Raw genomic sequence first — 288,358 nt, 5'->3', positions numbered from 1 at the left:
GATAGGGAGATAATATTGACCCGTTCTCTTTGTGACCTGGCCTTGGGATGTTTCCCTGGAGGGAGTGCTGGCTTAGCACTGACCCTCCCACACGCTCTCTCATGACCCAGGGCGTGGATCTGAAAGAAGTCTGACCAGCTGGACCACAGTGGAAGGGAAGCTGGCTTAGCATCTTCTTCCTTTCCAAATTTTGAACTTCATTTCATTGTCGGAGCTCAGGAGCAGGTATTGGCCAATTTGAGTGATTCTCCAGGTCCTGCTCTGATTTGCTAATTCATCTCAAGCAAGTCATTATGTCACTGTCTCTGTCCTTCTCCATTTTAGTTCTTTCTTCTGTAAAAGTGGCACCTTGCTAATCAATCTCCAGGCAATGACATAGAAATCAGCTCAAAAATGGTTAATAAAAACGATGTTAGGACGTGTTGTCATTCTGTCACAGTGCTTCTTTATTCTCTCTTCTCCCTTATTCAGTCTTCTGCCTCCCTCCTAAAATGGAATGCCTAGCCATCCAGAAGACGTCACGCGACCTCTCAGGTACATGGGAGGCGACCGACGTCAGGGCATAATCAACCCTCAAGCTGCCTCTCCGTAACCTGCATCAGTTCAGCCTCCCAGGATGTTGACATGTGACCGTGAGAGAGTAGGCTTGTCCCATGTGTCATTCTCTCCCACAGAAAACTGCAGAGTTAAATCAGAGAAATAACATCCAAAGGTGCTAAACTACGTAATTTAGAGGAGGAGCGTTCTGGTGTCTTGCTTTTTTTTTCTCACCTGAATCAGCATCTCACTGAGGAAGAGGCACACTCATTTGCTTATAGCCTGGGACACATATTCTCCTAACACAGCATCGATCACTTGACCCAGGGTTTGCACAGCAGTGTTAGTTGTCTGGGTTAAGTATAGGGTAAATTCAAATCCTCACTGTTTTCATGGAATTATCACTAATGAATATAATCAAGTTCGGATATAATTTGTTTCATTTGCAAGTTGGCAGAAATGAAAAAGGCAGCTTTCTTTAGAAATGATTAGACCGTGGTTATTAGGGTGAGGTCACTGTTTTACAATTAAGTCATTTTTTTCCCCCTACAGTTATAATAATAGTGATGGATACCAGAATCTTGTAGCTGGCTCTTTGGCAAAAGAAGGAGATCAAATTTGCAGAGTTTGGGCTGCTTTCCCTGAGTTGAAGGAATAGTTTCCCACACCCGAGGCTGCTGGTGGGTAACGGCCCCCTCATACCACAGGCATTACTCTGTGTGTCAGGCCTCCGCCTCCAAGTCAGCTCTCAGCGCTCGCCAACTTGGGGCTGAAGCCTTTACAGCACGATCAAGAGAAAGACATTTTTAATGTCAGTCCCAGATTGGATTTATTGTCACCTGATCTGTCCTATACTAATAGGGAGAAGACATATTCTTCCAAGGGAGAGAGAAAGCATAGCCAATGATTTTGTGCTCCCCGAGAAAGGAAAATATCTTCCCACTGGGGTCAGGAAAAGTTATCAGCTTCAGACCTCTAGGCATGGGATTTAATTTCCCATACCATTATTTTTGCCTGCATAGTCATCTTTTTTTTTTAAGTTATGTTTTTATCTCTTTCCCTCTCTCATATACAAAACATTTCATGGTCTCCACAGACCTATTTTTGGCAAACTCTAAAAAAAAGCCCATCATAGGGAAAAAATATCTACTAGAACTAAAACCATCAGATCCTAAGTAATCATTGAAATTCTGTTGCTCCAGTTTGCTTCTCTCTGTTCTTGGGCTTAAGATGAGAAGAAACAGTTGGAAGAGTCCTGAAATGGGAGATGAGACTTGTGTTTTCATCCTGGCCACCTTCTTAACTAGTTGTCAGACCCTGAGCGAGTCTCTTAACCTAGCTGAAGAGGTGGATTAAATACACTTTACGATCTCTCACGGTCCAAATGTCTCTACATAAGGGCGCACACACACAAGCGCTGAGTCAGACATTATGCCATTGCACTGCTAGAATTTTCCTAATAGATGTTCTTTGAGATGAAAACTACTAGGTAAATGGTATCTCCTCCTGCTTTTAAAACTTCAGATTTATGGACACCTTAAATTGTGTCTAAGACATTCCCCGGAACATGCCCATTGTGAAGCCTCGGGGTACATGTTTATATCCTGTTATAGATGTTTCAACAGAGAATTTTGAACATCAGTTAAAGAAGGGGTAAGGCACAATATCGTACAGCTTCACAAGGCAGTAAAGCTTCATGGTGGAGAGTGTGGGCTCTAGGGTCACATGGTCAGGGTTCAGTGCCTGTTCTGCCACTTGTTAGCTTTGTGACCTTGGGAAGTTGGCTTAACTTCATGCCCCCACCTTCTCGGCTGTACATGAGACTGACTCCAGTATCTACCTTACACGACTGTGTAAGGATTCAAGGAGATAATACATTTATAGCACACAACTCCATTATTGACAAAACAAGCATTCAATAGATGTTAGGTATTATTTTTATAAACTGAGAATTGGGTCAGAAATGACTGGTGTGAGCCCCACATCCATGGATTATTGTGGTAAGTTTTACTCATAACTGAAAATCTGATAGAAAGAGTGAAATAAAACAGTCAAGAGTGACCTTTGTTTGTTCCTTGGTGCCTTAGTTGTTTCTGAGTGTAGACATTTTAAAAGAATGTAGGTCTATTCAGGATTAACTATAGTCTTCTGGGCTCTTGCTATGTAGTTAGTCAGCAAGCAGATGGTGAGGACTTCACTACTAGTGACAAGTAGTACTTGGAAATGAAAATTTTTCTTCATGGATTGATTTTTTAAATAAGAGTGGGGAAGGGTACGTTTTATCCATTTATCCACGAAACCACCTTCATTATAGAAAACATGCTTATTTAATTCCATTAGACAACAACCCTTAACTTTTTGTGTTATTCACTGCCAATATTTTTTCTGTGCATAATTTTTATTCCATAGTGGTAATCTTGCAATATTATATACTTTTATTTTTATTAACCTTCTTTTTTAACCTGAAGACTGGTCTTCGGCCTGATTTTTAGGGACCATTTTCCTTTTGTAAATAACAAGCTAAAATAAAGCCATTGTGATTCAGAGAGACCAGAAAGGGTGGGAAAATATGTGAATGACTTCTCCATTCCAGTGGGAACCTGGATGGAAACCCTCTTTTTGGAAGCCAAGAAGGCAAAGTTCCATTTTTTTCTTGGCAAGACACTTTATGAGACTCTGAGTGTCTTTGGACCCTGCATTTTGGTAGCTTGGAATGAGGCTGAGAACGCTTTCATGTCCCAGTGATTTCAGAATCTCTCCCCTAACAACAAAGGCTCCAATCTCTAGTGTTCAATCTAATTTCTCAAGGCCAAGGAAAGTGCGTGTTTGCTTCCGTCCCAAGTCCTCTTTCACTTGCTCCTCACACACCAATGTTTATTATAACTTTCACATAAAGAGGGTTTACCATTCACAAGGCAATTTACTGGTTCAGGAATGACCTTAATATCTGGTTAGTACTTCTCTGAAAAAGGCAGCTGCCACTATTAAAAAAATGCATATTATATTTTATTCTGCTCTCTTTTCTTTAGCGGAATATACTGTGGGTGCCTCAGGATCCCATATGCCATTGGTTCATCTACAGCTAGACACAGATTTTTTAAGAATTTTTTTCTATATGAACTAGCCCAGTCACAGAGAGGGAAATAGTTTCTTCCTTAAGGACCATGAGCGGTGACCATATGCTTGTACCAACCTGTGTGCTCTCTCCTGTTGGCACTGAATATGTGCTGTTTTTACTCTTACTGATGGTATAAATCCCATATGTTGACCACCTATAAAAACAGGATATTTCAATTGGCACGTCAGGTGGGAGACTTGGATGTGATCAGGAAACTTGAAATCCTGCTTTAAAGCTGGATTTTTAAAAAATATATATTTATTTATTTGGCTGTGCCAGGTCTTAGTTGTGGCGTGCGGAATCTTTACTTGTGACGTGTGGGATCTTGTTTCCTAACCAGGGACCAAAACTGGGCCCCCTGCATTTGGGAGCATGGAGTTTTAGCCACTGGACCACCAGGGAAGTCCCCTAAAGCTGGATTTGAACTCTTAGCTCTCTAAACAGTCATGATAGCCATCGTTGAGCTTATGCACGTGTTGGTTACTGGGAAGGCTGTGGAAATGGATGATGAGAAGTGATGTGGGGAAGCCCACTGTTCAGCCACGTGGGAGGCCTGTGGACTGACTCAGCAAAGATTTGGAGTCTCTCCTGTGACCCCCAGTCCAGCCTCAAGGACACGGCCTCCCTCTAACTCTTCTCTCAACTGCTGGCCCGAGACCATTCTTTGAATTTTCCAAAACACTCTGAGAGCTGGAGCATTTAAAGAGGGTCTTCCTGCAAAAGAAATCAAGTAACACATGGCTGTATAAGATGCCCTTGACATGGAGCTTGGTCATGGGCCTCCCTTCCCAGCTCTAGGCCTGCATCCATGTGGCAAGGTCAGGGTCCCCTCCTACCCTGCAGGGAAGCATGCTTAGACTCCTGGAAGCCCAGACCTAATCACCTACTAAGGTCCAGCTTCCTGTCCTCGAGTCCATGTTTTCCCTGCACATTTGACACTAGAAAATGTCTCCCTTCCCTGCAGGAGAGCCCAGGTTTATTCACAGGCCATGGCATTTCCCACAACAAGACACACCGTGTAGAATATCGCAACTCGATATTGCTGGAGGAACGCACCCAGTGGCAGGAGGTTGTTTACTATTAATGGTTATCATGATAATATAAGTGAAAACACACTCAGAGAGGGGGCCCGTGTTCCTGGGAGCTAATGGCAGCTCCACCAGGAGGAGACAAGCTATGGCAGGGAACAAGCAGGACAGCTAGAGGCCTCCAGTTTCTGTAACAGGGAGGACTCCTGATGCGTTCCCACAGCGTTTGCAGAAGGAGCCTCTACTGCACTGTGGCTGTCGCTTCTTCTGGGGCTGTATTCCAGGTGGCCTGCTCTTTCAGAGGCAGCTGGATCGCAGCTGTGCTTCTAGCCGCAGGGTTCCTGTGAGCAGGGACCCCTCAGGCGGCCTGAGGAAGGTCACTCCACTTGACAGAGGAGAGGATGGATTCTTGCCTTGCGTGGCTATAAGGAAAAAGGATTTCAGTTGAGCTACTCATAGGTTCTGGTGACTCTGTGTGTGTGTGTGTGTGTGTGTGTGTGTGTATGTGTGTGTGTGTATGTGTGTGTGTGTGTGTGTGTGTGTGTGTGTTTGTGATTAGAAGCTGGATCTCAGCATTCCTTTTTCAAGCCCACATTCCATTACCCCATGTTCAGCTCGGTTGGCTTCCAGGAGCCCTCCCAAGAGAAACAGCTGCTTGATGCCTTAAAGAGGAAATGTTAAAAGCTCTTGAGGGTTAGAATTTTAGAATCCACAGGGTTGATAACTTCCTCTCTGCTTATGAAAACAAACAACATTAACTCTTCTGTTTCTCAAGACAAGCACAATTCCCAAATGATTGCTTCTCTCCCAAACTCAGCTCTATCAAGGAAGCTAAGGTGATACCAGGTAGCCTGTAATTAAGTGGTGGGTGCTGCTAATAAAATCAGTTCTTGATATTATAGCATGGGTACCATTGGTGATCATGCTACCGTTGAAAAGTGATACAAAGTTGAAGGCCAGATGATGTCTGCTTGAGCCTAGAAAGTTCCCTGTCTCCCCTCCGAGAGGCACAAAGTGTCAATCTAACAGAAGCGACAACTGATTTGGAAATATTAATTGTTCACTTAGAGTAATTAATTTCCCCCTTGTAAATGCATTGTATGTTGTCTCTGCTGGGGTTCTTTTTTTTTTATATATACAGCAGGTTCTTATTAGTCATCCATTTTATACACATCAGTGTATACATGTCAATCCCAATTGCCCAATTCAGCACACCACCATCCCCACCCCAGTGCCACTTCCCCCCTTGGTGTCCATATGTTTGTTCTCTACATCTGTGTCTCAGTTTCTGCCATGCAAACCGGTTCATCTGTACCATTTTTCTAGGTTCCTATATGCGTTAGTATATGATATTTGTTTTTCTCTTTCTGACTTACTTCACTCTGAATGACAGTCTCTAGATCCATCCACGTCTCAACAAATGACCCAATTTTGTTCCTTTTATGGCTGAGTAATATTCCATTGTATATATGTACCACATCTTCTTTATCCATTTGTCTGTCGATGGGCATTTAGATTGCTTCCATGACCTGGCTATTGTAAACAGTGCTGCAGTGAACATTGGGGTACATGTGTCTTTTTGAATTGTGGTTTTCTCTGGGTATATGCCCAGTAGTGGGATTGCTGGATCATATGGTAATTCTATGTTTAGTTTTTTAAGGAACCTCCATACTGTTCTCTATAGTGGCTGTATCAGTTTACATTCCCACCAACAGTGCAAGAGGGTTCCCTTTTCTCCACACCCTCTCCTCTGCTGGGGTTCTTTAATAAGGCAAGTTACAGAGCCAGCAATATAGTTCATAATAACTGAAGGATTTTTTTTTTTTCAGAATACATGTTAGTGATAGAGGGATGGAGTTTCTATTTTGGTTTGGTTTTCAAGTTGAGAAAAAAACAAGAATTAAGCTGTGAAGCATCTTCTTTTTCCTAATACACACACACACACACACACACACACACACACACACACACTCATACTTTATTCTGACTTCTCTCTCTCTCTCTCTCCCTTTCTCTCCCTCTCTCCTCTTTCTTTCTTAGATTACTTATATCCTTTAGGGTTGACAAGAGAGTAGACTCAGAAATAAAATCTCACAGGAATGTATAGCTGTGGAGAAGTAGAAGTCTTTTCATTTTTATTTCTCTCATCAGCATTCAGTTCATTCATTTGCCTCTGAATGTTCTTTTTAAAAAGGCTATTTCCATTAGAATTGTTTTATTTCCCTCAACTTCTGCCTCAACATTTTCATGTAATGGGGTAACGTGTGTGTGTGTGTGTGTGTGTGTGTGTGTGTGTGTGACTTTAAAACCAACAGTAGATTTTTCTGGGTGATGAAAATATTGTGTAATAACATCAGTACCATTCATCTGGGTTATTTTGCACATTCTTCAATAAAGGAATTCATCCCAGAACTGGTTTATTCTTAGTATACCTAGCTTCTCATCACTAGCTTTAAGTGCCAAGTAGAAAATGATTTCCAGTTCCCCAAAATATTTGCAGATCTGGTAGACATAAGACAATAAAGGGACTATACTGTAGTGAAAAAAATTAAGGAAGAGATGACTTTATATCAACAGTGGCTAGGTTTATAATATATCTGATATGACTTGTCAACAAACAGATGAAAGATCTTCAACCTCCAAAGCATTGTGAATAGTTTTGTAATGAAGAAATAAATTGGTTAAAAACAAAGTGATTTTGTAAATTTAGCTAAAAGTTTACATCATTACTAGTTTACTAGTATCCAAAGGATATCACACACTTTTTCTTGCACCATTCACTCATTCACCAAATATTTATTGAGTTCTTATTCTGTGCTATGTATTTATACTATTTGGAATACAAATGGCCCCTATTCCCGAGGAGTTTACAGTCTAGTGGGGGGAGACAAATAAACAGTTCTGCTGAAGTAAAAATACTGCTGAGTGTAAAGGAAGAAGGCCAAGGGCAATGCAATGGAGTATCTGTCCCTAGAGACAGGATGTTTATTTTAGTCAATTAATCATGCTCCAAAGTCTAGCTTCACAGTCTCAGAAACCTTCGCATAGACTGTCTCTCAGAAGTGGACTCACTTTGGACAAATAATTAGAATAATAACTAATAAAATAGAATGCCAGTTTATTAATTTTTTCTGAGAAACAGAACTGCCCAAGGGACTACACCCTTAAATCCAATGGCCAGCCTCTCAAAGGCAGCCACCGCAGGAGCTAGGTATAATCACGAGGTTCCTTGGTAAGCATGAAATAGAAGAAATTCTATTAGTGTTTGACGAAAGATCATAAGACATTATAATGACGCCAGGATATAATTATAACGATAGTCTGATGAATCCACCTCCTAAAGTGGGTAAACCTGACATGATGATGGGACCATAAGGGTTGTGGACGAGAGCACCCAGTGCAGTGGCCAGTGAACACGCACATGGGCATAGCCAGAGCTAGCCCCTCCCACACCCCTTCCGTAGTTGCCATCCAACCTTGTTGACTGGGCTTAAAGTCATCTGGTGTGCATCTGATTTTGTGGTGGCCTAAAGCTTGTACAAGTTTGTGAGACCTCTTAAAGAAACAATACCCCTTTATGAATAAAAATTAGGTATGAAAGTGAAGATTTATTTGGAAGATTCCCATGCAAGATTCCTATTCACTTAGAAAATCCACCTCTGCAAACCAGTTGTTAAATACGGAAATACTTAATTATGGAAATACTTAATTATCTGGAAATAATTATGGAAATGCTTCTGTACTAGTTGATAAAGGGCTGCTTTCCTGACTCCTGTCACGCTGGTCATCCTGGGCCCTCCCTCCATGGGAAAACCTAGACCTAGCCACATTCCAGCAACAAAAGGATGAAAGCTGGGACTGTAACATCTGTTCTGATCACGGTGATTGGCAAATATTTTTAACAAGTCTCTCTCTTTAAGGCACTTTGTATATATCTCTAATGCATTGTATACTGATTTTGCCATTTAACTCTCAGCGTTAGCCCCTTATTTCAAATTCTTGACAGAAACCTCATGGTAACCTCTTAATAGTGACAATTAACACAAGTCAGAAATATTTAAAATTCCTTTTACAATGCTCTCTATATTTCCAAATAACGGAGCTAAACAGAAGTCTTTATCTCTTAAGCAATACTACCTTCTAGGGCATTCCCAAAAAGAAACCCTAAGGAAGAAGCCCAGTGAGGGTAGCAGTTAGCAATGGTCACAGCACATGTTCCCAAAAGACTAGGGGAGAAGGCAATAAGGGAATTTTCTTGTTTGTTTTTGTCTTGTTTTGTTTTGTTTTGTTTTAATCAAGAGCCAGTAGGAACCTTTCCCCAGGGGATAGTTGAAATATTATTAAAAGAATAAAGAATGGATGCTCAGTGAACAACACACAGCAAATGCATTCTCAAAACTTATAGCTCTTTGGGGGCATAACTCTGAGAATTCATGCCATATGGGTACAAATCCTCAAAATCTATTCCCTCCTGGGTCAGGTACTTTGGAGGGGAAAACTGGGCCTGTAATTTTTTTCTTTTTTTTGGCTGCATTGGGTCTTCGTTGCTGCGCACGGACTTTCTCTATTTGCGGCAAGTGGGGGCTACTCTTCCTTGCGGTGCGCAGACTTCTCACTGCCGTGGCTTCTCTTGTTGCTGAGCACGGGCTCTAGGTGCACGGGCTTCAGTAGTTGCAGCACGCAGGCTCAGTAGTTGTGGTGCATGGGCTTAGTTGCTCTGTGGCACGTGGGATCTTCCCGGACCAGGGATCGAACCCATGTCCCCTGCATTGGCAGGCGGATTCTTAACCACTGCGCCACCACGGAAGTCCTGGGCCTGTAATTTTTTACAAAAGAAGCAGTTACTATATTTGACTATGGAACTTCGTTTTCCACAAATCCATCACCAGCTTGGTATAATATGCTCTTCAGAACATTTGCAACTTCATCCGGTTTAAAAGAATAGTTTATTAAAGCAGTCACATTCCCCCAGGATTCTCAGAGGGAGATTCATTTAGCTCTAAAGCATCTCCATATAATTTGTAGCTGTGTGTTTCCCAAGGGGAAGATATACAAAGGACGCAGCGGGAAAATATGCTTCTTATTTAAGCTGTGAGTTGTTGATAGAACTATCGTCTGCTGACAGTCAGTGACAACCACTGGCACGTGAAAAGCAAACAAACAAACATTGTCTTTTCCTGCATTCTCTCCTTTTAAACTAATCTGTACAAGGTCTACAATTAGGCTCCAGTACTTTACGTACTGAGAAAACATAGAGTGTGGTTAATAAAAATTTAAGAATTTACCCAGGACTGGGCTTGGCTAATAGTGATTTTTTGATGAATGAATGAATGAACGAGCAAGCCAGGAAGATAGCTTTCTTCCTGAGAAAGCTCACAGATTGAAAAACTAAATTTACGCTTTTTACTTATCACCTGGCAAAAAAGTATACAGGTTCTATAGCCGTGGACGGCAACTTTGCTAGATGCATAACTGGTGGCATAGTTTCTGTGAGGAGAGGAGCCACTGCTCAGAACGAATGCAAAGTGCAAAGACTACGGATGCTAGTGTGTGTGCGCGTGCGTCTGTGTATCCGCCCACAGGCGCACTGATAGGAGAGACTCAGAGGGACGCGGGTTGAGGGGGGTAGCACTTCAGAGCTACAAGGAAGTTCATGTGTAAACGGCCTGTGTGTTCGCAAGCAGGGTGCTCAAGGCTTCTAGGAGGCACCAAGGTTCCTTGGGAAAAGCACAGACAGGCTTTGGATCCAGGCAGATAAGACTGTCAATCTGAGGCTTACCGACCATTTGACCTTGACCTCCCTGAGCCTCAGTAAACTCATCCTTAAAGTGATGGTAATGACACTTACGTCTCCAGGTTGTTACTTAGAGACTGAGGTAGTGATAGCAAACAGTTACGTAACATTTATTACGTGCCAGGCACTAAGTACTTAAAATACATCACCTCATTTAAACCTTACAAAAGCCATACGAGACAAGATTCCCCCCTTGCAAATGAGGAAAACTGAGGCAGAAAGAGGTTGAGTAATTGCCCAAAGTGTATGGCCTAGGGCCTGCGCACAGTAGATTCTCAATAGATAATAATAGCCATTATTTATTTTCACAGTGCTAAGTGCTTCGCCTTCATTCTCTCATTTGATCCTTAGAACGGTGCCTGGCATATAGCAGGCGTTTGATAAATATTTGTTAAATGAATGAGTGAATCTTCACGGTACAGAAGAATTCACCGAGGCTTACATGAGAAAGTCACTTGCCCAAAATTACACAGCAGAATATGCCACCGGCAAACTAACTCCAGGGTCTGTGCTCTTAACCACGCCAGGCGTGTATGGCCTCTGTCTCCATCTCCCCGCGTCACAGAGAAGAAAGACCCAGGGAGTGGAAAGGGCACACCTTCGGGGCTGCTCAGAGAACACGCAATCCACGGTCTTTTCTTTCTCTTGCTCTTTTTCATTTCACTCTCAGTATCTGCCTCAGCCCCTTACAAGTCTTTGCTCTGCAACCTCCAATTTCTAATTCTGGCTACCAGAGGAAAAAATATGAGAAATCATACTCTGAACTGCCCATCATTTAGCTAAGACTTCTTAAGGGTTCTTACGTAATCAGCCGTTTGAGGCTTAGGATTGTATTTGAGGGGAAGAGGGCTGTAATGAGCTGGGTGAAGAAACTATGCGATCCATTTTAATATAATTCTCACATGCTGCAAGTAACAAGGTCCCCAAAACCTAAGTCTTAAAAGAAAACCAGCTTGAAAAAGGAATGAATTTTTCTCAAAGTATTATACATTGATTGACCTACAGTTGAACATTAATATTGAATTCATTAACTTTACATGCAATCATTTCTATAATATTGATAAGTGGACAGAGCTTCCGGAAACTATTTCTTTGATTTAGAATGAAAGAATAATGGGTCTTAGCTTCCAGCTTGGTGAACTAATTATTGAATGCTGTCATTCTTAGTGTTTCAGCACCTTGAGGTGATTAAGCACGGATCAAAGCTAAAATTAAAAAGAAAAGCCCGTTACCAAATATTAAACAGCTCCAGTAACTTCGTGCCTGTCTCTGAAGGACATTCGTGACTTGTTATGACAGGGAATTATTCATAACGTGTGCCTAGCATGTAGATTGCATCCTTTATTTGAAACCATAAAAGAGTCATCCTTACTAGCTGATGGAAATAAATAGGCAGGCAAAATTTAAAGGGAAGAAGAAAAAAGACCAACCAGTAGGCCTCTGTAATAATTGCTTGTCACTGTGACATCAAGTAGTTCATCCTTTTAGGAACTCGTTATGTGGCGAGGCCATTATGTTCTCTGGGTGGAAAAAAATACAGTAGTTCATAGAGAAGCAATGACAGGATTCTGCTGGTTTACCTAATAGTATTGACTAGACAGGAGAATTATGGCTGGCAAACAAAGAGGGATTCTGTATTTGGAATTGTTTTGCTGTCTTTTTACCCAATCAGAATTTTTCTCATTTAAAAAATATCAATACCCTTGAAAAATATCAAAGGGACTGCTACCAGTGTTTGGATCTGACTATAAACGTGCACAGCTTCCATATTCATGCCCAATTACTTGCTTACTGAAACCTCTCATGTTGTTGGGAGGGAACAAGGTAGAGATGCTAGGCTTTAGTGCCCCTTGCTGGTCATCCTGAAGAAAATATGAGTGCCCGGATTTTCGGAGCCCAGGTTTCAGTAAATGGTGCGGCACGTTTTATTCAGATGGCTCGGAAGCCAAATCGATTTAAACTGAACATCTGTAGCCAGTCTTAAGAATCGTTCTAAGGATGAGATGCTGCATTTGTAAATGCACGTATGCTTTTAGAGAGGAAAGAGTTCAATATAAAGACAAACTACATGTTAAGTCTTAGCCTAACCTCAAAATAAATCCAAGTAAATATATTTCTGTGAATGCACCCTTATAATGTAACAAAGGCCTTCCTAGGCCAAGAGTATGGTTTTTGCTTGATTATGCCTCCAAAAATGTGAATGGCCTCTCAAACCATAAGGGAAACAATAGATACCAAAAAATTCCTAGTGGAATTCTCAACTCAAGTTAATTTCCAAAAGTCATGCAAAAACTCCTTACTACAGAGGAAAAAAGAGCCTATCTACAGTCATACATTAGATCATTGATAATTACACTATAACTTTAACAAATGGGTTATGATTTTTTCCCTGTTTGCTTTTTTTAGGATACGACAATATTATTTTTATAATCTAAACACAACAGCCGTAACATGACTACACTTAACAAGCTGTCCGTCAAAGCTAATTAATTCTTAGGATTCTATAGTGAACCATGAGACCTAACATATCAATCTTATTTAAAACACCACGAGAGCTGGCCTTGGAATGAGATCCCCTCCCCCACAAGGTACCCATCAAGAACTTGGATTAACAAGATCCAGCTCCAGGGGCTGGAAAAAGTCTATTCAGGCAGACGAAGTAATACTGAGGCATACAGAGACCAGCACATATGGTAAGCCTGGCAGATTTGCAGGCCACCCTCAGATGCCTCAGCCAGCAGATAAATCCTGGCAACAGGCACCAGAGAGAGATGATCCTTGAAAAGCATAGAGAACTTCAAGGAACTCGCAATATCCAAAACAATCCTGAAAAATAAGAACAAAGTTGGAGGACTCACACTTCTCAATTTCAAAATTTACCACAAAGCTACAGTTATCAAGACAGTCAAGACGTATGGTACTGGCATAAAGAGAGACATCTAGATCAATGGAATAGAATTGAGAGGCCAGAAATAAACTTTCAAATTTATGGTTAGTTGATTTTTTATTCAAATTCCTAAGACAATTCAATGGGGAAATGAATAGTCTTTTCCACAAATAATGCTGAGGTGACTGGCTATCCACATGCATAAGAATGAAGTTGAACCCTTACCTCACACCATATACAGAATTAAATCAAAAGTGATCAAAGATCTAAATGTAAGACCTAAAATGGTAAAACTGTTAGAAGAAAACATATGAGTAAATTTTCATGACCTTAGGTTTGGCAATGGTTTCTTAAATAAGACACCAAAAGTGCAAGCAACAAAAGAAAAATTAGATGAATTGGACGTCATCAAAATTAAAACGTATGTGCTTTAAAGGGCACCTTCAAGAAAATGAAGAAATAACACACAGAATGGGACAAATTTTTGCAAATCTTATGTCTGATAAGGAACTTGTATCCAGAACATATGAAGGATAATTGCAACTCAACAATAAAAAGTCAAATGGAAAATTAATTGCTAAAAAAACTTAATTGCTAATTAAAAGTAGGCAAAAGATCTGAATAAACATTTCTCCAGCAAAGATATACAAATGGCCAATAAGCGCATGAAAAGATGCTCAACATTATTAGTTATTACTGATGTGCAAACCAAAGCCACAATGAACTGCCACTTCATACCCACTAGTATGGCTACAGTCAAAAAGACAGACAGTAACAAATGTTAACAGAGATATGGAGAAATTGGAGCCCTCATTCATTGCTAGTGAGAAAGTAAAATGTATAGACACTTTGGAAAAGAGTTTGACAGTTCCTCAAATGTTATACATAGAGTTTCCAGATGACCCATAAATTTTACTCCAAGATATACGTACCCAAGAGAAATGAAAACATGTTCACACAAAAACTTGTACATGAATGTTCATAGCAGCATTATTCATAACAGCCAAAAGGTTGAAATAATCCAAATGTCCATCAAAATGAATAAAGAAAATATGGTTTATTCATACAATGGAATATTATTTGTCATCAAAAAAGGAATGAAGTACTGATACATCTTACAGCATGGATTAAACCTTGAAAACATTATGCTAAGTGAAAGAAGCCAGACACAAAGGCCACACATTGTATGAATCTACTACACTAATCTACTAAGGCTGCCATAATAAAGTACCGCAGACTGGGGGGCTTAAGCAGCAGAAGTTTATTTTCTCATGGTTCTGGAGGCTAGAAGTCCAAGATCAAGGTTTTGGCAGGTTTGGTTTCTCCTGAGGCCTCTCTCCTTGGCTAGCAGACTACTGTCTTCTCCCTGTGCCCTCGCATGGTCTTTCCTCTTTGCACACACATCCCTGGTGTCTCTTCCTGTTCTTAAAAGGACACCAGTCCTGTTGGATCAGGTCCCCACCCTTATGATTTTATTTAACTTGAATTACCTCTTTCAAGTCCCGTCTCCAAACACGCAGTCACATTGGGGGTTAGGACTTCACCATATGGATTTAGGGGGCTATAATTTGAGCCGTAGCATGCACTTATGTGAAATGTCCAGAATAGGCAAATCTGTAATGATAGACGGTAGATTAGTGGTTGCCAGAGGCTGGAGGGATAGGAGGATCGGGGTGACAGCTAAGGGGTGCAAAGGATTTTTGGGGGTGATGAAATTTTCTGAAGGTGATTGTGGTGATGGTAGAGCTGTGAATAATGCTAAAAGTTAGTGAATTGTACATTTTAAGTGAATGAATTGTATGCTATGTGAATTATATGTCAGTAAAGCTATTACCAAAAACAAACCAACCAACACAGACCCTAGGGAGCAGGAAAGGTCATTGGTAAAGTCTTTAAGAGGTAGCAGGATTCCACCCATAAGCATGGAGTTCACAGCCAATATTAGAGTTTTTAAAGATGTGCAAAGAAGAAAGAGCCCATTTCTGATTCTAAACGTTCAGGCCAGAAGAGAAGGTATCGGACTGGGGGCATATGGTCAAGGCTGCCCTGACTGCAAACTTGGCTTAAACCTGAGTTACAGAGGATTGGCCTTAAGCTCCTGTCCAAGGCCAGCATTTATCTTAAAGACCAAAGAATGACATCCCAGGCTGGGGAGAAGCCAGTTTCTAAGGCTGGGAGCTCGGCAGGGTGTGAGGCAGGGCCTGCAGTAATCTCTCCTGTGTTCCTGACTTCCCTCTTCCATTCCTTTAGAATGAGAATGTTAGAGTGTAATCAGCATGTAATCCTTTTGGTATTACATGCTCTTCTCTCCTGAGCTCTGTGTTTTCAAAGCATAGATCTGCCAAGCCACATGTATTAAGCACACATGCTATATTGTCATTGTGAGTTTATGTGTTGCTCTCCTCCACTGGACTCAAGTTCCTAGCAAATGGGAGCCGTTACTCTTATGTCTGCACCCTCAGTGGCTCGCCCGTGGCTGAGCACATACAAAATGCTCCATAGATGCTTGTTAAATGAATTAATAAATGAATACTTTGTTTTCCCATGTTTAACTTGTTAGAATGCACATAACTTTTTGTTTGTGTTAGACTGGGCAATTTTTGGAACTATCAAACTAAAGAATCCTAATTAAAGCAGTGATTTTTTTTTTTTCCCATAGAGTTGACTTAATTATAGATAATAATAGCTTAACATCTATAAACATTTCTGGACTGGGCCCTAGGCTAACCTACTTATATATTTGTTATCTCATTTAATCCTCACAATAACCCCCTGAGTAGATATTATTATTACCCCCATTTTACAGATGTGGACACTGAGGTTCACAGAGGTCGACTTGCCCAGAGTCATAGAGTTAATCATAGTGAAGCCTTGGTTTAAACCTCAGAACTCCAAAGCCTGTTCATTTATCCTCTATATAATTATGACTTCTCAGTATTTTTTTCTTTCTGGCCACACCGCGCAACATATGGGATCTTAGTTCCCCAACCAGGAATTGAACCCATGACCGCTGCAGTGGAAGCACGGAGTCCTAACCACTAGACAACCAGGCAATTCCCGTGACTTCTCAATATTTTATTTTGCCAACATACCCTCATCAAAGGTAAATGGAAAAAAGGAGCAAGAGGTGAGGCCTGAGATTGTTGGCTTGCCTTTCTTCCAGGCCCTGTCTGAAGGCTTCCTGGCCTCAAAGGTTAGCAGATCTCTGCCTGGGTCCAAGATGACACACAGCTTCTTCACAAATTCAGGCTGCCATTTCTGAGATTACCTCACTCAGTGGGCAAAATTTACTGCCCAAGTAGCCCCTTGCATTGAGAAGGGGGCCATAAAAGTAAAGCACGCATGGAAAGTATGGGTGGGCTTCTCCCCCTTGATCATGAATGCAGTCTGAAATCAAGCAAAACCAGAAAGGCTTTTCAGATTGTTTTCACTGTCTCCTGACTCACAGCTTCCAGTTTTCATTGTATCCTCTTTCGTCCCCCTTATGCATTTCAGCCACACTTCACAGCGTTCTGCACAAAGGGAGAACTCAATACGAGTTGACTGCTTACCAGGATGGAACATTCTGACATTTCAGAACAACAAGCTCAGCTTGAGGTGTTTCAAAAAGGCATGCATCAAATGTCACAAAGTTGTTATAAGAGATTCAACAGCTTTCATGTTGACCTCAATAAACAAAATTAAATGTTTGCTCATTTCACGGTTACCATGTCCCAATGCAAACAGCCTGGTATTTTTCCTATTTCTATTCACCTCTGTTACCTTGGCTGCCTGTGTGTTATAACTGGACGGCACTCAAAGATTGTTGTCTGCAAGGATGGGGGGGAAGCTTATACCCAAAGGGGGGCAGCCCGTGTTCCAGGGGAGCTTGGAGTCATTCAAGACCAATGTTTTTGGTTAGGAAAATTAAACAGAACCAAAGTTAATCCACCACACTCAGGGTGTTCCTTGTGTCTAGGGCTAAGCCAAAATTCTAGGAACAGATGGGGTTGCCGATGCCAATTGTGTAAACTGTCCTCAAATTTCAAATGAACTGTGTGAGCAGAGAGAAAATCCAGATCTCTCTTGGATTCTTCTTTCAAAGCAAGGGCCCAATGTCCTGAACCCCCTACATTCTCACCAGTACTCAGGGTTGTGGGATCTGCTCCTGGTGAAGGCTCCATAGATAACCCTCCTTCTCCTCCCATCCCAGCCCTGGTTCCATTGCTGTTGCTTCACTGCCTGTCACTCTTCACTCCATGCGGCAGCGCTAAGACTGTTCTTACTCATCATTGTCCCTCCAGAACACACCTGGCTTAATACATTTTTATCAACTGCATAAATGAATTATAAGGTCGATGGAGAAAAAAGAAATGCCTGGCAGAAATATGGCTGAGAACTGACTCCCTGTCATGAAGAAGACCTTGCCTCTCACCGCTGGGGCCCCTTACAGTAAGAGTGAGCCAAACCTTATCTGTGGGAGGAGGACTTTGGTTGGGATACGATGAGGTCTTTTAAAGACTAAGGCACTTTTCATCATTTTAACATCCTTTCAATGCACTGTAAAACTTGTCTTTTTTTTTTTCAATTTCTGATTTTTTTTTGTTTTGATGTGGACCATTTTTAAAGTCGTTATTGAATTTGTTACAATATCGCTTCCGTTTTATGTTTTGGCTTTTTGGCCGCGAGGCATGTGGGATCCTAGCTCCCTGACCAGGGATCGAACCCACACCCCCAGCATTGGAAGGCGAAGTCCTAACCACTGGACCGCCAGGGAAGTCCCAAGCTTGGCTTTTAAAATTATTATTTCCCTCGTTTTTAATTTCTGAACAAAATAGCATATTTAAGAACCAGATTTTTTTAGTCCAAGATTAAATATAATATGTTCATCTATTTGAAATATATGATCTTTTGAAAATATTAAAAGAATAGAGATCGGAGGATACCACTTTCATAATGTTCCTTTCAATTTTCATGAAATTTGAAGAAGCTTAATTTTTCAATTATGAAATATTCATTGGAAAAGATTTCTATTTTGAATATAAATTATTTTAAAATATCACTTAACTTACATTAATCATATTATAGTTGCCTGCCTCCCCCTGCCCCCAAAAAATCTTACGATACAGTTTATACATTTGATATATTAATACAATAACATTAATCAGCTTCTTATGTAACTTGTTTTGAATTTGCATAATAGTTGGTACAGCTCCTAAAAAGCACTTTGTAAATATTAATGTGTTGTCCAAATCTTCTAGCCCTGAGGTGATCATCAGGAAGATTTCCACCTGATATTTGACAAGAGAGAGTCCGCGGTAAATCCCTAGACAGAGAGTCAACCCTTCCACCTCTGCATTTCATCCAAACTCAGATTCTCTTGGAGGGGCTTGCAGCACCGCCCAAGTCTTCCTGAGTCAGAAGCACATCTGACATTTACTTCCTACTGTCACCTGTTGGGTCCCTTATGTCCTTGCCTCCTTGCCTTCCTACCACTTATAAAACATGTGACTATCTGCCTAGGAGAAAGGAGAGGTGATCAGAATATTTCAAGTACCAGCTGGAAATGCAAACAGGACAATGTACATTCAGGAGAAGCAGAACATGTGAAAGCTAAGCCTGGGAGCAGAGAGGGGGTCTCGTGCATTTCACAGTCTTAGCAAAAGATTTCTTGATACAGGTGGCAGCAGCAAATTGCCCGTCAAGAGATTCACTTTCTAGCGAGGCCAGCCATGCAGAACAGCCGTTGCACCACGAGGGCACTGCTGCTGGCCCAGAGCTCTGGGGCTCTGAGGCAGATGGCAGGAACGACAGTCCTGAGCTCCCCAGCAATGGCCACATCCCTGAGGGATGAGGGGCCAGGAGACAGGGTTAATGCCACCAGCCACCCCTTCGTGATGCCACTGCCAAACCATTACTCAAAGGAGGAGTGGGGATTAGTCGGGGGTGGGGAAGCGGGAACCTGAAGTAAGGCATGGGGATGGGGGTGGAAAGGAAATGGCGAAGAAGAGCGCCCATTTATCTTCAGGGGCCTCTGTCATCTTTGGCTATCAGTCGAGGGGTGTACAACAAGCTGAAGGAGAGAGGATTGGGTAATGCTGGGTCCTGACCTTGCTGGTCTCATGTTTTCCTCAGCTGGATGCTCTCAGAGGCCCAGGAAAATACTGCACGCTTCTCCAAGTACACACACGCACACACACACACACACACACACACACTTCCCAGTGTCTTCCTTGTGTCTTGTGTCCATCTCTGTGCTTAAAACAGAAATGACAGTAAGGAGACTGCATGGTAGCCAGCGCACTGATCTCCTTTCTCACCATTTAGCTTCTGTGTAAGAGAACAGTTTTCCTGGACAGCAAGGAAGGCAATGTCATTTTCAAAGTCAGGATTGAGTCAAAACTCCCTCCTGTGTGGAGGAGGTACCCTTTTTCTCCCTGAGCCACCATTCCATCCCTGACAGGTGACTTCACATTGAGAACAGAGGCAGGTGCAGTGCCCTGTCGGTGGTGGCCCCTGGGTGCCCTTCAAAGCCAGTTCTCAGCATCCAGGTATCCACACTGGTTTGGCAGAGCCAAGGTAAGAAGCTAGGCTAACTGCAGGAGCTGCCAGCTTTAAGAAAAACCTGGCTTCAAGTCAGATAGATCCTAGGGACCAAGTTGAATAACAAAAAGTTCAGTGAACGGGGGTTTCAAGCTTAGGAAAAAGGAGACACCGCTGGGGATGTAAAGTTAAGTTAAACATTGAACTCAGTAGAAAAACACCATAATGTTAGAACTAGAGTCTCAGGGAGTGGCAGCGCAGACCCAGATCTTGAGAGTCAATTCTAAAGAAGTTGGCAGGGAAAATCAGAAATGGCAGAAATATTTGCAGAGTGCCTGGGGGCAAGGTCCTTGACAGAATCATCTTCAACTTCTTCAGGGTACCTGCGCAGGGTGGGTGCCCAAAAAAATCCCGAGGAGTCAATGAATGGACATGCAGCGGCTGAAGTTTTCACTGAAAAAGCAGAAGGTGTTGGGCTGAGTTTCATGTTCTTAAGAAATCCTGTACCTGCCTTTTGAGAGCCCAGCCTTCTTGCACTCTTAACTTAAGCATGTTTTCTAAACTCCTGTCCTGGAGAAGCAGAATGCACTTCTCAGGTTCACTGAGCTAGAACAGCATTTTGATACAAACAGCCCCGGGCCCGCTGAAAGACTTATACACTCGGCAGGAACACCACCTTGAGTTCAGACAGAAAGCGCATCTGTGCCTCATTGATAACGTAATGACGTACATTACATTTTTGGCCGAGAGCACCTGTGCACAGCCCAGAACGTCAGCCCAGGGCAACCATTCTGCTGGAGGCGATATTGACAGCTCTCATTAAAACTGATGACTATAGCGGCGCCCAGGAACGTGGCTGCAGTGAGGCGTCTGTCTGCATTTCCATGACAAGCCTCTGTTTTTGGAGTTCATAACTCAACCATAGAAATACGCTTTGCGTTGAACTGAAACCTGAAAAGAAAACTATCGTGGGGTAAAGAGAGTTTGACTTTTATTGTTTTCCTGCCCCTGTCTGGTCAATGGAAAGAGAAGGGTACGTGACAATGGAGGATGTATTTCTGAGCTGGCCCAGGAGGAATTTTGAGTGTCTTAACTTTTTTTTTTTTTTTTTTTTTTTGCGGTACGCGGGCCTCTCACTGTTGTGGCCTCTCCCGTTGTGGAGCACAGGCTCCGGACGCGCAGGCTCAGCGGCCATGGCTCACGGGCCCAGCCGCTCCGCGGCATGTGGGATCTTCCCGGACCGGGGCACGAACCCGTGTCCCCTGCATCGGCAGGCGGACTCTCAACCACTGCAGCCATGGGAAGAGAAAGGTCATCATTATCTTCAATGTCCGTTCTCCACACGCAATAGGAATTACATTGAGACACAAATCAGATCACGCTGCTTCTCTGCTTAAAATTCTTCAGTGGCTTCCTACTGCACCTAAAATAAATCCATACTCCTTACCATGGCCCAGAGGGCTGGGTGACCCAGCCCCTGATCATCTTGCGGCTTGGTGTCATACCTTCTCCCGTGCTCTCTGCACTCCAATTATACTAGACTTTTTCCAATTTCTCGACTACACCAAGCATTGTTCCCCACCTCAGAGACATTGCGTTCACGAACCTCTCTGCCTGCAGTGGTTTTCTTCCCACACGTAATAGCTGACTTCATGTTGTTCCAGTTCGAAGTCACCTCTTCCTGACTGCTCTATCTGAAGAGGATACCTCTGCCAACAGTCTCCATCTCAGCCCATTGATGGTTTCTTTTTAGAAATTTAGCAGTTATTGTTCTACTAGCCTGTTTGTGTCCTTGTCGCTTGTCCGTGTGCCACCTAAAAACGAACGCTTCGTGAGAGTAGGGACCTTTGTTATCATTGTATTCCCAGCGTGGAGCACGGAGTAAGTGCTCAGTTAATATTTGTTGAATAAATCGAGATTTATATATTAGAGGATGCATAGTTTAAGCTTCCGTCAGTTGACCCAGTAGCCTTATTCTCTTTATAGTATACATAAAAGAATAATTTCTCCTCAATCGTTACATAAGTATAACTTTGCAGGAAGTTAGCTAGGACCCCCCCCCCCCACCAGGTGACAGTCTTCAGAATTGGAGGGATAAAGAAACTCTGTTCTTTTACCTTTTTTTCCCTCTTCACAGCGTCATGAAATAGTACCTAATTTCTGGGAAGAGATTTTGTAGCTAAACAGAAGACACATCCTCTTGAACTTCTAGGAACCTGATCCTTGACTTCATTTACTTTGAGCTCTGCATACTTAAATAAGAAAAATAAGTTCTGTACATGTGAAGGGAGTAAATGTACAGTCACTGTCACGTATTACTATTTCTGTACGTTTTTCTATACTATCAGCAATTAATTATGATGGACAAATAATACATTGAATGATGCTGACAACAGCGATGATGTCTCAGATATTTGCTTACTCTACAAAGCACTGTGCTAGGCACTTTATTTATTGGTAAAATATACTGTATATTTCATTTTATTGTGTAGTATCTAGTACAGTATATCTCATTTATATAGTAACAGTAAAAATGGTTACAAGAACAACAGCGACAACAGACAGAGCCAGGGAAGAAAAATAAGTTCAGTACTTTGGAAACCTTAGAAAAAGAAAGATGAGAATATTGATTAATTTTCCAACTGGGCCTGATTCTCTCAGAGCATTAAGCCACATCCTGGATAGGACTGGCTCAAGATCCCACAGCAAATAACAAGCATTTGGGACTCAGGCTCAAGCCCTCAGACGCCAAGTCAGTGTATTATGGACTGTCTCTGGGATGACACGGTTAACCCAGGCATAGACAAAGCAGGTAGTTAGGAATTAACGACCCATGATTCTCCAGATGAACTCTTTAAGTGCTGGATACTCACGTTTTTGAATGGCTGGCTCGAGAAGTTTCTTAAAAGATCTGATCTCCACGTTAGAAGTGGCAATATGATTCAGGAAATCTGTAATTGTCCATAATAGCTTTCTCTGAATTACTTTATCAGATCCTTTTCTCTCTGCCACTTGCTGAAATTCGGTTAGCTGCAAGGAAAATAGGAAGAGATTTAGATGAAATAAGAAGAGTGCTGCATAGGAACGTGACCGTTGGCAAGTTACTTACTCTCTAAGCCTCAGTTTCCTCACCTGTAAAATGGGAATGATAACCCACCTTACAGAGTCTTTGAGACAATTAGATAATGCATGCAGAGCACTTAGCACAATGTATAGAAAGGACCCAATGTTAGCTGCTGATGTGGTTATTAGTATTATTATTAATAACAATTCTGATGTAAGTTTTTGGTCGCTCTAGGCAACCAAAAGTGTTGTTTTGTTTTGTTTTTAAAGGAAGGCTGGGACAACTGGTGAGCTAGTAAGGAGTAAAGAAACATAGGCAAGGTAGTAGAATCCATAAGACAGATGTCACCAGTTCCATAATTCTACTTCTAGTGGTACCTCAATCACACCACTTCACCTCTCCGAGTTTTGGTTTGCTTATCTGTACGAGAAAGAAAATGCCCACTCTTCCCACCTCAGCAGATTTTCAAGGATTCAAGTGAGACACATGTATGTAAAAGCACATTGAATATCTTAATGGGAATGGTAGACATTGCTTTCACACCTGTTTCACTTAAATGACTATTGTTTCAATGAAGTCAGTGATTCTCACCCCTGTCTGCACAATAGAATCAACCAGAAGCTTCTAAAAATCCAGATACCCAGGCCACAGCCCAGACCAATAAAGTCAGAATCTCTAGGAGTGGACCCAGGCTCAGTACTCTTTTTTTCCTCCCTAAGTGATTCCAATGTCCACCCAAGTCAGGGAATAAAATATTTTTCAAGCTTGCCTGGTGATAAGGAGCCCCAGAGACCCACCATAACTACAGAATCAACCCTCCAAAGAAGGAACTGGGAATCTGTATTTTCAACAAGCACCTCCAGCTGCCTCTTCTCTGCAGACCATTATGAGAAATACTGTGTTGAATCATAGTCTGAGAGTTAAAAGGGATATCATCTAACATCTTCACACTTTGGACTTCCCTGGCGGTCCAGTAGTTAAGACTCCATGCTTCCACTGCAGGGGTTCCATCCCTGGTCAAGAAACTGGGATCCCGCATGCCGCGTGACGTGGCCAAAAAAATTAAATCTTCACCTTGATTCATCTCTAAACCACATGAAACTTTATGAATCGTATGAATGGAAGGCAAAAGTGTGTTAACCAACTATGTGAACAATAAATTACACAACTGTTAGCTATTTCTCTTTGTGCAAGAATCATCACCAGTCCCTTTCTAGTTCAGGAAATCTTGACCGATGGATAAGATTTTCAATGTTTTGAAACTTTTCTTGATCAAACAATTTGGAATGCCAAGCAATGCACCAAAAGAAGAATTCTTTCATTTAAGAAAGAAATATTTTATTCCCTGACTCGGATGGACATTGGAATCACTTGGGGAGGAAAAAGAAATAGTACTGAGCCTGGGTCCATGCCTAGAGATTTTGACTTTATTGGTCTGGGCTGTGGCCTAGGTATCTGGATTTTTAAAAGCTTCTGGTTGATTCTAATGTGCAGACAGGGGTGAGAACCACTGACTTCATTTGAATATTGTGAAATAAAATAATAAACTCAAGTTTTGGTGTGGACCAGGGGAATGGGACAGTCGTAACTAAAACTTTTTCCCCTACAAAAGATATATATTGTACAGCTCTATAAAGCCTAAGTTATTACTTTTAGCTCTCGTGGGAAAGTGAAGCAGATCAGGTTTAATGTAAATAACATCCTGACAAGTTACTAAGGCAAACCTGAAGGGAAAATGTTAACTGCTGATATTCAAGTTGCAAAACTCAGCTCAATGCTAATTGTGCATTGCAACAGATAATTCCACTCCTCACTGTTTCGAAAGCATCAAACTGCCAGAATCACTGGTCTGTCAGTTCCCACTGAACATTCTAACATTGCCTTGAAAAGTTACATCTTGCAGAATCTTCCCACTTCCCCTGGGGCCACATCCACTTGCCTGGCCTAGTAATTCACTGTAAAACTTTCCTCCTTCCTAGTTGCTGCACTGTTGGAGTCCCGCCTTTGTCTCAGCTTTACTTGAGCCATGAGTACTGTCACTATTGAATAGAGACTATGTTTGATTCTGAGCTTGTTAAGACAAAAGATAATGGAGATTGATTTTAATTAATATATAGCTTCAGAGTATTTGCATTTCCTTCATAATGGTTTTATATAACGTACTCACTTCCAAACTTTGCCAGATAAGGCATTTGAGAATAATGGTGCTGGATCGGGTCTGAATTTTATCTTTGGAAACTATTATCAACTTGCTCTATGTAATAATGCTTGCTTTAATATGCATTCACTATGCCCATTTCTTCTCATTTCCCTTTATTTTTTTTCCCTTTATTTTTGATAATGTGCCTTAAGAGAGAGAATCAGTGTAGCCTAACTTTTTGGAAATAATAGCACATTATTTCTTCATCTGTTCTGATTTGGGGAAAAGTTCTTAAGATTAATAAGAGGGTATATCGTAAATGCTTGGATTGGCACGCCCTGTGGAGGAGCTGGTAGAGTAACAGAGGTGACCCCAACTCCTGTGATGAGTCAGCACACGGTACCTTGAATAAAAACAGAGCCATGGGTGTTCCCAGGTGTGCACCCTCCCCAACACTGGGCTTCTTTAGGTTTTTATATTTTTTTGTACTTTGTGTGCTTTGTTGAATCAGTCGTGTTACATTGTGTGTTGGAATGGAGGGGGCGAGAAGGCATCTTTAAAACTACAAAAATAAGGGCTTCCCTGGTGGCGCGGTGGTTGAGAGTCCGCCTGCCGATGCAGGGGACACGGGTTCGTGCCCTGGTCTGGGAAGATCCCACATGCCGCGGAGCGGCTGGGCCTGTGAGCCACGGCCGCTGAGCCTGTGCATCCGGAGCCTGTGCTCCGCAACGGGAGAGGCCACAGCAGTGAGAGGCCCGCGTACCTCAAAAAAAAAAAAAACTACAAAAATAATGCTGCTGATGGCTTTTGTCCACTGTCAGCCCAGTCTCAATGGTCGTTTCTTCCAGCTCTCACAGTCTTAAACCCTAGAGTACCTTGATTTGTTTATGTGAGTGTTTGGCACATAGTAGGATGTAAGACAATGCACAGTCATTGTTCAGAGGGTGCCAGTTGTTAGTCTGCTTGGTCTGCTGTAACGTTACTACGTTACAGTACCACAGATACGGTACCACAGATGGGGTGGTTTAAACAACAGCAATTTATTGTCTCATAGTTCTGGAGGCCAGAAGTCCAGAAACAAGATGTTGGCAGGGTTGGTTCCTTCTGAGGGCTGTGAAGGAAGGCTCTGTTCCAGGCCTCTCTCCTTGGCTTGTACATTGCTGTCTTCTTGTTCCCATGGCATTCTCCCTAAGCATGTCTCTGTGTCCAGGTTTCCCCATTTTATAAGGACACCAGTCACATTGAATTCATGCCCACCCCAATGATTTGATTAAGTTACCTCTGTAAAGACCCTGTCTCCAAAGAAGATCATATTCTGAGGTACCGGGGTTAGGCCTCACCTCATGAATTTGGGAGGTGGCACACACAGTTCAACCCACAATGCCAGTGTTACACATGGTTTTTTAAATGTTCATATATTATCAAATTATAGCTGAGAATGTAAATAAGTTTGTGGAAAGGAAATGTTTATCATTATGATGTTATGTAACAGGACTTTACTGGTATATCTGAGCTCTTTTCTGCAGGTGAGTGAGGATCTCCCACAGTTGCAAAAAAGATCGTATCACAGGTTAACTGCAGATCTGCCTGATCTCCAGTTGTTATCAGATGTACACTGAGTTTATAGTCTTGGCTTCAGTGCTTCTGAGAGTCAAACTCTAAAATAAAAGCTACATCCTATGGGGTAGAATTTCTTTTTTGATTATTGGGCGACTAAGAGGATGGAGAGACCAATGCCCTCCTTGTAGAGATGAGGAAATGGACACCTAGAAAACAGAAGTCAGGTGGCCAAGGCCTCAAAGCTAAGTAGTAGAAGTAGTAGCCCTGGAACTAGACTCATAATTCCATGCTTTTTTCACCACATCACACTCTCCATCCTCCATACCAGGTATCCCCCACCTTAACCCTACCTATCGAAACTACCCACTGCTCACTGACAACGTCTGACTTTCCTTACCTCATTTAATTAAAAAAAAAAAATTAACGAATCCTAATAACTTTGCTAAGTGAGTACATTACTGATGCCCGTAAGCAGGGTGACAATTCTGGAGTATGCCTTAGCTAACTGTTTCCCCAGAAGCCCATAAAACCAAAAAAATAAATAAATAAAAAAATCTAGGTGTCTGATTTGGATAAGGTAGTAGCTTTCTTTACCCTTCAGATCCAACTTTTCAGCTAAAACCTGCCTTGTGGCCATACTTATAAATATATGCTTCAAGGTGGAAAAAAATTTTGTCTGAGATGTCCACCTAGTGGCATTTAGTGATTATTCTTGAAAACAAAAGAAAGAAAAGCCCTTTACCCTCTGTTCTCTACCAAGTCTTGATGAATGCATCATAACTGATACGTGAGGTTTGGATTTTAGAGACCACCTAATTCAGCCACTTTACCAATGGAACTGTGGCCTGGGCAGTGGCTTGTCCACAGCCACTGAGTTAAAGAAACCTGGGGACAGGTCCCTTTATGTCCCATCCAGAATTCTTAACACCCTCGTGTAATGCTGCTCCATGGTTATTTAGCACATGTGTAAGCTAGTGGAAGTTTAATCTCTGTCTCCCCATGAAGGTAAGAGAAACTGTAGCTACAGTGTTCATTGGTGGGTGACTTAATGCTTTGCCACGTAGCTTCATTATGTCACACTCATTAATTTTAAAGAATAGACTGTGTTTTCTAAATATATAATGTACTGTGACTATTTTCTGACTCTTCACTAGTGTTACTTATACCTAAACTTATCTGTGGGTGCTTTATGGGGAAAGTTTTGTTTAAAAATCTTAAAATTTTTCCTTCAGATTTTTTGCAAGTTAGTAGTTTTTTTTAAAACCTCTTTTCAGGTTTATTAAATGGGGTTAAACTATACTAAGCACCCGCTATGGGTTTTTTTTGAGTCTTAAATCCTGGCGAATGAGCCAGCCCTACAGAGTGGTCTCCGAACAGAGGGTGCTCCGAGTTGTAGGCAGTTCATGCCACGGGAACACTAATTCTAGAACATTAAACTTATCATGTTAAGTTGATTTCTGGATGTTTCTCTGTGGAAGTCTTGGAATAATCCTCCCCTTCCTTCCTTTGAGCCAAGAAAACTCTGAACCAGAACAATTCAATTTCAATTTGTGGAAAAGCTCTACTCCATGGACTAAACATAGTGCTAAGACAGATTGGTGGGGGACGGGGGGCAGGAACATTTTGATCACTTTGGCATGTTACAAAAATATCTGAATTCGCTCTGAGATGTATTTACAAGCTCTGTTTCTGAGGAGTATTTGCAAGCCTCGTTCTCAGGCCTGGGAACCTCAGGAGCAAAACCTGCTTTTGAGCCATAGTTCTTGTGTTATATGTTAAGCATTTGGAAGGAACCCCAAGGAGGCCTCAGGAAGCAGTTACTGCCTCTTGACTTATCATCCTAAAGGCGATTTGTTTAAAGTTGATAATCCCTAGAGCTACAAGAGTGTCCCACATCTGCCCTGAATTGAAAACAGATTGCCATTAAGAGCCTTACATCAGCGCTGCGAATTCACTCGATCTGAGTCAGAAAGGAAGTTGGAGAACATTCGAACGTATGGCCTGATAGCAACACGGCAGCTCCCTTCATGGAGGACCTAGACGGCAGGGTATGTAGGCTGTGTGTTTTCAAACTTTAAGACTGCTTTTCTGTAAGGAAATGTCCTTCTGACCTTTGGGCAGGAATATTCGGGAGGGGACTGTTACAGCTAACAGGTATAAAGTAACCGTCAGTCTGTGGGCTTTTCAGTGCCACCAATGAATCGATCAGAATTCCAAGAGGCTAAGAAACCTCCGCTGTCCAGAAATTTCTCTGCCAGGTTTTGCGTTTTTGTGACTTATCATTTATATAAGATACATTCAAATATTATGTAGATATTTATATAAAATTCTCCCCCCCCAGACTCTAATACGATTCTGGAAGCCAAGAAAAGTTTTTACTGTTAAAAAGCGAGAGCTTTTCTACCCTCAGCTTATCTATGAAATTATTTTAAAGTATTTCCACATATGCCAGGAATGAAGGATGGAACTCTGAACTTCATATTCCAAGCCTCAGGGGACCGGGACCATCTGATTAACTATTTAGCATTTAATATCCTACTGAAGTCTTCTTCTCAGCCGGCTGAACAACTTTTTTCCTTCTTTTTCTGTTGAAAAGTTTCTGTTATAGAATGTGAGGTTCTTTTTGTTCTAAATTAAAAAGGAGATTAGATTTGTTCATCAAAAATGATTAAAGGAAAAAGAAGGCAACAGTGGTTATGAACAAGGGTCTGAGTACCCCACAGCTTGAGGCATAGATGCTGAGTTCCCCTCCGCCCCTCCACCCCCATAATCCCCCACCCCAACCAGGCTCCGGAGGCCCTTCTGGCTCCTTCTCCGGGTCTGGACTGGGCTTTGGTGAGTGGAGGCCTCTCGGGTTACTTCCAGAAGCCTATTCTGCTCACCCTTTTCTCTGAGAAGCTGAGGACAGTGCCTGGTACAGCTGATACCCAATAAATACGTGTTGAATGAAAATAACGTTGTGGAAGGGAACCCTGGAAGAAGTATCAGTCTGAACATATGAAGCTAGTGAAACTCTCTTTGGGTCAATTTCCACTCACTTTCTTGGCAAGATTGACACCAGAACTAAAGTATAGAAGGTGACGAGTAATTGAGAGAAACGTGCTAGAGTGTCAGTTAGAGCAACTACATATAAAATGTGTGATTCCGCGGTTGTGGGATTAATAAAGTAAAGAAATGAAATATGAGTCTTGAGAGGTAACAGTTGCCCTACGAGAGTGTTCAAGAGTCCGAGGAAAGCTGGTACAGGAGAAAGTGAACAAACACAGCTGGCCGGCTTCCCCTTCAACTCAGTGCAGATGTGCTCATCAAAAATGTTCCGATAGCACAAAGCCTGTCCCTGTTACATGTGCTTCCCCCAGTTTCAGAAAAAATACATTAAGAGCAGCCCAGTTGGCAGGTAAGATTTTCAGTCCAAATGCCAATGTACTGTTCCCTCTTGACTGGTTGCCCACAGTTCTTGAAAGGGGGAAGGTTTTTCAGATGCCAAAAATTGAGTGCAGACTGTGTCATGGGACTATGCTCTCTTAATCCCAGCGAGACAGAGGCTCCCTTTTAGAAAAGGAAGCACATTTGGGTTTTTGTGCCGGAGGATGCAAAAAGATGTATTGATCAACTCAGACAGAAGGGGGAATTCTCAGGCTTAGAAACATGGCTTCTGTCCTAGCTGAGGAGACTGGCGAGTGAGCCTTGAAATCTATAGAAACATTTCCAGTTCAGACCACCTTCCTCTCTGGCAGATGAGTATACAGATATAGATATTTATATAGAGATACAGCTATATTTATATGTATCTTAATTTCACTAACTTACTTAATCTCAACCCCAGAAGTTCGGGAAGAAAATAAAAGTAATGTGGCAGAGACTTCAGGGTGAAACCCATGTCAGAAATTTAACTTCTAGGGAGTTCACTGGTGGTTCAGTGATTAGGACTCCATGCTTTCGCTACCGAGGGCTCGGCTTTAATCCCTGGTCGGGGACCTAAGATCTAAGATCCAAAAAGCCTCACAACACAGCCATAAAAAAGAAAAGAAATTTAACCTCTATTACCTCAAGTAAAATTCACCTCCAGAAAGCTCTCTTGCCCCTTTTAGAGTAACAAGCAAGTCTTCATTTGGGGCCATATCCTCTTTCCCTGCCCTGTGTTTGAACATCAGGCCTGTCTCTAAGGCTGTGCCACTATATGCCAAGTCACAGCCTCATGGCTCTCCAGAGTTTTGTAAACCATTGTTTGGAATTCAGAACACATTATCCCCCAGAAACAAGGTTAGGCTCCCAGCTCAACTCCTGAATGCAAATTTATCCCAAAATATAGAGAATTTGTTGCAACTTTCTGGAAATGGACAGAAGGACCTTCTATCATTTTGTTTAATGGCATTGAAGAATCAATTTTACAATGAACTGTAATAATGCATTTGAGAGCATTTTTAGTACCCTTGAGAATTAATTATTGGCCTTGCATACCGTTCCTTTCTTTACCCAAACCCACCTATCCTAGGTGCTTAGTCTCCTGTTACTCCTTTGAATGGTACTCTAGGTAGGAGTCCTAGCAAATTATTTGCGTGTACTTTTCCATTTGTAGTTGCTTTTGCCTGGAATATCCTCTTCCTCTTCTGGTTCCTGGCAAACTCTTGATCAGCTCAAACACTAACACAGTTAAAACTCTTCTGTGATGCCCCAGTCAAACTCTCACTTCTCTCCTCCCTTGGACATAAACTCTTCTGAGAAAACTTTGCACGAGTTCAGGTGATTCCTTCCCTGACCTTCTAAAGTACCAGAGATCCTAGTTTTAAAAGTTGCCCCTAGGAAAAGTTAGAAATTCCCCTCCCCCCCTCCTGCATTTCTCTAAAACCTTATAAGTACCACTAGGTATTAACATTCACCACATTATATTGTAAATTTTTATTTACACGTGGCCCCCTTCCCTAGACTGAGAACTCCTTAAAGATAGGGATTTCTTCAGGACTTATTACAATGCTGGAATATATTAATAGTAAATAATTAATAAAAGGATAGATGGATGGATGGATGGATGCAGTGAGCGCTGGATAAAAAGTTCATTTATTTAGAGGAGGATGAAGAGCTATATAGAAACTTCTATGGAATTCTGAATGGAACTTGTAGTTTCAAGGGCATGACATTGATGAAATTTGACCATTATTATTTTACTTCTACGGTTATGTAAGGGAGGCATTATGAATAGTGGGAAGAGAATGGAGCTTGGAATAAGAATGTATGGGTTCAAAAAAAAAAAAAAAAAAAAAAAGAATGTATGGGTTCTAACTCTAGTTCTCTACTTTCCAGTTATGTGGTCTTGGGTAAGTTATTTACCTCTCTATTTTTGCTTTTCTTCATCTGTAAGCTGGGGGTAATACCTAACTTCAAGGAGTTACCATGAGCATCAAATGATAATCCACCTAAAAGCTCTAGTCTAGTGCTTAACCCACATGAGGTAGGAGGTAAGTGGTCATAAAATATGGATCAAAATCTGAGATGGCAGACATAGAACTTTGAAACCAGGAGGACTCTGGGCCCCTTCCTTCCAGCCTTGGACACTCTCCTTTTGCAACTTCCCCCCTTCATTTTGATGCAGACTGTCAATAGCCTGATTCTAGCTTTTACCAGCCACTTCCCACATCGCTTGGGTGATTAAAAATGAAATAAACTTGAAAGTGTGAGGGAAAAGAAGAAGAGGGTTCAGAGGATTTGTGAGTTAAGTATTGGGAAAAAAATTTCCCAAAGCAGAATTAAGTCGGCTATGATGGAGGAAGAAGGAAAATTGTATGTACGTGCAAAGAAACGAGCGAGGGGCTGAGGAGAAAGCTGTTTGGTAGAGGTGGCTGCAAAGTGAAAGGAAGAGATGCGCACTTGCATTGCTGGGAAATTGCATTCTGGGATTCTAAAAGGGGCAATTGTGGGTGTCTTTGTTTTTATTTTTTTATACAGCAGGTTCTTATTAGTTATCCACATTATACATATTAGTGTATATATATCAGTCCCAATAAAAGGAGCAACTGTCCATTTACCATACCTACGAATGCACTCCTGTGCATTGGTAACTAAACAGCACCTTGTGTGATTTCAAATAGTTCACGTAAATAAAAATGATAGAAATACATTCCTGACTGACATTTAATGTACCACTTACCAGGTGCCAGGCACTGTTCTTAGCTCTTGACCCATATTAGCTCATTTTATCCTCACAACAACCCTGTGAGGTGGGTACATACAATCCTTATTTTACTGTTAAGGAAAGACAACACACTGGGATGTATGGGAGCCACTGCTCGAGCCCAGGCAGTCTGGTCCCAGAGCCTGCACACTTCACGCAAGAATGTACCTGCAGGGGCTTCCCTGGTGGCGCAGTGGTTAAGAATCCGCCTGCCAATGCAGGGGACACGGGTTCAAGCCCTGGTCCAGGAAGATCCCACGTGCTGCAGAGCAACTAAGCCCATGCACCACAACTACTGAGCCTGCGCTCTAGAGCCCATGTGCCACAGCTACTGAGCCCTCCTGCCACAACTACTGAAGCCCGCGTGCCTACAGCCCGTGCTCCACAACAAGAGAAGCCACCACAATTGCGAAGTCCACGCACTGCAACACAGAGTAGACCCCGCTCGCCGCAACTAGAGAAAGCCCACACGCAGCAACAGAGACTCAACAACAAAGACCCAAAGCAGCCAAAAATAAATAAATAAATATTTTTTAAAAAGAATGTACCTCCAGCTGATGTGGCTTATCGCACAATCAGGTGGCCGATTCAGCCGTCACGGTCAGCAACGTCGTGAAGTCCACTTTGGTGATGACCATCCCTATGGATGTGCTTTTCAAAATATAATTTTAATGCCTGAAAAGTTAGAATGGTAGAATTTTATAGCATGGAAGGACATTTAGTTCATCATGCCCAGACCAGTAAGTCAGCCTCAGGGACACTCATCAGAATCTCTGGGGACCCACAGCGGTTGAGGGTCAGATGAGCTTAGCCACCCACCTAGCACTGCAGTGTCGGAAGGACATCATCTTTATTCCAGATGATGTCCAGGGAATTCTAAAAAAATTCTTTCTGAAATTAGGTTGACACCCCAGTAGTTTTCCAAATACGAAAATAGATACAGTTGTGCTTTTTTTTTTTTAAAGAATCATCTATTTTTGACCTATTAAAAAAGTAACAAAGTATACAGTTTGTGAGCATTGAGTTTGACAGGTCCATGTTCTAAAGTCATTCCATTACTCATACGCCTAACGCTGAGCTCTTACCTCTCCCTCAAATTGCTCTGAGCAATTTGATTCCATTTTCTCCCATCAAAAATAGGGACAAAAAAAAAATAGGGACACATTCAACTAGTTAACAAATTTCACAAATTCTGATCCAAGGATGTGTTAGGCAGGCAGAAAGAATGTAATTCTCCCTTTTGCTACCTGTTTGGATTATTATAAGCATTTCTACAATTAATAAAGTAACTACAAATGCTACAAAGTTATCTATCTCTCTAGCTGTTTTAGTCATTCCTATTTTAAGCCTTTCACATGCCCCACTGATGTTTTAGGGCATAGTTTTTGGATGAATAGGGAGGTAAGCTTGCTGGAGAAGTTACCAGAAGTTTTACCTGCCTCCAATACTTCCACTCAGTGACCCGTGACCCACCTGAGTTCTTTCCTTTGACTCAAGAGATCAAGGAAACATAGCATTTGGTAAAAATAGGGAGCCAGGAGGAGCCCCACCTCCTCCTTGGACAGCAGTGGTGGGAGAGGAAGTAGGAAAAGAGGAATGGGGTAGTAAGTGGGTTGCCTAGGTGTCTGTCTTCATTTTTTACTCATTACAGCCTGGCAGGAGAATATCTTATGTAACATCAGTCCCCTACGGAGCATTTTTACAACCATTCAGGTGTCCTGGAAATAAACATCATTAAATTAAATTCAGTTTTAATTTAATTTAAATTCTGAATAAAAGGCTTTTTACATAAACTGACTTAAAAGAGCTTAACTATTCAAAAATAGGTCAAAAGGCACTTTCAAGTGTCCAAAACAATCCCATCTTTTTTAAAAAATCGTGCAAGTTCAAGCAATACCTAACAGAAATACAAAATTAAGTTAGATGTGCCCTTTAAGGAACTATTTTTAAAAAATCGTGCAAGTTCAAGCAATACCTAACAGAAATACAAAATTAAGTTAGATGTGCCCTTTAAGGAACTAATTTTCTTTTTTTTTTCTGGTACGCTGGCCTCTCACAGTTGTGGCCTCTCCCGTTGCAGAGCCCAGGCTCCGGACGCGCAGGCTCAGCGGCCATGGCTCACGAGCCCAGCCGCTCCGCGGCGTGTGGGATCTTCCCGGACCGGGGCAGAACCCGTGTCCCCTGCATCGGCAGGCGGACTCTCAACCACTGCGCCACCAGGGAAGCCCCGGAACTAATTGTTTAAAACCATCAAACTGCTCCAAAATGCCAAGAAAACACAGGACACTAAAATGAAGTCCAGATTCTCAAACAGAGTTTGAATTTTAAGCGAACTCTTCGTTGGCAAATGGATATTTAAGAGTCTGGTTTTAGAACGACTAGCTACCTAGCAGGATTATTGTGAAGCTAAGATGAGATTTAATGAATTTCAGTCTCCCAGTCCAGCACATAATGAACAGTCACTAGTATTTTGTTGAATGAATGCTGAATAATTCTGTTTTTTTAATTTATTTTATTCAAGTATAGTTGATTTAGACTGTTGTGTTAATTTCTGCTATATAGCAAGCGGTTCAGTTATACACATATTTACATTCTTTTTCATATTCTTTTCCATAATGGTTTATCACACGATATTGAATATAGTTCCCCGTGCTACTCAGTAGGACCTTGTTGTTTATCCATTCTATATATAATAGTTTGCGTCTGCTAATCCCAACCTCCCAGTCCATCCCTCCCCCACCCACCCCCTCTTGGCAACCACAGGTCTGTTCTCTATGTCTGTGAATCTGTTTCTGTTTTGTAGGTAAGTTCATTTGTGTCATACTTTAGATTTCACATATCGTATGGTATTTGTCTTTCTCTTTCTGACTTACTTCACTCAGTATGATAATCTCTAGGTCCATCCATGTTGCTGCCAATGGCATTATTTCATTCTTTTTTAATGGCTGAGTAGTATTCCATTCTATATATGTACCACATCTTCTTTATCCATTCATCTGTCGATGGACACTTAGGTTGCTTCCATGTCTTGGCTATTGTGAATAGTGCTGCTATGAACACAGGGGTGCGTGTATCTTTTGAATTATATTTTTGTCTGGATATATGCCCAGGAGTGGGATTGATGGATCATATGGTAATTCTATTTTTAGTTTTTTGAGGAACCTCCATACTGTTTTCCATAGTGGCTGCACCAATTTACATTCCCATCAACAGTGTAGAAGGGTTCCCTTTCCTCTACACCTTCTCCAATGATGAATAATTCTGAACTCATGAAGCCAAGCCAACTCAGCTATCCTCTCAGGTCCTAGCTGACACCTTAGCACGGGTTATTCCTCAGATTACATAAAAACAACACTTCCTAGAAAGGGCAGATCCCCAGGAAACAGAAATCCCGTTTCTGAAACTTGTTTTCTAACCTTTTATGAAAGGGTAATGTAAGAGTTATGACTGCGTTGCTCTGAGAATTAAAGGATATCATGTTCATCCATTCATTCATTGGTTTATTTAAAAAATATTGATTGTGTGTTTTCAGTGCATCAAGTATTATTCTTGTGCTTGGGAGATGGATGTAGACAAGGCAGGTGAGGGCTCTACCTGCATGGAAATTATATTCTATCAAAGAGCTCCTGGTGTGTTACTCCTGCTGTCACAGCTGTCACCAAGCACTGAACAACCCCTGGGGATGGGCAGCAAAGTGCCCTGGAAAGAGCAGTCAGCTTGGAAGTTAGACTGATGCCTCCTTGAATCTAGGCTCCACATCTTGTCAGCTGAGTTTCCTGGGAAAAGTTTCTGAGCCACAGTCCTTGTCTGTAAAATGGGTATAATAACGCCTACCTTGCAGGGATTCTGTGAAGATGAAATGAGACATATTGAGTGTAAAGTACACACAGTAGGTCCTCAGTAAATGGTAACCTTTTATTACCTTAATGAAGAAATAGATCAAAAGAGTGTCACAGAAGAAGGATATCTTGGGATAAGAAAATTTGATGGGCAGTTGTTTCCTCTGAGCACATTCTACAAAAGAGATACCTTTTCAGCCATTTTTGAGATAGACTGTTGATATGGAGCGTGTTGAAAGTGTGATAATAAGACATAGGAGAAGCATGATGTCTCGTTATACATACTACATTGCATTAACATATGTTCTTTGTCGCCACTCCCTCCTCAAATCGCAGCAAAATTGAAATAAGGAGGGAAATAAAATAAAACCACAAGAACAGCAATGATGCGGGGTAGGGGGCTGGATAACAGAAATGAGAAATGCCAACAAAAGTTGGGAAGATTGAACACAGATTGAGGGAAACAGTAGCAACTGATGTGGAATATAACGGAGGCAACTGAAAATTAATTACATGGGGTGTGGGGTGTGGAGAACACCCACAGGAACAAGCGTATTGGAACTGAGAACCCTAAGAAGGTTCTGGGAAAGGAAGCCCCACAATGCAGCGCTTCCAATCTGATTTCTGGTGCCTCAGTCTTAAGTATAAACAAAGAATCATCAGATAACAGGAGAAAGCAGTGGACGTGAAAGACAGCTAAACAGATGGGTGGGGAAAATGAACTCAAAGGTAGCAGAGACAATCTGAGGGACAGAATTGCATCGAAAATACACACTGAGGCTCTTTCAGCCATCTTGGAGCCTGTGGAGGCCTGCTGGGAACAGGACTTCTAAAACGACATATATCTGGAAGGCTATGGTCCAAGGCCTTTTTTGCTGGCTAGAAGCGGGGTCCCTGGAACCAGAGGGAGCAGACAGCTTTTCTGAAAATTGAAGGTGTATATGCTCGAGATGAAACTAAATTCTGTCTAGCCAAGAGATGTGCTTTTGTGTACAAAGCAAAGAACATAGTAACTTCTTTTTCGGCCGTGCCCCATGGCTTGCAAGATCTTAGTTCCCAGACCAGGGACTGAACCTGGGCCCTCAGCAGTGAAAGCACAGAGTCCTAACCACTGGACCACCAGGGAATTCCCAGAACACAGTAACTCCTGGTGGGAAAACCCAACAAAACCAGAGTAGTCTGGGGAAAGATAACTCAAGTTCATGGAACCAGCGGCACCGTTGGTGCCAAATTCCAAAGCAACCTTCCTCCTAAGGCCATTGGACACAGAATCCATGTGATGCTGTACCCTTCGAAGATTTAAACTTATTGAAAAGTGAATAAATAAAAGTATGGATTTGTTCTCTTGTATTTTTGTTTATGTGTATACATACATGTATATACACACTGAGTATGCTCAGTGAGGCAAGAGGAAGAAAAACAAATACAATTAAAAAAAAAAAGAATATTCTGAAAACAGAAAGAATTTTTAAGAGGCTTCGAAGATAAAGTTTAGGAAATTTGACAGAACTAGATAGGAAATGGGACAGAGTCTAAGGAAATTAGATGGTCAGTCCAATAGGTCAAATATCCAAATAATAAGTTCTGGAAAGAGAGAGCTGAAAAAACAAAATGGAAGAAATCAATGAAACAATAAACAAAAATTTCCCGGAAGTAAAAGGAGTTTCCTGATTAGAAAGACCCACCTAGCACCCAACATAGAGAATAAGGCACATCGTTGTGAAATTTCAGAACACTAGGGATAAACAGAAGACCCTAAAGGCTGCCAGAAAGCAAAAAGAAGGTCACATAAACCATCTGGAATCTGAATGGCATTGACTGCTCAACAGTAACCCTAAAAGCCAAGAACAGTAATTTCCAAATTCCGAGGTACAAATGACTTCTAACCTAGAAATGGTCAAGTGTGGGGTGGACTTATAGCATATAAGGGGTCAAAATAGTTACATCGGGACTTCCCTGGTGCTGCAGTGGATAAGATCTTGCGTTCTCAATGCAGAGTACCTGGGTTCAATCCCTGAGGTAACACAATCATTACACTGGGAGGATAAAAAAAGGGAAAATAAGGAGGGGTAGGGGAAGGAGGCAGGATGGAATGTTAAATCATCATCTTTCATATTAGGAAGTCAATAGATAATGTCTGTAGCGGGGGAAAAGAATCTAAGAAATAGCAGGATAGGCACATAATTTAGAAAGATGACAATGCCAGCAACAAACAAATAAAAGAAGCAAAAGAGCTAAGAGTGGTTGTGTCAGGGAAGGAGCAGGTGAAGAAGGGAACTCTGTGGGGGGGGGGAAGGGGAGTAAGGCCTTGAGTACTACTTGACTTAATAAACTTTGCTTGTTAACCTCAGCCTGATATTATGATGATTAAAAAGCATGTATCTATACACATATCAAACAGATACATATAAAAACATCTTTAAATATATTTTAAAAATATGTAAATATATATCAAACATCTTTAAAGCATTTATAGTTTTTTTTTTTTTCTTTATGTTGTGTATTTTATTTATTATTATTTTTGGCTGCGTTGGGTCTTCGTTGCTGCACGCCGGCTTTCTCTAGTTGTGGTGAGCGGGGGCTACTCTGCGTTGCAGTGCACCAGTTTTTCATTGCGGTGGCTTCTCTTGTTGCAGAGCACGGGTTCTAGGCGCGCAGGCTTCAGTAGTTGCAGCACGGGGGCTCCGTACTTGTGGCACACGGGTTTAGTTGCTCTGTGGCATGTGGGATCTTCCCGGACCCAGGCTCAAACCCGTGTCCCCTGCATTGGCAGGCGGATTCTTAACCACTGCGCCACCAGGGAAGTCCCGCATTTATAGTTTAAATAAATGTAAATATGTATTTAAAGTATGTTGAGGAATTCCCTGGCGGTCCAGTGGTTAGGACTCTGCGCTTCCACTGCAAGGGGCACGGGATCGATCCCTGGTCAGGGAACTAAGATTCCACACGGCCAAAAATTAAATAAGATAAATAAAGTATATAAATATATTATATATATAATAAATATACATAATATATATATTTTTAACATCTGATCAAGATTGTGGTAAGGAGTCTCAGGTGGTGCCTTTTGCATTTTTGCCCTCTCCTCCATCTATAATATGTCCAGCCCTCTCCCCAGCTGCAGCCTCTGCTTCAAGCATAGCTCATTTCTCTGCGGTGAGGACACACCTAGAGATGTATCCAGGGGGCAGGGAAGGACACTCACGTATCCCTGGAAGGAAACCTGAAGAGATTCAACCAGCTGCTTCGCAACTCTCTCTGGGGACCCCACTCCACAAGGCTTATCGTTTGATTGCAGCTAAGCTCAGGTTTATTTCTTCCTTATTCTGAGCCGTCCGCAGCTGGTTAAACTAGCCAGACACTTTCCTCTGGGGTGAATGACTGAACTGAAGAAGGAGGAGGGGACCATGAAGAAGAGAGGATCCCAGAGCAGCTCGCACTCCCTCCCACGCCCACTCTCCACCTGCCAGCTGTGACTGCTGCCCTGCGGCCACCTGGGCCCTGAGACAGCTGCCTCAGAGGCCCTGGACTCCTGCCACATACCTTCCTCCTGTGGCATGCAGGCCAGGTGGAATGTGGGCAGGGACACTGTGGGGAGGCGAGGGTGTGTGTGTGTGTGTGTGTGTGTGTGTGTGTGTGTGTGTACATGCCAGAGAAACCTCACACCCTTACCTCACATGACCATAGTTCTTCCCTACTTGGTCAGAAGCATGTGTATCTACCTGGGTCTCCTACTGGGCTTTCCTCATCTCCATCTAGTCTTGGAATAGATGACACAAAACAGGAGACACTGAATTGTTTGGGGACCAGGAACTCCAGAAGGCCCGTCCATAACCCTGTGAGTTATTCTGTCAGCAGGAACACATTATCTAGGCTAAGGAACAAAAGTCATCCCAATTGCCAATACAGGAACATATCAGAAGATTTTTGATGACAAGAACCAATAAGCAGATAATTTTTTAGTTTTATTTTTTCCATTTTATAAAAGTAATACATACTGGGAGTTCCCTGGTGGCCTAGTGGTTAGGACTCTGTGCTTTCACCGCTGTGGCCCATGTTCAGTCCCTGGTCGGGGAACTGAGATCCCACAGGCTGTGCAGCGTGGCCAAAAAAAAAACGAAATAAAAGTAATTTATACTCAGTTGCATAAAATTAGAACTTAAAAACAAGTCCAAAGGGCCACAGTTGTACAACACAAAGGTGCCCACTATTTGCCTTGTTCTTTCAAGTCTTTTTCTTTCAGTCTCTTCCAGAGCTCTGAAATCTTATTTTATGCGTGATTTCATATTCTGATTTTCCACTTAAAATTTCATCAAATGTGTTTCCTTATACCGTTAAAAACACTTCGTAAGCATCTTTTTTTTGAAGTATATATAATATTCCAGCTCACAGATGCAGCATAATTTGCCCAATCATTCTTCTTTGTTAGGCTTTTTAAATTATTTCAAGATTTTTAAATTAGAAATAACGTTGTGATGAACCTTTGGCATATAAATCTTTGCCCTCATTTCAGATTATTTCCTCACAATAGATTCCCAGAAATGGAGCTGCTCAGTCAAGTGGTATGAACATTTTTAAGGCCAAGTAAATCTTTTTTCAGGCTGACTGTGAAAAAGATTGTTTAATATTTAATAATATTCACATTTTTCAGATGAAAACATACAAACCATTAAGTCCATACCCATGGTCCAGCTTAAGAAAGCATAAAACTTATACATCTAAAGGCACTCTGTACTTCTCACCTCTCACATGCCCTCCCTCACCTACAAACGTAGCCATTATTCTGAATTTATATTCTCACAGACTTTTTTTTAAAATAGATTTATTTATTTTTGGCTGCGTTGGGTCTTCGTTGCTGCACACCAGCTTTCTCTAGTTGCGGCGAGCGGGGGCTACTCCAAATTGCAACGCGCGGGCTTCTCATTGTGGTGGCTTCTCTTGTTGCAGAGTACGGGCTCTAGGCGCACGGGCTTCAGCAGCTGTGGCACACGGGCTCAGTAGTTGTGGCTCACAGGCTTAGCTGCTCCGCGGCATGTGGGATCTTCCCGGACCAGGGCTCGAACCCGTGTGCGCTGCATTGGCAGGCGGATTCTTAACCGTTGCGCCACCAGGGAAGTCCCTCACAGACTTTTTAAGCAACAGAACTTCAAGAATATAGGGTCAGGAATTCCCTGGCAGTCCAGCAGTTAGGACTCCGTGCTTCCACTGCAGGGGGCATGGGTTCGATCCCCGGTCAGGGAACTAAGATGCTGCAAGCCGTACGGTGAGGCCAAACAAACAAGGAGAACTCAGGTCACTTAGCATCTTTTACAGATATAGAAATAAAAGGGTGGTTTTTTTTAAAAAAAAAGAATATAGGGTCTTTTGGTTAGAGAATAAGAGAGGATAAGAGAGAGGGGTAAGGACACAGGGAGGGAGAGGGAGAGATTGACTTGTTTGGCCTTGAAACATAATATGCTGGAGTAATTGTCTAAGGAAGTAGTTAGGAGGTAAAATTCAAGCAGCTCTGTACCCAATCCATACTGTACTTATGGGGTGCCCACAGGAGCAGGAACGTACGCGCACCGGAACATACGTGATGCCACCTCCTTCTCCCGCTCCGGCCCTTCTCACCTCTCCCCTCACGCCCTCATGGGAATCCCACACAGTTGTTGAACCAGTAGGTAAGGTCTGAAGTGGGACTGCCTGCATTTGAATCTAGCCTCCATCACCTGCCATCTGTGGCCTTAGAAAAGTTGCCTCCCCATTTCCAAAGTCCCCTTTTTTACCTGGAAAATGAGGATGAAGCTAACACTATCCACCTGCTACAGTTGTGACGTGGGCTAAAGGAGATAAGCACCTAGCACCCTACCACGTTTGTATTACTTTACATTGTGGCCTCTGGGTGTTTGCGGGCCCAAGAAAAGCCATTTCACAGGGTGGTAGCCAGAGGACCCTTGACAAGGTTTGGCTGAGGACATGGTATGACATTACATTTGTTTTTCAAAAAGCCATGAGACGCTATATATTTTTCTCTTTTCCACTATTTTCCTTAAGTTCCAAGATGCCTGAGTAGGGCTTCCTATGGTAATTCTGGTAGAAGTGTTTCCCCCTTTCTCTACTTTTCAAGTGAAGAAACGGTCTAAGCATGAATCACACCTGCAACCCTGAACTTACTTTTCCTATGTTCTAACCAATTGAGCCAAGAGGCTCCAATGGTTTTCAGTCCAAACACACCTAAGATGTCTGGATTATAGGTTTGGTGACCTATGATAGGCAGGTGCCTCAGATTCTTGCTCTGTTACCTGAACCTCTGGTTGTTTATACGGGTTAGAGATGGAAGGGATTGTATGGGGTAAGGATTGAAGTTTAGCGCCAGCTAAATTTAGGAATAATCCAGTGATAGTCAGTGGTTGTTAACTTTCTTACATCATGAACATCTTTTAAAATATGATTCTTTCCTAAAGGATGTGTCCTTTCTCTTTAAAAAAGCACATGTGCACATTCACATAAAATGTTTACGAACAAGGGAGTTGAGATCTCCCTGAAGCTAATTCATGGATTCTCCAGTAAGAAAATCTGATCTTATTAGGAAACTAAGACCCGGAGAGAGAGGTCCAGAGACTTGCCCCCAGGCACACAAATATTTAGCAGCAGAAGCAGAACTGCAGCCCAGTTGTCCCATCGGCCAGTCTGCTGACCCACCCTGCCTTCCCTCCACGTGCTGCCCCAGGAGTCAGCAGGGGAAGACTAGAGGGTCAGATTTCAGGGCTGGGGCGCGAGTAGAGGTGCTGTTCTCACTCTGAGTCTCTGATGCCATCAGGATGCGGCTGAAGATCTAGAATGCGCTTTTTTTTCCTCAAGATGCCTCTGCAACACTCAGAACAATCCCCTAAGAAGTCTGTTCCTAATGGCTTCTTAAGCATCTGTAGGGTGATGGTGGGGTGCCAGTGTGATCCACTGTGGCCCTTCCTCCACCACCAACACCCACAGTGTGGCCTGGGTCAATGGCTCCTGAAGCCCTAGAAAATTAGGGATTTCAGGAACAAATATTTAGAATCTGGTGGCCTGTTACCATCAAGCATTCTACTCTGCCTCCGTTGGTGTCCAGTGGCCCCTGCTTTCCTTCTGAGCGAGTTTCAGATCTTTTCCAGGCTCCTTTGGGGATGTGCACGCCCCCTGCCACCATGGGCACGGTCTCCCCTCCTACCCTTTGCAGTGGCCCAATAACCTTCACCAGAGACAGCAGCTTACTATTGACAAGTTGTTCCCTTAATCCTGTATGAAATCTATGTTAATGCTTTCTTTGAATGTCTATATTTAAAACTATTTTATCTTGGATTTATTTTCCAAGCAGAAGGCTCCTTCATTTCCTGCTTTGTATGCACGTGTGCATGTAATTAGTGTGTGTGTGTGTGTGTGTGTGTGTGTGTGTGTGTGTTTATTCCTCTGTTGTTTGCAACACCCCCCAGTTGGGGATCATTTGTAAATTCAGTTAATGAGCATTTAACACATTCCCTTTGATGAAGCTGTTAAATCTGGTCCCCACGCTGGCATCCCACCAGACACTTCCCCCTCTCCCAAGCCATTTGTGTTTACCTATTCTCAACTACTTAGTTATGGTTCCTTGTTTGTTGGCACAATATCGAACTAACCTTTTGTCCTGTCCGGAACACGGAGAGCTTCAGTTTTGTGAGAAAATGATTAAATCTGTATTCAAAGCAAATTTACTTTACTAGTGGGCTTTCATTTTCCCCAAGCAAAATAGACTGTAGGCAGAACAAACATTCCAGGGTCACCCACACCAGGCATGTGGCAGCGACACATCAGCTATGGCTGCGGGCTTTTGCAAGAACACATACCAAACTCAAAACCTGGGCTCCAGCTGTCAGAGAGTTTTCCTGGATTTAATTATAACTTGATCTCTGAAGAGGGCACGTGTGTCAAGTGTGCTTTTCAATCACTTTGAGAAAGCTGATTAAGTGACAGGGCAGCCCTGGGATGTGCCTGTGAGATGAGCATCCCTGCAGCAGAGGATCATGGGAGTCATGCTTGAGCCTGTCCCAGTCCCAGAAACACAGTCTCCTAGGTTAGAGGTGTAAAAAGAAACAACACACAGGTGTCTTTAAATTGACTATTTAAAACCCAGTATAATTAAAAATACAAAAACCATGGGAAGGGATTGAACTACACATTCATCTTCACATGAAACAAGAACAACCTCCCAGCTTAGAAAAATCCCCCCACCGCTTTATTTCTTACCTGCCACGGGTGTGTGCCTCAGGCACCTTTCCCCAGCCTCAAGAATGATAGTTTAGTTCTGTAATTTCCTACCTCTCGGCAAATTCCACGCCAATCCTAGAGCTGACACATACACAGGATAAACACACACACACACACACACACACACACACCTGGTCGAGCCATCAGAAAAATGTCCTGGTAGCAATCAGATTATGATTTCTCACCTGGTTCTCAGCACCTGGCCCCAGAGTCTATGCTTCTAAATGCCAACATACATGTTGCCCAGATCATTTACATCCAAACCTGGCTACCTAACAAAGACCAGAGAAATTTCTCAGAGATTTCACCTTCCAGCCTTTAGGGTAGCAGAGAGGCAGTTAACTGGAAGTGGCCAGATCTCCCACAGTGTGCAACTTTTCCATTTTACTGTGCAAAACAAACAGATACTAGGTCAGTTTCAATGGATTATTTGGGTTAATTATGTCAGGTCACCTGATATAATCCATAATTTGAGAAGCATGTTATACTTTGAGCTAATAGCAGGCAGGGAAGGAGGAGGGAGGGAAAAGCTGGTGTTGACCCAGGAAGGTGGAGTAAGTGGCAGGGCAGCCCTATGATGGATGACTAACGTGCAAACACAGCCATCTGGCCATCCGTGTGTAGAGGTGTGGTCCTACCCAATCCTACCTGATTTCAGATGCCTCACAGTCTCAAGCTTAGAGCCCTTAACCTGATTTTTGCTGCTGTCTTCCTTTCCTGTTGATTTGAGGGTAAAAGGCAGTGAGATGGTTAGAGGGAGGGGCCCCCCTCCACAGGAGTCTCCAGGCCTGTCTGATGCATCTGTCTGGATGGGGCCCCCATGGAGGTCCTCACAGTAGCCAGTGGTAGCCTTTGCCATTATCCAGAGTAAACTTAAAGAGGAGGCTTTCAGGCAAATGTTTCTTTTTAAGCTGATTAGCCTCAGAGACATAGATAATTGTTACTGATAAAGCCATTGGATTCGGAGAACAACTGAAAATAGGAACCTAGAAACAGGCATAATGAGTATTGTACATGGGGAAATAGGAGCTGGAGATGCTACTTCCTTTAATATATAACCAGAGGGTGATTTGATTTCTATCCTGTCCGCATACATGTGTTGTATAGCAGCTGTGAATGCAAATAATAATCATGAACTCTGTGAGGAAAGTCTAAGTTTCAGTGCATGTTCATTTTTATCTATGATTACAGCCAACACCCTTAGCTTTTTGTCTTTGATGCCCAAACATATGGTAAGAATTTCCCTTCTCTCTCCAAGTTAAGAATTGGGAATTCAATTAAAAATTATTATTATAGATTTCAATATGTTGTACCAAAGAGATGAAAAGGCATCTTGTCTTCCAGACTACCTTTTTCTTTACACAATCCTACCCCCTACCATTCCTGACATTTTCCTGTCATTTTACTTGACCAGAATATTAGTATTTTTGATAAAAGCCCAGGATAATTAGGACAACATTTTGTAGTGTTGATTCTCTTTATTGGTGCTTTTAGAATATCGTTGGGCCCATGGTGAAGTTCTTTGAAATATTTCTCACGTGCAAGAGTAAATATCATAAAAATGCTTGGACTGTGGTGTCACATTACTGTGGACTGTGGTCCTCACATTACTAACCCCTACTGGGAAATCTTCAGAATATCTTAAAGTGATGGTCTAACCCATGTGGTCAGGTCTGGGAGCCAGGTCCCTGGGAGGATCAGCCTCCCAAACACTCATTCGTTCACTGAAAGTACAATTAAGATGGTGTCACACTGAGGGGAGCACAGTGTACCAGTTCTCAGTGTCTTTTAAATATTGAATAAACCTGAATTTCTGAAATGTAAGGGCCTTCAAGGGTATCAAAGCTTTCTCTTTACTTTTCTGGAATAAAGTTCAAGTTTGTTTAAGTCCTGTTTAGCAAAACGCAGATTATATCAGAGAAGGGGGAGAAAAGCTGAACTTTACTAAGGCATGCCAAGGCTCTGGATATGACTGAGCGCCAGCGAATTTCTCCTGTGACATGTTTTATCTTGCATTCTTCTCACTAGTTTGAATTATGACCTAACTGGGCCAAGATCGTCCAGGCTATAGAGACTTCCCAACTAAGAGCAAATACTAAATTTGGAAAGTTCCATTCTCATTCAGTAAAGTAAGAAGCTTTAAAAGCAAAGAGATCAATAGTAAAAACATGCTATTATAGAATTTCCACTAAGGTCAGTCTTGTGGCCACTACTTGTGTTGGATCGACTGAGTTGACATTGACAAATATGGGAAGTGAGTTTTGACTGTCTTCTCTCTTTAATCATCTACAATTCTTCTTTCTTTTCTCTTCTAATGGCATTTCTTTCCCTGTTCTTTTTAATTCTCTTTCCTTATCAAAACAAGACATGATAAGATATTTTCATTTCTACCTTGGCTGCAACACATTCATACCTCTGTATTGCCTTTCCCAGAGCATTTGCGCTTAAATCTGTTTTCCCTGTTTTTAGAATAAAGGGTTGTCCATGATTAAAGACATTTCAAATAACAGCATGCAGTGGAGGGAGATGTTTTAAAGGACAGAAAAGTAAAACTTTTGTTCATTTTAAGGTCTTGAAAGACCTACTTAATAGGTAGAATAGGTCACTGAGATCATATCTACTCCCATTTCTTCTACTTACCTTAATCCTCATACTTCCTCTTCTCTGAGCCAACTCTCTGAGATATGGGGGCTCAGGCCATTTTACCTGTGCTCTCTCTGCCCTCCGTTTCACCAGCTAGAGTGGACATCTGTAATTTCTATAATCTGCCCGACTCTGTAATCCCTTTTCTGATAACAGCATCCAATTTTCCTTTGCAGCCCACTATTGCCCACTATCTGTCTACGTGGTCTAGTGGGATTGACTCCACCTCCAGATCTAAAGTTTCTCCTGTGACGGAGGCCTAGCCATTCACGAGAGCACCACATGCCCACGGCCACTCTGCTTAGTTCAGGTAAGGGCCAGGCAAATCACACTTGATCTCAGGAATTTTGCTGGAACTACTGAAAAAAGAGGTGCTTTTTCCCTCCTGTTTCTGAGATGGTTGATTTAACCCTGGAGCTGCTGGTGGCCATCTTCCCGCCATGAAGATATGCCTGCCTAAGATTAAATCAACACAGAGAAAAGCAAAGCTTAGGGAAAGAGAAACACAGATCCCTAAAGATATTCCTCAGCCCTGGAATCTACCCCTGATATTTGAGTTATGGGATCCAATAAATTCCCCTTGGTTTCAACCATATATGAATAGGGTCACTGGCAACATGGAAATCCCACACTCAGTCAGCAGCCCAGGCCTAAAACTTTCTTTCCCCTTCCTGCGTCTGTCTCATCCTCTTTCACGTTAAACCCAGCCTCACTCTCATCCACAACAGTGAAGCCCAGAGATTAGTCACTTCAAGCCTTCAGCATCCAGGACACCCAAGGAGACAGAAAAGTACAGCTCTAGCAGCTGCTGAAGGAACCCTTCAGGGTGTGAGTCTGGGAGAAGCACAGCAGGAGGAGAGGTACAAGGGGCATTCCTACAACCCAAGAAGCAATTATCCTAGGCTAGGGTTGGGGAAGGAGGGGACAAGGAAATCCTAACTATTGAGGGAAGGGGTGCAAGACCCACACCTGTACTGGTCAGTGCACCTGATGATGGTGGTGGTGGTGGTGGTGATGACAGATGGAATCTGGGAACACAGGTCCACACTGACACCCTTTATAGATCTTAAAAAACTAAATGTGATCAGAAAATAAAAACCTAAAAGTCTATGCACAGTCAAACCAATTACAATTATTTACGTGGAACGCATCCCATTTGTGCCTAATTACCATGAAACATAATAATGATTATGTACTTCATTAAGTATGTGTCAGATTAATTTAATTTCTTAGATTTTATTTGATGGCATCTATAAACATACATTCATGCTCTGGGTTCCCAGTTTGTTTGTAACACATACAAATCGGTCGTCTGCCTACAACTTCAAAAAATTATAATGCCAAAGTATTTCTATCAATACTTGAGGAAATGAGGGACCAGAGATTGGTAAATAAGTGGCACTGTTCCTACAGTTTCCCTGTCAACAGGGAGGCATCACCATCATCTCTTGAACAATTACAGCCCAGTGAAGATCAGGTGGTGGAAAACTTGCCCATATTTGTTTTAGGCAAAATCACTTCAAAAGGAATAATATCAGGAAGAGCTTTAAAAAGGTGAGAGGTTGGGGAATTCTGATGGTCCTGTGGTTAGGACTCGGTGCTTTCACTGCCGGGCCTGGGTTCAGTCCCTGGTCAGGGAAGTGAAATCCCGCAAGCTGTGAGGCACGGCCAAAAAAAGAAGAGAGGTTAATGGAAAGATGAGGCTGTGTGGTAGAGGTAAAAGTGCATGGGGGTAGAGTGAGGCAGACCTGCCTTCACGCAGCCTCTCTGAGCCTCAGTGTTCAGATCTGTAAAATGGGAGTCATATATCCTACCTCACTGAGTTGATGTAAGGATCACATGAGAAGATGCAGGACTGTCCAATAAATGCTAGCTATTATCATCTTCAGAAAAACGTGGAATTCAGCATGAAGGGAGCCTTCAGTGAGCAAGACCATCCGATTCTCTCTGGCTGAATAGAACTTATAGGAAAACTGATTGACTGCATAAATATGAGCCCGAAACTCCTACATTAGTTTAAACTTATGAAGTTATGTTTATAGGTCAAAAAATGGTCCAGTATTGGCAGTTTCACGTGGTTCAATCTAATGTGAGTAACGGAAGTTACTTCCTCCCATCTGTCCATCCTCAGTGCCTCCACCTGTGAGAGCCATTCACCCATCTGATGAAGCAGACCAAGCTTTCTCCAAGAATGCTAAGCAAAGCCAGCTCTCAGGAGAAAACCAAGAGAGATGGAGGGACAGGCAAGATGTGACTGATCTATTAAGTAGTGAAACGCTCTTTGAAATCAAATGAAAGCCAGAAATAAGGGCTGAGGTTAAGAAAGCCACAGCTTGGGGCATAAGGTAGTTATTGTTATCTTTGTTATTGCTGGTCTCCTGGGGGCATTTGAACACTCGGTATAAGAAAAAGAACCGAAAAATCCAGACATGGCAAAGAAGAAAAGTTTAGAAGCAAGAAAAATAGATACTAAGATTTAAAAGAATTTAGTTAAGTTCCTCCTGAAAAAGAGCAGCTGGCATCTTTAACACTGGTAGCAAGGTCAGGCAGAAAAAAGAAAGAAAGAAAGAAACAATATGGAACAGGAAGGAAATACCTTTGTAAAATGTACTTAATGAAGTGTTTTTAAGTGTTACTTGAGATTAGAAGGTAGACAGAACCGTCTTCTGTGTTGATCTTTTCATAGTATCATGCAGCTGGAAGACATAGTTTAGTCTTGTTTCCTGCCTTGGGAAGCTATATAACTAAGCCATCCAATGTGAATGCTTATCCAATTCATTTTTTTTCAAGGTTTTAAACCACACCCTGCCTTGAGTTCTGAGCTTGCCTGTCACCCACCACTGGCAGAGGGTGACACCCATCTCCCCCAGGCCCCAACCCTGCTTCATCCTGGGATATGGGCTAATAATACCACCTTCCACAGAAACTGGATTTTCTTTGGTGCATGGACATCATTACAGATATTAGCAATACTCGGCCTTCCATCACTTCTGAGCGTGTTGGCCTATGGGCTGTACGACTCAGACACAGCCTCTAGAAGTCTCCGCACCTGGAAGAGAGCTGTGAAGGACATTCTGCTCAAATGTTGAGTCTCACGGGAGCTCAGTCACTGAGGACGTGGCTCAATCGGGGCAGAGCAACGAAGGCAAATGATATGTGAATTCCATCAATCATAGGCTCTATGCCAGGCTCTAAAAGGTCTACTCAAATCAACAGGAGCCCAGAGAGGGGAATCACATCTACCATGATCTATAATGGTCGGGAAGGGCTCACTAAACCTGGATGTAGGTCCCTACAGAGTGGCCACAGAGCACCTTGCAAACCCGAGATGATCCAAACCTTATAGGTGGTCAGTGGTGCTGACAATGACCCTCCAGATGTGCTCAGAACCAGATCACCCCTGGACTAGCGGGAAGCAAAGAAACGGCCCTTTGTCTCCTCAGGTGTGGCTCCTTGCCTGCAACAAGTCAGCAGCCTAGGAAACATCCCCAGTGGGGTTACAATTCTGTCGATAAATGCCTGGTTCGAGGAAGTGGCCTTGAACTGTTTGCTTTTCTTCCCTTCGGAATGCAGGTGCACAGGTTGTCTTGCAAGGGCTTCAGGGAAGTCTCGGTATTCCACTTGCTGCACCTGGACCCTGGGCAGCGCTGTGAATGGGTGCTTTCCCCTGTACCTGGCACCCTTGCCCTTCTCCGCAGCTGCTCCCTCCCAGGCGGCGAGGGCAGGTAGATGCTGGAGACCCAGAGCCAGCGAGTCCTGGATGGGGAGGGGGGTTGAGAAATGTCATTTATGCCACCAGTGCTAGGCTCTAAATTTTCTATAATCTGCATGCACCCTGTAGCCTGTCCAAAAGGCAAAGTGAGTTAGAATCCTGGGGGAAGCCATCAGCTAGAGGCTTCCCACAGGTCACAGAACACTGTGTTTTGCCATCTGGGCTGTCACGTGGCCTCTACCTTAGTTCAACCATGCCAGTTATCCTGAGAGAAGGAAAAGGAAAGGTTCTATTCCTTTATCAGAACTTAGGGAGTATTTGCTCTTCTTATACACTCGGAGAGCATTAAGGTTCATCTGGGAGCAAGAGAAACCTGAGAAAGAGTCATTGGCCTAGTTTGGGCGGCTGAATGTTTCACGGGAAACCTTGGAATTGCAGTTGGACCCTCGCCACGATTCTGGGGAGACCAAGGGGAATGTGTTCTCTGAATAGCATGACGTGTGTATGCCTGCCGCACCTGGGCTGGCCCCATCAAAGAAGGATGCTTGCGAAGGGCTGGGCACTCCCATGTTTCTGGAGTGGCCCACTTAGATTTTGCACAGAGAAATTCAGTTCTGTGGCCAATGAATTCCTTTGCAGATGTGTTTTTGGCCACAAGAGAAGGCAGACAAGAATACAAATGAGGACACAGAGCCAGGAAACCGTCACACGGTTGGCGACCAAATGGAGACCAGTGGCGGAATCCAGGAATAGTTGAGAATATGTTCTTCACGGTCAGAATTGTACAAATCCTGGGTTCTTCCCTTACTACTAAGGCCCTGGAGAAATTACCCAACTGCTCTGTAGGGATGGGTGATAGATCCTTTCTCGCTGGGATGAAGTTCGAATAGGGATGATGGTAATAGGTCCTTTCTCACCAACATGTAGGAAGATTAAATAACATTTGGTAAAACATTTACCTAGAATCCAGCCTAGAACATAACTAAGTACTTGATGCATGGTGGCTGCTGTTATTTTTATTCTTACACAGAAAGGACTGCACACACTAATGCCCCAGGTTTTAAATAATACTTCATAAATGTCAGTGCAGAGCTGCGAACCTCAGCTTGTCTGATCAAATCCCAAGCCCTCACTCATAATGGAGAAAGAGCGTGGGGCAAAAAAAAAACATGGCTTGAAAATTTCCACTGCCCTTCTATCTTGTTGGGTGGAAAATCACCTGGAAAAAGCACCAGATTTTTTCTGAAGTCTTCAGCACCTCAGTAGTTTCTAGCCTCAACTCTCTGTGCTACACATTGACATTTACCTTTTCCAAAGAATGGGAGTTAAAACCCACTACCACAGCCATTGTACTAAAATGCATCGAATATGGTTCCCACTTTTGAAAGAGGCAAAGGAAAATTTCATGAATGCTTAGTAAGTCCTTGGTGTTAATAAGACATTTACACGCGCGTGCGTGCACGCACGCACACACACACACACACAGTGTTGACTTTGCTTTGCTTGTGAGTAAATTCTAATCTACTGTCCCTGTTTCAGTAACATCACAAGAGAGCATTTTGGATCTGGAAAGGTCTGAGACTGTGTCTAATCCAGTGTCTTCACTTTATAGATGAGCAAACAAAGGCCCAGGATAATGAACTAAATGAGCCCCAGGTGTCCTGCTATCCACTTTAAAGGTGGCTTAAATGTAGCTTTGGGGGAAAGTAATGAGTTTTGATGCCTCAGTGGGGTGGGCAGGCTCATTACAGGGGCATCTTGAACCCTTAGAGAAAGGAGCTCTCTGCACACATGTGTGCACACTTACACACACACACACACACACACACACACACACACACACACACACAGACTCCTTGCTCCCAATTTTGCTTTGTCCTCAAATTTCAGAGAAGGAGCTGAAGTAAACACATCAACAATCAAGGCATTTTTTTGAGCAGAATAGATCCATTATTCTTGGGGTGAGCAGATTCCAGATTCTAATTTCTGTTCTTAACTCAGCTTCTTCTCCCTTGGAGAGAGAGAGAGAGAAATGGAGAAAAACCGCAACAAACAATATTATTCCTAACAAGAACTCTTTCACCTTCTTTCTGAGTACTGATGAAAGGCAGCCACCCCACAGGGTAGAGAGGCATTTCCTCAGTGGCCTGTGGCACATTCAGATTAAGCTGATGGTCAGCACCACGGTGGAGGCACGCGGAAGTGCACTCTCCCCTCATCTGAAGAAGTGCAGGTGCTTGAGGAAGAGTATGAAATTGTTCCCAGCATGCCTTTCTCCCTCAGACTCCAGCCCAGGTGAGGGCTGCGTGATGACAGCAGTGCTTCACCTGCTGGGCAGAGCCAACTCTGGATTGCCCACACCTTGCCCCGCGGTGCAATTTCTCACATCCGACATTCTGACAGGCTATGTTCCATCCTCAGCACTAGAGCAATGGAGACTAGGACGCCGTACAGTTCTGGTAATTTCCCTGTAAGTGTTGGGAAGCCAACTGCTTAGTGTTCTTCCAAACAATGAAATTTAAAGTTCCATATTATTCTAATACCACTTATATGTATTGACTTTATTAAGCCATTTCTAGTTACCATTAAAACTTATTGAAAATTCTTGTTACATTAAAGGAGAGAATGCTTGTTAGAAAGCAAATTTCTATGGATATTTGCATATTCTTCAATACATTCTTCTTATATGAGTAATAGTGATGTTTACTTAGCATTTACTATGTTCCTTGGCCCAGTATTTCATGTGATTCTATGAGCCCCATTTTATAGATGAGAAAACTGAGGCTCAGGGGGCTTGAATTATTGACCCAAGGATGATCATCTTAGAATACTGCTCTGTCGGAAATACCCTGGCAGTCCAGATGTTGGGACTGCACACTCTCACTGCTGAGGGCCCGGGTTCGATCCCTGGTCAAGGAACTAAGATCCCCCAAGCCGCGTGCCTCGGCCAAAAAAAAAAAAAAACAGAAAAGAAAAGCATGCTGCTCTGTCAAGCTGGAAAGGTAGCACACTGGGACCTACAGAGCCCGGGTTTCCAGAGTTCTGTACATACCGTGAGGCCAGGGCAAGGGAAAGAAGTGTGCTGAGGACAGGAGTCACCGCGTGGAGGCTCTGACTGCCTCTTGTTTAAAGGATTTGGAAATTTTAGCAGAATATTGAAGGCACATTTTTATACTTGTGAAGGCAAAGGTCAAGAGTCAAAGGTGTGCAGCTGTGGAGGGTTAACCTCTGTGTGAGGTTAAGCTAAGGGAAGAAAGGTCTTTAGAGAAGAGAATTTCTTTGTTGCTGAATTCTAGCATTTTCATGTGGCCAGCGCTGCTCCTCCAAAAGCAGGAAGAAACTTCTGTTGGTTTTTTGTCTTTTTTTTTTTTGAATTTTATTTGATTTATTTATTTTTACACAGCAGGTTCTTATTAGTTATCTATGTTATACGTATTAGTGTATATATGTCAATCTCAGTCTCCCAATTCATCCCACTACCCACTCCCACTGTCCCCCGTTGGTGTCCATACATTTGTTCTCTACATCTGTGTCTATTTCTGCCCTGCAAACCGGTTCATCTGTACCATTTTTCTAGATTCCACATATATGCGTTAATATATGATATTTGTTTTTCTCTTTCTGACTTACTTCACTCTGTATGACAGTCTCTAGGTCCATCCGGAAAAGCATACCGATAAGGGCCTGTAACGTGAAATAGGATTCATTCATCATAGAGGGTAGGACTCTGGGTCCGGGTGTAGCACTGCCCCACGGAGCCGCTGCTGACCTCAGGGAACTACAAAGGAGAGGCCCCGTGGAGAGTCACACCACTGCCGTCACTCGGGAAGCCATTTGCTTCCTTAGTTTGTTTATTTTCCTGAGAAAAGATAATGATAAGACAGTCAGTTATGGATTTATTTATTAAGCAACTTGTATTTGATTGTGACAACAGTTTAAGATGAGAGCACTGATATTTACTTTGAGCTAGGGGTGTCAAATTTAGCAGGAAAAAAATACAGGATGTCCAGTTAAATTTGAACTTCAGATAGACAATAATTTTTTCGTACACATACGCCCCATGCGATATTTATATTTTTGTACCAATTATTGTGCAATTATTTGTATTTTATCTGGTAACCCTATTGAAACATCAATGTAACACAGCAGCAGTACCTTCGGTAAAAATTAGTGCATGGCTGTAACTTACCAGTTTTAAGGGAAATAGCATTCGTTAAAAGAAAATACAGTGAATTGCTGACTTGAAAAAAGTTTTACCATAATTTCTTATTTGGCAATTTCCCACTTTAAGTCTATAAATTTGCTCTCAGAGAACCAGCAGATAATCATATTTTCTCTCAAGTCAAGATATCATTACGTTATTCATAAATAAAGCATACAGGACATTTTGCAAGCACTTAAAATACTTTGTAGATAAATGTTTGTGTGTTAAAGGAGGGAATTCATTCAATGCATACAACAGATATCCATTGAGCACTCATTCTATCCTAGACATCGTTGAAGGTTTGGGGAGAAATAAGGAAAGAAAAAAAAACAAAACTTCCCTGTCCTCTTGGGTCTTCACTTTAGAGAATGGTTTTATGAGGCTGTGTGAATTTTAGACTATAACCAATCCCAGGAAGCTGAATGATATTTTGTGGGGCAATATGATGTTATAAAGATTTCTTTTTCGTAATTTAGACTTTAGATATTTATTTTTCAGCATTTATTGGTGCTACAAGAATTGTACATCCTGATATCATTTAAATCCTTTAAGAAGTTCTCAGGATTTTATGCCTGAGAATTATATAAATTTAAAAAGCCTTTGGGGTGAAAGGTCAAACTGAATTGGGGGGCACAAGAAGCAAGACATTAATTCAGGACGTTATCTTTAGTTACAAATTCTCAACTCTTAAATAGGAGTAAATTTACAGGGTGCCTGTCCCATCCTCTCCCCATACTTGAATGAGGGTTCTAGGAGCAGGGAATGTTGTCAAGATGTTGGGGAGGAGATGAAACTTTAAGTTCCTAGGGCCTGTTTCCATTGATGCATGGATATCAGTTTAGCAACATATTGTAGTCCTTATTCTACACTTGAGAGGTAGTAAATTGCTTTCGGGTAGAAATAATTAACTCTTTCCTATGACTACCTTACCATAACACACTGTCAGAAATGATTTAGTAAACTGAATATGGAAGGCTAAAAACCTTAATATAGGTCCAAGAAATAAATTGATTAGTGTGTCCTTTTTTCATTAGTATGATCAGATTCACAAGATGACTTCACGCTAATACTCATTTTCATAACCTCTCTTGTCTGTCTCAGCAGACTCAAGGTTGGAAGGGTGTAAACTGTTATCTAGTCTGACATGCCCGTGTCCATCAGATGCTTATTTTCTCTGTAACATCCTCACCAAGTGGTCCAATGCTTTTAGGTACCCTAGAATAAATTTCATAGAATTGTTTAAAAAAAAAAAAAACTCTTTGCCGCCCAGAAATAAGATATTCTGTTCCCTTCATTTAGAGCAAGGAAACAAGCTCAGGCCAGAGTTTCAAAAATCTTAAAGCAGTACAAAGTGTTCCCTGTATGTTTTACTTGAGGGAAGAAAACTAGCTGATAAACCATTCTTTATTGGTGGCAATAGCAGTTCTATATCTAAAACCTAACTAATGTTCTGTATCTAAATAGCATCTGTATCTGAAAACAACTAACATAATGATTATTATGTACCAAACACTCTACTAAGTCATTTTCATGTCATTTCTTGTTGAATGAAAAAAGTCATCATTTAATTTTCACAAGAACCTTAAGATAACATCTTATGTTCTTGGTTAATAATGATGATCAGAGTGAGAGTTGGAGAAGTTAAGTATCTGCCTACCATTTTAACATTAGAGGGGACCTTTGGAATCATAGAATCCAGTCTTCTAAGTTTCTAGGATTTGCCATGATATTTGTATCATAAAGTGAGTGTGGGAAACCTTAGATCCATGGTGCTATGATTTCATACAGCCTTATTCTCAAAGTCACATGATATGTCCCCATGCTGCAAAAATAGTCTATACCTATGTATATCTATATCTTTCAATATATCTAGTAACAAATGATTGAAATTATTCTTCTCCCAGTTTGACCATGGATAAGGTAAAGGAGATGAAAATGTGTTTGATTCCAGGCACCTCTGTACTTTAAACTTGATTAAAAAATAAAAACATGACTCATCCAACAGCAGCAGAGTACACATTTATCTCAGGACAAGTGGAACATTCTCTAGGATGGGCCATATGCTAATCCATAAAACAAGACTCAATATAAAAGGACTGAAATCATACAAAGTATGTTTTCTGACGTTATAGAAATATATTAACAGAAGGAAATGTGGTAAATTCACAAATATAGGAAAATTAAACAATACACTCTTAAATAATGAATGGATCAAAGAAGAAATTGCAAGGAAAATTAGAAGATGGGGGCTTCCCTGGTGGCGCAGTGGTTGAGAGTCTGCCTGCCGATGTAGGGGACGGGGGTTCATGCCCCGGTCCGGAAAGATCCCACATGCCGCGGAGCAGCTGGGCCCGTGAGCCATGGCCGCTGAGCCTGCGCGTCCGGAGCCTGGGCTCTGCAACGGGAGAGGCCACAACTGTGAGAGGCCCGCGTACCACGAAAAAAAAAGAAGAAGAAAAGCTCTCTGGGCTCAGTTTGCAGCAACATGGCTAAATCCACCAAGAAGGACAGAATCATCAGTAAACACAAGACCCTTATGGTTTCTACCTTGGGAAATTGGTGAAAAAAAATTGAAATCAGCCTGCATTCTAAGTTCACTTGCTTTTCTATGGCAAAAGCAAGATAAAGAGATGAACTGTGAGGATTTGGCACTCTAATTCCTGCGTGAAAGTAGTAGCTGGTGGTGCCTGGACCTACAACACCACTTCTACCATCACAGTAAATTCATCATCAGAAGACTGAAGTAATTAAAAAAACACTAGAAGCTCTACCATTTGAAACATTGCTAACCCATAATAAATGGGCTAATTTATGTAACAAAAGGAAGAGGAAGAAACAGAAGGGGGAAGGGGGAGAAGAAGAAGGAAGAGACAAAGATGGAGAAGGAGAAGAAGCGGCAGAGGAGGAGGAAGAGGAGGGATCTCAAATCAATAACCAAATCTTCCATCTTAGGAAACTAGAAAAAGAAGAGCAAACTAAACTCAAAGCAATCAGAGAGACGATGTTTAAAGACTAGAGCAGAAATCAATGAAACAGACTCTGAAAAACAATAGAGAAAATCGATGAAACTAAAAGTTGGTTCTTTGATAAGATCAACAAAACTAACAAACTTTTAGCTAGCCTGACCAAGGGAAAAAGAGAGAAGACTCAATTTTTTTTTTTGACATCTTTATTGGAGTATAATTGCTTCGCAATGGTGTGTTAGTTTCTGCTTTATAACAAAGTGAATCAGCTATATGTATACATATATCCCCATATCTCCTCCCTCTTGTGTCTCCCTCCCACCCTCCCTATCCCACCCCTCTAGGTGGTCACAAAGCACTGAGCTGATCTCCCTGCGCTATGTGTCTGCTTCCCACTAGCTATTTTACATTTGGTAGTGTATATATGTCCATGCCACTCTCTCACTTTGCCCCAGCTTACCCTTCCCCCTCCCCATATCCTCAAGTCCATTCTCTAGTAGATCTGTCTTTATTCCCGTCTTGCCCCTAGGTTCTTCATGACCTTTTTTTTTTCTGAGATTCCATATATCTGTGTTAGCATACGGTATTTGTTTTTCTCTTTCTGACTTACTTCACTCTGTATGACATACTCTAGGTCCATCCACCGCACTATGAATAACTCAATTTCGTTTCTTTTTATGGCTGAGTAATATTCCATTGTATATATGTGCCACATCTTCTTTATCCATTCATCTGTCGATGGACACTTAGGTTGCTTCCATGTCCTGGCTATTGTAAGTAGTGCAGCAATGAACATTGTGGTACATGACTCTTTTAGAATTATGGTTGAGAAGACTCAATTTTATTTTCTTGGACCATCATTTTTTTTTTCTTTTTTTAAATTTATTTATTTATGGCTGCATTGGGTCTTCGTTACTGTGCGTGGGCTTTCTCTAGTTGCGGTGAGCAGGGGCTACTCTTCGTTGCAGCGCGTGGGCTTCTTATTGCAGTGACTTCTCTTGTTGCAGAGCACGGGCTCTAGGTGCACGAGCTTCAGTAGTTGTGGCACACAGGCTCAGTAGTTGTGGCTCGCAGGCTCTAGAGTGCAGGCTCAGTAGTTGGGGCACATGGGCTCAGTAGCTGTGGTTCGCCGGCTCTAGAACACAGGCTCAGTAGTTGTGGTACATGGACTTAGTTGCTCCGCGGCATGTGGGATCTTCCCGGACCGGGGCACGAACCCGTGTCCCCTGCGTCGGCAGGCAGACTCTCAACCACTGCACCACCAGGGAAGCCCTTAGGTATAGATTTAACAAAAGGAGTGAAAGATTTATCCACTGAACACCACAGAACATTGTTGAAAGAAATTCAAGATCTAATTAAAAGCAAAAACACCCCATGTTCATGAATCAGAACACTTAATATTTGTAAGATGGCAGTACTCCCCAAATTGATCTACAGTTTCAACACAGCCCCTGTAATGGGACCCAGAATAGCCCAAGCAATTCTGAGAAAAGAAGAACAAAGTTGAAAGACTCACAATACCCAATTTCAAAAGTTACTACAAATCAAGCCAGTGTGGTACTGGTATGAAGAAAGACATATAGATCAATGGAATAGAATTGAAAGTCCAGAAATAAACCCTAACATATATGATCAATTGATTCTCGATGAGGATGCCAAGACAATTCAATGGGATAAAGAATAGTCATTTCAACAAATGGTGCTGGGACAACTGGATATCCACATGCAAAAGAATAAAGTCGGACTCCTTCCTCACATCACGCACGAAAATTAAACGGCTCATAGTCCTAAATGTAAGAGCTAACTATAAAACTCTGAGGAGAAAACATAGACATAAATCTTTGTGACCTTAGGTTAGGTAATAGTCTCTTAGATATGATGCCAAAGTACAAGTGACAAAAGAAAATATTGGGGTGGCCAAAAAGTTCGTTCAGGTTTTTCCGTTCAGCTTAACAACCCAAACGAACTTTTTGGCCAGCCCATATAAATTGGATTACGTCAAAAATAAAAACTTCTGTGGTGCAAGAAATAACATCAGGAAAGTGAAGACAACCTCGGAATAGGAGAAACTATTTGCAAACTACATATCTGACAAGGGACTTGTATCCCGAATATGAACTAATGAAATTCAGTAATAAGAAGACAACTCAATTTTAAAATGGCAAAGGATTTGAAGAAATAATTCTCCGAAGAAGGTATTTAAATGACCAATAAGCACACAAAAAGATGCTCAACGTCTTTTGTCATTAAGGGAATAGAAATCAAAACCACGTTGAGATACCACGTCACACCCACTAGGATGGTTATAAACAAGAAGAGACACTATAACAAGAGTTGATGAAGATGCAGAAAAACTGGAACCCTTGTTCATTACTGGTAAGAATTTAAGCTGGTATAGCTGCTTTAGAAAAACAGTTTGGGAGTTCCTCAGAGTTAAACAGAATTTTCATATGACTCAGCAATATCACTCTTAGGGATATACCCAGGAGAAATGAAAACACATGTGCACACAAAAACTTGTATACGAATGTTCAGAGCAACATTATTTATTTTGAAAAAATGGAAACAGCGCAAGTATACATCAACTGATAAATGAATAAATAACATGACTCTTGAAAACACTTTGCCAAGTGAAAGAATTCAGTCACAATACACCACATATTGTACGATTCCATTCATATAAAATATTCTCAATTTGCATATTTATAGAGACATAAAATAGATGAGTGGTGCTTCGAGCTTGAAGTGAGGCTTGGAGGGAGGGAATGAGAATTGCCTACTAATAGTTACAAAGTTTCTTTTCAAGGGCATGAAAATGTTCTAAAATCAGACTGTGGTGATGGTTTTACAACCCTGGGAATGTGCTCAAATGCAATAAATTATTAAATTTATTGGGCGAATTTTATTAAATTAAATGGGCGAATTATATTTTAATGTGAATTATATCTCAAAAAAGCTGTTTTAAAAAATAGGACATAGCATCCTGCTTTATTCCCTCCTAAATCTACCAGTACTTATACTATCCCTCAAATCTTTTCAATAATTTTATTATTGGGAATTCCCTGGCGGTCCAGTGGTGAGGACTTCGTGTTTTCACTGTCTTGGGCCCAGGTTCAATCCCTGGTCGGGGAACTAAGATGCCACGGGCTGCACAGCATGGCCAAAAACAAAAAAAAATTATTATTGCTCTTTCAAGACCTAGCTTTAAAAATTCACAACTTCTAGAAAACTTTCTTAAAATAACTCCTATGTTCTGTACTAATCAGTTTCTTCAGAATGTATTCAGCTGTTTAACCCCTGCTCATATGCTTTTGGTAATTGTTTTAGAGTCATATTCTCATTGACATTCCTGAGCTGAGACTAATTTCCCCAAGTCCTCTGTCTTCATTACCTTCTGCTACAGGGTTACCTGGGAAAGCTGATGATTCTATTTGTTCCCGAGTTTACAGTCGGGAGCTCACCAAAGCTCACTCTCAATCCGAGGAAGCTTTGACCTTGATCTCTATTTCAGAGGGCCCAGGCAGTAGACAGCAGGCTGACTCAAAGGGTTTGATGAGAGTTGAATGAAGTGCTATTTCACAGAAGTGTGGCAGGGATTAAAGAACAAGGGATAGTATGGGACTTCCCTGATGATCCAGTGGGTAAGACTCTGTGCTCCCAATGCAGGGGGCCCGGGTTCCATCCCTGGTCAGGGAACTAGATCCCACATGCCACAACTAAGAGTCTGCATGCCGCAACTAAAGATCCCACGTGCCGCAGTGAAGATCCCACGAGCTGCAACTAAGACCTGGTGCAGCCAAAATAACTAATTAATAATAAATAAATTTTAAAAAAATAAAGAACGAGGGATGGTGAAGCACCAGACACTAGTAACTGCAGGAAGCCTGTACCACCTCGAAGCCTGAAGGGAAAATTGGGGAAAACAGTTGTTAAGTCAAGAACCATAACCCTGGAAATGGGCTCACCTCTGCTGAGTTCCAAGCTTAGAGGAAGGTAGCAACTGTTAAAACCCTGGCAGGAGTTGGCACTGTTAGACATTGATAGACACCCTACCCTACCTTCTCTCCTTACACTCTCCTATCCTCCACCATTGACCCAACCCAAAGGAAGCCAGAGGACCAGGACTCAGGGCACCATCAATAGACATCAGCCTCCCAGGAGAAAGATGGCAAAGGAGGCAGAGATGGATCTAGAGGAGCTGATGGTCACTAGTCTCTAAGCACCAAGGTTCCAGCCTCTAACTGGGTTCTAGGAAGCCTCTCCTTGGTTGTCAAGGAGCATCACAGCTTCCACTTCTCTGTTGCTTGTGCTGCGCTCTGCTTTGTACTTTGTGGCCCTTTCAAAATCAGCTGTTATTTCAGCCCCCAATAGGTATCTCCAGGAGAGGGGGGGTTCTTTGATCTTGTTGACACAGGAGGGCTGTCTCTCCACACTAGTATTTACAGCCCTTCCTTGGGTTTACAGAGTAATCTTTTCCTTCAATTTTCACAGCCTCTTTCCCTTACCTGGGAACACAGACAGGTCCCCTCAGGGCTGAGCCAGGGGCAGATTTCCTTCCCCACCCCTCCATTCTCCCTGAGAGCGAGGCCATGGAACGCATCACCCAGCAGCCCCCTCAGGACAACTTCTTCCAGCTGAAAATCATTGTGTGTCCCAAGCTGAGCTATAAGGCTTTTTGCACTCTCACATCCAGGGAGAATTCCTTATTGGCCGTTTTATATTTTCTTTAATTGACACTGGGGCAACAGTGGGAGGGAGTTGCTACAAGAGGAGCCTTAATATTTTAGGAAAATGGATTATTGTGTTTTACTTGTAATATAGTGGTGACCACAGGGGCTGATACCAAGTCACATAGGACATTTTGCCCCTGCAGATAATACAGCCTGATGGTAGTGCCCTCATATTTCTTTCGTCATTATCTTGCAATATGTATTGGCTTAATTTACACTCAGACCTAAGGGGTTCTCTTGTATTGTCACCCCCTACAGAGTACCATGACTTTTTTACAGGCTTATTTTAACAATTTAAGGAGTTATCTTCCTTCTGAGTTTGCAACTATGTTCCAAATCCTTGAGGTTGCCAAAACTCTGACCTCTGTAAAAGTGAAACATTGTTGGCTTCACTGTTTTTTCTTTTTCTTTTACTATGGAATCATTCAGTAGTTATTGAATTCTGAAGCTTCCATCACGTGTCAAGTTTAGAGGAGCAGAGGTAGGAAATGTTATCCAAGCCAATGTGGATGCAGTGGTTCTCAAACTGTAGTTCCTGGGGCTTCCCTGGTGGCGCAGTGGTTGAGAGTCCGCCTGCCGATGCAGGGGACGCGGGTTCGTGCCCCGGGCCGGGAAGATCCCACATGCCGCGGAGCGGCTGGGCCCGTGAGCCATGGCCGCTGAGCCTGCGCGTCCGGAGCCTGTGCTCTGCAACGGGAGAGACCACAACGGTGAGAGGCCCGCGTACCGCAAAAACAAAAAAAAAAAGAAAAAGAAATTGTAGTTCCTGAACCTGAAGCATCAGCACCAGCTGGGAACTTGCTAGAAATGCAAGTTCTCAGGCCCAGCCCTGGCCCTCTGGGAACCCTCCAGAAGGTTCTGATGCAGCGTAAAGTTTAAGACCCACTGGTCTAGTGTACCAAGGGAGGACAGGATTATGTGTTAGTCCAGGTTCTCTTCACTGCCTAGATAATGGACTTCACCATTGAAAGGAGCCTTTGAATGAGCATCACCATACCCCTGCCTTGTTGCTTTTGTTTTGCTGTCCAAAAAGAAGGCCATGTGAGGCTGGTCTGAGTTCACTCAGTGGCATCACAAGTAGTTAGCCCACTGAGTCTCAGAAGCCAGCTGTGCCCAAGGATTGGGAGAACTTCATCCTGGCCACAGGACTTGGTCAGTACCTCTGGGAATCAACTCTGTGCAATGTGCTCAGTACATATGTGCACGATGACCCGACCTCGGTGTTTTTAAGCATATGTGGTGACAGTGCCTCTTAGTTATCCTTGGGTGCGCCAGAGAACTGGCCACTTGCCACATTCTGAGCACAACCCTCAAAGGCAACTGGAGAGGAAGCTGAGAGCCCTGTCCTAAAAGATCTTACAGTATACCAAGCTGTCAAACCCATTAAAAAATGACATCTTCCTGGAAGAGGATATGTATAAACCAGGTTCCATGGCTGCCCCAATATTTTCATGCATCCTATTGTATTTACTGCCCTTCCACCCACTGCTGATCCTCAGGCTCCAGAGGAGGGTGTATGATTTGTCCTGAGAATCCAGCCCTACCAGAATGGCCTGTCATCTTCCTTATGTTGCTAATGGGCAGCTGCTTTTTTTTTTTTTTTTTTTTCTTTTTGCGGTGCGTGGGCCTCTCTCTGTTGTGGCCTCTCCCGTTGCGGACCACAGGCTCCAGACGCGCAGGCTCAGCGGCCATGGCTCACGGGCCCAGCCGCTCCGCAGCACGTGGGATCTTCCCGGACTGGGGCATGAACCCATGTCCCCTGCATCGGCAGGCGGACTCCCAACCACTGCACCACCAGGGAAGCCTGGCAGCTGCTTTTTAAATTAGGTTATTAATTTTTTTGCTCAGCCTCTTAGTCAACTTAACTTGGCTTTATCTTGTTTTGGTGGAAAGCATATCACTTGTTTGGTAGAATTTGATTTAACTGGTCATTTCGCTCAGTGTCTGATGACTTTTCCATTAATGTTTATTCAGCAAATATATTTTATGTAATTTTCCCTGAAATAACCCAGCTGACTCTGAATGTTCAAGATGTGCAGAGCACTGAAAAGGAGCTGTGATCCCGGAATCTCTATGATAATACGAGGATTGAGATCATGGAAGAGACACAGGCTGAAGCCTTGGAGATTTAGCCTGGGGAAGCAAGATGTACAGCCAACCACACACAATGCCCTATCTTTTTCTCTCGGTTCCTAATCTCTAAGTCTCTCTCTATTCCTCTCTCTCTAGTGTCTCATGTGTGTTTGTGTGTGCACATATGCACACACGCATGTGTATGTGCATTGCACCTTGTATAAGATATAATAATGGCATCTTACCACAGTTTTTTAAAAAATGGTAAAAAAAAAAAAAAAAACAAAAATGCATAATAATGGCTAACAATATTGCATGTCTGAAAACTTACTCTGTAATGGGCCCTAGGGAAAAAACCTTGCTTGTGTTATATCAGTGTTTACCAGAAACTTGAGAGCTTTTTTTTAGATAGTTTCTGCTTTTCTTTCTTGCTCTCCAGTTTTTCATATCAGAAAATGGGGACTTCCCTGGTGGTCCGGTGGTTAAACTCTGCTCTTCCAGTGCAGGGGGCACGGGTTCAATCCCTGGTTGGGGAACTAATTTTCCACATGCCATGTGGCACAGCCTAAAAAAATGAAAAAAAAAAAAAAGAAGAAAGAAAATGGAATCGTTCCTTTTCAGTCTGTGAGCATCTCTTCCTCTATATGGCCCCACCAGAAATGATTTGGTGTTTGTAATTATGCTGTCTTGGGAAAGGTGGAATATTGAATGAGAACTGAAGGTTATGATAATAAAAAATGAGTGATGGGGTAAAAATGCAAAATCTTCTCAGGTGGACTGGGCAAGACCCTCTTGCCTTTTCGGTGGCAAAGGCCAAGCAATGGTCTGTCGGTCTTGCCCTCTGTGAGTTACAGAATGGCCTTTGCTTATAAATCCATGGAGCTAAAGATCATGCAGAGGACTTGCCACACTTGCTTATTTACTCTAGGATCAGACACAAGATGTCAGTTAATCTCTGTTATACTAGGGTTTCATATTTCCTTCCTCCACCCACTAGTTCTGGCCCCCAAATTGCTTCTGAACTAGCCCTGCCTGTTGGCCAGAAGAGACTGGCAAATGGCCATTCCTCAGGACAGCCAGAGCTTGTATATCAGGCTGGAATGCTGTCAGAAGAAACGTAATTATCGTCCTGCCACCGGTAGACTGAGACCCATGTTAATATGAGGAAAAGACTAGTTCCTCCATCCTTGTATTAAAAGGCTTAGGGTATGGATGTCAGTTGTAAATATTGGACAGGTGACCTTTGCCTGCCTGCTGGGTGGGTCAGAGCTCTAAACACACAGGCAACATGTATGAGGATACTGTTTCTTTCTTGGGCAAGGGAGAACAAGGACTGGCCAGTTTTGAGTGATTATTATTCTATCCTCCATCTAAAGAGTCAGTCCAGGGGTAATTAGTGAGGGTTTGCTATGTTCAAGGCACTCTGCTTTGAGGGATATAGTGAATTCTGTCAAAGAGCTTATGATCCAGCAGAAGATTAAAGAAATACATAAACATAGAACAAGGATTTACATAGTAAGAACTTGACCTCTAGAAGCAGAGAAACTACAGTTCAAATTTCTGCTCCTTCTCATAAATGGTGCTATAACAGATGGAAATCCATAAGTGAAAGAAAAAGAGAACCTAGAGCCATACATCATGTATTATGTAAAGGTTAACTCAAAATAGATCATAGATCAAAATGTAAACATTTAAACCTAGGAAATTTTCCAAAGGAAAGCATAGGAGAACTGTTTTGTGGCTCTTCTAGGCAAAGATTCCTTAGATAAAACACTAAGATCCATAAAAGAAAAAATGGATAAGTTGGACTTAATCCAATGTGAAAATTCTTTTTGAAAGACATTATAAAATAAAAAGACAACCACAGACAGAGAAAATATTTGCAAAGCACGTATCGGATAAAGGACTTGTATCCAGAATATATATTCAGATATCTTAAAAGTCAGTAATAGGATAACAGCCCAATTTTTCAATGGGCAAAATATTGAACAGAGTACATGAAAAGGTATTCAACACCACTCATCATTAGAGAAATGCAAATGAAAACCACAGTGAGATACCCCTAGATACCTATTAGAATGACTTTAAAAAACAAACCAAAAGCGAAAAAAAACTGTTGACACCAAGTGCTGGCAAGGCTGTGGAGCAAAGGAAACTCTCACACATTACTTATTGGCATGCAAGATGGTACAGCTACTTCTGAAAAATATTTTGGCAATTTCTTATAAAATTAAATACACACTTACCCCATGGCCCAACAATCCCACCCCTGGGTATTCACCCAAGTGAAATGAAAACCTATGTTCACACAACACCTGTCCACGAATGTTTAGAAATGGTTTTGTTCATAATCAACAAAAACTGGGACATACCCAAGCATGCTTCAGCTGGTTAATGAGTAAACTGGGGTACATCCATACAATAGAATACCACTCAGCAATAAAAAGGAACAAACTACTGATACTCACAGTAACATGGATGAATCACAAATGCTTCACAGACTTCAAATGCTAAGTGAAAGGAGCCAGCCTCAATAGGCTGCATGCTGTATAACTCCACTTATGTGACTTTCTGAAAAAGGCAAGCTGGAAAGGACAGAGATCAGATCAGTGTTTTCCAGAGCCGGGGAGTGGGGAAAGGAGTTCATGGCTTCAGTCCATGAGGGGATTCTTTGGGGTGGTGTAACTGTCCCCTATCTTGATTGTGGTGGTAGTTACATGACTGTAACACAGCACCGTGCAGTAAAAGGTATACAATTTATCGTATATAAATTATGCCTCGATAAACCTGACTTGGAAGAAAAAGAAGAAATACTAACAACAGTACTTAGTTGTCAAAAACTATGAAGGTGATGGTAAAATAAAACAAAACTCCACTGTGGCACTTAAGCTGAGTGCGTGACCTTCGGCAAGTTTCTTAACCTTTGTACGTATCCATTTCTTCATCTTTAAAATGAGAAGAAATAGTAGCACTGCATACAAAATATGTTCTAAGAACTGAATAATTCATGAAATAAAATTTGCTAGTTTATTCACCACTTAGTCTGTACCAGGTTTTGGAAATGGCTTATCTAAGTCAGTTCTAAAAACCTCGGGGAATAGATTCTATCATTAATATGCTGAGAACAGTGCCTGGAGTATAGGAAGTACTCCACAGGTGCTGACTTTGTTTTACTCTTCACTGAGAATCTCTTATGTCCAGGTACTGTGCTAGGCACTGAGAATAACAAAATGAAAAGACCATGGAGTCCCTGCCCTTAGGCAGCTCACAGTGATGAGACAAGGAAGCAAATTAACAATTAAAATGCTGTGTATAGTTTACTGGACTTGCCGTGGTGATCGTTTCATAATGTATTTTTAGGATCACTATGTTGTACACCTAAAACTAACATTATATTATATATATCAACTATATATATTATATTATATATATCAACTATATATATTATATTATATATATCAACTATATATATTATATTATATATATCAACTATATATATTATATTATATATATCAACTATATATATTATATTATATATATCAACTATATATATTATATATATCAACTGTATATATTATATTATATATATCAACTATATATATTATATATATCAACTGTATATATTATATATATCAACTATATATATTATATATATCAACTATATATATTATATTATATATATCGACTATATATATTATATATATCAACTATATATATTATATTATATATATCAACTATATATATTATATATATCAACTGTATATATTATATTATATATATCAACTATATATATATCAACTATATATATTATATATATCAACTATATATATTATATTATATATATCAACTATATATATTATATATATCAACTATATATATTATATTATATATATCAACTATACTTCAATTTTTTAAAAAAAGAAGATAAGGGCTTCCCTGGTGGCGCAGTGGTTGAGAGTCTGCCTGCCGATGCAGGGTACACAGGTTCGTGCCCCGGTCCGGGAAGATCCTACATGCCGCGGAGCGGCTGGGCCCGTGAGCCATGGCCACTGAGCCTGCGCGTCCGGAGCCTGTGCTCCGCAACGGGAGAGGCCACAACAGTGAGAGGCCTGCGTACTGCAAAAAAAAAAAAAGAAGATAGAGAATCTTTAAAAAGTAGTAAGATAAAATTAAATGCAGTGTGTGAAGTGCTGTGAGAGTGGGATTTGCAGGATACTTCTCTGGGATCATGGAGGAGGAGGAAGAGACTCTGGCTGGGGAGATGGTGGTACTGTGGAAATCCTTCTCAGGGGAGGTGGCATCTGATTATGTCTTGAAGGACAGGTTGAGTGTCAGCAGACAGAGATCCAGGGCATGCGGAGTGACTGAGGAGAGACACTCCAAATGATAACCAGACCTCCCCCTCCCCCCCGAAAAAAAAAAACAGATCATGGGAATTAGTGGCAGAGAAAGGGAATACCATCTGAGCCAAACCCCAAAGTTGGACTTAGATATTGTAGGGAAACTATGTGAGCAGAGGCTGGATGGAAGCTCACATAAGCTGACAAGACATCCTGATTCTGACATACTCTCCTACTGTCCAGATCTTTGGAAAAGAGCTTTGATAATCTCTATACTCATTCCAGTGTCTTAGATTCACCCTGACTGAGAAAATTCACCTTTAGCTCCAATTTAAGACTACTGGGCTTCAGTTTTTCTTCGTGCTTGTTTGTGAATGCATGTGGAGGATGGTTCGAGGGTAACTTAGCCTGCTAATTTTTTCTACTACTTGAGGTATGGCACACGTTTCACAATGTCCTGTGATTCTCGAGGCTTGGTATTTAAATACAACTAACACTCTTCTGGGTGCAAAATACCACTGCAAAGCTATTCAAAAGATTTCTGGCAAAACAGTGGAGTAGAAGGTGGAAGTGGAGGGAGAACATTGAATGAAGTGGCTCTTTGTCAATATAAATATACAAACCTGGGCTTCCCTGGTGGCGCAGTGGTTAAGAATCTGCATGCCAGTGCAGGGGACACGGGTTCGAGCCCTGGTCTGGGAAGATCCCACATGCCACGGAGCAGCTAAGCCCGTGCACCACAACTACTGAGCCTGTGCTCTAGAGCCTGCGAGCCACAACTACTGAGCCCGCGAGCCACAACTGCTGAGCCCGTGCTCCTCAACAAGAGAAGCCACTGCAATGAGAAGCCCACATGCAGCAACGAAAACCCAATGCAGCCAAAAATAATAATAATAATTCAAAAAAAAATTTAAATATATACAAACTTGTGTCGCGTGTCTTTACCCTTTTACTGTCCCACAGCCCCTCAACAGGTGGCATGAGCTCATCAACATTTGTGAGTAGATGCGATGTCATTTTAATGTTGCTTCTAATTGACAAGGGCCTTGGTGGTTGTGTGCGTGAGGCTGCATGCCTGGTGTAGGGTGGGCAGTGGAATTAGAAACTGCTACCTGCTCCTTCTGGCAGAAGAGCAAGAGCTGTAATTGTGGTAACTGGCTAGAACACATTGTGTTAACTCGTAATCAAAGGCCTTATTTTGCTGATTTTATTTCCCTTAACTTGCAAGTCCTTCCCTCCCCCTTGCAGAGCTCTGAATTTTGGGCAACTTGAACAAGGAAACCTTGTTTCTCTGAAAATTACCTTTAGCATAAGCTCAGTGTTTTCCTGTCCAGATTTTCATAAGCAGTTTGGGTTGCATTAAATTTACACCAGTAATGAGCTTGTGATTCTCAGAAAAGGTCCAAAGAGGAAGTGAAAAGAGCTGGGAGTAGCTCAAGTAGTCCTTGGACTCTCTACCAGGTATTCTAATCAGAGGATAAACAACACGAAGTCGGAAGTTCTGTCCCCGAGCAGCCAGGATTTTTGCAATTCTCATTTCATAAGCCGTATGGTGAGTAGATGCAGCCCCACTTCCTATAGTGAACACAGACAATGCCAAGACTGCAGCCACGTACACTACCTCACTCAGTGGCACTCCTGAGGACTCTGCCTACTAATGAGAATACTTTTGTTTATACAAAACAAAGCAGAAAACACTCACTTGATCAGTTTAGGAACTGTCTTTTAAATTGTATGGGTTCCCTTCAATCATTTAGCTTCTTGGAAGAAAACAAATCCCAATTATTAATCATATCCTATTAGATCAGCCTTGAAAACAATTTATATGATAATGAGGAGTTTACCGAGCCTGATGAGTGTATTATTTTGTGCCTGAGTCTAGGGGTTATTTCTAAGACATTCATGGTCATTTCCCTCTAATCAATGGCATACGTTTTCATTTTAGGCCCTTGAACCAATTTTGGAAATAGATGTCTATTTTCCTTTCTCCTCTCCACCCAGCATCATTACTGTGTCTGAGCTCAGGAGGAGGGAAAGAAAGAGAGGATGGAGTTAGAATAACTTATTCTCTCCTAAGCCCCAAAGCTACTCATGAAAAATAGTGTACATGGTTTTTGGGGTTTTTTTAACATCTTTATTGGAGTATAATTGCTTTACAATGGTGTGTTAGTTGCTGCTGTATAACAAAGTGAATCAGCTATACATATACATATATCTCCACATCTCCTCCCTCTTGCGTCTCCCTCCCACCCTCCTGTATACATGTTTTTTAAAAGCAGCTATTTATCATTAGTACTAAACAGAATTGAAATAAAATTTTAATAACCACTATTCTCATTTATTCAGTGCTCCCTTTAAGCCAGGTAGATATTGTATTAACTGCTTTTCCACACAATAATAATAAAAGTAGCTAATACATTTTTATTGATCATTTACTATGTGCCACTCATAGCATCAAATTCTTTGCAAACTATCTCATTTATTCTTCTTATTAACACTATGTCATAGACACTTTCATTAACCCCATTTCATAATTGAAGAAATTGAGGCTGGTTTAAGGTTGAACTTAAATAGTCGAAGTCTATGCGCTCAACCACCACCTTAGATCCTTTGATGAATCCTTAAATAGACAGATTTTGTTTGTTTCTGATGCAAGTTATCCCAGTGATTGGTCAGTTTTATATAAATTCAAAATATTTTAAGTTGAAAAGATTTTCTTACCTTGGTGGTAGGAGCTTTCTTAGCCTGTCAAAAATCTCAGGGAACGAATCACCTGCCACACCCCTGAACACTTCTGCCTTTGAGAATCCTTGCTCTGTAGCCCCACAGCCTCTTCCCCCACTCACAACTCTGAGGATACAGTAATGCTTTTGTTCACCAATTTCCTGGCACATCAGTGTTTTCAAACTAGAATCAAAACAGAGTCCGAACTTTACTGCTGCCTAGCTTGGTTTAAACCTCATTATTTTTCCAAGAGATTTACTTAAAATATAATATTACTGCAGTCGGATCGCTGTGTTTACTATTTAACGTCAAGTTTTGCTCTTATCTAGGTTTTTCCAGTTGGAAGCAGCTTCCCTGGTCTTCCCTCTGTTTCTCCTCTTTTAGATGGGAGAGGCTGAGTGGAAACCCACCAGCTTTCCCAGCGGAGGCAGTGGGGGTAGAGACCAGCTTCTTTATTTTTAATTCACTGAATATGAAGGGAGCCGCTCTGTAGCTGTTTTCAGTCTAGACAGGATATGATGATAATAACACAAATAAAAGTTCATGTATTCCAGCCAGGGACAAATTAAGTGGGTGCAGGGCATAGATATATGTCATGCTGTTAGTGACATGGAGCAGTACACAACCCACTTCGGGGCATGGTGCCCAGATTAATTGGCTTGCCCAGAATGCATCTGTGATTAGAAGAAAGCTCTCAGGAAATGCTGGGCAGTGTGCACTTGGACTCTCAGTTTTTCATCTCATAGGCACTGAAAGTTAGACATTTTATTTTACTGACCAGGAAAGTGAGTGGTGTTTGACACCATGGGTTTATGAAATGTTTTGCTGGTTTTCCTTCATAAGTCATAGATACTTCTGGGAGAAACTGGCCACCATATGTTGAGATGATGCAGGGAGTATTGATTATTGCTTTGCCGAGGTGGCTAAGCTCTGGGACAGTCAGGGTTTAAAGAATTATGGAAAGGGGGGGTGTATCTTGAGTACATGTATGCGTGAAAGAGCCTCAAAGTGAGGCTCTTTATGTCACATGAGCTACTGAAATAGAACCCCTGAGATTGCTGTGCTTAAAAATACTGTCGTTTGTGCCTTGGGGAGTATAACGGTGATCAGATATAGCATGTGGCTGCATGCTCTCCACTCTGAATCAGCTGGAAAGGGAAGGAATCAGGAGAAATAGCCAAGGGCACAGAGCAACTTCAAAAATAGTGTTTCTCCTTGGGAAATGTTGAGATGAATAGTAAAGAAGGTAGACGCTGTATCCAAGAAAAATCAAGGGTGAAATTGCTTGTGTTGCTGACCAAAGGCTAAATACTTCTTTTGGATACAGATGAGCCATTCCAGTGGCCTCCACGGAATCTGGGCGTGCATGAGCCAGTGATAAAATTCAGTCCAATAAAGAGCTCTTGTTAATCTGTGACACCATATTTATCATCAGACCTGCAAAACCAGGAAAGTTAAACACTCTGGGTGGATCAAAAAAGGTGGCTCCTGAATATTTGTTATTATTAAGGAGGTTTGAGGAAATACTGAGAAAACCTTTTAAAATGTGACTCCCAACATCTCCCGCTTGCTTTTTCTTGGACGCTGGGTCCCTTCAGGTTCCATTCCTTAAAAATTTGCCATAGTGCACTCCTGTTCTGTTTTGGAAATGCTACAACGTGTAAACGTTTTGCAGTACATTCCATTGTTTAAATAAACCTACCTAAGGAGGCAAAAGACCTGTACTCAGAAAACTATAAGACACTGATGAAAGTAATCAAAGATGACACAAACAGGTGGAGAGATATACCATGTTCTTGGATTGGAAGAATAAATACTGTGAAAATGACTCTACTACCCAAAGCAATCTACAGATTCAGTGCAATCCCTATCAGATTACCAATGGCATTTTTCATAGAATTAGAACAAAAGAGTGTACAATTTGTATGGAAACACAAAAGACCCCGAATAGCCAAAGCAGTCTTGAGAAAGAAAAATGGAGCTGAAGAAATCAGGCTCCCTGACTTCAGACTATAAATACAAAGCTACAGTAATCAAAATAATATGGTACTGGCACAAAAACAGAAATATAGATCAATGGTACAGGATGGAAAGCCCAGAGGTAAACCCACGCACCTATGGACACCTAATCTATGACAACGGAGGCAAGAATATACGATGGAAAAGAGGCAGTCTCTTCAATAAGTGGTGCTGGGAAAACTGGGCAGCTACATGTAAAAGAATGAAAATAGAATGCTCCCTAACACCACACACAAAAAAGACCTAAATGTAAAAGACAGGACACTATAAAACTCTTAGAGGAAAACATAGGAAAAACACTCTTTGACATAAATCACAGCAAGATCTTTTTTGACCCACCTCCTAGAGTAATGAAACTGAAAACAAAAGTAAACAAATTGGACCTAATTAAACTTAAAAGCTTTTGCACTGCAAAGAAAACCATAAACAAGACAAAAAGACAACCCTCAGAATGGGAGAAGATATTTGCAAACAAAGCAACGGACAAGGGATTAATGTCTAAAATATACAAACAGCTCATGCAGCTCAATATCAAAAATCCAATCCAAAAATGGGCAGATGACCTAAATAGACATTTCTCCAAAAAAGACATACAGATGGCCAAGAGGCACATGAAAATATGCTCAACTTCACTAATTATTAGAGAAATGCAAATCAAAACTACAGTGAGGTATCACCTCACACTGGTCAGAATGGCCATCATCAAAAAATGTACAAACAGTAAATGCTGGAGTGGGTGTGGAGAAAAGGGAACCCTCTTTCACTGCTGGTGGGAATGTAAATTGATACAGCCACTGTGGAGAATAGTATGGAGGTTCCTTAAAAAACTAAAAATAGAACTACTGTATGACCCAGCAGTCCCACTACTGGGCATATACCCTGAGAAAACCATAATTCAAAAAGACACATGTACCCCAATGCTCATTGCAGCACTGTTTACAATAGCCAGGACATAGAAGCAACCTAAATGGCCATCGACAGACGAATGGATAAAGAAGTCGTGGTACATATATACAATGGAATATTACTCAACCATAAAAAGAATGAAATTGGGTCATTTGCAGAGATGTGGATGGACCTAGAATCTGTCATACAGAGTGAAGAAGGTCAGAAAGAGAAAAACAAGTATCACATTTTAACTCATATATGTGGAATCCAGAAAAATGGTACAGATGAACCAATCAGCAGTGCAGGAATAGAGACACAGACATAGGAAATGGACGTGTGGACACAGTGGGGGAAGGGGGGCGGGATGAATTGGGACATTAGGTTTGACACATATACTCTACCATGTGTGAAATAGATAGCTAGTGGGAACCTGCTGTATAGCACACAGAGCTCAGCTCAGTGCTATGTGGTGACCTAGGTGGGTGGGATGGGGGTGGGAGGGGGATCCAAGAGGGAGGGGATACATGTGTACATATAGATGATTGGCTTCATTGTACAGCAGAAACTGACACAGCATTGTAAAGCAACTATACCCCAATTAAAAAAACAAAAAACAAAAAAACTTTGAGGCATTCAAGAATGATCAGAAGGGGCTTCCCTGGTGGCGCAACGGTTAAGAATCCACCTGCCAATGCAGGGGACACGGGTTCGATCCCTGGTCTGGGAAGATCCACATGCTGTGGAGCAACTAAGCCTGTGCGCCACAACTACTGAGCCTGTGCTCTAGAGCCCGCGAGCCACAACTACTGAGCCCACGTCACAACTACTGAAACCTGTGTGCCTAGAGCCTGTGCTCCGCAACAAGAGAAGCCACCGTGATGAGAAACTCATGCACCTTATCAAAGAGTAGCCCCCGCTCTCCACAGCTACAGAAAGCCCACGTGCAGCAATGAAGACCCAATGCAGCCACAAATAAATTAATTAGTTAAAAAAAAAAAGAATGATCAGAAGTAATTGAAAAGGTTATGCTTTCTTTTTTTAAATTTTATTTTTGGCTGCATACGGTATTTGTTTTTTTCTTTTTGGCTAAGTTTGGTCTTTGTTGCTGCGCTCAGGCTTTCTTTAGTTGCAGTGAGCAGGGGCCACTCTTGGTTGCAGTGCATGGGCTTCTCATTGCGGTGGCCTCTCTTGTTGCGGAGCACGGGCTCCAGGTATGCAGTCTCAGCAGTTGTGGCTCGCAGGCTCCGGAGTGCAGGCTCAGCAGCCGTGGTGCACGGGCTTCGTTGCTCCACGGCATGTGGGACCTTCCCGGACCAGGGCTCGAACCCGTGTCTCCTGCATTGGCAGGCGGATTCTTAACCACTGTGCCACCAGGGAAGCCCAAGTTTATGCTTTCTAAGATAGGGTTTTGAGAAGAACTCTCTCTTTGTCTCTCAGCTTCGGGAACTCAAACCTTCCAATTCTTGCAGTTATTTACATAGAGAGTCTCGAAGTCTAGGACTTTGAGTGAGTACTGAGAATTCCTGACCATACAGCACACCAGAGACCGTGTGGTTTAAGGTACCAGTATCTTGTGCTTCAATCTCTGCCACTCATTTGTTGAGGTGTTCATTCATTCATTCAAATGTCTGGCCGGCATTGAAATTGGCTCCATGAAGGCTTGAATCTGGAGGTGGAAAAGTAGCAGGCATGTTTCGGAAGGTGATGAATAAGTAGCATTGCAAAATATATTATCTGTAGGACCAGATCTGTACACAATAAACATTTAATAAATGTTTAACCTTCATTAACTTTGTGCTTATCATTAAACAACAGAGTAACAAAAATAGAAAAATTCTCAAAGATAATTTAATTCAAGATCCCACCATCCTAATGCATCACCAGTTTTCATTTTACTTCATTTACTTACTTGTTCAAAAAATATTTATTGAGCTCCTACTCAATTACAAACACTGGCATATAATATTTGTAGATTCTCATCTCACCTTTGCACACATGCACTCCAGATTTCTCAGAGTTCAGTGTTTCATACAGAGGACATTTTTTCGTGCTGTTACATGTTCTTTATATTGACATTTTAATCAATAGATATTATTCCTTCAACATCATCATTTATTTGACCATTGTTTTCTTGTGGAATATGAAGCTTCTTTCTAAATTTTAAATGTTTTAAAAAGTGCAGTAATAAGCCTCTGAGCACAGAGCTTCTGATTCCTTTCCAATAATTTACCAGGATAAATTCCCAGGAGTCTAAATACCGGATCAGAGGATATGAACATTTTTATGGATTTTGATGCATCCTGCCAAATTTCTGAATCTCGTACCAATTTACATTTGTAATTTTGTTTATGTCAGTCACGTTCCAGTGCCACTTTCCTGGAGATACTGCTTGATTTCTAGATGGAGAATTGAGGAACACTTGGTCTCATCAAGAATGCATGCATAGGGCTTCCCTGGTGGCGCAGTGGTTGAGAGTCCACCTGCCGATGCAGGGGACACGGGTTTGTGCCCTGGTCCGGGAAGATCCCACATGCCGCAGAGCGGCTGGGCCCGTGAGCCATGGCCGCTGAGCTCGCGCGTCCGGAGCCTGTGCTCCGCAACGGGAGAGGCCGCAACAGTGGGAGGCCCGCGTACCGCAAAACAAAACAAAAAAGAAAAAAAAAAAAAGAATGCATGCATAAGCCATTTCTTATAAGGGGTATCTTCCAGATGGCTTAACCCATCTGTTATATAAATACCTTCCACTAACCAGGAAAGCCATTTTCCTCCTCCCCAGACTTTTGGTATCTCCTTACTTACTTATTCCCTAAGACAATTCCTATACCAAAATACTCACTCACAGTATTATAGAACATTAGAAATGGAAAAGACCTCAAATATCTCCCCCCCTCCTCATTTTAGAGTTAAGGACTCTGAGAACCAGGAAGATTGAAAATTACTTCATATCACAGTGTTGGTGGGGAGATCTAAGACGAGATTCTCTGCATGAAGCTGTTTGGTACTGCTGCTAGGAAATATCAAGGGAGGTGGCCCATTTACTAATATTGGAAAGAAAAAGAATCAGCATGGTCTTTGGGCAGGTATGACCTGCACATTAGTGAAGTGTTCCAAATTTAACTCCCTCCCTAATGTGCCCGTGGCTCTTCATGTGTACTCTGTTATTGCAGGCGTTGGCATTGCCTGTTCAGCCCAGGGACCCTCAGCAGTACATGGTGCACTTGGGAAGTAAAATGAAGGTTACCATTTCAGAAAGGAAATCAGGAAGCATTAAAATACAAAGGATGAGCTCTCCCAGAGCCTTAAGACTAACCTCTAGGTGCAGTGTGACTGACCACCTCATTCTCTGAGCTTTGGACTAGCTATTCATTCCCTCACTAGCATTTTTTAAAACAGAGAACTTCAAGTTCCTCCAACACATAATATTGTTTTATGTCTTCGTGCCTTTTTTCCTGTTGTTCTCATAGTCTGAAACCAGCTTAGCTCCCATGTGACTGGCTAATTTCAACCTTTCCTTTGAGACTGCTTTAACTCAGATGAAGCCTCTTACAGGAAGGCTGCCATGATGCCTCTAGACCGCCATGACCATCCAGTCTCTCAGTTCGTAAAGGGCCTATGGATTCTTTTATCACACTGGGTTGGGAGTATTTATGTGACTCCCTCACAAGGCTAAGCTCTTCAAGATCAGAATCTGTGACTTTTCATACTCCCCAATGCTTAAATACCTTCCACTAAGTACAGAATAGACATTCAGTAAATGCTTATTGAACTGAAATATCTGAAATGTATGAATGAGGATTTGTAAAAATCTTAAAATCCAGTGAAGATCTGGGTCTAGCATCAGCAAAATGTGACTAGAATGTAATTCTTTCTTAGAATGCTTAAATCTGATCAATTTTGTTGTATTATTGAGTAGGAAACCTGTGTTAACAGGAAAGGGGTAGTCTGTTTGGACTCTGTACAAGAGAATCCCGCCAACAATAATTTCTCAAAAATGTAAATTATTATTATCATCACCATCATCTCCTCTGGAATCTTATTCTAGTACCACCCTCTCTTAAATTTCCGATCTCTCCTCCTCTATTCCTTTTCTGCTTGCCTTATAAATTCGCTCAAATCTTTCACATGCTTAAAAATATTTCTTCAAACCTTGTGACCCCTTCTGTTATCTTTCTTCACTACTTTTCTCCCATCATTTCCTCAGTCTCCTGCAATCTTGTTTCTACTCCTTCCTCTACAATGAAATTGCACTGGCTAAGCAGAGTTACTAGTGACCGCTAAAATGAACGTTAAGTTGATAACTCTTCCTATCGACGTTTCCATAATGTTGGACACTGCTGATCCTTCCCGTCTTCCTGTTACCCTCAAATTCCTTGACATCATGCCACCATGATTCTCTACCCCTGGGACTACTTTCATTCAGACACTGTGTCATTACCCCGTGTTGTTCTCTTGAATGGTAGTGTTCCCCAAGTTCTGTCTTTCTCAGTTTTACATTCTCACTTACACCAGTGGATTTCATCCTTTACTACCCATCATAATCACCTGTGGCTCTTTCAAAAAAAATAAGGATACCTGAGAAAAAGGAACATTTGTGACCTGTAGGTGGGAATGTAAATTGGTAGAGCCACTATGGAAAACGGTATGGAGGTTCCTCAAAAAATTAAAAACAGGACTGCCACATGATCCAGCATTTCTACTTCTGGGTATATATTCAAAGGGAATGAAAAAGCTTCTCAAAGAAATATCTGAACTCCCATGATCATTGAAGCATTATGCCCAATAGGCAAGCTATGGAAACAACCTAAGTGTTTGTCAATAGATGAATGGATAAAGAAGATGTGAGATATCGATATTGATATCGATATAGATAGATAGATGATAGATAGATTCACAGCGTATTATTCAGCCATGAGAAGGAAGGAAATCCTGCCCTTTGTGACAACATGGAAGAACCTGAAAGCATTACGCTAAGTGAAAGAAGACAAATACTGTATGATATCACTTATATGTGGAATCTAAAAGAGCCGAACTCGTAGAAATAGAGGTTAGAATGGTGGTTTCCAGGGGCTGGGGGTGGAGGAACTGGGGAGGTATTGACCAAAGGGTACAAACTTCCAGTTATAAGACACGTAAGTTCTGGGGATCCAATGTAGAGCATAGTGATTATAGTCAATAGTACTGTGTTATATACTCGAAAGCTGCTAAGAGAGTAGATCTTAAATGTTCTCACCACAAAAAAGAAATGGTAATTACGGGATACGATGGTGATGAAGGTGTTAGCTAACAGTACGGTGGTAACCATTGTGCAATATATGTAAGTGTAACAAATGAACGAGTTGTTCACCTTAAACTTACACAATGTTATAGGTCAATTATGTCTCAACAAAGCTGGAGGGAGAAAGCAGGAGTATTTCAGGGAAAATGAACAGACTGAACAAAACAGAGAAGCAGAAAATAGGAAATACAGAGAATGTGGGGAAAAGTAGATAAGAGCCTTCCAAAATAACTCTATGTTTGATCATAACAGAAAGTCAAGCTGAAAAAGCAGTGTGCGATCAGGCAGGAACCGATGTACGTGTGCTAAGTGCCCCCATTGTTAATCCTTGTAGCTCTTGCCTAGATTAGTAGTATGACTGAAAAGTTGCCTTTTCTCAATTTTCACGCTCTTCTAGACTCCACATCACCACTAATTATAAAGTGAACCTAAATCGGACAATTTAACAATTTAATTTCAAAAAATTAAGGATTTTACACTCCTGATTAAATACTCCTGAGAACCAGGGCTGTCTTTTGTGAATACCTAACGTGATGTCAGACATAACTAGAGCTCAATTAGTGTTTGTTGCCTGATGAGTGAATGAATGAATGATGGACCAGATCTCTCTAATTTGAACCAGTAGGAGAAGACTAGTCAAAACTATGGAATATTCTGAAAGGGTACAAAAAGTAGTATAAACTGAGTGGCTTATTTAGAAGAATTACACATGAAATATTTTATGGCACTCTTAACCAGCTTGAGAAGATTTTTTTCTTGTGTTGGTTAAATATCCTCCCTTTTACTTCTCTTTTTTAAGTTTTATCCTGTTAATTTAGTTAGTATACTTCCTCCCCTCCCCCTCCTCATAGTAGAATACGAAAGCAAATCTGGCCCAGCTTGGGATGAATCATCATGAATCATGATTAGTCATTCTAAATTAAAGTATATTTATTTATGAATGTACTAGTGAATGATTGATTTGTTCCTTTGCTGTCGTTAATCTCTAGCCTCTTAATTTTACCTTTCAGGAGTTATTACAGAAAGAAAATTTTCATACAAGTATTTTACAGTTTTTGTTTATTTGTTTTGATCACTAAAGAGTAATTCTTTTTTTTGGAGAATTTTGGGAGTTCCCTGGCGGCCCAGTGGTTAGGACTCGGTGCTTTCACTGCCGGGGCCCCAGGTTCAATTCCTGGTCAGGAAACTAAGATCCTGCAAGCCATGAAGCTTGGCCAAAAAAAAAAATTGTATTTTTTATCTTTTTTCCTTTCATGTGTGTTCCATTTAGACCAGGAAATTGACATTTCAGCCCAGAAGACTTAGGCCAGATGTTAGTGCACTGGCTGAAAGATGGATTTCCTGCCCCAATAGGTGACCTCTTAAAGCAAAATAGGCTTTTTCTTAATGGATAGACTGTCCAAATGACCTCATTTCTAGAACAAGGGGCCTTTGTTGTGTCTCTTTGCAATTGGAATCAACATCATCTGATTTTTGAGAACATTCATTAGATAAAGAGGAGCTAGCACCTAGTTGTTTCATTTATAAGGCATAGGAAAAATTTATGTCTAGACAACCTACTTTTTTGCTCCTTTAAAAACATTTGTGTTCCTTGAGAGGGAAATGGTGCAGAAAATCTGGGGCCTGCTTATCCATATTAATATTTCTCTTAAATTTCAATCCCCATTCCAGCCAGCACTCACCATAGGGGCAGAGCATGTTACGTGCTTCCTAAAACAGGGAATTGTTTCACTTAGCTTGACCAAGGCACTATTTAAAGAAGTAGCCATGACCCCAATGTCCTGTCACTCAAACTTCTCTCTCTATATGTGAGAAGCTCATTGAGACATTCTCATGGTGCCACCTCTTTTGATGAGTTCTTCACCAAGTTCATTTATTTATATCTTCAATTGTATAAGGCAGCTCAGAAAAACTGAGATAACTGAGCCTTTGTGTGTGTGTGCGCGCACATGCGTGTGTGCCTCTGTGTGTCACAGGAAATGCAGTTTGAAAGAAAGTACCCAGAAGAGGAAAATGGCCTTGAATGACTAAGGGGAGACTGAAAAACTTACTATACACGGAAAGGAAGGGAGTTAGATTGCATAAGAAGGAAGATATGTTTCTGAGATTCTAAAAGGATAGAACTTTATAGCTAAAGGGAAAGTTAGGAGATTTCTTTTCTCTTTCTCTCTCTCTCCCTGCCTTTCTCCCTCCCTTCCTTCCTTGCTTCCTTTCTTTATTCCTTTAGAAACAAGAATGGGAGTGTCTCTTTTCAATAGCCATCAGGTACATTTTAGGAGTATAAAAATCTTGCTGCTTGTGACCCAAAATATTGGCTCCCCCATGAAAGACACAGAACAGAGTAAAGCAAGGCTGTATACAGAGTTACCATCAGGCTGGGCAGTGCATCTAAGACTTGTGGTTCTTCCTCAAGTAATTTATATAGTAAATATGTGACTCTTTAAAAAAATGAGTAATGAAAAGGATATCACACTTTCCTTTGCTTTAATAAGTCAACACATATTTTTTCCAGAATGTTATACTCAGTTCAATGCCTCCCTCCTTTTTTAATAGTCATATAAAAATGTCATTAATTATAAATTATTTTTTCTCGTTGTTCAACCAAAGTATTCTGGATAATACTTCAGTTCTGGGTAGGATTTGTAACAGTTTTCTATGGTTTCTGGGATTCATTTTGTGAGTGAGAATCTTTTGTTCTATGTATATAACATTGCACTTCAAAGAAGGAGAGCAGGGGCTTCCCTGGTAGTGCAGTGGTTGAGAATCTGCCTGCCAATTCAGGGGACACGAGTTCGAGCCCTGGTCTGGGAAGATCCCGCATGCTGCGGAGCAGCTGGGCCCATGAGCCACGCCTACTGAGCCTGGGTGTCTGGAGCCTGTGCTCCGCAACAAGAGAGGCCGCGACAGGGAGAGGCCTGCGCACTGCGATGAAGAGTGGCCCCCGCTTGCCGCAACTAGAGAAAGCCCTCGCACAGAAATGAAGACCCAACACAGCAAAAATAAATAAATTATTAATAAATAAAATTTTAAAAAAAAGAAGCAGAGCAATAGTGTTAACTGGAGCTTTTACATTTAATAGGAAAAAAAAGATTTTTCACAAGTATGTATAAGCAATAGAGACAGCCAAGTAGGCATTCTCGTTGGGTAAAGTTTATAAAATAGACAAGATTGATGAAGCAGTTTGGTTGGTGGATGATACTTCCCAGCTGTGCTTTTTTAGACTGTCCTTGCGTAATTTGGAAATATTTAACATAATCTTTCGTCTGTTATTAACACATTCCTTTTGTTTTTTTTTTCTTACACTCTCCTAAGCTAAAAAGATAAATAGCAGGGAGTATGATTCTAAAGACCATTCTCTCTCCATGCTTCCTTTTTTTCTCCTTTTCAGTGTCAGGTAGCTCTCAGAGAATCTCACAGCTCTCCACAGGAGACACTGCTCCTATGTTAATTCAGAAGTTATTTCATGGTGGGCTGAAGTCTTTGGGTCCTTTGCCTTAAACATTGTGAATTCAATGTTGGTACCCCACTCAGAGTCTTTTGCTTCTTGTCTATAATGTGTATTACTGAATAGTTCAGAATCCTTGTATTTCAGAATTACAAATGGCTTTAGAAATTACCTAGTCTGACCCAACTATGCAAGATGAAATATCAGTCACGTCGTTTTATGCCTGATGGAATGATTCCCAGGCAGAACCGTGGTGTTTACATAGCATCAGCACAGAGGAAAACCTAACTGGCTAGGCTAGTAACCTTGCTTATCAGAGTGGAAGAAGAGATTTCAGAGAAAAGTATTTATAGCCCTGAATCATCATTTTGTTTATTTACCTTCTCTCCCTAGCCTGTTTGGGCTGTCTTCACTTGGTTTTAATTTTTTCTTTAGTTTGCTCTTAGCTCTTTTCTCAGTCTCTCTTACCAAATACTCCATGATGAAAAGGCTTTTAAACAGGTAATGCTTTAGCAGGGGTTTGGCTCACTTTTAAGGCAGTTGTGGAAAAAATGTGTTTGGGATTGTCAAGGGGGAAAATGTTTTGGCATTTCAGTCTTTCCTTGAAGTTAGTCCCCACCCCCCACCCCCGCCCTAGGCGTTATGGAATGCCCCGCGTTAGAGTGCCAGAGAGGATTGCTGACCGTAGGCAAAAATTAAATGAGTTTATCTGTTTTCATTGCTCAATTTCAGAATGCAGTATGGTAAAAAAAAAAAAAATTGGACTATTTATAATCTTTTGGATTTAGTCTCTGCTTTTTTTTTCACATCTTTATTGCAGTATAATTGCTTTACAATGGTGTGTTAGTTTCTGCTGTATAACAAGGTGAATCAGTTATACATATACATATGTCCCCATATCTCTTCCCTCTTGCGTCTCCCTCCCACCCTCCCTATCCCAACCCTCTAGGTGGTCACAAAGCACCGAGCTGATCTCCCTGTGCTATGCGGTTGCTTCCCACTAGCTATCTATTTTACATTTGGTAGTGTATATATGTCCATGCTACTCTCTTACTTCGTCCCAGTTTACCCTTCCTCCACTGTGTCCTCAAGTCTATTCTCTATTAATCACTGCTTAATCTCACATTTTTTTCTGTAGAAAATGTGTTGTCTTTAAAACATAACAAGTGTTTGAATGAAGCTGTGTTCCTAAAATGTGTACTATTCTTATGGATAATACACTTTATTACAATAAATACATTTAATATTTTATCGTCTGCCCTTGAAAGCCAAATGTCTCTGAACATCTGATTTGGGGATCTCCATTCACATATCTCATGATGGTTTCTTTTACCAGTTAATTTTAAAAAGCAATCCGCTGGTTTAGTTTTTCAACATATTATATTTTACAACTTTACCTTCCCTTGGCAATGTGTTCCTTTTCCTTATTCTGACATTCCCATAGTTTCAAGTGGCTCTCAAATTTGAGCAGATTTCACAATTGCCTGGGGAGCTTGTTAAAATACAGGTCACTGGTCCCATCCTCAGAGTGTCTGACTCTGCAGGCTTGGAGGCTGGGGCCGGAAATTTGCATTTCCAACAAATTCCAACAAATTAGGTAATGCTAATGCTTCTGTTCTTGAGTCCACACTTTGAGAAGCACTGATCTAGATAAAATATTGTAAAAGATGGGGCTTCCCTGGTGGCGCAGTGGTTGAGAGTCTGCCTGCCAATGCAGGGCACACGGGTTTGTGCCCCGGTCCGGGAAGATCCCACATGCCGTGGAGTGGCTGGGCCCGTGAGCCATGGCCGCTGAGCCTGCGTGTCCAGAGCCTGTGCTCCGCAACAGGAGAGGCCACAACAGTGAGAGGCCCGCGTACCACAAAAAAAAAAAAAAAAAAAAAAAAAATTGTAAAAGATGGAGCTAGTATGGACTAAGGTGGTGTGTGGTAGTGGAGACAGAGAGAAGTGGATGAACTTGACACATATTTAGGAAGTAGGATCCACGGGGCTTGTCCATGGTTAGATGGAAGTGATGGTGAGGTGTGGGAAGGATTCAAGCATGTCTCTGAGGTTGGCAGCTTGAACCAATGGATGGATGTAACAGAGTACTGAAATGGGAAGTGAGCAGGTGGGAGGGTTGGATCATAGTGAGAAGTGATAAATTCTATTTAAAGTTTAAATAAAATATTTTTAAAACATCAAACACAGTGCCTGACATAGAGTTGATTTTCAATAAATAACATCGATATTACTGTTATTACTACCTTTACTTCCAAACTGAATAGCCCTTATGACTCCACCTTGCCATAGGTAACCTCCCAGCCCTTCCACTCAGCAGCCACATTCCAGGGCTAGGAATTACTCCTTTATGTGACCCAAGAGACAGGTATGAACAGGGAAATTTTATAGATATCACCTCGTGGTATGAGTGAATAGGGGGAGGGAAAGGGGGGAAAAAGTTCTAATTCATAGAGAATTACTGCCTGCATTTTCACACACAACCTCATAGCAACTGTATTTTTTATTTATTTTTATATTTTTAAAATTTTTTATTTTTTTATATTTTTGCGGTAAGCGGGCCCCTTACTGCTGTGGCCTCCCCCGTTGCGGAGCACAGGCTCCGGACGCGCAGGCTCAGCGGCCATGGCTCACGAACCCAGCCGCTCCGCGGCATGTGGGATCCTCCCGGACCGGGGCACGAACCCGTGTCCTCTCCATCGGCAGGTGGACTCTCAACCACTGCGCCACCAGGGAAGCCCATAGCAACTGTATTAAGTAGATGAACTATCCCACTTTACAGATGAGATAAATAACTTGCCCAATGTCTAATAGAAACCTGAGTGAAAATTCAAACTGGGCTCTGTCCTGAACCCATTATATTTGTGTTACTGCCAAACTCCACCTTTACTGCCAGGCAATAGATTTTTTTACTTATGTCAAAATGATGTCCTAAGTAGACTGCAGGCAACACCCTGCAGCTTCTAGACTAGTGGCTTTTAAACTTGTAATCCTGCCACATAGTAAGGAACAATTTTTTACAAAGCAATCCAGTATTTGCATTTATATGTGTATGTGTGTATGTATGTACTTCCGTGTTGCACGCATATATGTGCAGCTGTATGACTAATTTTCCAAGAAGGAACACTTACTGAGACAGGTGCATTTCCAATATTTACTTTCATTGACTGCATTCTGATAGTTCATTGCAATAAATGTTTATCAGAACCCACAGAATTGATTTCAGTCAACTTTTGGGTCTCTACTAGGTGTCTAGAAAATTCTCTTCTAGATCCCTTTCTGTCCTTGGAGTTCACTTACCAACATCATAACAATTCCACAGAGCTGGATGAGGGAGAGCCCTGATGGAAAGAGAAAGGGAGAGAGAGCAGGATTCCTATGTGTATACTTTCCCTATACATGTCTTTAATGGCACATCTACACTTGCCCACCTTACAGAGCTTTGTGGGAATCAAATAAATTACAGCATAGATGAAAGAACTTTTAAAAGTAATCAAGTCATTTGACTTTGATTCTGCTCAATGTAGCTGTGTTCACTTGGAGTGATCATTCAAGATCACCTTCAAGGCTCTGTCCCGCCCTCATGGGATATAATTCTACTATAAAAAGCTCTTTGTAAACAGTACCCTACGGGACTCTGAAATAGTTTGATGGTGATTGTGATGTTGCTAATTATTCTTTATATTTTGTTAAAAAGCCCCTGAAGGAATTTTTGGACGATTGACATTAACCAAAGGAGAAAAGACTCAATCTGGGAGAAGTAATCAGACTCATTTTGAGTAGAAGCATCATGAAGCTTGATAAGCAAAAAGGTTCAGCTTCATTATTCAGGTGGTCAAAAATATTATTACGTACTACAAGTAGAAAAATGCTCAAAATTTCATATTTATGTACAGACAGCAAAATTGTAGGTAGCAACATTCCCCCTCAAATGTATTACTTATTTTCTTATCCATTTATTAGGGAATGCCAGGACAAGGAGCTTAAATCTCTAGGGTAGCTTGATTCTCTAAGTACCAAAATGCTGGCTAAGATTTAGTTATATTGATATGTGTGTTTGTATTGTTGCCAAATGGTACCTATCTTTAGATGACCCTGAAATACAATATCTCCTCTGAGGAGGTACATGGCAATTAGGGTGGCCTTGCCTCCTCTAGGATGGGAGAACTGCAGCACAGAAGAGTTAAATGCTTTGCCCTCAGGTGATCTGATGAGTCTAGAAGAAAGACTCACGACTGGTGCTGGAGAGTCCTACCCCCACCATCCTGCTCATTTGACTTCATGCTCAGTCACTTGCTAGAAGGTGTTGATGCAGAAAACTAGCTGCCCCCTGTAGAAGCAGCACCGTCCTTTGTATTTTCTTCTTCCTTTTTTTAAAAAAAATATTTATTTATTTATTTAGGTTGCGCTGGGTCTTAGTTGTGGCAGCATGCAGACTTCTTGGTTGCAGCATGCATGCGGGATCTAGTTCCCCCACCAGGGATCGAACCGTGGCCTCCTGCATTGGGAGCGCAGAGTCTTACCCACTGGACCACTTAGGAAGTCCCTCCTTTGTATTTTCTTGAATTGAGTAAGGTACCACATGGCTAATACATTGAAATTCTTAAGTATACATAAAATCAACTCAATGGTTATTTTACCTTTTCCTATCGTTTACTTATTTTCATGTCTTTATAGATGTAATAATAATAGTAATAATAATAAAGCCCACCAATGCTTTAATGAATTTATTTGGATTCCCAGCATCTTAGAACACGCACCTGATCTAACTCCAGCCTCAGCCAAGGGAAAAGCACCAGGCCTGGTCATACTGACTCTGCACCCAGCACTCCACTTCAACACAATGCCTCCTTCCTATCAAGGGGAAACTTTTGCATTTTGTTTCTTTGTCATCGGGGATTATGCGTATAAATTTAATTACCTTTGAAAAAGTTTTTTTTTTTCAGTTTTTTTCAATTTTGAACTTTCTTCTAAGGGCTATTCATCTTTTGGATCCCGTAATTAACGCTTTAGGAGGGGAATTTCAAGGGACGTGATCTTGTACCCCTCCTTTCATGTGGGTTCAGAAGGAAAAAACAAAGACAGCCAGAGCCCTCTAAAACAAGCAAGGGCTCTCTCCCTGGGGCACCTCACCTGGGTTTTTGCTCCACTCAGTCCTTTAACATACGGGCAATTCATTGTAGTTTCTGAACTGTTTCACAAAGTGATCAATCACCAGACCCGATGTGACATGGACTGTCATCTCCCAGGGAGAATTCTTGAGTGGCTTTTAAAGAAACAATCACAAAAGGAGAAATACATCTACAGGGCTATTTCCCTCATAAAATAAATCCGTCATGGATCTCGTCCTTAGAAAAACACACACGGGGCCCCAGGTGTGTTGGCTTAATGGCTACAACCATAACATTTCCTTCTGAAAAAGGCCCTTCCCTATGCCCTTACTGTAAAGGGACCATTAAAACCCAAAGCGCGTTCCCCCTAAATAGCTGCCACCCCGAGCAGTGCACGGCATTGTGGCCGCCCAGGAACCAAAATGTCCCCCCTTGTAATAAACACGATACAAACAATGGCTCGTGCCCAAGCTTTCACACTTGTTTTTCCAAGTCTTGGCTGCCAGAAGCAGAGCTGTAATTCCTGAGGTCGCTTGACCTCAGGAGGGGCGAGGTGTGCGGGGTAACTACACTACTTGGGAACTCCTTCGGCAGGAGCAGCTTAAAGATTAACTTTCTCGAGTTTCTGTGACCCAAACTGTGCCAGTGAATAGCGTGATTGGAAACTTGTGCAGGCGGGAGACAGCAGCGCGGCCGCTCTTTCAACAGGCGATTTGTTCTCCTGTCTGCGGCTCATTTCCATGCAAAGAGCCTGACATCAGAGCACCTTTTGTTGCTAAACGCTTTCTTTAGCATCAAGGGAAGAGAGTCATGTGGAGCTGGAAGAGCTCATTTTGAAGAGAGGGGGCCCGGGAAGTACCCTCCAAGTTCCAGAGGCGCCGCGGTCACCCCGCGGGGCCCTGCCCAGACTTGCTGGAAGAAATAAGTCTCGTGCCTAGTTAGTCGGTCCCCGTCACAGGAAGAGACGCCTTTGCAGCGGGTTGCATTGCTTCTGGGCCGCCAGAATTCCCCGCCGGAAAACTCGGTGGTGCGAACTTTGCCTCCTGCTACCGGGTTGCCGAGCTGAGCTTGCCGAGCCGGGCTGGGAAAGTTTCTGGACCTGTCAGCCGCGCGGCCCGTCGCCACCGAGAGCCGAGGTGCGGGCGCCTGCCGGGGGCCCCTGCCGGGTCGGAGGCCGGGGCCGCTTGGGATGTGGCGCGGAGGCGCGACTCGGTGGTGACGCGGCGGGCGGGGACCGGCGCCGGGGACCGGGCGCGCACGGCTGCGGGGCCAGGGCGCCCCGGGGACCCGGCCATGGAGGAGGACGCGGGAGCCGCCGGCGCGGCGCCCGAGCCCGAAGCCGAGCCCGCGCCGGAGCCTGAGGCGGGCGCTGGTCTGTCCGAGGCGTTCTCCCGGCTCTGGACCGACGTGATGGGCATCCTGGTGAGTTACCTGGAGAAGCGGAGGCGCGGGGAGGGCGGGTCGCAGGACCCGGGAACAGGCAGCACCCCGGCGCCGCGGCGCTCCCTTCGCGCTCGCAGACTCGACAAGCCCACCCCTCGGGGTCGTCCTTCTCCGGCTGTAGCTCTTAGGGGGTTAAATACACACGGTTTAGGATTTCAAACCCTAATTAAAAAGATAACCAGCCACAGATCACATCAAAGATATATTTTTTAAACAAACGGGTATGATATTCCACAGTTTAATCTGGGACACCTGCTGAGAAGTTGGTGCGGAAAAGACAGAGTCCTTCAAAGAATAGATGTAAATAAATACTGTTTGGCTGATGTGCTCTCACAGTCGGATTTGGGAAGAGGCTGATGTTACTGATGTTTATCTCTTCACCATGTGTTGTCTGACCAGGAGAGGAAAACAATTACCTCCTTACTCAGAACCACAGAAAGTTTACTTTGTTTGCAGTTTTTCAACTTGTAGAATTACAGGATACTTGTTATGTGTTTGGGACTAAAAACAATAAGACTTATTTTTCTAAATCCGTATTGTCATGCATTTTGAAATGTCCAGTAACTAAAGCCGCCCGTGGATTTGGCATAATTTCTGAAAAATAGTTCTTAGGCATGGCGGATGAAGCTTTTACTTGTTCAGGGTTCAGTGCCTTGAGGAATTAGTAGATTTGCTTTGGTGGAGCTCTAGGTAGGCAGGTAGACTGGAATCAGATGGGTGGGGTTCTTACAGTCAGACATCTTACTCCACACATTAAAAAGTCCATTTCAGTGGAAAGATTCGGAATTGGGAGTTGTGTAGATCATTGGAAGAGGCTCTAGATTTACTTGGAGTTGTTTTTTTTTTTTTTTTTTAAATAGGAGGAGGTGTAGTTTATAGAAAACTCTTCTTTGGTAATGATGAAACCATTTTTAGCACAGTAATTAAGCTTTTGGACTTTGGAGTGAGTTAGCCTGGATTCAAATCCCAGCCTTCCCATTGACTGACTGCCTGATCTTGGCCAAGGTACCCAACTCCACTGACCTGTTTCATTACCTGAAAAGTGAAGCAAAGATTTGCTTCTTAGGTTTTCTGAGATTTAGCTAAGCTGATATATAGCTAGTGCTCTATACTGATACATAGTAGGTGCTTAATAAAGAATAGCTGTCTTTCTGTTTTTTTTTCTTGCAAATGATCTTGTGTCTCAACTTTCCAGACATCCTAAAGTCCCAGTTATTCCATTTTCAGGTGTCCTTCGGTATTTATGATTATTCCTGTACAGAGAGCCAGGGAAGGTTGGTCAAAGATTTCTATCTGCTCGTCTCACTCTCCGATGTTTTATTTTAATTAATTTATTTTTTGAAAGCAGATTTATTCAGGGAGATACCCACTCCATAGAGTGTGGGCCATCTCAGAATGACTCTCCAATGTTTAAAAAAATATATATTAAAAAAAATTTAAGTTAACGCTTTTTGCATTTTCTGAACATTACTGATGAATGTGGGCCTTCAGTGAAATTCCAGAAAACCCAATGAACATATATATAAAAGTTGTGGTGATAGATTGTTTTTTAAGTTTATCAGGCAGGAAGCTTATCTTGTTATTTCTTGCTTAGGTCTCACTCTGTAAATTTTCAGGCACTGAGAAAATTGGCTTGATGACATCACATTGCATCCCTTACTAGGGTGTGGGCTGGGGAGGGAAGGGTTAGAGATGCTCACTTGAACTGATGTGTGGGCTCAGGGTCGTTAGGGGGCCGGGGTGGCATGGACCACTTTCTGAAGATTTGCTTTCCCTTCCCTGGCAGATTCCAGCGCTGTTGGGTCAGTTGTAGCAGAGTGTTCTTTGGCTGAGTTAGAAGATGGGGTGGGGCTCAAGAAGCCCAAACCTGTTATTCAAAAGGCAGATGCAGGAGAAAAGCAAACTATGTGCTTCTTACAGAGCTCGTAGTTCCGTGTGAGGCTGAAAGACGGTAAAGATTGTCCCAAACAGGTAGTGTTCACCCGTGTTTTCCCATCTTTTATAAGGTCTTATTTTGCTTTAAGTCTTGGGCATCAAGATTGCTCCTTAGTGAAAAAGCAGGCAAAGAAGACGTAGATTACCTGCTGTCCTTTGTACATGCCTGTAAGAAGTCACCAGGGGAAAAGGATCTTTATTCTGCTTTTAGAAAGCTGCCATCCAAGTGTTTATAAGAAACTATATCTTCGGAAGAATGTATCAAGACACGAAACTGACAACTGACTTTCTCTGTTCTCACTGAGATAAAAGACACCATTTCCTTCATCTTGTATTTAAAATATGGCATTTTGCAATCATCTGTCAGCCTAGACGGGTTGAAGTGACTTGATCTCTGGCACGTATTCATTGTTGGTGGCAACGTCAGACTGCACCCCAGTTCTCTGACCTCCACCGGTCAGGAGCCTGATGCCATGATGCTCCATAGTTAACTATCCCAGATCAACTTGGTAGAAATGTAATGGCATCCAGTCATTTTCGGCAAATGCTGTTTGGAAGATTAGGAGAGTAGAGGTAGTAGGGGAATTATACATCCAGACATCATACTTAGCAGATTTCAGGGACAGTTGCTACTTTATTTTTTAGATTCTTCTTAGTGTAAAAATGTAAACTTCAAAGCTTATTAGGTTAAAACTTTTTTTAAATGAAGAGCACAGCTCCTCTTTCCCGAAGGTGCCATACAGCGAGAAGCCCTCCCCTACCCCCTTGGATTTTGTTGGTTCAAACCCAGGGAAGGGGGAGAGTGTTGCCCCAGAGGCATTGATCTCGGTAAATACAAGATGGTTGTTTGAGTTCATTGGGACACATTTTACATTTAAATTAATTCAGCCCTGCCCAGTTCAGCACCAATCAGTTGCTTTTATATAATCGCTAACAAGACTTCTTATTTAGAGAAGTAATAGTATAATTTATGGCATGAAAATGTTTGAGTGTGTTGGAATGAATAAAATGCTGACAAGTGAATGTGTAAATAGAGAGTCAAGAGAAAATGAGTTTACAAAACCAGTATGGATGTGAGGGCCTGGAGGGCATGGTCTGTATTTCAGTCTTTCTTCTACCTGCAGGGATTGGGCCTTACTGGGTGCTGAGAATATGCTTTTATTGAGTGAGAAAGGAAAAAAGTATGTACTCTTAAATGCAGGAGCCACTCCAAAATACAGTTCTGTAAAGACTCATGCCCTGGCTATAATGGGGCGCATTTATGAAGACTTTAATAAATTCTGCTTATGCCAAAGCTACCACTTGGACAGTTGCATCATGCATACTTAAATCCTGGCACTTCCACTGAAAATGTAATGGCAAATTGCGAAATGTTTGTAAACCCTGAGCAATTAAACCGAGGCCTTCTTGCAAAACACGCTATTCTGTTGTCTAACTCGGCAGCGTGTGGTCTGCCTGCGTTTTCAAAGCCTGTCACCTTTCACGATGACATGCTTAGACTTCTGTTGAGAATTGCAGAACAAGTTAGAATCCTATGGGATTCTACTCTTTTATCTTTACTCCCTGGTTGCAGACAAAGCATTCCTTTTTCTTTTTTGGGGTGGGGGAGAGTAGTTTCTTTTTTAAGAGTAGGAATTGCTGAGGTTATCAGATGAGGTAGATCATGTTTTCAGCCCCAAGTATCCATTTGGTAACTTGTGATGGTTCATAAATTTTTCCTCCAGAATTCGAGGATTCCTTAATTGCAGAATCAGGCCTTTGGAGCTACTTGGTCTTATTGGGAAGGGAGAGGAAGGGAGTTAGTAAGTGACTATTGTTTGCAGGATCCTGCAAGATGCACCTCCCCCAAACCTTACATTTCCCTGCAATGTTCCTACAATTTACACCCATTTCCTAGCAATGCTTGGAAAATATCCATTGTGTAGACAAACTGTACATGGAGGACCTTCCCCTACTCTTAATTCCTATTCAGGCTACAGAAAAGAATGTAGTAGGTTTATCTGTTAAGTTTATCTTTAGGTTAAGTTATCGGCTAGGTTCATTCTGTTTGTTTATCGGCTAGGTTCATTCTGTCTTGCTGTTTACTGAAGTCTTCTTCCTTTAAAAGACTTTCCTTTTGCTCTGTATTTTTGGGCAAAGTGTAGGGGAGGGGAGGTGTCAGTGAGATCCCTAGAGGGCTTTTAAAATGCAAACTCCTTTGTACAGACCAGTGTGTAATTTACATATTCTCTGGGTGGTGTCTTCCCTTAAGCCCTTCAGCTAATGACTTAATTTTTTAGGTTTTGGAATCTGAGAGTCAGCCCCAGTTTCCAATATTCTGACTTCATCTTGATGCTTTGTCCCTGGTAGCCGGCTGAAAGCCTATGGCTTTTATATAAGTAGAGAGATTGCAGGGTGATGTAGCGGAAGACACTGACTGAAGACACCTTGGAAGTGAGTCCTCAACTCCCTCATTTAGAGAGGAGGGATGGAAGGGCTTGGGGCAGCAGCGTAGGGACCAGAACTTAGACCTATCGATTTTCATTTCTTTGCCAAAGTTAAGTCTTACAGTTCTGGCTGGGGTCCTTAATTTGCTGTCAAAAGAGGCTCTGGGACTTCCCTGGCTGTCCAGTGGTTAAGACGCCGTGCTCACAATGCAGGGGGCAAGGTCGTGGGGGAAGTAAGATACCGCATGCCCTAAGGCGCAGCCAAAAAAGAAAAAAAAAAAAAAGCTAAAAAGAGGCCTCTGCATTAAAGCGACTGTTCTTGCTCTCCGTCTTCCCACATCCTGCTTTCATTTGCCGCTCTCTACCTTGTAACCCTTCCCTCTTCCACCTGGCTTGTTCTGCATCCTTGTTCACCATCGTTGACTCTCAACTTCCAATGATAGAATGCAGCAACATGGGGAGGGGAAGGCAGTGCTCACAAGGGCTGAGTCCTGGTGCTGTGCGGGGCCCTTCCCAAACTTAACCTTCATTGGTCCTCTCACTGTGACCAGTGAGCATTTTTGTCCCAGTTTTACAGTGGAGAGGTAAACGTGCATGTCCTTAATCACCCAGACGGTAAACAGGAGCTGGGATTCGGATCATGTGTTATTTCCTGGAAAGTAACTCCTAGTTGCAGTTTTATAGTTCGTTCTCTCACATCTCTATCGAGACATCTACTGACTGTCAATCTTTTTTGCTTAAGCTATTGAGCTAAGTACTAGCCGCACATGCCCCTGACTTCCAGAAAGACAGTAGTTCTGTGGGGAAAACAGCACCCACTGCCCCTCCCCTAAATACCCAGTCCTGCAGTGTAGTATGCAGATCGCCCCAAAGGGCCCGGAGTTGGGGAGGGCTGACGGAGGTGCTGGTGCAGGAAGTCCAGTCCCAGAAATGCCTTTCAGTTTGGGCCCTGGCAGTGAGCAGGCTTTACCTGAGAGGTGTTTCCCAGTGAGGGCTAAGGAGGAAAGAAGAGAGGAAGGGCCTTCTGGACAGAGCCAAGGGAAAGAAAGATGGGAGAGCAGAGAGCACTGAGGTGGGTGCCAGGTCCTGAGTGCTGAAGTAGCTGCAGTCATTCTGTAGGCTTCAGTGAGAAGCCATTGCAGAATTTTAAATTGACATGTGTCATGATCACTTTTTAGAAAAGTGACTTTTGGGGGTGATGAGTTGGTGATGAATTTGGAAGAAGACTACTTCAGTGATCCAGGCAAGAGAAGATGAGAGCTTGGATTAAATGTTTATGAAACATACCAGTTTATCTATCACCTGGCTTCTATTGGTCCCCATATTTTACTCTATAAGGAGTCAAGGATTGCTCATTGTAATTTACTTCTGATAAATTCTTTTATGCTCAAGAGTAGGCTGGGTTAATGCAAGAGATTTTAGGCATGTTGTAGTGTTGTGATTTTTTTTCTTTTCATTCTAAAGAAGTATCTATCTTGAAACATCTATGTGTACACGTATCTACTTACCTGTCTCTCTGTATTGGAGTAAATGATTTGGTTCCTTAAAGAGGGGAATTATTATTTATAACAATATACACACAATGCTATAGCTAAATGATGTTTAATACCATCTTTTAAAAGCTAATTCTAGGGACTTGCCTGGTGGTGCAGTGGTTAAGAATCTGCCTTCCAGTGCAGGGGACGTGGGTTTGATCCTTGGTTGAGGAACTAAGATCCCACGTGCCGTGCCAGACAACTAAGCCCACACGCCGCGATGAAAGATACCGCGGGCCACAACTAAGACCCGTTGCAGACAAAAATTTTTTTTTAAAAAAAGGATAATTCTAGAGAACAGTAAAATAGAGGGAAATATTCAGTTGGGCATATCGATCCATAAGCAAATCTGTAGCTCAGTTTTACAAAGGACATAAGAGGAAAACCTGTAACTAGCAGTTTACTTAATGTATTCTTTTTAAGAGTACTTTATGCTTCAGACTTAACCATCATAATCCCACTGTGATGTATGATGTACTTACCCATGGTTTACACACATTCTTTTCTTAGGGTAGAAATAAAATTGATCTCAAAATAATGAATTTAGATGGATAGAGGCTAAGACTAAGAATTAACTGTACCATTTAATACCAGTGAGTATAGACTAAGACTAAAAGAATTAACCGAACCTTCTGACTAATTTTGAGATAAAATGTATTTTTATGATGACCTGGATTTGTCGTTTCTCAGATGGTATGCTCATTTATTTATTAATTTAATTTGGTAATGAGATCTGAAACTTGTAGGTCTGTTCCTCATTAGCTTTGCTCCTAGGCAGCTGTCTAGTGTCCCACCCTTTGTTCCATAAGATGTTTCACTGGGTAGCATTAATTCCTTATGAGTTGAGATGCCTCATAGAGATAACCTAGTTTGTATTTTTTCTTGCTTGTCAAGCCCTGTAATAGAGACGACTCAGGCACAGAGATTGGAGACCCAGGCCTTAGAGTATCTTAGAGACTTGGAAGACAAAAGCTTGATAATAAGATAGTTTTTCCTCTCTGTAATCCCTGATTTTTTCTTTTCTGAAGAGATCTCCTATTGCCTTTCACCTTTCTAAGCTGATTGGTAAAAACGTGAATACGTTTGAGTTTATAATGACTGCTCTGTAGACTTTTGTTCCATGTGTCCATAGAGGTACTTTGTGGCTCTCCTTGGTGTCTATGACATAGATTTGATTCACGGTTTATTTTGTTGCTTCATCCATTGTCTGTCTGGTTTTACAGCAAGTAGTGAGTGAGGAAGGTCCAGTGTGTCTACACATCACTGTCTGCCCAGTTGTGGCTGTGGCTTCATCTTCTGTCCTGGCATGCAGAATTAAAAGTGGAATGACAAGGGAAAGAAAAAGAAATGCATATAATTGTAATTCTAACTAAAAGTATCATTGAAGGGCAGAATAAAAAAAATTTAGTATGTATCCTGAGCCCTAGTTACTTTAAAAATTTATCCTAGTTAATTTTGGGGACTTGAGTACTTTTGCCTAAGACTTGCTGTCAACCGATACATTTTTTCACACTAGAGCTAAAAAATGTTTTTATGCTTTTTTGGGCGCTCTTAAAAGTAGTGTTTCAATATAGAAGAAAGGAATATTCTAGTTTAAGAATAAGTATCTTCGCTATAGGCTTACATCCATCTTCAGAGGATTTTAAAGGCCACATTTAAAGATAAACCATTAACAATTTTACAGATGTCTTTTTTTTGGATATGCACAGGGTTAAAAAAAAATTTTTTTTTTTAACAAAGCAATGAGATACTCCTACACACCTGTAACAATGGCCAAAATCTGGAACACTGACAACACCAAATGCTGAAGAGGATGTGGAGCAACAGGAACTCTTGTTTATTGCTGGTGAGAATGAAAAATGGTACAGCCACTTTGGAAGACAGTTTGGCATTTTCTTACATAACTAAGCCATATTTTTACCATCCAGTCCAGCAGTTGCACTCCTTGGTATTTGCCCGCAGAAGGTGAAAACTTATGTCCACACAAAAACCTGCAGACAGCTGTTTATAGCAGCTTTATTCACAATTGCCAAAACGTGGAAGCCACCAAGAGGTCCTTCAGGAGATGAATGGACAAATAAAGTGTGGTGGCATATTATTTAGTGCTAAAAAGAAATGAACCATCAAGCCATCAAAAGATGTGGAAGAACCCTAAATGTATATTACGAAGTGAAAGAAGCCCACCTGAAAAGTTTTTTATTCTGACTATATGACGTTTTGGAAAAGGCAAAACTGGATACAGTGAAAAAATCAGGGGTTGGAGGGAGGGAGGGATGAACAGGTGGAGCACAGAGGACTTTTGTAATGATGGATAGATAGATGTGCAACACCAAGAGTGAACCGTAATGCAGACTTTGGATTTGGGGTGATTATGATGTGACATTGTATGTTCATCAGCTGTAACAAAGGTTCCACTCTAATGAGTACGATGGGTTTATTTCAACACCACCAAGCAATTCTCAAATTCTCAGTGGACACTGATGGAGTTTCCCACAAATTTAATTCATGTCTGACACTATCTACTAGTGTCAGATCCCACAGGTTAGGGGCTCAGTCCCAAAGACTGTCCCTATTTCAGTTGCCAATCGCAAGTCCAGATTGTTATTTGTGCTTCTGAACGACTGGCTATAAATTGGAGGTTCCTGCATCCCCCCTGGGGTTCCATTAATTTGCTAGATCAGCTCACAGAACTCAGGAAACCAATTTACTTGTTAGATTAACCAGTTTACTTACTAGATTACTGGTTTGTTATGAAGGGATATAACTCAGGAACAGCCAGATGGAAGAGTTGCTTAGGGTGAGGTAGGTGGGAAGGGGCGAGGAGCTTCCATTCTCTCTGGGGCACCACTCTCCCCGAATCTTCATGTGGTCACCAATCCAGAAGCTCTCTGAACTCTGCCCTTTTAGATTTTTATGGAGGCTTCATTATGTAGGCATGCTTGATTACATATTGGCCTTTGATAACTGAACTCAATCTCCAGCCCCTCTTCCCTTCAAGGAGGTTGCGGCGGCGGGGGGGGGGGGGGGGGGGGGGGGGGGCGGCGGGGTGGGTGAAACTGAAAGTTCTTACCCTCTAATTACTTGGTCTTCCTGGTGACCAGCTCCATCCTGAGGCTATCTAGGAGCCCCAGCCTAGGTGCCTCATTAGCATAAACTCAGGTGTGCTCTGAAGGGATTCCTAGTGAGTGACAAAAGATGCTCCTATCACTCCAAATTCCAAGGGTTGGGACCCCTGTACCAGGGCTGGGAAGAAGACCAAGTATCTGTCTCCTGTAAGTCACAATATGACAGTGGGGGATATTAATAATGAGGGAGGCTATGCCTGTTTGAGGGTAGGCGATATATTGAAAATCTCTGTACCTTCCCTTCAACTTTGCTGTCAGTCTTAAGCTGCTAAATAAATGAAGTCTTAATAAGAAAATATAATTAAATTTTTTTGTTGTTTTAATCAAGAGAAGGGTAACAGAATGAGAACATTTAAAAACAAAAAAATTGATTAAACACCTCTTAGAAAACTGAAAGGTTATTTTGTGAGGGAGTTAAGAGCAAAGGAAGCAGTTCAGAGTGGCTTCAAATCCTGGCTTCAGCATTTAGTGGACCTGTGACCTGGGTGAGTTCCTTAACCCTTCTGTGTCTTGGTTTCCTCATCAGTAAAATGAGGGTGATAGCCACTCACATCATTGGGTCTGGTAAAATTAATTAAATCAGTAGAACTGTGCATGGCATATGGTAAGCAGATCATAAATGTTCGTTATTATTAGCTGTTAACGGTTAAATCTCCTTTAGCTGGAATATGAATTAATTTCCCTTCATTCTCATCTTCAGACGGAGTGATGATCTGATTCCACATGTTCAATTTAGGATTGATATTAACTATTGATTTAATGTATGTCACATGTCCTTTTTAGAATACACAATTTAAAAACAAATGCATAATTGCTTCAAAGTGTTAACCTTCGGGTTTCATGTTAGGAAACGGGTGTTAAAAATGATGTGTATACTCCAGAGAGAAAATGTATGAAACTTGTGAATAGGCAGGGTTTTCTGGAGGCAAGGAGGTATTTGTAAGGAGAACATGTTTTCTGTTTAAATGGTATCCAGATTGCTATTTGCAGTTCTCTTGAGACTAAGAAGCACCATAACATGAGATCATTTTAACAGTTGACTTCTTAGAAACATGTAAAATATTGAAAGCGTCCACTTAACTAGTGATTTTATTTTTTGAATGCTGGGCTCATGTAGATGTACTAAATCTACTTCCATTATCTTGAACTTTTTTGTGAAATATTCTCCCAGGGTTTTATTGAATTAACCAGTGTTTTTGTCAGGGTTGCTAAACATTCATTCTGTGTTTTTGCACCTTAATTAGGAATCTTCCGTCTCCGATCAAGAAGTTATAAAAGCGTCATACGGTAGTGCCCCCACCGGAGCCCAAAGCAACCTGCAAACACATGTCAGTGTGAACATGATAGAAGATGGGATTGCTTGTGGTTTGAGAAAGATTATTATTCATTATTATTGTGCAGTATGCCACTTATATACATTTTAATTGGGGGGTAATTTCACTATGCATCTATAGAAAACATGAAGGAATTTGAAACTTTGGGAAAGTCTGTAAAGACGAACATTGGATGCTGGAGAGATAAGACATTTCATTTTTAAAGCATATTTTATCGTGAAATACAGTTTTATTGAAAACGTTCCACAAAAGTGTAGCCTTAGGACATAGCCCACTGGGGAAAGGTCATCAATGCCTCTGCAGCATTTTGCTTCTAGTTATGTAACATGTGGTGCCCAGGTGGTGACTTAATGAAAGGCCCCTCATAACACTGGTGCATGGTAGTGATTTGCCCTGATTAGGATATTATGAAACTGAGGCTATGCGATGAGCATTAAAGTAAATAGGTGTCAAATGATTCATAAAAGGTACATGAAAGATACACTGAAATCCACGTGATGTAACTTTAGCACTAGCAGAGAACTATGTACTGTTTCAACAGACCAGACTGTCAGCTGGTAACCTCCACATTCTATATCAAAGCACTATTCCGCTTGTCACATCACTGAAAGACTGCACATTCCAGAGCTTGTGTCTTTAGAAAGCGGGGTATCTTCCATGGTGGAAGAGTTTCCATAGAAACCGGAGGGGAGGCAAGTATAACTAATACACTCCTTAGACATCAAGAGATTTTCAGCAGGTCACATCCCTTACTCTTAAGAAGTGCTACTCTAGAGATTAGATGATAATACTTACATTGGCATATAATTCCTTACATTTCATGGTGTGTCCTTTACATGCATCGACTGGTTTAATGCCCTTATAGCTACCAGAAACCCAGCCTTGTTGGCAGCCACAGTTCTCTAGCCTGGTGAGTAATCTAGGGTTCCTGGTTTCCTTTTCAAACACACTGACATTTCATTGCCCATATTTTAATACCCATAATTCAACAATTTCTGGTTGATTCTGGTTTCTGTAAATTCTAGGCTTCTAAGTTTTCATCTATTTCATCTATGAAATAGAGGTGAAACATTGAAGTTATATCTTTGCAAGTATTTTCAAATGCTCCTCCGAAGTAGACCAGACCCAGCTGGATGTGGGCTCTGCTATCTTTTGAGCAGAGTTTGGGGATGAAGCCACAAAGTGATCCCTAGTCTGGATTTTCCGATTTTCTACCCAAGCTGCCTGGTCCCTGGGGTCTTGGATGCTCTAGGGTGGGTCAGTGTGGCAAACACTCAAGACTTTGCAGGCTCACCTCTTCCAAGGAGGCAGAGGGCAGCACAAACGTCTGGTGTCTCATTGTTACGGCTTGCCACAAATTCTCGAAAAGCCAGAATTTTGTTCTCACGGCTTCCAGTTCTTCTACTGTGGAAAACAGGAAGGCCCACTTTCACAACACTGGGAGAAGCAGACTCTCCTATTGTCAGCCAAAAAGTTTTGCAAGCTGCGAAAGAGTTTGGTTTTATGACACTAGGTTTACATATTTTTTTTAAAAATCAAGATTTTTAAAAAGACACGCAAACCTTTCCTTTGTATACCTGTGGACTTACTTGCAGACAAGTTTAAGGGTGTTCTGTTTCAAGTCCTTACATATAAGGAAAATCTGGGACAAGAGTTGCTCAAGGGCGCTAGGTTACAGATGGTTTCAAAGGATCAGCGGAAGACCAAGTGAACAAGCCAAAGCAAGACTGGTTTAAATTCCTGCATTTGCTAGTTAGGTCAAGATAAGTAAGTACTGAATTATGCATCGTAGTTGGCAGCAGGGACTGATGAAGCTCCAAAGCTTGTTTTGGTAGGAAAATGACTTAAAATGAATGAGGGCTGGGGGGAGTGACACACTACCTTCTGGTGTCCCCTGAAGATTTAAATCAAAACAAGTTTTATTAGTGCAGAGAAAAGCATGCTGGTGTTGTTGCAGTGCCTTGGATGTGACGATAGTCACAGCTGTACAACTAGGGATAGAGCCAACATTCTGAGGTATCTGTTAAAACTAAAGGCGATCACCTTTTTAAAATTTTTAAGTCACTACTTCTTAGACGATTAGCAGTCAATTAACTGGTTCTTTGGCTTACGGTTTTCTAACGCTTTGTGTATCTATTGTCCTTGATGGGACTTTTATTTAAAAAATATAAGCATATATTCTTCGTGGCAATGTAGGGAGAGTGTGCAGGATAGAATCAAACATTTTTTTCTGCAAACTAAAGGAACTTAGAAATTCAGTTGTCAGCGGATTCTTTGGAGGACTTCTTTATCGATTCCTATGCAGCTCTACATTCCACGCTTCCTTGAAGCTTCAGAGCTCGGTGGATAGAACAAGGAACATTCTACGGTTTGTCACCCAGTCACCCATTGTAATTATTTTTTTTCTCAAGGAATTTGGAGGTTATATTTTTGTGCAGTAGTTGGAATATTCTTTGAAACGTGCCTGCCGTCAAGACTTGTTTATAAAGCCATTTTAGCAAAGATGCTATGGGGCAGAAATAGAAGAGTAATAATAAAAATAGTATTGTTGGCAGCTGATACTGACTGATCGATCATATACTATGTGCCAAACACTGTACTAGGCTCTTTCCATGCGTTATCTCATTTCATTGTCCCTATAACCCCGTGAGGTTATGGGTTGAACTGTCACCCCCAAAGAAGATGTGTTAAAGCCTTTTTTTTAAAATTAACTAATTAATTAATTAGGTTGTGCTGGGTCTTACTTAGTTGCCTCAGGTGGGCTCCTTGGTTGTGGCTCGCCGGCTCCTTAGTTGCTGTACGCGGGCTCCCCAGTTGTGGCATGTGAACTCTTAGTTGTGGCATGCATGTGGGATCTAGTTCCCTGACCAGGGATCGAACCTGGGCCGCCTGCATTGGGAGCTTGGAGTCTTATCCACTGAGCCACCAGGGAAGTCCCTTAAAGTCTTAACCCTCAGTCTTAATCTCAGAATGCAGCCGTATTTGGAAATAGGATCTTTGTAGATTTAATCAAGTTAAGATGAGGTTGTTAGAGTGGCCCCTAATCCAGAGTGGAAATTTGGACACAGACACCGGCATACACAGAGGGAAGACGCTGTGAAGACACATATAGACAGAGAGAACTATATGAAAATGGAGGATTAGAGTGACGCGTCTATTAAGCCATGGAATGCCAAAGATTGCTGGCAAACCACCACAAGCTAGGAATAGGCACGGAAGGATTCCCCTACTGGTTGCAGAGGAAGCATGGCCCTGCTGAAACCTTGATTTTGGACTTCTAGCCTCTAGAACGGTGAGACAATGCATTTCTGTTTCAAGTCACCCCAGTTTTCGGTACTTTGGAATACAGCAGTCCTAGAAAACTGATACAGATGGGCGCTTTGTTATCTTCTTTCTACAGGGGAGCAGCTGTTGGGAAAAGGAGCAAGGGATAAAGAAAGCAGAACTTTTTCCAGGAAAGTTTTAGTACTTTGCACAGACCAATACCTTGACCAGGAGGAGAAGGAAAATTGACAAGATAGGTAAACAGTGAGCCTCAGTAAGAACGTGACCAGGGGAGCACAGACACCTGTGCAACAAACGCTTACTGGCTTTGGGTGGTTCCGCCAGGCATGAGGAAGACAGACTCCTCTATTCCTCTCCCAAGTGCTAGGGGGTAACAAGAGGGACAAAGGTAGAGGGAAGTGTTTCCTTCGTGATGGTCCAGCATCTCTCATCTGATGAGCTGAGGAATGAAGTGGACTTGGGAAATTGCATTGTATCCCATCTTCTCACCCAAATAAGCCCTCAGGCAAGTGCCTACAGCTTTTCCCTCTTCTGCACACCATTATTATTACTGTTTCTCTCTCTGTATTATATCTATCCATAAAGGGAGAGAGAGAGAGAGAGAGAGAGAAAGATGCAAGTGAGGGGAGGATGGGCGGGGGTGATAAGGAAATGGAGACTTAACAGTGCCTTACATCTTTGTTGTGAAATGATAGAATTGAACTAGTCCTCCAAAGGCTGCTGCCCCCACCCCCATCTCAACCACTACCCAGAAGAGAAGTTGGGAGAGCCTGCAGAGACAAAACAGATGTCCCATTGCTGCTAGATTTCTTGAACTGATTTCTAGGGTGGGGCAAATAAGCTGGGGGAGGGAGGAAGGTCAGAGAATCTGGCAAAGGGCTTTGGGGGGTGGGGCTACATGGACCCCAAGGAATGTTGGTGGTGATGCCTGTAAATATCAGGCTGTACTCTTTCACCCTTGGGCCACCCTTTGAATTTTCTGCCCTCAGTCCTTCAAATCCAGTAAGAGGGAGATGAATCATGGTATTCCATAAGGCCTGTATTAGGAAAGGAGTGATGGGGGTTTCTGGATGAAAACATTAACCTCTACTTGAGGCTTCTCCTGGTACCATTTTATTCCCCTGGTCTTTGAGACTGTGTAGAATGCCACAGATATCTTACCTATGATGGAAGATTTGAGGAGTCTGAAACCACTCCTTGTGGGATTGCTGAGGGTTAGGAATGAAAGTAAGAGAGGGTATGGAGAAAATGGAAATAATTTTGTCACGTGTTTTATTTTATTCTCTGTGGATTCTTTACTGGACATTTTAATTAAAATCTTATGGGATATTCATCCTAAAAGGTTCAGACCCCTGAACAAATTAATTTGAATCCCCACCATTCATTCAGAATAAATGCTTTCAGAGAACTGTTTTTGTAAAGTACAATAAAAATGAAGAGTTAGGAAAATTAAATTTCCTACATCATCTGTAGCCCATCCTGCTGGTAATGGACTGCTCCCTGTGGTACATTACCATAGATTACTCTTCCAACTCTAGTTCAACGATTCAAGCCAAAACCTTCATCACTTCCCTTTGGAGACTATTACACAGCCCAGCAGACATCCTATTAAGAAACTTCTGATTTGCAGAGGAAAAGGAAAATTTTAAAGTTGAGACAGAGAAGGAAGATGATTCATGGTCCCAAAGGAAGAAGGCGCCTTAAGTTTTCAGAGATGGCCCCCAGCTGCCACACCTTCCTTTGGAAACATACTCACCAAGGGCCCTCGGGAAGTCAATGGAGTGAGCGCATGGACCAGAGTGTAGTCCCTTAAAGGAGTGACAGAAGAATGAGCAGTTTGGAATCCAGCCCAGCAATGGGTAAAAAAGGGTGTAGGACACCTCCTTAATGTAATGTGGGAGTTAAAAATGCAAACGTTGGCTGCCCTGAGCACATTCAGAGTTTGTGATTCAATATTCAAGAAGAATATAAAACCAGAAATTGCTGTAGTTGGGGCAGGAGATGACTCAAGGCCAAAAGGAAGATTTCTGTTGGTGCCTGGTCAAGGTGAGGGTCAATTCCGTCTGGTGGCTCTATGATTGGCAGGCTTACTGACACAGGGATAGAGTGATAGCACTGTTCCCAAGAGTTTTGACAGCGCAGCAAACACTGCAAAATGGTAACAATGAAACACGAAGTCAATACAGTATCAGTAGAGGTCTCCTCCCAACTCTCCATCCCCCACCCCACACGCCATCACCCACCCTCCCATCCAGAAGTAGAGTGTTCCTGAGACTTCATAAGCTGAAATGGCGTAAAGTGAAGAAGCAGCTGCCTTAGGATACATCTTGCTAACAGATGCACAAAGTACATCTGTTGACCTTTGAACAACACGGTGGTAGGGGGGTCTGACGCCCGCCCACCCCCATCAAAAATTCACGAAAATCTGCATACTGCTATCGCTGCCTCAAAAACAAAAGAATTGATAAATGACTCACCCAAGGGCAGGAAAAGCTGAAACAGGATAGAATCAGGACCCAGACCCTAGTTCTTTTGATTCCATGTAGTGTGATCTCTCGTCGAACACAAACTTCTCCCTACACTTAGTTAATTTAAAGATCTGTAAAGTAAAAATACAGGTACTATGTTAATTGAAAAGAATCCACATGGAAGTGGATGTATGCAGTTCAGTTGTGTGTTGTTCAAGGGTCAACTGTAAATCGAGGTAAAGCACAGATCAGACCCAGTTCAGAGCTATGGCGTCTTGAGGCTGGGAGACTGAGTGTGGTTCCCAGGGAAGGAGGTGTGCGCTGCAATACGTACACTGATCTCAAATTACCCTTTTCCCGTTTTTCATAAAAATGGAAATCCTCTTTGGGTTTCCTTCGGTTAGCAAGAACAGGGCCTAATGCAGGTCTTTCATAAACGTGAAGTGGTGTAAAGCGAACTTTTGAAAAGCGAGGGATACTTGTATTATAAAAGACAGCACATTCTACGATTTACACAACTCTTTTCTCCAAGTATTTTACCGTGTCCCCTTTTGACCAGGCAAGTTCCTGACTGTCATACTTCACTGTTATATAATTTACAATTCTGGACTGTTTTTTTATAGTAGATCTCATGATGTGGCAAAAACAGTATTTTTCTTCTCTGAATATGCGTTAGCACCCACTCTTTGTGTCACTCGTTTGACATTTACAGTCTTTAGGAGACCTATTAGCCATTTTATTTGTTGGCTCGAACTCTGACTACGTTTTTAATTTTTTACTGAGACCTGCTGGGGGGGCCCAGGCGCTCCCTACCAAGATGCTGAGGAGGGTGGTCACCGTGTAGATGTCGCCTCCCACCCCCCCACCCCATGCCTGCACTTCTCATTAGGAATTCAAACGCTGTATCCTCACTTTCCTTAAGCACCTTCTCCATCTTGCTGCCCCTCGGTGACGTGGCTCTGTTAAAGGGAGCTTCAGTGGAAGGAGAGATGGGGCTAGAAGGGGATAATTTTTTTTTTAATCTTTTGTGGGATCTTAGTTCCCCAGCCAGGGATCCAACCTGCGCCCCCTGCAGTGGAAGCATGGAGTCTCAACTGCTGGACCGCCAGGGAAGTCCCAGGATAATTTTTGAGGAGGGAATGTTTACCAGAGAAGAGGCTGTGACCCGGAAGTTAGTTATAAGGTGTAAGCACGAGAAAGTATTGGATACTTGGGAGGAACAAAGCTTCAGAAGGCACCAGAAGAATTTCATTTACTTGGAGGTTTTGTCCGGACTTGGGGAGGTGATGGCAGCCCTCTAAGTGTCTTGACTTAAAATGTCTGGACCCTGTGTAAAAGCATGACCGGTATGTAGGTTTGGGCCAAGGACGGCTCTTTCCTTACCTGTGTAAGTATTCATCACTTATTTTGAATTGCCACCTCAAATTCACTGTGAAAGAAGGCAGGATATAAACACATGTTATATAATTTATTTTTCTGCAGTCTCTTCTGTACAAAACTCTCAGCTCTTTGAAGATGGAATAAGTAATCCAGTTTACCAAGGGGCTAGATTTGAATAGGGTGGTCGAGGAAGGAGCTGGAAATGAGTATCGTGGGGGAGAGCACTTCTCGAGGCAGAGAGAACATCAGCTGCGAAGGTCCCAAGATGAGAATGAACTTGGTGAACTTTAGGAACGTAGACAAGGCCCATATAAGGTTATTGCTTAGTGACTGCTGGAGATCTGAGTGGGTCAAAGAGACAGTCGGGCCAGAATACATCAGTCACAGTCCAGATTTTATTTTAAGCATGATTGGAAGCCATTGGAGCATTTAAATGAACTTATGTTTTTAAAAGACCACTGGCAGTGTTGCGGAAAACGGATTATAATGGGTTGGCAGTGGCTTGGACCAGGCTGTAGTGCTGGTGTTGGAGAGAAGTAGACAGATGTGGAATAGGTCTTAGAGGTAGAGCCTCTGAATTTGGGCTGGTTGTTAGGGGGACAGAGAACTGAGGATGACACTTAGGTGTTTTGTCTGATCATCTAAGGAGATTGTTTGGGGTTGTGAGGGTGGGGATGGGAAATCAAGGTAAACCCAGTGCCATTAAACTGATTTACAGGGAGAGTTTAAAGCTAACCAGCAGACTGGACTACCATGACATGCTCTTTCCAATGAGAAAGGCCACTTGGGAAATTTAATTAGGACCAGAAGGGCACCCAGTTGGGCAGCCTTGATCATGTGCCCTTGTCCTCTTGAGTAGACCAGAATCCTCACTTCCCCTAGAAGGCGGTGTGGCCTGTACCGCAGAGCAGAGGTGCTGGACTCAGCCATCACCGTGACAGTGACGCAGCCTTGATCCAGCAAGGGCTAGGGTGACGGTGGGGAGCTAAGGTCGTGGAGGGAATGGATTTGAGAGATGTTTTTGGGAGAAACGATGGGCCTGGGCTGCTGATTCTCGGTGGCAGGGGGCGTGGCGGATGAGAGAAGCGGGGAGGCTAGCATCATGCCTGAGGCTCACAGGTGAAAGGGATGGGGGGGGTATGTGGTAGGGGAGCTAAAGAAGTTGAGTGGCCTTCGTGTGGCTACACTCTTCAGCTAACTTTTATTTTAATAAATTTTTTATCATTGTGTTCTGAATTCAGAGCATTTTAAAATTTATTTATTTTTTAGTTTATTTTTGGCTGCGTGCGGGCTTTCTCTAGTTGCGGCGAGGGGGGCTGCTCTTCGTTGCGGTGCGCGGGCTTCTCATTGCGGTGGCTCCTCTTGTTGCGGAGCACAGGCTCTAGTCACGCAGGCTTCAGTAGTTGTGGCGCACGGTCTCAGTAGTTGTGGCTCGCGGGCTCTAGAGCACAGGCTTGGTAGTCGTGGCGCACGGGCTTAGTCGCTCCACGGCATGTGGGATCTTCCGGGACCAGGGCTCGAACCCGTGTCCCCTGCATTGGCAGGTGGATTCTTAACCACTGCGCCACCACGGACGTCCCTTGAGCTAACTTTTTACGCTTATGGCCCAAATCAGTCTGCTCAGTTTTCTTGAAATTTCCCAATTTCTAATTTGATCGATTAAGAAAAGACCTTCAGTGTTCCCTCTACCCCTTCCCATGCTGACATATTTTCACGTTGACCTCATTGCTCCTCTCAGGAAGCACAGTGACGAAAAGCTGCACGGTCACTATTGTAGGATATCATTTGGCTGGAGTTCCCAGTGCTCAGTGACCCACGTGAGCAGACAGGACTGTTCTCAGCTGCTTGAGAAAACCAGGGCACCCACGTCGGACCCTGTGGTGGTGGTAGAATCCACACATGGAAGAGGCAGATCCCACTGTCCAAATGATTGTTGATGACAAGGGGAAGAGCTTTTTTCCTGGGCTGATATCTCTAGTTGGTATAAACTACAAAATCACACGTGCAGTCTCTGGTACTTAAAAATCTGATTCCAAATAATATTTACATGAAACTTTGTGTTTAAAAAGCTCAGTAGGGGAATAATTGCCAAACTTAATTAAATGGCTCAAAAAAATCTCAAATACCTCTGTGTTACTGTTTCTAAAAAGAAAATATTTTACAGATAGGTGCATCCTAGGGCTTTGTTTAGACAATTCTCGATTTTTAGTACTTGTAACACTAGCTAAGATTTATTGAGTGCTTATTACGTGACAGGCACTGTGCTAAATGCTATTGGGGGGTTATTTCTTTTAAACTTTGCACAGTCCAGTGAGATGAAATGAGATGTAGGTGCTCTCATTATCACCCCATTTTACAGATTGGGTTGAGCGAGGTTAAGTACTTGTCCAGGGTCACACAGAGCTGTGTAACTGTGTAACTTTATTGTGTAGCCAGAATAAACCCAAGAATTCTGGCTTCACAGCCCATATTGGTTTCCACGGCACTCTGGTGCATACGTGAATCTCTTTAAAAGGAGTTCTGAGCCACTGCTACACTGGAGATGTCTGTGATGGCCAGGTGCTGGCTCGCCATTCAGTCTGGCAGCATCAGGGTCTGGCAGCACCCTTCTTTTTGTGTGTCTGTGCCTGGTAAGATGGGCAGACAGGAAGGATGGGCAGGGTGGAGAAAGGGAGACAGTTCTACACCGGAGTATAATGAACAAAAATTCCATAATTATTAAGACACCTTAGGAGAAAATGTATATCAGTCCTATGTTTAACATTTTGAGTTACCAGAAGCCAGGTACCGTTTCATCTTGAGAAGAGGTTGGGCCCCCGTTGGCCTTGAGACTCTCCTGGTCCCAAGGAGAATTCCGAAGGACGAGCACAAACATGAGATACGGTGGATGGGGTTGATGTGAGCGAAGGGGCTGGGTATGGGGTAGGACAGCATCCTTTCTACTCAGTCGTTTTATTTCCCTTTGTTTTTCTTTTCCAATTTTTAGTGCAGTGCTCTTGGTGTGCATATATACTCTTATGCGCCAGTGTATAGCCAACTGGGAGGGAGTTTCTCACTTCACAGAGAAAACTCTTCATTCAATCAACCTTACTGAGTGTCTGCCACGTGCCAGGCACCTTGATAAGTTCAGGGGAGTTACCGGGAGCTTGGTCCTGACTATGGAATTTAATCTCTATCCAGGAGGGTATGAACCTGAGTAGACTAGTTCCAGGCTGGAAAGCATTTTGACCTTTGGTTAGGGAACATGCCTAAGACTGCATGTCTTTTTGTTATTTATTGTGATTATTCTTTCTTAAGCTAAAAGCTTAGGAGAGACCGCCTCAGTCTTAAGCGGTCCTCCGTTGAGTGAAGCCATGCACATACTTGACTTGTATTAATAAATGCTAGTCATCCAAGCCATTGCTCAGCCCTGCTGCTGCCAAAGAAGCTGTGGAGTCGAGACCTCACTTGGGTGTGCAGGGACGGAGAACAAAACATGCTGCTCCTGTTTACATACTTGGGCTGGGCCACCCATTTCTCTGAAGCCATCGGGATTTCCTCAGGAAGCTGTCCTGGTGGAGGGCAGGCCGGGGTGACCAGGATGTGATGACACACAGCCCCCTCTGCCCTCCGGGCGCTGCGCTGAGGTCAAGCCTAGATCTGGACCCACCCTTTCCAGCCTGTAAGTTTCAAGGCCAGCTCTCCTGCCCAGACTGGGGAGGGGGGAATTGGTGGGGAGACACTGAGTTTCTGCTCCCTGGCACCCAGCGCCTGTTTGCCATTTCATGCTCCTGCACGCAGTGCTGGGGTAAAGAGCTCGGGAGGGGGCACCCCTCAGAGGCCTCCAGAGCAGCTGTGTCAGCATTTCCGAGCCTCAGCTTTTCCCACTGGGCCACGAGCCGGTCCCTCGAGGGCTGCTGGATGAGCTGTGATCCCAGCCTCAGGAGGAGACGATGGATTGGATGATGTGCCAACTTGTTTGGCCTGGCCAAGCACCCAGGCATATGTTTCCTCATTTGTGGTTGAATGAATGATTCAGCTGTACACTTGTGCAGTCTTGGGAGTGTTACTAACCAACCCTCACTTTTACTTAAAAATATAATGGAGGTGTACCTTCTGTGGAAGGCCTTAATAGATGGCTTGATGATTTAAATAAGCAGCAAGGTTAGCTAAGGTTTGTTATATGCCCAACTGCTCTAAGTCCATACTCCTGGGATGGTGAAGTCAGGTTCTGGAGCAGGCAGGGGTGGGCTTGAAGCCTGGGTCTGCTCTTCATGAGCTGTGTGACAGTGGACACATTTGTTACCTCCCTGAGTATCTGTTCTCATTGGTATGGTACAGTTAGCGAAACCTATGTTGTCTTGTATGTTTTAAGTTAAATAACTTGCAAGAATACCTGAGATATAATATAGGTATATGTATCCTATCCATCTATCTACATATATAGGTATTTATACACTCAATAAACGTTAAATTGTCTTCTACCTCTCATCTTTCAACCTCCCCAACACACACACGCATGCACGTGCATGCACACATACCCTGCCCCCATTCTATTACCAGTTTATTCTGCAAACTTGATCAAATGGAACAAAAGCAAATCATTTTAAAGCCATCCATATGATGTCTGAAGCTGTATGCTGTACCATATTCCCCAAGATAAGGATTCATTCGTTGCGCTTTTGTTAAACACCTACCTGTGCTACCTTGTGGCAGGCACTGCAAAGGATTATAGATGCGTTGCCTTGCAAGAAGACGCATGCATTGGCCCAGGAGAGCTAATATGTATTGGAGAGAGTACTTGAATGTGCAGATGTGAAAGAACTAGGAATAAACCCATGCAAGGTAGAGTGACTGCATAAACGTTAAGGGAACACAGAGCATAGGAGGGACCTTCCTTTAGGTATATCCCCCTGCCATGGAAGAGGAATAGGCCATTTTGGAAGCTGGACTTTATCATGCGTCTCTTGGCTTTCTACACATTGCTTTTTGTTTGTAGTTGTATCTGCTTCACACACCGAAACTGTTTCTGCCTGGACAAAGGCAATGTCTTTATGATGCAGTAAAAATTTTGAAGCTAGATAATCCAGAGTTGGTCATGATATAACATCGTGAGCACCAATGGCAATTTGATAAGACCTAGTTCCCTGACCACGGGTCAAACCCAGGCCCCCTGCAGTGGAAGCATGGAGTCCTAACCACTGGACCACCAGGGAATTCCCCGGACATCTTTTATTAAGAAACAAATTGCGGAATATGGATAAAATCCAGTGCAACTTTAAGAAACTGGTAGGTGATTAGCTATCATTGTCTATTTAAAGATAGTTGGCAAGATTTGGCCTCGGGAAGAAATTCACACAGAAGTAGTCTGTGGCAAGCTGTGTTTTGTTTTGTTTTTTCGCTGCGCCTTGTGGCTTGCAGGAACCCACGCACCCTGCAGTGGAAGCATGGAGTCCTAACCACTGGACCGCCAGGGGATTCCTGGAAAGTTTTGAAATATTAGTCCCAGCCACTAATCCTTGAGTTCTGCTCTTTGAGTGTAGTGGGCTGAGATGTTCCCATCTCAGACTTCTCCTTTCCATGTCTTTGAACAGTGCCATCTTGGTGTTCTCCTATTAAATCCTCTCTCTGGTTTGGTGTTATTTAGGGTCTCTTGCCTTTTCAAAAATGTGTTCCAACCTAATATGGTAGTCTCAATGAGGACTGAAATATATTTGTGTAATAAGTAAAATTTTATAATGAAAAAAAAATCTAGTGAAGTATATTGCCAAGTACCTCAGGCTTGGTATCTTTCCATTGGTTATCTCTTTGAATGTTGCTGTCTGAGTACCAGCCTCATGGAACTATATTTTTCGGGAATGGCTAACGCTCTTCCTTCCTCCATGTTTCGTACATTTTAGTGGTTTTGTTGCCACGGAAGGGGGGATGGGAGAGAAGAGGCTAAAGTCACTGGGCTCATCTTTAGGAAAAAATGAAATGAGGTTGAAATTAATTGACTAATACCTTTTTAGATGTTTTCTGAATTATTTCTATGGAAATTCAAATTGACTTTTCTGCATTGTCACCGGTGACTCATGTCAAGCCTCTGTGGCCACACTTGTTTATAGGGAGGTGGGGACATCTGACCTCAGTCTGGGCATGGAGCCAGGAGGCCCTGTGGGTTCAGGTGCTGGCAAAGTAAGGAAAGAGAGTAATAGGGCGGGAAGCCTTTCACTCACCAGGTTTCCAGGAGGGTGGTGAAGTAGCTGCAGTTGGGGAAGAGTTAACTTTAATGGCCTTTTGAGAGTCTTTACAGAACTTTCTCTCTAAATCTAATATAAAAAATGATTTGGCATTATTAAGCTAGATCATTTATAATCAGGATATACAGAATGTCTTGAAACAGTCCTCACTCATTTTCACAGTGTGGAATACTGTGAATACGTCTCTTCTGATTATGTGAAATTGTTTATATTACATAAGGAAGCAGAACATCACCCTACCACGAATTCAGAAACGCTGTCATGTAAAAACCTGCTTCCACTGCCATGTCCTTTAATCATTTTCAAACTTGCATACTGGAGCCAGTCCTTTAAAAGGCCTGTCTGTGTAAGAGAAAGAATTTTCCTTTGGTACTGGCTGTTTTGCAGTCTTACTATGTTTGACTTTCTCACATTTACAAAACGAATAAACTACATAAACATAAAAGTGCTAAGTGATAGAACTGACACGTCTTGGGAGTTTGTTTTTAATAAGCTGATGTAATTAACACCTTGAACTATATATTCCATTTGTTTCTTTAGAAACTGTACAAAGAGAACAGGATGATACACATGCAAAAGGCACCAGCGGAGTTAATATTGGCCTTTTAAATTATGATGAAGCCATGGGCGTTTAGAAGCTAAAACTTGCCAGTTACTTTAAGTCTGAGGACTGAGGAGTAGATCTGTTATTTAGAAAAAATAAATTAAAATGTAGAGCAGTATATGAATTGTTTATGTCCATCTTCCCCAGGGCCTGAGTGTATAGTGTCTGGCACAGTGCTTGTGGATTGAGCATTCTATTTCATTCATTCATTCTTTCACTCATCATTCAGCAAATTTATATCGAGAGTCTCCTAGGCACTGTCCTCAACACTGAACAGTAAACAAAACTTAGAGGAAAATCTCTGCCCTTGTGGACCTTACACTTTAGTCGGGAGACAGAGACTGGAAAAGTTCGGAGTCATGCAAACTAGTTTAGATGCTGCAAAGTGGTAAAGAGAAAGATAAGGCAGAGAGTGGGGTTAGAGGTTGTGCGTACAGGAGAGGGAGGTTGCGGTGTTAGCTAGGACGACCCTTGAGAAGAGGGTATTGGAGTCACCTTTGCAGGAGGTGAGGGGAGGGCAGGTAACTGTGGGAAGAGCACAACAGGCCGAGGGAGGAGCAGGTTCAAAGTCCGGGCTGGGGCTGGTGGGTTTGGACCGTTGGAGAAGTAAAGAGGTGGCCAGTATGTCCCTGGGGGCAGTGAGCCTGGGAGAGTCATAAGATGAGGTAGGAGGGCTTCCCTGGTGGCGCAGTGGTTGAGAGTCCGCCTGCCGATGCAGGGGACGCGGGTTCGTGCCCCGGTCCGGGAAGATCCCACATGCCGCGGAGCGGCTGGGCCCGTGAGCCATGGCCGCTGAGCCTGCGCGTCCGGAGCCTGTGCTCCCCGACGGGAGAGGCCACAACAGTGAGAGGCCCACGTACCGCAAAAAAAAAAAAAAAAAAAAAAAAGATGAGGCAGGAGACAGGTGCTGGTTGGAGGTGCAGATGGGGAGGGTCTTTCAGGTCATGGGGGGATGGAGGCCTTTACTCTGAGTGAGAGGGGAGCCTGAATAGGGCTTTTGAGCAGAGGGGCAGGATCCGAATAGGTTCTAACAGGGTCTCTCCAGCTGCTGTGTTTTGAGGGTGCGCAGGGTTGAAAGGAGGCAGCCCAGTCTTTGATCTCCCAGAATACAACAGCTGTTAAATTGCCGTGCTTTGTGAACGGAAAAGCACAGCCCATCCTGACAAAATCAGCATTTTAAAACTGGGCAACCCTTTAAGAGGCCTGATAGGGTTACCAACCAGGGTTCTTGGCCTCTTTAATCGCTAGAAATTGATCAGAGGCCAGACAAGAAATTCACACACGCAAGGCTTTATTGGGGCCCCTTACTGAGAGCAAACAGCAGGTTCCCTTGCAGGCTTGCTCCCCGAAGGGGGGCCTGATGAGCTGGTTTCTTTCATGGGGTTAGGGTAGGGGTGTGTCCAGGGGTCCAGCCGGAGGGGGGGCTTTGGTGGATTGCCCACCCCTTTGGTGGCGTTGTGTGCAGGGGGCATGCCCAGTACTCTGCTTTTGCTCCCGACCCCCTGCCTTTGCTCCTGGCTCTTCAGAAGTGGCAGTTGGGCTTTTTCATCTTTTTGTATCTTTTTGTCCATAATTTGCCCCAACTGCACATGCATGCAGTTATTTTTAGTGCCTTATAGTTTATTTGTATTTTGTTGCTGGAGGAGACATTTGTCTAGGTGCAGGCACTGCAGCAAAGGGTCCCAGGTCCCAGGTCCCAGCCTGAGTAGTGCATATAATTTTCTTTGTAGGCTCCCCCCCCCCCCCCGCAATGTGGCAAACAATTAAAATAAAAATGTCCCATACATATCACAGAGAAGAAAGTGAAATTGCCCTTTTTTAATGCAGCAATTAAGAAGAATAAAAAGGTTCAGATAGGCAGGCAGGCAGGCGGCAGATGTGTTTTAACTCATTCATTTCCTTTAGTGAGAGTGTTTCTTTGTGAATCCAAGATCATGGATAGGAAGGAGGGGGCTATGTCAGAGCAAACATTGACCTGTAAAGCTATTGCAAGAAACAAGATTTGGCTGATGAGTAGATAAAAATGTTAATTCTTTCTTTTAAATTGAAGTATAGTTGATGTACAATATTACTTAAGTTATGGATATACAAATAGTGATTCACAGTTTTTAAATGTTACACTCAATTTATAGTTATTTTAAAATATTGGCTCTATTCCCCATATTGTACAATATATAGCCTTGTAGCTTATTTTACACCTAATAGCTTATTTTACACCTAATAGTTTGTACCTCTTAATCCCCTACCCCTGTATTGCCCCTCCTCCCTTCCCTCTCCCCACTGGTAACCACAGGTTTGTTCTGTATATCTGTGAGTCTGCTTCTTTTTTCTTATATTCACTAGTTTGTTTTATTTGTTTAGATTCCACATATAAGTGATATCATATGGTATTTGTCTTTCTGTTTCTGACTTGCTTCACTTAGTATGGTAATGTCTTAATCCCATCCATGTAGCTGCAAATGGCATTATTTCATTCTTTTTTATGGCTGATTAGTATTCCATTGTATATATATACCACATCTTTTTTATCCATTCATCTGTTGATGGACACTTAAGTTGCTTCCATATCTTGGCAATTGTAAATAATGCTATGAACATTGGGGTGCATGTATCTTTTCGAATTTGTGTTTTCGTTTCTTTCGGATATATACCCAGGAGTGGAATTGCTAGATTGTTGGGTAGTTCTACTTTTAATTTTTTAAGGAACCTCTGTACCGTTTTCCACAGCGGCTGCACCAGTTTACCTTCCCACCAGCAGTGTATGAGGCTTCCTTTTTCTCCACATCCTCGCCAGCATTTATTTGTGTTCTTTTTGATGATGGCCATTCTGACAGGTGTGAGGAAAACTGTTAATTCTTTGATGAAGGGAATTACTCTTAAAAAAGTATACATCAGGGCTTCCCTGGTGGCGCAGTGGTTGAGAATCCACCTGCCAACACAGGGGACACGGGTTCAAGCCCTGTTCCAGGAGGATCCCACATGCCACGGAACAACTAAGCCCGTGCGCCACAACTACTGAGCCTGCGCTCTAGAGCCCACGAGTCGCAACTACTGAAGCCCGTGCGCCTAGAGCCCGTGCTCCGCAACAAAGAGGAGCCCCCGCTCGCCGCAACTAGAGGTAGCCCGGGCGCAGCCACGAAGACCCAATGCAGCCAAAAAAAAGAAAACTGTATGTTAGAAATTTAAACTGCGGGTGTCATGAAAAAGCCAGTGGTGATGTTAGTAAGTTCTCAGCTTGTTAGCAAATTGAATATTTTCATTCTTGTGATAATTGACTTAGTTAGAATGGTGTCAATTCGTCTTAGATTTTTGTTGTTGTTTCACTTAGTTCCTAAGAAGCCCGTCAAGTTTTCATCGTAACCATGTATAGAATGCGGTAGAAAGCAAATCGTCTTCACTGTCAACTTTCAAGATGTTTTTAATCTAAGAGTAAGAACAGATCCATGTGCTTAAGATGCTTTTTCAGAGCATTTTCACATTATATTCTTGGCGAACATGAAAGTCTTTTATGATGAAAATTGAAATCATCTTGAGGGGAAATGATGTAGTTAAGAAAGAACTTGTCTTCCCCAAAAATTGAAGTAAAAGTATGGCTGTCATGTCATGTAATATTTTATGTGGTTACATTCGTAGATGGACAGATACGTAGATACAGTGATACTCACGCATGTGCCCGGAACGAGAGCAGTAATTTTGTCTTTAAATCTGATTATTCCTATACGTGAAAGGTCAGAATGTGGTACAGAACGAAGCCAGATTTTCTGTGTTCACCCTACATTCACATTCACAAGCAGGCCTTTGAGTCCTCAATGAAGTCCTTAGTGCCCTGATTGCTATTGTGTGTGTCCTGGAGATCAAGGAGCTGGTCAGAGGAGCAAATGTCAGAAGCTAAGTCAGGAAATGTTCTGGGAAGGGGCTAGGTGTGTGGTGAAGAGTTGTTTGGGGACCACTGGGAGTTTTTCCAGGGCAGTGGGTGAACTGGTTTCTCCCTGACTTTGGAAAGAAACCACTCAGTTGGTGTCACATGAGCGAAAGACCCTAAAATCATCTCCAGTAAATAGGAACAAACAGGTATCTCTTCAGCTCACGATAGCTCAGTCCCATAATGGGAATATGCAGGGCTTATTCTCCAGGCAACTAGAGAAAGCCTGTGCACAGCAACGAAGACCCAGTGCAGCCAAGAATAAAAATAAAATAAATAAATTTGTTAAAAAAAAAAAAAAAGGGAATATGCATGTTTCAGAGGCCACAGCGTTGCTCTGGTATTTGCTTTCTTACAGCACCCGAGCCAGTTGCATTCCAGGTGTGTTTTCCTACTGGTTTCCCTGATGGGAGCTTAATGCAGAGGATTCGACCAGAAAAGTTCCAGGTGTGTTCAGTGCCTTTTTAAGGAAGGCACTCTCTTTGTTTCCAAACACCTCTTTTAAAAAAAGTTTTATTGTTGTACAGTTGACTTACCATGTTGTGTTAGTTTCAGGTGTACAGCAAAACGACTCAGTTATACATATACATATATTCACTCTTTCTTAAGAGTCTTTTCCCATACAGGTCATTACAGAGCATTGAGTAGAGTTCCCTATACTACACGAATTCCAAACACTTTAATTGCTTTTTCTGTCAGGATAGAGAAGAACGTGAGACTTTAATCTTGAACCTTTAGACCTTGAAGCCCATTGCACCAAGAAATTTTGTCCTAAATCTTCTAGGGATAAAAAATTTCCGTGGGATTCTTCCAAGATCTATGACCCTTAACATGTTGAGAATTATCAGCATTAAGTGGAGATTATTAGGAATCATTAATTCCTATACATGAAGAATCTTCAAACCTAGGTTCTCTTCTGTCTCTTGGCCCCTGTCCTGCCACACCTCTGCACTGATCCATCAGCCAACCCCAGGAGCTCTTCCTCTGGGAACAGGTTAGGCCATCCCCTGAGTCAGAGGAGTTACCTTTATTGTTCCCACACCCTCAGTCAGTTCATTTGTCATTGTTTCTAGTGATATATTCCGTGTTTGAATGTTTTACCCATTAGAGCGAATTGCTGTTGTAAGGTTGGTGGGGGCAGGGAGACTGAGCCTGTGAAAGGTCACCATTATATGTGACATGCTGGTTTGGTGGATGGAATGTCATCGCATAGTTACAGAATGAATGTTATCGTTATCCGGCACCCTCAGGAAGGGGAGAGATCATTCTACTAACTTTTGTTTATTCCTTCCTTCCCTCTTTCATTCATTCGTATATTCGATAGATATTTCTCGAGTAATTGCCAAGTGTCAGGTGTTGTCATGGTGTTAGGGACTGAGGTTGCCAAAATAAGACCCAGATTCAACTTTCAAGGACTTTAAAGTGTGCTGGGGACAACCACCATGTAAATGAGCGAGAGTCACTTTTTAAAAATGTCTTAAAATGGAAAAGTTCAACTACGTACCAAAGTAGAGAGAATATTTTAAAGAACAGCCATATGCCAGCACTACAGTTATCAATCATGGCTAATCTTGTTTCATCTATACTCCTCTCCCCTCCCCCCATGACTTTGAAGCAAATCGCAGACCTCACGGGGAATGTGTGGGTTATGCTTATGCAGTGGGAAGGTCAGGTGCAGTTGCGAAGGATGGGCTGCTCTCTGCAGGGTCAGTGGCATGAAAGAAGGGTGTTCCAGGCAGAAGAAATAGTATGGGGGGGAGCGCGGATGATGTAGTGCTGCTTGTAGTTTGATCTGGCCAAAACTGGTACATGGATGGGGGAGGTGGAGCCACAGGTGGGGGGCTAGAAAGGCAGACAGAGTACAAGTGAAAAGGCTTTTGTATTGTCAGCAGCAGACTGACTTTGTCACATCTTCACTAGGAGACGTTTATAGTTTTCAAGATTTATATTTTGAAAGTTACAGTGGGCATGGGGTATAGAGTGGGTCATAAATGAGATGGGATTGGAGAGGGGGTGAATAGCTGGGAACCTTGGTTGATGTCTTGAAACACTGCTAGGATTAGGATGGAGAAATATTTTGAGACATTGAGAGATATTGGAGAAGAAATATTATATTAGCACTTATTTATGACACATTATAAGACCTAGTTATCTCTTAACTTCGGGGATAAGTGAATGACCCTGTGAATGTTGGCACGGATCAAATGGGTTGATGCTAATCTCTGGACTACTGGAATCCAGAATGAAAGTTTGGTGGGGATGGAGAGTTTGGAATATGAATATGTAGGAAGAATAGGCATAGGCATTTGTCTACAGCTAAGGAGATGAAGAAAGAGTTTTAAGAGTTATCAAAATATAAGTTAAGGGCTACAAAGTTTTTCGGTAATGGGCCACGTGTTCAGTATCCTCAGGTTTGTAAGTCATGTGAATTTTTATTGATAACACTCTTTAGGTATTACCTGCCAGTTCTTCTTTTTCTTTTCTTTTTTTAATATTTATTTATTTAGGCTGCTCCAGGTCTTAGTTGTGGCACATGGGATCTTTAGTTGCAGCATGTGGGCTTCTTAGTTGCAGCTCGCATGCGGGATCTAGTTCCCCGACCAGGGATCGAACCCGGGCTGCCTTCATTGGGAGCATGGAGTCTTACCCACTGGACCACCAAGGACGTCCCTACCTGCCGGTTCTTAAAAATGTGGAATTTTGGCAGCATCACCAAGAAAGAATTTAATCAATACTAGCACTTATAACACTGAATGGTGGGTGGTAAGCGTGATGCCTTCAGTTTGATCAGGTCACCAGGACGTCCACATTTCACTTAACAGTCACTCTGGGCTTCCCTGGTGGCGCAGTGGTTGAGAGTCCGCCTGCCAGTGCAGGGGACACGGGTTCGAGCCCTGGTCCGGGAAGATCCCACATGCTGTGGAGCAACTAAGCCCGTGCGCCACAACTACTGAGCCTGTGCTCTAGAGCCCGCGAGCCACAGCTACTGAGCCCGCGTGCCTAGAGCCCATGCTCCGCAACAAGAGAAGCCACCACGATGAGAAGCCCGCACACCGCAACGAAGAGTAGCCCCCGCTTGCCGCAACTAGAGAAAGCCCACACGCAGCAACGAAGACACAATGCAACCAAAAATTTTAAAAAATTTAAAGGAAAAGCAAAAACAACACAGTCGCACTGCCCTCAGGAGCAGTCCTCGGAAATGAACTGGATTCACGTGCACGTCTGACTCCATGTACACCACACCTCCTGACTCTCTGCTAAAGCCAGGGTAGAATATAATTTTCATAAAATGTGGCAAACTCAAACGTTATGCAAAATTTAATTAACATCCTAACCAGAAATTTCAGGATTGTTCTAAGATCAATCTATTCTTTTCCAGGTTTCTAAGAATATCATAGATCACGTTTTCCCCCCAGTCAGATTTTGATTGGTGCAATGCCTGCGAATGCCCATATCCTCATGAGTATGGGCCAGAGGCAGCCAGAGAAAGTGCAAAGTGTGAGTCATACTCATCAAAATCTGTGACTCTGGTCTGAAATTCTGACTTCGTTCCCACCCAACTAGCTCACTCTGCTGTTCTTCCCAAATCTGTGATTCGGTTAAGCTCGGGCAGTTTGGAAAGGAGAAATGAGTTGAGTCTAAAATTGTCCTCTGCTAAATCCTCTTGTCCATTTTAAGTGTGAATCTGCACTTGAGGTTTTTAGAACCAACTGTCAACATTCTAGTCTTTTCCCTGCGCTTTTCAAGTTCTGAAGGTTCCTGTGAAATGTTCTTTTTAAGCCACCGATAGCCCAGCGAATGGGATCTTTCAAAGCCTTTAATTCCAAAAAGACCTTATACTAAGCACACGGTTTAGTAAATCCCTTCAGCAAATTTCCATGACTTAATTATATGACTGCCTTAAAATACAGCCATACTTGGCTTTTCTGTCCAGTAATAATTAGCATTCACGTTTCTTGATTTTATATTGTATACTTAGCTCCCAGCACAGCACCTGGAATGCCACAGGTGTTCAGTAAGTATTATTTGAATTAATGAAGTATCCCATTAGGTGTTGATGATTGAAGAACATAATTTTATAGCTCTGATCACTTTGTTCATCACACCTGACAATCATCATGACGTGAAAGATGCCAGCACACGCTCTCCCCACGAGGAGGCCTTTTCATTCCATTTTGTTGTAGCTACTCCTCTCCATGGCCTGTAAACTGAGTTTGTTCATATTTAAACCAAGCTGTTCAAATCCCTTCCCAGCACATACCCAGCAGATAATTAGGGATAACTAGTTCATGCATAAGATTTTGGTAATAACATTTTTGCTAAAGATCTCAGGCTTTTCGTATCCTGGGGTCAAGCAGGCTGCTCTGAGCCTGAGGGTGGAAGAGGAGAAGGAAAAAAATGCTTCTGTTGTGGCTTTAAATCAGGTCAGCCACAGATGAGCTTTCCCTCAGGAGAGCAGGGACCACAAGAAGAGAACACAGGGAGAGCCTTTGGGGAGCATCTGCATTTAGGGGTAAGCCGAGGAGGAGGGAGAGAGTCCCGAGGAGACCCATGTGCACGGAGCTCTAGAACGGACTCGAAAGTGGGAGGACCCCTAGGGTGCAGCCCGAGAGACAGACTCCACCAATGACTTTCAAACTTTTGGCCACAGATTCACTGGAAGATGTATTTTACATTGTGATTCGGTACAGTTATACACACACATAACTGAAAAAAATGTTGCAGGAAACAGTCCTGTTTCTTCATGGGATGTATGCCAGCATTTCCTGTTCTGTTCTGTACTCTTCTGTGCTATGCAATGTTGTCTAAACAAATGCTGGTCTCAGATGTCACAGAATATCTTAGGACTGTGTGATGACTTAGGACTGTGTCAACCCAGAAGTCAGAAGTGAATCGGCAGTAGCCATACTTTTCAGACTCTGAAGATTAGTGGAGGGCACTGGGCACTGTGGTGGCTCCCCTGTGGTGTCACTGATCTACCTTGCTAGCGTGAAGTGGTGCCCGGACCCCCAGCGAGTCCAGGTCCTGCCAGGTCTCCGTCATCTTCTGGGGGTCCTGAGCCATCTGAAGAACTCCAGCTTCTCTTGTAGGTCACCGATGGCATCAAGGTTGGAGTTGATGAGAAGCAGATGTGGATTTGCCTGGGCTCTGTAATTTGCGGCCAGCGGGCTCTCTCATTGAGGTGCGTGAGTTCAGTAGTTGTTGGCGCACGGGCTTAGTTGCCCCGTGGCATGTGGGAAGGGATCCCAGTTCCCTGATCAGGGATTGAACCCACGCCCCCTGCATTGGAAGTGCGGAGTCTTAACCACTGGACTGCCAGGGAAGTCCCTGAAGACCACTGCCTTTGGAAGCAGCTGCTGAGAGAGTGCTGGGAAGGAGGGGATCGCCAATACTGGCAGCTTGTGAGGCTGTTCTTCATGCTTCAGGAAGGGATTTATGTTAACTGGAGACCACTGATGCATGATAGTGGGGGCCACGGGCACCAAGATCATATTTGCCAAAGCAAGAGTTAGACAGGGGCTCCGGCAGGTTCTCGGTGGTTTGGAGGGAGGAGAGTGGAAGATGTGAAATCAGCCCTCCTCCAAACGCCTGCCATGTGGGTGTGCCCCCAGAGCCCTCTCTCACCACCAGTATGACTTAATTTGTCCCTCTGGTGTATGTTTTTGGTTGTTATGTGTAAAAAACTTTCCTGAGACAAACTGTATTTCAGCTCAAACCATCTGCAGAAATGCTGAGAGAGATACCTCAGAGAAAATATATTTGAGATCAGTTATTACATATTCAATGAATTTCTCCAGAATGATATGGCAGGATGGGATGACAGAGCTGGTGCAAACATTGACATCTCACCGGTTCGGTGAGGCTGAACAAGGAAACCGGAATTAAAGTCTTGTTTATGGTAGTAGCAACTTCACCTGAAAGGTTGCTGGAAGTGTTTATCACCTCAAAATCTTTACACAAGCTAATTAAGAGTGAGAACGCATTGTGAAGTCATTCAAGAAATCAGTTAGGCTTTATTTTATTGTAGTGATTTCTTTTAGTGGATTTATCTGGTAGGGGGCTGATGCAAGTATTTCTATATATGAATATATCTTCATCCCCCTCCCAAACAATAGTGAGCAGTGGATATAAAACATATAATTTATATTTCATAAAATATATCATGTACGTACTTACTATTATAGACAGAAAAGGTAGAGATGTGTGAAATAAATGAGCCAGGAGTCCTGTTCCCTTTCTTCCCCTCAACTTTGGGGATTCAGAGCAACACATTGAGTTTTCCCTTAGGGCTCTGTCTTTACAGATAGATAAAATCGCAGGACCAAGAGTTCATTTCCATTCATTTGCATGTAATCTGCATACAGCAGTACAGATTACATTGTGTCTCCTGGTGTTTTCAGAGAAGTTTTTTTCTTTTTTTCCCCTTAAACTTTGTCAAGATATTCTAAAGCATAAATGACATCTGGGGAAAGAAGAGAGCAAAAACGAAAAAAGTAATGATACAAATGCCTCTGTTTTCATAGTACTTTTAGTTTTCACATTTTCCAGAGACAGAAGTACATTGGGGTAAAAATTCAGACATGCTATTAAATCAATTGTTGAGAGAACAATGCTCTGTTTCTTTTCTCCTTAATTGTAACAGCAGTTCACCCGATCTGAACTGTTTGGTACAATGCCCCTTATCTCTATATTTTTATGTTGGTTGTATAAAAAAGATGGGTGTTTGGTATAAATGTGTGCTGTGGCTTCATAGGAAAATTATACAAGTTAGTCTTCCATTGAGCTGACGCTGGTAGTGGGACCCAGATTTAAATTAAGTTCATATTAAGTGAAATGGATGGTCATATGGAAAAATGCTGTGACCTGGTTTTGTAATAAGAAACGGGAAGAGAGCTTGAATTTGCATGTATCTTTTTTTTTGGTAGACAGTGATGGGAAAATTCTTGTAAAAAAGTTTATGCGTCACAGAATTTCACAATTTACTTTAAAAAGGCTATTCTGAGGAAATAAGATTTTTCTGAGTTCCTAAACACAGAGCTAATATTGTTTCAGCCTAATGCATGCGAAACCAAAGGGGGAAAATAAGAAACGAAACAGATTAGACAAGTAATACACTCTACAGTAGAAACTGTTAACACCTTAAAAGAAAAAAAAGTTTAAAAAGGAATCTGGGGGCTTCCCTGGTGGCGCAGTGGTTGAGAGTCCGCCTGCCGATGCAGGGGACGCGGGTTCGTGCCCCGGTCCAGGAAGATCCCACATGCCGCGGAGTGGCTAGGCCCGTGAGCCATGGCCGCTGAGCCTGCGCGTCCGGAGCCTGTGCTCCGCAACGGGAGAGGCCACAGCAGTGAGAGGCCCGCGTACCGCAAAAAAAAAAAAAAGGAATCTGTTTAAGTAGTTTAATGTATTTATTATAATAAATATCAAAATTTATAAAGTCATACTGCATATTTCGAAGTTTATTTTGTAACATCAATGCCTCTTGGCATTAGCATTGTGGGGTGTTCAGTCAGACATGAACATCACATCCCCAAAAAAAGATGTACGAGGTGTGGTGCTATTAAAACATCAACTGCATTATTTAAATTCCCTAGAGACTAATGTTGCAAATATTTTAATAGAAGTAAATATTTTTACCGAAGAGGTTTGTACTATATCAAGTAAGAACAAGTTGGACAGAAAGGATGCAGGGGTCTCCAGACAGTCCTGAAAAAGCATGGATTTGGAGTGGTTGAAGAGAAAGTCATGTGGCTCCTTGGTTCCATGTGATGGGGATGGAAAAAATTTCCTTTCTGTGCATAGCAGACAAGACGTACTTAAAAAACACACACACACACGCTTTAAAAAATTATTTTGTCTTTCTTGGCTTTAAATGATCAAGACTGATGAAAGTGGTAATTATGGGGACTCACTGAACATCTGGAAAGTGATTTGAAAACACATAGAGGCAGCTGTGCCACCCTGTTCTAAATTATTATTTGCGGAGCATCAAGTGAGGAGTGGTTATTGCAGGGTGTGAAATGTTTGCTGTCTTTGGCCTGAGTTGAGTTGAACAGCGGCTTTCTTCCTCACGAGCAACAGATATTTCCCAGGCCCTCAAATATTTGGGGAGTTCCGAGTGATTGGCAGTGAGGGGTAGGGAATGAGACTGTTTCACTATTAGGAAAAAAAGTTTGACCAGAAGCCTAGAAACTTTAGAAGTGACGTGAACAGTTGGCTTTGAAGGTGTCCTAGGATGTATGAGAGAGGAGAGAGAAAGGAAAGAAAGCAATTTGAACAAAGCTGTATAAATTATCATTTTTATAATTCTTTCAGGTGGCCTTGATTAGTCCAAGAAAGTAGTAGTTGGTGGCCGAGGCAGCGGTGGTCTGGAGCCCTTGCCTCGCTGGGCACTTTGCTGTCATAGTCCTGGTCGTTGGCTGGAACAGATGCTCCCATGGGAGCAGCCCTTCCGCCCTCGCTCTTTCCTAAAGTTTCTTCCAGTACTTTCTCTTGGTGTTGGGGGTGGCATGGGGGCTGGGGGAGCGGCCACTGTAGGGGCTGCCCATCTTCTCTTGCTCCTCTGGTCTTCCCCGTCGGCAGGCCTCAGCCCCTTTCTCCACCCGGGCTGGTAAGTTTGGGGTTTATTTGTAGAATGTGTGATGTGTGTGGCACGGATCATTCTTAGGGGAGAGAGACCCGGTCTGATCTCTGTTTTGCAAGGTCACTTTGGTGACTGGATCCAAGGCAGGTGAGGCCAAATGGGGAAGGAGACAAGAAGACCGGTCAGAAGGTTGTAGATTTTCATGTTGTGGCCCGTGGGGCATGTGCTGTTGAGTTGAGACGAGTCAGGGCAGACCTCAGGATCGTAATCCGACTCATGATGCAATTTGTCGGGAGCCTCACCTCTACCAAAGGCAGTAAAGCAAAGACTGGTAGGCTGATCTCCTCTGTGCGTTTCCTCGGAGGCTGGCAGCAGACTTCCATTTGACTCCTTCTTATTTTCCCTACCGGAAACGTGACAAACCTTTTTGGGGGGAGGGTAAGCTCCTGCCACCTCTACTGTGTCCATCCAGCCTGTTGTCTCAGAGGGGAGGGACTGACTTTTGCCCAGACACGTTCAAACATCTTACTGTTCTTGTAAAGAGCTTCCCATCCCTAGCTCTGTACTGGGGACTTTGAGGCAATTACCTCAAGCATAGAACACTTTATTGGTAACAAAGGAAGAATCTTTTCTAAAAAAAATCATTTCTTTCAATTCTGTTTCCCCACTTGGTCAGTTTTGTGAAATTGGTGAATGCAGAAGTGGGATAGAGATGGTCACTTGCTCTGACCCACGTATCCTGACCAGGGCCTTGAGATCTTTAGCAGAAAGCCTTTTTAAAAATTAATTAATTAATTAATTAGGCTGCATTGGGTCTTCACTGCTGCATGCGGCCTTTCTCTACTTGTGGTGAGCGGGGGCTACTCTTCATTGCGGTGCAGGGGCTTCTCATTGCGGTGACTTCTCTTATGGTGGAGCACGGGCTCTGGGCGTGCGGGCTTCAGTAGTTGCAGCGCGTGGGCTTAGTTGCTCTGCAGCAGGTGGGATCTTCCCGGACCAGGGCTCGAACCCGTGTCGCCTGCATTGGCAGGCAGATTCTTAACCACTGTGCCACTCTGCCAGGGAAGTCCCAGCAGAAAGGCTTTTGAAGAACTCTTTTTTTGTTGTTGTATATACTGTAATTTTATTTCAGTAGCACAAAGGAAGTTAGCGTGAAGGAAATTTAAATGAAACAGTACGGTATAAATAGCAGAGAAGCAAAAACTCTAAAAAGGAAGTACATCTAAAGCATGAGAATTCAACATTCATTGGTGTTTCATCTTCAGTTTTGATTGACACTTGATGTTTGCAGACTTTGAGATCATGATGACTATTCTGAAGAGATTTCAGCACCAGCACTGAAGATCTCTTAATTCCCAAAGCCTGTCTGCGTCTAAGTGTGCTTTGCAGTCTTAGACATGTGCACCAAGGGTGGTGTGCTGGCATTAACTATGAGACAGGGCTGACCAGTGGTCTGTCACAGGGAAAATGTGTGTGTACTTTTTCGGTTGTCTAAGAGTTGTGTTTTCCTTGGTTATCTTGGTAAAATCATTTTCCTTGGTTATCTTGGTAGGGTCTTTTATTCATACCAAAGAAAGACCTTGTTGGGAGGTGAAAAGGGGCAGGGGAGATGCTTCTCTGAAGGAATGAATAGACAAAATGGCATAACCTACAAATGTATACAGCATTGCTGTCATCCTCTGTGTATGTGTTCAAACATGAATTTAGGAATCCGTTCCCCTAAAGGAAGACTACAATCTGAAACATTATTTGTAGTGACTATTATTAGCTAAGTAAATTGAGCACTTACTATGTGCCAGGAGGACTGTGAAGGACCAAGCTCTGAGTGTGTCACGTTACTTCATCACTCCTCACGGGGAGGTATCCCAGCGTTGCCAGAGATTAGGAAACATGCTTAAGGCTGCCGAACCAGCAGTGGCCGCAGAGCTGGATGTGAACTTGGGAGTGTGGGCTTCAGAGCAGCTTCCGGGCCCGTCCCTCAGTGGAGAGACAGATATGTTTCCTTATTTATTTAGCTGAATTTGTTCTCTTGCTTCTGTACTTGAATGATGTAGGGAATAAGAGTTCCCACTTTTCTGAGGGTCTCGTGGGAGGCATGGTTCAGGTGTGTCCCAGATGCAGCATCCCCTGTTGGCTTCTGAATTCTCAGCTTCCCATCAGAATTCCCAGGAGTGGTGTCCTGGCATCTGGGTTTCTCAAACGCTTCCGCAGAGGTTCTGATGCAGCCACCGACTGGGCTTTAGGGTGCCTCGCACCGACACAGTGGCTTTCCCAGGGGTTTCTTGGCCCTGCAAGGCAGGCAGGGATGTGGGTTAAAACCGTGGCTTTGGCATCAGACAGTCCTGAGTTGGAGGCCCGGCTTCTTTGCTTGGTAGCCGTGCAATCCTTGGGCTGTCACTCAGCTTTTTTGAGTGTGTAGATGTTTGTCCATCTGTACACACTGAGGACAATAGGTCCTGTGTCCCAGGGCTGTCCTCAGCATTAGGTGATGTCGCATGTAAAATTTAGCCTGGCACACGTCCACCACTGAAAAAATGCCAGCTGTTATTAGTATAAGTGCTGCACAGAGGAAGACTAGATGGTGTGGGGCGTTTGCAGGTGGACTGATCGCCTTTGTTCTCTTCCCGTTTCGTCCCCCTGCCCTCCTCACCCTCAGGACGGCTCCCTGGGAAACATCGATGACCTGGCGCAACAGTATGCAGATTATTACAATACGTGTTTCTCCGACGTGTGCGAGAGGATGGAGGAGCTGCGGAAACGGCGGGTTTCCCAGGACCTGGATGTGGTGAGTGGGGCACTGGGAATGTGTTCCTGCCCAGCCGGGCTGCTTCTGGTCCAGCATCCCCTCCGTCAGCCCTCTCACGGTTGCGCGTGCGTTATTACTCTGCAGGCTGCTGCACTAGTTTGAGATAAAAAATTCAGATCCCGAAAGGATTAACCCAGGTCTGTGGCTGTCAGACTGAATGAGTGTTAGTTGGGGCGATAATGATCAAATTTTTGTATTCATTAAAAGATTGCATTTGAATTTTAATTTTTTTTAGCTTAAGGGGAAAGGATGTTTTTACTGTTGGCCGGTATGCACTACATTTTTAATGACTCTCAGCCCAAAGGAGGAGGTCTAGGCTAGTTCTTTCCTTGTCTCCTTCCTTCTTTGTTTTCTTCTTTTTGTTTTAAACAAAATAAAATTTAAAGAAACAAGAAACCACCCTAATTTCTCACCTAGCAATAACCATATTGGTGTTTTAGCAAGTCTCCGTTCCGTGTTTTTCTGGGCATTTTTACATCAGCAATGTAATTCTTGCTTTTTTACTTAACATTTCATTATAGTTCTTCCATGTTGCTAAGACCTCTTTGAAATCACCATTTTTCATGATTTTACCAAGATAACCAAGGAAGACACAACTCTTCTCTCAGGTGCATTGAAATTCATTTGGCTGTTTTATAAAGACTCTTATGTGTATGATTAGTGGAGCATTTGAAGTTCCATGTGATAAACAGTAAATACAGAGTTTAGGTCTATATAATCTATATGTGTGCTGGTATTTCCATGTTGTACATTTACTAGAAAGTATCTTACCAAAACTTCTGCATTTATTAATTTAAATTTGCTATATAGGTCTTGGGTTCATTTTGGTTCAGTGCTTCTCAAGTTGTTCTGTTTCATTGTGGTGACCTTAAGACCATTTTAGGAATGAGAGGCAGAAGAAAAGGCTCAACATGGTTCCTTATCTGGACCTTATCTGGACCAGCTCCTTTTTTTTTTTTTGCGGTACGCGGGCCTCTCACTGTTGTGGCCTCTCCCGTTGCGGAGCACAGGCTCCGGACGCGCAGGCTCAGCAGCCATGGCTCACGGGCCCAGCCGCTCCGCGGCATGTGGGATCTTCCCGGACTGGGGCACGAACCCGTGTCCCCTGCATCGGCATGTGGACTCTCAACCACAGCACCACCAGGGAAGCCCTGGACCAGCTCCTTTTTAAGCATCTTTTATGTATTAGGGGACTACGTGGATCTTTTCTGAGTAACAGTACCTCTGCCTTTAAAAAAATGTTTGAAAACTACTGATTCAATTGAATCCTTATTTATTTTGTGATTTTCCATAAATCTACTTCGAGTAGAGATGAGAAAATTAGTAACTCGGAACAGATAATTCTTTTATTAATAATTCCTTTTGGGGCTTCCCTGGTGGCGCAGTGGTTGAGAATCCGCCTGCTAATGCAGGGGACACAGGTTCGAGCCCTGGTCCAGGAAGATCCCACATGCCGTGGAGCAACTAAGCCCGTGCGCCACAACTACTGAGCCTGCGCGTCTGGAGCCTGTGCTCCGCAACAAGAGAGAGGCCGCGATAGTGAGAGGCCCACGCACCGCGATGAAGAGTGGCCCCCGCTTGCCACAACTAGAGAAAGCCTTCGCACAGAAACGAAGACCCAACACAGCAAAAATATATATAAAATAAATAAATTAATTTAAAAAAAAAACAGTATGAAGATCCTTCAAAAAAAATTTTTTTAAAAATTCCTTTTATGTTTGAAAAAACCTATTGGATAAGGGACCCACCAAATAGTTTAGGCACCGCTGCTATATATTCCATAAGTAGACGTCATTCACTTCCGCTCTAAGTTGCTATATATTCCATAAGTAGACGTCATTCACTTCCGCTCTAAGTTGCTGTATATTCCATAAGTAGACGTCATTCACTTCCGCTCTAAGTTGCTGTATACTCCATAAGTAGACGTCATTCACTTCCGCTCTAAGTTGCTGTATATTCCATAAGTAGACGTCATTCACTTCCGCTCTAAGTTGCTGTATATTCCATAAGTAGACGTCATTCACTTCCGCTCTAAGTTGCTGTATATTCCATAAGTAGACGTCATTCACTTCCGCTCTAAGTAAGATGCTGGTACTCTTGTGCAGTTTCATTTCTTTCCCTAAGTCAGTCCACGTGGAGATTTCTTATGTCATAACTGTCAAATAACTATTGATCCTTTTTCCTTTTTGTTCACTGATTTAGTGTTCAACATGGGTAGGAGTTAGTATAATGGAATCGATTAAGGCTGAGAAGCATCCGTTGGGGGCAGAAAGCCATCACCCCAGGAGCCTGACACCCTGGCCCAGGCAGGCACATGGGCGTCATTGTTGCCAAGGGCTTCTTTCCTGTAACTTTGTCCCCTGGCATGTGTGAAGGGGGGTGGGGAGGGGCATTATTCCTTTCTTTTAAGAAAGTATTCTCATGTGGCAAAAGACTGTTAAAATTAATTAGGCTCTCCTGTGGGGGCACAGTTAGTGCCTTTTTTTTTTTTTTGGCAAGGTTGCAGCCAAACAACAACTTCATTATTGCACTGAGTTCTTGAATGTTGCAATTTTGACCTCGAATAATAGGATACTCTGTGGCTTCCTTGGACATTTCACCATGCAAGGAAATGATGGCTGTGAATTGACAGATGATCCTTGATACGATGCTCAACTGCTCTTCCCCACCTTCTAGCTGGTTAAGAGTTGGGGTTACCATAGTCATTCCACAGTGTTTGGGAACGTTGGAAAGCAGCTTCTTGGTAGGAAAGGAAGCCTGCCTGGAAGTGGAATAAATAACTTCTTCCCATTTAGACAGAGAGGCCTAATTTGGTGTGCTCTGTTCCAGAGCTTTGGCAAAAGACAGTGTGGGGAGAAAACACTGCATGAGCTAAATTACTTCTCATCAAAGGTGCGGGAATGTGGTGGTGGACACAATTGATGGGAGCTAGCTGGAAACTCTCTTCATCCTTTAAAGTGTAGTTAGTGAGACAAGTAAGATCAGCATATTCAGTTCTCTTTCTATGAGATTCCAGGCAAGTATTGAAGACCAAGTTAGATGGTCTTGGTCCTTCACACGGCTCAGGAGTCCAGAAGTTAGAGGTTGTTTAAGGTCATCATTGAGGCCATGCTTGCAACACTGGCGACTTAGGGAAAGTTCCCTCTCACGGTGGTTAGCTCATCACAGATTGAGTCCTGATGGGAAATTATTTTCTTGAAAAGCTGCAACTTCCAGTCCGTAATGCTTTTTTTTTTTTTTTCGTAACGCCACTTTTTATTGCATCAGAATTTACCTGTATTTCTAGATTGAGAATTCTGCCTTCAGACAAGTAGGCAAACTTCTTGCATGCTAGGCTTTTGGGGCAGCTAGGGGTCTGAGGGCCTGCAGCTTAATACTTGTTTTCTGTGCTAGCCGGCAGCCCTGTCAAAAGCAGAAGTGAGGGACTTCCCTGGCGGTCCAGTGGCTAGGACTCTGTGCTTCCCCTGCAGGGGGCACGGGTTTGATCCCTGGCCAGGGAACTAAGATCCTGTGTGTGGTGCTGCTCAGCCAAAAAGGAAAAAAGAAAAAAGCAGAAATGAGATGACTTGGAGAGGAAATAATCCACCGAAAGCACTAAGAGGAAATAGTAACATGTTAGGCACATAAAACAATTTATAGGGAAAACAATAGCATTAGGTTTGTTGTATCTGCTGTAGAAAAAGTCATTAGAGACAGCTTTGAGGGCAGAGAGTTTGGGGTGATGGTTTAAATTGGTTTTATGGGTTTGTTTCATTTCACATCCTATGGGTGAATTTGGGAGATTGAGGAAAAATGTTCTATAGACAGAATAGATATTTGAATATTGATGTTTGGCTTTTAAAAGTCCAAAAATGTAGTGTCCTTAAGAGCTAATTACATGTCAACTGGAGAACAAACAAGCCAAAAACCACCCTGCCCACAGAGATGCTTGACTTAACCCTGAAAAATAAAAGGTTTTGATTTGGGACTGGATATCAAACTACTTCTCCAGGACCTAATCACCTGGCCCCTGACTGGAATAAAGCCCTTATTTGATGAAGTGTTTTGGGGGCCAGTTAGTTTAGATGAAGGTAACAGAGAGAGTACAGATGGGTGAAAATTCAACAGCATAAGCACGGATTATGATTGAGATTTATAACTGTCATGAGAGTTTCTATTTAGCACCAAGTGGGCCCTAAAGGAACCGTGTGTTTGGACCACAGCCCTTGCCTCTGCTGGGGATTAGGACATTAGTGGTTGGGAACAGCAGGGAAGTTGCCCATATTTCCATACATTTGGGCATATCCCTGAGCACTGTGTGTTTTTTTGGCTGTGAGAAGCTGCGTTTGGAAATGACAGCAGCTTTCCAAGTCCATAATGGGCCCATGTCTAGTGATGCTAAGTCTGACATCTGTCAGAGTGACACCATGGCCAGGAGAGGGACACATGCAAGGCAGCCTCTTATTACCGGCCATGTCAGCTTCCTCGGCATCTTTGCGGCTGAGTCTGCTTGGATGTTGGCAGAAACAAGTTTGTACAGTGGTTGGTGTATCACAGTCTTGACAGAGAAGTCACCACTTACAGGATCTCTGTGCCACTTACAGGTGACTTACAGTTTGTGCCAAACTGTTGACACACCTGTGTGGGCCTCAAGAGCCAGGAGCCCAGGCAGGACTCACCCAGGTCTTTGAGGACTGAGACTGTTACGTATTATCACAGAGAAATGTGATATCAGAACCATTGCCGAGGGTGTAGGAATGATTCTGGGGCATAATTATTGTTCCTAGCAATTTTCGTAATTTAATCTTTTGAGGTATAATTCTGGACAAAGACAGGAGGCAGTAAGAGTGGTGTCTGGTGTGACTAGGGGTGATTCTTGGGGCTTCCTCAGACCCTACCACTCCCACCCCACGCCCAAGCTGGAGTCCTGGCCTCGGTGATTGTCGCAGTGGCAAAAGGATGTGAGAAACATGATGGAAGGAGACTGGGGGAGTCAGGAAGACTTGGGTTCAAATTCTGGCTGTTGTACTTAACTGGCAAGTTGTATAACCTTTCTAAGCTTCAGTTCCCCCATCTATAAAATGGGGTAAAAATATAAAGTTGTTACAAGGATTAAATGAGAAAACTGCTATAAGCATGCCTGGTCCCTCATTGTAAGTAACCTATAACTGTTCATTTCTCTTCCTTCCTTTCTATTCCTGGTTCAAAAACTCCTGTCATGATGCAGGAGTATCCGTTATTTGTACTTCATTAATATTTACTCACCTGAGTGCAGAGGTTTCTTTTAGCTTTTATTTTGGGAAATATCAAACATATATAAACAGCATACTATAACAAACTTCCTGTGCCTCTTACCCAGCTTCAACAGTTACCAGCATCCTGCCATTCTCACTTCATCTTTACTCTTCACGCCTGCTTTTTTAAAAAATTTATTTATTTATTTTTATTTATTTATTTCTGGCTGCACTGGGTATTCGTTGCTGTGCGCGGGCTTCTCATTGTGGTGGCTTCTCTTGTTGCGGAACACGGGCTCTAGAGCGCAGGCTCAGTAGTTGTGGCTCTTGGGTTCTAGAGCGCAGGCTCAGTAGTTGTGGCACATGGGCTTAGTTGCTCCGCGGCACGTGGGATCTTCCTGGACCAGGGCTCGAACCCGTGTCCCCTGCATTGGCAGGCAGATTCTTAACCACTGCACCACCAGGGAAGCCCCTTCACGCCTGCTTAATTATTATTTTTTTAAAGTTCTTTGTGAGGTAAAATTTACATATTGAAATGCTTGCATCTTAGCTAGCCAGTTTTGTCAAGTGGATATAGGCATGTTATCCACACCCCAGCACGATGCAGGACACCCCACAAAGTTCCCTCATATCCCTTCCCAGGAAATCCTAGTTTGAGGACAGGCATTTTTGTCAGTCTGTTTTGGTCCTTTCTGTATTCCAGCATGGAGAACAGTGCATGGCACATAATAGGTGCTCAGTAAGTATTTGTTGAATTCATTTGTGTATGTAATTATTTAAAACTATTAAATGAGCGTCAAGCATCTGAGATGTTGTCATTCCAGAAATACAGGTAAAGATGTGTTCCCCGTCCACAAAGATGTCACAGTTTAGTGGGGGCTTTAGACAAGTAAGCAGACTTTTTTTTTTTTTTTTTTTTTGGCCACACTGTGCAGCTTGTGAAATCTTAGTTCCCTGGTCAGGGATCAAACCCCAGCCCACAGCAGTGAAAGTGCCAACTCCTAACCACTGGACTGGCAGGGAATTCCCTAATCAGACTATTAAAATGCCCTACAGGAGTACACAAGAGAGCCCCTGACCCAGTTTAGGAAAATCAAAGAAGGCTTCCTGGAGGAGGTGATATCCAAGCCCAACTGTAAGGAAACACAGAAGATTAATCTGGTTGGGGAGCGAGGTGTAGACAGTGCAGAGTAATTTAAAGCAGAGGTCACAGTTAGTGAAAAGGTCAAAAATGAGAGAAAATGTGGCTTTTATGGGCCACTGAGAGAAGTTTACTAGGACTGGAACCTAAGGCATAAACAGGTGTGTAGAGAAAAGATACATGCTGTCCTTTCACAGGTCCTTGGATCATTAATGATATAAAAAGATAGAACGTTGCTCTGATTCATCACCATTCACAAGACAAAACAAGAATAATTGCCATTTTGCAATAGTTGACCGGCTGGGCCAAGGTGTGGCTTTCCCCAGTCATGCAGACTAGTCCAGTCTCCGTGGGGAGTTTTGTTTTGTTTTATTGACTGCTCTTCTTTTGTTATTTGCTAGAGACTGCAAAGCCTGTGGAAAACAGGTTTCCTGTACCTTTGAGCTCCCTGAATATTCAAGAAAAGATATTCAAGAAAAGATAAGGGTTGCCTCCACCTCAGTGCTTAGGGAGCACTGGCTGCCCCAGGAGGCTACCTGAATTCTTATTCTCACCCCCAGGACAAATATGTGAGCTGTGTTGCAAATTGTCCTGACTTTGAATATTCAACTGCTAAATGCTAAAGCCCAACTGTTGCACCAGGGCATTTGCTTTTGTTTTGTTTCGTTTTGTCTTAATGGATATTATTTGCTAGCTTTGGGCTACTGTTGATTTGCAGATTGCAGTCAGAAAAGATGGGCCTTAGACAGTTGAGTCTGAACCACATTCTGCTGTGGGATTTACACACTTGATGTCAAAATACACTGAGGCTTTATGTCTTAAGCCAGATGGTAATACAGTTCTCTGCTTGGGCTCCTCAGACAAAGTCCCAGTTGTAGTCAAATGCCCAGTCCCAACTTAGCATTGTTTTGTTCGTTGCACTACGTTAACATGGACATAAATATGAATAGGTCTCTGGGCTGCCAGATTTGATCTTGGCATCCCGTACCTCTCATAATTAAGAAGATTTTTATTGTATTTAGGATCAGTTTAGGTATGCTTCCATCCTCTTAAACTTAGAGACCTTTGTAGACGGCTCATACCATTATGGAGATGGACAGATGAGATGTGCTGTGTGTGATAGAATAGTTGAGCCGTCTTCATCAGACTTTTCAAATAGGAATCAACAGCATCAGCTTCTTTTTCTGGTTTTGCTCCTGAGCATTCAGAAATGACTGGTTTTTGTTTGTTTGCATTTATAAACACAATGTGCCCAGGGGATTAAACACCAAAATAGCATTCTGCTCAAAGTATAAATGCTTGCCAGAAAGGGAAAAGAGTCTGAACTTTGTAGTTGTTTTCATTTACATACAACAGAGAGCATTCCTAGATGTTAATCAAATTGACAATAATTGGGGAAAAAAGCCAAGAAATTAAAGAGGCCACTTTTTGATGGCAGAATCTGGGCTTGGAGGGGAAAGGAGTGTCACTGTTTTTGGAATCGGGACCTTTCAAAGTTAAGTGAGGACCAGGCCAGGCGCATTTTGGAGCCCTGGAATATTAAAACCAGGTTACCAAAAGTATAGTGTGATCTCAGTGTCTACATTTAACAATTAAACACTTTTAACGTGGAAGGTTACAGTGTAATTTATTTATGCTAATCACAAGCTAATTATAGGCTACTTACACATGCTAATTTGTGGCACACTAGAGGCAGTATGGTCTTGAGACAAAATGTAAAGGAGTGTGATGAATGTTTCCTTATTTTCAGGCCCTAAGAATGGGTTTCTGTAGCTGTATCTACAATGTTTTTTGTTATTGTCAAAGGTCTAAGTTTGAGATCCTCGGCAGAGGCTGAGTGGCCCAGGCCAAGTGGTTGATCCACCTGTCCTCTAAGGCCCAGCTTGGTTGAAATGGCAAGAGTTGGGTCTGGAGTGGGATTACGCAGATGTGAGCAGGCCCCGGACAGGAGGTCACCTGGAGCAGAGTTTTGAGCCTTCTCTGGTGTCAGAACACACACCTCACAGTGGCCTTCTGACCTTATAGGTCCACATTTTATCAGACAAGATGGGGCATGATCAGGGTGCTATGGCTGTAGACTAGGTCCATATTTTATTTTATTTTATTTGTTTTTAGCCACTGTGGGATCTTAGTTCTCCAACCTGGGACCGAACCTGGGCCCCGGAAGTGAAAGTGCCAAGCCCTAACCACTGGACCGCCAGGGAACTCCCTAGACTAGGTCCATATTTTAGGGGGATCTCTCACCACAGCTCCTGTGAACCAACTGAAATGACTAAGGACAGAAAGAACTGGGCTCCGGAACACCAAGTATATTGACTGGACCTTTCTCTGGCCACCTGTTTTGAGAAGATTATTATACCGGTTTCAGCAGTAGTTTTTGATTTGGAGCTGCCTTTTTTTTTTTTTTCCCATTTGGAAGTTTCGAGAATTTTATTTCAAATAGAAGAAAGCAAGATGGTAAAATGTTGAGCTACTTTGTTCTATGCAGTTGTTTCATTTGGTCTTTCTGGCTTTTCAACCATTTTGGTGTTTGGAAGGACACAGAGTAACTTGGTGACTGGAAAATACATCTTAGTAACTTCAGAGCATGTCTGTTGCCTTTCCTTTCAAGTCTCACTGTATTACTTGAAGAAGGACATCAGATTGTAGTTTTTTGCCCTCCCCCCCATCCCCCATGTCAACCTTTGTTTTAGAAGTGGAGGCTTAATTGATCAACTTTAGAAGTGGTCTTAGAGTTTGGGTTCAGGAGTAAACCAGTTTCTCTGTCTTTGGTTATTCTGAGGTTTGTGCATAAATCATTTATTTCTAAGGGATAGTTTGAGAGACCTTCTGCAATTATTTAGAATATGAAGATGTTCAAAATTTGTGCTACAGCAATGTCATCCATCTCATGGACCCCAGCAGAAGGTGATGGAACTTAATCAAAAATAAATCAAGGGCATGTCCAAACCAGATTGGAAGCACATCATGAATATTCGTGAACATCTGGATGTGTTTGCGGGAGTGTATGTTATTTTTTAATGTGTGCGATAAAAGAGACATGGCTTCTTAACAAAGATGCCAAGAGGAAGACAGATTTCCAGCTGTGATTTCAAAGGGTATTTTTGTTTGTGTGTGGATATCCTTTCTCCTTGGGGTGTGGGTTTCCCTTCTCCAGGATACTCCTTTGATCTCTGTCATCTTTTGGAATCTGTTTTGATATTTTATCTGAATTCTTCATTGGAGTCAGTTACTTGACTCATGAAGATTAAAACTTTCTTTCTAAAGGAGAATTTTAGCTTAAGTAAAAACTCACCATTTAGTGTTTCTGATGAATCTTTTAAATGCTGGTGATTTTCTGATAATTATCAATGAAGCTATTTTGTATCCTTGATCATCAGTATAGCCTAACATGTGTAAAACTCAGTACCTAAAATACTGCCGGTAACTAGAAAGGAAGGGTAAAGTGTGAGGAGGCCATAACAACGATGCTGATAATTATTGTAATGATGACATTTTAAAAGTACATTGGGGGCTTCCCTGGTGGCACAGTGGTTAAGAATCCACCTGCCAGTGCAGGGGACATGGGTTCGAGCCCTGGTCCGGGAAGATCCCACATGCCATGGAGCAACTAAGCCTGTGCACCACGACTACTGTGCCTGCGTTCTAGAGCCCACGAGCCACAACTACTGAGCCCGCGTGCCACAACTACTGAAGCCCACGCGCCTAGAGCCCGTGCTCCGCAACAAGAGAAGCCACCACAATGAGAAGCCCGCGCACCGCAACAAAGAGTATCCCCCACTCGCTGCAACTAGAGAAAGCCTGTGCACAGCAATGAAAACCCAATGCAGCCAAAAATAAATTAATTAAATAAATAAAATTTAAAAATAGTAAAAAAAATAAAAAGTACATTGGAGTTTATGAGACATCCACATGTACTACCTTATTTAGTTTTAATATCCTTATGAGAAGGGTATTAGTAATCTTATGATTTCAGTTGGGCAGAGGCAGAAAATAATGCTCCCAAAGAGAGACCAAATAACTTGGTAGGGAAGCTGTGTCACCCACCTGTCTGGACATTTACTGCTTGGGACCTGCCTGGAACCTCGGTTTGGGCACTGTCAGATGGGGATGACAGGGCTGCTTCATCAGATGTTGTAAAGGTTAAATAAGATAATGTTTGTAAAGCACCAGGAAGAGTTCCCGGGTACATGCTAGGGCTCAGTGAATATTTATAATAAGTATTATTTATAATAGGAATACTAAGTAAGTAGGACTTATTAAAAATCTAATAGCTGGTAGGTATCAGAGATGGAATTTGAAACCAGGAGGTCAGTGCAAAATCTCTGAACCCCCCCCCAGGCCACGCATTAACCTTGCATTTTTATTCTCAGGAGATTCTTCCCAAAGCAGCCCTCCCCCCCTCCTGCCCCCCCCCCCCCGCCTCCTCCCCCCTCTTCCCCCCATCCTCCACCCTCCTCCTCCCCGCCTCCTGCCTCCTCCCCCCCTTCCCCCGTCCTCCACCCTCCTCCTCCCCGCCTCCCCCTCCCCCACTCCTCCCCAGGGAGTAAATCTTGATTTACAGATTACTTTAAGTGTTTGGGTAATATAATTTAAATGTGTGATATTATAAACAATAATATAATATAAAGTAATTTTTATTATACAAATTACAATAATACACTCATTATAAATTTTTTTTTTAAAAAACCTCACAAAAATTCCTTAAAGTAGAAGTTTAAAGTCTCCTAATACTTACCAAGGATAACAATTCTAAACAGTTGGGTTTTAAGTAGCTTCCTGGAATTTCCAATTTTCTATTTGTTCATTCTTTACTTCTTCATCTCTTCTTTCTCTCTTTACATACACACAAATACACACTCACAAATGAACATACGTGACACTCACAAATGAACGTACATGATGTTTTACCTACGACAGAGTAGAAGCAGTAAATTAAAAGAGGGTTGACTCATTGCTAGAGATGGTCATCTGATAGTGGTAGGAAATGTTCACAAATGGAGACACAGAACATTTAAAAAGTAAACAGAACTCAAGAATATCGACAGTCTGACTATTTAGAAGAGGGGCCAAAAACCTTGTAAATTAAAAAGAATCTGTTAAATTATATTCCCTACATTGTTACAGAACACAAGAGGTAATAGACGTTTCAAGAATTCCATTAAAGAAGGTAAAATAACGTGAAAGGTAAAATAATAAAGAAAGTAAAATAAAACATTTTGCTGTTTTACCTGTATCCTTTTCTTGAAAATGTAGTTTAACAGAATATTTAGAGGGTTCTAAATATTGTAATTTTAGTGTATTATGTAATAACTATTTTAGAGGTAGCTAAATGATGGCACGTATTATTCTTCCTGAACGTGAATACAGGGAACTGGTAAAAACAGCAAAGTAAAAACAATATTTAATGGTTTTCTGGCGTGTCTCAGTAACGTAGGTGGTGTCATGGGGGAGTTTTTAGTCACAGAAAATATAAGCCTCATTTCAGGAAGTTCATGTTGCAATAGAACAAGACATCCAAGGATAAGATTCTGTTAGTCATATTCATAAGTGGGTGATACATAGAGATCTGCTTACAGCAAATTCTAGTATCCATCCATTCACCTGGAGATGCATTAAGCATTAGGACAATAGAAAAGGTAAAGGTGGTGATGCTTGTTGGTTGGAAAGCTTAGCTGGACTGGTCTGGAGGAGCAGGTGCCTCACGCTAGGGTCGGGACTCTACAACCTAAAATCAAGCACAAGGCTGGTTTCTGAGTAATTGGACAAGAACTTGTACAATTGCTCAGATTATTCTGTGCCATAACCTGGATCAACACAAGGAAACAGCTAAGGTTTGGATGAATTTAACAGGGCTGGACTTATAAGGGCACTTATAGTTAGAATGATAATGCTGACTACAGTAATAACCAAGATTATATATATATATTTTTTTCGAGTAGGAATCTTCTTTTAATTAAATATCACAGCTGATTGTGTTCTTTGTAAAGCGTTTATTGAATACCTAACATGTGAAAGCACATAGTACATATTATTTCCCTTCAGAACACTCCCATAGGGCTTTGTAAAATGATTTTTTTTTTGAGATGTAATTCACATACCATAAAATTCACTCTTTTAAGTGTACAGTTCCCTGGTTTTAGTGTATTCCCAAGGTTGTGCAGTCTGTACCACAGTCTACTTCAGAATCCCACAGTACTTGGTGTTCTGTCTTTCACCTTTCTATAGTGAGTGTATAATAAATACATTCTTCACTACTGCATTTCTGTGGCTAGAAGAGTTCCCAGCATGTACTAGATGATCAATAAATAGCTGTGTAATGAATGACAATGACAATGGCATTTTGAACATCTTTGAATTTCTATCCTCAAAAAGTGAGGCTTTCTTATTACTCTTAGTGTTTAAAGTAAGCATAAATAAGAAAGTTTTTAAAGCAGTAAATTTTGGAAAGTATAATTCTGGGGAAAAGTGCCTTTATTACAAGAATGAATCCATTGACTAATAAAAACGTAAAATATGTTAAGAGGTTCAAACTTCTGATTAGAGGAGAAAAGGCTCCCAATGAAAGTATATTTGATAATAAAAAAAAGTCTTTTCCTGCTTTAAAATTTGCTTATGTAAACCTATATTTTAGTATGGTTCTAAGGGATAGGCTGCTGTCTTAAAATGGATATCTAAATGTGAAAACCCAGGATCCAATGAGGATGATCTTTGTAAAAACTGGAGTACAATAGAAAAGTACATTTGGTACCGGCATCTTTTCCAAACTGACTTCCTCGTGCCCTCACCTCCCCCACTGTGTATTGCTTGTGAGGTCCGTACCTCTCCAAGGCAGCAGCTTGCCCTTTCTTCCTCCCTCCCTCCCTCAGCAAGTGAGAGCCTGTTGTATGGTCACATGGAACTGCAGAATAGTGGACAGGGAACCAGTAATAAGGCAAGTGTTGGAAGCTTGGGTGAGGACCCAGGAATGAACCAACACTAGCTCTTCATAGACTTGGAACAGACGGTTGATTCTGTCCATAGCATACCTGGACCAAAAGCCCCTAGTTTACAGGCCTTCCTGCCAGTGAGCAGATGCTCAAATGCAGGGTCTCTCCTCCTGCCTCTTGTCTCTCCTCCCCCTCTCTTTTCCTCTTTGTGCTGCATACCCTGAAAATGGGGCACAGGGAGGCCCTTCTCATAGGCCTGCCTGTCCCTTCGGCCCTGGCATTGTAGTCCTCACCTCCTGCCTGAGATCACCCTGGGGTCATGTGTGGGTGAGTGTTTACGTGTGTGTGTGTGTGTGTGTGTGAGAGAGAGAGAGAGAGAGAGAGAGAGAGAGAGAGAGAGTGGGGTGGGGGAGGGAGACAGAGAGAGAACATCAGCAGATAATGGTGACCACGGTTGTAGAAAATATCTTGTCCCTAGAGGGGGACAAGCAGGGACGAAGAAGACCAGAGAAGATGCCCCTTCTGCCCGCACCTCTTCATGCCCCCGCCCCTACGTTGGTAGTTCTTGGTTCAGGGGCACGAGGAGGACAGGAGATTCTGCCCCTATTCCCCCCTCCCCCCGCCCCCCGCTGTTCTACTTCAGGGCTGGTTTGCAGCAGGGCTGAGAGTGCAAGATGCCAAGGAACTCTCGCACCCACCCGCTACCTTTCCTCCGCATCTGCTCCTCAGTGTTCCCACCCCCTCCTCACTCACCTGCTCCTGCCTTTATCCCTTCCTCTCACCACCTGGTCCGCCATCCACCTGCAGCCCATCCTCACCCCTGGGCCTTCACTGCCCAGGTGAAAATGGCCACCAGTGACACCTCGAGGCTGTGCACCCTCCCTCACTCCCCTGGGGGTGAATTCATCTTGGACTCCATTTTCCCATAGAAACTTGGGAGTACGCTCTGCATCTGTATCCCAGCACATCCTGAGAAAAACTGGACTGGGTGGCCTGACCTTGGGATGTGTCCACTTTTGCTAACATTAAAGCTCAATGTTGTTACCTCAAAAAAAAAAGAACCCTCAGAAGAGAAACTGACAAGATAATCCTTGGAACCCAACCCATCTTGTGCTGGGCGGTGGCCTCCAAAGCAATGGAGAATTTAGAGCCGTTTTCTCCAGGTGGAGAGGTGTTTACGCCCATGTCACACTGACTTGAGGATGGGAATGAAGAAGGGGCAGGGCTGTAGAACAGGCCAGATGGGCATTTCTCATTACTGGGTGCCAGTCACCTGGTCTGACCTAAGGAAAAGCAAACTTTGAACACAAGCCAGCATTTTAGTCAGATAAGAATTTGTTCAGCAGTGCTTGTGTTTGTTTGCCTGTTTCTTTTGGTTGGAATTCTCACCATATGCACCTCAAAGAATACCTGTAAAGGACATCGTTAGGAGATCCAGTGCAGCCGTCACTGATGTGAGTGAAATCTGTTTCTGAACTGCAAGAGTTGAAAAAGAAGTTATAAATAAATGCAATTGGTGTGTTATTTTAGTTTGTTGTTACTGTTTGTATACAGATTTCTAAATTCAGTGCTCAAGCTTAGAGAGAATGCTGTCTTGTCCATCAGCACCTAGCAGAGAGACAGCCAACATATGTATGTCTTCTTCTACGACAACTTACAGGTGACCTGTGGAGCTTGAGTGCCAAGAGGTTGGAATAGGAATCCAGGTAGTCCAGGAAGGATCTGGCCCTAGGGAATTGGCCAGAAGGCAAAGAGGAGCAGGGAGAATCTGAGGCCAGGGGAGGGGCAGGCCCTTCTCAGGTCTAGGAAGGCGTTGTTCATTGCAAGAGGGTCAGTAAGGAGGGTTGAACTTGTTTTAGTTTGATTTAGCTTTTTTTTTTTTTTCAGTTCAAAAAATTGTTTCTTTAAAGACTCTAGTAAAACCCGCATAACATAAAATTTGCCATCCTGGGCTTCCCTGGTGGCGCAGTGGTTGAGAGTCCGCCTGCTGATTCAGGGGGCACGGGCTCGTGCCCCGGTCTGGGAAGGTCCCACATGCCGCGGAGCGGCTGGGCCCGTGAGCCATGGCCGCTGAGCCTGCGCGTCCGGAGCCTGTGCTCCGCAACGGGAGAGGCCGCAACAGTGACAGGCCCGCGTACCGCCAAAAAAAAAAAAAAAAAATTGCCATCCTAACCATTTTTAAGTGTACATTTCAGTGGTTTTAAATATATTCTTACTGTGCTCTCATCACCATCCATCGACAGAACTCTTCATCCTGCAAAACTGAAACCTGAGGCCTGCTAAACAATAGCTTCCCACTCCCTGCCCCCCCCCAGCTCCTGGCAACCATTCTACTTTCTGTCTTTATGGATTTGGCCTCTCTTAACCATCTCACATTAGTGGAATTATATAGTATTTGTTCTTTTGGGACTGGCTTATTTCACTTAGTATAGTTTCCTCAAGGTTTTCCCATGTAGCAGCATGTGTCAGAATTTCCTTCCTTTTTTTGTTTTTTTCTTAAAGAGTTATTTATTATGTTTTTATTTATTTTGCTTATTTTTGGCTGCGTCAGGTCTTAGTTGCGGCACACGAGATCTTTCGTTGTGGCACGTGGGATCTTCGTCGCGTCGTGAGGACTTCTCTCTAGTTGAGGCGTGTGGGTTTTTTCTTCTCTAGCTGTGATGCGTGGGCTCCAGAGCGTGTGGGCTCTGTAGTTTGTGGCACGGGGGCTTTCTAGTTGAGACGCGTGAGCTCGGTAGTTGTGGCGCGCTGGCTTAGTTGCCCTAGGCATGTGGGATCTTAGTTCCCTGACGAGGGATTGAACCCTCATCCCCTGCATTGTAAGGCGGATTCTTTTCCACTGGACCACCGGGGAAGTCTTCCTTCCTTTTTAAGACTGAATAATATTCCATTGTATGTATTTACCACATTTTGTTTATCCATTTATCCATCATCCATCAATAGACAGTTGAACTGCTTCCACCATTTGGCTATTGAGAATAGTGCTGCTGTGAACATGGGTGTACAATTAACTCTCTGAGTCTCTGCTTTCAATTCTTTGGGGGTATATACCCAGAAGTGGAATTCCTGGAACATACGGTAATTCTATTTTTACTTTTTTGGGGAATCTCCATACTGTTTATGTTCCCACCAACAGTGCACAAAGGTTCCACTTTCTTCATATCCTTGCTGATGCTCATTCTTTTGTTTCTTTCTTTCCTTTTTTAAAGAATAGTAACCATTCTAATGGATGTGAAGCGATGCCTTACTGTGGTTTTGATTTGTATCTCCCTAATGATTAGTGATGCTGAGCATCTTTTCATATGCTTTTTGGCCATCTGTATATTTTCTTAAGAGAAATGTCTGTTCAAGTTTTTTGGTTTTTTCATTTTCTTCCCCCATTTTCAAATTGGGTAGCTTTTGTTGTTGTGTTGTAGGAGTTCTTTATGTATTCTGGATATTAATCCCTTATCAAGTAAATGTATGATTTGCAAATATTTTTCTCCCATTCCCTGGGTTGCCTTTTTACACTGTTAATAGTGTCCCTTGATGAACAAAAGTTTTTTTTTTTTTTTTTTTTTATTTTATATTTCAGTATAGTTGATTTACAATGTTGTGTTAGTTTCAGATGTACAGCAAAGTGGTTCAGTTATACATATACATATATCTATTATTTTTCAGATTCTTTTCCCATATAGGTTACCAGAGAGTATTGAGTAGAGTTCCTTGTGCTGTACAGTAGGTCCTTGTTGATTATCTATTTTATATATAGTAGTGTATAAAAAAATTTATAATTTTGATGTTCAATTTATCTAATTCTTATTTTGTTGCCTGTGCTTTTGATGTCATATCCGAGAAGTCATTGCCAAAACGATGTTCCCCTATGTTTTCTTCTAAGAGTTTTATAGTTTTAGCTCTTATATTTAAGGTCTTTGACCCATTTTGAGTTATTTATTGTATATGGTGTAAGGTACTCCCTTAGCTTTTATTATTATGAAGTACATTCATTATCGCATAATTTCAAGAGATTTGTTGTGAAGAAAAACAGTCTCTGCCTCCCTTCTACCCCGTTTTCTGTGCCTAGACAGTCATTTTCCCTCTACATGTGTCACTGCATCCTGCTCCAGTGCCATCTCTGCAGTGTCTTCATTGGTTCCCTAAGGCAAGGGACACTTGTCCTTCTGAATTCCTGTTGCAGTTTTATGTTACTTTTCATATGATATCTGTTCTTTCCTACCTTTTATTATTATTCATGTACTTGTCTCATCCCTTCTACCAGATTATAAGCACCAAGATGACTGGCTTTAGTTGCATTCCTGTATCCTTCAGAGCATTTGCCACAATACCTGGTGCCTCATGGTGACTTGTACCTTGTAGAGGCCAACGATTATTAACTGTATACCCAATTAGTAAGAGTTGTTAGAAGATAGTATTGTGTGAATAGCAATATTGAATTTAAACATTCTCCAGTTTTAATTTTTGCTTAAATGAACTCTCAAGTTTGGTTTTGTTTTCTTTAAAATGTCAGAAAATGCTATGAAAATTGCCATCAATGTTCTAATAAGAGAATTAAGAGAAGAATAAGAGCATAAGAGAAGGGAGGAATTTTTATACCAACGTCACTTGGGGCTAGCTAAGAAATTTCATACCTAAGTGACTTCAAGATTGTCCTTAAAAACTACTATCTGTATTTAAAGCCAGACAGCAGAAAGTGATTCCCTGTGCTTTCAATAAAGTTGAACTCCTGGAGGCAGGTCGTGAAGGCAGGTTCCCTGTGCTTTCAATAAAGTTGAACTCCTGGAGGCAGGTCGTTTCAAATGACCAAGTCTGGTCCCTTGCAGAGTCGCTTTCACCACAGACCGTAACAGAACACACCCTTAGCCTGAAACCAGTACTGCTACTTCTCCCATCAGGAAGATGTCTTTGGAAAACCTCCTGGTGTATGTCAGTTGAAGGTTGTGAACACATCTCTGGTAGAGATTGTTTTGTAGAGTGATCCCAACGAGTACTCACCATGAGAAACGGATAAAATAACGAGGTGAGTGTGCTTTTGTTATAAGAAAAAGGCAATGTTGTGGAAAGCAGTGCTCATGGTTATATTTTTAATGCTTGCATGTTCAAATCACAAAAGAGATCACTTGTGTTCTAGAATAGTTGTTGTTTAATCTCAGAAAGTTCTTTAAGTTCTCAGTCGGTTCTCTTGAGACAAGACCCATACCTTCCTGTAAACCAAGGAACCATATTACTACCATTACATTTTCTCTCTAGGACAATCTAAATTAGAAGTTGCACAAAAATTCACATTCCATAGTAAATGGAACTCTTATGAGGTAATAAACAACTACATCACATTAGAGGTAACAGGTATTCTAAGAAGGATCTCATTATAACCTATATTGTAACACTCTGTAGTGTCACAAGCTACCCAGTGGTATAAAATGAAGCTTTTGCCCATAAATCTGAGGCACAGATATAAAAATTGCCTCCCAGATCTGTATTTTTTTTTTAGTGCTTTCTTTGTTTTTTTAAAAATTTTATTTATTTTTGGCTGTGTTGGGTCTTCGTTGCTGCGCGTGGGCTTCTCATTGCGGTGGCTTCTCTTTTAGCACGGGCTCTAGTCACGCGGGCTCAGTAGTTGTGGCTCGCAGGCTCTAGAGCACAGGCTCAGTAGTTGTGGCACACGGGCTTAGTTGCTCCGCGGCATGTGGGATCTTCCCAGACCCGGGCTCAAACCCGTGTCCCAAGCACTGGCAGGCGGATTCGTAACCACTGCGCCACCAGGGAAGCCCCAGATCTGTATTTTTATTTAAGCAATGTCATGAATTTATATTTATATGATTAAATATATAATCCTGTCATTCAACCCAATGCTAAATACTGATCGAGCACTTTACTAGGTGTCCTGGCGTCCAAGAGAAATGCAATATAAAAAATTTTTTCCAGGGGCTTCCCTGGTGGCGCAGTGGTTGAGAGTCTGCCTGCCGATGCAGGGGAAACGGGTTCATGACCCGGTCCGGGAAGATCCCACATGCCGCAGAGCGGCTGGGCCCGTGAGCCATGGCCATTGAGCCTGCGCGTCCGGAGTCTGTGCTCCGCAATGGGAGAGGCCACAACAGTGAGAGGCCCGCGTACCGCAAAAAAAAAAAAAAAAAAAAAAAATTTTTTCCATTATACAAACACACATGAATAAAATTAGTTTTATGTAATTCACCATTATGCAATTACATTTAGTCAACACGTATTGAGTCTTCACCATGTGCAAGGCTGTGTATAAAACTATAGGAAATAAAAAGAAATGTCCTTTGAGTTTTTAGTAATTTTCTATGTAAAATTTGATGAAATTAATATGAAGCATGAAATTCCCAGTTGTTTGGAATATTATTCTCAGAGACCATAATGGGAATATTGGCCAAAGCTTCTATGCAGGCTATACTCTTGATGGATTTTCCATTCGTTTTTCAAATCCTTAATCTCCATTTTGGTAAAATTCATGTTGTTACATATCCTTCATGGCCTGAAGCTAGACTGAACGTTGATACTTACGACTCGTTATGACTTGTAGTTAAGGTGTTAAAAAAGCATGTATATGTCTGAGGAACCGTATTTCAAGATGTTTAAGAGGCTTACAGTTTTATAAGTATGAGGGATCGTTTTGGCTAGATTTTGATTTAAGGACTGAGAAAATCAGAGTTCACTTAAGAAATGCTTAAGAAGTACCAAGTGTCTTTCACATAAATTTTAATTTGCACCTCACTCTCCCCTGGCAATAGTAGTAATCTACTTAGGCCCTGGCACTTGGAGATAAGTATTCTTTAATAGACTCCAGTTACCCCTAAAACATCCATGAATGGAAGGAAAAAAAAAGTTGCTTAAAAAATGATGTAAAATGATACAATGAAGATTTATTGTTTGGTTTTTAAACTTATAATTTGTGCCATCATTTCTGCAGTTTGCAACAAGTCCCCCAGAGTTGGAACACTAGATCATGGAGTAGTATATAGGGAAAGAATCACAGGAAAATCATTATTGTTGGAAAAAAGAAAGAGGCATTTCTTAAAGAAAGCAACTCAGTGATTCTGAATAATACTAAGGTTTTAATGATGAGACTCTAGGGGAATGTTTACCATTTTAAAAACTGTGAACCTTAGTGTGTGTGTGTGTGTGTTGATTTCTTAACAAATGCGTGAAACTTAATTATAATTTTAGTAGTTTGAGCTACTTTAGTATTTAGTTAGTTTGAATCATGTTTGGATGTTCAAGGGAGCTTAGTGCATTTCAGTTTCAATGAAATTAGTGAGATTAAGTAACTTGTAGAGTAGGCTGTACCTGTATCATGGAAGCCTTGAACACCAGTTTAATAATTGACATTGTTCTGTTTTTAAGAGGAAGCGTATGAATAATTTTTTTTCTTTTCCCTTGTGGTTTACCACAGGATATTGACGTTCCCTGTGCTACACAATAGGACCCTGTTACTTATCCATAGATAGTTTGCATCTGCTATTCCTGAGCCCCGAATCCATCCCTCCCCTGAGCCCCCTCTCCCTTGGCAACCACATTTCTGTTCTCTATGTCTGTGGGTCTGTTTTCTGTTTTGTAGATAAGTTCATTTGTGTCATATTTTAGGTCCCACATATAAGTGATATCATATGGTATTTGTCTTTCTCTGTCTGACTTACTTCACTTAGTATGATAATCTCTAGGTCCATCCATGCGACTGCAAATGGCATTATTTCATTCTTTTTTATGAATGAGCAATATTCTATTGTATATATGTACCACATCTTCTTTATCCATTCCTCTGTCGATGGACATTTAGGTTGCTTCCATGTCTTGGCTATTGTAAATGGTGCTAGTATGAACATAGGGCTGCATGTATCTTTTCGAATTATAGTTTTGTCCAGATACGTGCTCAGGAGTGGGATTGCTGGATCATATGGCAACTCAATGTTTAGTCTTTTGAGGAACCTCTGTTCCACTATGTTCTGCATAGTGGCTGCACCGATTTACATTCCCACCAACAATGTAGGAGGGTGCAACCTGTGAAAATGTTTGATTAGGAGAATGGCACGAGCATTATGTTCTTGGAAAGTCTGATTTATCAGTAGTACATTCAGCTATTTGGGAGGAGAGAGCAGTGAGAAGGCCGTGGCTCCAGTCCAGATGGAAGGGAAGGGAAACCTGAGTAAAGACACCAGGTGTGGAAACAGAAATGATGAAACGGAGGCAAGAAACATTCTGCTGGAAGAGCTTAGAACTTCATTGAGTCTCTGGAAGGGACAGGGATAAGTGAAGACGCTGGGAGGCTGGTGTGGCTTTTTTTTTTTCTGGCCGTACCACAAGGCATGTGGGATGTTAGTTCCCTGACCAGGGATCTAACCCATGCCCCCTGCAGTGGAAGCACTGAGTCCCAATCGGTGGACCACCAGGGAAGTCCCTGGTGTGGCTTTTTGCAGGTAAGAGAAAGACGAAGGCGGGGTGTGCGGAAGATCAGGGGCTCACTTTATACTATATGGAGGTTGAGGTCCTGTCCAGGTGTTCTCGTGGAGCTGTACAGCCAGGGACCTGAGAATGGTGGCAGTGTTTAGATTTAGAGGAGCAGCTGGCGTGAGAGAGATACATTCTGAGATTTATTCATCATCATCTTCTTGGCACCTACTTGATGTCTGGCCTGAAATGAATGGGTTCATGGGAGGTGAATGGAGGCGGTGGGTATAGAAAATTCATTCAAGAAGTTTGCTCTTTGGTGCTGAAGGAACGAGTGCAATGAGTAGAGTGGTACCCAGCCAACCTCCCTCCCTCTCACTCTCCCTTCCTGCCTGCCTCCCTCCTTCCCTTTTCTCCTTTCCCCTCCGCTGTCCTCCATTTTTCTTTCTGTGGGGAGAGCTGAACAGGTCTGTGTGCCGAAAGAAGGGAAGAAAAGAATGGTAATGATTAAAAAATAAAAAGGAAGAATAAATATGTGGGGGAATTGCTCCTCCTTTTTATGAAGTCTGTGTAAAAACAGTGGAAGAAGTGTGACCTTCCCTGTTTGGAGAATGAAAAATATTTAAAGTTTGGGTGGCTTTCTGATCCTCCTTTTTTCCAAGGGCACATCATTCGTATTTACAGCAGGCGAAAGTCATCCCAGAAGGTTTGTGTTTCTACTTTTGTCTGTATAATATTTGCTAAAAAGAAAGGTAATTACGTAAAGAAATAGAGGAAGCACCCAGATAATTAGCTTTGAGCCCCCAAACATGCTAAGTGTTAGGTCATAAGGCACAGTCAGAAAGTATATCACGGGAAGAATTTCTGGAGTGTTCCTGCCTGTACAGTTGACCCTTGAACAACAGGGATTTGAACTGCAAGCGTCCATTTATATGCAGATTTTTCTATGGTAGATACTACAGTACTTCATTGTCCGTGGTTTGTTGAATCCGTGCACGTGGAGGAGCCTCAGATATGGACTCTAAATTATATGCAGATTAATCCCCACGATGTTCAAGGGTCAGCTGTATATCCATGTGGACATTTTGTTGGATGCAAATGGTTTTAGTAGGTAACTGACTTTAGGAGACTGTTAGGCAACAGAGCAGAGTGGTTCGGCTTGAGTGTAGGAGGGCAGGCAGAGGGGAGGGGAAATCCTGGTTTTACCACTTACTAGCCACTTACTTTACCACTTACTTGACTGGGAGCAAGTTACTTAATGTCTCCGAGCCTCAGTTTCTCCTTCTGTAAAAAGGAGATAAACATAATCTCAACCTTTGAAGGCTGCAGTGAGGACTACGGAGAATTTTTTTCTTTTAATTTATTCACCAAATATTTACTCAGCACCCGTTACGTGCCAGGTACCGGGGCTGCAGCAATGAAGAAAATGTGTCACGTGTCTGTCCCTGTGGCACTTATTATGTTCTGTAGGGTCCAGGAAGAATGAATACATTTCTCACTCTTTGTAAGGTGCCAAGCATACTGCCTGGCCGTGCTCAGTGTGAGCCAACATCACTGACATCCGACACCGCAGAATGTTTTCATTTTTTTTCGTGACAAATGGGTAGGGGCTTCCATTAGCAAATGAATTTAGAAAGCTGGTGTTGAATATTTTTAATTTGGGGGAGGAAATCACTTAGTCCTATTGGTGCCTGTGTGTCATCTGCACGATTTACATGTTGATATTAGTCTATGATGATCATGTGTATGCCTAGGAAATTCTGGTTACTATGAAGGGGCCTGGGTACTGATTTTCATATATTGTGCTGCTTCCGTCTATTAAATAGGAAGCACCAGGGAAGAATATCACTTTTCTGACGTTCGATAGCTTTGACCCAGGGTTTTCTCTAAAAGGCGCCCTTCTTATGTCACATGTGTCGGGGAGAAAACAAGATTGATAAAGCAACACTTGAAGAAAACTATTAACTTTGCAGGAAATATACCACAGGGTAGTTTTCTTAAAAAAAAAAAACCAAAGACGATCACTGTTCAGGTTTGACTGTCATTTGGTGCGATCAGCATTGTTGCGTCAGAGCTTAGATTCCGGAAAGATAAGCGTGAGACGTGAATGGATTTTTGTTGTTGTTGTTGTTGGGGGTGGCTGCACCACGAGGTTTGCAGGATCTTAGTTCTCCAACCAGGGATCGAACCCAGGCCCCCGGCAGTGAAAGCAGGGAGTCCTAACCACTGGACCACCAGGAACTCCTGTGAATGGGTATGAGAACATGCCAGCCCCTGCCCCTGCAAACTTCAGCAACTTAAAAATTGGTGACAATCGCCTGAGAGCCAGCAGGACACAGGTCACCAAAGAGCTGTCCCTATGGTCAGTTAATCACAGAAAGGAGGACTTCCCTGGTGGCGCAGTGGTTAAGAATCCGCCTGCCAATGCAGGGGACACGGGTTCCAGCCCTGGTCCGGGAAGATCCCACATACTGTGGAGCAGCTAAGCCCATACGCAACAACTACTGAGCCTGTGCTTTAGAGCCTGTGAGCCACAACTACTAAGCCCGTGTGCCACAACTACTGAAGCCCGTGCGCCTAGAGCCCACGCTCCACAACAAGAGAAGCCACCGCAATGAGCAGCCCACGCACCACAACGAAGAGTAGCCCCAACTCACTGCAACTGGAGAAAGCCTGCGTGCAGCAACGAAGACCCAATGCAGCCATAAATAAAATAGATAAATTTATTTTAAAAAAACATAGAAGGGAAAGCCTGGGGGAAAGTAAGCGAACCCTAGTGGCTGTCATTGGAGGACTACAACGATTTGGGGGAACTACCCACAAAACTGTTAGCCAAAGGCAACCCATTAAACGTACCCACTCAATCACAGGATTCTCATTGGCAGAAGGAGGCCTTTTTAAAGAGGGGATGAGGGACCTGCCCTCATTCATTAAAAATAAACTTTTTAGTTTTCCTGAAGAGAAAGAGTGCTCTGGTGTATTCAGATGGTTCCTTTTCTCCTCTCCCTGCGGGAAGCACAAGAAGATTTCTCTCCAGTGTTTACTACAGGAATCTGGTCAAGCTCCTGGAGTTCCAGTTTTCCTCCCAGCGCTGGTTCCCACAGTGGTTTCTGCTTCTGAGTCTCTGCTGCATTGCAGCTAAAGAAAATGATAAGAGGAGGGCACCAGAATCACAACTAACTGCTGAACAATCATTGACAGGAAGACACTGGAACTCACCAAAAAAGATACCCCACATCCAAAGACAAAGGAGAAGCTGCAATGAGACGGTAGGAGGGGCGCAGTCACAATAAAATCAAATCCCATAACCGCTGGGTGGGTGACTCATAAACTGGAGAAAAATGATACCACAGAAGTCAACCCACTGGAGTGAAGGTTCTGAGCCACACGTCAGGCTTCCCAACCTGGGGGTCCGGCAATGGGAGGAGGAATTCCCAGAGAATCAGACATTGAAGTCTAGCGGAATTTGATTGCAGGACTTTGACAGGACTCGGGGAAACAGAGACTCCACTCTTGGAGGGCACACAAAAAGTAGTGTGCGCATCAGGACCCAGGGGAAGGAGCAGTGACCCCAGGGGAGACTGAACCAGACCTACCTGCTAGTGTTGGAGGGTCTCCTGCAGAGGTGGGGTGTGGCTGTGGCTCACTGTGTGGACAAGGACACTGGCAGCAGAAGTTCTGGGAAGTACTCCTTGGCGTGAACCCTCCGAGAGTCTGCCATCAGCCCTATCAAAGAGCCTGTAGGATCCAGTGCTGGGTCGCCTCAGGCCAAACAACCAACAGGGAGGAAACTCAGCCCCACCCATCAGCAGACAAGCGGATTAAAGTTTCACTGAGCTCTGCCCAACTGAGCAACACCCAGCTCTACCCACCACCAGTCCCTCCCATCAGGAAGCTTGCACAAGCCTCTTAGATAGCCTCATCCACCAGAGGGCACACAGCAGAAGCAAGAGGAACTACAATCCTGCAGCCTGTGGAACAAAAACCACATTCACAGAAAGATAGACAAGATGAAAAGGCAGAGGACTATGTACCAGATGAAGGAACAAGATAAAACCCCAGAAAAACAACTAAGTGCAGTGGAGATAGGCAACCTTCCAGAAAAAGAATTCAGAATAATGATAGTGAAGACGATCCAGGACCTCAGAAAAAGATGGAGGCAAAGATCGAGAAGATGGAAGAAATGTTTAACAAAGACCTAGAAGAATTAAAGAACAAACACCTAGAAGAATTAAAGAACAAACAAACAGAGATGAACAGTATAATAACTGAAATGAAAAATACACTAGAAGGAATCAATAGCAGAACAACTGAGGCAGAAGAACGGATAAGTGAGCTGGAAGACAGAATGGTGGAGTCCACTGCTACAGAACAGAATAAAGAAAAAAGAATGAAAAGAAATGAAGACCGCCTAAGAGACCTCTGGGACAGCATTACACGAACCAACATTTGCATTATAGGGGTCCCAGAAGGAGACAAGAGAGAGAAAGGACCCAAGAAAATATTTGAAGAGATTATAGCCGAAAAATTCCCTAACATGGGAAAGGAAATAGGAAGCGCTGAGAGTCCCAGGCAGGATAAACCCAAGGAGAAACACACCGAGACACATAGCAATCAAATTGACAAAAATTAAAGACAAAGAAAAATTATTGAAAGCAACAAGGGAAAAACAACAAATAACATACTCCCATAAGGTTAACAGCTGATTTCTCAGCAGAAACTCTACAAGCCAGAAGGGAGTGGCATGATATCTTTAAAGTGATGAAAGGGAAGAACCTACATCCAAGATTACTCTACCCGGCAAGGATCTCATTCAGATTCGACAGAGAAATCAAAAGCTTCACAGACAAGCAAAAGCTATGAGAATTCAGCACCACCAAACCAGCTCCACAACGATTGCTAAAGGAACTTCTCTAAGTGGGAAACACAAGAGAAGAAAAGGACCTACAAAAACAAACCCAAAACAATTAAGAAAATACTAATAGGAACATACATATCGATAATTACCTTAAATGTGAATGGATTAAATGCTCCAACCAAAAGACACAGGCTCACTGAATGGATACAAAAACAAGACCCATATATATGCTGTCTACAAGAGACCCACTTCAGACGTAGGGACACATACAGACTGAAAGTGAGGGGATGGAAAAAGATATTCTATGCAAATGGAAATCAAAAGAAAGCTGGAGTAGCAATTCTCATATCAGACAAAATAGACTTTAACATAAAGACTATTATAAGAGACAAAGAAGGATACTACATAATGATCAAGGGATCAATCCAAGAAGAAGATATAACAATTGTAAATGTTTATGCACCCAACATAGGAGCACCTCAATACATAAGGCAAATGCTAACAGCTATAAAAGAGGGAATCGACAAAAACACAATAATAGTGGGGGACTTTAACACCTCACTTAAACCAATGGACATCATCTGGACAGAAAATTAATAAGGAAACACAAGCTTTAAATGACACAATACACCAGATAGATTTAATTGATAGTTATAGGACATTCAAAAACAGCAGATTACACTTTCAAATGCACACGGAACATTCTCCAGGGTAAATCACATCCTGGGTCACAAATCAAGCCTTGGTAAATTTAAGAAAATTGAAATCACATCAAGCATCTTTTCTGACTGCAACTCTATGAGATTAGAAACCAATTACAGGGAAAAAACATGTAAAAAACACAAACACATGGAGGCTAAACAATTTGTTACTAAATAACCAAGAGATCACTGAAGAAATCAAACAGGAAATCAAAAAATACCTAGAGACAAATGACAATGAAAACACGGCGATCTAAAATCTGTGGGATGCAGCAAAAGCAGTTTTAAGAGGGAGGTTTATAGCAATACAATCCTACCTCAAAAAACAGGCAAAATCTCAAATAAACAATCTAACCTTACACCTAAAGGAACTAGAGAAAGAAGAACAAACAAAATCTAAAGTTAGTAGAAGGAAAGAAATCATAAAGATCAGAGCAGAAATAAATGAAATAGAAACAAAGAAAACAATAGCAAAGATCAAGAAAACTAAAAGCTCTTTCTTTGAGAAGATAAACAAAAGTGATAAACCTTTAGGCAGACTCACGAAGAAAAAGAGGGAGAGGACTCAAATTTATGAAAGTAGAAATGAAAAAGGAGAAGTTATAACAGATACCACAGAAATATAAAGCATCGTAAGAGCCTGCTACAAGCAGCTCTATGCCAATAAAATGGACAACCTGGAAGAAATGGATAAATTCTTAGAAAGGTACAACCTTCCAAGACTGAACCAGGAAGAAATAGAAACTATGAACAGACCAATCACAAATAATGAAACTGTGATTAAAAATCTTCCAACAGGGGCTTCCCTGGTGGCGCAGTGGTTGAGAGTCCGCCTGCCGTTGCAGGGGACATGGGTTCGTGCCCCGGTCCGGGAAGATCCCACATGACACGGAGCGGCTGCGCCCGTGAGCCATGGCCGCTGAGCCTGTGCGTCCAGAGCCTGTGTTCCGCAACGGGAGAGTCCACAACAGTGAGAGGCCCACATACTGCAAAAAAAAAAAAAAAAAAAATCTTCCAACAAAGTCCACAACCAAATGGCTTCACTGGTGATTTCTTTCAAACATTTAGAGAAGAGCTAACACCCATCCTTCTCAAACTCTTCCAAAAAATTGCAGAGGAAGGAGCACTCCCAATCTCATTCTACGAGGCCACCATCACCCTGATACCAAAAGCAGACAAAGATACTACAAAAAAAATAGTTTTCCTGAAGCCAGAGAAGCTTTCTGTAATTCCAGTCTGAAGAGGTAGAGGTGATCCCCCACTTAAACCTCCAGCCGTCAAGGCGCTTGGCTTAACTGACCAAGTAAGTCTAGCCAGAGCCTCAGAGATGCTGGCCTTAGTGTTTATAGGTTCCAGGCCATCCCAGAAGCCTTCTCAGTCCCCTCAGCTGGCCCCCGCCGTGACTGGCCCTCCTACCTGGAAATGACATCTAGACAGACATGATGCAATAGGTTCTCTCTTTCCCCATTGGAATTGCTTGTTTTCAAAGGACTGGATGAAACAAAGCAAGCTCTTTGAGGTTTCTCTGAAAACTAGACATTGCTTGTAAATAGTTTTTTTTAAGTGTCCTTTGTATCCTGTTCGATAATCCCCACCAGCTGTGCGCTCTTCTCGAGGTATTCCAGTGAAAGAGTGTTGGGTTGACAACAGTCTGCAAAGGACATACTCTAGGTTCTGTTCAACTGGTAGAGAGACTTTAAAAATAGCTCTTGAATTTTGCGATGTGGAATGCCATGTGTGAGCTCCCGGGACAACATGTGTGCTACACATTGCAAAACCCTTCACAAGTGTTACCTAATGAAACTGCACACTCTCTGACAGGTGGCAGGCTCCACAGTGTCTTGCAGGAGGAGGGAACTGCTGCACGTCCAGCACCAGCTCGGAACACTGTCTTTGTGTCTTGAGGTTGTGCTGTCTCAAGAGCGAATGAGTCTTCGTTGGAGTACAATCGAAATAGTTAGAGAACCCAAGGTCTTCCCTGGGACGTGGTTAATTATTATGTGAGATTCATTACCACCCTTAGCAACTTCAGAGTTTTGCCAACAAGGCCAGTGATTGTTGGCAGGATCAGAAACAAGCCAAAGAGACCAGATCTTGGGTATAGACCTACCCACTGTGGTGGCCTCGTGTCAGGGATCTACTGGAGGGCTCAGGTCTCCAGCAGGAGGTTCACGTCTGAGTAAGCAGCAGGTGATGGGGTCCTATGGACAGAGGAGTCGGGTAGGGGCAGCACCGGGAAACTGAGAGCAGCTCCTAATGGATGCCTGTCCGTCATTAAGCCTATGAGAAGGTGGCAGGGACTGAGTCATCAGGCTGACCAAGGATGGGGCAGAACCCCTGTCTTGGGAGAAGACCAAGGTTATTGGCAGTTATCAGAACAAAGCCTTAGAAGGAAGAAAACAGCAAAGCAAAACACTTGGGTACAGGCTAAAGAGCAGGGGAGGAGAACAGGGACAGTAGACTTCTAGCACGTGGTCTGTAATCTCTCTCTGCCTCAGTCTCCTAGTTGGTAAAATGGAAATAGTAAAATTTGCTACCTCAGAAGGTATTCCAATTGATTAAATGAAATAATATATGTAAAGTGCCTAGAATGGTGTATGGCACCAAGTGAGTGCTTAGTCAGCATTGGTGATGATGGCAGTGGAGTGAAGAAGATGGTGAGGGTGAGGATGATGGTGACAATGGTGGTGATGGTAATTATGTTGGTGATGACCGCATTGATGATGATGATGAATCAGAAAGTACCGTGGGAGTACCTGCTCCTCAAGACAGAACTGGCCCTGGGACAGGCGTGCAACTTACAGGTGGAGATCCAGTGACAGCCAGCAGGTGGGGAAGTGGGATGCAGCGCAGAACAAGCCTTGATGAGCACTTGGTAATTATTTGGTGTTTAGAGGTATACCAGGTAACCCCAAGGAGTTCGTTGCTGCTGTTTCTTTGGTTACTTGCTAGTACCTTTGTGTGGATAACTGAATCCATCAGTTCAATTTTTACAGTGGGTACCATTTGAATATTTAAGAGAGGATTTTCAAGAAAATAATTATTTGTTTTTATGTGTCCCTAAACTTCTCCAGTTTTTCCCCCGGTTGCCTACTCACGTTAAGCAAGGACAAATGGCAGTCTGTGTGGTCCCTAACAACACCGTTGACACGTGTCGTGGATGATATAGAGAGCTTAACAAGGTGTCTGTCCTTCCTTGAACATGTTTCTGTCATTGTCTTGTCTTTATTTCTCAACATACTGTCTGTCTCATGCTTGTGGATCAAATTATACAATGTCAACACCTAGGGATTAAAAACATAATAGAAATTTTAATTCAGTTGATAGTGTAAAAGGCACTAGGCTTTCTGTGCTGTGGTCTCTCGGGATGGTTAATGGTGAGCAGCCTCAGCCCAGAAACCTTCCGTGAAATCCTTGTAGACGAATAGAGACCGTTGCAGTGTTAATGTGGTTAGATGGTGTGATGGGAGCACCTGACAGTCTTAGGGGATAGGGGAAGGCCCACGGAGAGGGTAACGTCTTTAATTTTCCTAAAAGTCTGTCCAAAATATTCATTAACTTCCAGACTTCAAATCACGACTTTAAAGACCTCGACAGTTTTGATGCCACCAGTCTTTTCCCCAGCGTCGAATCTTGCCTGACAGTTATCCCCGCCTTTCCATCTCTTGCCTGTTTAGTCATTCTCCTGTGCTGCAGTGCTCATCCCAACGTTAAAATATCTTTGGTAAGATTTGAGGGGGTTACTTATTGCTCTGTGAATACTATATGGCAAAGGACTGAAGAATCCTCCAAAGATCATTTTCTCTTTAGTGTGATCAGCATTTTCATGAGTTGTTAAGGTAATGTGTCTGGTGATTAAAATTTGGAATATTTCAAAGAGACTCTTCCTAGCAACTTTCAAGATCTATATGTTTTACATTTAAAATTTATACTAGGATGCTGTCCGTTTCTCCCAGCTTAGGGTTTTGTGGTAAAGGTGAGCACTCTGATCCGTGGGTTCCCTTTATGTTGAAGTTTATGGAATGAATGAAAAAGTCATGTTAGTGCTTTGAGTTTGCGTACATTGGCTTGATAGAAGGGAAAAATTTGGGTGATTTCAAAGTGTTACTGTATCGCTACATGGATTACATCTTTTTTTTTTTTTTTTGACAGACCTGACTGTACCATGCAAGACTCTTTTATTCTCTTGATTCTCCAAGTCACAATCATATCTCTAGGTTCATTTCGGCCTTTGGGAGGGACATGTCGTATTCAGGGACACAGCCAGATCTCCTAGCCGGTGTCCCAGGCACACTGGTCATTGGGTTTGCACTTTTGTCTGTCCTGCTACAGAGGCTAGGGAAGGGCTGTCCATCTGTTTTCTGCCCTTGGAGATCAGGTCCAAATGTGTTTCCTGTTTGTTCTCTTCTGTGGCTTTTGTTTGTTTGCTTTCGTAAGGACAAAATGCTACTTGCTAGGGGCAAATTGGCTCACTGTTTGTATACGTGCAAATTCTCCGTGCATATTGTATGCATAATCTCATATGAAATAACCGTTTTCTAATTAACACCCTAGTGATATTTATGGTGATTGAAGTTAGTTTAGAGACAACAAGGAAATCTAATTTTATCTTTCCATGCTGTGGGGAAAAGGAGAATTTGACAAGGCAGTTTAAGAGAAAGGGAAAGTAGAGCAAACTTTCTATGAGGAAAATTCCAAATTATTGATGTTTCAGAATCTTCAATATTATAATGCAGTTTAAAAACATAAGGTACTATGAAGTGTGTGTTTGTATGTCGAATAATGTATCTTTAAATGACAAGTGTTCCACACAAAGATCTGTTTGTAGAAAAGTCATCATGTGAGATTTTAAAAAATTAACGTACATCTTCTATGCCTTGGGTATTCTAAGTCCCAGTTATGGTATGGAATCTTGATAGTGTACTATGTATATGTGTAAATTTTGAACCAAATCTGACTCTAGGTCTAGAAGGAATAATATTAGGAAAAATACATTTTAAATAGAAACATTTTTGTCTTGCTTTCTGGTTTTCTATACTGTATATACACAGTATAGAAAAATAAGAAAATACAGAAAAGCCTAAAAAACAAACTAATTATGTTTAAACCTCTAATCCCTACCCCCATCTCAGATTTAACCACATGTTGGCATATTTCCTCCCAGACTGTTGTCTGTGTATGTATATATATATTTGTTCAATAGTGAGTAGCTACTTTTTGAATTGCCAGACACCGCTGGGTTCTGGGGATACAACAGTGAACAAAACATACAGAATTGCCTGCCCCAGTGGACTTTACATTCTGTATATATCCACCCATTTACCCAAATACACATTGGGATCAAGCTGTCATACTGTGCGCTTGCTTACATTCCTTAACCTGCTATAAGGAACACTCTTCCCTTGTTAAATATTCTCCGGTGTTGTGATTCTTAATGGTTATAAACCTTTTTATCTTGTGAATGGACCATAGTTTATTTAAGTATCCCTCAATTCAAGCTATTTAAGTGCTTTCTGTTATTATAAAAATAAGTAACCATGAATATCTTTTTCTTTTTTTTTTTAATTGGCCTCGGAGCTTGCGGGATCTTAGCACCCTGACCAGGGATCGAACCCCTGCCCCCTGCAGTGGAAGCACGGAGCCCTAACCACTGGACTGCCAGGGAATTCCCAATGAATATCTTTAAATGTACATCTTCACTTTCATAATTTATCATCCTTAGGGTAGATTATTAGATATGAGTTTAGCAGGTTGAAAAGTAAGAACATTTTAAAGACTCCACAAACACTGTTAAATTACCATCTTGGGGCTTCCCTGGTGGCGCAGTGGTTGAGAGTCCGCCTGCCGATGCGGGGGATGCGGGTTCGTGCCCCAGTCCGGGAAGATCCCACATACCGCGGAGCGGCTGGGCCCGTGAGCCATGGCTGCTGAGCCTGCGCGTCCGGAGTCTGTGCTCTGCAATGGGAGAGGCCACAGCAGTGAGAGGCCTGCGTACCGCAAAAAAAAAATTAAAAATTACCATCTTGAAATATTGTATAGTTTGCACTTTTATTAACAACATATCTGTGCTCCTTTTTAAAATGTCATACTTCCCAGTATTTAACATTATCAGGATAAAGAAAACTTTACCAGTTTGACTGGTGAAAAGTATTCTCAGAGTTTTCAATCATAATTCTTTGATTATTTCTAAGAACACACGTTTTTTAATATCTTTATTTCTGTGGCCCATGTTTTAAAGTCGTTTGCCTGTTTTCCTATCTAAAGTATAGTTTTTCTTATTTATCAGCACCCTTTATATATTGAGCCATTTAGTCTATTATCATGTATGTAGCAAAATTTTCCCGAGGTGGAGAATATACGGTTTCCCCAACTTTTCCAGCAACCAAATCACGTGACAGGAAATGAGGAGGAGGCCCTCCTCTTGGTGTGGATTTTAAACCAGAATCTCTCTCCATAACCACAGCAGCAACAGCTAAGTTGCTGTGATTGTAGTACCTGCAAGCAGTAATGTCCAAGAAATATAATAGTTCTACAGACAGGGCTGCGTTTAGTGCCTGAGCTGCCGGTCATGCAGGTACGAGTAAGCATGTGAGCACAGGGATCGAACTCAGTACTAGGCAAATGGTACTCTACCTTGCCCCTCCCCCAATGTAGTAGTCGTGGTGCACGTGAATTTAATTGGTTTCCAAAAAATGCGTGCCATCTCTATGTACCTCAGTGTACATGTAGATACACTTTCGGGTTATAAAAAGTCGAGCCTCGTGGTTGTGGATGAGTGGACCAGGAATGAGATCCTGACAAACAGCTGCTGTTCTGAACGGGGGGATAGATTTATGCTTAAACCAGAGTAAACTGTGCCACCAGGTAATAATTTTGAGCAATGAAGTACGTTTGCTACAGTAACCGTTAAAGAAACAGATAAATCACAGTAATTTCAACGTGGCACTTTAGCCATTCTGTAAATGGGTATTTTAGATTTCATTTGCTTTTGAACTAAGTTCAGTAATACATAGAGTGAGGCATTCAAAGATTAATGCTTAGAAAGGAGGAAAATCAGTGGACAAGAACAGAAACATATCATTTATGTATATTACATTGGGGCTTGGTCTGCCTGTGTTTCCATTATAAATCGGATTTTTCAAGCATTCGTAATACAGCAGTAAAAAGTTTGCCCTGGGCTGAAACTTGGCAGTTGTCTCAACTTTCTGAGATTCCAATTTTTATTTTATTCTTACTCTTCTTAATCAAATACTATGACATCTATGCATGTGTTTTTTTTAATTTAATTTAATTTATTTTTTATACAGCAGGTTCTTATTAGGAATCTGTTTTATACATAGTAGTGTATATATGTCAATCCCAATGTGTTTTTAAATGTTTTACATCATTGCTATTAATTCAAAAGTCCATTTCTTTTAGAAGTAAAACTTTGTGGCTGATGATTGCAGAATACACTGTATTGTCATTGATTATCATTGATTCTGAGGCTTTTTAAGATGTTTAAAAAACTTTGGGGACTTCCCTGGTGGTTCAGTGGGTAAGACTCCACGCTCCCAATGCAGGGGACCCGGGTTCTATCCCTGGTCAGGGAACTAGGTCCCACATGCCACAACTAAAAAAAAGATCTCACATACCACAACTAAAGATCCCGTATTATGCGGCTAAAGGATCCGGCATGTCGCAGCTGAAGATCCTGCACGTGGCAACGAAGATCCTGCATGCCACAACTAAGACACCGGCGCAGCCAAATAAATTTAAAATAATAATAAATAAATGAATTTTTAAAAGGTGGTTAAAAAACTTTTAAAGATGGTTTGAAAATATGATTCAAAGTCTGAGAAAAAACAATGGTTAAATGTTATGATAGTGTTTGATTTTTTTTTAAATAGCAATCTTTTATTTATTTATTTATTTTTATATTTATTTTTGGCTGTCTTGGGTCTTCGTTTCTGTGCGAGGGCTTTCTCTAGTTGCTGCAAGTGGGGGCCACTCTTCATCGCGGTGCACGGGCCTCTTCACTATCACGGCCTCTCTTGTTGCGGAGCACAGGCTCCAGACGCGCAGGCTCAGTAGTTGTGGCTCACGGGCCTAGTTGCTCCGCAGCATGTGGGTTCTTCCCAGACCAGGGCTCGAACCTGTTTCCCCGGCATTAGCAGGCAGATTCTCAACCACTGTGCCACTAGGGAAGCCCAGCGTTTGATTTTTATAGCTGCAAACACAACAATAATAATGCTCTAAATCATGACAAAATGTGAGTCAGTATCTTAGAGGATTCATTTAAATTTGGTATCTCCAGTTTGGTGAAGCTACATAATTTTGTAAAACCCATATTCAGACACCCAGTCTGCTTACTAATCAGAGCAGGTGTTATTTATGTGATGATATGAACCCTTTGGGGTTTTTATATTCTCAGTTATGTTCATCTTACTTGATCATGAGCTCCTGAAGTTCAGTGACTATTCTTTATACTTCCAGTACCCAGCATGTCAACTAGGTACAGAGGTGACACTTAGGAAATATGGGTTGAATAAATGAATACATGAGTTTTGTTCAGTTATAGACTGTCACCAACTTCTGAAGATTATTCATTCTGAAACACGTGAGTCACTGGGTTAGGACTTGTTCATTTTCCTGTAAAAGTGTAATGTAAAAAGTAAAATTTCCCACAAAGGCTTATTTAATTTCCAACGATTACACTCTAGCACAATCACTGTAGTCGACAGAGGTCTGGATCTGTTTCTGAAAAACAGTCCCTCCCAGTCAGTAGACAGTCCCATGGTAATGCTCAAACGCTCCAGTTATATGTGTTCTACATGTTGTAAATAATTCATTCTATTATCAGACACCTGGCTTTACCTGCCTTTTTTTTTTTTTTAAATAATGTTGAGCCTACCTCTTTCCTTTTACTTTAAAATCATCAATCTTGGGAATTCCCTCACTTTCACTGCCGAGGACCCGGGTTCAATCCCTGGTCGGGGAACTAAGATCCCACAAGCTTCATGGTGTGGCCAAAAAATAAAAATAAATAAATAAATTAAATAAAATGAACAATCATTAGTCTTGGTCATCCCCTTCTAGAGCAGTGAAGACCAGGCTGGAGTTTAGGTGTGACTCAGGGTATACTGATCCCTTCAACCTCCAGGCCACTGAATCCAACATTAGAGTCAGCTCTGAGCAGCCTTGTCTGTCTGGGGCAGCAGTTCTCAAAGTATAGCTCCCCAGCCAGCAGTGTGCGCATCACCTGGAACTTGGTAGAAATGCAAATTAGAGGGCTCATCCCAGATGGACTGAATCTGTAATTCTGGGGAGGGGTCCAGCAATAGTGTCGAACAAGCCAGGGGATTGCAGGGTACTAAGTGTGGAACCTCTGTTCTAGGGCTCACTGGATCATGGTCCCAAGGAGGGACCTTGATATGCGATTCCTCTGGCAGCAGGCTCAGTGGTGGCACGCAGTTCGTCAGCCAGTTGCCCAGCGCTCTGCTCCTGTACATCATGGGCAAGGGGACTTGGAGCTGTTGAAGGAGTTTGGAGCAAGGTTCAGGCATGTAGTCCAAGGTGCAGCGGTCAGACACGGTGGCACAGCGACTCTCTGGCCCTGTGTGGCTGAGCTAGTTTCAGGATGAACATTAGAACTTGGTCATTTTGTAATACCTAATATGAAAATTTTTAACTAGATTTGAAATCTGTTACATTTTCATAAGCAGTTTCACTGTGACATTGGGCAAAGTGCTGTTAGATCCTTGCAATGTAAATTGCCATAAGTATTTCAGTGGTTATAGAAATGGACAAAACAATTTTGATGACTTAGTTGTGTGAATAAAATTCCTTGTTAGTAATGACCAACAAGAGTGGCAAGAGCGCGTCACTAAAAGTTTTGGCCTAACTTAGCTTATAGTCATTTCAATCATATAATTTAATTTTTTTTAAGTTATTTTTCAGTAAGCTCGAAGTTCTATTAAAAAACTAAAAAGATTTTATTTGGAAGTTTTGTACCAATTCAGTATTTAATATTTTCATGGGACTTTCCTAGCGGTCCAGTGGTTAGGACTCTGTACTTCAACTGCAGGGAGCATGGGTTCCATCCCTGATTGGGGAACTAAGATCCCGCATGCCACAGGAAAAATTTAACATTTTCACTAATACTCTGGTATAATCAGTATATATTATTTAAACACGTAATAAATGTTTTCCCACTCAACCCCTCCTCAGTGCCTCAGTGTGCAGCGGCCTGTTACTGTTGTGCTGTACGGGAAGAGGCACAGGCGGCTGTCTGCCCTCTCTCCTTGGAAGCCCTTACCATGTTTCCATTCTCCTTCCCTTCTCTGAGTAAACAGCTCCAGGTCCTCCAATTGATCTCATTCATATGATTCCATTTCTAGACACCCTTCTAACAAAGGTTCTCCTGGTTTTCATTATCATCTGGAAAATCTGGGATCCAACGCTGAGCACAGCTGTCCAGATATCATGCCTGGTGCTAGAACAGAAGGAATACTGGGCCTGTGATTTAGACATTAAGTGCAAATGATTCCCATGAGTGACTTTAGAAATCACTAGAATGTAAGCTCCATGAAGGCAGCAACTGTCTTTTTTCACTGTTTTATCCTTCTTGACTAGAACAGTGCTTAGCGTACGGTGTGTGATCAATAACTTTTTTTGTTTTGCGGTACGCGGGCCTCTCACTGCTGTGGCCCCTCCCGTCGCGGAGCACAGGCTCCGGACGCGCAGGCTCAGTGGCCATGGCTCACGGGCCCAGCCGCTCCGTGGCATGTGGGATCTTCCCGGACCGGGGCACGAACCCGCGTCCCCTGCGTCGGCAGGCGGACTCTCAACCACTGCGCCACCAGGGAAGCCCAATAACTATTTTTTAAATTAAGGAGTGGTTAGATGAAAGAGCAAATGAAGAGACACGGAGAGAAATTAAAAATAAGTGGGCCCCGTTTAGTTGCTTTCTGTGACTTTTGTCTCAGGTTTATCGATCCCAGTCAGCAACTAGATGTACCCAGAGTATCTCTTGGTGAGTGTGGATCACTGCACATTGTTCTCACAACAGTGAGATTGGATGGGCCATCCAGAGGCGCTGGATGTTGTGCGTATCCACCACTGGGAAATGCAGGTGCCATTTGTCTGTTGGTCTTCATAAGCCAAGTCCTGCTAGTAAAATGAAACATTGAATTACACAATTTTTTTTTTTTTTTTGGCTGCACTGCACGGCTTGCGGGATCTTAGTTCCCCAACCAGGGGTCGAATCGACCCCAGGCCCCGGCAGTGAAAGCACCAAGTCCTAACCACTGGACCGCCAGGGAATTCTCTCACAACTTTTTTAAAAGGGTGATTAAAATGTCTTCATGACACTGTGTCTTTAATATTTACATTTATATGACATGGCATACTTGTGTTAACTTTGTTCGTAGTAAAAGGTGCATTCTTCTGCCGTGATGCATTTTATTGAAATGATGTATCATCAGGCAATGGTTTAGGTCTTATTCCTACCTGTCTTCAAGATGCTTGGTGCATGCTATGTACTCAACACTGTTAAAGTTGTAGCCTGAAAGATCTAGTATATCATTTCCTAAGACAGTTTAGAAATTAAAGAATCATACTGCCTTGTTGTTTGAAATGAGGCATGAGAGTACCAAGCTTGACACTGTTAGATTAAAATTATCCCTGATTTTAACCCATTCATCTAACATTCGCTGACTCTCCCCTGTGTTTCAGCATAGTCATGATTCGAGATGTCAGAACTCACCCTGCTTTCTCCCCAGACTGAGTTCTGCCCCTGTCCTGGGTACTTGCAGTAGATAGGAGGATGTGCATTGCATGAATGTCCCCTTGGGAGGTCCCTTGGTTTTCACTAGGGGATCTCAGGCCTACCTCCAGCTTTGCTGAAATTAAAGCACTTGTGGGACAGTTCTGCAGGGGCGTGGCTTGTGATGTTGGTTAGTGTGATATAGTGTCCTCTCTGCCAGAAGCCAGAGGAGAAATTCTCATTCTCACGATGGATAATGTCAATCTAACCGATCATGTCTCCTTTGCATTAAACATTAGAAGCTTAGCCCCAAACGTGTGGTCTGTCTTTAGTGTAGAATCCATAACCTGAATTTTGGGAACTAACCTAATTCGTGGACCAGTTTTACCGCACAATCTTGATTTTTCTCCCCTTTGTATCGTTGACATTAGTTTTTTAACGTTATCAGGCAATATTGCACTTAAGGTTTATCAGGCATTTTAAGTCACTTTTTGGAATGTGGAGAGGTCTAATAAATGTGTAACAAATGCTTAGAGAACGTGGACTAATGCAGCAAGGAGACTCAGTTGCCACAGAGCAGTAATGGCTAGGTTGGAATTGCCACTTTTGGTTTCTTATCAATGCTTATAGAAATTCACTGATCTGTTCATTATAGTTGGGTTTTAAGGCTGCAGTTAGTATAATAGCGTTCAACTGTGAAAAAAAAAAGCTTTTTCCTCGGAACATTTCTTCTTTGATGCGGTGGGATGAGAGTAGTTTTCCATTCACTTTCACTCATTAGAAAAAATTTGATATGCTGGGCGGTGAGCTTATTTACAGGAGCCTGAAAATGACCAACGTTTCCTGTTTCACCTATGAACGATTTAGGTAAAATAAGATATGACAACCTGTGCAACCGAATTTAGAACACACAGACCACTACAGATTTTACCCTAAAAGTGATTCAGTACCCTAACGTGGTCTTTTTAAGTTCTTATAGGTCTGAGTTGTAGATCTTTTTGAGAATATTTGTTGAATTGCTTTTACTTACCGATCTAACTCTGCAACCCTAAAGAAATCTTAAAGCATGAAAATACATGTCCCAATCAGTAGGACTGGAATGAAAAATTAATGGAAGAGTCAGAATTACTGGCAAAGTAATCCAGTTTAAACAAATCAAACCAATAGATACCCATTAAGCTCCTCTCTTGTTCAGAAAGTAACAGCCATGAGGAGAGGGACCCTCGTCTTGTTCATTGCTGCCTCCTTAGCACTTCACATGGGGCTTGGTCCATAATAAGTGCTGAATAGTTTTTGTTGGACTGTGAGACTGTGTGTGTGTGTGTGTGTGTCTGTCTGTATGTGGGTACAATGAATCCCCGTTAAGAAGGCATTTACAGGGCTTCCCTGGTGGCACAGTGGTTTAGAGTCCGCCTGCCGATGCAGGGGACACAGGTTCGTGCCCCAGTCCGGGAAGATCCCACATGCCGCAGAGCGGCTGTGCCCGTGAACCATGGCCGCTGAGCCTGCGCGTCCGGAGCCTGTGCTCCGCAACGGGAGAGGCCACAACAGTGGGAGGCCTGCGTACTGCAAAAAAAAAAGAAAAAAAAGGCATTTACAGTCTAGTTGAGGGAATACGATGCAAATAAGCGAGCAGAAGAGTAGCTACATGTAGGGAGACCCTCAGGAATGGCATTTAAGGCACAGTTGGGCAGCGAAGGTTTAATGGGAGGTGGGTTTGTAGATGAAGGATGACTAGGGTTTGGGTGGAAAGGAAACAGAAGTGAAACTACTGGGACAGCAAGCACTTAGGGGACATTGGACCCAGCACCCGGTCTCTAAGACATTGGACCCAGCACCCAGTTTATGATCCAGCCTGTCGGTCAAATGGCCTCTCCTTCAGAAATGTGGACTTTATCCTGTTGGTATGGTGTTTCCACATTTTGGGAAAATTTTGGAACAGAGAAAGGACACAGAGTACAAAGCAGTGTGCTTCTCGAAGTGACATGAGCAAACGGATCACCTGGGGATCTTGGTAAAATGCAGATTTTGATTCAGGAGGTCTGGGGTGGGGCCCAAGACTGCCGTTCTAACAAGCTTCCAGAAGCACTTTAAATAGCAAGGGCATAGCATTAGGATTTCAAGAAGATTTAATGGACAGTAGTGCTTGAATGGGCATGACACTGCTCCATCCTGGGGTTTTAGAGTCCAAAAGGAACTTAAAGATAATCAAATGGTCCATTTCTCTTTCATTGCCATTGGAAAAAACAAATAAAATAAAACGGAGGTCTAAAGTGGGAGCCGGACTGGAACTCAATTCTCCTGGCTTGGCGTCATCACCTCCCACTCTCCTGTGCAGCGTGGTCCAGGTCTGTGAGGGGAGGACTGCAAAGAAGCTGGGGTCTGTGGGAATGGAATGGGTTGGCTGGGATGCAAGAAGCCATGTGAAGGGAGAAGCAGCAGCTCCTAGTAGCTGATGTGATGGGGAGTGAGAAAACACCCAAGAAAACGTTGAGGTTTAAATCCTGGGAAAATGAACACGTGCCACACTGATGGGTTGGAATGGAGGAGTCAGACAACAGGGGAGGAGACTCGGCCAACGGGAGGTACCACCACTTCAGTCTTCTTGTCAAGTGAGAGATGCCACATGCGTCTTAAAATCGACCACCAGCAGCAACTTTGCCCAGCAGTTCAGAGCTTGGTTCCCTCCATTAATTGAACACATTAATAACAGCATGTGGCGTTTCACTTGTAGCTGAAAGTTGTAAGCGCTCAGTCCTTTCACTTTTTTCGAGGCCTCCTTCCTGTACCCAGGATGGAGGAGGAGAACTTGATGCCAAGCAGAGCTGGTGGGCGCCTGAGGTTCTTCCTCTCTGCTTTTGGAATAGGAGAGGGGTTTAGCCTTCCTGCTTTTCCAGCTGTAAAGTTCATTTGGCTTCCAGCTCTGCCACCATTAAGGGAGGGAGAGGTGTGGGTTTCCACAAGAACGTGGAAACAAAGTTGGGGTGAGGATGAGGGCAGGATACTGGCTTTCCTGGTCCTACTCTGCCCTGAGTGGGTTTTTGACGCTGGTGTATTGCACAGTGGGTTGTAGCACTTCAGAGTGAAAATGTAGCCTATCAGGGTCAGAACCTTAGTTTTCTATTTGACCCATGCCCTACTGGTGTGACCTTTGTGTGTGTGTGTGTGTGTGTGTGTGTGTGTGTTTGGGCACACGTGCACATGCCCGAGCTGGTGAAAGCACACACGTGCTCTCATGTTTTGGTTCTGGTTTTGGTTCTGATTTTGGCAAACCAGTGATTTCATCTTGAAACATTTGTTCGTTTTTTTGCTTCTATGTTAGACGTAATAAACATTTAGGGAACTATTTCCAGAAATTGTCCAAGTTGATAAGAAATGGATTTGAGGTTTTCTCCCCTAGTAATTTTGTCATCTGATTCCTTTCTAAAAAAAACTGTATGATACTATGGTTTAGTCTCTTACATTCAAATTATGAATATGAGATTATTTCTAAAATCATCCTGGACCTTTATTATTAAACATAAAATTCATCCATAGCTTTATGACACTAGTTATTAAAACTTTTAACACTTGAAGAATTTTAAACAGGGCATGGCCTAATTTGAGAAATGAAGTTTTGATATTTCTTAAGTTTTAACTTTTGAGATAAAACTAAAATTATCAGATTTAATTTTTTTTTTTTTTTTTTATGCGTTACGCGGGCCTCTCACTGTCGCGGCCTCTCCCGTTGCGGAGGACAGGCTCCGGACGCGCAAGCTCAGCGGCGATGGCCCACGGGCCCAGCCGCTCCGCGGCATGTGGGATCCTCCCAGACCGGGGCACGAACCCGTGGCCCCTGCATCGGCAGGCGGACTCCCAACCACTGCGCCACCAGGGAAGCCCCAGATTTAATTTTTTAGAATGGTTATTATGTTTAAAAAATACAAACTTAATATGTGCTTGAAAATATGTTAAAAATTCAGAAATACAGTGGCCTTTGCAGGAACTATCATTGGTGTTTAGGAATGCTTTCAGATGTTTTCTCATATATTTATAAACATATACATGTAGATAATTTTAAAACATATATAGGATCTGGAGATTGCAGTTTAAAATTTTTAATTTTTATAACTAACTTTATAATTTTTAATTTTTTTTTAAATTGAAGTATAGTTGATTTACAATGTTTCAGGTGTACAACAAAGTGATTCAATATGTTATATATATATGTATGTATATACTTTTTCAGATTCTTTTCCATTATAGGAAAAGAATTACAAGATACTGAATATAGTTCCCTGTGCTGTACTGTAGGACCTTGTTGTTTATCCTTTTTTTTTTTTTAAACATTTATTTATTTTTGGCTGCTTTGGGTCTGTTGCTGCCTGCAGGCTTTCACTAGTTGCGATGAGCGGAGGCTACTCTTCTTTGAGGTTCTTGGGCTTCTCATTGTGGTGGCTTCTCTTGTTGCGGAACACGGGTTCTAGACACACAGGCTTCAGTAGTTGTGGCGCACGGGCTCAGTAGCTGTGGTACACGGGCTTAGTTGCTCTGCAACAAGTGGGATCTTCCTGGACCAGGGATCGAACCGTTGTCCCCTGCATTGGCAGGCAGATTCTTAACCACTGCGCCACCAGGTCCCTATCCGTTTTATATATGGTATTGTGTAGCTGTATCCCAAACTCCAGATTTACCACCTCCATCTTTCCTGTTTGGTAACCGTAAGTTTGTTTTCTATGTCCGTGAGTCTCTTTCTGTTTTCTAAATAAGTTCATTTGTATCTTTTTTTAGATTCCACATATAAGTGATATCATATGATATACTTATGTGTTGATATCATATTATAAGTAATCATTTGTTTTTAAATTTAAATTTGTTTAATTTTGAAACCTTTTTTCTTCATTTCTTACTATTTATAATACTATTATTACAACTTAAAAAATAATTGAAGTATAACTGACATACCCTCCGCCACACCTCTCCCCCCCTCAATGCTGCCAGTGCTCAAAGCCAAACAAACTTTACAGTTGGAAAAGCAGGAGGGGTAAACATCGTGTTAGTTTCAGGAGTACAACATAATATTTGATATTTGTATGTGATATTTGTATGTATGATAATTGCAAAATTATCACCACTGTAAGTCTGGTTTGGAGATTGTATTTTTAAGCTGATTTTCCATTGTTAGAAAAAGAAATAATAAAGGCAATGCAAGATTACATGCTTGTAAAAAGCGGCAAAGAGAATAGAAGTGTAGATCCTCTCAGACCTTTTCCTGTGCACATACTTACATGCACCCATGTTGGGCAGTATTTATATTTTGCTTTGGCTTTCTCTGTTCATACTTCATTAAGTTAGGGAGGTTTCCTTAAGCGTTTGTAATTTACAAACACTAAGAATTTGTAATGTTAATGATATTTGTCATTCTTAACTAAGGCATACACGTGTTGCTTAGTGATAAACAGTTTAATTCATAGGTCAAGTTCCATACATCCACCTTCTTTTTAAATTTTTTAAACTTTAACTAAGCTATGATACCCTAACCTACAGTTACAGGTTCAGGCTCAGCTTCCAGTGCTGTGTGGCTCCCTGGATGTCCATATTGAACATGGACCAACATTTGCAGTTATTTCTCATAAAATACTGCTCAGAATACTCTGTCAAGAGCAAAGTCAATGAGCATATCATACTCAAAAAGTATTAGGATGATAGATTTATACCTGGGAAACAGTAGTGAGTCCTTCTCTAATGAACTCTGTGGTTGTGTTCAAGTTGGAGTGTGTTTCTTCATGTTCTTTTGCAACATTTAGATGGAATATCTAAATTTGTTGAAAGTGATTTTTTTTTTTTTTTTGCGGTAACCAAAGAAAGTTTTCCAGTGCTAGGAAAGAGTCGAATTCTTGATAATTGAGCCATTTGCTCAAGACTGAGCCACAGTTAGGATGTAAGAAACCCTGGTAGGTAAACCTTAACATTGAAAATTGTGAGGGAATTCCCTGGCAGTCCAGTGGTTAGGACTCCATGCTTTCACTGCAGGGGGCCCGGGATTGATCCCTGGTGGGGGAACTAAGATCCTGCAAAACAAAAAAAATTGTGATATTTCATGATACGGTGTGTGGGATTTTCTTCAAAGTAAAAGGGTGGAGCTGAATTATGGGTGAAGGTATAGATGAAATAAAGTTGATCCTGATGAGTAGATAATTGTTGCCGCTAGGTAATAAGCATTTGGGAGGTTGTTATATATACTGTTCTCCTTCCTTTTGTATATTTGAGATTTTCTATAGTAAGTTTGAAATAAGAGACAAATAATAACTGTAGCCTAAAACACTGTGATACTTCAACTTTAAAAAAAAATTCAATAGTGCTTTACAATTTTCAAAAGTTTCACACACATGATGTCATACAATACCATTAATAACTCTTTTTCCCTCCTACCCCTCTATTGCCCCTCCTCCCTTCCCTCTCTCCACTGGTAACCACTAGTTTGTTCTGTGTATCTGTGTCTGCTTCTTTTTTGTTTTATGTGATAAGTTCAGGATGAAATATATTGCCATGATATGCTGCTTGAGTAAACTCTATAAAAATCACAAAAGAATGTTTCAGGACATTGTCAAGAATAAATAGTCTCATCTCATTCCTGGTTTCAAAAACTTACCTGAACTCCCATCTCCTTGGCAGTCAGTATGGTGGACTGTAGTTTCCAAACAGCCTTAATGATACCTCTCATCCCAGTGCCCTTCTTACCATGTGACTTTGACCCTCCTCCAAGTGAGAGATGGGGCTCGGACTCTTGCCTCCGGAAGGGCTTGTGGGTCCAACAGAAGTGACACTGTATGAGGCTATGTTATAATAGGTAATACATATACATATATCTATTCTTTTTCAAATTCTTTTCCCATTTAGGTTATTACAAAATGTTGAGGAGAGTTCCCTGTGCTATATATAGGCCCTTTTGGTTATATATTTTATTTTAACTTTTATTTTATATTGGAGTATAGTTGATTAACAATGTTGTGTTAGTTTCAGGTATACAGCAAAGTGATTCCGTTATAGATAGTGTATTTGTATATGTGTATGGATAATGGAATCACTTTGCTGTACACCTGAAACTAACACAACATTGTTAATCTATACTCCAATATAAAATAAAAATTAAAGAAAATAAATTGTAACTTTTCTTAAAAAAAGGTAATACACTTCTGCCTGGTTCTCTTGGTATTCTCTCTCTGGAAGCACCCATGTATTAGGTGTTCAGCTGATACCTCCTGCTTCAGTCCCAGCTGTTAGCCAGCATCAGCCTTCAGACATGTGAGTAAGTGAGCTTTCTGATGATTATGGCTCCAACCATCAAGTCACCCCCGCCCCCTTTGAATCTTCCCAGCTGAGGAAGACATCATAGAGCAGAGATACGCCTTTTCTTCCGTGCCCTTCCTGAATTCTTACCTGCAGAATCTGTGAGCAAAACAAAATTCTTGTTGGTTTATATAACTAAGTTTGGGATGATTTGTTACACAGCAGTAGCAACTGGAACAGTCAGAATGTGTTAATGAGAGACAGAAGAATCTTATTTCTCAGGGATCATCACTTATCATAACATGCCCCAAAGATACATACATACTCAGTGATTTTGATGGTATTCACAATTTTTATGACTTCCATCAATGTGATGACTTCCAAATCAGGAATTGTATTGTAGACCATCCATTAGTCCCAGAATAAAGTAGTTAGTGGCTGGGCAATCAGGTGTATCTCTTTAATTCTTCTTACTCCACCTCCCCGCTTCATCAGGACTTCCTTCTGCTGGAGCTCCAGAACCATGGCTTCCTGCCCCTTCTCCTCATTACACTGGTTGAATTGGGAGCAGAGAAGGGGCTGGCCTAATCTGGGGACTGGACAGGGAAGAGGGATGTCAAGGAGCCTTTCTCTGCCCATTCTTTTTTTTTTTTTTTCCCCAATAGTTCTTTTAATTTTTTAAAATTGAAGTATAGTTGATTTACAATGTGTTCATTTTGGGTGTACGGCAAAGTGATTCAGTTATTTGTGTATATATATATATATATATATATATATATGCTTTTTCAGAATCTTTTCCATTATGGTTTATCACAGGATATTGAATATAGTTCCCTGTACTATACAGTAGGACTTTCTTTATCCACTTTATTTATAGTAGTGTGTATCTGTCAATCCCAAACTCCTAATTTATTCCTCTTCCCCTACCCCCTTTCATAACTGTAAGTTTGCTTTGTGGGAGTCTGTTTCTGTTTTGTAAATAGGTTCATTTGTATCGTTTTTTTTTTTAGATTTCACATATAAGTGATATCATAGGATGTTTGACTTTCTCTGTCTGACTTACTTCACTTAGTATGATAATCTCTAGATCGATCCATGTTGCTGCAAATTCTCTGCCCATTCTGACCTGAATCTGTCCTTCTGAATTACGTAAGCAATACCCTTTATTGCTGTACACAGGACTGGTGTTCCTTCTGCCTGACTCTGTCACACTTTTTCATTTCACACTGTGCTGTGAAAAAAAATCTAAGTTTTTTAAGAGGTAAACAGAATAAAAAGTTGTCCAGCACTTTTTCCTTAAGTGTGTATGACATATTTTCAAGATTTGTTTCATGCTCTGTACGTAAGGTGTTTTATCCAAGTGTACGTCGGAACACCTGCTAGCTTTAACTCTTATTTGTAACGTTCCATTTCTTAGGCTAGATGGTAGGTCCACATGGGTTTCATCACATTCGCGAGAACATGATAGAATGATAGTCTTTTGTATGTTTGTCATTAATACCATGTGACATCCATCAATGTCATAATGATGGAATTTTGCCCATAGTCCATTCTGTTTTCTCACCAAACATCGTATGGGTCCTTAACTTAGTGGATAATTTTACAAGCTTCTCCTCAATTGTGTAATATTTTTACTTTAGGATACGTTTACTCTAAGAAATGCCTCTTAACAATGATGGTCATCTCTCCTTGAGAGATGAAATTAATAATGTTTGCTCTGAACAACATTATTTTGTGGCATGTTCTGGGGAAAAAGAAGAAAAAAACCCACTAGAAACATCATTGTGCAAGATCTCCTGTTAAACATATCCTGTTCCTGGTAAAACAGATGTTCTGCATGGAAACAATCACTGGGTCCGTTATTTTAATGGGGTGAATTTTAATACATTGTATATCAAACTATACACCCAACCAATTTCCTAAGTAGCTACAGCACAGTCAAATGTCTATTATAAGTGACAAACTAACATGTGAAAATGAATTGTTTAGAATATTAGTTCCAGATCATCGAACATTTAATATGATTGGTAACAAGCATCAGTTTTGTATGCAGGAATGGGTACATTTTGCATAATATACCGTAAACATTGTGTTTATGGTGTGGAGTAACAAGTGATACACTCAATAAATAAAATTTATTAGAAAAGTGCAGATAAAAATGTACAATAAAGGCAGGTAATTTCCTATCATGGTCTACGTTACCGAGTAATGTAGAGACTCAGAGTATGAAGAAAGTTAAGAACAGAGGAGGGGAAGAGAGTCGAATCAGTTACTTTGTGTTGATGGTTATGGAGTTAGAGGGACCATTTCAGAGGAACTAATAGAGCAAGGTGTGTCAGAATGCCGAGGCTTCCATACCGACTCCTGAACAGGAAGACTTAAGATGAAAAAATTGCAAGCTGTACCTTTGCTTACCTCCTGCTGTTTACGTTTGTAAATTTCTCTATGCCATAATGCTCAGAGGTTAGGTATCAGGGCATCCTGATTGGTTTCTAAGCACCAAGAACCTCTGAAATACACATCCCCTTTGTTGATTGCACTTGAGTCTGACATCATACCAATTGGGCTTGGAATGTAACTCAAACATTTCCATACATTGTTTTGCAACAGAATATAAATTTGATCATTATAAACAAAGGTGGCAATAAAAACCAGGAGGATGTTAACCAAAGAGAAGTTCATTGGGGCTTCACACCCACTCTGATATTTTTTCATAACAAGTAAGGTCCTGGGACTGGAGATGAGTGGGTTGCCAGTCCATTAAACACTTTTTCAGTGTTTAAGAATCATCCTGTTCTCAGATTTAATCACCCCAATGCATTCATTTTATCTTCTTTATTTGTACTGGATTCCTGTTACCTTGTTTACATTTATACTTTCACTCCGAGTTACACTTACGTTACTGTTTCATTGCTAGGTTTTAAAATATTGATCTAGATTTGCAGTTGTGCTAATGCTGAATTAAGCAACCTGAAAAAAAATGAACAATTAGATGCAAGTGAGAATTCGTAATTTGCATGATCTGCCCCCATTTCCTGAATGTTAGCTGAGACCAACAAAACAGTCTTCATATGGTGCACATACAGAGGTGAAGAAGATAGCAATCATTAAGAACCCAATAGGATTATTGAAATACTCATAATTAATCTGATAGTTCAGACTTGTACAACATTAGTGATATTACTCCTTCCTCTAAAACTGCCCATCATCCTGCTTAGGACTTGCTGATCAGCCGGGGACCACCCTGGACTTGGATGACACTTAGATGCGAACCTCCGCTTTAGCACCTATTTAGATTTAAAATTTTTCTCTACTTATGAAAAATTATCAGTGCGGTGCTCTGTGCTCTATTTACTAGTATAACTCTCATTTTCTTACGGCATATTCTAACACTTCTAATAGTGTAATTATCCTGTTTTGTTGTCAAAGCTTATTTCAATATATTATTTTTTATCACAGGTAACAGGTTTATCTCTCTTTTTTTCTTTCTTTCTATCTCTCTTTTTTCTTTCTTTTTTTTTAAAACCATAAAATGCGTGTTATACTCTATGACTTTATCTCTAAAATTGTTTGAGTCCTCTGCCTCTTCTTTATGACTGTATGGCACAAATGGATCATAGTAAATTCTGTGTCCTGATGACGGTCTAATCACATCCAGAGCATCATTTCACCATTAACTCTTAGTACCCTTCAGTTAGATTGTGCTTTTTTCTTCTGCAGTAAAATTATCAACAGTGTCAAGTGATGAAGTTTGGAAAACAGTTCAATTTTAAAAGGGTATGGCTCTCATTTTAAAAATAGTTTTTCCAGAAAATCTGTTTATCTCCTCCATCTATTCCCACCGTACCCTAGCATTTTCCAAATCCCCCCATCTCTTCTTACACAACTATTTGTCTTCTGGTGTGTGCCACGTTTGGAAGTCTCATTAAACCAGCATCTGTTCTGTTTTAGGAGAAACCCGAAGCCAGCCCAACGTCACTTCAGCTGCGGTCCCAGATCGAAGTAAGCACAGTGACTTTAATCATCTATTTTTGCTTCCGTCCTTTTTTTTTAAGTGGTCTTATGTGCAAATCAGATGAAGCCTGCTGTTCTGCCTGCACTGACACTGTGAATCTTCTCTCCTAGGAGTCACTGGGCTTCAGTAGCACCGTGTCAACACCAGAAGTGGAAAGAAAGTAAGTTTTCTTCCTTCTGTCCAGGAGCAGAATTTCTAAGGTGTCTTTTAGGTCCATCCTGAGGGACGTGAAATGGGTGATCATAATATTGTGTATGTACTACAGAGCTTGATGTCCTTTTCCTTACATGGGGTGTGTGTGTGTGTGTGTGTGTGTGTGTGTGTGTGTGTAGATGGATGAGTGTGTTTCGTAATTCAACTGGTGATGCAGAGGATTCTGCAAAGCGTTAATTGATTTTACACTCCTTATGGTAAGTGAGCTTAAATATCTGAAAGTGAGCATGGAGAAAAGGAAAGGACAGCTGAGTCAACCAGAATGGTTTTCTTCTTTTACACTGGTTTCTGATATAGGATGAAAGTCATAAAGAAGCAAGGTACAAAAATAGAATACATTCCAGAATAAAACGGTGATTACAATACCCTCTATGTACCTTGCTTTGGTGGGTGACCTTAAAACAGAGATAAATGCTTGTGACAGATTACAAAGGCTCACTACCCTTTCCTGTTAAAGGTAGTATGTTTGCCTCCTTGTCCTAACTTGGACCCTGTAATTTTTACTCTCATGGAAGATAATTCTATGTTACATCTTATATTTCCAGTATTTCTTTTTGGCCAGTTAAAAACAAAACAAAGCAATTTTTTTTCCCCTATAACCTTTCCCTCTTCTACTTTATTCTATCATAATTATGGTAGAATGTTCTCTTTATGGTTTTCTGAGGTAAAGAACTTTTGAGAAAGTCCACATCTTTAAACAGACACTTCCTCTGGCACAGAGCCACTCATACTGTTTCAGGCCAAGAGAGGCGTAGAAGTGGTTTAGGCATCAAGTATTTCTGGAATGAAAAGCACACGTTAGGCGAGCGTGTGTGTGCTTTATAGCACAGCTCTGCGTAATCCATCCACGTGTGTGTGCTGCTGGCACAGACGCGGCTTCCAGGAGGGAAGGCTGCTGTGTGCCAAAGCTTCGGTTCTCACTAAGCAGCTTTGGATCAGGCCTGAGGAATGTTAGGGGTGATGAGCAAAAGGAAACCAAGGCCTTTGCTCACTCAAGGTTGGAAGGTAAATGTGCAGTAAATAGGAATTTCCTTTGTCTTAGTTGCATGTATTCTCCCAGGAACTTAGTAGCGTGGAGGCTGAAATAGCCAAGAGGGCTGAGTTGACATGGATTTTGAAATTGGAGGTGCGATGGTGGTGTTGAACCGAGTGTGGGCAGAAACACTGAGTGAAGGGGCTGTGGGCTTTTCTGACCTGGTTTGCTACATAAATGGCATGATTCAGGCTGAGAACTCAGGTGATCTCTCAGACTCTCTGAATATTTCAGTGGGCAAGAGATGTTTGCCTTTCCTCCTAAGAGGAAGTGACTCACCAGGTCACCAAATTTGTACTAATCTTATTTAGGCTGGGTATTTCTCCTTCCCCTCAATTGTGGGTAGTCATTCTTTCTGTGTTTATAACCTCCACTTAGTAAAATGTGGCATGACGCTTGTGGCCCAGAGAAAGACTGACAGCCTCCTGAGGTTAACAATTTTGAGACACACACACACACACACACAAAGACACACACACACACACACACAGAGACACACAGACACACAGACACACACACACACACAGAGCTGCTGACAAGCCCCAACCTCCCATCTGTAATACTACCGCTCTGCTTCTGTTAAATTAAATAGTTTATTTAAATTTAGTTGTTTCTAAAGAATTTGAAAAGTTCAATCCATTTCATCCTCCACTTCCCTTTAAATGGTTTTCGAAACAATGACACTTTTTTTTTAATTAAAAAAAAAAAACTTTTGAAAAGTTTTTTAACTTACAGAAAGGTTACAAGAATTGTGTGATGAACTCCCATATAACTTTTACTTAGACTCACCAATCTGCATGCTTGGTCTCTCTCTCCTACACACATACACACGCTTGTGTAATATCATTAATTTTTACTGTTACCTCACTAAGTTGCATACCTCATGACCCTCACTCCTAAATACTTTACCATGTATCTCTTAAGACAAGGACAATCTTACAAAAACCACAATATAATTACCAAATTAAAAAATTTAATATACAGTTAATATTCAAGTTTCTCTAGTTGTCGCAATAATAATTCTTATAGCATTTGTTTTTCAATCCAGCACTTAAAAAAAAATTACTCATGGCATTTACATGTCATGTCTCTTGCACATTTAATCTGAAAGGTTTTCTTGGCGATATTTTTTGAGAGTGTAGGCTAGGTGTCTTGTGAAATGTTTCTTGATCTGGGTTTTTTTTTTTGTTTCTTGTTTTTTTTTAAGATTCAGGTAATGCATTTCTGGTGCTGTGGCCTCTACAGTGCATTACATCGTGATGTCAGTTTGTCCCATCGTTGGTGATATTAATTCTGATCTTTTGGTTAGAGTGATGTCTGTCAGGTTTCTTCTAAGAAGTTACACTTTTCTCTTGTAATTAACAAATATTCTGTGGGGAGGTAATCTGAGACTATGTAAATGTCTTGTTCCTCATTAAATTTTTACCTAATGGTTTTAGATTCTTTTAGTGATTCTTGCCTGAATCAGTTTTTACTGTGGTGGCTGCAAAATGGTGATACTTTTTTTTTTTTTTTTGCCTTTTTAAACATGAGGTATCACCCTGGATGTTCAAGGTCAGATTATAATCTGAGTAGGTTTGATGTAGTGTTTATATTGAATTATTTGTATTTTTCTACTTGAAAATGCAAGTACTTTGAAATGCAAAATCCTGCTATTCTTCAAGTGAAAATCCTTGCTGGTAACTTTGCAAGCCCTGGTGGACGACCTGGCGGACGACCTGGCAAACCAGTTGGTTGTGTCTGGTGAGTGTCTGCAGAGTATCTGCCAACCAAAATATCCTTCTGAGTCAGCAGTGTTGTTTTATTGGCAGATGGTTTCTCCTACTTTTTATTCAAAAGGCAGGAGAACTCAGTAAACAAAAGTGGACAAATCCAAGAGCAGCACCACCTTAGAAGCAGAGGCATAGATGATGGCAGCAGTAACAGGGGAGCCAAGAGGTTGATGCGCCCTTCCGAATCCAGTCCCCCCTCTCCCCACAGTGGTCTCAGGGGCCTCAGCACCCCTGCCCTCCCTTCTCCCCCAGTTAAACCTGTTGTAAGAAAAGTATTAGGCATTAATTATGATGCAAATGTCTGTTTTCTAAAAAATACATCACCTCTCCCAGTAATACTTTGCATTTCACAAGGTTTAAAGTTTTAAGTTACGGGAATATAACTCTGGCAAGAAAACACCCAGGAGGTGGGTTTTGTTGGGGGAGACCAGCAGTGAGAATTCTAATACACCTGACCTGACAGCACCTGGGTAGCCGGACAAGTAGGGGGCTGCTTGGGCTCTATTTGGCTTGGCCCATCTGGCATCTAGATGTGCAGAGCCTGCATGGTGAAAGCAGGGATGGACGGAGGGATGGATGGGGAGAGAGAGAGAGAGAGAGAGAGAGAGAGAGAGAGAGAGAGAGAGAGAGAGAGGGAGAGAGGGAGGGAATGGACCTGCCAGCCGCCCCCCTCCCAGCCCCCTTCCCAGTGTGACAGAGTCCCCATTCATCCTGATTTTCTTACAGTCCGTGGGCCCTCCATATGCTTTCACTGAAAATATAATAAAGGAGGCCAAAGGAGCTTTAATTTGAACCTCTTCTATTTATATCTATTTGCATTGCCTGTTGATGAGACTATCCACTTTATTACACCAATCTTGGATTTGTGTTGACTGGTTGAAAAGGTGAATGTTAGTTAAAATTTTTGTTACTCAAGAGTAACTGAGAGCAAGCCATTTTTGTTGGAAAACATCTTTGTAACTGTACCTATTCAGAGTGGGTGTGGGCAGGGAATGTGGTGCCTCCATCCCAGTTCTGTAAGGATGGAGCCGTCAGCCACGGCAGTGCCTCCCACCCCAGGGAATTCTGTATGGAGAAAAACCAAGAGACATTCTGTGCTTTGGATCCTGGCCCTATTAGTTAAGATGCATACCTAAGGAATAATTTCAGTGAGCCCAGATTCTTGCATCTTCTCATACATAGAAAGCCACTAAAATAATGAACTTGAAATGTCTGGGGTTTTTTTGGTGATTAGTAGTAATCTTTTGATGTTCAACTATGTGTTTTTTTTCTCAGCCAAAAAAAATTTAAAAATCCTATATATCCTGGTTCCTCCCTTGTCTCTTAGGATCCGTTCCTCAGAGCTCTCTGAGAGGCTGTCCCCTGGGCTATAGTCTTCAGAAAGATCTCCAAATAAAACTTAACTTGCAACTTTTATGTTGTGTGTTTTTCTTCAGTCAACAAAGTTTAGTTACAGGTAACAGAAAACCTGACAAATAGTGGCATAAACTAATACAAGTTTCACTAGATACATTCTTGTTCATGGGTAGGTCCAGGGCTGGCACTGTGGCTCAAGCAAGCCTTCAGGAACTCAGACTGTCCTTTCCCTTTCCCTTTCCCTTTCCCTTTCCTTTTCCCTCCCTCCCTCTGGTTTTAAAATGCTGCTGCATCTTCCAGCAGGGAAGGAGAAGCAGGGTAAAGGGAAGAAGGTAAAAGGGCAGAAAGCCAAAGGCACTTCCCATGCAAAGCTTTCCTAGAAACCCTGTACGACACACTCCACTTTACCCTACTCATTTCTTCATGCAGCATCTGTTCCCAGAGCACCAGCTGTGAGCACAGGGCACTGTTCTGGGTGCTCTTATTCCCATTGACAAATGCAGAAACGGAGGCACAGAGAGGTTGATAAATTGCCCAAGGCGACACAGCTAATATGTGACAGATCCCAGATTGGCTCCCACTTAAGAATTCATGCTCCTAACCACTAAGGTCTAATTCCGAAATGCCTGTAGTTGTACTGCTCGTGCAGATAGAGAGGTGAGAGGTGAATTGAGTTCATGAACACTATGTAAATAGCAGCCGTTAAAACCTCCACTTTGGTTTCCCTCGGAAGTAGGAACAAGTTTTATTCTTATATAAGGCGGGTCTCTCATTTATCTACAGAGGCAGGAAGGTCCAAAATAAATCTCAAAACTTCACCTTAGCCAATATTTATAAACTCTTTTCTACTAAGTCTTTCACTAGAGTTGAAAATTCTCTGATTTCGTTTCCCTTTCTTTCATTACCTGTGGTGAAAAAGCCCAAAAAATATAGTAGCATGATGGAAGAGGAAGATATAATAAAAGGGAGGGAGCTGTGTTCTGTGGTCGGATAAAATGGTTAGAGTTTATAAATATTCTGTGCAAGCATTTATTCCATTTGGCTTTGCTTCACTCTCGGAAGTGTTTCATCCGGCAAGCTGGTGACTCTTCCTTTGGCCGTGCCACATGGCATGTGGGATCTTAGTTCCCCGACCAGGGATCGAACTCGCGCTCCCTGCATTGGAAGTGTGGAGTCCCGACCATTGGACCGCCAGGGAAGTCCTGGTGACTCTTTGGAAGGTGTCAGCTTTCCTTTTTTCCCCCTCAAAAATCTGTCTTCCCCTCCTCTTTCCTCTAGACTCCAGGGAAGAAGCCCCAGCAGGCATTCATGTGTCCCCTTTGGTCCACCCCCCCCCCCCCCCCAACGCTGTGTCACCTGCTACCTACTCTCCAGATTGCTTGCGTCCCATCATCCACCCTCTGCCTGCCTGGATGCCTCCTCCCTCCGTCTGCTCCAGGTGGGTGGAGCTCCTGCAATCTGTCAGATGGGCCATATTCTCCCGCGGACGCTGAGCCTCTTGATTGCAGCTCCTCTGGTGTGGTGCCCTGTCCCCTACTCTCACCGTCCTCCCCACCCCCCTTACCTGCGCAAGCTCTATTCAACCTTATTTTTATTATTTTTGGCCGTGTAGCATGTGGGACCCCTGCACTGGAAGCGCCGAGTCTTAATCACTGGACTGCCAGGGAAATTCTTCCATTCAACCTTAAAAGCTCAGCTCTGGTCTTGCCTCTCCCAGAAGTCTTCCCTGATTTGCAGATGGAGGTGAAGCGTCCCACTGCTGGACTCTGTAACCCCTGAGCTCTCCTGCTGCTGTTGCAGTGGACTGCACTTGTGGGTGCTCCTATGTGGTGACTGTGTGTGTGTGTGTGAGTGTGTCAACTCCCACGCTAAGGCCAGGATCTTTTACATAAAAGGCTTTCAGTAGTGTTGGATACATGCGTGACTGGGTGGGTGAGTGTACACTGGTACGTACCACTTCTTCTCCACCCCATGAGAATCTCTCCATCCTCCCAAACCACAATTGCATTTCTCTCCCCTCCTAGTTGCTAAACTTTTCCCCTAAAGCTGGACTCTTCTCTTCCTTCCCTGCTGAGATGCTCTTTCCAAGGTCCGAGGCCCCTCCCCCTCACAGATGCTTGTTGCATTTGGCACTGATTTTCCCTTTGGTCACGCTGCTCTCTCCGCCCTTAGTGTCCATGACTCTGTGGTTTCCAGTTTCTCCCCCGTCACTTTATGCCCACTCTTGGCAGCTCCCTTCTTCCCTGCCCACCCCTTACTCTGGTTGTTCCCCTGGAGCTTTCATCCAGCCTGCAAGTTCTCCCAAGATACCTACCCCACCCGTGGCTTTGAACTACTGTCTTGGGCATCCACGTCAAATCTACGCCTCTCCCTCTGCACCATCCCCCCATCTGGTGACCTGCCTGTTTGCAGTCCTTTTTATTTTTTTATTTTTTGCGGTACGCGGGCCTCTCACTGCTGTGGCCTCTCCTATTGCAGAGCACAGGCTCCGGACGCGCAGGCTCAGCGGCCATGGCTCACAGGCCCAGCCGCTCCGCAGCATGTGGGATCTTCCCGGACCGGGGCACGAACCCGTGTCCCCTGCATCGGCAGGCGGACTCTCAACCACTGCGCCACCAGGGAAGCCTGAGCCTTTACATCTTATTCCCGCTCTTCTTCCACAATTCCAGAACCTAACTGCCAAACCTTGTTGCTCTCTCTACTTCTATAACTCTCCCTTGTTCCCCTCCTTTTCATCTTCCCTGCTCCACGTGAGACCTTTAACACTCTTCTCATGAACTGGGAAAGAGCATCCAGGGAGGTACTCCCTAAAGTACAGTTAGGCAGTTAGGTCCCGTCACACTGAGAGAGGATGCTGAGATCCCCTCAGGGACACTTAGAATTTAGGATCTCTGCAGGTTTTCACCTTTGTGATCAAAACCCGCCCCCCCCACCTCCTCCTCCCCCCTCCCCCACATAGAGCACCAGCTCATCTTTACTGCTGCATCTCCCAGTTTCCCAGCCACATGACCCAGTTCCAGACCCAGGGGATGCTCTTGTTTCCAAATGCCTCCTGGGTTGTCTGGAGTTCCTGCCTTGAAAGCATTTCCTTCTTTTAAGTCCTGTTTTAAGGACTGCTTCTCCTTGAATGCTTTCTCAGTCCCGTCACCGGCTGTATTCTTTCCACCTCTTGGAATCCAGTAGCAATTTTGTGTGGATTTGATGTCCCTTAATGTACTGTCACAGATATCATCATCATCATTGTTGTCAACATTATAGCACTGCTTCCTGGGTTATTTATGTGTATTGGGCACTGGTGCTAGTCACTTTTATTGTATGTTATCATTTAATTTTTCATGAACTCATTGAGATACGTACTATTTTTGAGGATAAGTACCTTGCCTAAGGTCCCAGAGCAAGAGACAAAAATCCTAATCTGGTCGAAGTGCCGTTATAGCCTTGGGGTTAAGATGCCTGGCCTGAAAGCGGATTCTCTGGGTTCATAGCCAGGTGCTTTCTTCCAACTCTTCAGCTCTTGGCTAGTTACTTACCTTCATATCTACAGATTCCACAACTATAAAAAGGATAACCATTTACAGTACTGGCCTCAGTCAGCTATCAAGCATCTAATAGGCGCTCAACAATCTTGTCTGTTATCACTGTCTGTTCCGTCTGACCCAAGTTCATGCCCTTGCCCCTGGCTCTAGCCCCTTGAGCACTTTTCTAATCCCACCCAACCCAGCATGATCGTGGGCTCCTTGAGGCCATGAACTCATTCTCTTCCTCTCTTTGGATTTTCTTTAATATTGAGAACAGTGGTTTGCATAGAGCAAGTGCTCATTAAATACTTGCATCAAATTTATTAAATGCCCCCAGTACTTGGAAGTAAGATTAAAACTGGATTATCTCCAGGACCGGAATTACAGAAGACCTACTTTGGTCTCACCTGTTAGCTAGCATATGCTAGTGTCTCCCTAAAATGATAGCAGTGTCATATGAAGTCAGTGCTTTCTGCTCGTGAATATTAGGATTAAAAAGACACCTGTTAAAAGCATTTTAAAAAACATGTAGTGGAGAGAATGGTAGTTTCCACAGATCCCCAGATCTCTTTCTAAGAGCTGCCCCTCTCCTTCGCACCTGATTCCATTCTGCAGTCTTGTTCAAGTTGGGCTCCACATACTATCTCCAGATAAAGGTATGATATGGAGAAGCACACAAAATATTAATTTTAAAAATCCTGAAAATGTTTTAAACCTGCCATTTTGTTGGGAAAGTACACTTGTTTTATTTTATTCTTAGTAACAGATTTATTGAGATATAGTTCACATACCGTACAACTCACCTGTTAAAAAGTATACAAGTCAGTGGGTTTTAGAATGTATATTCGCAGGGTTTTTGCGACTGTCACCACTGTCAGTTTTGGAGTATTTTTGTCAATTCAAAAAGAAATCCTGAAATGTGTAAGAAATTTCAGAAGTTCTTTTTGAAGTGGGACCTCTTCCTCAGTCAGCTCGTCCCCAGCACCTGGGCTTGAGGAGAGGGGCTCAGGCTTCATCCGTTTGTGGAAGCCCCCTGAGGGCAGGGGCTGAGGCCTGTAGTCACGTGGACTCCTGTGTGACGGGCCGGGGCTCTCTTTCTCATTGGTAAACGTGAGCTCTAGAAGCCCACAGGCACGGCGATTGGTTATCAGTCGTCCTTGGGAACAGACGAGAGTCAGTGAGAACTGCTGGTGAGGCCCGCGAGTTCGCTTGGAAACCCAGGTCAAGCCGTGTCCCCCGGAGCCGAGACTAATGCATCCCGTTTCCACATCCTGTTCGTGGCAGAGCTGTGGGGTGTGGAGGGGAACGCCACTACTTTCCCGTGGGGAAAGAGCACGTGTGGGGAGTGCAGCAGCCTTGTGGAGGCACGTTCGTGAATGGCTCACAAGTCGGTTCTGCCCGGTTCAGGTGGGTGTGTCCCCACTGTCCCCCCGCCCCAGGAAAGGGAGGTGGGTGCTCGTGGCCCATTAGAGCAGCACCACAGGCGACTCGGGCCCCCAGTGTCTGGTCCTTGGAGCTCACGGGGAGGAGGGGGCGAGGTGAGACAGGCAGACAGCAAACTTAAGTTTCAGAAAATAAGTAGGCTGCGCGAAGAGCCAGGCGTCAGCGTATGTATTCTGTATTCCTTTGCTTTAATCAGTTGAGCGGTAGCCATCTGCCAAGGCTGTGGACATGAGGGCAAGGTCACTGTCCAGGGGCTGGGCTTCCAGTCTGTCTGTGATTGTCACCCCTCCAGGCTTCAGCTCCCAGTGACACGGCAGTGAGTCTGAGTCAGGGGGTCTCCGGGTTCCTTCTAGCCTGGGCCATCGCTCATTTTCTGACCCATTCGGAAGCATGCCGGGCACCGGCCAGCGTTGCACGGACTCTCCGCGTTCACTGTCGCTCATGTCAGCTTTGGTGTTGGACAGAACCTGAGCCTGAATTTAAGCTCTGCTAGTTGTGGGATTTAAATTCTCCAAGCCTCGGGTTCCTAATCGATAAAACGTGCAGGATAAAAGCTCCTTCCGAGGGTGGTTGTGTGAAATACCCAGTGCTGTGCCTGTCTAGGTAGGTGCTGTTCTCTCCCCAGCCGCAGAAGGTAGGGTGCTGCCCTGCACGGCAGTGCACCTGTGGTTTCCATCCTGCGTCTCAGTAGACGGTGCCAGACACGCAGCTCGTAGTGGCCACGGTTACTTACAATGCACCTCTCCCCCATGAGCTTTCCTGTCCTTTCAACGCCCCGAAGATAGGAGGGTGGGGGAGGGCTGGGAGACAACCACCGCTTTCACAGAGCCCGTGCGGTCGCAACGTGCTGAAATATGTGTTTGTGTGGGCCGCACACGTGTGTGCTCCATCGCACAGCATATTTGAGGGGCTCAACATTCCAGGACGCAGGGGCTCCAAGTAAGAGCAGCTGTGCCAGAATCCTCCACCTCAGCTGTTTCCCTCTGAAAACTCTGTGGCCCCGAGCTCCGTCTGGTGAGGGAGCCTCCAGCTGACCCAGCCCAGCTTGAGTCCATGTGCCTGGGCTGCATCGAGTGACCGCAGGAGGTATTTAGCACGCAAAGGTGGCCACTGTTGATTGTCTGTCCTGCAGGAGAGGTGACCGGGACCCTGGGCCGGGGAGAAGGGGGGCTATCAGTAAATAAATAGCATTCCTTTCCTAGCAGGAATAAGGGAGGACCCATACCTACAACTTGTGTGTGTGAATCCTCCTAACGAAACTATAATGTAGATGGTAGTTGGCAGTTAAGGAAACCGAGGTTTAGAAAGACTAAATGACACACCAAGATCACGAGTCCAAACCTTGGTTGAGGCAGTGGTGGAATTCCAATCCAGATCTGTTTATCTGCCTGCGCCAGGCCTTTATCATAGACTCCACCACCAGGACCACACAAGGATGGATGCACTTAGGGAAGACAAGTGATGGGCTAGGCCTCTAGTGAAGTTTAATTGAATAAGCACTTTTCATGTTTCGGCCGTATGGACAAATATGCTAGGCCCTGGAACGATGGACAGGATAGGAAAGGTCGCCGTCCTCTGACACCCCGAAGAAAAGGCACAGTGATAGGATATCCTGTGTGCACAGTGCCGAGGGACTGGAGGAGGAGGGACCGCCCACCCCTGCAGGGAGGGGCGGGGCCGAGAGCCACATAAATTCCCCATCCGTCAGGGTTCTGTTGGAGAAGCAGAGGTTAGGATCACGTCGTTATAGCATTTTGACCTCGTGTGTCTAGGGGGGCTGCTCCCTCTTTGTCCGGTGATGTGGCCTGAAGTCCGCAGGACTGGCACTTGGGGCAGAAATGATGTGGGAAAGTGAGGAGAGAGGACAGATTGCCGCCTGCAAGGATGGGCTGAAACCCAGTCACCTTCACTACCGCCCGGCAAGCTCCAATGTCAGGAACCTGCAGGAGGAGCTGGCGTCCTTCCCCGGGAGGGAAACAAGCCATAGGCCCAGGATCGGAGACCCCGAGGAGGAGACTGGACAGGAATGCGAGCACTGCAGCCCAGCTGCTGCCCTGCCACTCAGTGACCCAGGGGACACGTGACGACATGTGTTGGCCTCAGCAGGGCCTCATGCCCTGCACTGACCCTGAAGCCCAGAAAGAAAACAGCTACCACACCGCTTCTGCTTTGCGCATCTCACGTGAAACATCTCACGTGGCCCACGCTGACCCAGTTGGGGGAGGGGAAACGTAGTCCAGCTGAGCTAAGGTGATGGACTGCAGACCCACCACAGCTCCCCAAGTCAAGGCTCAACCCCGCCCCGACCTTCTCAAAAAGCTTTGTCCAAATAAAACCTCACAGTCAGGATAACGCTTGAAGCACATCGGCTGCTTGTTTTAGCTTAGTGTATTCTGTATTCTCTTCTGAAAACCTTGCTGGCAGTACTGCTTTCCATATTTTGGAGGTGGTGGAGTAGAAGGATACAAGGAGGGGGTGGAGAAGGAAGGATGGGGAACGTGTTTCCCATTTTCTACCGGGTTACAACAGTGGTTCCAAGCACATCCGCGAGGCAGAGTCCGCTGGAGAGTTTGTTGAAGACAGACCCTCGGGCCCCGCCCAGCCCCAATGAATTGGATTCTCCAAACGTGGAACTCTGGAGCCTGTAACAAGTTTCCCAGGAGGTTCTCAAGCAGCAGCTTGGCTTTATGAACTCTGCCAAAACCTGTTTCTCGTCAGGTGGATTGAAGCTCTGTGCTTCTCCACACCTCAGTCACCAGTGGATCCCGGGGCCGCTCAGATGACGCTGGTGGATGTCAGTTATCGTCATGGTGTCCCTGGCAGTGCTGCCTGGTGTCCGTATCATCTCTAGCAGGTGCTCGTGAGTCACTTCAGATAAAGCCACAGAATCAGAAGGAGGAAGGATGTGAAGCAATCCTAGAGCAAAGTGAGACCAGCCAGAACTACAAAGTTCAGGGAGGAGTCGGCAGCCCCTTAATGGCTTTGAATGTGGAGGGCACGAGGATGTTACAGAGGAGATGTGTGGGGATCTAAAAATGAGATCTGAATGGTGGCGGATGTTAACTAGACTTACTGTGGTGATGATTGCACAATATATATAAATATCGTATCACTGTGTCGTACACCTGAAACTAACATAAGGTTATACGTCAATTGTACCTCAATTAAAAAAATGAGATCTGAGGAGATAGGAAAGCTTGAGTTCCCATTTTCATAGCATTTATAACATCCAAAAGTTTTTCATCAGCTGTGTCTTGAAGGAATTAAAAGTGAAAAAAAAAAAAAAAAAAGGGCTTCCCTGGTGGCGCAGTGGTTGAGAGTCCGCCTGCCGATGCAGGGGATGTGGGTTCGTGCCCCGGTCCGGGAAGATCCCACATGCCGCCGAGCGGCTGGGCCCGTGAGCCATGGCCGCTGAGCCTGCGCGTCCGGAGCCTGTGCTCTGCAACGGGAGAGGCCACAACAGTGAGAGGCCTGCGTACTGCCAAAAAAAAAAAAAAAAAAAAAAGAAAGAAAGATTGTGTCAGTGGTGACTGTGGAAAGGACCCGATCCTTTGTGCTGCCAGCCAGGAGACATAGGGCTGGCAGGTGGCTCCCACGCCCCTGTCCTAGAAGGTGGTTGGTCCCTGTGCCTCCAGCACGTGATCAGGAAGGGCCCGGCATGCCCGCGGCTCTTCCAGCTTTGGCCTTCAGAGGCGGCTTCACTGACTCCCCTGCTCCCTTCCCAACAGCTGACAGAAGAAAGGCTGGCAGCAGCCCTGGACCCCACATCCCTCCCCAGGTTCCTCTGTGTCCAGATGGCACAGCGGCCAGTGTGGCCGGCGTGGCTTGGGTGATGGTGAATGGGAGCCACTGTTTGTTTCCACTGAGAAAGTTCTGACCCGCTTCCGGAGCCATCACCATGGAAACAGACTGACGAGGTCATTGAAAGGAGCCTCTTTTCCTCCTGTCTCCCCATCCTGAGGCTCTGGCGCGTAGGGGCCAGCTCTTTGCAGCCTGGCTTTCCCTGCTGGTCCATGCAAATTTGATAAGAATACCAAAGGGTGGTTTTCCTTACTGTGCCAGCATCTGCTGGGATAAATTACCCCATATGCACCCTGTACCAGGCAGAGTGGTACAGGGGCCATTGCCACACCCGTTCCTGAGCTGGGGCCTGCGTCACGCATACTGATAACCAAACGGCGTTCCAGAGGAGCAGGCAGGTGCTTCCCTGTTGATCCAGCCAGCCTCAAATCTCAGCCACGTTTCCTTGCAGAAAAACCTTTCTTGGACCACATATTTATTACACATATGCAGTAAATTTTAAAGGGGAAATAACTAGAAGGAAGGAATAATTGTGCTCTATTTACGGAATAAACAGCAGCCATTAAAAATGTAAACAAAGCTACTTACAGGTTTTTTTGTTCTCATTTTATAAAAACTAGCTTTTGTGGTGAAAATAATGTGATAAAATCCTGTTTTGTTTTATTTTGGTTTTGACAGTAATTTAGTAATTCTGAAGATAATAAAAACCTAAATAAAATATAAAATTTGGGACTTCCCTGGTGGCACAGTGGTTAAGAATCCGCCTGCCAATGCAGGGGACACGGGTTTGAGCCCTGGTCCGGGAAGATCCCACATGCCACGGAGCAACTAAGCCCGTGAGCCACAACTACTGAGCCTGTGCTCTAGAGCCTGTGAGCCACAACTACGGAAGCCCGTGTGCCACAACTGCTGAAGCCTGCTAGAGCCCGTGCTCTGCAGCAAGAGAAGCCACTGCAATGAGAAGCCCGCTCACCTCAATGAAGAGTGGCCCCTGCCCACCACAATTAGAGAAAAGCCTGCACGCAGCAACGAAGACCCAACGCAACCAAAAAAAAAAAAAAAGTTCGCATCGAGGTCGTTAAAGGAAGGCATTGGTTTTTACTATTTACACCAAAACGAGAATGAACAGAAGTTCAAGACCTCTTTTTTTTTTTTTTTTAATGCTTTAATTTGTATGCCTGTTGAGGAAACATCGAAAGTCAGAGCTTGACCTGGGGCTACAGCCTCCTGCAGCCAAGTCACAAACTTAAATTGCACTGTCAGTGCCAGTAAATGCACATCGTTTTGGCTTTGGGCTCACAGTATCGTGAATCTGGTTTTTAGTGGGAAGGACATTGGATTGGATGTCAGAAGAGCTGAGTTTAAGCCCCAGCTCCGTGACTTAGGGACAAGTCACTTCCATGAGTACTCTGGGCCTCAGTCTCTCCATCTATGCAATGGGGCTAGTTCTTTTCAGGGTCTCTGAGAGCCTGAAATCTGCTGCGATACATATGAATGTGCTTGATAAACCCAGAACAATGCTTTATAGAAGTTTGTCATCTTTACTTCTTAACAACCAAATCTGCAGTGTTGAGGCACAGGGGGGCATATTTTTTCATATAGCAAGGAGTCTGGAGGTAGGTATTCCAAGGAATTATTTCCTCCACTCCCGTATCCTTAGTATGTGACTTTCTTCCTTATAATAAAATGACAACTGCTGGGGCATTCTGCCCATGTTTCAGGCAGGACCAAGGGAGAGGGCAAAGGGCAAAAGATGTGTGAAGACTGAGTCGTTTCTTCTCACTGTGAAAACACTAGCTTTCCCAGAAACACCCTGCTGTAAAGTTCCAGTTATGTCTTCTCGGGCAACCCAGACACCTGGCCTCCACGTGCTGCAAGGGAGTGTGGGTGGGTAAGTAATTTAACAGGGCACACTGCCACCCAAGCAAAATGAGCATTCTCCCAGTAAGAATGAAGACGAGAATGGATATTGAAATGGAAGTCAACTGGCCTTGCCAGTGATGAGCACTCACTCAACTGTTCGTATCTCTCAGTGTGTCAGTATAATCTACCGAATTATCTTGTATGCTCCTGAAGGTATGGACCATGCTGTGTGCATCTCCTTCATCCAGCTGCGCAGGGCTTTATTATCTGTACCAAACATGAAACACTGAGCAAGAAATCATCCTTGGTTGTTTTTCTAAGAGACTGATTAGTTATTGATGCCTTTTTATATGAACTTCCATAAAAAGATAATATTACATAGCCTCCACTGTGTCACGTGGATATTCTGAAGATAAGTTACTAAATCTGAAGGACTTGGGAAGGCATTTATAACTTCTCGGAGCTGAGATAGATGCCGGTACTTTCCACAGTGCCGTGAGCATCACAGCTGGCATCCACAGCCAGGTTTTAGACAGGTTAGACCCAGCAGGCCACAGATGAAGAATATGGCCCAGATGGAAAAGAGGAGACGCGCTGAGAGGCTTTGGAAACCTTGGAGGATGACCATCTGGGATCCCAGGTTGGTCTTTCCCTGCCCCCAGCACCCATCTGTGGGCATGTTGAGCTCTGCACTTCTGCACTTTGTATAGTCTTAGCGGGAGTGAAGTTGTGGCAGTGACACAACTAGGCCATGGGCCTCCATTGTGGAGAGATGGCTTTTGGCTGCTTTTAAGACAAGAAACTCAAACTTCTGACAGTGTCCTGCATCATTAACTTTCAGCGCAAATTACCAATTGGTGAATGAAAGGACACACATCTCTTTCAATGCACCTTTGTGAAGGATTTGCAGACTCAACAGGGGTGGAGCCCTGCTCTTGGCCTGGAGAGCTTGTTGTCACTTCCGAGGTGCCAGAGAGCCAACCCTTCCATGTTGAGAAACTCAGTGCGTTCTAGAGAAGGCCTATGAGAGACTTGACCCCATAAGGAGAGCTGGGTGAGAGCAGAGGCTGGCAGTCGTGATCGCTGGCTCCTTGGTGTGGTGCGTATCACATGCAGGCATGTTCTAAACACCATGCAAGTCACAGTTCGCCGAAACCTCTAGAAAACCCATATGATCAGTAATAATATTGTCCCCATCTTGCATAGGCTGAAACTGGGATTCGGTGGGACCAAGTGGCTGGTCCAGAGTTGCTAGTTAGTAAATGGTAGAGCTGTCTTTGAACACTGGCAACTGGACTCCAGAACCCACCTTGTGAGCCATTGTGCTGGGCTGCTTCCTGGGTCGTGGCCTCAGAGAAACATTAGAGATAATGTCATTCATGTCTAGATACCAGTGAGCTGCCCATGCATCTCCATGTTGACATCATGTCCAATCATTCGTGTATTTTTTTCATTTTAAGAAAAACATGGACTGCTTTCGTAAAGGGCAGTTGAGAAGTGGAAGAGGAATCACTATGTCCATTCTAACTATGTGAGGACAGTTAGTGTTAAAAAAAAAAAAAAAAAGGCATGCCTTGCAGCAGAAGAGATCTTGTTTAAATACCTAGAACTTCCACATCCCTGATGTAATTAGCAGAGGACTGAGGGATAACAAAAATCATTGTTGTTAGAAGGCAAGCTACACGCCCAGGTTGGCTGTGTCTTTCTATTTTTCTGGATAAGGTGCTCCTCTTGAGACATCTTGTATGGAAGGAATAGGCTCACCTAAACTGATTCTGATGGCAGGGTTTTTTTGTTTTGTTTCTTTTGCGGTACGCAGGCCTCTCACTGTTGTGGCCTCTCCCGTTGCGGAGCACAGGCTCAACGGCCATGGCTCACGGGCCCAGCCGCTCCGCGGCATGTGGGATCTTCCCGGACCGGGGCACGAACCCGTGTCCCCTGCATCGGCAGGCAGACTCTCAACCACTGCGCCACCAGGGAAGCCCCTGATGGCAGTTTTAAAACCAAAGATATTATAAAGCAGAGGGTAGAATAAGAAAAATTTGAAGAGGCCAAAACTCATGGCTAGAAATTTCAAACCTTTCAAATGTTCTTTTAGCACTTTCCAAGTGTGAGAATTTGATTTGTGTGATAAGAGACCCTCATGAAATTGGAATTAAAGATTAGGTGGTATTCTCTTTTGGGGTGGGTGGGGCCTGTACTGCGCAGCTTGTGGGATCTTGGTTCCCCAGCCAGGGATCGAACCTGCGTCCCCTGCAGTGGACGCGAGGCGCCCTAACCGCTGGATTGCCAGGGAATTCCCTGGTATTCTTGCTTTGGGACAATATCCACTCTTAAACCTGGAAACCCTGCCATTTCTTTTGGAGAGTTAATATTACATGATTGATGGGCTCCGATTATTTCCCATGATATGCATCCACATGGAAATCTTCTCAACATAAGTGAGGGATTATTTAGTATACACTGTGTTGGACACAGTCGTCTAACTTGGTACAGTTCTTACTGCTTAAGGAAGACAGCAGGACATAAGCAAATATTAATTATACTGTGCTGAAAAAATGGATGAAGTGTGTTGGAATCTTGTTCAGTTGTTGCTGTGATTTCTTTTTATTTTTTGGAAACTGAAATGAAAAAAAATTTTTTATTGGAGTATAGTTGACTTACAATGCTGTGTTAGATGGTTTTTGTTTCTGTCTTTTTTTTTTTTAATTCTGAGAAAAACATGAATTGCTTGTATGAAGTGAGATTGAGAAGAGGAAGAGAAATCACTACATCTGTCCACATTTTTTGAGGCAAGTTAATGTAAGAAAGATAAGAAAGAGGAACCTTGGGGATTCAGAAACTGCTGGAGTCGAGAATAGGGGCTGAGTAGCGGCAGCGCTCAGTGGGATGAGGGTGGTGTAATCCTGCCCAAAGACCAAGCATATTCGTGTGTTTGAGGCAGCTCTGGGGAGTAGTTACAAGAGGTCACATTTACTGGGACCTCACCAAGTACCAGGCACTGCCCTAAGCCCTTTATATTCACTGTCTCCTGTAATTCTCCTAACAACCCACCAAGGGAGGTACAGTTTTTACACCACAGTTTTACTGCGCATAAAAAGGGAAAATATGGCTTAGGTTTGCGGCAGCGCTGTCACGGGTGGGCCTGACTCCTGAGCGCGTGAGCACTGAGCCTGTGCAGTGTCGGCCACAGCCTTGGATTTGGTTTCTGCCTTGATCACTTAGGAAGGTGACCTTGCAACAAAAAGCCAGAAAGCACAGGCCAGGAATAGACTGTGAAATGAAAGAAAAAGCCCGTATGGAGAGTGTGTTCACCAGGGTGACAACATGTCACCAGCGTTGTCATCGGTACTGAATATTCAGGGAGTTCGAACAATAAGCCAGCCACTTGGCAAGAGAGTTACCTTCCATCCCAGCCAGTAAATTGGCAAGCTGATTTCCATTGTGTGTATGGAATATAATGGTTATTGGCTGGGAAGGGCCCCATCAAGGGTAAAGCAAGAGATAACGGAGGGCACGGAATTTAAGGAGGCACTCGCTCCCTGCAACCCCCCAACCCCACGAGTGAGCGCCCAGCACTGGGGACCCTCCATGTCGGATGCCTTATCCCAGCCCTTACCCCATGGCTGGGGGAAGGGTGACCCTTAAATTTTCATGGCAGACAGTGGATAGTGTGAGCTGAATTTTGTTTCATGTTTATTCCTATTAAATAGAGAAGAAATGCTCCTATATGAAAAATATCTTTGCTACCCAAAGGATAATAAGAAATGTCAAATTAAGGAATTACCTATTTTACACAAAATGATTTGTCACTAAATATGAAAAATACAAATGTGAGTAGTTTGTTATATTTAGGTAAAGGTATAAAGCAAGAGAAGGGAATTCCCTGGCAGTCCAGTGGTCAGGACTTGGTGCTTTCACTGCTGGGGACCAGGTTCGATTCCCTGGTCAGGGAAGTAAGATCTCACAAACCACGTGGTACGGCCAAAACGAGAAAAAAAAGAATAAAGCAAAAGAGAATATTAACTACTAAAAAGACCCTCAACCCATTTACCTTCTTCTTCCTCCCCCGTGCACGTATAATTTAATAACACAGATGCCTCAGTCCTTTTTCTGCATCTTAAGGAAAATTGCTGCTGGCTTTGGGGACTGCCTTGGCAGGCCAGGGGATGATGCAGTCAAAGACCCAGACACAGCAAAAGCTCTGATTCAAAATCCAGCAGGAAATAAACTAATAATGTATGTTAGTGTATTTCCGGAGACTCAAGATAAAGGAACCTTTAAAACCTCTTAAGTATACATTTTCCAGTAACATGTAACACATGGTCCTTCCTTAGAAATGAGGTTAGAACAGTTTTTCTTTTGTTTTTTGTTTGGTTATAATGAAGTTTCTGGACAGTCCATCAGAACAAAAACACAAAGTCTATTTTAGGAATTCCTTTATGCGTGGGCATTTGTTATACCTTTCTGGTGTATAGGCCATAGGCCATGTTCACATTTGGGGTTGAAAACGTGCTCTCTCCTCACAAATCCTTCTGAGTGTCATTCCAGGAACTTACCCAAGAACCAGGGTGGTGTATCATGTGATGTGATTTTCTTTCATGTAAATGAGAAGCAGTAAGTTCAGTGAAGTGGGTGAAGCTTTGGACTCAGACACACAGTTAAGTCTCTGACCACCTCTGTGTCCTTAGGCAAGGTGGACTCCTATATACAAACGTGAAGAATTTCGTTTTGACCTTTGTTAGTTTCCTCTTTCATTCTGGTCTTATGTGGATCTTTGCTGTGAAGCAATAGATTCAATGGAAAAATAGAGCAACCTAGAATTTACCCTGTATGGCGTCTGAGGCAGCAGTATCATCTGTGTTAAATTGATTTTAGTATTATTCTAGCCAGAAAGGTAAAAGTGTACTTCCCTGGTTTTCCTTCTCTCCACTGGCCCCTCCCCAGAAGTCCCATTGCCTGCTTCCGCTTCTTTTCCTGACCCATAAAAATTGGATTGCCCTTGAGCTCAGTCTCAGCTTCTGTTCGGTTTCAGTTGGTCTCCTGGCTTTAAATATCCAGGTGACTTCCAAATTCTTAACTCCAGTCCTCAATGAGTCCCCTGAACTTAGACTCACATATCCAACTATCTCACTAATATCTCTGCAGGGATGTTCAACAAACACCTCAAACTGGACGTGGCCAAAGTAGACCTCTTACTTCCTCCTTTCTTTCCCTACCAGTCTTCCCCAGTGGAGGGAGTGGATGTCATGCCAGCTTATCATTGAGGTATCTGCTCACCTGTCACCTCTTCAGAGAGGCCTTCTCTGTCCATCCTTTCTAGAATTCTCCCTACTTCTTGATCTGCACCCCCATCCTAGCTGCAAGGGAACAGGGATCTTACCCCTCTTTTATTTACTGCTATGATCTCAGTGCCGCAGGGATGCCAGACTCAGAATGAGAGCTTGATAAATATTTATTGAATGAAAGAAGCAATGAATAAATGAATGAGTGAAAATGAAGGAAGGAAGCAATTTAACAAAGAATTTGCTAAAGACTGGAGTGTAGGATGAAAGGAATTGGTTCCGTTCTGGGGATGCTGTCCCTTAAATTGATTTTTTGATCTAATTCATGTATTCCTTATAATTTTCTGAAATGAATCTGACCTTCAGGGAGAACTAGAGTAGTTTTAGGGGTCTTCAGGAAAGTTTACACTTATGCAGTTTTGGGGTCTAATAGTAGTAGTTATTGATGAAAAGGTGCTAAGATTGAGTTCAGAGACTTTAAATGCAAAACTATTAAATGCTTTCATAGATTCTCAAGGTGCAACCGAATATTAATTATTGCTTCCCAGTCGTTGAAATCTGCATGGAAATCCCCATCCTTTTTACCCTGTTAACAGTGAAAGTGATGGCTAGAAATAGGCTGCCATTTTCGTCTGCAGTATCTGGCTGGAAGGATGTATTACGAGGAGGCCTCTTTGTTTTGTTTTTATAAATTTATTTATTTTACTTATTTATTTTTGGCTGCATTGGGTCTTCAGTGCTGCGTGCGGGCTTTCTCTAGTTGCGGCGAACGGGGCCACTCTTCGTTATGGTGCGTGGCCTCTAGACGTGCAGGCTTCAGTAGTTGTGGCTCGCGGGCTCTAGAGCACAGGCTCAGTAGTTGTGGCACACGGGCTTAGTGGCTCTGCGGCATGTGGGATCTTCCCGGACCAGGGCTTGAACCAAGTCCCATACATTGGCAGGCGGATTCTCAACCACTGTGCCACGAGGGAAGCCTGAGGAGGCCTCTTTAGAACTGACTTTTGAGCATTAATTTCTTCCACCAGGGGAATCAGTAAATGACCCCTTCCACCTGCTGCCATCCGAATTTGGAATTTGGTGACATCATTGATTTTTGTTCCTGCTGGATGAATTTTATAATCAGTCTCAAGGAGAAAGGAGATGGCATTTTGCATTGTTGCTCTGCCAGCTTCTGTTGGCAGGGAAAATTCACTGCATCCAAATTAAACTTGATATAGCATCATTTTACCCCCTTTGTAAATTGATGAGTTGGGCCTCGTGCTTATGAAACATTGGCTTGCTATCTTTGACCAGTATCTAGATTGTGAACTGGTGAAATTTTAAATACAAAATCCCCACTGGCTACCATAAGCAAGTTGAATAAAGAAGCTACAGTGCCATCTGCTGGCATTCTGGGGGAAATGCAAATGATGACTAAGAGAAGCACCTCTTATGTTAACAAATAGGTTAAAAAATGCAAACCCAAGGGTAAATATTCAAAACACATGATAATTTGAAGAAGGTAGATAAAAATAATGAAAAAGTTGTAAGCCAGCTTTTTATAGAGGAAAATACAATTATATTTTGTGATAACTATGTAATAGTGAGAACATAACTTTTCTGTAGTATGAATTTTGGAGTGTTTTTACAGTATTAGATATTCCCATTGGGCGGAACAAGTGAAAAATGGGTTGAAAACTTAGAAATGAGCCTTTGGATTTTTGAAGAGTCGTACTGAGACAGGCAATTTTATATACACTTCATGCAGATAGGGAGAGTCAGGTGTATTTTGGAAAGACAACCGGTCTAGTGATCCCTCATACAGCTCCTTGCTGGTCTGTAACCAGTCAGGGAAACGAGCGCCACTTCTGTAATTTCTGGAGACCATGGTTTTCTGTAAAATTGGGATTGGATTAAACGATGGGCAGAATTCCTTACAATTCGATGAAGTGTATTATTCTAAATCAACAAAGGACTGAATAAAAGTACTATTTCTTTAGACCATTTTCCCTTGAAAATATTTCTTTTAGAAAAGGTGAAAGACATATATATTTTTAGTTTATTACACGGTTAAGTAGTTTATCAAGAGCTAGGGATAGTTGATATAGTTGGTTGTAAGCGGTTAGGTCCTTAGTGTGAGTATAAAAATAAATGTGCCACTTCCTTTGCCATCAGAGGGCATCTACAGAAAGCTTGACGATGGTGCTGGTAGATCATGGCCAGTTGAAGTAGGGTGGGCTGAGGCGTATTACCATGACTTTGAGCTACAAATGCAACAGAGTAAAATTTAAAAAACAAAATTTAAGTATTCAAACCTTAGCGTAAATATTATTTTCGAAGGATTTCCTGCCTTAATCCCCAGTCAACTAGCCAACTCTACTCAGCTGTCTGCTGGTATTTGCCTTGCTCCTACTTCTGTGGCCTTGAGCACCTTCCTGGCTTGTGTATTTGTTCCTTCTCTTTTTTTTTTTTTTTTTGCGGTACGCGGGCCTCTCACTTTTGTGGCCTCTCCCGCTGCGGAGCACAGGCTCCGGACGCGCAGGCTCAGCGGCCATGGCTCACGGGCCCAGCCGCTCCGCGGCATGTGGGATCTTCCTGGACCGGGGCGCGAACCCGTGTCCCCTGAATCAGCAGGCGGACTCTCAACCACTGCGCCACCAGCCCTTTGTTCCTTCTCTTCATCCTCCTCCTTCTTCCTGGCCCTCTCCCCTCCCCCCCCTCCCTCGCCCCTCCTCCTTCTGCTGTTGCTTCTCCTTCTTTGCCGGTACTTTGTTCATGTTTTGTCACCCTCCCTCCATTGTACATCCCACTTCTTCATGATTGTCCATGTACCTTACAATAGCATCAACACGTTTTTACCGAAGGAAGGAAACTGAAATAGCTATTTCATAGAAGCCTTTCAAGTAAGTATATGTTTAGGGATTTTCTTTTTGTGTGTGTGGATTGGAGGGAGGAGAGCATATCCTAGAAGCTAAATGTGGCAAAATGTGCCGATGAGGTAGACTTTCCGTACGTTTTCTGCGCGGGCAGTGTGGTAGAAAGGGCAAAAACTAGGCCTCAAGTCTAGCTCTTCAGCACCCGAGTCCTCTCCCCTGTTTTCTGTTCTTTGCTCTTACTCTGTCTCCTCATGGACAGTAGAGGTCTGTCAGGCTTTGGTGCTAGTCAGAAACAATTCACTTCTCGCGGACGTGGGGTCTGAAGGTGCTTACAGGGCTCGAGTCTTCAGACGGCAGCCGGCAGTCAGCCAGCGTCGATGCAGCTGTTCCAAAGAGAGATGGCTTATCATAGGTGACTCTGCATGAGAGGAAGCCCGCTGCCCCTCTCCTGTCACCTTAAGTTCTAGAGGTCCTTTTTACCCGCCAGGTAGGCAGAAAATCACTGCTAAGCGATTGGACGTTCTGCTTCTCTTCCTGATTGTTTCAGTGGAGCTCTGGCCTCCCATGCTTTCTCACACTAAAGAGTGTTTCGCCAGATGCCACCTCCACCCTCCATCCGGGTGGATGTACGAGCAGTGAAGGTTCAGGTGTAAACCCCCTGAGCGTCCCTGCTTCTGTTCCAATGCAGGTTCCTTCTTCCTGGTTTTCCTGGTCAGCAAGCTCAGGGTTGCTGAACTTGCTCTCTCGGCTCTGGACCCACCTAGCGGAAGATTAATGCTCCGCCTCTGCGCTTCCCCCCCCTTTTTTTTTCTTCTTGCGGCACGCGGGTCTCTCACTATCGTGGCCTCTCCCGTTGCGGAGCACAGGCTCCGGACGCGCAGGCTCAGCGGCCATGGCTCACGGGCCCAGCCGCCCCGCGGCATATGGGATCTTCCCGGACCGGGGCACGAACCCGCGTCCCCTGCATCGGCAGGCGGACTCTCAACCACTGCGCCACCAGGGAAGCCCTGCTCCCCCCCCCCCCCCTTTTGAGAGAACCAATTTTCACTTTCTTTGGTTTCCCTGCCTTCTTCCTTTACGTTGCTATCTGTCTATGTATATTCTGGAGAAAGGCTTGGTCGCCTGCGTTTGGGGCTGGGTTCACTTTTCAGGTTATTTGAGTTCATCTGTATCGACAGTCACCCACTGGCAGCTAGGGTCGGGGAGGGTGTGGGCCGAATCTGATGCCCAGACATGTGTTAATGAACTTGGACGCATTTTTAGAAATATTGAGTTATTTGCCATCCTTAAACATGTGGAGCTCTTGTAAAAGAAATGCAGACTTCTGACTTCTCTTTGAAATTGGAAGATCTAGAGAAACACGTAGTGCACTTGCCAGGTGGCAGCAAGGGACCAGAGGAGCTGCATCCTAGCTGCCCCCCTACTTGGGGCATCCAATCTCCTGTTGCTTGATGTCCACAAACCCCTGCACCCCCCCATTTGTCCTCCAGGTGACCACTTTACTCATCTGCCAGGTCTATATTCTTATTTTTATTTACCTTCTCTTTCCCACTTACATGAGAGACTTCTCAGTGGCAGTAACTTAACATGTGAATAATGGTTCACAGAAGTGGAAGGCACTTCAGCCATCAGCCAGTGAAGTCCGTTCCCTTCATTTAATATAGGTCTTACCCTGGAGTGAGCCTTTAATTAGTGTTGACAAATGGCACCTCAGCCGGTTTCTAGAAAGGCAGCAGATGGCTGGGGAAGGCCATTGATAAACATTCTATAGAAATTTCCCTGGCTCTCCTCAGCTGATTGATGCCGGGTACCACTAGTTAGGAGGGTTTTCAGTCCTCACATGAAGGTAAAGCTCCCTGGTAATCACGCTTGTTTTTCTTTTGTAGGAATCCTCTTCATAAGTCACACTCGGAAGACAGCTCTGTAGGTCAGTACCACTTTTCTTGGTTTAACCATTTTTAATTAATTATTTTCTTTTAATACTTTGCGGAACACATAAGTATGTGAACATACAAAAACCACAAAGAATCCTTCCACCCAGAAATAAACATTGTTAAGATCTTGATGTATAGCTTTCCTCTCTTTTTCTGAATTTGTGTGGGTTTCAAAAAAACATAATATGGATCGTATTCTACAACTGAATATATCCTGAGCATGTTCCTACATGATTGAGTATTTTTTACAGTAAAATTCTTAAGTCTGCGTAATATTCTGTCTTATTGGATGTGCCATAATTGAATCAACCGGTCTCTTCTCTGCTGGGCATGTAAGTTGTTGGCAGTTTTTTCTCTATCACAGAGAAATGATGCTACCACTAAAAATCCTTGAGCCTATCCCTGATCATGTCCTTAGGATAAATCCTTCTGTTTGGAACTTTTGAATGAAAGAGTATGCACAATAATAAGGTGTTATAAAATCCACTCTTGATTTTGTAACATTTCTTCTGTTTGGGTCTAAGAAAGCCTGGCAAAGTAATCATGATTAGGTGCGTAAGTGCTCAAATCAAGCTTTGATTTGGATTTGAATCATGACTACCCACTTTACTAGTTATGACCTTGGGCAAGTCACTTGCCTCTCTAAGCCTCGGTTTTCTCATCCACAAATGGAAACAAGGATACATCATACGTTCATTGTGAGTGAGTATTAAATGAGATATGCCATTAGATACAAAGTGCCTGGATATGCTAAGTGCGGGATAAATGTTAGCTCTTGCCATTTTTTTCTTAAGCTGCATCTCCATTTCAGAAACATTAAAATGGGAGAAGGGGAGAGTATAGCTTACAAGAAATACATTCTATTCCCAGATTGCTTGTGAGGAAGATTCAAGTAGTGATAATCCTACTTCACTTTGACCTTTCATGGCTGATATTTGCTGTTGTGTTTAGCCCAGAGGCAGCAGGCACCTTCCACATTCTGGGTACAGAGGCAGCCTCAGGCTAGTGGACTCCAGTTTCCTTCTCAGAGTCTTGGGTGTCAGAACGTAAGGAGGGCATCCCACTTTGACAAATAATGCCCTTAGCCTGGGAGCCCCTTGCGCGGGGTTTCCACGGATCTGTTTTGTGTCACACTGCCTGGCACCGCCCGTCTAGACTGCGGAAACCAACAGTGCATCACTCTGCTGGACCCTGTTGCCAGTGGCCGTGGAGCAACCAGATGCCGAACGGTGACGAAGCCGCAGCTTTGGGTGTGCCCCGTCCACGAGAGCAGATAGGGCTGCTGCTTTTTCATTTTTTTTTTTTTTGGCAGTACGCGGGCCTCTCACTGTTGTGACCTCTCCTGTTGCGGAGCACAGGCTCCGGCCGCGCAGGCTCAGCGGCCATGGCTCACGGGCCCAGCCGCTCTGCGGCATGTGGGATCTTCCCGGACTGGGGCACGAACCTGTGTCCCCTGCATCGGCAGGTGGACTCTCCACCATTGTGCCACCAGGGAAGCCCTTGCCTGCTTTTTTGATGTTTCTTTATTTCTCATCTTAACCCTACGGTACCATTTCTTGCTCTTAGGAAATTTGCATTTCTTTTAAACAACTTTATAGGCATTTCTAAGTCTTTTCACAAACTGAAAGAGAAAAACTGTCTTTTTGTGAAATCAAAGTATTCTTACAAGCTGTGAGTTGTGAGGAAGAGGCTACTTTTGTTATTAATGAATTTGTTGCTTGTGCCTTTTTTTTTCTTTTTTTAAAGGAAAAGGAGATTGGAAGAAGAAAAATAAGTATTTCTGGCAGAACTTCCGAAAGAATCAGAAAGGAATAATGAGACAGACTTCAAAAGGTACTGTAACACAGCTAGCAGAGAGTAGGTCCTTTTAGCTCTAAAATGTTAAGAAGCCTGGGCTGCTAATCTACATGGATGCTGTAAGTTAGAATAAGTCATTGCATGTGCCCATACGCCGTGCAGCCTTTCTGACATTCCTATCATTACTTTAAGACTTCATCCCAGTGGGTTGTTTTTTTTTTTCTTTTTTTAAATCAAAGAAATCAAAATGGAAAGAGTTCGCAGTCCTTTCTTTTACAGATCTGGCAGCAAAGACCAAATCTTTCCTTTTCTCAATCACATCAACCTCAGGGAGATCTTTACTGGCCAAGATGGACCCTAAAAAGGTCCAGAAAGTCTTAGCATTTGTGAGTTTTGGACCCTCCCCCCTGCCCTGCCACTTGGGGCCTTTGCAATCTTCAGAACTGCTGATGCTTTTCTGTGGCAGGGACAGTTATGGGGTTGTTACCCTTGGAAACTCTGTCTAATGGGCTGACATCATGGGAATTTGCCCGGGCTGCTTCGTGAAGGCAGTCCTGCCTCCTCTTAGCTGTGTCTCTTGTTGTTGTTTATATAGTAAGTAAATATGTCATCCCTTTGAGGCCCAGTTGTATAATTTATGTTTCTCCAGTATTCAGACAGGGAGGGGAAACGAAGCTACTTCCAGATTCCAGTCTGGCTGGATAAGGTTATCATTAGATGAACATTTTTAGTTGCTCACCACTGACGCGACTTATTTTCTTTTACAAAATCTTGGTGTCCTAGCCTGTGCAGAATGCTTCTCCAGCTATTCCTACACATGGAAATGAGAAAAATGGACACAGTGTGTGTCAGTGGCACACCTGGGTTCCTTGGCAGCCATCAGTGGGCTTATTTAAGTTGTCCTGCTGTGAGAGAGTTATTCTTAAGCATTCCCAGTTTTTCATTTTGAGACACACCCAGCATCACTTACGATTCAAAGTAAACCTTGGATTCTAACAAAGTCTTATTTAGAAAGAAAGAAAAGGCGAAAGAGAGAGAAGGGGATGGAGGGAGGAAGCCAACAGTTTACCGGCTCAACGTTCATTTCTTTTTAAACCCAGGCAACTCTCTCCACCACTCCCCTCCACCACTGGAGGCGAGGCAGATAGTAAAATGCATCAAAGCTGCAGGCTCTCCCCTCCCCTGGCTCACACCATTACTCTTCCCGCACAAGGGGCTCAGTGGCGAAGGGCACTTGAGTGGTGTTTCTGGGCTGATTGATTACAAAAAGGAAGTGAGATAAGGAAACACAGGGGAACATAAATTCCAAGGTAGGTCCTGAGTGAAATGGGTTCCCACAAGTCTGCAGCCAGACCCATTCAGTCCATCTGTCTATACCACGGGCAAATGAAGCTAGAGCCGAGTATCCTGATGGCACTGGTTCCTGTAAGGTGTGGATGGGAACAACACGGTGGAGGAGAAGGACGGGGCATGAGAACTCCGGCTGCGCGTGATGGCCCACCTTCACCGACACACTCTCCCCACACGCTGATCAGAGGCATGTACGCTGACGTGGCTCACATGCATGAGACGTGATGGCCATTTCGCTTTTCAAGAAAACACTTTCAAAGGATCCTAACTGAGGGATTCTCTTTCCCTCTGCAGTTCTGCCTGCCTTCAGTCTTTTTGTGGTTTTTTTTTTTTTTTTTTTTTTGCTGTACGCGGGCCTCTCACTGTTGTGGCCTCTCCCGTTGCGGAGCACAGGCTCCGGACGCGCAGGCTCAGCGGCCATGGCTCACGGGCCCAGCCGCTCCGCGGCATGTGGGATCTTCCCGGAACGGGGCACGAACCCGTGTCCCCTGCATCGGCAGGCGGACTCTCAACCACTGCGCCACCAGGGAAGCCCCCTGCCTTCAGTCTTGAGCTAGAAGTTGAGTTCCCCTCACAGTTTGGAAGCATATTTATGAGAGTGATACTTTCAGATACATGCATAGATAGTACCTTCCTTCTAATGATCTCCACATGTTTCACACCTGAGATTATATTTATTTACACGTGTCCCCTGAGGAACAGCAGTCAAATAGATTAGTAGGGATCTAGGCTTCCACCAGGATGAAGGTTTTGTCCTGCAGCAGACGCTGTGACCTTCCAGTTCTCTGTTGTGAAAGAGGGTTTCCTCTCCCTCCTCTGCAAAAACATCTTCTTGTTCGTGTTTGAAATGGAAGGACGCAGAGAACCTTCAGCCGAAGGAGCCTTGGAGTGCTTGTTCGCTCTAGCCGTGTCCTTTTTTTTTTTTTTTTTTTTTTTTTTGTGGTACATGGGCCTCTCACTGTTGTGGCCTCTCCCGTTGCGGAGCACAGGCTCTGGACGCGCAGGCTCAGCAGCCATGGCTCACGGGCCCAGCCGCTCCGCAGCATGTGGGATCCTCCCGGACCGGGGCACGAACCCGCGTCCCCTGCATTGGCAGGCGGGCTCCCAACCTCTGCGCCACCAGGGAAGCCCTCTAGCCGGGTCTTTAAATTAGTTCTCTGCCTCACCTGTCACTCCAAACGCCCTGTCAGCCTTCTTCCAAAACTCCTCCACTAGACCCTCCATCACAAAAGCTCTGATCATTTTGAAGGATTTGTTTCCGTGGTAACATCCGTTTGTTCTTAGAGCTTGTTTCCAAGCGAGATAGGCTCACTGGCTTCCTACAAAGCAGCCCATTCCTGGTCCTGTGGCTCCATCAGTAACAGCGCTAGACGGTGCGCCTGAATTACGTCCTTCTCTAGTCCTAGATGACAAGCCTTCAAGACTGGCATCCTGTCTTATCGTTTTTATTTTCTTCTTCACCTGTTCCTATTGTTTTTCTTCTTCGATCTCCAGGAGAAGATGTGGGTTATGTTGCCAGCGAGATAACGATGAGTGATGAGGAACGGATTCAGCTGATGATGATGGTCAAGGAAAAGATGATCAGCATTGAAGAAGCACTTGCTAGGGTAAGAGTGCAGGTGTGTGGTTTTCATTTGTGAGCGCTTGACCTCCTGACATTGACAAATATTGGGGCATTACAACAGACTGAATGCCTCCACCCCAACCCCCGGCACCCCCCCCCAACAAATTCATATGTTAAATCCTAATGCCCAAGTCATGTTATTTGGAGGTGAGGCCCTTGGGAAGTGATTAGGTCATGAGGGTGGAGCCCTTATGAATGGGGTGAGTGACCGTGTAAAAGAGGCCCCAGTGAGCTCCTTTACCCCCCTCCGCTGCGTGAGGACACATGCTGTCTGTGAACCAGGAAGTGGGTCCTCACCAGACACTAAATCTGCCGGCACCTTGATCTTGGACTTCCCAGCCCCCAGAACTGTGAGAAATTTCTGTTGTTTATAAGCCACCCGGTCTATAGTGGTTGATTGTAGCAGCTCAAACAGACTAGAACAGGGACATCAAAAGGGTATGGGAATATACTGATGAGATTGATAATGATAAATTACTAAATAACCACCAAAGAAAAAGTAAATGCAACCATTATAAGCATTAGTTCTGTAAGATGCCTTCAACAAACTAAACTTTGACTAACCTAAAAGTCAAGCTTTATCTGTAAACCTTAAACTTTTGCTTACTTTCATTTCTGAGTAGATATTACAGTTTATTGTGTCATTTTTTTTTCTCTGAGTTAAATTAAGCACTGAAAGAAGCCTAATTGACCTTTAGGACACCGGAGTAGTGTTTGTGATAGCAAGATAACAATTCTTAAGAGATCTCCTGCTTTGTTGTCGCCCAACCAACTGGCTGACTAATTCTTGGATTCTGACTTTGAATACTTGGTTCGGGATGGTGTAGACAAGTCATAAATTAGGCAGGTTGAGAACTTTCAAGTCACTAAGGAATCATTGAATGAGTTACGACTTTAACATTAAGCAGAATCTTGAAGGTCTGAAACCTTGAAACAGTGCCAGACATACTTTAGTTTAGTATACCTGACTCTAAACCTCAATAGTTAAAAAAAGAAGTTCGATTTGTTGCTGAGACAATGCTGGGAAAAAAAAAAGTGCTTGAGGGGAGTGGGAGGTGGGACGTGTAGTAGGAGACCTGAGGACCAAGGCCTCCACCAGATGCCCATCTGCCAGCTTCTCTCGCTCTGTTGGTTCAGAGGAGCAGAGGTGATCTTGCTTCCAGCGTCTCTGGGGGACTGAAGCAGTGCCTGGTGACCACCTATGCCTGCCCTTCACCCTCAGTCTGGTCTCCTTGCTCCACCATGCCTTCGGCCACCCCGTCTAGCTGCCAGCTAGGGCAAAAAGTCCACCAGACATCTCTCCGGTGCCATTCCTCGAGCATGTCATAGCACTTGAAAAAAGTCCAGCTGAATTCCTAGAAAATGCATATGAGAAACACGGACCTGTATTAATTTTACCATGGTAGGCAAGATGTTTACTTACGTTCTGGTGAGTCATGCTGCTACATTGCTGTTTATAATTGTAAATTTGAAGATCTAAATGCAGAAGATGTCTGCAGGCATCTGACACCATCTGTGTTTGGAAAGGGAGTTGCATAGGATGTATCTAACCCAGTTTTCCTGGGGCAGAAGAAAATGTTAAAAATGTCCTTAACATAGTCAACTTCAGGTAGCACGTTTCTATAATCAAAAAAGAAACAAAGGAATACTTTCAAAGTTGGGGAGAAAAAAATTTGTTTGATGCTCTTTCTGAGCTGATAATTTTAACAGCTAGCCATTGTTTACATGGAAAGGAAATCAGAAGTCAACTCTATGAAAAGGTGGCACAGCTGTATGCAGGTTGGATGGAGATTTTAGCCATGGAGTCTGTCTGTTGCCAGGCTGGCTGCCTTTGCCTAATTTTAGGATGGAGCTCATCAAGACATCAATAATATTTCCTATAAGCAATCCAGAAACACAGAAAGAAAAAATTGATGACATTCTCCAAACTTTATTAGATTCTGCACACAAAGGTGGGTGTCCTTTGACAGATGATGAAGTAACAGGGAAGCTTGTTGGTCTGCTCTTGGCGGGGCAACATACGTCCTTGGCTACTAGTGTCTGGATGGGCTTCCTTTTAGCCAGAGACAAAACACTTCGAGAAAAATGAAGGATCTCCCTCCTTTAACTTATGATCAGCTCAAGTATCTAAAATTTATTTGATTGCTGTATAAAAGAAACATTAAGAGTTAGACCTTCTGTAATGACCATGATAAGAATGGTCCTTCAGGGCATCAGACATGTGTTTCTCCCACTGTCAGTCAGAGTCTAAAAGACCCATAGGTATTTAATGCTTTCATGTTACTAAAGAATTATTATAATCTGTTTCAGGTGGCTGTCTAATTCTGTTTTATAAGACATTCTACAAGAGGTTAAAACATTTGCATTTTGAAATTTTTATGTGTTTTTACATTCAGCGTAGCTAAGGAGGAACTTGGAAAATAATGTTAATTAGCTGCTCCACTGCACTTTTTGTATTTGAATTTTCTAAAGTTATGCCCCTTCAACAGTTTATTTACATAAACTAGCTAGTAAATATTTGTGGTGTTCAGGGCACTGACTTCCACAGCCCTTGGGGCACATGGAACACAATTCAGAGTTCATTAGACACTAGTGTACTTTGACATATATTTCAAAGATTCAAACATTTTTTTTTTTTACCGTAAGTTCACATGTTGCCATTTAGACACAACTAATGTACTGTGATCATTTTACCGTAGTTCACATGACGTTGCATAGCCTACTGCTCTTCTTTTACAGTGTGAGAAATTCAGTTCTGAAGACTGTGTGTGCAAGATGTTGATGCGGTCCCTGTAAGAAATACTAGGGTTGGTCTTGATTTACCAAGAAGATGTAATATTTTCTTTTTCTTTGACTTGTTAGGAATACAATAACTTCTGTCCTGATTTGTTCCACGTCGTAGTTTTGCAACATTAATGAATTTAAATGAACTAATTAGAAAGTTTGGGGGGGAAGAAAAAGACCCATATAGAATGTCTAGACTTTAATCCTGATAGGACGACCAGCATCAGGAGAGAAGTTTGCCTGTGTGCCATTTGGAGCTGAGTGTATCCCCCAATGCGTCGTTGTATTGGGGAAAATTTTGCCTGTGTTCAAATGAATACAGTTTGATCCACTGTGCTTTGTTTATATGAATTTGATCTCACTGCTGAGTATTTTCCCCCTGTGAAGTATACAGCTATGATTCACATTCCTGAAAACCCAGTTGTCAATACAAAGATGAAAATAGCTGCAAAGAAGCAATATGGGAAACACCATTGTCAGCTGCAAAAGCATTTGAAGAGAATGAAGTTTACAAGATAACTCTGTGTACACAGTGTGTAATTTAAAAAGACAGCAGCTTAACTTATGATTTTTATATTTTTTTAACTGAATAGTTCCATCAAATCTAATGGCATTTCAAACATTTTCTAATGGTTTTATGATGGTTACTTACTCTGTATGCTTTAAGGAGTCCAGCACACTGGTTAAAAAAAATCGTTTAGGGGGATCTAGAGTATTAGCGTATTCTAGACAACACCATTTACAGGTGCTAATTTTAAGACTGTTCATAGCTCTCGGTGAGTAAGTTCAGGGTATTCAAGTGTTGGACTAGTTCTGCAAGGTATAGAAAGCCCATGAGACACTTGGAAGCTACAGGTTATTAACTTATCTGGGTAATTTATGTGGTGTATGTGAGATTGGGAGGGTGAGGAATAAAGTCACTTTTAAAGCTTTGCATAAAGGAGAGCAGTATTGTTTTGGTATGATGGCACTCAACCATGATGGAGCTATGTTGTTGAAAAATACGTCCTTTGACATTTTGAACTGGAAGCAGTGTCTAAGGAAATTGAGAGAGATTTATGACCATGATTTAATAGTCATGTTCCCTAAAAAATAATGTATCAATATTGATACTAAACACTTGCTCATGTAATTTGATCTAATTACTAAATATTATGTATTTATCCACCTGATAAATATGTGTTGGGTTCCTCAAGGTCGTATCTGTGTGGAAGTCCAAAATAAAGTCCTTGTGGGATTTGAAAACAAAAAACTTGATGTTTGTCACTGACTTGACTGACGTTTTTGGCATGGAGAACTTTTCTTGATGCCAGCTGTCGTACATCAGGTTCCCTAGAAGCAGAGCCTGAGATGTGGATTCCTGTGCACATGGTTTATTGAAGAAAAGCTTTCAGAAGAAACCTGTAAGTGAGAGAGGGAAGCAGGAGAGGCAGAGGAAGAAGGTGGACAGAGATGTGATTTCAGGAGAAGTCTAGTCTCAGCCTCAGCCTGATCCCACAGGGAGGGGTGGGGAGCTCTGGAAGGTGAATCGCACTGTAGAGTTTGTCCTGCCAGAGAAAAAGAGGCTGAAAGCTGATTGGGGAGGAGGGAACAGCCTTCTAGGCATCTGTGGGGAGATAGCGCCTGTCAACCACGGATAATTCTCCTGAGAAGGGTATATAGATGTGAGTCCATATCTACAGTAATTGGGAGATCAGAGAACGGTCTTTTAAAGGGAGTCTGGGCATCTGTTATACCAGAGCACAAGATTATGAGCTGAGAACCTATATAAATTATTTCCTCGTAGCAGGTATTGTGCATCAATCATAGGAATGTGGACAGCTAGAGAGGCTCATGGAGAGAGTTCATAGGAGAGCAACAAAGTGATTGAGGGTTTTTTTAAATAGGTCTCTTGGGCTGGAATCGGAAAGAATTTATCTCAGAAAAGAACTTATTCACTGTCTTCAAGTATATGAAGGGTTATTAGACAGTACCTCTTTAGGATGTACTGCACAGTGTTTTGTTTTCATATCTACTGAGGAGAGCATAAAAGAAAATGAATGAAAATCGCAGCTGGAGGGGATTCAGATTAAATATAATAGAAATGTTCTTTATAATAAGTGCTCTTAGAAATGGAAACATTTTAGAATCTCTCTCCATAAAGGTCTTTAAGATAGAATAAGCATTAACCTACTGCAGATGGCCATTCCTCTAAGAATCACGTCATAGGCTTCCAGTGTGAGAAAACTATGTGACTAGGGAAAATAAGATATGAAGGTAGACAGATGGACAGGCAGACCGACACCCACACCCACACTTTAAAATGTCATTATTTTAAAACTTCCAGAATTAAACTAAAGCTCTATAAATTTGCTGTAAAATACACAAGTTTCTCAAATGAACATCGTCAGTTGTCTTTGGGAGCAGAGTGGAATACAAAAATGTGATTATGTAAACAATAACCAGGTTTTTTTCATTGTAAAATGCATTTTAAAAAATTGTTAGAGATCCTGGTTTTCTTTTTTTTTTAATTAGGAAATTAAAAAACAAGGTAAATTTGGATAGAGCACAAATCTGAATCTTTATCAGAGGAAGCACACGGGGAATTCCCTGGCAGTCCAGTGGTTAGGACCCCGCGCTCTCACTGCTGAGGGCCCGGGTTCAATCCCTGGTCGGGGAACTAAGATCCCACAAGCTGTGCAGCCAATAAATAAATAAATGAATTTTTTTAAAAAAGAAGAAGAAGCACATGTACTCTTAGGCACCAACGTCAATGATGGAAATGGACGGATAACAAAAGAAAAATATTAAGTCTGTTTATGATTGACTAGTGAGGAATTTGTTTTGTTTTCCTAAAGATGAAGATTTTATTTAGTGCTTCCTAGAAAGTAGAGCAGAGACCCTGAGAAAACAAATGATAACACCCTTTTTCAGAGGCAGCTATTTCGATCATACAGGAAGGATAATGCACTTCAGAAACCAATAGATCTGGAAAGGAAGAGCATTCTAATATGTCACTTAAATGTATTACAGAGATTAGAACAATATTAATCCCCCTAATATACTAGAAAGATTAAAATAATATTAAGCACCTGCATAGCAAAAGTTCAAATACCTGGAGTTGATGTGAACTTTGAGCTCTCTTTTATCTGAAACCACGAAGGCGATAATAATACCATCATAAAAAGTCTGTTGCATGGGTACAGGATACTAAGAGCTTTGCTGCGTTATCTTACTTTATTCTGGTAATAGTCCTGTGATATAGTTGATTGTCATCCCGTTTTCCAGGTGAAGGAACTGAGGCACAGAGAGGTTAAGTAATTTGCCCAAGGGCTTCCAGTTATTTGGGAGCCCTTACCTGTTAATAATACTATCTGCCTCCCCCTTGTCCATTTCCTGTCACAAGTATGCACAGAAAAGAACTTCATAGTAGAAATAATGCTTTGGAAAGTTGCTTTTTCCTAGAGGACTGGCATTGCCACGTCCACACAGCTCCGGTGGAAAAGGACGGTCCTGGCACCATCTCCTGGGCTGTCAGGTCAGATTGTATCTGCTTTTTGGTGTCTTGATTCATGGAACATGATTTGATCGATGTCTTAACTTCATATCTAAAAACTGTTTTTTAACAGAATTTATGCTGGGACAACTTATTTGTATTACACACAGAGTTAAATTTTTATGTGTTTTATGAAAACACACCTGGAACTTCTCACATTGGCCATTCTGAAAGATCTTGCATCTAATTCTGCTAGGTTAAATTTGTTAATTTTCTATAATATTTCATTTTGTCCTTCTGTGTTTTTCAAAAAGTAGAAACCTAGTTTTTAAGCCCAAACTTTAAATGTCTCTGAACATATTCTAGATATCTAACTGCTATTTTCCTCTCATCCATAGGCTCCCCAATAAATCCCATAACATTTGTTAGGTGATAACGTTGAACTGGTAACATGAGGCAGCCTAGAGCAAAACAAGCAAGCGATTGTTAAAAATCAGTTTCAGGCTTCTACCTCTGTTTTACTAAAATGTCCTTAGTCTACACATTTTGTCTTCCACAAAGAGAGGTAACCCAAAGGTCAAGCTACAGACAATTTCTGTTATCGAACTTATAATTGAACTGAGAAAGGTGTTTTGATGTTGGAAGATGTTGGAGAAGGAAAATCAAGGTTCTTTTTGGAACACAGAACACAGAGAGTCTGTTGTGTCTCTTGGTTTGATTTAGGTGAAAACCTGCAGGGGAGGACGTGTTTCTCCTTTCATTTGGGTGACCCTTGTCTTTGGCTGCACCAACAGTGGTGCGAAGAAGGTGCCCAAAGGATTCATTCTGCTGCTTGGTAGACAGCCTTGGCCATCATTTCCATTTCAATCTTCCATTTCCTCTTGTTGCAGCTCAAGGAGTATGAGGCCCAGCACCGGCAGTCAGCTGCCTTGGACCCTGCTGACTGGCCAGACGGTTCTTACCCACCATTCGATGGCTCATCAAACTGCAATGTAAGTTTGCTGTCTCTTTGAGCATCTTAACCACTCCTACTAAAAAGGGACAGCCTACACAATTTGAGCCTTTAGACTTCTTTTTGCAGGAACCACCTCCCACCTGGATCTGGAAAGAGGCGTCTCTTCTGACGTGTTATTCTTTTCTTTACTTGGTAGCTGGGACAGCGCTATTCATGCTGTTTTTGTGTTTTTTTTTTTAAATAGAAGTAAAGTAGACACAACTTAAATTTTATCATTATAAGCATTTTAAGTGTTCAATTCAGTGGCATTAAGTACATACACTTTGCTGTACAACCATCTTCACAACCCACTTCCTGAACTTCTCCATCATCTGAAACAGATATTCCATAACCATTAAACAATAACTCTCCATTCTCTCCTCACCTTCCCCAACTCCTGGCAACCAGAGTTTGCTTCCTGTCTCTATGAATTTGACTAGTCCAGGTACTTTATATAAGTAAAATCATGCAATATTTTCCCTCTGTGTCCGGATTACTGCACTTAGCACCATGTTTTCAAGACTCGTCCACGTCACAGCTATACTAGAACTTCATTCCTTTTTATGGATGAACGGTATCCCACTGCACATATATACCACATTCTGTTTAATTATTCGATAGACACTTGGGTGTTTCTCCCTTTTGGCTATTGTGAATATTGCTGTTATGAACATTGGTATACAAGTGTCTGTTTGAATCCTTGCTGTCAAATCCTTTCCGTATATACGTAGGAGTAGAATTTCTGGATTATACGGTAATTCTATGTTTTAACTTTTTGAGGAGCTGCTGTATGGTTTTCCACAGTGGCTATACCATTTTACATTCCTGACAGCTGCGTGAAAGTTCCCATTTCTCTGCTTCCTCACTGACACTTGTGATTTTCCCATTTTTGATACGTCATCCTAATGGGTATAAAATGATATCATTGTGGTTTAGATTTGATTTCTCTAGTGTCTGATGATGTTTAGCATCTTTTTATGTGCTTGGCCATTTTTATACATTCCTCAGAGAAGTGTTTATCCAAGTTATTTGCCCATTGTTGAATTGGGTTTTTTGTTTTGTTGCTGGTTGTTGAGTTGTAGGAGTTCTTTATAGAGTCTGGATATTAATCCTGTATCAGGTACATGACTTGTAAATATTTTCTCCCATTCTATGAGTTGCCTTTTTACTCTCTTGATAGCGTCCTTTGAGGCAGGAAAGTTTTTAATTTTGAAGTCCAATTTACATTCGTTTTTGGTGTCATAACTAAGAAATCATTGCCATGTCCATTGTCGTGAAGATTTTCTCCTATATTTTCTTTTAAGAGTTTATAGTTTTATCTTTTAAGTTTCGGTCTATGACCCATTTTAAGTTAATGTTTGTATATAATATAACATATGGGTCCAACCTCATTCTTTTGTGGGTAGATACCTCGTTTTCCCAGAACCACTTGTTGAAAAGACTGTCCTTTCCCCCATTGAATGGTCTTAGCACCCTTTTTGAAAATTAATTGACCATATATGTGAGGGTTTATTTCTGGGCTCTCTTATTTTATTTCTTTGGTTTATATGTCTTTCCTTTGCAGGCATCATACTGTTTTGATTAAGATAGCTTATAGTAAGGTTTGAAATTGGGAAGTGTGAGCCCTGCAACTTGGTTCTTCTTTTTCAGATTGTTTTAGCTATTAAGGTCCCTTGAGATTCCATATGAATTTTAGGATGGGTCTTTCTGTTTCTGTGAAAAGTGCCATGAGATTTTGATAGGGATTTTATTGGACCTGTAGATTGATTTGGGTAGTATTGTCATCTTAACATGAAGTCTTCCGATCCGTGAACACAGCTATTCTTCCATTTATTTATGTCTTCTTGAATTTCTTTCAGCATTGTTTTGTAGTTTTCAGTGTACAAGTCTTGTCTCCTTGGTTACGTTTAATTTTAAGTATTTTATTCTTTTTGATGCTATTATAAAATGAAATTGTTTACTTAATTTCCTTTTTGAATTTTTTATTGCCAGTATATAAAGATGGAACTGATTTTCCTGTGTTGATTTTGTATCCTGCTACTTTGCTGAATTTCTTTATTATCTCTAACAGATGTGTGTGTGGGGGGGGTGTGGGGGGTGTGTAAAATCTTTAGCGTTTTCTACCTAAAGACCATGTCACCTGTGAATAGGGGCAATTTTTCTTCTTCTTTTCCAGTTTTGATACCTTGTATTATTCATGCTATTTTAATGTGACCAAAACATTGCTTCTCAGGAGTTCCACCAAGATCATAGGAAGTAGAATTCCAGAATTTCAGATAGACGTTTCATGGTGCTATCATCAAAGTGCATCGAGTGAGAATGGAGGGAGTTAATCTTTTTCATCTATTATTCAATTTTTTTTTTTTTTTTTTGGTTTTCAAGATTTTGTTTATTTGAGTAGTTTGTAGCTACTATGCAGTTGTTTTGTTTGTTAGGTCCTCTCTTCCTTAAAGTCTGGAAGCAACTCTACCTCCATTTCTTTAGACTCTTGTTTCCTCTTGTCAGTGCTCCATACAGCCAGTCATCTTTCCAAAACGTACCTCTCTTCTTACATTCGTGTGTTTCAGAAAAGCCTGATGGTTTTCCAGTTTTATAAGATAAATTCCAAACTTCCTGGCACACTCAAGACCCTCTGTGATCTGACCTTAATCAATTTCTCTACTCGCATCTGTCACCCCTTGCTCCACTAGGTCTCCACTCCATCCGCATTGGACCCTGAATGCCTTACTGATCATACCTTGTAATTTCACACTCTCTGCTTTAATTTCTGCATTTCCTCTACCTAAAATGTCTTCCTGCAAATTTTTCCAGGTAAAAATCTATGCATCTTTCAAGGTGAAGTCCAACTGCCACCTCCTCTGAAACTTTAGCATCCTCAAGTGTATTTTTATAGCTTCCTGTTCTGTGCTTTGTTAAACTAGCTTGCTACATGAAACCTAACAGTTATCCTGGAGTATCAGAATTAATTGTATGTATTTCAACCTGCATGGAAATTGTGAGCTCCTTGAGCAAGAAAGGCAGCTGTATTATCTTTGCGTCTCCAGTGAGTGCCTAACTCAGTGTCCAGCTTATGTAGCCTGCTTGAGAAATATTCAGTCAACAAACTTGTATTTGAATGGTCATCCTTCCTGGCTGCTTTAAGAGCATGTTTTATGTCTTGAGACTATAGACTCAGTCTTTACACTTCTTTGCATCTAAGTAACAAATGATGGCATATCATTAGTAAACATAACCCTCCCACTACCTCCTTGTCCCTGATTTCCTGAATCAAGCACCAGATTCCATTGCAGCTAAAACAAACAAACAAATAAACAAAAAACCCAAAGGATTATTAATTTGAAAGCTCTGCTTGGTTTGCTTTTGTGTGGAGGGGACTGATATTATATTATTTATAATAATAAATGTGTCATATGCTAGCCAGCAGCATGTCCTGGGACTGAGGTAATCAAAGGAACCATGTCCATGGTTTTCACTGTGCCTTTTGGGGTCTCTTATCCCCTAGTTCTAACATAATATAAATGTAAATCATGAATCCAAAGAATCATGAAGAATAAATATCGTAACTCAGGACTGATGTGATTCAAACCCAACTCGGGGGAGAGCACATAGCCTCAGTTGTCCATAGTGGGTCTTTTAGTGTCCGTCTCACTGGATACTGTCCCGATTAATAGCATCTGAGTCAAGGGAGAGGTTACAAGACTATCCATTCAGAGAAACAGTCCTGTACTAAAACCTCACATACTTAGATGGTAAGGAGAGAGGCTTATCTCATTTAGGAAAAAGTTACTATAAATAGAGCACTGTAGACGTTTTGAACAAGCTGCTAAGAAAGTATTATATTAAGTATTGGTTTGTTGAACCCCTTTCAGAGGGTAAATCACAACCATCACCTTGATATCAGCTGACAGAATGAAATGGGTACTTCTTAAAAGTTGGGCATTCGTTCTCTTGAGCATTTCTTTGTTCATTTAGGAGGCATCTGTGGAGGCTCTGCAGAGAGCTTGCTATGTGCTAGGCTTCATGCTAGGTATCCAGGTTACAAAGGTGAAGGAGAGAGAGAGGCCCTGCCCCAGTGGAGTTTACCCTGCAGTGCAGAGGTTAAAATTCGCCTCACATGTGCTCACACAGACTCACGTACATGATTACATTATTAACTCCTTACAAACTGTTTCTTCATAGACGGCTCAAAAATAAACTCAGCCTTTCCTAGTTGGAGGGAGGGCCAGGGGTACGATACGCTCCTTCCACTTCCAGCACAATTTCCCAGAAGCTCTAGAACGACTTGTCTTTTTGCTGAAAGATGTAGGTGAAGACAGTCTAGTCAGCAGTGGGGAGAGTTTTCTGAAGAAAGGCTGTTTACTCTGTGTAGTTTGCTCGCCGCCTTTGTGCAAACAACCCACACCCATGTTCAGTCACGCTGTTCATTACTTCATGCTAATGAACCGTTGGCACCGAAGTTTGCTTGTACTTGATTGTGATCCCGACGTACGTGACACTTGCCCTTCTCACCCTGACTTTAGTCTGTCCCATGTTTTCCTGGAGACTCAGCAAGAAACTCCATCCAAAATATTCCTTCTTACGGATGCTCCATTTGCCTACTAGCTGGGTAATTTATTTCAGATAATTCCCACTGTGTCCTACTCCAGCTGCCTTGGGTTCGGTGCTTTGATTATCTTTTGTGCGAGGGCCAGGGCTTTTCAGCTTTCTATCGATTCTTTTCTATACTGAGATGCAAATAGCCCACTGGCCATAGTGGGGAATGCCCAGGCCATGAAAGTTGCAGAGATCATAGGGCCTTTGTCACCGGACCTCAATGCCTATATTGATGCCTGTCGTGCTTTAGGGTTTCATTTGCATTGATTCATAGGCTTCCCCCACCCCCAGAACTGGCATTCGATAATTGCATGTTACTTCACAATAAATCCATATTCACATTCTCAGTTTCCAAGAGTATAAAGTACTAAAGATAGTTACCAGGGGAAGTGAAATATAGCTTTCTCTCTGCCAGAGGGGAATCTGTTCTCTGCCGTTTTTCATTAATAACAAACTTCTGTTGTGAGTGTTAGAGTTTTTAAAAAGAATTTCTGGTTGAGTACTTAACTGGATTCCTCATTAAACATCTGAACGTTTATTTTAATATTTTTCATCTTATTTTAGTGACTTTTGTTTTCCTTCGCCTCCTGCAGGGGAAAGGTTGTAAGAGTTCTCATTTTAAGCTTTCAGCTTTGTGCATTGAGGTTCAGTTTACCTTCTGATTAAGAAAATGTTTAAAGAAATTGTGCTCTCTATCTTACTGGGGTTTAAAGTTGTTTTACTCAAGGCGTGCATTTTAGTGAATCATAGTTTTTGTTTTTACAAAAGTGATAGGCAAGAGTTGGTGATCTGTACCTGAAATACTTGCAGTGAACTCTCTTGCCGAAAAATGTCAAATTGTAAATTATTTGATTATGATGCTATTCAAATTATTTTTTAAAATATATAATATATGAAGAAATAGTAAAGCAACAACAAGGACAGTAAAGCACCAGAGCTCTTAGAGTCCATTGCAGACATCCAGTTTGGTCGCATTCAATTGTTTCACTTCATACAAACTGTGTTCCAGAAAAAGTTGGAATTATGTTTCTGTATCTGGAGCTCCTTACCAGGGTGAAGCAACTATGGTGAAATGTTTTGTGAAGTGAATTATTTTGTAAATCAAGTCATCGTTTCATAATTGATCACTTTTACATTTGGGGAAACTTAGAGTTGGGAAATATTTGTGCAAAGAGTGCTATGTTATCACTGTGGTGTTATAATAATACCTTACATCCGTATGTGCATCTCCACATAACCTTTCATTCCAATTCTGAATACAGCTTTGCCACTAACCTGGGGAGCCAGGTGGTTGAACTGTGTCCAGATTTGGGGTAACAAACACACAACATCAGGTGGTCATTTCTTCCACTTTTTACAAAATACTATTTTAAGTGTTTCCCTGATTGAGGACTTTCAAGGTCACAGCTAAAATATCCCCATATTGTTGGCATGATGCAAGACTGTTAAATCTTTTGGGGGCTTTCTAAAATTATAAACCATAAACTTGGCCCTCACCAGCAGATGGTTTTTACTGTGGCTTTTCAGAGTCATTTCACCTACCTCAATTACAGCCATTGTCTTCCAACCAGAAGATTCAGGTCTGTTGTTTTGGAAGAAGAGGTTGCTATAGCCTTAGTCTAATCTAGAACTTTCTAAAAGATAGTGTGCTGAAGGCCAGGAGAGCATTCCACAGAGTTACTTTTTTTAGTGGTTCTTGGGGCGAATGGCCTAATTTCTATTACGGCCAAAGAAAAAGATGGACGATTCAATCATTTAATACAGAATGTGGTCAGAGAACAGAGCTCATGCTCATGGGGTGTTCCTTTCGGGGGCAGAACGATGCTTCTGCTTATCCAAGAGACGTCTGTAAATGCAAGGTGCTCTTTTTAGGGTCCAGGACTCTGGGTTGAACCAGATCTTTTAAAACTTGGCTATTCTTAAATATAATTAATAAAGTGAAAATAATTCTTATTTTGAAGAGGTCTCTTTTACTAGGGTGAACTTCTAGACAATGCCTATAAGTTAAAATTTATCAGAAGTTTTATTTTTATATTGCAAAGGTGTTAAAGGAAGATAGAAACCAATATTATTAGCTTTGTTGTTTGGGGAAACCTGATTCCCAAACAACATTGTCATTTTTTTAATGGCAATACATGATGAATTTACAGAATTGTCTTCCACCTATAGATAGTACCAGCGATTTTTTAAAAATAAGATTTTCATATTTTTGCTGACTTTGAGTAAATATTTATTGGATGCATAAACTGTGTGAGGATTCACATAGACCTTAGTATTAAAGTTGACATTATAAGTCCAGTAAAGGTATCTTTATGTAAATGGTTGGCCTTCTTTCTACTGTCTTTCTGCTCTTATATTGTTGGTTTTATAAGGAAATTTAAGAGAGAATAGATTCCAAGCATTAAAATAACTTACATTACTGAATGTAAGTTACTGTTTGCTTTTAACTGTGTTGATATGTTTTCGTTGAATCTCTCTTCCTAAAGGATTTGTTTTTTATAACAACATACGGGTTTCAGCTGAAAAGGGTTCTCACTGGCAAGGTACGTTTTGATTTGTGGCTAGAAAATGGTTCTGCTTGTTGTAGCTTTAATTCTTATACTTGCTAGCCTTAAATACAGCATGGTTGGATGTGTGCTTTGACTCTTTATTTCTTGAACAGAGGAAGAGCTTTACTCAACTCATTTGACTTCTTTTTTTTAAATTAATTAATTTATTTATTTGGCTGCGTTGGGTCTTCGTTTCTGTGCGAGGGCTTTCTCTAGTTGCGGCGAGCGGGGGCCACTCTTCATCGCGGCGCACCGGCCTCTCACTGTCGCGGCTTCGCCTATTGCGGAGCACAGGCTCCAGATGCGCAGGCTCAGTAGTTGTGGCTCACGGGCCTAGTTGCTCCGAGGCATGTGGGATCTGCCCAGACCAGGGCTCGAACCCGTGTCCCCTAGCATTGGCAGGCGGACTCTCAACCACTGCGCCACCAGGGAAGCCCAACTCATTTGACTTCTAATTTGACCAGGAGAAAGAGCAGAAGTATGGCCTAGCGGTAATTTGCCAGAGAGCTTTTTTACCCTCTTTGCTTGGGCTAGCATGTTCATGCCATGCTATGTTACACTGTGTCAAAAAAAGGAGCACTTTTCTAAATCTTTCTAAATATAACTATGGCAAAGATAACTTCTATTGATTCAGGTCTTTTAATGTGTACTTGAAGCCTTGAGATGATTATTCAGACTTTCATAGACACCTTCTACAAATTTCTTTTTTATTTGGCTGGGTGGGAAGAGGAAACAATATTCCTCTTAATTTTAACAAATGTAATTTTGAAATGAAAATGATAGTAAAATAGAGACATTAAAATTCTCTTTAGAAGAGTAGACGTAATGATTCTTTTTTTTATAAATTTATTTATTTATTTTTGGCTGTGTTGGGTCTTCGTTTCTGTGCGAGGGCTTTCTCTAGTTGCGGCAAGCGGGGGCCACTCTTCATCGCGATGTGCGGGCCTCTCACTGTCGCAGCCTCTCTTGTTGCCAAGCACAAGCTCCAGACGCGCAGGCTCAGTAGTTGTGGCTCACGGGCCTAGTTGCTCCGTGGCATGTGGGATCTTCCCAGACCAGGGCTCAAACCCGTGTCCCCTGCATTGGCAGGCAGATTCTCAACCACTGTGCCACCAGGGAAGCCCCATAATGATTCTTTAGACCTGTAGCTTATGGAGAGACTAGAGACAAAATCAGTCCATTGAAATAACATGTGTCACAAAGTCTTGTGAGAAAGATGACTTTTGCTCTCACTGGACATAAGCTGACCAAGAACCACTGCTTAGATGACTTCTTGTCATTTATTCCACACCACCCTCTCTCCCCAGCCTTGTCCCTGGGAGAAGGGCCAAAGTTTGAGGCGTGTGTTTGCTGTGAGTCCCTTGAGATCATCATCTTTAAACAAAGTTAGACAGGAAGGAGGCTCTGGCCTCGGGAAAGCCAGGCGTTTGCCCGGTGAGGGGGCTGGTTTAAGCTCACAGATGTGAGTCAGACCTTGGGTCCAGATCCCAACTCTGCCACCTATTAGCTCCGCATCTGAGGGCAAGTTGTTTCATCTCTTTGTGCCTCAAAACTTGGGCTGAGGGCTTCCCTGGTGGCGCAGTGGTTGAGAGTCTGCCTGCCGATGCAGGGGACACAGGTTCGTGCCCCGGTCCAGGAAGATCCCACGTGCCGCGGAGCGGCTGGGCCCGTGAGCCATGGCCGCTGAGCCTGCGTGTCCGGAGCCTGTGCTCCGCCATGGGAGAGGCCACAACAGTGAGAGGCCCGCGTACCGCAAAAAAAAAAAAACAAAAAAACACCTTGGGCCGAGTTTATCTACCTCACATGGGTGTTGCAAGGATTAAATGGCACCAAGTAAATACCCAATGAACGCCAGCCTCTATTGTTTTATGTGACGATCTTCTACCTCGCCATTAACTGTCATTCTTAAAATACTGGAGTTCCTGTCAAAAGTTTTATTTTTGTACATGCCATTAACATGGCAGCAGCGCTTCTGCTTTTGCGTATTACGGCAGACAGACTGGAGTTGTCAGAACAAGCTTAATGTAAATAGCGTGTGTTTAATTGGTTATGGTTTTACCAAACACATAATCAGTTTATTTTCTGGTTCAGAACGTGTAAGTGTCTGTGGGCTTAGGAACGGGTCCGGTATGATTTCGGTAACATATGTGGCCTTAGGATTACTGTTTGGGAAAAATAAACACTAGTTGTATTGAAATTATCTAGGGCCATATAGTGACAGTGAGGCCGTCTCATCGAGCCTGTGGGTGTGCGCTTCCATGCCTGTTACGTTGGGGGGTGCTCTTACAGCAGGCCCGGAAATAGTTGGAAATTTGGCTCTTTGCACCTGGCAAACCAGCCAGGTATCAGTACACGTCTATCTTCACTGGTTTGTATGGTCACAGGGAGTTGAGGATGCTGCCTGCACACCCTCCTCAACACATCAAGGGCCACGTGAACAAAAGTAAATAACGACAAAATATCCAGATACAATATAATCTGAGGGTTATGTAACCTACTGTTATCGTTTTAAAATTTAAGTTAGTTTTCTTTTGTTGTTGTTGTTGTTTTTTTTTTTTTTTTTGCAGTACGCGGGCCTCTCACTGTTGTGGCCTCTCCCATTGCGGAGCACAGGCTCCGGACACGCGGGCCCAGCCACTCCGCGGCATGTGGGATCTTCCCGGACTGGGGCACGAACCCGTGTCCCCTGCATCGGCAGGCGGACTCCCAACCACAGTGCCACCAGGGAAGCCCCTGTTCTTTCTTTTCTTTTTCTATTTTTTTTTTTTTTTTAAGATTTTACTGTCACCCTCAGCTTCATCTTTCTTTCTTTCTTTTTAAAATTTTTTTGGCCCCACTGTGTGGCTTGTGAGATCTTAGTTCCCTGACCAGGGAATGAACCTGGGCCCTCGGCAGAGAGAGTGTGGAGTCCTAACCACTGGACTGCCAGGGACTTCCCTGTTGTTTCTTTTATTAGGTCAAACCACGTGAACTGGAAATATTAGCTTTTGACCTTAAAAATAGCAATCTCATTTGTCCAACCTAATACGTAAATACCAAACAAGATCTACAACATGTACCCTAACTAGCTGATTATATCTAAATACAGATATTTGTAATATAATATGGGTTAAGGATTGGCATTTAGATTTGCAATGCCAATTTCTTACTTCACTTTTGGGATGAACCTTAGGGAGCTTGGGGTAAGAGAGGATTTCCATTACTTGTTTAATGATAGTGATTCATCACATGTTAATTCCTCATTAAATCATTTGCCCTGGTACCAAATCTTATATAATGGATGGGTTGGAGAGAGACCCAGGTCCTATCATGGTTCATGGGTCAGATCCAGACTGAGGGCCGCTTCCAGCCTAAGCCAACTTACTGAAGTCATGGACTGCCCATCACTTGTTCAGAGTCCATTTGAACTGTAAGTCAGTATATCAGAACTCTTAGAACTATACCCAGTCATCAAGTACATTCATCTAGAAAGCAATATTTATTTTTATTTTTTTAAATTTTTTTTGCTGTATGCGGGCCTCTCACTGTTGTGGCATCTCCCATTGCGGAGCACAGGCTCTGGACGTGCAGGTTCAGCGGCCGTGGCTCATGGACCCAGCCGCTCTGCGGCATGTGGGATCTTCCCGGACCGGGGCACGAACCCGTGTCAGCTGCAACGGCAGGCGGACTCTCAACCCACTGCGCCACCAGGGAAGCCCTAGAAAGCACTATTTTAACACAACCAAATTCTAATTCAAATTCTAATTATTCACAGAATAATTTCTGTAGAAATATCCCTTTATTCTCTGCTCTGTCCCTTTTCCTTTCCCTCTTTGTATCACACCCTCTCTCATCCCTGGTTGATTGTACTATTACTAGTATAATTATAATAACATTACATAATTAGTTCCTACAAGGACACTTCTTGCCCTGTGCTTTTTGAGCCAGAGTGTAGGTGAAAGAATGCTATCTTGAACATTCTTTTACTCATTCATTGTGCAGACATTACTGAGTGCCGACTATATGTCAGTCCCTACACACAGGAGTTTATATTTGAGAAGAACAGACAGACAAGTGGATAGCATGGTTGGGGCCTTAATTGGAATATTTCTACCGAGTGTGTGAAATATGCACAGAAAGTCCATGAAGCCCCAGTGAGGAGAGTGTGGAAAGGCCAGTGAAGGTGACTGAAACTGAGCAAGGGTTCCCCAGGAGGAGGAGGAGAAACCTGTTAGGTAGACGGAGCAGCAAGGCCAGTGGCTTAGGTGAATAGGTGGGTGAATCTTCAGACTTGGGTCATACAAGAAAATGGACTTAAATAATAAAGTTTTTCTCAGTATCAATATTTTGACTAATACGGTATTGCTTCTTTTCTTTGCTCATTCTTATTTATAAATTGGCTCTCTAATAGGTGGTTCGGTTCCTTATGACTGCAATTTGTTTTGTTTTTAATTGAAGTATAGTTGATTTATAAAGTTATGTTAGTTTCAGGTATACAGCAAAGTGATTCAGTTACACACACACACACATTTTCAGATTCTTTTCCCTTATAGCTTATTATAAGGTATTGAATATAGATCCCTGTGCTATACAGTAGGTCCTTGTTGGTTATCTTTTTTATACCTAGTAGTGTGTATCTGTTAATCCCAAACTCCTGATTTATCACCCCCACCCCTTTCCCCTTTGGTAACAATAAGTTTGTTTTCTGTGTCTGTGATTCTGTTTCTGTTTTGTAAATAAGTTCATTTGTATCATTTTTTTAAGATTCCACGTATAAGTGATAACATATGATATTTGTCTTTTTCTGTCTGACTTACTTCACTTAATATGATAATTTCTAGGTCCATCCATGTTGCTGCAAATGGCATTATTTCATTCTTTTTTATGGCTGAGTAGTATTCCACAGTGTGCATATATATATATATATATATATATATATATATATATATATATATCCCACATCTTCTTTATCTGTTTCTCTGTCAATGGACATTTACATTACTTCCATATAAAATTTATATCGTTCGTGTTTTTCATCTTGTCTTTGAGGTCTCGTTTAATTGAATTGATGTTCTTCTTTAATTATTTTATAGAGAGAAGAAACTGTTAGGCATTTCTTCCTGTTCCTTGAGTTATATTTTCTTCTGATAGAGAGATGGGATCAAAAGACAGAATCATTGTGTTTGTCCATGCCTTTTCTCTCTCTCTCTCTCTCTCTCTCTCTCTTTTTCCCCTTGTTATAGTTTGTGTGAGTATTTCTCATGCATTTCTTTTCACTTTGATCATGCTTGGGTAACTCAGGTCACATTTTCTGTTTGTGTTGATATAATGAAGATTTCTTTTTGAACTGTTTGCCGTGCTGTCAGACAGTGGAGTGTTTTCCTTCCTTTATTTTGTGACCCATTCATGTTTGTTGTTGCTGTAGCCTAATGTAATAGCTGGGGAAGTGGGAAAACCCAACTGAGGTGGAATGTGGTCTTCATTGGGATACCGGGGCTCGGCTTTCTCTCTCCTAAGAGTTTGTTAAATGTGCTACATCACTGTTCACGTTGCTTGCTTAAGGGTGGGGGAATGGGTACACCAGAACCAGTCTGTCTTTAATTTATTCCTCCAATTCCTGGTGAATTTCTAGAGGCTTCATTTCAACCAGGATCAGCCTGACCATTGACTTTCCATCTTTCCACTCATTACTGTCCTGAAGCAATTTCTGCTGCTCTTAGATCCGAAAAAGATAAAGAAGGCCACACAGTTTGCTTCCTTTTCTGTGGGTCTTCAGGAATTTTTTTCTTAGCTTGATCAAGAAGTTCTAAAGTTTAATATATTAGGTTATATACTTTTGTTTGGATGCCCTTGGTGGAGTATTTTTGCCAGTTTTTAGTAATTGTGTTTTGTAGGACACTGTTGCTCACTTTGTTAGTCGTGGGAAGGATATTCTGTGGTTTAGTTTTCAGCAGTCATCATGACCCGATTGTTTTGCCAGTTAGATGACCACAAACAATTTTTCTAGCTCTAATTGATTCATTTTCTAAGCCAGTGAATCAATCGGGGCCTTCTGATCACAGCCATCCGGCTAATGTGTTCTTCTTTGTGTTTATAGAGACACAAAAACAAGCTAAGCTGTCTTCTCTTTGGAAGTAAATTTGCTTATTATTCATTCTACAAACATAAGGAGAAGTGTGTTAAGGCCACACGTACATCGTGACTCTGGGAGGTACCTTCGGCCCATCTGCCTCCGTCTTCAACAGATGCCCGTGCTGATCAGTAGCCTCAGTGTGGGTTGGAGGGAAGAACTTGGTGTCCGCACCTTCCCTCCGTTGCCTTGCAGGCTCCATCAGTTCTCTGTATTCCTACATCGTCACGTGCCTAGGCAAGGTTGTTCGGCGGCCTTGTCCAAGAAGTCATCGTGCCTGATCCATGAATCAGTCAGTCTAACATGCCATAAAAGTAATGTGACTTTGCAAACACCACCCAGTCTCTTGGGAGACTTAGCGCTTCTGGGATGAAAACTTCCATCAGCTCCAGAAACTAGAGCCTCAGAAGCATATGTAATTACCCTACTTGGCAGTCCTGTTCTGAATCATCCTTTTTCCATGGCACGGGCTATGTGAGAATCGAATACACTTGGGAATGAGGGGGGTTGGTGTTTTGCTTTAGTTGTTAGGGTGTCTGACACCATAGATTTGTTTTGGGTAACACTCCCGCACTCTTTACAGAGGCACCTGTAGAGTTAGTTGTTGACTACCTTCCCCTAACTTCTTTTTTATCTCAACTCACCTATTTTATATGACCAGCGGGGTTCTCTGACCTATGGGCAGGGTGGCATAATCTCAAGCAGTAAAATCTTCCAAAGATTTACAGAGTGAAGGGGAAGTCGGTTCTTTTTCCTCCACTTAACCTCTCTCCTCCCCCAACTCCTTTCAGGAGAAGGAAAGGCATTTTCTCTGCTTCATGGAAACTTGCAGAATTGGGACGAGTGTGCTTACTTGTTATTCAAGTCTCCCTAGACGTGGCTGTAGGACTCCTGAGGTCTTATATTTTCTCATTCCTTATAGGGAAAGTAGCAACATTATTTGGGGGTGATTAAAAGCAGTTCAGAGTTCATGAGTTTTAAGAAAAAGAATAGAGTTTCTTGTGGAATGTAGCATCCCTTTGCTGTTCCTTTGGTTTTGTAGTTAGTTTTTTAAACAGTTTCTTTAAGTGAATTAAGTGCTGACAAGTCTTTGCCTCTAGGGGATGGTAACATTACCTCAAATTCTCACATACTTTTTACAAGTATGAGTATCATGTAATTATCTTCTCCTCCTCCTTCTTCTTCAAATCTGGTGACAACTAGTTAATTTTGAAACTGCCAGAGAGATTATTTCAGTGTTACACTGTACCTCTGGGAGAACAATGGAAGTTCATCTTTTTTTTCCACATGCTGACAAAAATCTCCTAATTTCAGAGGGCAATGATGTCACCAGCTAATGAGCAAAATATTTCTTACTAAACAGATGAGTCCTCCCCTGACTCCTTTGTGAAATAAGGGGGAAAGAAACCCACAGTGTGTTTCATAGTTGATATAGTTACTGCAATTCATAAACACTTTTTAAAGTAATTCTAACTTCTTCGAAGAGTGAAACACATTTTTCTCTAAACACAAAGAATCACACATGAACCTGATGGCTGTGATCGGAAGGCCCCGGCCACGGCCGGACAGTGATGACTGGTAGCTGGTCTTGAACGTACCCAGCTGGAGCCACTATGCTGCCCCCAAGGTAGGGAGTGACCTTGAATGCCTCACTTCTTGGACCAGTGGCGGGAGATCAGGCATGTTGGAGAGATTATGAAATCAAGCTTGGAGAAGAGGAAGGCCGTGAGGCTGTTGTTGCTGGGTGTCACGTGCTGTTTATAAGGGCAGCAGCAGCAGCTGAACTCTTCTTTGACCGTCCAGATAGGCAGCATCTAAGGTCAGCAAGAGCCATGTAAACACGGGACTTCTGGGCTCATATAGGGACATGGAAATGCCCCCAGAGCCATGGCGAGTGCCCGTCCCCTCACTGAAGCATGTCTCAGTTTCCCCAGCCAGAGGTGATTTCACCCACTTCTGAATCCTTGTATCTCTTTGTTCCTCTTACCCATTTATCACAGCTGACTTACATTAATCATATTTCTGAACTTCTCTTGGGGCATCTCTACCCCCAGACTTGTAGATTATAAGCTTTGTAAGTCCAGGTGAAGCCACCTTACTCATACTGCTATTCCTGCTTCTTCCTAATGCCTCGAATCAGTACATACCTCCATTGATTTCAATCAGGAAGTATCTATCTATCGCAAATATAGATACGATCTTTAGTTGTCTCAGTGGGGAAGAATATTGTAATGTTCAGTGTTGGCAGTTGTGTGAAGAAATAGGTACTCTTTTTGTACTACTTGTGAGATTTTAAAATAATACAGTGTTTCTTCTGAGCACATTATTAATATGTATCAAAAGACTTAACGATACGCCCATTCTTTACCCAGCAGTTCAACAATCTAATCATTTATTCTAAAGAAAGAATGTATTAGGTGCATTAGAAATTTTACCACAGTGTTCATCGGAGTATATTTTACAATATTGAAAAATTGGAAACATGCACATGTCCAATGATTGAGGATAGTATTTAAGTAAAGTATGGTGTATTTCTGTGTCTGAATACTATTGAATCATTAATGTATTGTCATATTTTATTTTTTGAATATGTGTTGATGTGGGGAAATGTTCAAAACATATTAATTTTTAAAAGCAAGTTATAAAACAGTTTGAACAGTGTACATTGAGGGCCCCAGGGTTTCTCTAAAGGAAACATTAAGAGGCAGCAGTGTGGCTCAGAGGGTCACAATTATAAGTGGGCACTTTGTTTCTATTTACACCTGTGTTCATTTGAGAGAGGCTTTGGGGACCTTGATAGTAACTGTGGAGCGGGGGGCGGGGGGGGGGGTGGAACAGCTAAAGATCACAAGGTCATCCTTTTTTTGTTTAAAAAAAAGTAACATAAAAGTGTATTGTGTGTGTGTGCATGCGTGTGTGTATGAAGATATAAACCAAAATATTACTAATTTTTCTGATTAGGAAGATATGAGTATTTCCTTTCTCTTTTTTTCTGTATCTGCATTTTCCAAATTTTCTAATTAAAAATATATCTTGTATTAGTAGGAATAAGCAATAAATGTTACTGAAACGCAGACAGAGGAATGGAAATGACAGTGCTCTTTGGCCTCTTGAAGTTCAGTGAAGGGCTAGTAATACTGCGATCATGTATTGAGCTAAGTCCTAAGAGAACATTTGTTAGGTTGCTTTGCAGCCACCTGGCCTAAGGAAGATGAGGAGGAAAGCCAGGAAGGCTTTCCAGAGGAGGTGACACACGAACTGAATCTTTTTGTTTTTTTGGCTGTGTTGGGTCTTCGTTGCTGCGCGTGGGCTTTCTCTAGTTGCGGGGCGGGAGGGCTACTCTTCGTTGCGTTGCGCGGGCTTCTCATTGCGGTGGCTTCTCTTTGTTGCAGGCTCTAGGTGCGCAGGCTCAGTAGTTGCAGCACACGGGCTTAGTTGCTCTGCGGCATGTGGGATCTTCCCAGACCAGGGCTCGAACCCGTGTCCCCTGCATTGGTAGGCAGATTCTTAACCACTGCGCCACCAGGGAAGTCCTGAACTGAATCTTGAAGGATGAGTAGGAGCTAGGGAAGTAGATGGGGGTGGACAGAGATCTTCCCCAAAGAGGAATCCTCAAGTGCAGAGGTGTCCAGACACGTGAGAGATGGGGTACCTGAGATGCTGTGAGGAAGTCGCAGTATGAGAACCAGGTGCTGTGAGAGGCTGTTTCCACATAGTGTCTGCATAGCTGAGCGTAACGTGCACAGAAACTGGAAGAAGGGCTCTGAGCACGCAGTCCTGCTTTTCACAATATGGCCCTTGGACATTGCTCTGAGGACCTAATGAATAGTTGCTTAGAGTGGGAATGAGATGCTCAAATCTGTCCTCTGAAAATTTACGTACTTACTATGTGCTGGGTAAGTTCAAGTCCACTACCCAGCGAATAAGACCAGCGATGCTCTTCCTTCGTGAAGTTGATCTGCCCTGTTGCCACCTTCCCTCCACCAAGAAGCGTCGCACGGTGGCCTGGCCCAGGCTAGCCTTTCGAATATCCCACAGTTTACTCAGATACACAGCCAGGGCTGGGAGCTGTGGGGGGAAGAGTCTCAACTTCTTCATTCTCCGTGCATTGTTTGCTGCAGGCCCACTGGTGCACTGGGCACCCCACTTACAAGGAGGGGAGTGGACATGGTCCCTGTCCCTGTGGTGTCTCCTGTCTTCTGAAAGAGAAGCCCTTGTTGGGTGCCCATGGAGTGTCTCCATAAACACCTGGCTCCTCTGAGAGTGGCAGCAGTGACAGTTAAGAAGGGAGGTAAAGGGACTCCCCTGGCCGTCCAGTGGTTGAGACTTTGAGCTTCCACTGCAGGGGGCTCAGGTTTGCTCTCTGGTTGGGGAACTAACATCCTGCATGCCGCTTGGTGCAGCCAAAAATAAGGGGAATGGGCAGGAGGAGAGACCACCGGGAGGCCAAGCAGGTCCTTCCCTCCACCCGCCTCACAAAACCTGTCTCTTGACTTGAGGACACGGGGAGGGGTAAGGGTGAGCTGGGACAAAGCGAGAGAGGCATGGACATATATACACTACCAAACGTAAGGTAGATAGCTAGTGGGAAGCAGCCTCATAGCGCAGGGAGATCAGCTCGGTGCTTTGTGACCACCTAGAGGGGTGGGATAGGGAGGGTGGGAGGGAGGGAGACGCAAGAGGGAGGAGATATGGGGATATATGTATACGTATAACTGATTCACTTTGTTATAAAGCAGAAACTAACACACCATTGTGAAGCAATTATACTCCAATAAAGATGTAAAAACAACAACAACAGCAACCCGGCTCTTGAGGCCCAGCTCCCTCCATCTCACACTGTAGAGGTTTCAGGACCTTCCAGGCTCCAGGCCTCACAGTTAAGGTCTCCTTTCATTCTCTCAAAGGACCCTAAGAGGCTTGTCACTGCCTGTTTTATAAATGAGGGTTCACAAGTGGCATAAAGGAGACCTCAGCCTATGTCTGCGGGATTCCAGAGTTCTGGCTCTGAATCCTGCCCAGAATCTTCTGTGTATCTAAACAACCTGTTCAGACTCACCCTCAAATGTTGGCCATTATCACTCGCTTTCATGTGTTTTTGCTACTTACATGGCACCTAAAACAGCAGTTTGCAAGAATTAAAATCTCTCTTGTTTGAATTCCCATCAGTAATAGAGGGAATGCAGATGTAATCATCACTTACCAAGCTCCAGTGGTCGATTATACACAATTATATACAAAATTCGTAAAACATCAACACTTTAACACAAATGTTATTAGACGAAGTTTACGTGGAGGAACACTAAGACCCATAGGAGTAGAGTGATTTGCTGGAGGACTTGGAAATTAATGCCCGGCTGTTCTAGCTCCAAAGTCTGTGAGTATCTCCCCACTGTCTTTGGGGCATGCACGTTTTCTTAGTTTTCATGAAGTAACAAAGAAATTCAAGTGAGACTTCTACTGACAGTCTTAAGGAATTAGCACAATGATGCACGCAGCGTGGTGCTCAGTCTTGGGTGAAGGAAGCCTGGCTAGAGTTAGGGTGTTACAGGAGCAGAACCATGAAGTGTCACAGTCTTCCTCTGCCATGTACTGTCTGTGAACTGAGATCATGTGTGCAGATACTCAGCAGAGTGCCCGGGGATCGTGAGCATTTGAGAAATACGGGTGACTGAAGTCCCACCTTGGGAAAGCACTGCCACCACTTGTGGCACATGTGGGTCCTCAGATGGCAGTGTGGGAGGGAGCGGATGTGAAACCAGAGAGGGCATCAGGGAATGGCTTTGCGAAATGGGAAACAGACAGTATAGGGAAGGTGTGGCGAACCATTGTGGGGAGAAATAATAGGAAATTCGATAAATGATGGGAGGAGACATTTTGGGGGCAGAAAAATTGAGGGAAAGGGAATTTCATGCAGAGTGAGAGATGCCAAAGGGACGAAGGAGAGCAGGACAGGTGCCCAGGAAAAGAGGGTGAGCTCTGGCCATCTGGGATACCCCAGGATCTCTGCTATGTGATATCCTACCAAGAGAGGGGCCCTCGCATAGTACATAAATAAAGACCCACACAGTGAGAGGCACCTAGGAGTGGGTAGCTCGGACTACACAATGGGAATACATGACTTACCCCACTGAGTGAATTTAGCCCTGAAGATACAGACATGACTTACAACCTGTGTCACGGAAACGTCCCATGGGTTTTCAGTCCCGCCTTTTTAGATGGTGTTCTGTTTAAGTAACAGAATGTGATGTCGCTCCCTAGACAGCCCTGAGAAAATTAAATGACCATCTAGTGACAGAGTCCCCGTGCTTACATTTTAGAATCCAAGAGAACTCAGCTGCTTCTGAAGTGATCATTGAAACAATTTGGTTAAGACAGTTTTAGAAGCATCAGTGAAGGGGACCTACGTTTACTCTAGTGGTTAAAATAGAAAAGAAAAAATAAAAAACGAAGCGGGAGAGAGACAGAAAGTGACAGCTTTAGGAGAAAACCACAATCATAAGTTTTAATTCAGGAATTTCAAAAATAGCCCTTGGAAGGTGTCTATTTTCAATTGCGACGACTCCCTTCAGGGGGTGTTGGGAAGACTATCTGCAAAAAAGATCTTTTTTCAGTTCAGTCACTCGTGAGGGTGAGTCCTTGTCCCGGATTTGCTGAGATTCTCGCGTTCTTTTTTTTCTTTCTCTGGAATTCCATAGACAGTAATTAAGGAACTGGAGGCCAGCGGGAGGTCAGGGAGCCTTCGTCAGTGAAAACAGGGATTGTTTGCCACGTACAACACTCCCTTTTTTCCTTGTGGTGAATGGGAGATTTGCTTAGAGCTGATGACTTCTGCCTTTCTTACAAGTTATGCAGTTAGCGAGGAACTGGGGGATCAGGCAGCAAGCAGCTAATTGAAAGCAGTGTCTTCACTTGCTTCTCCTTCGGATTGTAAGCTGTGCCGGCACAGCCTGCCCGATCATGTAACTTCCAGGGAGTATGTTCGAGGAGTGCCTCACCATCACTTTGAGATTACAGAGGTGGCAAGCAGGAGTGAAGACGCGCTCGGAGTGGGGAGGGGGCGGGGGTCCCGGACGAGCTCAGAATCACCCCTGAGGCCTGCTCAATGCCGAAGCCGGTAAGTTCGCTGGACACGCTTCACGTGAAGGGGGAAATGTGCTTTCCGTCGCTTCAAGGGAAAGCTTTTTAATTGTTCCCGGCTATGATGCTTCCGTCTTTCCTATCCAAATTCCTCTAGATTCACCCTTCTTCCCTTGTTTACTTCCCTACCTTATAACCCAGAGCATTCTTTCCTAGCTTGCTCACGCGATACCAAGGCATAGCTTTTGGAGGAGAGGAGTGAATATTATTTTGAGAATAAAGCGGGCATGCGAGGGGTTCGGTGTACGTGGGGCTGGCAGCTTAGTTTCCACTTGTGGAGGCTTCTCGTGCGGAAGACTTGGTTTCGGGCAGCTTTGCACACGGCTTTTCATAAACCTACGATTGGTTTCCTTCTCTTAACTTGAAGGTTAACGCCATCGACATCGTGTGAATTTCACAGGCGAATATCTGGCCAATTTCAGAATACTTTTCAGAAGTGCATAAATATAGTGTTGCCGTGCGTAGTTCCGGGGCGAGATAAGTTAACTTAGTCGGGACAGCGTGCTACGTGTTTGGAGCTGGGGAAGCAGGCTGAGTAAGTGTGTTTCTGCAAAAGCACAGCTGTAACCCTGTGCTCAGCAAGGTCTCCAGCGGTCCCCAAAAGGGTTCTAGTTGCTCCTTGCAAGTTCAGTTTAATCTTTATTACAGCACGTTACCCCTGTGCCTTCGCGGCTGTGCCACGCAGCTTTTGGAAAGCATTTGTTCTGGCACATCATGATTTGCAAGAACTGTTTGTTACAAGGTCAGGGGCGAGTGAAGCATCTGTTACCGACCTGCAGTGACAGGCTTCTGCTGAACAGTAAGGGGATGCTTTTACTTTGCTCCATCCAGCACACACATTTTTGTATCTACAGATGCTATTAATTGTGTTCCTTTTTTTCTGATTATCCTTAATGTAGCTGTGTTATAAAAAGTTCTCCACGCTGGCTCCATGTCTTTCCCATTAGAACATTGCAGATGTGTCAAGGACGCACATGTTCCAAAAGAAGCCGAGAAGGAGGGAGGCTCCACCCTCCGTCACAAGCCAAAAGGGCCCCATAGGCTCCTCCTCATTCAGCAGCCTGGCAGGCGAATTGTGTACTCTCTCTTTAAAGCAGCTATAGTTTTGTGCCTTGGCTTGGTCAATTTGTTATGGTTTAAAACTGTGGAGCCAGCTGTCTGCAATCTGATGTAATGTTGCCATGGAAACCAGAAATGAAACACTTAAGCATTCACCACAGAATTACTACATATAGCATTAGCCAAAGTAATTAAAAGTTGAGCCATATGGGCTTTCTGGTGGAAAAATATGCAAGAGAGAGGCTGGAAATTAAATGTTTCTATTTACAGTATTGTAAATCCACATCCTTTGGCGGGGTAAATCAGTTGCCTTTTCTACTACAGGTTTGGAGGTGGGGGGCGGTTTATACAGATGATTGAGTTTTCACCTTCTAATTTAGAAGCTGGTCAAACTAAAGTTTATCTTAGCACTCTGACCTGGGCTAGGACAGGGAAGGGAAGAGATACCATCTTGTGTTTGAATGTATATAAACATACACTGTTATTTTCTTCACTGTAGTTTATTTAAAACCTGTTTTATAGTAACTCTGAGTCTATTTCTTGGAATCAATCATTCATTTTATATACATTGCAGATTTCCCTCATCTTCTACAAAGTTCCTCTAGGTGTGGGGGTTTCCTTTATATACCCATATCTGTTTCTTAATTTTAAAAAATTCTCACACCCCCATCTCACACATATATCTCTGGGGGGGGTGTATTTTCTGAATAAAAAGACAAGTCTTTTCTTCAGCATTTGGGAAGTGGCACATGCTTATTTAAAAGGAGAGACGCGAAATGAGGAATTTAAGCTTTACTCCCTAGTTTAAAAGAAAACTGCATGCCGTTTACGGAGTCTTTATGTTGAAACAGCTGGAGAGAATTTTTTAAAGGCAAATATTTCACAACTCTTTTTCCTCTGGACTCAGAAGGAAGCGAGAAGTCAACACCTCTCTCAATAAAAAGCATCCTTGGGATACACTGTTCAACTACCTCCAGTGACTTCCGGGCTCACTTAAGAGGAGATTTTCTATTTTTAAAATGATAAGATATATATATGTATCTTGAATGACTTTGGTTTTATCCTGCATGTCTCTTCATATAAATTGTGCTGCATCTATCTCATCTAGTGTTCAAAAACATGCTAATGCAAAGAAAGTTACTGGTTGCTATGATTTGGGATTTGTCAGTGGCAAACACCTCCAGACTTTTCATTTTTTTAAAGAAAAAGAAAAATAACACTAACTCAAAGTTCTAAAGAGTTCTTGTTCCTCAAAAATAGATGGAACATGTGAAAGCAATTAAATAGGTACCTGGAATATGTTCTTTTTCGCCCCAGTGAATCTGGGGCAGAGGAAAGTAGGACTGGTGGGGCATGGGGTGGGGTAGGGGAGGTCATTGCCTTGAAATCTGTTGTCCTGGTTCAACTGTTTTGCTTTTTCTCTGAAAAGCTCCTTCCGGTGGTCTGTTTCCTACAAGTGATTTGTGTTTTCGGTGGACTCAAGATTTTTGTATTACTCCTTTCCAGGTCCCATTTCTCTTTTTACTTCCCCCCAGCCCCCACGCACACCACCACCAGCAACCCCCAGGCTAGGTATGAGTGATCTTCATCCTGTGATGCAGCTTCCTGGAACTGATTTACGGACAACCTGTGCTTATTTCATTTTCACTTGACTTCAGAATTTTTTAACGTGAGGGTTATAGGTGGTCTAGATGTGTAGGTACAGAAGCTTTCTGTAATCAAGTGTTGACTCTTCTATTAGAAGTACTTGGCTCTTGAGATACATCAAGAAGGCAGCATGTTTTTCAGTGTTTGTGTGTAACTCCAGGCACTGTGGTTTTGTTCAGGTGCTGATTACCCAGAATGAGGGCTAACCAAGTTCTCATTCCTCTGGTTGACCACTCTGACCATTCCATCGCAAACCAACAATTCATCCAAGAAAAAGTAAAATTCAAATCAGACGATTGCCATTATGTAGTAGAAGCTGTACTTATTATTTTAATTTGTTACATTTTAAGATTTAGACCAAATGCCTTAAGCCTGATTACCAGCATGCAATGTATCCTCCTTCCCCTGTTATCTGGGCGTTGATTTCTGCTCTTCATTACCGGGTAACCAGCAGTTAACCTTCATTCTGAAATGTGTATGCAACATTTTACCTAGGACCTTTAAAGAAATTGGACATTGACATACTTCACAGAAGGGAAGCCTGAGAAATACCCCTGTCCCGATGACTGGCCATTCATGGGTTGTAATAATTATTCTTTAGTGAGTTAATGGTTTGCTTATAATTTTGCAGTGAGAAAGTGCAATGGCTCCAGTGCTGGGGACTCCAGGGCGAGGACAGAGGCCATGATATGGGTCGTATCTCCCTTATGCAGGGCCAGAGTGCTACAGAAATACTTGTGGACTCACAGCAGGCACTGTTTTTTTCTGCCTAAGTAATTAATATAATCCCTACCTCATTTCCTCTTGAACTGTTCTCTGCTAACTCTTGCTTACCTATTTAGTTTCTATAAAATTGGGATTAACGAGAGTATTTCTTGGAGGGAGGAGTTCTCCTTATTAGGCTCGTGTTCGGAGATGTGGTTTGTTTTTGGTTGGAGGCATTTCTCTCCGGACTCTGTCAGTGAACTAGGTTGGAGGAGATGGAGAGAAGGCTGTTGGCAGGATGCGCGGGGTGAACTGGAGCCGCTCCGAGCGGCCTGGGCTCTGTGGATGCTGCGCACTTCCGCCGGGCTCTGCGCTCCCGGGGATACCTGCGCGCCAGGCCCGGGCAGCTCATCCACTGAGTTGGAGACTCTGTTTCACATTTTGAACAGATAAAACAGAGGAAGCTGCATGTTGAATGTTGAAGCTAACTTGGAAACGAGACCCGCGTTTTGTTCACAACGAAAGGATTGTTTTTCGCTTGGGTCACTGCTGCAGAGAGACTTTTTTTTTCTCTCTCTCTCTGTAATGTTTGATACTTGAGGGAAAACAGCTGGACTGAGCATACTTGAATCACTGCAGAACGAAATGGGATGCTGGGGAATATGGACGGGACTGTATGGCTGAAAAGGTCAGCTTTTTCCCTTGTCCCTCATGGAGGAATGCAGGGCCTGTCCCCATGCTCGCCTTGTGAGCTCTCGGAAGGAGCTGGGAGAGGCTGAAGGAGGGATGGCTGAGATATGGCCGACGGTCCTCACAGATGGGACCGAAGATGGCTTTCTGCATCTCTTCCGTTTTCCTGCCCTGCTGTTTTTGATTTTCGGGGAGGACTGGAACAAGTCAACAGAATTTGGGTTTGGAGAAGTAGTCGATGACCACGTTAAACGGCGAGTCCTGATGGGCCAGACAGAGAGCCTGGCCCAAACCACAGCAGTGTAACTGGAATTACAGGGCCGGCCTAGGAGAGCATCCTGCCCGAGTTCTCTGAAAGAGACCCGGAAGTCATTGAGACAAATGCACCACATGCCGGGCCAGGGCATCAGTGTGTGTTGTGGTGCCTAGGACCTAATTCTCCACCAAATTAGACCTTAAGATGATGATACGTGTTGCTCCAAGAACCTGTTGGGCAGCTTTGTCGGTGCCCCAAGTTCAGCTGCAGAGCTGCCCAGAGTTCAGACTGGCAGTGAGGCGGAGCTGCACCGGGCAATTATCTGATTAACTTTTCCTTTGTTTCTTTGACAGTCAAGAGAACAGTCGGATGATGAGACGGAAGAGTCGGTGAAGTTTAAGAGGTTACACAAGCTGGTAAACTCCACTCGCAGAGTGAGAAAGAAACTAATCAGGGTGGAAGAAATGAAGAAGCCCAGCTCTGAAGGTAAAAAAGCAAACTCCACCCTGCTTATTCCAGTCAATCATTTGGGGTCCGTCTGTCAGTAGAAAATATGGAAGTAGAAAATGGCTTGAGTTCCGGCTGAGGCTGGCGGAGGGAGAATTCGAGTCTGCAGGTGAGCAGGGCAACGCTCAGTACCTTCTGGGATGAAGGATCCTGGCGTCCAGCATTCCAGGGGCTTAGTTATTTCAGCATTACAAAGAGGGGAGCGTATTATTAGCATATGACAATGAAATCTTCTCAAGATGTGGTACGCCTTTCATTTTGACCTTACACCATTTTATATAAACTTTATTTTGTATCACCTTCTGAGCGTAAGCCTCTGCTCCCAAAAGGATGGTGGTTCTAACCCTGTGAATTTAGTCCAAATTTAATATACCTCCATCTCAAACATCTAACAAACAAGGCACTTAATGTCCTTTCAGATCTCTGAGGGATGATTTGTTCTTCCTGTAAACAGTCTCAAGTCTCGGTTCCAATGAGGCTTTAAGGACCTCGCATTCTACGTGGATCCTTAAGAGCTAGATCCCTGGCTAAGCCACTTGTCAGAGGAAGCAATAATGTCAAAAGCGGCGTGAGCTTGGATTTATTGCAATGAGTAGTTAACCTTTGAAGTGCAGTTATGACAGTTTGAATCTCAACCGTGTCCATCTTTCTTATTGTTAGTAAAGTGTGTTTGCAGCATCTTGTAAAATTCTTCCCAAAAGTTACAATAAAAGGGTAAGATTTCCTGTTTGGAAAACAATTAGTGAATTGAAGGAAGTACTGGAAAGAATTTTTTTTTTTAAAGCACATTACTTGTTGAAGTGTCACATCTACCTTGCGAGGAAGTTCAAAATTTTAACAGGTAGGTTTAAAAAATATCATTATAGAGGCTTTTTTGTTGTACATAAATCAAACCTTGGAGGGAACTGAATTCCGCTTTATTTAAATAGATGAGGGTTTCTTGTTGTTATTACTGCTGTTCTTAAAATTTTTGTTTGACGTAATTATCAGTTTAAATCCCCTGGAGGAATACTGAAGGTGAGGGGGTAACGGTGGGAAAGTGGAGATAAAGACAGAGAAACAGAGGGAGAGACAGAGGGAGAGAGACTCTATCTGCTTCACGGCCAGTTTCGTAAACTTAGAGTTGTGTTTAGTTCCAGGGTTTCATCTGGGTGTCTTTTGCATGGTAATTCCGGGTGCAATGCTGACTTACATTATGCTGTTTTAATACCTGCCTGTCTGTCATGATTTCACAGGACAGAATATAGCCTGACTTCCTCTCCCCGTGGCAGCTCTTACTGAAATCACACACAGTGTCGTTTGGTAATATTAAATAGAACCATATGGAAGAGCCATCATTCAACCTTGGGAGCGTTACATTTTTAAAACAAACCTCATGCATGCTTGCCAAAATTAAATCTCATATATCATGCATAGATTGGTGGGTCTTGTCCATAAATGAGATAAATGGGAGAAGTACCTGGTCCTGGGCCTACCACCCAGGAGCCCCTTCGTATGTGATAGTCATATGTGTTGGGGCAGCCTTTCCACTAGAATAACACTCATAAAAATGCAGAAATGTTCTCATTTGTATATTTATGTCAGAATAAATCAATTCAACTGTCTCTGAGACACATAGTTGAAAAAATGGGGAAATACACCAAAAGAGGTAGCTGTAGGGTAAAAAGTAATAACTATACGGACTTTTAGCTCTGAACTTTGATTCGTCGTGATATGAATGAGGTGTCCTAGACGGAAGATGGATTTAGTGAGTTTGAATCCCCAGTGACACGTCTGGTGTCTGGGGAGCTGGGGTGCTATTGACCGGGCTTGCCATTGTCACCAGGAGAGGCCCCAGGTGTGTGTGCGGCTGAGGTCATCCACTGCAGGCTGCAACCAGCACTGTGCTAGATGAGAACGCCTCCATCCCTTGCACGGTAGAACGTTCTGCGGTTCCTCAGTAGCAACAGAACTGATGCTGGTACAGAGAGGCCACCTTGGCACCTGCTTTGCAAAGCTGGAGAGATTCATACTCCCAGCAACCCCTCCTCCTGCCCCTGGGCCTTCAAAGAGCCGATCCTTTTGACTTCCCTCATGCCTGTGCCAATACTAAGTTGTCTGAATAATAATGAGCCTTTACGGAGAGCCTTCTGTGCGCCAGCCACTTTCCTAAACACTTTAGATTTTATGTTCCTGTTAATATGTCATCTTCAGAATAGCCACCAGAGGCAGGCACTTATACTACCCTCATTTCACAAATAAAGAAACTCCGACAGACACAAAGAGGGGAAGTAATTTACTCATGGTCACCAAGCCAGCTGGCCGGAGACCCGGAGTTAACGTCTGAGCAGCCTGACTCCTCTACCTCCTGGGTCTGGACTCTGCTCCCACCCCATCTCTCACCCCCCAGCTCTGGAGTCTTGGAAAAGCCAGGAGAGTTACAATCCATCACCCAGTCTTACCCTTGTAACTTGAGTTGCAAGTCCTTATCTGGGGCGAGCATGACCTTAGGCAATATGAACTTGTAGGCCAGGGCAGCGCCCTTCATCCAGCCATTTCTGTGTCTTCTACCCAAAGCTGATACCCACCCACTCTCGTCCCTCATTTCTCCAGGTCATCTGTAACCTGCTAATGAATCATTAGCTTTTGTACAGTGCTTTTCAGCTTATGAAGTACCTTCCCATATCTCTTTTCATTTAATTTTATCCTCTCAATAACCTTATAATAGATACTAATAAAATAGGTAGGCAGTGGGAATTCCCTGACTGTCCAGTTTGAGTTCAATACCTGGTCGGAGAACTAAGATTCCCACAAGCCTCATGGCACGGCCGAAAAAATAAATAAAATAAAATAAAATAGGTAGGCATTATTCCAGGTGAGGAAACAGACTCGGAGAGATGAAATAATTGCCCACAGTCATGGAGGTGGTGAGTAGCAGAGCCAGGGCTGGAATCTAGGGCATAAATCTGTGTTCTTGGCATTCAGCCATCCTGTCTCCTGACTCCTTCCTCTCGTCAGAATCACCTTCCCTTCCGTATTCTGATCTCAGCTGAGCAAGAAGCAAATCACACGCCAAATGATGATGGAATGAGAGCATCTTGATTGTCGTACTTTTGACCTGATTCTTGTACTTTCAAGTCAGAGGTGAATGGGAGAAGTAATGCTCTAAACCCAAGGGATCCAGTCCGGGCTGGGATTTCAGGCCTTGGGTCAGGCATAGGCAGAAGAACCTCATGTACCCCGTGAGGACTGCCCCCAGCACAGGCTAAGGTGGCCTCTTTGGAAGCATTTGCCATGTTTCCCTCCAAACTCTTTACCAGATGCCGACGTGCCAGAACCGGGAAGTAGAGCTACATACATCACAGGCATGTGTGAACCAGCTGGTCCCAAACTCAAATGTGACACCGAAGTATTGGAATCTCTGACGACAACGCCAAATATAGAATCCAGAAAATTTCCAGACCACTGCTGAGTGACAGGTCCTTAACTTCCCCAAGGCCCCTTAAGACTGTGCGTAAATGAGGGCCTTTGCACACCTCTCTGGACACCTGGGCTAAATATGAAGTCATGATCTGTGATTGGACTACTTTTAGAGAAAAGTCCTCTGTTGGGCTGCCCCTGCCACCAGGCTATGCCTCTCAGCCCCATCACTTCATCCCTGGAAGTGGAGGGTAGACAGTATCCGGAAGAGGTTGCCATTTTTACTTCCAGTAACGTAAGGACCCTTGGTCTTCAGTCCATATTAGGTGTCCTGAGGAAGGAGCGGGAGACATTCACGATGTGTGCACACTGCTTCTGGTCCGGCCAGTATTCATCAGAACCACAGACCCTGCTTTTAAACTCCCTTGAAAGATCCGGGAATAATTCTTGAGTGAATATATTTGTACTGCAGGTGATGGAGAACTTTGGACCAGATATAATTTTGAATCTCCCTCCCCACCACCATCTCCTTGACATCAAAGTCAACCTTGGGTTGTATTTAATAGCAGCAGTCTTTTTTATATTTGTAACTGTAATTCCCATCAGTTGGAAAACTAAGAAACTTCTGGAATTTTAAAGGCCTGCTACCAGTCACTCATCTTTTGCCCCTCTGGAGCGAGCCACCCTCTCCCTTTATCTTTGACATTTAACCACACACTGGGACCCTCATCCCAGGTGGTGTATTTAGTGCCATCCATCTGTTGCAAGGAACTTGGTGCTTTTTCCCCTTCACAGTTCAGCCGGCAGAAAGCTGCAGTGCTCAAAAGTTTCCTTATAATTAAAGGGACACAGCCAGTTAGGATCACTACACCCAGAGTTTGACCTACTTCTTTTCTCACAGATGTTCACATAACACATGCAGAAAAGAACTCAATTTTCCTGCCAGCAAGTCCAAACCTTTCCACTGGTCTCTGGAAGTCTTGGCTGGATACCTGCCTCCAGTGATGGCTTGAAGAGCTGGAATCCTTGAGAAGAAATGGAACGCTCCATGGGGCTGCTTGCGTGTCCAGGCCCTTAAATGCCCTTGCTGCTTTGTAGCAGGGCCTGCGTTGATGGGAATGTCTGTCTTGGATCACCCAGCTCCGCAACTTTTTGTGTTTGGCTTATCAAGTGGGGACCATTTGTCAGTTGCATTTGCAATCTACGACCCTTTATGGTGTTTCCTCACCCAGACTTCTCCCTTGGTGACTTAATTACTTAAATGGCATATGTGTCAATAAAAAAAATTACTGTCAGCCACATGGCATTCATCACACTCTGACTATAAAAAGCCAACCAGACTCAACAGGAGAGCCTTTCAGAAGGGAGAACGATTGATTCCTAGCTTCTGAGGATTGCACTTGCAAACTGGGAAGGATAATTATCGTTAAATGCTAAGGAATATTGTGTTATGGATGGGCTTAGAGTGTCCAAATGCCATTTTTAATAGGTCTGTTAAGGTGTTTGGTCTACAAAGATATTGAGAGGAGGAGGAGAAATCACATCTGAAACCTTTTAACATTAAGCCTGTGTGAAACCATTATTTGCTCAGTTTATTTTCTTTTTTATATGCATTTATTTAAGCAGGAGCTGGGTTTATGGAGGGTAAGTGATTGTGGGGAGGGGCATCACTGTGGTCGCTGCATGGTTTAGCTTATTTTTTGCAGGGTTGGGGGTCTAAAGGCAAATCTGTGAGAGAACGCAAAGGTTTGTTGACAGGAACCCGTGACTGTGTCTGTGTTGATTCCCTCCAGGCGGGGAGGAACAGGTGTTTGAGAATTCCCCGGTCCCGGATGAAAGGTCTGCCCTGTACTCTGGAGTGCACAAGAAGCCATTTTTCTTTGATGCCTCTCCTGAGAAACCTCCAGAAGATGATTCAGACTCTCTCACCACTTCTCCGTCATCCAGCAGCCTGGACACCTGGGGTGCCGGCCGGAAGTTGGTCAAAACCTTCAGCAAAGGAGAGGGCCGGGGCCTGATCAAGCCCCCCAAGAAGATGGGGACGTTCTTCTCCTACCCAGAAGACGACAAGGCCCAGAAGGTGTCCCGCTCCCTCACCGAGGGGGAGATGAAGAAGGGTCTCGGGTCCCTGAGCCACGGGGTAAGTACCGATGGTGTTTGCTTCTACGACAGCCACCGTCGCCGGCACCACCTCCTAGTGTCCCTAGAGGAGGTTCAGAGCGTGCGGAAGCAGATCCGCTTGAAGAAAACGGATACTAATTATTCCTGTTCTAGAGCTTTCCTCTGCCAGCGTCCCTCTAGAAAAGGCATCAACAGCACCACCTGCGACCTGCAGCTGCTCCGGCAGAAACCCAAAGGGGGCGGGGTCTGTGGCGGCCCCGGCAGGAGGGTGCGCGGGCGCCCCTCCGTCAGCGAGTTCAGTGTCACGTACGTGGTGGAGCGCAGCCTGTACAGCCACCTGAACCTGACCCAGCTAGTGCGTCCTGCCTCAGACAGGACCCTGAGCAAGGCCGAGAAGCAGGACCTGAGACGGTGCTTGCTGGAGGAGGAGGAGACCAGGAGGAAGTGGGCCGCCACGGTGGACCGCTGTACCAAAAGGGTTCTCTTGAGAATCCGCCAGAAGTCCGTGAGTCGCAAAGACGGTCATGGGGACGGCCTTGTCATTTCTGTGATGTACAGTCAAGCATTATGGCCTTTCTTGCGTGCAGCCTGGCGTCCTCCCCGCTCCTCTCATGCTCTGTCCCTCCATCACCTCCATTCCTACCCCCGCTTTCCTTGAGGAATGGCTTCTCCCTCTTTCCCATTTGTCCTCTTGCCAGTTGAAGCTGTTTGAGTTTTAATTTAAAACTAAACATTGAAGCTGATCCAGAGAAGGGCTCTCAGAGTACAGGAGTGGGGTCTGGCCTCCTTCTAGAAGTGGCTGTCTTGAGTCGCAGCCATCATGTCACCTGGCCTCAAGGAAGCTGATTCAAAACAGAAGGAAGTTTTGCCCTTAAAAGAGATGTTTCTTCTCTCAGTGAGTTAAAACAGTAGGAACTAGGCTCACGGTAGATTGCCACCATCATCTTCGCCAATTTGGTGATTCGAAAAAACACTGTAAGGTACTTTCTTTTATTACTAGGGGCAGACGGAAAGTTCTCAAATCTAAAAGGAAAGAAAAATTAGAGCTCTTTTGTTTTACTTAAGTATATTTGATGTGCTTATCTTTTTAAACAAAAGGATCAGCGTTTGGAAATGTCCTCCACTGCCCCATAGATTATTCTGTACATAGCAAGGAATAAAGTATTTACTTTCAAATAATGATATGGTCTTCAATTTTATTACTGAATTATTAGAGACCTAGTAAAATTCATTTTCAGGGCAAGACTTATATTGAACTGGAGAACATAGGGATTTCCCCCCTGAAATTCCCACCCAACTTTTAGTTTGCACAAGAGCCCATATAAAATGGCACAGGGCGTGGAGGAACTGTGCGCTTCCTGGCTCCTGGCGCCCTGCTTAATCCACTTGGGTCTGCTGGCCTGTCCCCTTTTATAGGTCTGAAGGAGTAGGCTGTACTGCCACCTCCCATGATGGCTTCTCCCAGAGTTCCTTCACATTTGTAACATGTTCTTCCCCAGACGGTTGCTGTAATTTAAATTCATTCAATCAAGTTCTGCTTTTGGGGTCAATGCCCTCCTTAAAGGATGCTTAGGTCCGTACCAGCCCTTAGGTTTTCCAGATATTCCCATGTGTTGACTTTCTTGCTCGATCTCCACTTTTTTCACATTCTTATAAATCTTGCAGCACTTTTAATATTATCAGTTAACAGCTTTTCCTCTGGCTCTTTGTCATGGCAACAGCCTCGGTTGGTTTTGTTTTTGTTGTAAAATAACAGTTCTTTGTTATTATTTCTTGTTGTCACTCCTTCAGTTCTGACCCACAGATCTTTTGGGAAATACTTGTGGCTACCTAGTCTTGGTATAATTTGTTTTTTACCTTCCGAGGTGTTCTGCCTAGTTCATCTGCCTCTGTACCTTTGGACATGACCTTGATAGAACAGATCCACTTCTTCTCTGTAAATTGATGGCTCAGCCCCATGGGTTCAAATCATGCAATACTGAGAATTTTTCCGATTGAGTGCCCTGAGTTGCTCATGTATCCCTTATATTATTTATTGCCAGGTTAATGATAGAACTTCATCAGGACCTTCTCTCTAGAAGTTATATTTCTAAGATTTGTGCCATTGTGGGCCCTTGTGTGCACATTGTGAGCCAGTGATTAATTCTTCATTGACGTTTGAGTATGGACATTTGGACAAGCTTGTTTTCACGTAACAATTCCACCCCCTGTAAAAGTGGCACTCTGTAACCTCTATCCCCAGTACCAGCCTGAGGCTGGGTATTTTTAAAGTACTGTGAACTTGAGGCAGTACTGGACAGTTTTAATACTTGCTGAAATACGTGTTCAGTGCTAAATCAGAAATTTGTACATACCGTTTCTTGTAAGTATAATTGTACAATCAAGAAAACAAAATTTAATTTTCTAGTTATTCAGAGAACATAGGGGAATGTAAGTTCTTTTTCTTTTGGCCGCACTGTGCAGCATGTTGGGATCTTAGTTCCCCGACCAGGGGTCGAACCTGTGCCCCCTGCAGTGGGAGCTCGGCGTGTGAACCACTGGACCACCAGGGAGGTCCCAGAATATAAGTGTTTTAACAACAGAAGAGGGTTTTTTGTTTTTCTGGGTTTTTTTAAGGGATTAAAATAATTTCTTTACTTGGTTTACTTAAAAATTGTTTTCCTTTCTTCTTGTCATATATCTCTTTCATTTTATTCAAAAGTATAGTTTCCTTTACTCTTCAACCTTGATCTTTTTGTCTTTCAAAAAATGCCATATTTGCTTGATGAAACCTCCGGGAAATGACAATGCTTTGTACTCACTGGAAACGGTCACTTGTTTTGCTTTTTATTTGGTCATTCAATTTTTGTTTGGGGAAACAGACATGCATGACATTTTGGAATTTTTGTCCATTAAAAAAAAAAAATCCAAACCCCCCCAAAACGTGTTTTCAGCTGCATGACCATTCCATTGACTGGTGCTTCTCATCCACAAGCATCTATCTAAAATGTTCTTGTAATTATCTGTACAGGAGATGTTTGAACTTGAAAAACCTCATTTAAGCTTTATTCATGTAGACCACCAGAGATTGGTTTACATTCTTTTACTGTTCTCTCTTGTTTTCTCTGTTGAAAGAGTGCTGCTTCAAGAACTACCTGACATTACGGAAAGAGTTGGAGATTAGTTCAGGTGGTGCTGACGGTTATATTTTGTTCATCCTCCATTGATAAAGAAGAATCAGTTCCAAATATCTTAGCATGTCACTGGGAGAGGTTTTAGTTGGTAGTTAAGAAAACCAGTCCACTCTTTCCTCTAAATTTCTTATTTTAGGAGACAATGCATTGCAGCAGTCATATGAAGACATAAACGAGCTTCTAATTTATTGCAGTTGTAGTTTCCACATAAATTCTTTGTCAGTTATTTCATATGCATCAGAAATAACATGCTGGGCTCCAGTGCTGCAGTCGGTGTTGGAATTCAAAGCAGGGAAGTACAAAAGCCGTAAAACGATGAGGCATCTGGACGCCATACTGTGTCTGTGGAGCCCTGAGTCACAGGAGAGGAACTAGAATAAAATGACTGCCTTTGCAAAAATGAGAAAATTTATTTGGCACTATAAGCTGCAAAGGGAAAGTTAAAGTTAAAAATTAGCCTTGAGAGATGGTCATAACATTGCTTGCAGATTAGGGGATTTGGTGAGTGTTTTTGTTTACAGAGGTCTTTCTCTTTTTATAGAGTAGATATAGGTCCAGTTAAGTTGACTGTAAGGGAAATCAGATTGTCCATTGATATTTTTATATAAAATGAGAATAATGTCCATTGAAGGTTATGTCTGTGGTTGATTATTTAAAACTGCAGCAACAGCTTTGCTGAAGGAGAAAAACAGCTGTGTGATATCCTGAATGTCGGTTATCCTGAAATATAACACTGCTGCATCTCCTGGCCTTTCCTTCTGCTACACCTGCTATCTTTCACTTCTTAGCCCATTCCTGGGATTGCTCTGGTTTTACATTTGAAGCTCCCAGAATTATAAGGCCCAGAACTAAGCTCCAGTTCTTCATTTGCATATTTAGAATGTTGACTAAGCCTAAACTTCAACATAACAATTGTCAGGACAAGCTACCAAATTCTCAGTGTGGCCCTAATGAAAAGTAATGGAAGAAACCAGCATTCCTAGAGTGTCTGCTTTGTGCCAGGCAGTGTGCTAGAAGTCTCAAATATAGGCTATAGATAGTATTTTACTAATGAAGAAACCAAAGCTCAGCGAGTTCGGTACTCTACCTGTGGTCACACAGCAAGTTAAGTGTGGTAGAACCAGGATTTGGGTCCCTATCTGTGTGATTCCAAAAACCTAGGCACTTTCCTTCCTGGATGTTTCTACTTTCTCAGTTCAGTTAATATGTATCTAAGGTGTATTTATTTTTAAAAAGCAATGTTTATAGTATATGTTGTGCTTTTCTGTTCATTTCTTCCTTCTAATAGCTGTTAACTAGAGTTCTCTGAGAAACGGGTAATACAAAATATTGGCACCCAAATCTGTGATTCACATTTTATTACCAATTGCTTAAGAAGGTAATCGGTGATAACAAAAATTAATGTGCTTTGAATTTCTCCTTTTTCTTAAAGATTTGGGGGTTGGCGGGGAGAGGTGGTGCTTGAGTAGCTTTTGCTAGAAAAACAGCAGAGAATTCAAACCAAGTTCTGGAAATATAAAAGCACTGAAACGTATGCAGTTCCATAAAGTTTGAAACGAACCGAAAGGACAGTGAAGTTTTCATTCTATCAGTGTTTTTCCTATTGAAATTAAAGTAGTGTGGTCAGAGACAGTCACGGAATCAATCTTTTTCTTTCTGGGCAAATGTGGTATCTTTATTTCATACACTCTGAGGAAAGGGTCATAAGTAATTAAGTTGGGCAGTTAGATGGGAGAGTTATCAGCATTTTTGGCTAGGTCAGGGAAGCAATGAGTGAGTAATCCTCTTGGCCTGATTGGACTCTACTATAAACATAACCTTTTTCCCTCCGTCTCAGCGATTTAAAACTAAACAAAACAAGAGTCCCTCAGAAAAGCCTGCTGTCAGTGGCAGGGCTATAGGACTTCACATCTGGGTTTCCAAGACCACTCTGAGCACATGGGTTCCCTAATACATGTTCCCTCATTATCACCACTGTTTGCAGCCGATATTAAGGGGTCTGGAAGGGAAATTTTGTTGCTAAGAGACAGGGAGTCTTAGAGCACTTAACACATGTATGGTTTTTTGGTTGGTGTATTTTTTTTTTTTTTTTTTTTTTTTTTTACCAGTTGGTTTTTGCCTGTGAAGGGGATTCTGAACCTCTGGTGTAGGCACAGTTCCAGTGGCCTGTGGAAGGGCAAAATGAGTGGCGTCTCCTTATAACACGAATCATGTATTTTTTTTCTTCATCATTTCTCGTCTCTTACTCTCATCCTGTAACACGTTTGTGGTTCAGTGACATCCTACAAAGGGGACGTGTGTTGGGTTGGCACACTACTGGAGGATCTTAGCATAACTGCATTGTTAGTGCTCTGCCCTCTCCTTTCCACAGAGAACCTGCAGTTTTGGAGGATTTGACTTGACAAATCGTTCTCTGCACCTTGGCAGTAATAATTCTGACCCATTGGTGAGTATACATCAGAGGGGAAGCAAAAGATTTGGATTCAAGTGATGTGGTTGACGTAGTTTCACATTTAGTATCTTTGAGAATCGGTACTGGGTGACCTTTTCCTCGGGATCCTAAATCGCATTTGGAGAGAAGCTCGATTTCCCCATCTTAAAGACTCTTCACAGTCCCACATGGACTGAATGATGACCACCTGTGGCCTCCATCGCTCTCTTTGCAGAAGCATCATTTCTTTAATACCCTGGTTTCCAGGTTTCTTCAAGTCACACGTCCAGATGAGTTTAGATGGTCTTAGTCATTGGTGCACGTGTGCTTTTTGCTCATACTAGCTGCAAGTGCACGTGACTGTGACACATAGGTAGGGCCACAGCGTGGAGCCCTGTGATTTGGGTTCCAAGAGTATGTGACAGCATTTCTGAAAACCAGGCTTGTCATAGGCCAAGTGCGTAGCCCTACACCAAGCGTATGTCTTTCTGATCTGGGGTATCCTGAAATGATCCCAGTCCCCTTGGGGCCAAAGCAAGCCAGACTCCTCAGGGCCAAGGTGACCGCCTGCTCAGACCTGCCACTGGATCACAGTCCGGGGACAGGCCACCTTTACAGCGTACAGGTTCTCCCCTAAGGTTTACTTTCTGAGGTCCCAGAGCTGTAGGTGAGTTTTCCATACAGTTTTGTTTTCCCCTTGTGCAGCTGGTCATGCAACTGTGAAATTAGGATTCTGTGCTTTATAGTTGTTATGGCCATGTGTTAGCGAAAGCACCCATCTATGATTTTTTGAAGTGTTTGAGAGTTTCCTGGAAGAATAAAACTATCTTATTTGGATATCAAATTTTATTGATTTATAAACCAATAATTTTATGTGGTCAGTCTTTTAAAAAGTAAAACGTATGATTTTTTTCCCCTCAGGGGAATGTTTTGTTTTTTTTTAATGCAAAATAGAATGAAAGGAGACCACAATCTAACTTGTTCAGAAAAGAAAATTGACACAGTCTTAGGAGTTGGCCACACGAAGTGCTACAATGATATAAATCTGATCGGATGCTGGACTTTTTTTTTTTTTTTTTTGGCTGCGTTGGGTCTTCATTGCTGCTCATGGGCTTTCTCTAGTTACGGAGAGCAGGGCTACTCTTCATTGCAGTGGGTGGGCTTCTCATTGTGCTGCCTTCTCTTGTTGCGGAGCGTGGGCTCTAGGCTCACAGGCTTCGGTAGCTGCAGCACACGGGCTCCGTAGTTGCGGCACACGGGCCCTAGAGCGCGTGCAGGCTTCAGTAGTTGTGGTCCATGGACTCAATAGTTATGGCTTGCGGGCTCTAGGGTGCATGGGCTTCAGTAGTTGTGGCACGCGGGCTCAGTAGTTGTGGCTCATGGACTCTAGAGCGCAGGCTCAGTAGTTATGGCTCATGGGCTTAGTTGCTCCCCAGCATGTGGGATCTTCCCAGACCAGGGATCGAACCTGTGTCCCCTGCGTTGGCAGGTGGATTCTTAACCACTGCACCATCAGGGAAGTCCCCAGATGCTGGACTTCTAATGACTGAGATTTGCCATTTTGTTCTTACCACTTTCTTGGGTGATTCAGTAGTATTATCCTTTACTTCTTCCCCGCTGCTGGGATTAAGTGAACATTGGTTCATCTAAATCATTCTTTATTGATAAGATACAGTCCCCATGGGTATTTAAAATGGTGGGAAAACATGTACCAGGAGAAGAATATACTAAGTTTAAATAAAACAAAGTGACTCACATCCCACTTTAAGCAAACAAACAAGCAAAAGTCACTTAGTCAATAGCTTTTAATTTTTAATCAAAAAGATAAATAACATAGCACTGAGTTAACATAAGAAAAACGTGGAGATCCTGGAGCATGCCAATGTTTTGCTGAGAGGTAGGACATTCATGGTTTGAATAATAAAACCTGTTTGTGGGCTTCATTTTCTGTGATTAAGATACTTATAACATTTTATTTTGCAGGGTAAAGAAGGAGATTTTGTGTATAAAGAAGTAATCAAATCACCTACCGCCTCCCGAATCTCTCTTGGAAAAAAGGTGAAATCAGTGAAAGAGACAATGAGGAAGAGAATGTCTAAAAAATACAGCAGCTCTGTCTCTGAGCAGGTATGTGACAGCTGAGCAAAAAGCCCCCTTGGTTCTTCCCAACAAGAAAAGCTGACGATTGTTGGTCTGAGGTTTTAAATGGTGCTAAATATATTCACAGGCATTAACCAGGCTCCAGGACCATGCTTGGTTTATGTAGACAAACATTGGATTCAGCAAATATTTATTAAGTGCTTAGGGTCACCCGAGCACCAGGTTTGGTGCTGGGAATACAAAGCAGGCCCTGACTTCTATGTACAGAGAGAAAAAGACAGACATGTAAAGAAATGATTATTCTTTAATGCAATAAGCACTAAAAATTAGAACACAAAGGAAGGATTTTATTTTCTAAAATATTCCTTGCTCCACAATGGACATCACCAGAATCAAACCTTAAAAAGACACTTAAGTTTTCTTAGCCGACTTTTCAAATAAATGTAGCATAAGTTGTTCTTAGGAGCGTGTAGCAAGTCTGAGAAGTAAAGTCAGAAAGTGCTTCCTGGCTGCAAGACTTACACAGTAATCGTGTTTCTGCAGGAGTGTGTTCACTAACCATCCCTATCTGCAGACTTTAAGACATCACAGAACTGACACCACTTCCTTCCCCAATTCTATAAGTTCATCTCTAGGAACATAACCTTCTTTTTATGGATCTTATTTTTATGGGTGGAGGGAATAAAGACACTTGGAAGGCTGGGCCTGAGATAATTTGACCATTAGATTTTCAAAACGCTCTCCTCTGGCACCTTAATAGTCTGCATTCTGTAGTCTGTTGAAGTCTCCGTTTGTGAACTGCTTGTCTACTTATGAAATATGTAGGTAATGCTGCTTTATCTGCCAAATAGAACAGCAGGGAAAGCAGGCATTTTTGCTCAGCTGCTGCCCTCTGGTGGACATGATGAGCTAAAAACCAAGCATCGCCCTGTTTGAACCAGCTAGCCAGCCTCCCGCGCTGTGCTTCAAACAAAGCCTGCACATCTTCAGCTTATTGCAGTGGTTCTCGTGGGGTATTGGGGGTGTGTTGGGGGGGGGTTGATTTTGCTCCCTCACCAACCCCAGGGGCATTGGCTAGGGGCATTTTTAATAGTGGCAGTGGGTCAGAGTGGGGTGGTGTTGGGTGCTACTGGCGTCTAGAGGATAGAGGTCAGGGATGCATCTTATGAGGGGCAGGACAGTCCATGGAAACAAAGAATTAACCGTGCAAAACGATGAGAGTGCTCAGATTGAGAAACTGGCCGGTTAGACCTTCAGGGGAAGTCTGGCTGCCTCCAGTATCTCTTCTCCACGAATATTTTCCTTAATCTTTTCGTTTCTTGTCCCTATGGGTATGGGAGTGATGGTGATTCTGTATTTCTGCCCAGCCATGAAGCAAGCTGTGCACGCTCGAGTGAGACAGACATTATGCCAGTGAAAGCAGTGCCACGAATTAAAGCACTTTATTTAGTTGGCTTTTCCCCCAAATTGAAACATCCACTAAAAGCTTTTATAAACTTACATTCCTAGGGGTCTTCTGCTTCGTGGGTCATGAGCATAGAACTTTCATGTCATTTTGAGCATTTTTCTATAATTTTACTACTATATAGACGTCTTGTAGTTTTAGTTCTGTTTTTTTTAAAGTGGTCGTTGCACATAATCAAAAAAAGAAGGAATCATTATAATGCTTTTTAGAGAGAGGAAATTAACATTGTAAGGCTTTAAAAAAAAACTTTCTAGCAAAGACACCGACTGTTTTAGTAAGGATTTTTATCTGCTCTGTTCCTGCTGTATGCCCAGCCTCTGAAATAGTACCTCTTCTTGTAATCAATAAATATGTGATGGATAAATTAATAATTTTTAAAAAGCATTTGTGAACATACAGTATCAGAGATGTGTATTTGGTATTGCTGGTTTTCAGACTGGGAGGTTTTTTCCAGAAGCATTTAAAAAAGATTTTAATTGGAAAGGTGGCTTATTTTATGATTCAGAAAAGAGGAATGAAAACCTCAGGAATTCATCCTTTGCAGCTTCAGTAACCTCCTAACGATGCACCCTCTGTTTGTAGTTGTCGCGGTTGTTTGCTCGCTTTCCTGAAATGTAAAGCAGAAGTGTGTTTTGGATCAGAAGCTGCCCTTTCTATTGTCCTTAAATGTTTGCAGGGCTCCGCAGATCTCATCAAAGCCCTTCTGATGATTCGGCATTATGCAAATAACAGGTTGCCCTTAGATGGTTTTGTGTTCACATGGCTGTGTAATAATATGCCAGAAAGTGTTCTCTTTGGGCCAGTAAGCGGTTCTGACTGCAGACTTTTTAAAGTGTGATACTGTCTTATCTATTAGCACCTCAAATCAAATGAGCGTGCTATAGTTACATGTGCGGATGGGGGGCTGTCCACCCCAAAAGTGAGAAGTACTGCTGAGTCACTACTGTCAGCATCTGATCTAAAAGGGACTTCCCAGCTGTTTAGTAACAACAGGAGTGAAAGAAGCTAAAATCGTAGGGTGACTTAGGGAAATTGTATTATAGACAGAAAAATGGTATGTTTGCTGTACAGCTGACCCTTGAACAACACAGGTTTCGAACTGCATAGGTCCACTCATAGGTGGATTTTTTCAGTAGTAAACGCTACAGTACGACACGATCTGTGGTTGTCTGAATCCACAGATGCAGAGCCGCAGATAAGGAGGGCCAACTGCAAAGCTGGTCGGCACCCCTAACCCCCGTGTTGTTCAAGGGTCAACTGTATATCTGGGTCCTAAGTCGGTATTTTATTAGCCAATTTTGTAATTTGTGTAAACAGAAATATAAGAATCTGTGCTTTGTGTGTGTGTGGGGTGTGTGTGTGTGTGTGTGTGTGTGTGTGTAAATGTTTCCCTTCAAATAGATTAAATATTCTATGATGATACTTCCGGATACTACATTACTAGTGGGTTGTATCCGATCTACATTTGAAGTCCAGCGTTATTACTGAACGAGGGAGTATACTAAGAGTCTCTGAGCCTTTAACGAAATGTTTTGTCTACAAGGTAGATAGATGCTTTTCAAAAATATCTATTTGAGTAGGAAAAATACTTTCTGAGTGTTTAATTAATAGTTACATGAACCACAACTTTAAAATGAAGTAAGGATTTAGATGAAAAAGGAAGGTACATTTTGGGTAAAGAATCAGACTTGGATGTAAAGATGGATTTGACTGATGTCGTTGAGGGCTAAACTGCTGTGAATTACAAAAGGACACCCATCCACTCTGGTGAAACATAATTTTGTCAAAACCCATTTCAGGATTCAGGCCTTGATGGAATGCCGGGCTCCCCTCCATCCTCTCAGCCTGACAGCGAACACATGGACAAGCCCAAGCTCAAAGCCGGAGGTTCTGTGGAGAGTCTGCGGAGTTCTCTGAGCGGTCAAAGCTCAATGAGTAGGTCTAGTTTGCAAACGTAGATGATTTCCTTGGAGTCAAAATCAGACTTTTACTGAGTGTCAGGTTCAGGCAGTTTAAAGATAAATTAGACCAAGTTCTTACCCTTAAGGTGCTGTTACAGAGACAGACCTGCAAAACAGCTGGCCCTAGAATCCTATTTGTTTAGTAGTTGATGTCTAGCAGTGCCACAAAATTGAGGGTAATGATTTTGGTTGGAGGAGAGAGGGGAAGCACGCCAGCAGAAGATCTGGAGACTGGGGTGGGGGAGTAGGTCAAGGGGAAGGGCTCATGAAGGCGTGTAGCAAACTGAGAGGAGAGGACTAGGGCCCTGCTGCGCATACGTTGCTCTCCTGACCTCTGGGCACATCCTCCACCTACAGTAGTAATTAGCGATCCTCTGACCACTTTTTTGTCTTACAGATTTTGGTAAAAATCTCTCATCTGTGCATTGCCCCCTGCCATTTTCCTTGTCATAGTGAATCCAATTCCTTTGTTAGCATTTTAGTGGGGGTTTAATAAAAGAGAAGACAGATGCTTCTCTTCATTCTCCAATCCTTAATCAGAAACATTTTATGCAGAATTCAACACAATAATGTAATGTTATTTTTCCCTGATGCATTTCGGGTAGTGGGAAGTGCCAATAATTCTCTTCTGGCTTGACAAAGAAAGCTAATGTCTTCATAACTTTTATGAATACAAAATGTTGATTAAAACATTATTATCAGGGCAATAAAATAATCAACTAAGAAATAGGGGGAAAAAATAATAAGAGGAGAAGAGAATGACAGATGTCCCTGAAACAAATGCTGTGCAACCACTCCTGGTCCAATGGTGGTGTCTGCCGAATGCTATGGGGGAAGAGACCAAGTTTAAACTCACTACTTTAAAAGCATTTGGCCTTGAGCAGGTTACGTTTCCTCATCTGTAAAATGGGGTAAAACTAGTATGCCTGACAAATGAGAGGTTATGAATGTTAAGGGTGGTGTCCTCTATCAGGGAGTCTTGGTGTCACCTGGATTCCCTGGTCATAAAGATAACTTGATGGAGGCCCCTGTCTGATTAGGGGCTTGATTAGGGAGAACAGTCAGAAAACTCAGATCCTCCCCTGGACTCTGCTCTGGTCCTGACATTTGGCTGTGTCTCGTGACTCCCTCCTCTGGCTCTTACCTTCCTAGCCTGTGATGCCTTCAGTGCCTTCTTTTTTTTAAAACAAATTTACTTATTTATTTATTTTTGGCTGTGTTGGGTCTTCGTTGCTGCACACGGGCTTTCTCTAGTTGCGGCGAGCGGGGGCTACTCTTCGTTGCAGTGCGCGGGCTTCTCATTGCGGTGGCTTCTCTTGTTGCGGAGCACGGGCTCTAGGCACTCGGGCTTCAGTAGTTGTGGCACACGGGCACAGTAGTTAGGGCTCGCGGACTCTAGAGCGCAGGCTCAGTAGTTGTGGCACACGGGCTTAGTTGCTCCACAGCATGTGGCATCTTCCCAGACCGGGGCTCGAACCCATGTCCCTTGCATTGGCAGGCGGATTCTTAACCACTGCGCCACCAGGGAAGCCCGCCCCCTTCAGTGCCTTCAGCTTTGCTGTGCAGGAAATCTGTATTGACCCGTGTTCTGCCTGTTTTCCCGTACAGGTGGTCAAACAGTGAGCACCACCGATTCCTCGACCAGCAACAGGGAGAGTGTTAAGTCAGAAGACGGTGATGACGAGGAGCCCCCGTACCGGGGCCCATTCTGTGGGCGCGCCAGGGTGCACACCGACTTCACACCCAGCCCCTATGACACAGACTCACTCAAGCTCAAGGTCTGTGTCTGCCTGGCCTTGGAGCAGTAACACGGGGTGCCTTGTTGCCTTAGGAGGTGTTCTCTTCTCCTTACTGTTAAATGCTGGCTGTTGTGGTGCAGACTGGCCAGTGTCTCTGCTACCTTGATAAGCCGATCTCGACCTCTGTAGTGGAAAATGAAACAGAGAACCAGCCAGCATTTGGGGATGGAGGAGGGTCTTGTGTTAATCCTCTTTTGTCACCACCTCATCCCTCTGGCCCTGTCCTCTGACCTCAGCTTCCCTCCAGAATTCCTGTTGCCCTCCACCCTCCAGTCTCTGTGCTTTCACCAACTGAAGAGATGTAACTGGCTTTTCTGTGTCATCAGTGACATTCATATGGGACAGATGGGGTTCCACGAAATGTATGAAGCGATTACAGGACAGCGGTTGCCACTGACATCTGATTGGTGGGAATTCTTTTCCTAAGAAGTAGGTGCTCTCTGGGTAAGGGCAGGGCGTTTAGAGAGCCAGGTGCCCACCCAGCCCTGAGCCCTGGTGGACGGACACCTCGGGCCACTGTCCTGTGCTGCAGGAGGCCAGAGGGGATGGGCCCTTGGGCCTCCGTGAGATCTGGCACGGTCAGGAGTGCCCTGTCCGGTATCTGCCGGGCTCCCAATCGTAGCAGGTGACTCGCGGAGCCCTGATTCTGGTCTTCCTAGTGTCTTCACATGCGTGTGATTCACGCTTCTGATTGACAGATGGTTCATGCTTGGAAACATACCTAACGGAAAGATCTTTGTTCCCTGGGCCACAGAAAGGAGACATCATTGACATAATCAGCAAACCCCCCATGGGCACCTGGATGGGCCTGCTGAACAACAAGGTGGGCACATTCAAATTCATCTACGTGGACGTGCTCAACGAGGAAGAGGAGAAGCCCAAGCGCCCCACCAGGAGGAGGAGGAAAGGAAGACCCCCCCAGCCCAAGTCGGTGGAGGATCTCCTGGATCGCATCAACCTCAAAGTTAGTTCCGTCCTGTCCTGGCCCCGCATCTGCTATGATGAGTACCCATTATCCTACAGAAATAGTTACCAGCACCGTGACTCTGCCCTTGACCTCCACTGGGGGTGATAGCATAAATCCAGGTTGCAATGAGCTCCTAGTCCAAAGAGCTGTGAGCTTCAAGCCACTACCAGGAAGGGCTGTAAGCACAAACTCCTGGCGCCCTGCTTGGCTTCTCAGAGGCCGTAAGGATTCTCCCTTCCACCCTCTCTCCTGCCATTACTCCCGGCATCTAGCGGGGGGGGGGGGGGGGGGTCTACGTGGTAGATTCTGTTTCCTCCTTGCAAAACTGTCTTGCTACTGAGGAGGTCACAGGTCTCTGTGAGCTGGATTTCAGCAGCTCTAAATGAAAGAAGAATCTCCTCCGCTGTGCAGTGGGTGGCGTTACAGGCTTCGGCTCACAGCAAGGGCACAATTAAAACGCAAGCCAGTGGAGTCATCTCAGCCTGCAGTGTAAATCTTCTTAACCCCTGATGGATGAAGCACCCCGCCTGCCCACTATGCTGTATGACTGGGAGGTACAGACTGTACTACAAAGGATACTTACTAATTTTTGAATTAGCATAAAAATGACTATGGAAAAAGAGTTTAGGGGTTTGAGGCCGGTCATCGGTCGTGGATCACATGGCTGGGCTGCTGACTCACTTCTGTCTTGTTTCCCTCCAGGAGCACATGCCCACTTTCCTGTTCAATGGATATGAAGACTTGGACACCTTTAAGCTCCTGGAGGAGGAAGATTTGGACGAGTTAAATATCCGGGACCCAGAGCACAGAGCTGTTCTCTTGACAGCCGTGGAGCTGTTACAGGAATATGACAGTAAGTCCTTCCCAGCACAGACGTGTTCACTGTTAGATCCGCTACATTCTCAGGTCACCAGCAGGCGTCCCATAAGCTGCGAGCATATGCTTGGGTCCTTGGAGTCACTCATTCGATCCTACTCTTTCCAAAGCCAAGGTCAATTTTGTATTCTGTCAAACAGCACAAAGACATAGATTCCCAAAGCAGACCTTCCTGCCAATGCAGGAGCAAAAGAAAACCTTACTAGCCTATTCTTTCCTGGAATGTTTCTAGGTAATCGTTGAGGTAAACGCTCCTCTGAGTGACTGAGAATTGAATTGCAGTTTTCTTAAGACACACAGTTCATGCCACCTTGTGGGCTGGTGGGATGTACAGCCTTCAGGAGGTCATTAGGATACCTGGGCACAAGAGTAACTGACAAACTGGGAGTATCTTGCCCCACCAAGGGTTAATTACTTCTCAAAGCACATGAGGAGTTGTTTTCTGATTGAATAGGTTAATTAATGAATAAATGAAATTCATCAGCTTGTGTTAAAGAAGCAGGAAATAATCTCGAGTGAATATGTAGGGCAGAGAATTCCATGCTGCGATTTCTCAGCTAAAATGATAGCTCATTTTTACAACCCATGAAGAGAATTTAGTGAGCTCACAGGTTTCCTGTAGTTATTTGAATACACTGTGTCCTTTGCTCCATTAGCCCGGTCTTATCTTGCTCTTTATTCTTCAATCTGACATCAGAAATATTCCTGAAATTATTCATCACAAAGTGGGGAGTATCCTTGCCAGTTACTGAATTCAAATGCATTTTCTTTCAAATGCTCTGCTTCAGGGATATCAGTAGCTAATAGCATTTCCATTGCTAAAAGACACACCAAAATCATGGTGAATGGTGGAAAAAAAAATTGTACATTACTGAATGTATCAGGCCCAAGAGACATGGAAGCAAGGGCAGTTAAATTCACTTCTGCTTAATAAGTCCTCCCTCTAAATTAACTGATGACACACCATCAGATAGATACCTAAACCCTAGATAAACACACTGCCTTCAGGGATAGATTTGGAGGGAATTGTGTTTCAGAGTTAATATCACTTTATAACCTGGTCTCTTTAGTATTGGAGTTCCCCAGGAGACACCTTGGGGATCTGTGGCCAGGTTGTGTCAGAGCCTGGCCCGGTGCCTGGAATGGCCGACCAGCTGTATGAATATCAATTAACGTTCAATCATCTAGTCTCCTGGACCACATCTGCTCGGTAAGGTAGCTCATTTGCTCTTCCTCAGCCACTGAGAACAGCTGGTTTATAAACTCCATCCATTGTGTTTCCTTTAGCATTTCGACACAGAAGGAGCAAAGCTAAATTCTGAGTCTAAGGTGCAGGGTCTGTCTCTGTCATGCCGCAAGGGCTAAGACTCCTTGTCCCCCCTGGGATCATGTCCTGAGGTGTGCACTTGGGCATATTTTATAGGAGGGAATCTTTGCCCCTCATCATGCTCACTCACAAGTCTAAGGAAGGCTCTTTGCCTCTTCATAAATCCTACTTTGAATCTGTGCTGTGCCGCTGTATAGAACATCCCGCATACATAAATTGGTACTTCTTTTTAGTGGTTCTAAAACAAAGGCTTCAAGGGCTCAGGGGTGCCAGTGAGCGCCAAGTGCCCGGATGCAGGATTATCCTAGGATTAGAAGATGCTACATTCGGCGCTTTTAAATCCATTGTGTTTAAGAAGTACTCTAAGTAACTGATACCTTAGAGGGACACAATACATTTCTGTCAGACTGGACAGATCCAGACACCTGCTGAGACCTGAGAGATCTTACACATCTTCCAGCTCAGCCCCCCGCAAGAGCAAGAGGCACGTCTGCATCATGGCTTGGCACTCAGATGGGTCCAGCTTCTCTCATTGCATCTGTGCACAGGGAATGCCAGCCTTCCTGCGGGCTTCCATTTGGAAAAGACTCTCATTGTCCCTGGGTAGTTCCTTCTGCTGATCCCAGACCCACTCTCCTAGGTCTGCCAGACGAAAGCTCTCGTTTAACAAAATCGTTTTCACAAGAATAAGAATTTTAATCAGGAATTATTTCAAATATGCAGGAAAGTACAGAGAAAAATAAAACAAATCCACATACCATTTTGTCATATTTACTTAAGTGCTTATTTTTTAAAGACATAAGTGTTGCAAGCCCATCGGAGGGCCTGCTATCCAAGAATCCCATTCCTTTCCCTTCTTTTCCAAGGTAACTACACTCCAGAAAATGGCACATATCCTTGCGCATAAGTGCCTTTTGATGTTTGGATGTCTCATCAGTGTCTTAGCATATATTCTTTCTCCGTGTGTGTGTGTGTGTGTGTGTGTGTGTGTGTGTGTGTGTGTTGAGATGGGGTTGGGGAGACCTTTAGTCCAAATTCAGGTCATGTCCAAATGGAGTTTCAGCCCCACAACCCAGTCCTTCGCTCTTACTCGACTGTGAGAATGTTCGTGCTTCTAGCTCCCCTTCTTTCTCATCCTTGGTGCCTTGACGTTAATTCTAGTGAGTATGGGGTGCGGGGAGGATGTGGCCTTGAGTGCGCAGTACATCTAAGAGATGCCCCGCCTCTTCATTCTCCCTAATGAAGAAGGACAACCTACTGGGGAAACACTAGCCTTTAGTTTTAGGGAATTTTGCTAAATTTGTTGAGTTCCTGCAAGTAGCTGCTGATTGGATCCTTCAGGAAGGAAGTGGCTCTAGCCCCTTGAATAGGCCTCATGACTTTATGGATTGAACTGCGGTTTTCAGGCAATGCAAGGGACCCCTTCACTCCCCATAATAACTTCAGGTATCCTGCTGTGTGGTGAGGTTGGCATCCCGAAAGATGCAGGCACAGTCTGCATTTTCCTGCAGTGGCAGGGACAAGTCCTCTGTTTTATTCCCGTCGGTCAGCACTTTGGAGTCTGTTTGCCCGCTGCAATACACTGAACTATCTCGCCAAGGACGAACTGCATTGATTCCTCTTCCTGGGTTGTAATTGATAGCTCCAAGCCCTCATTTTATAAGTATCATTTTCCAAAATAACATGCTAGGCTAGAACAAAGGCCATTCCAAATCCACAGACTCCTCCACACAATGAGGACACCACTCTAGAATGTTCCACTTTCGGTGCGGGGGAGGGGAAAGGGTTTTTCTCTTTTGCTTCCAATTAGTTAATTTTTCATTAATCACTTTAAAAATAGCATTTCTTAATTTGGTGCTTTAATTTAAGGGCTTGTTCTGCCATGATTTCTGTTATAAAATGCTTTCCATGTGAGAAATACAAACAGGAAGTGGTCAGTGGACAGTAGGAATGGCAGCCCTCAGCCTTCCCGCAATTTTTTTTTAATGACCCAAGAAAAGGCATCAGATTTCTGGTTTATTGATTTAGAGTGTGTGTGGGGGGGTGGGGAGGCGAAGTGAAGAGAAAGAAAAGTAAATTAAAGCCATTCATCGTCAACTACTTATTTTAGGTAGAAAATGTTTTCTTGGTTTGCATTTTTATCGAGCAAGCATCTAGTCTGCATAATGATTGAAAGACAGTCTTCCTGTAACTTTGAACCTACGTAAGGCCAGGCATGCCCTCTTTATAGTGCAGACTGTGGTTGCTCTCCCCCCACGTTTGACATGATGCTCTGAATTTCTCCTCTCCCTGGTTGGCCTGAGGGTGACTTAAAAGGCATTGATGTATTTCAACTATGTCCTCTGTCTACAAACTTACCTTCCTGTGATACATGATTTGAAAAGAAAAGTGTTCTGATCTCACTCGTTCTTTTTTATCTCATTTACTTTAAAATAATTTGTTCTCTTCCGAAGTCCAAGGCTTCAAGCAAGATGTATTGTGAGAACCGAGGACAGAACTGGGATGCCGTTGATATGGAGCCTGCTTTTCATTCCTCTTACGATCCCTTGCTATGTGTTCACCTTCTTTAGGTAACAGCGACCAGTCCGGATCCCAGGAGAAGCTGCTTGTTGACAGCCAGGGCTTGAGTGGATGCTCTCCACGAGACTCGGGATGCTATGAAAGCAGTGAGAACTTGGAAAACGGTACTGTCAGCGCAAATGATCGTGAATGCATCTTCATACGCAAGCCTACTGGGCCGTTTCTTGACTTCTGTGCTTTGGCTAATGACCGTCTTTCTTCCTCAGCCTGAGCCATTCACTGCTTTTGGGAAAACTGGCAATAGGGAGAGGAGTTTTCCCAGGGTGATGGTGCTTAATTAAGATCCTTAGGAAGGAGCAACATCTCTCAAGAACCTAGACAACTGATGATGTTGAGAAATGAGTAGAGAGGTCTTTCATCAGTTACTCTTCCGTCCCACATAGCACATAATTGGAAAAAGTTTAAACTTGTGTGTCAGAGAAAGGGACCCTAAACTTTCCATTGTTCTGCTGCTCTTAGAGGTTTAGGCCCCTCCCCCCATCTGGATCATGCAAAGAGCTGTGGGGCTTTAGAGTGGGGAGACCTGGTGTTTGAACGTGAATAGGGCATAGCTGAAGACTTTGGCCAAGTTACATCTCCGACTCCTCCTTACCTCTTTTTTTGTTTTTTAAACAAATTGATTTACTTATTTGTTTTTGGCTGCGTTGGCCCTCCGTTGCTGCGCGCGGGCTTTCTCTACTTGCGGGCAGGGGCTTCTCTTGTTGCGGAGCACGGGCTCTAGGCACGCAGGCTTCAGTAGTTGTGGCACACGGGCTCAGTAGTTGTGGCTCGCAGGCTCTAGAGTGCAGGCTCAGTAGTTGTGGCACACGGGCTCAGTAGCTGTGGCTCGTGGGCTCTAGAGCGCAGGCTCAGTAGTTGTGGCGCACGGGCTTAGTTGCTCCGCGGCATTTGGGATCTTCCCGGACCAGGGCTCGAGCCCGTGTCCCCTGCATTGACAGGCGGATTCTTAACTACTGTGCCACAAGGGAAGTCCTCCTCCTTACTTCTTAAATGGTAATGTGAGTTGTTTTTTTTTAAAATAGATTATTCTAAGACAAAGTAATAATATATTAAAAATACCTAGCACTTTGTAAACACTGATTATGAATGAGGCAGTGGGCTAGGTGCGCACGTATGCAATTGCTAATTATCACTCAGATCCTGCAGTGCATATTTTATAGATGAGGATGCTAAAGAGAGATTAAATAATAACTGAAGCGCTTGTTCTTTTCCTCTTGGCACCACTCTGACTCATAATAATAGGCTCTCAGTCAATGGTAGACAGTATTTTAGACCTGACTTTCCAATACCATAAGCATTTTCAAGTCCATACTCTTAACTACTTAATGTCATCGTACATCAGCCAGGGGTATCGGGGCTTAGTTGGAACTTCAAGCCAGAAGGGATTTAGTTTGTATGTTATCATAAGTACTTTCACAAACCATGGATTAGATGAAAATAGGTGGACCTATTTTGGGAACAAGGAAAAAGGCAACATATACCATAAAGGGTCTCTTTGCCTATTTGATTTTGCTTATTTATTCGAAGAGCAAGAAAATCCCAGTGCTCGGGACTGTCATCCGTGAGTCTCTCATTTCAATGTGAGGATTTTGAGGAGCCCCGCTGAGAACACGATGCAAAGCCAGGGCAGGAAGGTTTGGTTCCTTCAGTATCATCGTCATCCCTCACCTCAAGTTTTCTTCTTAAATAGACAGTAAAGCCTGAGCAGGGGCGGCCCTCAGTGTTCGGACACTGCCCTGGGAAAACAGACATGCTCGTTAGTTCAGGGATCGCAGTTGCACGATGACTCCTTCCATAAACAGATAGATTGGGATTGACATATATACAGTAATATGTATAAAGTGGATAACTAATAAGAACCTGCTGTATAAAAAAGAAATAAAATTCTAAAATTCAAAAAAAAGAAACACAAATAGATCCTGGCAGCAGTATTATCATTACAGTATGAAAATATCTAAATTCATATTAAAATAATGTGAAAAGTCTATTCAAACATTTCTTCATTTTTATGAAAGCTAGATCTCTGAATGAAGGGTATATAATTAAATATTAAAGGGCACATTTTTGTTTTAAAAAAAAATCTCAAAACTTCAGACCAGCTAGACAGAAAGAATATAATTACCCACATCCAATATGGTACTTCCTTTGTCCCCGCAGACAGCATGACTGGGGGCTCAGAGTTATGACCCCCAAACTTCACATCACTGGGCCAGCCCTCCTCATGGTCTAGTTTTTGGAAGTTATTGGACAATGTGTATTTTTGGCTCCCATACCCACTACACATGTGGACTCAGTTTGAATCAGTGGTTTACTTTACTTCAGTAAACTTCTATGTGCACAGAGAAGACATTTACTAAACAGGCTTTGGAACAACAGGATCAACCATCAACTTTTCACTTTGAAAAGGAGCATAAACATACACACTGAAGATATGAAATTGCCGGAAGTTCACGATTCAAACCAGCCAAAAGCACCTGAAAAGCAAGATGTTTTCAAAATAGATTCGACATTTCTCCCCCCACACACCCATCTTTTCTGCTTTGTCCACGTAACAGTTAAGGACATGGTACCTCCCCACCTTTGTTTTCTCAAACATTAAACCAAGCTGCACGATTTTGATCTAGTTTTACTAGGAGAGTATTTTCACCGGGTGGAGAAATAAACGCAAGGTTTACAGAAGCAGTCCCTCTTATGCAGTTCGTAACTTCTGGTTCAGAAGCTCATGCTGCCTAAGGCCCTGGTTTTTAACTGTGGTCTGCGGGGTCCCGAGGATGGGGGCCTTGGTGGCGGTGTGTGGACCTGGGCCTTGAGAAACCTCCACACTTCAACTTTGATCTGTTTTGTAAATGAAGCTTCATTAAAAAGGATCCTCCTGGGCTTCCGTGGTGGCGCAGTGGTCGAGAGTCCGCCTGCCGATGCAGGGGACACGGGTTTGTGCCCCGGTCCAGGAAGATCCCACGTGCCGCGGAGCGGCTGGGCCCGTGAACCATGGCCGCTGAGCCTGCGTGTCTGGAGCCTGTGCTCCGCAACGGGAGAGGCCACAACAGTGAGAGGCCCGTGTACCACAGAAAATATATATATATATATCCTCCTGCTTTGAAAAGTACTGATTTTAAAAGTGCAGTGTTCTGAAAAGAGACCATTCTCTGACCGCCGTGAACGCGGTGCTAATCTTTTCCTTTCTGACTTCTTCGCCGTTCTCCTTTCTAGTTAGCCTCTGCTGACTTCTGTGTGAGGTGAATAAATTCCATCTAAAATACCTGCAGCCATAAAACCTAAATTGTGTGTCTCCTGTGTCCTCTTCTTTTCGCAATGAAAACCAGCATTTGAGTGTTGGGAACTATCAGGTCCATAAGGAAAACAACTTACCAAGTAGACCATCCATCAGGGCCACAGCGGCACGGCCTGAGGACAGAGCAGTTTCGGGGGAAGAGGGCCGCATGCCTTGTTTGTTGCTTCGCTGTCCTAACAGTCGGGAAGCAGTCCATAGGAAATTCAGACAGCTTCCTTGTCTCAAAGAGAAGAGGAATCTCAAAGTGGATTGGGGTCAGGTGCACTCAGGGTTACCATGGGTGGCTCTGTTCACCAGACAGCAGTTGCAATTAGTATCAGTCAACAGTTGTCAACTAAGTAGACTGTGACCGGTTGATAAGTTATCAGCCTGACAATCATTTTATTTTAATCAGGTCTATCGCTTCAGTGGCAATTAGAACCATATCAGTATCTAATAGATTGTCTGTGGCGACATCCTCACTTCAGCTTGTTTACTCATTTGCACCAAGGTCGGCTGACTGTTTCTAGGGTACCTTTATTTTACACACCTGAGCAAAACGCAAAGCGGGGAGGGCTTGAAAGGTTTGAGAATTCAGCAGTCACCAGCGAACCTTGGGGAATACCATTTAAAGAACTTGTCCCAGCATTCAGTCCTACGTCCTCTTGGCAACCATGGTCTTAGGAAACTACTCCCTAAACAGAAATGCCATCAGTGTGGTTCCTAAATGGGGTGTGGGTGTGCCTTGTTTCACACTGACTGCAGCTACGGACAGACATTAGGCCTAGATTTATTTTATTGCCTGACAGCATATTTTCTTTCCACATAACTCAATTAACTTTCATCTCCCTGAGTCCTTTAATAAGACTAAGAATTCTTTCTAAAAGTAAACATGGGACCACAATAACTCTACATCACCAGTGGTGATTTTATGTCCTTAGTGTGATTCAACAGTGGGATGTAGGAGTTGGAGATTTCAATTACGTTAGCACACCTTTTACATCAGTTTGATTGATTCGCTTTTTAAAATGTGATTGTAAAATATTTCCTTGTCTCGTAGGCAAGTCTCGGAAAACGAGCCCCTCTGCCAAATCTTCAGCCGAGTCCAGCGTGAAGTCTTTCAACAGGAATCAGCTGGGCAACTACCCAACCTTGCCTCTAACGAAGTCAGTAGACGCGCTGAAGCCGGGAGGGGAGGGGAGGCTGAGCAGTGGTCTCACCCCTCACACCTCCAAGCACTGTGATCCCCCGTGTGTGACTGACTTGAATAAAAACCGAAGGAGCCTCCCCGTTTCCATCTGCCGGAGCTGTGAGACCCTGGAGGGCCCCCAGACCGTGGAGACTTGGCCCCGATCCCACTCCCTGGACAACCTTCAAGGAGAGCCTGAAAAAGATGTGCCTGGTGAGGTGACAGAACCTTCCCCTCAGATTGTACCCGAAGTGCCACAAAAGACAGCGCCCTCCATCACAAAGGTTCAAAGCCCCAAACTAGATTCTGCTGTTGACAATACACTGCTACTGACCCAAAGCAAGAGATTTTCTGAACCTCAGAAAACGACTACTAAGAAACTGGATGGCCCGATGGCTGCCTTTTCACATGGCACGTCCCCTCCTCCGTGTTTACCCAAAACCTATGATGCCCAACCGCCCGCCATTAAACACGGTTTAACAAGGACGCCTCTTGAGGGTCACAGGAAAGGACTCGATTTCGAAGGGACACATCACCCCCCGGGCACCAAAGAAGGTGTGGATGCTGAGCAGAGGGGCCCCGAGGCCAGATCGCAGGCCAGACCTCCCGCCCAGCCTCCCCCCGTCCCCGCCAAGAAGAGCAGGGAGCGCCTCGCCAACGGGCTGCCTCCTGTCCCTCCTGGCCCCCCCGGCGCCCCTGGCGCCGATGTACCCAGTCTGCCACTTAAAAAGGGCAGCCCCGGCGGCTCCAGCGACTGTCCCCTGCCGCCAGTGGCCAGGCCTCCCCCAGGGCCGGAGCCAGGCAGCCCGCCGAGCGCCAGGCCTCCACCCTGGCTGTCAGAGCTGCCTGAGAGTGCCAGCCTCCAGGAGCACGGCGTGCGGCTTGGCCCTGCCCTGGCCAGGAAGGTCTCCTGCACCCGCGGGGTGGACCTGGAGATGCTCACCGAGAAGAAGCTGCGGGCCGAGGGCATCGATCTCACCGAGGAGCCCTATTCCGATAAGGTATCCGAGGCCCTGACCCCACTGCACAGGCTCTTCTAAGTCGGGCGGGGGCCAGGCGAGAGGAACGGCACTGCCCGCCACCTCCCAGCCCCCGAAGGCCAGCTGGCAGCAAGGACCGATGGACAGTGACCGTATGGGTGGCCCACGGCGGGGGCTCCTGCCGCCCCGCGCTTGGTGTTCAAATGAACCGGTAGCACAGTGCCCAGATTAAATGCAGACACGACCTCAGGGGTTTCTTCTCTTTTCCCTTCTCTTCTTTTCTCTTCTCTTCTTTCACTTGTTTGTATTTAATTTGGGGCAGCTATCCTTCGCAGGGAGAGCTATCAGTCAGTACTAGGCCCAGTTCCGGAAAGGATAGACGTGAGTTCCAGTTTCCATGTCTTCTTCAACATCTTTGTTTTTAGACTTTAACAAATCCCCATTTCATTTCCCTGTGCGTAAAATGGAATTAATAATGACCTGCATAACTACCTCTTAGAGGTATTAATAGGAGCAAATAAAATAAACCTGAACCTACTTTGAAAATTGTAGAGCCCTATTCAGATGTAATAATTGGACTGTATAATTATCTGTATGGGTAACAGGGGAAAAGATACCTCATTGTACTAAAAACATTGAGACCGATAATGAAAACTCATTTCTCATTTGAAGAAAAATAAAAAAGAGTAGATCTGCCAATACCAAAATGACTTTGAATACAAATACACGATAATAGATGTAGCTGTATGTTACTCCTAGGAATGCATGAATTGTTATAATGCATTCCCAGGAGTCTTTGTTATAAACTTCTCATGACCAAGAGTGCCTTATGATAAAATACTCCTCTGCCTTCTGATACTTAGTGAATGAACCCCTTCGAATGGAAAGTTGTGAGAATTCTACTGTACAGTAAATGCTGGTCTAGTGATACAGCGGTATAACCCTACTCTGTAGTTGAGGAACCAACAGTAGACTCTCTGTAGGGCACAAATTTGCCCTTCTCCCCTGCAGTTTAGAAGACTGTCTTCAATAACATTTTGCAAAATGATCAGATAAGAGTGAGGTGAGGGCGTTGGACCCCAAAATAGAGAATGATTGTGTCCTGTTTTAACCATATTTCAAAACATTTTTCTAGAGCTCATAACTACTTAAAAGATAAAGACGTAAAAGTATTGTCTCTAAAACATCCGTCCTGACACTAAATAAAATATATTCACTTCAAATTAAAACTTTTAGTCCTGTTTTCTAGTAGCTAAATGTCTTATCCTACCTTGTGTTTGCCGTCCTTGGAGGAGGAAAAAGATCCTTGCCACCCTCGATAAGAGATTTCTGTTCCCTCGCAGCACGGCCGCTGTGGGATTCCTGAGGCCCTGGTGCAGAGATATGCGGAAGACTTAGATCAGCCCGAGAGGGACGTTGCCACCAACATGGACCAGATCCGCGTGAAGCTGCTTCGGAAGCAGCACCGCATGGCGGTAAGCAGCCCACGCTTCGGGGCTCCCCTCACCCAACTTTTTGAAGTCCATTCAGTTCTAGAGCTTAATGGTGAGCATGCTGGCAGCCGCTATGTAGCCCAGGGTTCATTATAGCTATCGAAGGGAGACACCTGGGAGAGAGTAAGACCTATTGAGCCTACAAAGGTTTAAAAATACCTTTGGAGAGAAAAAGATGAAAATTATCCATAACCCCGGCACTGTGAAAAAGTCCATCTAGTCATTTCTCTGCACATATATAATAGTACATGAACAGTTTGCAAACCTTATTGTTTTCAGTTATCAGGTGGTGAACCTCTTTCTTTGTTACGAAAATTTCTTTTATATTATCAGTTTTTCAAAGTGCTCTAGTAGTTATGTCCTAGTTCAGCCAGTTCCACATTGTTGAAACATTTAGATTTTTTCCAGCTGTTTATTTTAAACAATTGAGTGAAGAACCTCCTGGTTAATAATTTTTTGTAGACTTTTGGGGTTAATTTCTGAGGATATATTCCTTCAAGAGGATTTGCTTCAACAAGACTGCACAAAATCTTAAGGGTTTGCACGTTTGGTGGTAAATTGCCTTTCTGAGAGGTGTAGCATTTGGCCTTCTCAGGATTCAAATATAGATGTCCATTTCCCTGCCCTAGCCAACATTTATTATTGTATTTTTAATTCTTTATGACTATATTGATTAAATGCTTAATTTTCTGGATGTTAATGTAGATCCAAAATACAGAAGAAAATCTACTTTATAAGAACCTTACCCACTGAGTATCTTACTTTTCACACTATCACTTAGGTTTGCTTCTTCAAGCACCGTAAGGATCATTAGTTGAAGAGTGTGACCACCATGAGACAAAATAGCCAGAAATATAAATGATCACAGTTTGGAGACTTACACACATAATTGGGGTTAGGTCTAATTCCAAGTACCTTCTGGAACCTCCAACACTTCCTTGAAGATTTGTCTCACCTTTGAGAAGTCAGGAAATTATTTATTTATCTATCTATTTATTTATGGCTGTGTCGGGTCTTTCGTTTCTGTGCGAGGGCTTTCTCTAGTTGCGGCGAGCGGGGGCCATTCTTCATCGCGGTGCGCGGGCCTCTCACTGTCACGCGGCCTCTGTTGTTGCGGAGCACAGGCTCGGCAGTTGTGGCGCACGGGCCCAGTTGCTCCGCGGCATGTGGGATCCTCCCAGACCAGGGCTCGAACCCGTGTCCCCTGCATTGGCAGGCAGATTCTCAACCACTGCGCCACCAGGGAAGCCCAGGAAAGAATTCTTGATGCTAGTCGTGTTCTTGGACATCTCATAGCATTATCCCTTTCTGACAGTGTAGTAATAAACATAATATTTCATAGTGTTCCTTTTAGGCATAGAAGAAAGAGCTCTCCAGTGGCACCTGCTGAATCTTGATAAATTGCTTTCTTTGGTTACCCAGATCCCAAGCGGTGGACTCACAGAAATCTGTAGGAAGCCCCTATCTCCCGGATGCGTTTCATCCGTGTCGGATTGGCTGGTTTCCATCGGTCTACCCATGTACGCCAGTGCCCTCACTGAAGCGGGCTTCAGCACGCTGGGCCAAGTGCCTTCTCTGTCCCACACTTGCCTTCAGGAGGCTGGCATCACAGAGGAGAGACACATAAGTAAGCTCGTGTCTGCAGCCAGACTCTTCAAACTGCCACCAGGCCCCGAGGCCATGTAGTCAGGCCCGAAATGGACCTCCCTGGACAAGAGCCACCCGTTCACTGTGTTTATGATGCTGATGCAATTCCTCCTTGGCTGGACATGCAGACCAGACCCAGAAGAAAGGCCCAGTGTGTGGCCAGCAGAACTCGGAATCTTGGCACGGGACTCTCTTCTCCAGAAAAGCCCCCTCCAGGAAATTGGTGTGGTTCTCTTTGACCCCCAAAGAAAAGACAAGCACTTATTTTTGTTTTCAGGACACAATAGAACAAAGATGCCAACTTGCCACAAATGCTCTGCCTGCAGTCTGTCTTGGTGCACTGGGTGAGGGCAGGGGGCAGAGGGAGGGGCAGCCTGTCCTGTTTCTAAGCGTGCTTCTAGCCCTTCTGTCTGTCACCCTGCAGGGTTCCCGAGGCCCAGATGGGCTTTAGCCAGGCCAAAGTAACAGACTCGGGAGTGATTGTACACTATTGACCAGGCTCATTTGTTCAAAAATAAGAAAATCTGGCTGCACTAGGAAAAAAAAAGCCCTATTCTCCTTTAGATAAACAAGAGACATTTTAATAATTGCTTTCTAGCAATCAGCTTTTATTTGCCTTAATGTAAGCTTTTAAGCAGTTATCTAACTTAGTGTTCACTACCATGTAACCATAGTTCCAGATCTTCATCTTAGACTGCCATCTAACGTATCTGGGATGTTTCCAGCAGATATGGGCTTTTCTAATTGTCTCACTCTAACATGGCTTATTTTATAGGGGTGTTTATCAGGCCAAATTTCATGTTGACTTTCAGTTTTTAAACTAACTACAAATCTGGTAAAAGGCGCTCTTAAATTCACAAAGATATCACGTGTGAGAGTATATGTGTGTGTTTGAGGTTACGATCTTTCATTTTAATCAGTTTAGTGTTGTTACCACGTTGGTCGTCGTGGTGCAGTATTGACTTGGAATCTTGACCGTGTCCATTCCAAAATTCAGTCATTAGCTAACAGATCACCTTTGCAAAAGGTCATTGTAAGTTGAACATTTAAGGAGGTTGTTTTTTAAAAGGGAAGTAGTTTATAAGATACTTTTAAAGTTTTTTTTTTGGTTTTATAATTAAAATACTATTTTCCATCTTTTCTTATTTAGATAATTCACTTAAATATAATAAAGGTTCATTTTGGAGCCAAACTACATTGGCCATGTATTAAGTAGTTGCATATTTTCAGTTGTCTTCCGACTGATTTCAGCATTCTCTTTTAGTCTAGTGGCTGATTCTCTAGCAAACAGAAATTATTGTTTCCAATTGCTTACAAAGTGATTTTCCTTTACATTCTTATCATGAACCCTATTTTAAGCACTGGGTGTGATCATTTACAATAGAAATATTTGGAGCCTTGATTTAAAAGTTCTGTAATATTTCATCTACTCATTAAAACAAATGATATCCCTCAGGGGAGGGGGGAAAAAGGTGATTTCATTAATTACAAAACCATTTTACCATTTGCTTTATATATCTGGATCCATGTTTCTGAGGAAAAGGACATTCTCGGTGACATATTTTTTTCATGCTTTTGGTATGCATTTGAAAGAATAATATATATTTCTTCAGTAATAGTCACCTTCTATAAGAAGATGCCATGTAAGAAGTTGTGGAAAAAGCTGCCAAATTTCTGTTGAACTCTTCAAAACAGCCCATTTTTGTCATCTGGGGTAAGACATTCCTGTGGGCTGTGACATTCCATTTAGAAGGTAACAAGGCTGCAGGGCTCTCCTATGTCACTGGAAGGAATTTCAGGTGTGTGGTGAGGTGGGCACTGTAAAACGGGCTCCTCGCCCTGCGTTTTCAGTACCTCTGCATGACATCCGAGAGAGCCTGCTCATAGCTTAAGCTGGGCTAAAAGACCACGCATAAAGTCAGGTAATAGGTAACAAAGGAGAAGGGGAAAGTGTTAGTTCATTTTCACGGTAAGATTTTCACTTAATGTAAAAGTGGTGCCAGAAAAGGGAGCTTTCTGAATATGAGTTTTTGAGAATGCCAAACCGTATCTTTTTCATTCTTCTTTGGAAATCATTGCCTTTGCATAGAAGTGAAATTCAGGGACCATGAATCATTTTCAGTGGGAAGGGCTTCCTAGTCTGTGGGATCTGAGTTTATTTTTACTTTATTGTGCTTTTTAAAAAAAAATTTTTTTGTCTTTGTTTTTTTACTTTTAGTATTTGTTTGGTCTTCTTTTGCTTTAAACTTTTAATTGGATCTTAGAAAAGCCTGAATGTGTGTGTGTGATGTTTGACCGAGGTGGTTTGGGGCCTCCTGTGGATACCAGAAGGCAGGTGGTCAGCTTCAGCAATACCCAGTTTTAATCCACTGCACTTGGTGCAGAACGTTGAGGAAGGGTGAAAATCATCGCCTTTGGAAAGCACAAAAGAAACCTGGAGAGGCACTTTGGCTCAGGTAGCTACACATCCGTTGTGTGTCATTTTTTTCCTTTGAAGCTGTCTACAAGGAAGTGCAGCCAGTCCCAACCACTACTTACATTCCCAGATAAGCAAGAAGTAGGTTTTCCTGGCCTTGCCTTAGTCAGAGGCCTTTTCTCTTTCCAGGTATAGGTGAAATTGGAAATAACTAGTCGATTGAAAATCAGTTCCTCACAGAGCAAAGTTTGCTTTCATAATTGCAGCAAAAGGAGTCAGTTCACCAAGTCAATGCTGCATGTGTGTGCTGTTGTCAGGAAACAAAATATAATAGTCTGAGTCCAAGTTATCTCGATTTTAAATTGATAAACAAGAAACTGTCGAGCAAATTATATAACAACTAACAACATTGCACTTTCTGTATATGAAATCAATATTTAAATAACTTATTTTTCTCCATTGCTGTTCTTAAACATTGTAAGTAGCTGTAATATACCAGTACCAATATGTCCTTGCGATTGCTTCAGCCCAAGAAAGCTGTGTATTGTTTTAAAAATTGTAAAAATCATTGTGATGATTCATTTAGCAAAAAGGTGGACAGAAGGGTTTTCCTATGTATCAAAACTTGTCTATAATTATGTCATCTATGTACCTAGAAAAAAAAAGTAAATAAATTTCTTCGGTTGAACATGCCTCTATGCCTCTTTTGTTGTTCCCTGGGTATTATAAAGGTACGTAGGGTAGAAATGAAAGGGAATTTATGAAGTGTGGTTTAAGAATGAAATATATTGTAAAAATAGTAGTTGTACATGATTACTTCTGCCACGTCACAAAAACTCAGTATCATACTCAGATTCTCTTTGCCAATTTATTTCAGGTTTTTTTCAAATATTGCATAATCAAGTCACATAATTGCAGCATCTTAGCCCAGAAAGAGATTTTTGGAAGCCACCTCTGGTCTAAACCCGTTGTTTTCAAATGAAGAGTTTCAGTCCACGCAGACTTGCCCAATATCGTGTGTAGTTAAATGGAAACAGTCCAGGTCTTCCATTGAGAGAGAAAAACATCTAGATTGGGATATTCTAGAAATCAACTAACTTGACATAAATCATTTTTCAACGTTAGTGTGCCACAGTTGATATAAAAACACATTTTTAATTAGGAGGGAGTGTGTAATACAACATTTTGAGTAAGTAAAATGTGCACTTGAGACAGACCAAAAAGTGACCCTTTCCTTTTCTCTCAGCCACCTACTCACACTACAGGTAAGTATTATAACCAGTGTTTCCATATCTTTTCAGAAATGCTGTGTTTATTGACAAAGATAACTGCATATGCATTTTTCCATATAGGAATGACAGCATTTCCCCACACTTCTTCACTTAGCACGTGGAACTGCTGTGTTAAAGTTACGAGTATTTAAAATTTTGATAGAATAGTTTAAATCCACTGGTGGATTTCAATATAGGAAGCTCTACCGTGGTAGGTTTTATTTACAAATCATTGTTTTATTCCCCACTCCCCCTTTCATATATTCTTAAAGTCGGGGATTCCTCTGAAGCGCTGCATTATTTTAAAGAACTGACCGTAAACCTCAAATCTTATTTATCTCAAGTTGACTCTTAAGATTCTATAGTTGAATTCACAGAAGATACTTTTTTCTTATGATTCCTGAGAAGCCTTGACTGGATTCTTGGTATTTGTTCTAACTTGGCTTCACGTTTGGATATTTATGTTGAATTCACTTAGAAGCGATAAAGAACGTAAGTTTGATTAGGGAAAGGAGGAAAGGGAAGGGTGGTTGTCATTTAACCACAACTTATTTGGGGGCCTTAGAATGATGACTTTACTCAGCTCTGAGGACCCACTCAGAGAAAAGTATGTACACAATACTCTTAGGGGTGTGTGTGAGGGAGTGAGAGACAGGAGAGGATGGATACTCAGGTGTAGGTCTGGACCACTCATCCGTCAGGGGACCACGGGCAGTGTTATTTGGAAGCATTCCACTTTCCCATACAGCGCTCCTCCTACACTGTCAGAGAAGAACACTGAAAAGGGAGTTTAGCCGTCACCTCTCTAAAACTTAAGCGAAATACATGAAAGTTCTAGTCAAACCAGGTTTGAGCCCAGTATGGAAGGACCCCAGGGTACGTGTGTGGGAGCCAAAGGAGTTATGACTAATCTGATTGCAATTTACTACCATCCCCGTTCATCCTCAACACTCCAGTGATAAATATGGTCGGAGCCATAAGAGATGTGTACAAAGAGCTGGGGGAGCCAGAGGGGAAACTGACTCAGTCTGGAATTGTGTTGGGGGGGGCAGTTGGAGCCCAAATGGAGGAGGTAGTTACGTGGATTCTAACTGTGCATCCGTGTGCTAAGAATGTTAGACTCTGTTAAAAAACAAAAACAAACAAAAATCTTGAAAAACATGAGAAAATATCTTCTGTGTCCCCAAACTCCTGATCCACTTGGCTGTCATTGGGAGTAGACCATGGCTTCCCCTACTTAATAGAACAATTGGAGACCATCCATTGGGCCATCTCTCTGGACCTCCTTTCAGCTCACTTGCAAAACTCCCCTGCAACCTCCCCTAGTCTTTCCTCCTCGTTCCAGCCATGACAAAAGGAGTGTCCCTCCATCTGCCTAGTCCTACCTGTGCTCAGGATCCTGTCCTGGGATCCCCCCCCACCCCAGTCATCATATATTCCCTCATTTCTCTGGATCTTCCCCTTGAACATGTTTGCAATAGACTGTCGCTGTCTTTTCCAGGCTGGCCCAGATTGCCCCTTTTTGGATAAGCACATTCTGCATTTCCTATGCAAGAACTAGCATCCCCTACATTTCAAGGGATCCTGGTGCAACTTTCCCTGCAGTGTCCCCGGCACCCTCCGAGCAGTGAGCACAACTCCATTCAGTCTCCTTTTGCCCAGACTTGGGCTCTGGAGCTGCAAGTCAGATACACGAGAGGGGCTGCAGCTGAACTGTGCTGATGGTGGTGCCCACAGAGCCCGGGAAGCCCAGGAACTGAGGTGCCTGCCTGTGCCTTCCCGGGCTTTCCAAAGCTTGTTCTGCCTTTCCTTGGATTCCTTTGCCAACTGCCATCAAACATCTTTACCCACGTACCCCTAAAATAATATCCCCAAAGTAAGGACTCCCTCACACATTTTAAAGTTGCCCTCCCAAGGTTCCCAATCGTAAGTTTAAATAATTGCGAGACTGTACATTTCTAGCTTTTTGTAAATATTTGCATTTTAGAATACAACTGCAACATTACTTAAAAAAACATATGCAATGGAAAATAAATACCACAGCAGTTTGCTACTACCATTGTCCACTGAAAGAGCAAACAAAACATTTTACTCTCCTTCAAAGCCTATAACCATTCTACTTTCTCCGCACATTTTTATCCTAATGCAATATATTTTGTATCTGTGAGTGTCTTTTTGATCATCTTACCATATTTCCCTGTAATAAAAATGTTTGTGAACTTAAGTTCAATTTTTTTTTCATTTCTTTTGATCATTAGGCTCTATTTGTAAAAAAAAAAAATGAAAACCCTGGGTTTAGTTATACTTATACCATGATTATTATTAATCAATTATCAATATACACATATTTCACAGTTTTTGATAGATAATGATAAAATATAAAACTTAAAGTGTGATTGGAAAGGTCTCTCAGTTGGATGGCAGAGGTGGGCAGGTGCCTTATGGCCCCCCGGTTTATAGAAGATGTTGCAACCCCAGTTATTTCAAGTTTGACTAATTGCTGGGAGCCCCAGACATCTCTACAACATTTTGCTTTGTGTGTGTGTGTGAAGTGGGAGAAGGGCATTTATGAAAGAGATGGAAAAGGAATGCCAGCAGGAGGTATCCTCAGGCAGATCAACTTTAGGACTCTATTAACTTGGAAACAGATTCCCTTATTAAAGCTATCCCAGGCAATGGAGCCTTGGGAAAGAATCCCAAACTGAAGACCTTTGTGGTGGGCTACATGGGATTCTTAGAGCAAATCCCTTTTCTTGCCAGAACTATTTGTTGCTTTTACCTGTGAAGAAAATTCCGTCAACCAGATCAGTGTTCATCATTCCTCATTTAAAACATTCTCTCTCAACTCCACATTTCCCTTACCTAGATAATCCCCCTGCCCCCCACCCCTCTCTTGATTTTCACAGACAAATATCTTGAAATGTTTTCCTGTTCTCATTGTCTCTTCTTCGCTATCCTTCATAGATTCCCCAGCCCACTGCTCTCTGGATACACCCGAGGCCACCGTTGGAAGCCACGCCCTGATTTCCAAATCTTCCTGGTCTTCTCTGCAGCGTCCTCTCGCTGCCCTTCCCAAGCTTCGCCTTCCCCACTCCTACCCACCCCGTCTGCCTCTGCAGCAGCTGCCTCTCCGTATCCCTCTCCCCACCCTTTGAATGAATGTTCAGGAACCTCAGACATCCATCCTAGGGCCTCTTGCGTCCCACGGTGATCTCTCTGTTTCACCTTGAAGTGCCTGCTTAGAGTAGAAGACGTAATCCCAAAGACGTAATCCCAAACATCGATCGTTTAAGAAATGTAATGCCTTTTTTTTTTTCTTCTTTTTTTGGCTGTGGGGCTTGTGGGATCTTAGTTCCTGGACTAGGGATTGAACCTGGGCCCTTGGCAGTGAAAGCACAGAGTCCTAAACACTGGATCACCGGGGAATTCCCGAAATGTAATGCTTTTCACTGATAGGATACCTTTTACAACAAGAGACAAGAGCAAACCACGTGTTAAAATACCTTCCCAGCTATTTGCTTGTGAGGCTAAATATGCCTCTTCTGCACCACCTCATCTTGTGTCCTTGTGGTGTATTCAGCATCTGGGCTCCAGAATAAAGCCAAAGAAGAAGAGGCAGAGGCTGTATTCAGCTGCGGAGGCAGCATCGTTCTCTAATTTCTCTAAGAATATTCCACAGTCTATTCTTAGGGAGTCAGTTCTGTGGTTTCTGTAGATCTGGAAGGCTGCCACTCAAGACATCCTCTGGTCCCTCACGGGTCCATCCGAGCCTCTGACACTAATTCTCCTCCAATGGGTAGAAAGCAAGGAGAGGGTGGTTAAATCAGCTAATTACCGGACAGAGCACTATAATGAGTGCTTAAGGCAATGTACCTATTGCATTCATTCAATCAACTCCAAGTGGTCATTTATTATCCTCCTTGTCTTACCAGAGCACAAACTTCATGCGAGCAGGGACTTTTTGTTTACTCCTATGTTCCCACATCCAGAACAGTGCCTGACACATGGGGGTGCAGAATAAATAAATATGACCTGAATAACAAAGTTCAAAGAAGGTAAGACAGTTTTCCAGGGTGACGCAGCCAGTAGGTAACAGGACTGACATTTGAACACCAGCCTGTCTGACCCTAAAACCATGCTCCCTGTAGTATGATAACGACTCCAGCAAAGATACTCCCCTGCAGTCCCTGAACTTTGCACTTTCGATTCTATTTTCAAATAGATAATGTTACGGTCAACCCCTCACGGACGGAATGTCTGATCTTCACCTCCATTTCCCATTTCAGTTAATGGCACCTGCTGGTCACTTAGCTCAAAACTCTTCTTTTTTCTCTCGCAGTCCACATTCAATCTGTCAGGAAATCCTCTTGTCTTTACTTTCGACACCTCTCCGGAAGCTGACCCCTTCTCAACACCTGCATTCCTATCATGGCCACCACCTCCTCTTACCTGGATTGTCCCGGAGCCACCTGCCTCCTAGCTTCCATCCTTGCCGTTCAGCCCACGCAGCAGGCTGACTGACTCTGCTATGAATGTTTGTGTCCCTCGCTGATTCAAACGTTGAAGCCGGCCCCCCAGTGGGATGGCATGAAGAGATGAGGCCTTTGGGAGGTGACTAGGTTTAGATGAGGTCATGAGGGCAGAGCCCCACCCACCACAGGATTCGTGTCCTTTATAAGAAGAGGAAGGGTCTCCAGGGCATCCTCTGTGTCCACCTGTGGGAACAGAGTGAGAAGGCTGCCACCACACACTAAGAAGAGGGTTCTCACCAGAAGCTCAATCCTGCCAGCACTTGGTCTTGGACTTTCCAGCCTCCAGAACTGTGAGAAAATTAATTTCTGTTGTTTAAGCCACCCAGTCTATTGTATTTTATTACGGCAGCCTGAGCAGCCCCTGTAAAAACATAGGGCAGGTTATGTCACTCCTCTGCTCCAACCCTTCCATGCCTTTCCATTTCTTTCAGAGTCAAGGTTAAATTCTCTGCGGTGGCCTGCCAGGTTCTATGCAATCGTCTCCCATTTCCTATGTGGTGTCCCCCGCCCCCCATTACACCCTCCGTGTCGCTAATTCAGCCAGACAGCCTTTCTTATTGGTTCTCACACAGGCCAGTCAGGCTCTCACCTCAAGCCTGTGTACGGGTTTTCCTCAACCTGGAACGCCCTTCCCCGGAAAATCTACAGGACTAACAGCCTCCCATCCTTCTCCCACGGGTCTGTGTTCAGAAGGTGACCTTTCAGAGCACTGTTGCGAGTCCGTCACCTAAAACTGCACCGTCCCTTAGCTTTTACCTTTGCCACCAGTTCTGACCCTCACACCTGCTTTATTTTCACCTTCTAACACACTATGTAGTTTATTTCTTCGTTACGTTTATTGCTCATTAGCTGTGTCCTCCTTCTACAAGTCCAGGAATGCACAGGTGGCTCTCTGACGATTCTGAACCTCTACATCTGACACATAACATTGATATTTGTTAAATGAATGACTGTCCCTGAATCTCAAGGCTTCGAATCCTAAATGTTAAAGCTGGAGATGATCTACCTTTATTTCAGTTTATAGGTGAGGAAACAGACCCAGAGAGGCACGAGCTGAGGTCATACTCAGATGGCCAGGGACAGAGTACATCGCTAAAGAGGCACATCCTCTCTACCTATCAAAGGCTTCGCAGGAGCACGTGAGCTTCAGCAAACAAGCCCTTGCGGAGTGAGTAGTTGCTGCAGCGTTTGGCCACCGGAGGGCACTGATGTGCCAGATTGAAGGCCGAAGCCGACCCGGCGGAGGGCGGGAGGTGGGAGGAGCAGTTACGCGCTCGCTCAGCACAGCCAGAGGGGCAGGGAAAGGGAATGCGGCGGCGTGAGGGAGAGCTGGGCCTCCGCGACCCTCCAAGATACCAGCCAGACCTTGAGTGCTGTAAACCACCTATTAAAACGCCAGCGGAGGGGCTTCCCTTCCCTTCCCTTCCCTGGTGGCACAGTGGTTAAGACTCTGCCCTGCGAAAGCAGAGGGCCCGGTTCGATGCCTGGTCAGGGAACTAGATCCCACACGCATGCCGCAACTGAGTTCCCACGCCACAGCTAAGGAGCCGGTCTGCCACAGCTAAGACCCGGTGCAACCAAATTAAAAAGTAAGTACTAAAAAATAAATAAAAATAAAAGTGAGGACTTCCCTGGTGGCACAGTGGTTGAGAGTCCGCCTGCCGATGCAGGGGACGCGGGTTCGTGCCCCAGTCCGGGAAGATCCCACAGGCCGCGGAGCGGCTGGGCCCGTGAGCCATGGCCGCTGAGCCTGCGCGTCCGGAGCCTGTGTTCCGCAACGGGAGAGGCCACAACAGTGAGAGGCCCGCGTACCGCAAAAAAAAAAAGTGATGTTTAAAAAAAAAAATGCCATTGGAGAATGATGATGGAGACTGGTGGAATTTACAATCCGTTTTAATAAGCACTGAGAGGCTCTTGGCTCCCGTCTGTTTACTCCTTTAATTAGCAAAGAGGGATGACGGCTTGTGTTCACTGCTCCCAGCGGGGCTGGGTGTCTGGGCGTGTGCAGGAGCCCTCCTGCCTGCCACAGGGGCAGGATGGAGGAAGGAGGTATTTCGGTGACTCTGAAACAAAGTCCTAAACTTTACACGTCAAGCAACGAGATGTAAACCAGGCTCATTTTTGTTTGAATGGTATTTCGTTGCTCATGGCTCAGAATAGCCTGACATTTTAAGAGCCGGGGCCAGGATGCAGTCCAGATGTTCACGGAACTCAACATACATGAGAGCATTTGGCCTTCACAGTGTGCCCCTGCAGTAGACACCGTGATCCCCATTTCACAGCTGAGGGACCTGAATTCACAGAGGTGTAGGCAGAAGAGATGAGATTTGACCTTGGATTGTTTTATTCTGATGCTCTTTGGCTTAACCACCGCGGGATAACTCCCCGGTTCTCAGCCTGAGCAACACATTAAAATCATCTGGTGCATTAGTCTGGGTTCCACCGAACAAGCAGAACCGACTGGAGATATATATTAAGAAATGTGGGGACTTCCGTGGTGGTACAGTGGTCAAGACTCCGCACTTCCGCTGCAAGGGGCGTTGGTTTGATCCCTGGTCGGGGAACTGAGATCCCGCATGCTGCGCACCTCAGCGCCCCACCCCCCAAAAAAGAAAACAGAAATGTATTTCACGGATTGGCTTCTGCAGTCATGGGGGCCAGCTGGGAAAGTCTGACATCCGTAGGGCATGTTACCAGGAGCTGCAGGCTGGAACCCTTGGGCGTGAGCTGCAGCTGTTGTCCACAGGCAGGATTTCTTCTTCATCAGGGAATCCTCAGCTCTGCTCTTAAAACCTTTCAACGGATTGAACCAGGCTCACCCAGATTTAGTCTCCCTTACTGAAAGTTAACTGATGCAGGACTTGAATCACATCTGTAAAACACCTTCACAGCAACACCTAAGGTAATGTTGATTGACTAACTGAGGGCTGTAGCTGTCTCAGTTCAGGCTGCCATAACACAATACCACAGACCTGCTTATCGACGACAGAAATTTTATTTCTCACGGTTCTGGGGGCTGGAAATTTGGGTTCAGAGTGTCAGTGTTGTCAGGTTCCATTGAGAGCCTGCTTCCAGGTTAGACTGTCGACTTCTTATATCTTCACGTGGCAGAAAGAGAGAAGAAACAAGCTCTTTCTTGTCCTGTAAGGGCACAGATTCCATTCATGAGGGCTCCACCTCCCTGGCTCATCTAATCCTGATCAGCTCCCAAAGGTGCCATCTCCTCACACCATCACATTGGAGGGTAGGGTTTTAACTTAGAGATTCTGGGGGAGCACAGATTTTCAGTCCTTAACGGTAGCCTGGCCAGGTTGACACATTAAGAACACCATTGTACTGTGAAGGCTTTTAAAAGTAGACTCCTTGAACCCCATCCCAGACCAGAAGTGGAATTATTGGCTCATATGGTAGTCATTTCTTCCTAATAGATTGATTCCTTGTAAATCAATTCAAAACCATGTTTGAAAGTGCCACAAATTGTCTGAAATTCTGTCCAAGGACACTTTGCTGTCTCTCATACATGCTTCTCAGTTTCCTTAAGTATGTCATTTATCTAAAGAGCCAGTAATAGAAGTTAAGAGAATACTCCTAACAGCTTTGAGCTTGTTCCATTTCTGAAAATAACCAGTTTGCTCTCTTTTACTAGTGTGGTTTAGTCCTTTTCTATCAAATTTAATGGCCTCAGTCCCCACTTGCCCAAATTACAGGGCATCCTGTATCTCTCCCGAAGACATGCCTGAGAAAAATTGCCCAAGAATCCCAGGATTTACTCACCTCGGAGGGGCCTGTCTTGCTTCCAAACAATAGGTTAAAATCAGAGCCAGAGAAGTCAGTCATCTATAGACAGGCTGCAGCTCCTGCCAAGTTCTTTTGCTACAGGGTCACTGTGTCCCTGTGGTTCACTGTCCTTGCTTTCACCACTCCCAATGAAGGCAAATGCCATAGTGACATTTTGTTTTGAGGGAGGACAAAAGACAGTCTCAGAGTTCTGTCTATCTGAAGCTTATAGCCTCCAAAGGGGGTTTACACTCAGTACCACAAAATGCTCTCTTTGTCTGGGTGGCTTTACTGGGGGTACTTTGGGCCTCGGCCAAACAATCTGCCAAACCAGCCCCCAAATGGACCTTGCAGTGGGGGACCTGGGCCCAGGTTATTGTCCAGTCTCAGGCTCCCTTAGAACTGGGTTCCTTGTTGGGGGCTCTTGGTGTCCTTTCCCTTCTGACTCATCTCAGTCTGTTGGAGACATTCTATCATGTTGCATTCTCGAAAGGGAAGAAGTTAGGGGACTATACCTCTTTCTTTCCCAGGTAGCAACTTCGTCCCTATTCAGCTTTACCCACATTCCTCCAAGTGACCACTCTGCATAGCAAGGGATATAGGGAGACAGTTGTTCAGGTCACAAAGGTCCCAGGGTAATTAGTGACTTAAACCAGAATCACCGTGAGGTACCACTCAAGTGACCGTACAGGGACGACTAGTGTATCCACCTAGACAGAGTAGACAGAGAACTAACTACCTGATCCTTTTTTTTTTTTTTTTCTGGCAGCTTCTAAAAGTACTGCTTAGTCAGGCTCCTAAGAATTCAGACTCTAAACTCTGAAGGGGCTCAAGCTTCCAC

The 288,358-nt window shown here is 43.0% G+C and overlaps 1 protein-coding gene and 3 pseudogenes across 3 annotated transcripts; all 4 read left to right on the top strand.

Annotated features, from left to right (window-relative positions):
• The first annotated feature begins 36,381 nt into the window (after positions 1-36,381).
• Positions 36,382-37,961, top strand: LOC136131826 (large ribosomal subunit protein eL33-like; annotated as a pseudogene).
• A 20,006-nt stretch (positions 37,962-57,967) lies between these two features.
• LOC136131825 (large ribosomal subunit protein eL43-like) lies at positions 57,968-58,244 on the top strand (annotated as a pseudogene).
• Positions 58,245-90,343: 32,099 nt separating this feature from the next.
• SASH1 (SAM and SH3 domain containing 1) lies at positions 90,344-275,560 on the top strand. Of its 3 annotated transcripts, XM_065888739.1 has the most exons (20): positions 90,344-90,472; positions 129,966-130,094; positions 180,327-180,377; positions 180,501-180,550; positions 205,416-205,456; positions 207,210-207,296; positions 210,105-210,217; positions 217,384-217,485; positions 242,589-242,721; positions 247,935-248,281; positions 253,807-253,881; positions 255,850-255,993; positions 259,231-259,366; positions 261,001-261,170; positions 261,946-262,155; positions 262,861-263,011; positions 266,932-267,045; positions 271,273-272,402; positions 273,725-273,856; positions 275,297-275,560. In XM_065888739.1, the coding sequence occupies exons 1-20, from the start codon at positions 90,344-90,346 to the stop codon at positions 275,558-275,560; spliced, it is 3,708 nt and encodes a 1,235-aa protein (XP_065744811.1). The 3 variants fall into 3 exon arrangements, with proteins under 3 accessions (XP_065744811.1, XP_065744813.1, XP_065744812.1); XM_065888741.1 differs by lacking the exons at positions 90,344-90,472; positions 129,966-130,094; positions 180,327-180,377; ... (3 more) ...; positions 210,105-210,217; positions 217,384-217,485 and adding an exon at positions 237,844-237,855; XM_065888740.1 differs by lacking the exons at positions 90,344-90,472; positions 129,966-130,094; positions 180,327-180,377; ... (3 more) ...; positions 210,105-210,217; positions 217,384-217,485 and adding an exon at positions 237,844-237,855 and having other exon boundaries at positions 247,935-248,767.
• Positions 211,452-213,537, top strand: LOC136132295 (lanosterol 14-alpha demethylase pseudogene; annotated as a pseudogene).
• Positions 275,561-288,358: the final 12,798 nt, after the last annotated feature.

This window comes from Phocoena phocoena, chromosome 12 (assembly GCF_963924675.1).
Source record: "Phocoena phocoena chromosome 12, mPhoPho1.1, whole genome shotgun sequence".
Taxonomy (NCBI): domain Eukaryota; kingdom Metazoa; phylum Chordata; class Mammalia; order Artiodactyla; family Phocoenidae; genus Phocoena; species Phocoena phocoena.
Note: the sequence above shows the minus strand (reverse complement) of the source record. Positions and strands in the feature narration are given on the sequence as shown.

What these genes read in the sequence shown, in the direction of transcription:
- SASH1 (XM_065888739.1), top strand. Translation starts at nt 90,344, where the DNA reads ATGGAGGAGGACGCGGGAGCCGCCGGCGCGGCGCCCGAGCCCGAAGCC. An exon ending in AGCTGCGGTCCCAGATCGAA is followed by an intron (nt 180,378 to 180,500) that starts GTAAGCACAGTG and finishes CTTCTCTCCTAG; the next exon opens with GAGTCACTGGGCTTCAGTAG. An exon ending in TGGATCGCATCAACCTCAAA is followed by an intron (nt 262,156 to 262,860) that starts GTTAGTTCCGTC and finishes GTTTCCCTCCAG; the next exon opens with GAGCACATGCCCACTTTCCT.